General features: G+C 41.4%; 1 protein-coding gene and 1 pseudogene across 1 annotated transcript; both read left to right on the top strand.

Annotated features, from left to right (window-relative positions):
* Positions 1 to 126,947: 126,947 nt before the first annotated feature.
* CDYL2 (chromodomain Y like 2) lies at positions 126,948 to 273,720 on the top strand. Its single transcript, XM_090259740.1, has 7 exons — positions 126,948 to 127,155; positions 233,042 to 233,630; positions 251,550 to 251,767; positions 259,695 to 259,867; positions 266,271 to 266,481; positions 268,860 to 269,003; positions 272,979 to 273,720. The coding sequence occupies exons 1-7, from the start codon at positions 127,132 to 127,134 to the stop codon at positions 273,135 to 273,137; spliced, it is 1,518 nt and encodes a 505-aa protein (XP_090115866.1). The 5' UTR covers positions 126,948 to 127,131; the 3' UTR covers positions 273,138 to 273,720.
* LOC149994265 (rRNA 2'-O-methyltransferase fibrillarin pseudogene) lies at positions 195,286 to 196,404 on the top strand (annotated as a pseudogene).
* Positions 273,721 to 288,169: the final 14,449 nt, after the last annotated feature.

Here is a 288,169-nt window from a genome sequence, read left to right as displayed (position 1 = left end):
GGCTGTGTAACTGGATGTATGAAAATTGCTGCCTGCCCATATGCTCTCCCAACTGATTAACTCGTGGACGTGTCCCAATTTATATGCGATCAATATTGAAATATTCCCCATATCACCCTCAGTCTCTAAAACGTGTGGAAGGGGATTTTGACTGGGATCTGAGTCAGGAAGACCCAAACCATATTGCATGTGAGTGAGAGGAGAGAGCATTTGTCGAATGTGCTGGGTAAGTGATGTTTCTCAAGTAACGTAGTCATAAATTTGAACATAGAAAGGATTGGCCCGGACACAGCCCAGGAACAGCTTGTAATTCCTATTTAGAATGTCATATTTTACTGTTACTTAATTAAATCTGAGAGCAGTGGTTGGGGAAGTGGGTTTTGTAAATATTACTTTGAAGCTTTCACATTTCAACAGAAAACAGATGTCAAGTGTTTTCATTATTATCGATGTTCAAAGTTATTGGAATAAAACACAAATCTAATCCTTGGTACAGCAAATGCCAGCAATGGCCCAGGGTGGGGGGTGGGTTGGGGGAAGAAAAATGAATTTGTCAAGTTTGAATGAGGAATAAGTTGGCTGGAAGCCCTTCTTCTTCTCCTCTTCTTCTCCTTCTCCTCTCCTTCTCCTTCTCCTTCTCCTCCTCCTTCTCCTCCTTCTCTTTCTCCTTCTCCTTCTTTTCCTTCTTCTTCTTTCTTCTTCTTCCTTTTGCAAAAGAGGCCTAAAGATGAAATATTTATAAGCAGAGGTATATAGAGACAGAATTATAATTTAATGTGAGTCATAACATTGTGTTGTTCAACAAGGGAACAAAATGACTTAGAAGGAGAATAAAATTGCTTCATTTGTGTCTCTAAAGAACATGACGTTCTGTTCATCTGTTCATGTTATTGGGTTAAATGGCCAAGTGTTTCTTCTTGTTCCCCAGTGGTCAGTGGCTTTATTACTGGCCATTTGTCTGGGTTGCTTTTCAAATAATGAATAATTATGATAATAATTGTTTATTAAGTGCCAGGAACTGTGCTTTGTGCTTTACTTGCATCATCTCATTTAATCTCCACATTACCCTACAGGGTAAGTATCATCACCCCCATTTTATAGATAAAGAAAATGAGGCATGGAGAAGTTTGGCAACTTCCTCAAAGTCTAGGTGTCAAGTGTACTGGGTGTCACAGTTGGGGTTTGAATGTATGACCTCTGATCTAGAGCTAAGCTCTTAGTCACTTGCTTCTCCTCCCCTAGTAAAATGGGCTTGAGAGATCCCTTCCCTTTCTCTCGAAAGCCCATGTAACTGCTCTGGCAAATTTTGCCCAGCCATGGTCATCCATGGTTGCTGTCATTGGGAGGATTAAAGTGCATAAGGTTTTGGCTGCTTGGTGATATCTGAGTGTTTCTGCATTAAAATTTTTTTTCTTACTCTGACTATATTCTTCAACCCCACTCAGATTTCTACATGGGAGAGGAGACAGGATTCAATACCTCTTTGAAGTGGCGAACAAAATCTTTGCCCCACATCTAAAGGAAATTTTACTTTGGGGCAGGGAGGATTTTTTCTTCTTCAGATTATTAGTCGGTGACGGTGACGGATGAGTGAACACCCTGGTTTTCGAAGTGTGCTTGTAGCAAGCACCTGGGTTCTGTGAGCTGGTGCCACAGATGACTGCGTTCATGCATGCATTCTTTCACTCCCTGAGGATTTATGGAGCTCCCGTGTTGTGCCAGGCCCTGTGCTAGGTGTGGGGACATATTTGTGAACAGACAGGCCTCGGACCCTCTGCCTCCCAGCGTCCACAGTGTTTTCAGTGAAGACACTACAGTGATCCCTCACTTATCGCGAGTATTACGTTCTAGACACCCACACCCACCCCCACCCCCGCGATAGGTGAAAATCTGCGAAGTTGGAACCTTACATTTATTTTAGTATTTATATATATTTTAAGGCTTTATAAACCTTCCCACACCCTTATAAACCGTTCCCACTCCCTTATTAACCTTTTCCACTCCCTTATTAACCTTCTCCACACTTTTATAAACACTACTTATGTTCTTAAACATATTCTACACTCTTAAACCTACGTAACTTTAACAACGTATGTATACAGTACCACAAAATCCCGTGATATAGCGAAAAATCCGTGATAAATAATTAAATATATTTTAAAATACCGCGATACAGTGAGGCCTCAATAAGTGAACTGCGATATAGAGAGGGACTACTGTATTGGCATTTTAGGCCAGACAGTTCTTCACTGTGTGGGTCTGTCCTGCTCACTGCAGGCCGTTCAACATCCGGACCCACTCAATTCCCAAGCAGGGAGAGAATTAAAAATGCCACCAAACGCTTCCGTGTGCCTCCAGAGGGCGCTGCTCCCCCTCATTGAGAACCACTGCAGGGAAGACATTGGGAATAAGCCGAAATCGTAGGGATGCAGTGTCCATTGTCTTGGGTGTGGTACGCGCTTACCTTTTTTCTAGAAATTTGGCTCATACTAAGGACAGTATAAGGAGGTATTTCCAGAAGCGGAGGGAAAATCAAATCTATTTCTCAGCGTCCTGCACCGAGAAGTTAGTGTGTGTATATCATCCCCTCCTCCCTGCTTACCCACTTACTTCACTACCTGCACACCCCGCCCCCCCCCCCCCCGACCCCGTCTCCACCAATGGGTAGACCAGATGGACCTGAATGACTGAGCCTGAGCCAGGGGTTGAGGAAGACCCTGACCAGGAGGTACAGTGAGTGGTTAAGTGACCAAGAGCGTTGTGGGGGGAAGGACAGGAGAGGTGGACTCCTTGATAAGGCTGGTAGGCAGGTTGAGGGCAAAGGTGAATACACCTCTCCCCACCTCCTCTAGACCACATGTGTGTGCTGGTTCAGCTTATAGAGAGGTTTCCCCTGTACCTTCCCTCCTTACTCTTAGCAACGGAAGTTTGATGAAGTCAAATTTACCAGTTTTTTTCCTTTCATCCTTTATGGTTGGTTGGTTGGTTTGTTTGCATTCTAAGGATCTTTGTGTATTTCCTGGCCACAGAGGTTTTCTCCTATTTTTTCTTTTGGAAGTTTTACAGTTTTTAGCTTTCACATTTAGGTCTGTGAGTCATTTCAATTTAATTTTTGTGTATGGTGTGAGGCATGAGTCAAGGTTTCTTTCTTTCTCCATGGATATCCAGTTTTTCGAACATCATTTGTTGAAGAGAGTGTTCTTTCCCCACTAAACAACTTTGATGCCTTTGTCAGAAATCAACTGACCATTGGTGAGTGGGTCTATTTCTAGCCTCTGTTTCAGTGGTTTAGATGCCTATTCTTAACACCAGTTAATTCCAAGGTTATCTTACTTACTGAGGCCACCTGGTCCTCTGACCCTTCTTGCTGTTAACAATGTACCGAAGGATTTATACAGAGAGGAGAATAAGAGTGAGGCTGGGACCCTGCTCTCCCTGGTGAAACTGATCAAGTACTAAGCATTATGTGGGGGCTGGAAATGAATGAAGTAAACATAGCCTTTGCTCTTATGGAGTTTGGAGACTAGCAAGAGTGACACACCATTTAAAGAATATAAAAGCCTAACAAATTTTAAAGTTGGACTCAGCTAATGTTGGCAAGAGTGTGGAGAGGCAGGTCTCTCACAGTTTATGGAGATATGTATAACTTGGTATAGCCTCTATTGAGAATAACAAAAGTTAAAGATGTATATACCTTATAACTCAATAATACTACTTCTATTTATATACCCTGAAGAAACTCTCCTAGGAATACCCAGAGTCATGTACTGAGAATAGTCACAGCAGATTTTTTTTTTTTTTTTTGTAGTAGTAGTATTTCACAGGAAAAAAAAAATGCATTAACCTGAATGTTCATGCACAGGACAATGAATAAATACATTCATACATTGGGAGGCATCCGTGAAAATGTGTGAACTGAAACTTCACATATTCCTGTTGCACGTGTCTCACAAATTTGATGATGAACAATGAAAGCAAGTTGCAGAATACTGTGTGCACAGTATGATCCCATTTATATTAAGTTCAAACACATACAAAAGAATGCAACATTCTGCTTAGGCATACAAACATATAGTAAAAATAGAATCAAATACATGGGACTGATAAGCTCTGAATTTAAATTAGCAGGAGACTCTAAGGAGGAGGAAGGGAATTAATTGTGCAGGGGAATGAGGTATCTTCAACCATGGCTGTATTTTGTATTTTAAGGTAAATGGGATGGTGGGCACATTGGTATTGTTGCATTATCATTTACATACAATACCCATCCATCATCTATTTCCCTCCTTGTCTTCTTGACAGAACCTTCCTTTTGTTTACTAATGCATCCTGTGGGGGCCTCAAGGAAGCTGACCCACCTTCATTAGTTTGAGGGTGACTCATCATTCCTACCAGCAATTGATTTAACTTGGGCTATGCAACTCGGAGAGGATTGCTGAAATCTTCTGGGAAGCACCTTCTCAAGGTGAGAGCTCCAGGAAGCCTCTGTCCTTGCCTCAGGCTCTCATTCTCTGCCTCTCTTCCTGATAATGGAGAGATGATGATTCAATCCGTCTACTGTATCACCCTTTCTCTGAAGCCCAGCCCACCTTCGCTGTTCCAGAATGTGAGCCAGTTAATATTCTTGAGATTTAAGCTCCTTTGGATTGGATTTTCCATTGTCTCACAGTGTTCTAACTGTACCACATAGGCTGCTGTGGAAGCACACAGCCATCATTTGCTAATCAGCAGGAAAGTCAAGTGTTTCTTAATTTACTCAACTTTAACTTTTTCTTCTATTTTTACTTAAACATTTGTAGCCTGCTCTGGCTACCAGTACTGTAAGAAAGGAGGACATAGTGACTCCCAAACCAGTAGAGTCATTAGTAACAAAGGGCAAATGTAATTAAAGGGTCTCAAGGGCAAATGTAATTAGAGGATCTCTGAGAAGGGAGTTGACAGCATTGGCATATTTACAAATCACAATAGGGGCATTTAGATGATCGTGTTAGATTGTAATTCTGGAGTAAGCAGTAATGGAGAAACAGGGAAGAAGGAGGGGGGTAAGCTAATCAATTTCACTTTAGAGTGGCAATTTCACTTTAGGGTGGCAATTTCACTTTAGGGTGGGGCACTTTACTATAAAACCAGCTTTCTTTGTCTGCTCACATTCTCCTGGCTGAGGGTGTGCACAACTCGGCACACTTGTGAATAAATGCCTTGCTTTGCTGCTCAAATCCTGTGTTCCGGTTTTTATTGTGAGCATTTCTCACAGTACTAGCAAGGAAATCTATAAACAAGAAGGAAAACAAATATTAATGGGAAAGATCTTAAAAGAGTCCAGTGTGGTTAGTATCAGATTATCTTTTTCTGAGCACATGCATACTAGTTTCCTGTGCTGCTGTAATAAATTAATACAAACCAGGTGTCTTAAAACAGCAAAAACTTATTCTCCCATAGTTCGGGGGGCCAGAAGTCTGAAATCAAGGTGTTGACAGGGCCATGCTCTCTCTAAAGGCTCTAGTGGGGATTCTGTTCCTTGACGGTCCCAGCTTCTGGTGGCTGTGGGTATCACTCAAATCTGCATAGTCTCCTTCTTGTTCTGTGTCTCCACTAATGTGTCTTTAAGGATACTTGTCATTGGGTTTAGAACTACCTGGATATCCAGGATGGACTTATCTCAAAACCCTCAATTTAATTACAAAGACCGGTTTCCCAAATAAGGTCACATTCACAGGTTCTGAGGGTTAGGACAGAGACATATCTTTTTCGTGGTGCCAACATTCAACTCATTGCAACATAGTTGCTCTTTGTTGTCATTTTATAGTGCAAACAGATGACATGGTTCTATTTTTAACCTAAAAAGTGGTTTTGAATTCATAAAAATAGGAATACACAGGTCAGTATTCACTGCTATTCCCTGGAAAGCATTAAGTCTTATCCAAGCTGGAGAATTGCTTAGTTAACACTTGAGACGGGATTTTTAAAAAAGATTTTAACAAAGGAAATGAAGGTCTGTGATGCAAATGTTGGACATGTTCTTGACAGTGTAAGTTCCTGGCTCCCTGGGAGACAGACAATGTTCAGCCTCAGATATGTCCCAGGACAAATGTGGACAAAAAGGCCTAGCAGCAGATACAACTTTTCCAGAAAAGAAAAATATGAATAAAATTAGCAGAGAGCAGATGGGTGTGAGAAGGGAAAAACTAGTCACGTTTTGAAGCCATTTAATTTCCTCTGAGAGGCGGTAGATAGATCCCAGAAAGACAGCCGTGGACGTTGGAAAGGAACAAAAGGATATTGGATTTGGAATCAGAGAGACCTATTCATGTTTGTGACTTATTTTCATATGATCCCAGGATCTGTTTTATCTCCCTGAGTTTCAGGAAAATTGCACTTCCTGACACAAGTTTATTTCATTGAAGAATGGGGATGACGATGCACATACCTCTCAGGGTTGTGATGAGCATAAACCGATTTGTCCCCAGTGAGAGAACCTTGCTAATGTTGGGGGCACAGAATGTGTCTGTGGATTGAGAATCTGAACTAGAAATGTCTTCAGGGAGTGACAGGTTGGGAACACCTACAGTGTGGACGTGTTCTCATAATTCTTCAGATTCATCAAGTTCTACAGGGCTCTAACTAGAAATAGAAAGACCAGGGTAAACACATTGGACTTCAGTTTCTAGTCATGCTGGAAAAAACTGGTATAGATTAACCCTTCCGCTACAAACAACCCTGAACTTGACGAAGTATACAGGGAAACTTATGTCAGACAGTGGACAGCAAGGATAGCGAGGCTGTGATCCCTGAGAGTTAAGTCCTATAATTGCCCAGCTCCTTGCCTGGGGACAAAATTACAACTGTGACAGAAAGAACTGGAAATTGAGCAGAACACAATGGTCCCACCGACTGGCGGAGAGAGAGATCAGAGCTTAGGGCGGCTGAAGAATCTAGAATCCATGGGGCAGGATATCAGAGAGCAGGATGCTGTACACAGAGCTGTGTGGAGGTCCTCTTTGAGCCTGAGGCTGAGAGATACCGGCAGACAAGACTGTCTGAGACTCACCAGAGAGCGGTGGTTACAGGTTTGAGAGCACAGTATTAGGTACTAGAGGATAAGCAGGCCTGGGGCTTGTCGGGTTTTCAGCCCTGCTGGAGTGGAGGGGTCTTGTTACAGAAACAGGGGAGTCCAAAAACAAACCCCAGAGTTTGCGGCTGGGAGATAGGGAGCAGGAAGCAGCTTTCAGGATGCCCTTGCGTGCCTGAAGCTAGTGGTTGGAAACATTGTTGCAAAGATCCGCTTTACTTCCAAGACTCAGGAAGATGGAAGGGATCTTGGACTGTGGGCTGGTACGTAAGAAGCAGACAGAGCCTACGTAGGGTTCTGTGAATGGTCAAAACTGTTGGCAACGCCCACTGCGTGAGAGGACACAGGGAGAGAGAGGAGGCAGGGAGGAAGAGAGAAGCAGCTGCGGACATATTTTGGGCTGGCTCTGGCTCTAGGAGGCTCTCTCTCTCAGGCTCTCTCTGGCCCTCACGCCCTCACTCTCTGGCTCTTGTGGGCTCCCTCCATCTGGCTTGGAGAAGAGATCTCTAGGCTGCTTTAAGAAGAGGCTCTTGCCAGACTGCTTGGAGAAAGAGAGGAGATCCATGCGGTTTGCAGGAAGAAGGCAGTTTGCAAGGAGGCTGAGAATCCAGGCGGTCCTGCATTGAGAGCTGGAGGGCACCACAGCACAGAAAGGACCTCCCCAATCAGAACTGAGTGATTGGCAGCTACTGGTAAAGCTGAACTGTGCGTAGGAAGTAGGGAAACGGTGTTTCTGACTTTCCTAAGACTGGCCATGTCTGGGAGGGGGAGGCAGGACTATGTGTAAATAAACAATTCTTTTTCTTTTCACCAAACTCTGGTATTGAGAGTTATAATTCTGGCGGCGGGCAATCAGGCCCCTAACTAAACAGCCCGTGGGTTCTGTTACAGTCTCATTAATGTCTTGTTATACCCCGGCATATCCGGCTGAGATGCTAGAAAGACCATACCTTATGAGGAAGGATCGTGCTCTAGAGCAGGGTTTCTCAGCCTTTGTCATATTGACATTTTAGATGGAGAGTTCTTTGTTGTCCGGGGCTATCCTGTGCGTTGTGGGTTATTTAGCAGCATCCCTGGCCTGAACGCACTACATACTAGTAGTGCCCCGCCACCAACTTGTGACGGCCAAAGATGTCTTCAGACATGTCAGGTGTCCCCTAGGGGCAGAAATGCCCCTGTTGAGAACCACTGCCCTAGGGTAAGACCTACTTTAGACCTTCCCTAGCAAAACCCCAGATAAAGTCATGCAAACACTTGCAGTAGAGTCAGAGTCTGGAAGTTGATTTCAGCAAAGTTGAAGGGTCCTGGGAAACACTTGGGGCAGTTCCACAGATCTGCACTAACAAATCAGAAAACCTAACCTGTGTTAGTGCAAAATGACTTGCCAGTAACTGGACTTCAGAATCAATACCTTTCAGAGGAACATAAAATCTGATATGTATACAGTAATATATACTCCATATATACTCCACTATATATTAATCACAACATTCAGTTTTTGGTCAAGAAACAGCACATATAGAAAGGAACAGAAAATGAACTAGAAATGTCTTCAGTGAGTTACAGGTTGGGAACACCTACAATGTAGACATGTTATAATTCTTCAGATTTACCAAATTCTACAGGGCTCCAACTAGAAATAGAAAGACCAAAATAAATAGATTGGACTTCAGTTTCTAGCTATGATGGAGTTAACTGGTACAGATTAGCCCTTCCACCACAAACAACTATGAACTTTAGAAAAAGTGTGGGAAAACTGATGTCACACATAAGTTAAGAAAAAAGCAGGCAAAAACTAAACCCAAGATGGCCCAGATAGTGGAGTTAGAAAATGAAAACTTTCAAGCAGCGATTATAAATATGTTCAGAGAATTAAAAAGAGTAAACAAATAAGTAATCTTGCCAAATAAATAAAGACCACAAAAAGAAGAACAAATGGAACTTCTAGAAGTGAAAATAAAAACAAATGAATAATATCTGAAGGTATGTAGCAGCAGATTTCAGATAACAGAAGACAGGTCAGGGAACTCTCTAAGGCAGATGAGTAATAATGATCTAATCTGAAGAACAGGGCGATAAGATTTTAAAAAGATGAACTGAGCCTCAGGGACTTGTGAGACAATATCAAATAGTTTTATATGTGTGTCATTAGAGTCTCAGGAAGAGGAGGTTGAGATAATTTACTGCCAGCAGAAGTGGATTACAAGAAATGCTAAAGGATATCATTCAGGCATAAAGGAAATGATGCAAAAATATATATAGACCAATCTAGGGACCATGTCATCTTAAAGCAACAATAAGAAAAACTGTGTAGTCAAAGCAAAAATAATCCCAGGCCTCATATGCAATCCCCCGATAATATTCAAGGGACTCAAAATCACAATCCACAGGGATACTCTCAAGTTCTGTCAGTGGTTTTAAAATATGTCCACAAATTATTTGACACTACCCCCTTCCAAAGATGGAGTCCCAGTCCCTTCTCCTTTCATGTGGGCTGGACTTAGTGACTTACTGCAGAATATAGTGGGAGTGATTTCCAAGGCTGGTTCATAAAAGGCCTTGCAGCTTCCCCTTTGTTGTCTCTCCTGGATCATTCACTCTGGGGAAGCCAGGTGGCACACTGGGAAGACATTTGGACAGTCCTCTGGAGAGCCCTGTGGCTCTCCTGCCCTCAGCCACGTGAGTGAGCTGTTTTGAAAGTGGGTCTTCCGGTCTATCAGGCTTCAGATGCTGGCAGCCCTGGCTAATATCTTACCTGTGACCTCATGAGAGACCTTGGGCCAGAATAACCCAGCTAAGTTTCTCCCAAATTCCTAACTCACAGAAACAGATAATAAATCTTTATTGTTTTGAGCTGCTAAATTGTAGGATAATTTATTATGCAGTGATAGATAATGAATTTAATCCATTTCCTTGGTACAACCTCTCACACTATTCACCCGCTTTAAAATATCTTATCCTGTTTTTTTCCAAACTTTTACAAATAGCCCCACTGTTCAGTCTCACTTCACCCCCTTCCTCCTGCTACTCTCTCTCTCTCTGGTTAATTGTTTGCTTTTTTGTTGTTGTTCTCTGTTGCCCTTTCCATCGCAAATCCCTTATTTCTCTGGTCTTCTCCCATTGATTAACTGGATTTCTCCCATAAGACCCAAAAGTGGAAGAGAGCATGGGAGAAGGGGCAGAAGAGGAAGCGCTGACCAAGTAATGCTAACTTTTCTTCAATAGGACAAGAAGGGAAAAAGTTACAAACACCCATATATCAACCATTTTTGTCCTGATAACATTAGTATTTATAATCAAAATTTGTTATTAGCTTACTATAGTTAATACTGTGTTAGGAGCTTTAGTTGTGTGTATTTAATCCTAAAAACATCTCAGTGAGGTAGATGCTATTATTATTCCATATGCTATTATTATTCCATTTTTCAAGGAGAAAAATTGAGGACAGAGAAATTAAGTTACTGTATTTTTCGCACTGTAAGACACACCTGACCATAAGATGCACCTAGGTTTAGAGGAGGAAAACAAGAAAAAAAATATTCTGAACCAAATGGTGTACTAAAATATTTAATAAAATATAACAATAATATTTCAACCATGTAAAGTGAACAGCAGTCAACAGCAGTATTAAGAACCATCATCACTGTCATTAACAAATGAGGAGAGACTTTAAGGGTCAAGTACTCTTCTAGTTTTCTGGGAACCCCAAGAACTCATCATCACTAGTGTCAGAATTTATGAAGCTTAGTTGCTCATAATCACTGATACCACTATCTTAGCTATCTTCATACTAACCAGATGCCCTGAGATTCAGCAGTAAAGTGGGACATCTAAGTGTCCCCAGTGGTTTCACGTGGGCCCATCGCTTCCTCTTCTAACAACTGTCGCCACTGCTGACAGGTCAGTTAATACACATCATGGTCTGTGACACAATATTTGCTCCATAAGACGCACGGACATTTTCCCCCTGCTTTTGGAGGAAAAAAATGTCTGTCTTATGGAGTGAAAAATACGGTACTTGTCCACAGTCCCAGAGCTGTCAAGTGACAGGACCTACGTTTAAAGGTCTGTACAACTCCAAAGCCATAGCTTAGGCCCTTACGCACACTGCATAAAATTGGGCTCAAATGGGCCCAAATTCATTTCTAACTTTTACAAAACCACAGGGCTGACTCCTCACAGATTTCAGTTCCAGCTAAGACATTTTAAAACCCATGTTGCCTAATCTCCCTTCTTGGGCCAGAAAAAAATCCGGGCTCTCCGATTCCTGCTGATCTCAAGGTAGCCTTTTTCTGTCTTCCACCGCAGATGGAGCCTGTGAGCAGAAAATTCCTGAAACGTGTCAGCTTTGGAATGAAGTCCAATTTGTTCACACACATACACAGCCTGGGGAAAGACATTATGCTGACCACCACCTTTCTGTTTGTTAGTCACCGCAGTAGGTGGCAGGACCACTTGCCCCCAGGGCTAAAATTACACACCGTTGATGCATCATCGACATATAAGTCTTCAACATCATGAGTTTTGCCATTGAGAAGCAGTTGTCTCTGCTGTTTAAGCTTCAGGAAGGGCACATATCTTTTTAAAAAGAAATGCTTATTTTTTTAAAGAGATTTTATTTTTTTAGAGAGACGGGAAGGGAGGGAGAGAAACAGCAATGTGTGGTTGCCTCTTGCGTGCCCCCAAATGGGGACCTGGCCTGCAACCTATGCATGTGCCCTGACTGGGGATTGAACTGGTGACCTTTTAGTTCGCAGGTCGGCACTCTATTCACTGAGCCGCACCAGCCAGGGCAAAATACTTATTTTTTTTTATAATTAAGAAAGTAGCACAATAACACAATAGAAAACAGAAGGGGAAATTATTCACAACTCAGTGCTCTGAGAAAATGATTATTCTTATGACACACTCATCAGGCATCCCCTTGGGCCATTGTATTCTGGCCTTTTGTTAGGGCCCTGTTTGGGCTCCAGATGTGAAAGGCTTTAGCTCTCTAGACTTTCTGTTTTGTCATTAAAACTTGGCCTGTCTATAGCTGAGACTGTTTTAACCCAATTCAAAATCTCTGAGAGTTTTGGTCTCCCATCAGCCCTGCTGGAGGGCTGCCTGTGATGAAAGGTAGATTTGTCATGTGTTCTATTGTTCTAGCACAAGCTTGTTTCTTGGCATAATTGATTATGTTATTGTTTGCAACCCCCTTCTTCCTTATGCATCCACACCCTGTGCCATGTGACGTCCAGTGAGATGAATATATTTCTTCCAGGAGTTATTCCAGTAGGTGGAAATATCGTCAGGCTTAGTTAGGTATGTGACTTGCTTTGGCCAGTGGAATGTAAGTAGACATGATTTACACTATGTCTGAGCAGAAGTTTTCAATGAGATTGCATAGTTTGGCTTTCCTGCCTTCTGCCATGTGCTCTGTACATCCCAGATGGTGGCTTCTCCTTCAGTGTGAGTCCTGAAGAGAGAAGATGTGGAGAAGAGCTGAGCAGAGATACAACTGAGCTGCAGACCTGAGCCCAAGAAATATATCTTGTCATATGTCGCTGAGATTTTGGGAGTTGTTTGTTACAGCAAAATACTGACTAGTACAAGGTCTGTCCAGAAGGTATCCAGCCATGTAATATGAAAAACAGAGACATTTATTGAAGAGGATATAAGATACAAGAATCATTGTACATAGGACAATGATGCCTCAGTCCCCTTCAAAGTAGGCACCTTGGGACCTCACACAGTTCTTATAATCACCATCAGCTGCCCCACTGTATTTTTCTGAATCTCATCGATGATGCAGAATCTCTTCCCTCTTGAAGATGATTTTAGTTCTGGGAAAAGCCAGACGTTGCAGGGCACCCAATCTGGGCTGTAAGAGGGGTGAGTCATCTGGGCAATTTGATGTTTCGCAAAAAAACTGCAGTAGTGGGCGCATTGTCGTTATGAAGTTGCCAATCACCAGTTGCCCATAGTGGTGGCCTTCTGAATCATCCGAATAGTTTCCACATAGGAACGTTCAAGCTTAATGCAAAATCTGATGCAGATTTGTTGCTCTACTCACTCATTTTGAATGTGATGACCACACAGTACACATGCTCATTCAGCGGCAGCTACCACCCCCTATTGACTATTACAGTGAAGTTGTCATTGTTCCTGTATGCGCATTCCAATCCACTGTCCTTGGCTTCCAGGTTACATTCATGTCACACAAACTGTTCTCATTATATTAACAATAGCTGTACTTTTTCCGGACGGACCTCATATGTTGGTTCTCTAGGTAAGCTAGGAATCAATCATTTTCCGGGACAAATGTTCTTCATTGGAGGTATTTATACTCCTTCCAGATCCCTCCCCAAACTGAGGCATGACGTCTCTGCTTTTACTAATCAGACTAAAAATTGGCATGACCTTTCATCATGTTGCCGGTGATTGAACTGGAGCCCTGCATCCTAAGTTCTGCTCTGCCACTCACCTGTGTGTGACCTGGGCAGTTTGCTTAACCACTTTGTTCCTTATTTCTCTCATTTTAGTAAAAAGACTAGAACCTGAGGGTTTTGATGTGAAGAATAAATGCAATGAAAGGTAGCTATGAAGCTTTGCACTTCCGCCCACTGACTGCCTCTATCTGTCCTGGCTGTTATGAGAGAAGTTCACAGAATGTGAAGACCTTCTAGAACTGGAACTGGAAGCCCATCTCTCATCTCTTCTGGTTTCCCATGGACTTTATTCTCTCTTCTCGACGATGAGCTTTCTCCAAGATCCAAGAGGCCAAGGGCCTCCCTGCTGTCTGTTTACACAAACCAGGGAAGAACTCTGAAGGCCCAGACTTGGGTCATGTTTCCATCCTTAAATTTATCTCCCTGTTCAGTAGCTATCCCAGGGAGCTGTGCCTAGATTCACTTACCTTTGTCCAGGGGTGGAGCCAGGGTTCACTGCTAGAACCATATGGAAGGGGTATCGGGTCAATAGCACCATGATCAGTTACCACAAAGACCAACATGTGATTGTCACTTGGATGTGGTTTGTGGTAGTTGTGGGCAACAAGAAATATGCAAGGTCTCGGCAGCTGTGTGACCTTGAGGAAATTTCTTAACCTCTCGAAACCTTGACTTCCTCCTATAAAAACAGGGATAATAATTTCTCTCTCACAGGTTTGTCTTGATTCAATGAGATAATATGACAGCATCTGTAACATGTTCAAAAAAATACTAATTATTATGCCTCAAGTCCTGTTCTACTTGCATTGGGGCTGCCTAGGACCATGCATTCCCTCCTTTCCCTGATGTCCCCGTTTCTAACGTCACAACGAGACACACTGCTCTCCGTGGAGCCAAGCACCACTCTCAGCTACTCTCTGCATTTTCTCTCTGAGGGGAAGCCACATGGGAAAGCTGATTATCAGAGAGTAGAGTCCCGAGAATGAGACTGGAACATACAAAAGAATTTGGGTGGTTTTAAAAAATAATTTATTTGCTGGGGTGCCAGAAACACTTTCACTTACTACATTAGCAAATCTTCACCTACTTGGCATAATGAACCCCTCCGAGAATCTGACCGAAATTATAGACACTCTTCTGTGAAAGATGTACCATTCCACATATAATTTTAGGGGGGGGTTACAAAACTCCAGGAAGTCCAGCCATGGGAACTCAGGTTCAGAGCCCCCACACCAGATGGGGAATCTTGCCAAGGACACTCTGATACCTGGCTGGTGCTCGGATGGGCACTGCCAACTTTTTCTCCACTACCCTCCTTTTCCAGGCACCCATGTCTGACCAACCCATCAAATGATGGACACTTTATATGTCAGGTCTTAGAGTCTATGCATGATATGTGCCCTCAATAAGTCTTTGCTCAGTTAGGTTGTAGTCAAGTCTTGCCAGTCACAGGGCCATTCTGTTTCTTCAAGTTGATTCTGTACTTTTATTTTGATGCATGGCATGTGGATTTTTAAAGTTTTCTCTCTTCAGGGGTATTCTTCAGTGTTCTTTAAGGATATCAGGGTTTTTTTTTTTTTTTCTTGAAATAGATGGAAAAATCCATGTTCAAAATGGATTAGACAAAAAGAGGGAATGCCTTACACAGCTGAAAAATTTAAGTCATGTCTGACTTCAGGCACAGCTGCACCTAGGGGCTCAGATGTCACCATGGGAACTTGGCCTCACTCCACGCACAAACTCTGTCTTCCTCTGTTTCAGGTCCATTCCCAGGCAGTGTTTTCCTCATAGTGGCAGCATGGCTGCTGGCAGTTTCAGGTTTACATCTTATTCACCCTCAGAATGTGTAAACAAGCCTGCATCAAACCAGTTTCCCATGGGGAAAAAAAAGCAAACCTAAGACTATCTCTTTTTCCAGTCTATTGCCGTAATGTACTCATGTACTCATCCTATTCTATTTGAGGTGGTGTGGTGGGTAGAGGGGACAGATTGAGACATGACTTGCAGGATAAATTCAAAACAGTAAAATCTTTGCTTAGAATTGGGGAATATGTGTAATGGGAGCTCGGAAGAAGGAATGCTAAATTTCTGCCTATGAGGGTCAGCAAAGGTCTCCCAGAATAGGGGCATATGATCTTGGTCTTAAAGTATAAGAACAAGTTTCCTAGGTAGAGAAGAGGGTAAAGGGCATTCTAAGCAGAGGAAAATACCACATACAAAGGCTTGGAGGCTCAAAAAAAGCAAAGACTAACCAGGAATCAGTGAAGAATTTCATGTAGCTAGAGGAAGGTGCTGGGAAGAAATGGGACAGCCCTGACTAGTGTGGCTCAGAAGGGTGGGCATCATTCTGCAAATGGAAAGGTCGCTGGTTCAAATCCAGGTCAGGGCACATGCCTGGGTTGTGGGCCAGGTCCCTGCTGGTTGGGGGCCTGCAAGAGGCAATCAATGTTTCTCTTCCTCCCTTCACTTCTCTAAAAGTAAATAAAATCTTTTTAAAAAGAACAAGAAATGGGATATAGTCACATGGAATATAAGACCTTGTGTATCATGATAAAGAGTCGTATTTTCGTTTTGTTTTGTTTTTAATCCTCATCCAAGGACATGCTTAGAGGAGAAGGGAAGGAAAGGGAGGGAAATATTGATGTGGGAGAGAAACATCGATCGGTTGCCTCTCCTACACGTTCTGACCAGGGATCAAACCCGCTGCTCAGGCATGTGCCCTGACCTGGAATCAAACCCACAACCGTTCAGTTCACAGGACGATGCTCCAACCAAGTGAGCCACACCAGCCAGGGCAAGGAGTCTGGGTTTTACTGATGGGCAAGGGGCATGGTATTGAAGAGATTCAAGCTCCTGACATAACCAGATATAAATGATTTTAGAAAGATCGCCCTGATTACAACATGGAAGATATAGTAGGTTGGAGGAGAAAGGCCTAGAGGCACGAAGTGTCTTCCTGGAAGTAACTTCCCCAGAAGAAATCAAGCAGGTATTAACCATAAAAAGGGGGGATGGACGCCATGTGACCTTCAAAAGACAAATGTCCACTTATAACTCAACTGCTTGTTTCAATCTCAGTTTTCCTCCTGAGACTCAGTTTGCTGCTGGGAGGCTAAGCAAGTTATTTCATCTGAAGCTCTGGCACCTTCCATCTGTGCCATAGCAATTGCTTTTTAAGTGTTTATTATTATTTTTATATCAATAACCCTAAAATAGTTCTTTAGGTAGTGGGTGTGGGGCCAAAGCATTTCATAGGAAATAAAATATTTCAGAAAGGAGGCCTTTCCCCAAGCACTTGGTTACTTCATGTCTCAGGGCATAGTAACTATGATGACGTAAATCATTGCTGACCAGGTGTGGAGTTGGCCAGCGCCTGGAGCCATCAGTTGCCCCCGTCCCCCCATAAAGCAGCTTCCTCATGAATGGAGTAACTAACATTTATATGAAGCACCTACCATGTGCCAGGAACATACAGCATGTGCCCGCTGCCACCTGAGGCACTTTCACACACGTAATTTTAGTTAATCCTCACCCTGACCGTGAGACGTAGATGGCATTTTCTCCACCTTAAAAACAAGAAATACGGGAGACTTGCCCAAAGACGCGGGATGGAGACCGACAACCTGAGCTGAGCTGACAACCTGAGACTTTTGGTTTACCAGTCAGGGGCAGATAGATGCTGGGAGGCTTGCTGGGACCAAGAATAGAGAGACCACGTGGTTCTCCCTGCGGCCTGGAGGGACCTGGAGGGACCTGAAGGGGACGTCAGTGCAGAGGCGAAGGTCCCAGGATGAAGGGTGCTTGTTCTCTGGCCATAGATCCCAAGCGGTGCCAGGGGATTAACAGAGGAAAGCCTCTGGTCCGTTGGAGAAGCCCGCCCCTGCGAAGGGATTCTGCCTTCTCCAGGGGAGCCCAAGTGGATGAAACCGACAGCTCGCGCGCGCGCGCGGAGGAGGAAGTGGTGGCGATCCGGGCTGGTTCCCTCCGGAGTCTGTGCGTCTGACCGAGGCAGCGGGCTGTCTCAACAGTAGCTTTGGCAGCAAACAGATCGACCCGAGAAAAGTAGGTCAGCGCGAGGCCAAGCTTTTTCCGCGGCCAGGCAGCGCTGCTGGCTTCTCCTGGCGCCCTGGGGCCCTCCTCTTCTCTTCTCGTCCTCCCTCCACTCCCTCCCCGTCTCGTCCCTAGGTCTCAGCTCCTCTCTGCTCTTCCTTCGCCTGCGCTGCCTCATCTGGCCTCTCCGTGCTTCCCCTTCTCTCCTCCCTCCTTCCTGCCCTCTCCTCTGGTCCCCCCTCCTCCCTCTTCTCTGTTTGTTCTGTGCACCTGACACCCACGCCCTTCCTCTCTCTTCTCCTCTCTCCTTTAACATCTTGGCACAGTCACTTCGGGTGTCAGTACTTAACCATACAGCTCATCCATGGTCTTTTTTAAAGAGACAACGTGCTTGCTTTTGAAGAGATCAAAAGGTGGAGAAAAGTTCACACGTGAAAAAGGAAAAATCCCACCACTCTGAAACAACCATGGTTAACACTGGCTAAACACTGCCCCCAATATATTTGTATTATGTATTATTGTATTAGGTGTATGTATACAGTGAGAAGTTAGCTATAAATATGAGCTGCAAAAATAAGATGCTGTTTTTATTTAAAAATATTCAATTTCATAACATTTTTATTTGAATTCAATACAAGACATTATAGTGAAATAGTGAAATGGAAAGAATTGTTGAATTTTAAATAAATGTGCCTTTACCACGAAGTATAATAAAAAATTTCTTTAAGAAGAGAGGAAAGAAGTGGGAGGGAGGGAGGGAGAGAGAATGAGAACTTTGTGATTGTAGATTTTAAAAAGCTACATGTTTCATTTTTTTAGCTAATATAAGTAATTATTTTTTCATAATTATTGCTAAAAAAGGTGAGAGCGTTAACATTTATGCATTTTCTCCTATCACTTATTTTCTTTCCTGATTTTTAAAAGTTACACAATGATTATTTTTCATTTTCTAGGTGTATAACATCCACATTTAGTTATAGAAATATATTTGCCATAGTTATTTACTATAGATTCTATATTTAAATAAACTCAATGTTCATCACCAACCCTTTTTCCATTTTGTTGACATTCCTGAATTATTTATTTAAGGTCATCTCTCAATTGTCTGGATTTCATTGTTTCAAGAATGACTTATGGTTCCTGTATTGCTTGAACAACATTGTGGGCTGGGTATTATATTCTTAAGATATACTTTATTTTATTTAGAACTTTGAAAACATTATTCCATTGTCTTCTGGCATTCAGTGCTACTGTGGAGTTGTCTGAAGATAGCTCGATCTTTTTTCTTCCTTGTAGGTAACTTATTTTTGTCCCGGATGTTGGAAGGATTCTCTGTCTTAATCTGTATCATCCCAGCTTAACTGGGATATATTTGGTATTGAGCATTCTGAATAAAATTTTGCCACAATGGACTGTGCCCTTTAGAGTGAAAAAGTCATTCTGATTTTTATTTCAGGAAAATTATTTCTATTATGTTTTTAAGTACATCTTAAAATGTCCTCACCTGAGGACATTTTTTCATTGCTTTTAGAGAGAGAGGAAGTGGGGTGGGGGGAGAAACATCCATTGGCTGTCCTCTCCTATGCACCCTGAATGGGCTGAACCTGTAAGCTGGGTATGTGCCCTAACCAGTAATCAAACCCACAATCTTTCTGTCTATAGCAGTCGTTCTCAACCTTCCTAATGCCACGACCCTTTAATACAGTTCCTCATGCTGTGGTGACCCCCCAACCATAAAATTATTTTCGTTGCTACTTCATGACTAATTTTGCTACTGTTACAAATCATAATGTAAATTTCTGATATGCAGGATGTATTTTCATTGTTACAAATTGAACATAATTAAAGCATAGTGATTAATCACATGGCCCTTGGCTGGTTTGGCTCAGTGGATTGAGCGTCGGCCTGCGAGCTAAGTGTCGCTGGTTCGATCTTCCAGTCAGGGCACATCAGAGAAGGAAAACTCTGACTCCAAAAAACCTCCGCTGCCTTGCGGCATACCTCTTCTGGGGAAAGGCTAAGGGAGTAAACCCCGACAGAAAATCCGGAGCCAGAGTCCCTAAGGCGGTTTGACGTTGTAGTCAACACCGGCAACTCCTGCGGCGCACCTGAAGCCAAGCTGTATTGACTCTGTCTTTCCCTTGGACCCTTCAGCTGCGAAGAGAGGAGGGGTCTGCTGCATGGGCAACAGCAGACCCTCCATATCACCCTGCCCAGGCTCTGTAGCTTCAGCTTCACTGGAGAGGACACTCCAGCGTCATCGCAAGATGTCGATTCAACACGGGAGGAGGCAGATACCGTGTCACTCCGGAGTCGGACTGCACAACCATTCTCGGCGGTGCAGATAGACTCTTAAGAAGCTACACCATCGTCTCTCGAGACAGACGGCTGCCGAGATTAATCACAAAAACAATATGTAATTATATATGTGTTTTCTGATGGTCTTAGGCAACCCCTGTGAAATGGTCGTTCGGCCCGCAAAGGGGTCGCGACCCACAGGTTGAGAACCGCTGGTCTACAGGATGATACTCCGACAAACTGAGTTGCATTGGCCAGGGCTTAAGTACATCTTCTTAAATCTTTGTTGGAATATCAATTTAAGGAAGCAAATATCCATATGTTGGGTGATTTTTGTCTTCCTTATCTATTAGGTTTTGCCCAACAGTATTAAGAGGTTTGTCATTTTAATTGTAATGCAAGCCTTTTATTCCAGTTAACTCAATTTTGAGTACAAGATCTATTCATTCTCTGCTGTCCTGAATTATGTATTAGTTTACCCTGGCTGGTTTGGCTCAGTGGATTGAGCGTCGGCCTGCGAGCTAAGTGTCGCTGGTTCGATCTTCCAGTCAGGGCACATCAGAGAAGGAAAACTCTGACTCCAAAAAACCTCCGCTGCCTTGCGGCATACCTCTTCTGGGGAAAGGCTAAGGGAGTAAACCCCGACAGAAAATCCGGAGCCGGAGTCCCTAAGGCGGTTTGACGTTGTAGTCAACACCGGCAACTCCTGCGGCGCACCTGAAGCCAAGCTGTATTGACTCCGTCTTTCCCTTGGATCCTTCAGCTGCGAAGAGAGGGGGGAGTCTGCTGCATGGGCAACAGCAGACCCTCCATATCACCCTGCCCAGGCTCTGTAGCTTCAGCTTCACTGGAGAGGACACTCCAGCGTCATCGCAAGATGTCGATTCAACACGGGAGGAGACAGATACCGTGTCACTCCCGAGTCGGACTGCACAGCCATTCTCAGCGGTGCAGATAGACTCTTAAGAAGCTACACCATCGTGTGTCGAGACGGACGGCTGCCGCCGCCGCCGCCGACTGTTGTTTTGGTCCTCAATTTGTTTCTTTAGTTCTTCAGTCTCCATTTAGAAAATCTCACTCTGTTGTTTTATTATCTTGTTCAGAGCTTTTGTTTTATTGAGATTCACGTTCTTATTTGTTGCTATACAGTATGAAGTAGTTATAAGGGATTTCCTTCTCTTTTTTGAGTCACATTTTCTCTTGGTTGAGTTCTTTATTTTATATTTTTTTCCTTCTCGCCATCCTCCTTATATTGCTTTCCCTCCTTCTATCCCTTTCCCTCCCCCCACCCCTCCTCTCCCTCCCTTCCTTTCCTCCTGTCTTTTTTTTTTTTTTTGCAATAAGTCTGCATAGTTTCTATGACATTTCTTTTCATTCTGCTTATGCTGGGGCAGCTCTGACCAGACATTCTATTTGCAATTATGTAGTATGCATGACTTTTTGACTTTCTTCCTAGCCTATCTGAAACCAGACTGTTTCTTCTCCAATCTATATATTGAGGGCTATGTATTTTATGTTCCGTCTACTTATCTGAGGCCTGGGAGAATGATGGAGGGAGAGAGAGAGGTCAGCCAGCAAAAATGCTTTCTGTTAGAAGTGCCTGGGCTCTATTCTCTCTTTCAAATGATGCCAAACATCCTGGATCAAGGTTCACTCCACTCAGCTGGGGGGCGTATCCCTCAGGGCTAGGATATCCTCGCGTCTTGTTTTCCAAGTCAGCATACAGGTGTGGAGCCTGCCTTCCTATCTGACCGCTTTTTTCTGCTATTCCCTGCCCTCTCCCTACTTCTTCCCAGCAGCCCTTTCCCCTCTTTCTGTATCAGAAGAGGGAAAGGCGAACATTGGGGGGTTTAGGAAAACTTCTCTGGATTTTGTTGATTTATAGGTACGACTGGGGGATGAGGGTGGCTTGACAGCTGTACCAGGTTATACCTTTTGCTTTGCTCCAAAACTTTTCTGTCTTTCCTTAAGTCGTCTCACATTAGTTTACCTTTTTGATCTTTTGCTGCTATTAATGGCTTTTCTTTCTTTCTTCCTCTTTTCTTTTTCTTTTTTTTTTCTGGTTTAACTCTTTTACTCAGTGTGTTAGATGTTAGGTCTGGGAAATTTTGAGATGCGATTTCAATCATCCTTAACCTGTTAACCTGAAATCGTGTTCTGTCCATGATACCCGGTTGGCCAAAGGCCCACCACTTCGATTAGAAAAAAATCCTCCCTGCACCTTGTCCACGTTCATTCATTTGATCTTTCATTCACTCGTTCAACAAACACTTACGTTCCAGGCACTGTGATAATTATACTCTTTCTTCACTGTTGTTTCCAAATTGTACATACTGTACATCCCCATATCGAATTTATCCAAACAATTTAACTGAATTCAGAGTGTTATCACATCATGTAAGAACTACCCCCAAAATAGAAAATTGAAGAAACTATTTTCAAGTTGTTACAAGATAGCTTGGGGAATAAAATTATGAACACATTCTTTCAACTTTAAAAATATTTCTAGCGAAGTTCAGTTTAAAACACACACACACACACACATACACACACACTAAAAAAAAACCCCTGAAATTGTTTAAAATCTTGTCATCAGCCCTGCTATTTATTAATCTTCCAACTTCCTGTTGAAACATTACCTTAAGTCTTTGCTATTTCCTGGTAATTGAACATTTTGTTTATATGGTACATTATAGTTTAGAAAGTGTCTTTCCTTACCTCTTTTTCAACTTTACATTTTGTTATTGACCTCAATTTACCAATGAAAGAACCAAAGCTTAGGAGGCATGACTTTCCTATGAGGCAGGAAAGGGGGAAGAAGCAGAAGGGAAATGGCAATTTAACACAACCCCCATACATGTTTTGCAAATATTGTTTGCGCCTGCTCTCTTGAAATATATGGGATGTTTAGTTCATAGGGAATAAAATTTAGTTTTTGCTTATGGTGAAAAACTATTATACATAAATTTTTTTTTTTTTTTTTTTTTTTTGCCAAGACTACATCAGTAACATTTTAAATTCTCCTCAGTGTTCCCGATGTCATTTTAGTGATATGTCATAACTGACCATGCACTTCTCTAGTGTTGGATTTTATTAGATAGTTTCTGGTTGTTATTTTCCTGTAATAGCTGAGAAAGTAATAAGCATATTTGTGACATACAGCTTTTTGGTCTTGCTGAATTTTTTCCTTAGGATAAGTTTCCAAGAATGAAATTATTGGGAATGTTTTATAGTATGCATTAGTTTTCAAAGAGGTCATCTTAATTTGCAATGGCACCTATAATAAATGACTTTCTAGTTGCACTCCAACTTGGCCCACATTGCCTATTGTTTATTTTGTGAAATTTTGCCAAATTGGGTAGGTTCAAAATGATATGTCAAGGTTGCTTTAGTCTGCATTAAAGTTTAATAACATGGATTTTTCTTTATGCTCTTTTACAATGTATTTGCCCATATAAATAATCTATTTCTATCCTTTATCTACCAATCTATTGCATCTTCTCATGTCCATATAAATCTGAATTACCTCAAGGCTTGACATATTTAATCTAAATATTTTCTTCTTTTTTTTCACTCTTAACTTTTAAAAATCAAGGTAAAATTTACATATAGCAAAAAAACCCACCCTTTTAGAGGTTTTGACAAATGCATACAGTTGTGTTACCACCATTAAAATCAAGAACAATTCCATTACCCCCAAACTTTCCTCGTGGTCATCATCCCCCAATTCCAGATGCTGGCAATGACCAATCTGTTTTTCTGCCTCATAGTTTTGCCTTTTCCAGAATGTCATATGGCTAAAACATGCACCTTGGGTAGCTTCTGAGCCAGCTGCTCTCCCTTGGCATAACCCTCATGCCGTGTTCTTTCTCATTGCTAAGTTGTATTCCATTGTACGTATGTAGCACAGTTTGTTTATCCTGCTTTCTGCTTTAACCCTTTCTGATATTTTGACTCTTAAATATTTAAGTTTATCAGCCAATCCTTTTCTTTGCAACTTAAGCAATTCCTTTAGCAAATAGGAGCCTCTCTCAGAAGCATGATCCATGTGTTTGTCCATTGTCCTTTCATGGAGGGCTGACATTTGTCAACACGCCATCTTCCACCTCTGTGGGCCAAATTCTGGACATCTTGGATGAAGTGGCGCAATCCTGAGAGCTTGCTTTCGTGAGCTCTCAACTGTAATTTTAATTGTTGGTGGCAGCAATGAAAATGCTGAAAATTAGACACATTCTCCTGGAGACAAGGATGAATGCCTGCCTGGTAGAGGAGGGTGAAGAAGTGAGGTGTCATCTCACCAGTTGGGATACCTTGACACACAGAGAGTAAACATTACTTAAAAAAAAAAGATTTTATTTATTTATTTTCAGAGAGAGGTGAAGGGAGGGAGAAGGAGAAGGAGAGAGACATCGATGTGCAAGAGAAACATCAGTTGGTTGCATCTCACACACCCCCAACGGAGGACCTGGCCCACAACCCAGACATGTGCCCTGCTGGGGAATCTAACCTGTGACTTTTCGGTTTGCAGCCAGCACTCAGTCCACTGAGCCACACTGGCCAGTGCTAAACATTACTTTAAATTCAAGGAAGTGGTTTGTACTTATATTAGTTGAATACTCAAGTAATCACACATTCTTCATGGCAACTTTTTTTTTCTTTCAATTGTATGTTGTGTTAGTTTCAGGTGTACAACTTAGTGGTTAGACCATCATATACTTCACATGGTGTTCCCGTTGAGATTTTTAGTAACCCACTGGCATCATGCATAGTTGTCGCAATATTACTGACTATATTTCCTATGCTTTGCTTACTTTTTTGTAATTGCCATTTGTGCTTCTCAGTTCTTTCATCTCCTTTACCCAGTCTCCCAACCTCAAAGTAGCTGATAGATTATTTCCAATTCCATGTCCAGGCCATTATTAGGACTGAGCTATGTGGGGGAAGTAGAATGCTCATGGGACCTAATTTGTGTAGGTACTCTTGTACCCTATGGAGGGGAGTACGTGACAGAGAATCTGGGCTTTGTCCAGGTATCTGGTCATTGCCAGAGACCCGTGAGACACCCTCTTCTGTTACTGTTGGCCGGATGCCTTGCTGAACAGGAACAGCTTCCCCGAGCCCCAAGCTTAATGGCTGTTGCCACCACGAGACTAACTCCGTGAGGGCAAGGACCATGTCTGTTTTTTTTGTTACTCTTGTATCCTCAGAACATAGTGCTTGATAAATATTTTGTTACATGGTTATATGGCTGGATGAATGGATGAACTGGTGAACTGAAAACTTTTTGGTTCATTTTCTGAAGCTACAGAGGCCTCCAGGAAGCTGACCATGTTTTCCTCCCGGTGCAGTGGGAAATGAGTTAGGAAGGCGAACCCTGAGATGGGGGCAATGTAGCCACCAAACAGGCTTTTGGGTGTAGCATCCAGAGATGCTGAAGATCTGGATGAAGTGTGAACCCAAGCTGTGCTGTGGGGCATTCAGAAATGTCCAGGTTCTCCATGAGCAGTTAACCACACAAGTCATTGAGCATCTGCCTGTGGTTCACTTTGAAGGTCAAGGATAGATAGGCGGGGGTGGGGGGTGGGGGGCGGGGGGGGGGCTTAGTGTAATAGGGGATCTCTCCCAGACTCAGGGGGAGGGGAGATTCAAAGCAGCAGATATGCACAGTTACTTGGCACAAGAAGATGGCACTACTGGACTGTTACTTGAATAAAACACTGCCAAATCTTCTGATCACTTTTCCTGAGTGCTGACGGTCTCTCTTCACATTCTTAGTCTTCCTTTTTATCTTATAAGATGTCTTGTAGCCACCACCAGGAGCTGAGTCTTCACCCAGCTCTGGAATATTGGGGGAGGGGGTTGTCTTCATGGATTATTTTTAGCCTAACCTGAGTGACACTAACTCAGCAGGGTGACCTCCTGAGTCCCAACAGAATGCAGACTGTTGACATGCATCCTCTGGTCCCTGGGTCCCTTGGATAAGGAGGAGGGTCCTGTCTTTGGATTAACAGATGCTGTGGGTAGAGAGTACAAGAGCTCAAACACTTATGTGAATCTACTGCTTAGTTTTTGTTTGTTTTGAATGTTGATGCTGAGTAGATAAAATAACAAGTTATTTAACTTTTTCTCTCTGTAACCATTTGCTTCAGAATTAGAGAAAGACTGGAGTCCAAAACCCAGTATCCAGGTAGAGAAACAGCAAATGAGAAGTTTGATAGGGACAGGTGCCAGGCAGGGAGCCTGAAAACCAGCCACGAATGACAGAGACACAAACTGCATTTTCCTTCCCCTGCTCAGCTCCAGCTGGAGATCCCATGGAAACCTGGAGCTCCATATGTCGAACACTGAACTCATCTCTTCCCTGGAGGCCTCTCTTAGCAACTAATCCCATGAATATATGTACTTTTTATGTGGAAACCCGCAAGTCATTTTCAACTTCTCTCTTCCCTTCACGCCCATATTCATTCACTCACCAAGTCCTAATGACTCTACTTCCTAAGTGTTTCTGCAACCTGTTCCTACTTTCATTTTTTCTCTCTATTATCCTCTATCATCTCTAGTCCAGGGTTGGTGAGTGAAGAATCCTCCTAACTGCCTCTCCTCAAATCCAGTCACACACAGGCCACAGACGTTCTCCATTCTCTCAGGATAAAGGTCCTTCATGATCTTACCCTGGTGAGTTGTCCTGGCTTTGTGTCCTGGCTTTCCCTTCCTTGCAATCCTGGCTCCAGCCATATGAATCTTTCAGTTCCTCCCATGTGTGGGCCACTCTGTGGACATTCACCCAGCCAGGACCCCACACCTTATTCCCACTGCTTGGCTAATTCCTATCCATTCATTAAGTCTAGTTAGACATCTTTCCTTGGCCCTACAACCTAGCAGGGTTGGAGGCCTTCCCATGCATCCCTGCAGTGGCCCCTGTATTTCCCATCATGGCAGGTATCACACTGTGTCATAATTGCCTATTCATTGTTTTAGCTTTATTGCTTAGTACAGAGCATGGCACATAGTAGGTGCTTAATAAATGTTTGTACAGTGAATGAGTGAACAAAACCAAGAGACAGATTAGCTTGTTAGGTTATCCAGGATGTATGAATTAGAAATTATGGCTTTCTGGGTAATGCTCACGGTTATTTTTAATACCCCTCCATCCCTTCTTTGTCATCCTTCCTCCTCCCCTTTGGTCTTTTGGCTTAAGTATTTTCTAAAATTTCTACAATCAAGATCTATTTATTTTGTATTAATATAAGAAAAATAGATTTACTCATTTTATCGCCATGAAGAGTGAATTTTGCATTCCGGATTTTGAATTTTGCCTCACAGAGGTGAGACTTTAAGCCCTGGGGATGGCTCCTCGAAGGTGGGCAGCAGCCCTCTATTCTGGTTGCATTTTTCCTGTTTCGCTACATTTTAGCATTCCAAGGGTTTTCAGCCAGTTGAGATAGATGTACTCAGATGAAATGGCTATAAAAAGTCTTTAAAATGCCAAGAGTAGGCAAAATAGCAGATGACTTCTAAAAGGAAGCAAAAACACTCTGAAGGGACAAAATGGAAAAATGAATTGGTTTTGACCAATGTTTGTTACACATATGAAATGAAAGTGGACATGCCCTTGGGTGAATACATTGGAAGTGCTCAAGAGTGGAAGTAGGGAAATGACTCCTCAGACAGGAAAAAGGGGGCTGGAGGTTGTATCCCAGATGGGGATAAAAAGCACACTTTCTGATCCCGGGGTCTTGTTCTTGGCATCTAGACCTCAAGGAATTGAAACGCCTGGGAAACACTTCCACTCTGCTTCCTCCTCCCAGCCAGTTCGTTCTCTCCACAGATGTTTGTTCCGGTTTTCTAATGCCACATAACACATTCTCCACAACTTAATGGCGTCAGTCAAGCATTTTTAAAATTTATGAATTCTGGGGGGCGGAGGAGGAATTCCTTGTCTCTGCCTTCCAGTGTTGGGGCCCCAGCTGGGGCAGCTCCACAAGGCTGGTGGCTGGAGTCATCTGAAGGCTTCTTGACTCATCTGTCTGGCAGCTCATATCGACTCTTCATGAGGGGCCTCAGTTCCTCTCTATGTGGTTCTCCACCAGGGCTCCTTTGGACTTGCTCACAGCTGCACACCAGTGTCTCCACAGCACGCATCCCAAAAGGGACTAGCTGGTCAGCTATATCATTTGGATGACCTGTCTTCCAGAGTCACATAGGACCACCTCCACTGGGGAGAGCAGTGCCAGCCTCTGCCCTATTCAGGGGGTGGGAGCATGGACCTCACCTCTCAGTGGAAGCCTGTCCAAGTCATACTGAAAGAACGTGTGGGATGGGGGATATTGTTACCGTCATTTAGAAACTCTCTTGCTTAAAGACCTTCAGTAGCCCTCCATTACGGGCTTGGGATAAAGCCCAAACTCCATGTCATGAGGCCTGGCCCCCATTCCCTTGCTCACTGAGCAGCCCCTGGGGCCCACTTCATGGTTTTCTAACACATTGGGGGCCGGGTCCATGCAGGGCCTTCACGCAGGCTCTCCCCACGCCTGGTGACATCTTCGTTCCACCTGTGCAAGGCTGACTGCCCCACTTCAAGTCTCAGATTCAAAATTACCCTTCAACGAGGTCCTTTCTGGTCACCCTAAATTGTCTCATATTTATCACGTCACCCTCTTCATTTCCTTTATGGCCCATTGCACTCTGAGATTATGTATTGACTTCTTGGTTAAGTATTAGATATATGCCTATTTTATTCAAAATATATTCCAATTGCCTAGCACAGTGCCAGACACAAGTTATTCCCCCAACAGAGATGCACGAAATGCACAAATAAATGCTACAAGGTGTCTACCTCAAAGTCTGGCTAAGAGCTGGATTCTAGAGCTGGCCTAGAGCCCAGATGATCAGGTTTCCCATGGGTACCTACCTACATTTAGTTACCCTTTGCTCTCCCCAGTGTTTGCAAACCCTCATTGTGTGCTTCAGCCTTCACCCCTTTGTATCAAGAGGCATTAAAGAAGCGCTGTGATTACTCATCAAGGAGGGTGTCAAGTAGGAAGCAATGCCCCCTAGCGGCCAGCGTGCTGGTGGCTGTGACAGATCCCAAGAGGAAGACAGGTCCCTGGGAGCAATAGAGATCCAGCTGCTCCTTATGCGAATTCACTGGCAATCTCATTCATTCATTCATTCATTCATTTTCCAGTTCCACCCTTGGAGAATCTGGGTATTATTGGTATTGGTGAAGGTTGCTTTTGATTACAACTGGCAATGTGAGGAAAGACCCCATCACACAAATGTGCTTATAAAAGGGTGTTGTATCACTATAAATGTTTCAATCATTAAAAACATGACTTTTAGCTCTGGCCAGGTTGCTCAGTTGGTTGGAGCATCCTCTAGTACACCAAAAGTTTGTGGGTTTGATCCCCAGTGCTTTAAGATCTAGAGTCAGATCTAGGTGTGTGCAAGCGTAGTTAATCTCTCTGAGCCTCAGTTTCCTTGTCTGTAAAATGGGGATAGAGAATACCTGCTTTATAGGGTCTTTATATAAAGTTAAAATTAATTGAGACAATGTGTATGAAGTTCTTGGCACACAGTAGGTATTTAATACCTTCCTTTGCCTTTTGCCTCTCACCTACATTAGACTGCATTTTATTTATTATTTTTTTTTATGAGCAACAGAAGCAATTCACAGTAGTTTAAAGAAAAATAAAAACTCAGTGGGTTCCTGAAGTTCCTCAAAGATATTTCCATACTTGCTAGTTGCTTCCAGATTTCTCTCATCCCACTCATTCTTGAAACCACCCTAAATAGGTTTTTGTGATTCAAAGTGGCAGAAACTGCACCCCTCCAGGTTTCCAGTGACCTCCCTGAGGCTAAATGCAAAGTCCTTTCTCAGCCCTTATCTGACCTGCCTTATCAGTAAATGACGCTGTTGATTACATTCTCTCAGCTTCTGGGACAACCTCCTCTCCTGATCCTCCTCCCTTCCGGATGGCCTGTCCTTGTTGAGTGTTGATCATTCTTTTGCTCTCTATGAAGTGCCCCAGGGCACATCCACCTTTGTAGTTCTAATTCCAGCCTGGACCACCCTCTCCTGACTTCCATCCTGGAATACCCACCTGCCTTCAAAGTATCTCCACTTAGATGTCTAGCAGGTTTCTCAAATGTAGTCCAAACAGGGCTCCTGATATCCCCCATGCACTCCAAATCCTGCCCTTTCACAATTTTTTCGTCTTGATTAATGGCAGTACCATCATTCATATACCCAAAGTCAAAAACCCTGGCTTTATCTGATGCCCATCTTTCCACATTCAATCAACAGCAAGTATTGCAGATGTGCTTTCTGGATCTATCCAGAATCCAATTCTCACCATTCCATGAAGGTCATCGTTATCTGTTGCCTGGATTTTGCAATGACCTCCCAAATGCTTATGCCCTTGTTCCCCCAACAGCAATCAGAGAAATCCTGTTAACATGTAAATCAGATTATATAACTGCCATGTCCCAAATCCTCCAATACACGTTTTCCATTGCCTCTCTGTATCAGTGGTTTAGTGTTGCCGCAACAAAGTGCCATGAACTGGGTAGCTTAAAACAGAATTTTATTGTCTCACAGTTCTGGAGGCCAGAAGTCTAAAATCAAGGTATCAGCAGGATCAAGGTGTCTCATGTGAGAAACGCTCAAAATAAAAACTGGGACACAGGACTTGAGCAGTAAAGCGAGGCCTTTATTCACGAGTCTGCAGAACCAGGCGCACCCTCACAGCCAGGAGAATGTGCGCACCGCACCAAGTAGACAAAGATGGCTGGTTTTATAGTCTTGGCTTCCCCACCCTGAAATTGCCACTGTAAAGTGAAATTGATTAGCTTCCTGCCCTAAAGTGAGAGCGATCAGCTTCCCCTCCCTAATGCAATTAGCTCCCCCTCCCCTCTCCTTCTTCCCCGTTTCTCCATTACTGGTTACTCCGGAGTTTCAATCTAAGGCGTTCATCTAAATGCCCCTATTGTGATTTGTAAATATGCTAATGCTGTCAACCCCCTTCTCAGAGATCCTCTAATTACATTTGCCATTTGTTACTAATGACTTTCTACTGGTTTGGGAGTCACTATGTCCTTGTTTCTTACACTCAGAGGGCTCTGAAGGAGAAACTGCCCCTTTAATCTACCCCAACTTCTGGAGATTCGGGCAGTCCTTGGTGTTCCTTGACTTGGGGCCACCTTATTTCAATCTGTTTCCATCTTCACGGGGTCTTTCCCTCTGTGTATCTCCCTGTGTGTCTCTTCTCTTCTTACAATGGCCCCTGTCATTGGATTTAGGGCCCACCCTAATCTAGTATGGCCTCATCTTAACTAATTATATTTGGAAAGACACTATTTCTAAATGTGGTCACATTCTGAAGTTCTGGGTGGACTTGCAAATTTGAGGGGCACTGTTCACCCCAATATGCTCTTGAGCCTCATGTTCTGCTACTCTGCCGTCCTTTTGGCTTTATCCACAATATCCTCCTCACAGTTCCTTGAACATGCCATGCTTAGTCTCATCTCAAAGCCTTTGCATTTTCTGTTTCCTTGGCCTAGTCCGCTGACTCGCTCAAGTTCTTTCTAAAACGTTGCCTTCTTACCCTGGCTGGTGTGGCTCAGTGGGTTGAGTGCCAGCCTACAAACTGAAAGGTTACTGGTTCGATTCCCAGTCAAGACACATACCTGGGTTGTGGGCCAGGTCCCCAGTTGGTTGTGGGTGAGAGGCAACCACTAGTTGATGTTTCTCTCCCTCTCTTTCTTCCTCCCTTCCCCTTTCTCTAAAAATAAGTAAGTAAAACCTTTTTTAAAAATGTTACCTTCTCAGTGAGAGCCTCTCTGATGACCCTATTTAAAAAATCTAGCATCTCCCATTGAATGTCACATCCCTTTTTTCCAGCGGGATATTTTTCTCTTTCACATTTATCACTTTCCAACATACTATATGCTTTACTTATTTTCTTTTTTTGTTTATCTTTTGTTCACTGTTCTGTCCTCAACACCTAAAATAGTGCCTGGTACATAATAGGTGCTCAATAAAACTTTGTTGGAAGTTTTTTGAATTAATAAACTGAATAGTCTGGGGATGAGGCAAATCCAGCTATTGAAGTTATCATTTAAATTTAAGTATAAACACTGTGCATTTCTATCTTTTGGCTTTGCTTTTCTTTCTATTGGCTTCATTTTTAGGTAGATTCTTCTCTTATTTTGGGACAATGGCCACCCACAACTCTAAGTTTGCCTCTTACCAGTTTTACAAAAATTTTAGTCAGCTATTTATATAATAATGCTGCATAACAAAACTCCCTCAAACTCAGTGGCTTAGCACAACAAACATTCATTTTTCTGGCTCACAGTTCTTCTGGTTGGGGATTGCCTGGGTTTGTGTCTAGGCTGCTGTTTGGGTTTGGGTCCACTCCATATACTTTATTAGTTCATGTAACTGGGAAATAGGGGTGTTTCAGATCCAGAGGCTCAAGAGATATTGCAGAGCACCATCTCTATCAGTTTGGCTTCTCTTCACATATTGGCTTAATTAGGCAGTCAGGCAATGCACTGAGGGTCTATGGCTCCATATTCCAGCCTGACAATCTCAGCAGAGAAGGGAATTTTCTCTCCAATGGCCAGATACTAATTCAGGAAAGATCCCTAATTAGTCCTTCTTGGGTCTCACGTGCATTTCTGGACCAATCACTGTTCCTAGGACATGTAATGTATTAGTTTCCTATTGCTTCTATAACAAAATACCACACACTTGGTGGATTGCAACAACAAAAATTTATTGTCTTATGATTTTATAGTTGAAAATATGACACAGGTGCCACTGGGCTAAAATCAAGGTGCTGGCTGGCCTGTATTCCTTCTGGAGGCTCTAGTGGAGAATCTATCTGCTTCCTGGCTTTTTCCAGCTTCTAGAGGCTGTACCCATGCCTTGTCTTGTGGCCCCCTTTCATCTGGAAAGCCAGCAACTGCTTCCACCCTTGCATCTCTTTCTAAAACGGCCTATGTCTTCCATTTTTAAGAACATTTGCAATTACATTGATCCCACCTGGATAATTCAGGCTACTCTCCTTATCTTAAGGTCAGCTGATCAGCAACCCTAATGCTATCTGCAATCTTAATTCCTCCTTGCTCTGTAAAGTAACGTAGTCTCGGGTTCTGGGGATTAGGATGTGGATGATTCTGAAAGGCCAATATTTTGCCCAACCTAGCTCATATGGTACCTTCAGTAGGTAAGTCGGGCAGGGCTCCATGACTGACAAACATCCAAGCCCCATGGGATGGGGGCAGAACAGTTTCCCAGAGATACAGTGAGTAGGAAGGCAAGAAGAGCATGTGTCAACTTCATGCTCCTTCTGAGAGTCCGGGCACGCTCTAGTAAGCATCTTTTGATGCTGAACAAGGCTCTCCTAATGCCCTGTTGAAGCTGCTTTCAAGTAATAGACTTTGATTCCAAAGTGAAAAGGCCTCATTGTGATGGTTGATTTTATGTGTATCTGTTTCTCTGGAGAGCCCCGACTAATACACTCATGGAAAGAGCATGGGGCCGACAGTCAGGAATCCTAGTTCTGCCTCTGTCCCTTGTTAGAAATGATTTTGAAGGGTCTGTCTGGCATAGGCATTCTAGAATCTTTTGGCCTCATTTGGTTGGCGTTGGAGAGAAATAATCCCAAAGGGTGGAGTCATCATGAGAAACTTCTGACTGGCTTTTCACTTGGGGGCAGCAGATTCTCCTGACTTGGAGGCAATTCTCACCTGTAACAAAAGGGAGTGATGGGTCAGAATCCATCACAGCTGTGCCTTTTATCCACTGCTTGCGAGAAGCAAACAAGATGTCATGGACGTTGGCTGGAAGCCCAGTGCTGCCTAGGGTTTTGCAGAAGAGGCAGACACTATGGCTTCCCCTGAATTCTTCTTTGGCCTGATCTGCACTGGAGGGGGAGTGACAGGCTCCCAGCTCCAGCCAGATCTGTGTCCCCAGACTCATTTGCCCAGGCAGGCAGGCACCTGAGAACTTAATCCTGGGCTCCTGATACTGCTAAGATATGGAGATAGAGCTGGGCATTGGATTCCAGACTAAGGGGCGCTCAGAGCACAGATAGAAAGGCACTGCCTGCAATGGACTGAATGTTTGTGTCACTTCAAAATTCATATGCTAAAACCCTAATTTCAATGTGATGGTATTGGAGGTGGGGCCTTTGGGAGGTGGTTAGGTCATGAGGCTGGAGCCCTCATGAATGGGATTAGTGTTCTTAGAAGAAACCAGAGAGCTAGCTAGTTCTTTTTCTGCTATATGAACATATAAGGAGAAGATAGCTGTCTATGAACCATGAAGCCAGTCTTCACCAGACACTGGATCTGCCAGCACCTTGATCTTGGACTTCCCAGCCACCAGAACTGTGAGAAACAAACTCTTGTTTAGACCATCCAGTCTATGGTATATTTGTTATAGCAGCCCGACTAAGACAGTGCTCTAGATAGGTTCCAGAGCCTGGCAGCAGCAGAACATCTGACGTATGTACTAACCAGCCCAGGGCAACCTCAGTTCCCCATTTCTGAGGTTTTGAGTTGGTTAGAGTCCAAATATTAGAGGCTATATATAGCTGTGTTAGGGTTTCCTCCCTCTCTTTTGTCTAAGTCCTGGAGGAAGAATAACCATGGAAATCAGAAGTAATCGTGGAACAGTTTTTTTTCTGAGAAGCTGAAAACAGGTACCAAAGTCCACTTGAATTATTTATAGAGAAAACTTTGGAGAGAGCTCTTAAAAAAGTGGTTGATGGAATATTACCTTCAAGATGAAGAACAAGATGTACACAAGCCTGAGAACGTTTTCTACTGCTTGGTGGCTCAGGAAGGGGAAACTGTATCTGGTCAACCTTGGGAAAACAAAGCCAGGCTAACAAGGTTGAGACCAATGAACGACAAGGTGGAAAGGTGGCTGACTGACTTGGACACAGGTCCTGAAATCTTGTTCTGAATTCTGTTTATCTTAGTAAGGATTTTTTTGTTTTGTTTTGATAAAAATTAAGAGCTTATAACTATCCTTTTGAAACCTTTCCATTTCCTCATTTCTCCTCCCCTTCACCCTAACAATCCCCTTTCTCTATTTGCTGTGGCCTGTGGATATGCTACTGTTGCCAAATGGGTCAATTGGGAAGGACATAGTACGTAGTTTAAATACACATATGTCCATTTAATGTACATCAAGGAAATACCACCTCAAATAAGGGCAGTGGATATAATCTACAAGATTAGAAATATTTTCACCTGGTTGCTTTGTCTTTAATGGAATAGAAATTTAGTGGAAAATTGTACTGAAACTATCTCTGTAGGTTGTTTAAACCAGGATTTCCCAAGTGCCTGTATATAAATCACCTGGGTAATCAGTAAAATACAGATTCCTGTGTTTTATCCCTAGAGATGCTAATTTAGTGGAGCATGGGTGAGGCCTGGGGATATGTGTTTTTAAGACCCTTCTTCAGGTGAATTGGCTGTGCTGCCACTCGTCTTGGGAACTATGGGCTTACATGGTCTACCATTGTCCAGGCAGCATATCTGCCCGAGGGCAGGTCAGAGCAACACCACATGAAGAGGAGCCAGGAGGGAAGCCATGATGTCCTGGGCTTTGGCGTCTGTGGAGCCACATCCCTGCAATATCAGGAATGTCCCAGATGGAAATTGGCAATGTGGGAAAAGGAGCAGTGGATGAAAGAGGATTCCATCTGGGAGATGATGAGGAACCTGTGCCTTGTCCAGGTGGACATGACCAATGGGCAGGCGCAGAGAGGAGGACTTGGAGCTTCCAGAGCCTTTAGCTCACAGAAGCTGATGTGTGATGAAGTGAGAGAGCAGGATGGGATTAGCCCATGAGGGGGCCAAATATATAAGGAACTGACAGAAGCAGAGGCAAGATGCAAGTGAAGTTCCACATCTCAGACTCATAAGGTAGAGAAGTCTCCAGGGGAGACAGAGACATGGGTACTAAGAAATAGGATGTCCTGAGTGACCTTCAAAGGGAAAGCCTCAGAAGATTTCAGGGAGAAGAAACCAGATTCAGAGCTATTGCAAGCACAGATCACTTGTTCAAGAAGGTTAGCAGGGGAAGGAAGAAAGAAATGCAATGATATTTTTAGGAGGTTGAAAGATTGTTTTACGTTTGGGCTCAATGTATTCATAAGAGTCCTTATCAGTTAAAGAGGAAGGCAGGGGAGGAATGTGACAATGGAAGTAGCCAAGAGCTAAGGAATGCCATGGCCTCTAGAATTTGGAAGAGGCAAGCCCCCTCCCCTCAGAAGGAGCCAGACTGCTGACACTTTGATTCTAGCTCTATAAGACTCATTTTGGACTTCTGACCTCTAGAACTGTAAGAGAATAAGCCAGTGTTGTTTTAAGCTAAGTTTGTGGTCATTTATTACAAGGGCAGCAGGAAGTGAATTCAGAAGGAAGCCGTGGTGATGCAGTCTATAGAAGTCAGCTTCCAGGGGAGCCCAACAGGACAGCGAGGGTGAAGAATGGAGCAGAAGGAGCAAATGGAATAAGAACAGATGCTGACATCTAGATATTAGATTTCTCTGGAAAGCTATATTTCCTCTGCTGATGGTTTGTGTGAAGAGCAAAGGGACTAGTGGATGAGAAGGATAGTTTAAAGTGTAAAGGGGATACCAGTGCAATCTATTAAGTGGATAGCCATGATTCTGAGTATGGTCAGATGAGGTGGAGCCAAAGTTGGGGTCAAGCTGGAATGAGAAACCAAGGTAAGTCCTGCTGAGCGGACCTCTCTGTGTCCATCTAGAGGGAATTCTCAGCATCATTTCTCCATAGTAGTCCCTGATTTTGGGGGGTAGAGGAGCTTCATCTCTTCCTGCATCTCACTTTAGAGGCCCCATCTTTCTTCCTCCAGTAGTGGGCATATCTAGTTCTACACCAAGTTGCCTACCTCTGTTCATCTGGCCAAATGATTGGTTGAAGGATAAGTATGTGACCCAAGTTGGTCCAATCAGAGTGAAGACTAGTACTTGCCCAGGAGCTACCTGGAAGAGAATTTCTCTCTTTTCTACTGGACTTGTACCTGGGAGGATATGAGGGCAAAGCCTGTCTGAGTTGTAGCCAACATAGCAGAAGTAAGAAATGGAGAGAAGTTGCTGACATTGTTCAAGTCCCAGAATCCAGCCATGGCATCAGTTGGCCATAGCCCCTGTCTTTTCTCTTTCATGTCAATGAATTTCCCTTTTTTGCTTAACCCGTTTGAGTTGTCTCTAATTGCAGTGCTGCCCTCCTGACACCAGGCTTATGCTCTGGATCAACCCTGACCCTCCCTTGGCCTCTTTTGATCCCATTGTGCATTGAACATTTTCTCCCCTGTGGCTTCCACACCTGTTTAATTTATCAAAGAGGACTGCAGACAAGGCGACAGCTCCTGATGACAGGTTTTCTGAGTGAAGAAAACCGTCTCTAAAATAGGATACTTTATGTTCTTTCATTTGAAATGGTTTCACTGTCGAGTCACACAGGGAGGTTTTGTCCCCGACATTTGTAGGTTTGTAAAATCTCAACAAAGACCCAAGAAGCAATTTCCCTTTGAGGGGGATGAGTAAATATAGAACTCGCCATTGCCAGAAACTAATGTGCTAGATAAATGTATTCTCATAAGAGAATGATTTCCCTTATAATTGTACCAAATTAACAAGCATTCCATCTAATTAAGTCAACCCAGGTTAAAACCACCCCAGGAGGTGGCTATTATAACCCCTATCTTATGGATCTGGAAAGTGAGGCTCAATGAGGTTAAAACAGGTCACCCATGTTCTCTAGCTAATGAGCAGCAGGCATTGGAATTGGACCCAGGTCTCTGTGATTTCATAATCCCATGCAGTTCACACTACATTGTGCTGGCAGATGGGAAAATCTGTGGCGGTGTTAGGTGGATTTTGGCTTGGAGTCCACTTTATAATCTTTGCTGCCAAGGCAATTTCCATGACTTCCTTGGACCATTGACTAAGGATCATAGAAAAATCAGAATGTCCTTAATTGGAAGCAGTGTCAAGAGTTAAGAGGTTACCAACCTGGTCTTCCTCCCTCATCTTTCACCAAGTCCTGTTGATGTAGCTTCTTAAACAGCCCTCAGAACTACCTGTTCGCTTCATTTCCAAGCAGCACCTTCATTTCCCTGGAGCACAGCTATTGCCTCCTCATAGGTCTCTCTATTTCCACTCTTGTCAGTTTTAACCCCTTCTCCAAACTGCATGGGAGTCAAAGAAATACAAGGCAAATTACCATGTCCTTTCTCTCTTAAGATCTTTCAATGATTCCATCTTCTCTTGGGGTAAAAATCAAACACCTTACAAAGGCTTTGGGGGCCATGCTCGGCCTGGCCTCTTTGACCCCTCTAGCCCTATAACTTACATCTTTCCCCTCAAGTCTGGGCTCCAGCCACACAGGCCCTTTCCCATCTCCCTGCAGTGTCATGATCCCTGTAGTCCCACAGCCTGTTCCTCGCCTGGGATGCTCTAACCAATCCTCTCTTCTGTTTTCCACCTACAACCCCCTCTCTCCTAGTTTATCTTGCCAGGCCTTTCATCTCAGCCTTCTCTGTTCTTACAGAGGAGTCCTCCAACGATCTGTCCCAATAGCAGCCTCTTCATTTCTCTTCTTTGCAGCAGTTACCACAGTTTGTAATGATACGCTTGCATAGTCATTAATTGCTCTCTTCTCAGCTAGACTGTAAGCTCCACCAAATCAGGAAATGTGTTTGTTGGCTACTTCTAGGGGATACTGGTTGCCTGCTTTCCCCGTTTCCCTGACCCCTTTCCCCTTTCTTGGGGCATCCACGCTTTCCTTTGTGGAATCAGCTCTACCCTGTTGTATAACAAATAGGGCAAAACAAAGCTTTAAGGAGGAACTGGCAATATAACCTCATTCTTGTTATAATGAATGGTACTTGGAGAAGAGTAATGCAGCCCTAAGCTAGTCCAGCCCACAAGAGTCATTTTCTTGGCCACATTTGGTTTGGCTTTTCAGTGAGCAAATCTGGACCATCATAGGATGATTGGGGAAGTATCTTCCTATCTGCCTGCAGCTATCTTGTTACCTTGAAGGTGACTTGCCTGAGGATGAATACAAAGCTGACTTTCAGAAGAAAGGGGAGCTGCAGACATTGCAGAGAAATGAAGAGAGAGGGGATTCTTACCTGTTAATGAGGTTATATTAAAGATAATGTCTCCAATCCAAAACCTTCTCTAGTTAGTTCAGGCCATTTCCAGGTGGAAATGTTTCTTCTAGGTGCCAGAGCAAATCACTGGTCCTTTCTCTTTGGTTGCCTTGTCCTCTTGTGACCCTTGTCTACCTTTATCTCTAACGTCCTGGTGAGAGAGTATTCACTCCTCCCTGCATCCATACCTTTGCAGTAGCCTCATCATGGGTGGAGGCTATTTCTCCAACCCTTGACCATGTGACTTCCATGTATGGAAGTGACCTAGGGGTCTCACACTTTTCCACTTGCTCTCTTGCTCTTCTGCCATTGCCATGGGAGAAACACGTTCTGGCTGAGGAGGATGAGAAATATATGGTGTAGAGCTGCCTCTGCAGAGTCCAGCCTGAAGTAGCCAAACCCTACCTGACTTGTAGACACATGAGTGATAGAAAATAACTGTTTGAGATAATAAATAATACCTTTGGGGGGTATTGAGATTATTTGTTATATAGCAATAGATAACTAATGCAATTATCTATGAAAATACTGTCCCACTGGGGATAACCATTTCTGCTGGCCTTGGTCTGTGGCCAACTGTGTGTGTGACCATCCTTTTTCCTAACTCTCTACCACATTTATTTATATGGACCCCACAGAAAGAGTGCTTATGGTCAGCTTCTCAAACAGTCTTTCTTGAATGCAGGTCCTTCAACTTCTGGCCATTTATCCTTCTTCTATGTAGGCTCAAAACTAGCTCCCAAGGCTGGGTAAAGAGATAGTACTTATGCCATCCTGTCCATCAGCCTGATCTCCCCAGCCCCTAACCCAAGTTTCCATCATCCTCTTTCATAAAAATAAATTTAAAAAGCAACAAAAACATCCTTGCATTGACAGGCACATACACCCAAGCCAAGAGCTGCCTGTAGACTTCAGTAGCCTGATCAGTTTTGGATTGGGTCCCCAAGAAGCAGACATTAAGATGAGATTAGGAGGATACCTAAGGCTCCACCTGTTACATAGTAACAGCTCTACCTAAGACACAGAAGCAAATACAGGAGCCTGTGAAAGGTGAGTGGCAAGGAAGGAGGGTTAGGCAGGGAGTCCCTCAGACCACAGCACAAGTCTACATTTTGGCCAGGCTGATAAGGGAATCCTCCAGCTAAAGTCATCCCTAGACAACTCTGATGTTCTGTGGGAAAGAGGTGGCACTGTTCTGTGCCATGCTCAATCGTTGGGTGGAGTAGCCTGTGAGAAGCATAACCTCAGTGTGAACATTGTACATCCAGATGGGCCACAGCTGGAGCCGTCAGTCAACTCTATTCCTTCAGCAGGAGATCTGAGCAGTGCATTTCCATGGCTACCATATTCTTAATCCCAGATTGGTCCTCACCTCCTATGCCCTGGATAGAGAAATATGTTTAACCGAAGTGTTGAGAGAATGGGTGGTTGGGGAAGGGAAGAAATCAGATCTCTCCAAGGACTAAGTTTGGCCTTTTTAGAAGATATTCATATGGAATACCTGACTCAGAGACAGGTACCCAAGACCAGGTGTCTATTTGTCTAAATGTGGAACACTAACCAAATGGCTTTGGAGCAGGTGCCAGGTCTTGTGGTTGTTGGCCAAAATGATGTTGATTGTCAAAGGGCACATGGTAGCAAGACCAGAATATGGGAATCACTCCTGTACTTTCCCCTTCAAAATCCTTGAGCTCTCCCTCTACAGCCAGAGTCCAGGCATAGGAGAGAAGGTTCAGGGTCAGAATGCTCATTCATTCAACAAATATCGATTTCACACTTGAGCTCAGAACTGTGTTTGATGCTAGAGGAAGACTCCAGGCAACCTCCATTTGCCCTTTCAGACCTACTCTCTACCCTTCTCCACCTTGCTCCAGCCCCAGAAAGCTGACTTGTATGGGCAGCATCAGACTCCAGTACCCTCTGGCTGGGCTTGGCCAACAGGGAGTCCTGGCAGGAGATCCAGAGGAAGAGGGAGAGTTGAGTCAGGTGCTTCTTCCTCTGGTTCCTTCCCTGTGTGGTCACCTCATATCTCCATGGCTGGCAATCACCATTGCTCTTCAGGGGGCCAGTTCAACATAGGTCTCTCCTTTGTGGCTTCCGTAATGACCTTTCCCTTCCTCCCTTAAAGCCTAGGGTGGTAAGTTCTGGGTTACTGCCCCTACACCCACCCCTTTGTGTAAATAAACCCTCCTTCCCTTATCCAATTCAGGTGTGTCATTAGTCTCTTCTGAGGTCTAGGAGTGACCAAGGATCAACAACAGAATAGACTTGGTCTTTAGATACCATCTTTATCAGCTCAGGCTGCCATAACAAAATGCCATAGACTGGGTGACTTAAACAGACATTTATTTCTCATAATCCTGGGGTCTAGAAGTCTAAGATCAAGGTTCAGTTTGTGAGAGCTTTCTTCCTGGTTTACAGACAGCCACGTTCTCACTGTGTCCTCATGAGAGACAGATAGATAGATAGATAGAGAAACAGACAGGGAGGGAGAAGATGCTCTGGTCTCTCTTCCTTTTATTACAAGGAGACTAATCCCATTAAGGGACCCTTACCCTCATGACCTCATCTAAACCTTCCCAAAGCCCCATCTCCAAGTATCATCATCACATTGGGAGAAGGGCATCCAGATATGAATTGTGCGGGGATGGGACACAATTTAGCCCATAGCAGGCATCAAACAAATAATTTCACAAGCATTTAAAATTATAATAGAACAAAATTCACAGTGGAAAAGCACTGTATTTGGTGCCCCTTGTCTAGGGTCAGGTAGGGGTCAGAAAGGGCTCTCCTGAGGAGGTGACATGTTTCATGTGCTCTGTGCTGGGCATGGAAGGGACATGAAAGCCTGAGGTGGGAAGGAGCTGGGGTGTTCCAGGAACTGAGGGAAGGCTCGGGGGTGGCAGGTGGCAGCCTAGTGATGGCAATGGGGAGAGTGGCAGAGAGAAGGCTCTGGAGGTGGGTGGGGGCCGTGGGGGGACTTCTCCCAGGAGGAGGGTAATGAGAAGAGCAGCTCAGCCGTGCAAATCTGTTTGTCCTGGCCCCTCAATGGGATGTGCCATCTCCATCTGGCTATTCCCTGTCCTACCTGCTTTAGTCCTGGGATTTCAGGGTCTCTTGAAGTTATTTTTCAATTCATGTTTGATCAGTTCATACAAGTCAGTCAGTCTCTCTCTCTCTCTCTCTCTCTCTCTCTCTCTCTCTCTCTCTCTCTCTCTCTCTCAATTGGCTTCAAAGAGATCTCCAGCCCAAGGTCACCTGCTGATCTTGAGAAGGATGTGGGGTCAGGGACCCCTGACTGAGCCAAGGGAAAAGTCCCCAGGTTCAAAATGCTGAGTAAAGACTGGGCTGTTGCCTTCTATTCTTTTCATCTTCTTCTGGATTGCAGAGTGGACGGGAGGATTAACTCCTTAACGATTGGAGTGGCGAGAGGGTCCAATAGCTCAGCGGCAGAACTGGCCTAATGTGCAGAGAGGGCTGGTTACCAAACAGACTCAGATGCCAGGGCACACAAGACAGAGTGCACTTGGCAGAACACTGCAGAGTCTCGTTTATTAGATTTACTATCTGAATTAGGAACAATTTGAAATTATGACCAAGAGATAAAAATAAAAGATGAGTGTTTGCAATCACCCTCACCTCTGCTTGTCTGTGCTGTGGGCATCATGGGGGCCTCTCCTGCCTTTCCTCATGTTCCAAATCATTTAATTAAATTTAATTAGTTCTTCTGGATCCCAGAAAAGGAAGGGAGGCAGCATTTTCTAGGTTGTGGGCACGGCATTGAGCATTTTGATCCTGAAAACCATACACAGCAGTGCAGTTTCTCATTCAATCTTCCCAGCAGCTCTACATAGAAGGTATTTCTTATCTACATTCTATGAATGGAATTATGCTGAAGCTTAGAATGTTAGGATAAACTAATTGTAGTCCCTTAGAATTATACATCCATCTATCCATCTGTCCCTCTATCCACCTATTTATGCATCAGGCCATCTGTCAGTCTATCCACCTTTCCATCCATCCATCTACCACTTGACCAACAATACTTACTAACCATGTTTTATATGCTCTCTCTGGGGCACTGGGTTATCGTTGGGGAAGGAGACACTTGGTCTTCTGTTTCATGGGGCTCGCAGTCTAGTGGGGTGGGTGCTCAGACCTCCTCAGTTCCCTTGGGTGGGATGTCTATATCCTCATTCCAAAGTCCCCTACACAGTCTAAGCCTGGACTTGGGTATCTGGAAAAACATTCATCATCTTCTGGATTGCAGAGTGGATGGGAGGATCAACTCCTTATGATCGGAGTGGTGAGAGTGTCAGAAGCACATGATTTACCCTCAGCCCTCAAAGAGAATGTGTTTTGGGTAAGCAACTGACTGAGGGATGTCCTAGGATGTGGGACTTTCAGTACTAAAACCAGAGTCCTGGGCACACTTGGGTGACGGGCCACTATAGTTCAGTGGTTCTCAATAGGGAGATGATTTTGTCCCCCCTCAACTCCCACAACTCTGGGAAATTTTGCAATATCTGGAGACATGTTTGGTCAACACAACTGCGGTGAGAGCTGCTCCTGGCATCTAGTGGGCAGAGGCTAAGAATGCTGCTCAACACCCTACAGTGCCCCGGGCAGCTTCCTTCACAAAGAACATCTAGTCTAAAATGTCAATAGTGCCCCAAGCACAGGGGACAGGCTAGAAGTGCTGAGGATTTAGTTACTAAGGCCAGAAGCAGCAGTGAGCCAAGGGTGGGTGGCGTTTGGAGGGTAAACACCCACGTTTCTTCGCCTGTTATGTGGGAAAACTCTGATGTGTGTTCTATGTGGTTTCCCTGACTTCCCCAATGGAATCAAGCCCCTGCATTGCCCATGGGCGTTTGCATGCTCAGTAAAACATCCTTTCAAAGACTGCGTTCCAGTCTCTGATTACTTCCCTTGCTGCCTGACTGACACTCTCCTAAAACTGCTTGCCCTCAAGTTCTTAACTCAAGGTCTGCTTCCAGTAGAACCTGATTGTCTTTATTAATAGAAAATCAAACCAGCCCAATCTTATTTAAAAATAGCAGTGGCTTGGCCACTCAGAAACTCTGCCTCTCCCATTTCTGGCCCTTAAACTCAGTCCCAGGATCCGGCTGTGTAGCTAAATACAGATGTGTGAGAGCAGGAGGCACAGGATGGAGAACGGGCTGTTTATGCAGATGCCGCTGTTACATGGCTCTCTGTGGGCAGCCTCCTGTGCACACAGATTTACCCAAAGGGACATGAGAAGGGGGTGGTGGTGTTGAAGGGAGACATGGAAAGGGAAGTAGAGTGGTCAGTCAGGCAGAAGGCACTCGTGTCTGTTGGCCTTATGATTGTACATTGAGACCATTGTACCCCCAGTGAATGTGGTGGATTAGTATAGCAGGAAGGGTAAGGTTCCAAGCTCTAGAGTCAGGCCGAGGGGGGCTGAAACCTGGAGGTGGCATTTACTAGCTCTTTGACCTCGGGTGACTTACTAAGTCCCTTGCCTCATGTGACTGTCATGGAAACTAAGTGATAAAATGCACATAGAATGGTAGGCTTTGTGCCTGGCATGCCATATGGTATAAGTATATATAGGAATTATAATATTGGTGTATGTGTACATACATACTATATATGATTTGTGTGTGTATATATACATATATATCTTCAAATAACTCATTTTCAAGTTTGCAGGTTCTCATAGAGCCTAGAGAATATGGCCAGTTCATGCTCCAATGTATATATCTGCAGGAAAATAAGATTCATGAATGCAGGATAAAGACCCATTTTCTTCAAAAAGTTGTTTCAATATTGAAATTTTCAAATCTACACAAAAATAGAAAAAAATTATATAATGAACCCCCAAGTATCCATCACCTAGTTTTCACAATTATCAATATCTCACCAATCTCATTTTTTTCCATCTATCCCCCAACATTGTTTTTCCTGGAGTATTTCAAAGCAAACTCCAGGCAACAGGTCATTTCAGCCATCATCTTCAGTTTGCATTGTAATGGATTAAGCCTCATCCTTCTTTACCTGGGGCTGAAGACACAGAGGACTAGCTCTGCTCTGCTTCTTCCCGCAGCCTTGGGCACTGACTTCCTCACCTTCCAAGTGCGCTCTTTCCTCCTAAGCCGTTGTTTGAAGTGATGGTTTCGGGGTCGTATCTCATTTATATCCAGGTTCCTGCTGCCTGCTTCTCTGGACTTAGCCTGTGTAACTCATGTTGAATGCCTATCTCGACTTGAAGAAGGCGCTGCTGCCTCTACCTTTCACAATAAATATCTTTTTAAATGGCCTGGTGTTCAGGCTCATTTCTCATTTCCAAGGAGGTTTTTGAGTGATGACCTAAAGAATTGCTTCCCCATGACTGACAGGGTAGTGCACTATCTAAGCCTTCTCTATTCTCTTCCCTTGCAGGCTGGGGAGAGCTGTGACTTCAAGTGCTACAGACTGCTTCCCACAGCGGTGTTTACCCCAGTTAACACCTGTCTTCCTCTGCTCCCTCCCGGCTGCTAGTTGGGAGACAGTAAGTCAAGTTCATCTTCGTAGCGCTTCAGTGGGATACATTTTGTAGGAAATCAATGTGAATGGCCTCCAAGGGCTAGGTGAGTTAGGACTTCCTGCCCACCAGACTCTGTGAATGTCATTGCTTGAGTCTGCAGGCACCCCACAAAGGCAGGGTTTACTAGAGACCTTGAACTTCACTGAATGCAAAGACTCTATGAGGAAAGGAGTTGTGGTTAGAATTCTTTCTTGACACAGAATCCCAAGCTGCAAAGGTTGGTTAGTTGAAGCTCTGCCTAGGCCCTAGACACTCATACTTTGGGAAGCCCCCTCTTACATCACACTGATCATTAGAAAATGTACCCAGTTCCCTCATGAAATGCAATTCATGTGTAAATTTCAAGTTGCAGATGACTAAAGGCACGGGACAGATTCTTTCCTAGAGTCGTCAGTGAGAATGTGGCCCCATTTATGCTCCCAGGGAAAGGATAGAGGCCTAGAAAATGGTGGTTCTTATCTTTTTTTTTTAGATTTTATTTTTAGTTTTTTTTTTTTTTAATTCTAATATGTAAATATTTTAATGCCTTGTCACTCAGGAAGTCTGTTAAGCTTTTTAACTGTTACTTGTGCTGCTTCTTTTTTTTAAATATGCTTTATTGTTTATGTTATTACAGTTGTCCCAATTTCTTTTCGCTTTGTTCCTCTCCACCCAGTGACCTCCCTTCCTCAAGTTGTCCCCCTCCCTTAGTCCATGTCCATTGGTTGTGCATATAGTCCTTCTCGTTTGTATTTTTATTGTTTTTCCATATTTTATTTTTAAAGAGAGGGGGAGGGGAGGGAGAAAGAGAGGGAGAGAAACATCAATATGTGTCTGCCTCTTGTGTGCCCCCAACTGGGGACCTGGACTGCCACCCAGGCATATGCCCTGACTGGGAATTAAACTGGCAACCCTTTGGTTTGCAGGCTGGTGCTCAATCCACTGAGCCATACTAGTCAGGGTTATCTTTTTATTTCAGCATATAGAATCATGAAGGGCCTGAAGAAGTCACCTAAATTTTTGAGTTATGCTTTTCTGTGTCTTATGGAAGAGTATATTACCCAGTTTTGGAGTTTTGTGATGTAAAAACCAAGATTGAAATTCTGGGTAACTCATGACAGCAGCAAAAGGAACCTGACCTGCTTTCTAGATGTCCTGGAAAGGTTTTTAGGCATTTTAGATGTGAATGGGATCCAGTTTGGAGTGATGGAGTTAATTTTGCTTAATGATTGATGGTGCTTCTAGGCTCTTATCCGATTCCATCTCAGAAGTCAGTCCTTAAAAAATAAAGTGCCATCAATGAAAAGGGCCTGGGGAGCATAGTTGGCTTGAGGCCACGAGAGGCTCTTGAGTGGCTCTGTCTTCTCCACCAGGTGGTCCTGCTGCTGACAGTTTGGTTCTGACTGTGGCCCTTTGTTATGGGCTGAATCACATCACACCCATGTAGTTCATATGATGAAGTTCTACCCACCCCACCCAGCCCAGCACCTCAAAATGTGACTGTGTTTGGAGATGAGGTCTTTAAGATGAAATTAAGTTAAGAAGAATGAGGCCACTAGGGTAGGCCCTAATCCAATATGACTGCTGTTCCTATAAGAAAAGGAAATCAGGACACAGACACACAGACGGAAGACCATGTGAGGACATGGGGAGAAGATGTTCATCTAAAGCCAAGGAAAAGAGGCCTCAGGGGAAATGAACCCTGCTAATACTTTGGTTTTGGACTTCCAGCCTCCAGAACTGTGACAAAATACATTTCTGCTGTTTAAGGCAGCCAGTCTGTGGTACTTTGTCATGGCAGCCTGAGAAAACAATATAGCCTTAGTTCTGATAAGGACTTCTCTGCCTCAGTCTCCTTCTCCAGGAACCCTGCTTCACCCACCCCAGTCCAATCTTTTCAATACCCCTCCCAGGTGCTAAACTCCATCTGTGATTGTGGATGTGGTTCTCCATACACATTTTGCTGAAGCCAGCTCTCAAGATTTATGAATAGCATGGTCCCAGATTCCTTGCTGAGACGCTGGTGCTTCTTTTACTTGCCCATCATCCTTCTTTTGGGAAAAGTTCCTTCTCCTATTCCATGTGTTTTTATAGAACTGTTAGTCATAGCATCTGCCTTCCCTCCACTGAACCACCCATCTAGCTCACTACATGCAGCATTATTCTTGACCAAGAAACATTTCAGAGGGAGAATCTAACAGTTTTGTGGCCAACAGGATATGGAGAAAGAGAGGAGATGGTATTTGTACTCATACCAGATAATGCCTCTGGCTTAGGCCTCTGGGTGATGGCACATGGAAGGAAGAGCAAATTTGGGAGAAAATAATGAGCTTTGGCTTTCAATAGTTAAGAAATGAGCTGAGAAAAGTGATGTTTTAGCAAGGCTCATTTAGGATTGAAAGGGGGAATCCGGCAGTTGGGAGGCCAGGAAAGAGATAATAATTGATCCTGGTGTGTGAGAGATAGAGAAATGAAGTTATTAAACAACTACTTCTGCATTCTAAGGATAATGGCAAATGCCAGGTTCAGTTTAGCATGGTTTTCAAAGGTAGGCCCAGAGCTGTGTTTGGGGAGTGGGAATCAGGGAGAGCCCATTATTTTGCAAGACAGAAGGAAGGGAACTTAAGTTCTCAAGGCTGAACTCAAGAAGTGAAGGTGTGAGAGAGAAAGATGAAAGGAGGAAGGCAGAAGAAGGAAAGAAGAACCAGAGACCTGTCTCAGCGGCTGGGAAAGAGTTCCTGCTAATGGAGAGGCAAAGGAATCTTAAGCACGCGATACCCAAACTTCAAGTTTAAGCTCTTTGCTTGCTCCATCCATCCCACCTAAACTTTCCGTTGGGTCTCCTATGCACACTAACTTTTTAGCACAGTTTGGTTTTGTCTTCAAAAGGACATTAAGGAAGGGTTCAAGTGTGGATATTTGCAACAAAGCGAGAGCGTTTAGGATGTGATACACACACACACACACACACTGAGGTCCTCAGTTGACAGATGGGCTTCACTGGTATAATCGCTCATTATCTGCCTTAGGTCTGAATTCACCAACCCATTAGGAAGCCTCCTTCCAGATTGTGTGTTCCATCACACACTGGAGGTACTCAGCAACATTTGTTGATTGACTGATTGCCTGAAAAAGGTTCTTCCATAAGAAGTCCCTCAACGACCCACCTTTCGGTTCTCCAATGGCCTGGCCTTGAGAATACTACTCCAAAGATAGTGCAGAAATTACCCATTGCCTCTTTGAGGTCCCAGTAAGGGAACCGACTGCATTTGAAGAGGCAAGGTTCACTCAGCAACTTTAAAAACATTTTTTTTCCAGCCAAGTTTCTTTTCTGCTAGCAGTTCTTTCTTCTGACCTAGAAGCGGCCAGTGCCCTAGGGAATGATGCTGTCTAAACTTCCTCCCATTTACTGGCCTCCCTGCCCCCTCCCATCACCACGGGGCATTTGTGCCTCCCGGCAACCTTTGCAGCCAGCCCTTCCCGCACCCCTCCTCCAGCCACAGCCCTGCTTGGAACCCTCATCCTATCAGATGCAGGCCCGCAGCTGGACGGCAGCCAGTCACAGCCATGAATGTTGGCAACCAGCTTAAATCCACACTGGCCTCCCTCCTGCCTGCAGTGGGTCCAGTCTGGTCTTCCTGTTCTAACTTCTCTCTCTGCTCCGGCCAAGGCACGTGTGCAGAGTTTCTTTGTCCAGGTCACACATGAACAGCTGGAATTTGTATTACTACATGCATCTGAGCTTTTGGATATGCACTCTGAAAATGTTGTCTGAAAACTAATTTTTCTTTGCACATAGGTTTGTTTGATCCATTAACATATGTACCCCTCACTTGAAGAAATTCCAGAGCCCTCTTTTCCTTGTCTTTGAACGGAAGTGATTACTTGTCTGGTTGCCCAGATCTGGCTGGGAGCAGGGCCAAGAACCCCCTCTTATATTCACCACTCAGTGCCCACACCCATCCAAAATCTTCTCAAAAATACTGACTCATCCTTCTTTGCCATCGTCCCTCACTCATTTACAAAAATATTGGAACCTACTGTGTGCTAAGTGCTGAGGAAAACAATAAAGGCCCTGCCATCTTGGAGCTTGGAGTCTAGTGCGCATATGAACAAGTACATATTTAACTCACTGATGAGATAGGAAAAGATGGGAACACCTAATCCAACCTTGGAAATCCAGGGAAGGTTGCAGGAAGAAATGCCATGTACACGGGGCCTACAAACTGTTGTCATCAGGCAGGGAGGACTGGCTGATGTCAGCATTAACCTTGGCCTTAAGCCACGCTGTGTCTATCATTTAGGCAAATGCCATAATAGCACCAGACATAAGGAAACAGGGAAAAACACTGACTCTGATTTTTCCATTTCTTGATTCAAAAAGTCATCACTGGCAGTCTCTAAAAATGAAACTGTAGTGAATTGCTTGTCACTTTTTCACCTGTGGAGTCTGCGTCGTAGAGTGAAGACTTTTTGAATTTGTAGAATCCTGACCTGTTCGGCCTGCGTATTACCCTATGGTAAAGCTCCAGCTGGAACCTCCCAAAGTCAGCCTCACCCCCAAACCCCACTTTCCAGACACTGACCACACACCTCCCATTGGATGAGTGCTTTAAAAATATGTGCGGATGGTGAGCAGACAGGGGAAAAAAGCACCTATAATTTAATATATAGATATGAAACCAAATCACCCAGTGACTTTGGAAAATTGAGTTAAATTTGGAGTTATTTCAGGTGAGTAGGAGAAGATAATATTTGTTGAGTGCTTACTATGTGCCAGATGCTAAGTGCTTGATAGGTATGACCTAATTTCATCCTCATAACCACCCTGGGGCATAGGCACTGGGAGGTAGGTCTCCAGTATAGAGACTAGAATGAGGCACAGCCAGGTTGAGTAACTTGCCTTGTGTCTCCTGGTCAAAGGCCAGGTGGGGGTGAGAACTCAGGGCGCCTTACTTTAAGGCATGGGCTCCTGACCATGTTGACTGAAAAGTCCTGCTTGATCTTTGGTTTTTCATACACAGAACGAAGCTCCCTTCTAGGTTTCTAGTTAGACTCTTGAGCTTTGCAGAATGTTTGGGAACCTGGGGTATCTGAGCATGAGAAGAGAGGATGGAGGGAGAGTGTGAATGGGCATATGGCTGCAGACCCATTCTTGCAGCTTCTGTACTCCCTCAGGGCCAGCCCACAGTGGGAAATCAAGCACAGTTTGTCAAACGCAAAGGGGGCATAAGGGCTGACCTTGGCCTGCTACGCTGCACACTGGCATTGCAGCTACCTGCCCTCCCGCCGAGATGCACTGCCCTGTCTTGCCTATCTTGCCTGGTAGTTCTTCAGAGCCCCCCACCCCTTTTCTTTTTCTTTTGCCTCTGAGCCTCCCCCATATAGATTTGAAACCTTGTAGGGCCAATGTAGTTCTCCTTGCCCCCAAATCTGAAACTGTGGGCATGCCCCACCTTATGCTTGCACTCAGCTGCCAGAATCTGACACCAGGAGGTGGTTTCAGGTTTCTGACTTTACTGGGAGAGAACTTCCAACTAAAGCAGAGCATTAAGGCAGAAGGAAGAATGGGAAAGGGAAGAAAAGAGAGGAAGAAATAGCGTGAGTGATGGATTGCCCATTTGAGGCCACAAATTGAAGCCTTAAGAGAAAGGGGCCTCACATCTCAGGCTAGATCTGATCTCTACTCTTTCAATGGGAGATAAAATGGACTAGTGGGATCAGCAGTCAACTACAAATAGATAGAGAGCATTTGGGTTTTTAATTTCCCCCAAGTTACCTATAAGAAATATTAAATGGCAGATATGAAACCAATGAAGTATATTCTTGGAACACTACCTTCTCTGGCCAGACTAGAAATAAGATGCCATTTGTCTCTTTTTAGAAGAGTCCCATGTTCCCACAATACAGGGGATCTGTGTCTGGGTTTGCGTGTATGTATCTTTAGGTGTGCCTGCTTAGAGGTGCCCATGCTGGCATGTGATTGTGTTTGCCTGTGAGGGTGCATGTGGGGCTCTTTGCCTACGGCGTTAATAAAGCATGATGTCACCATTGCTTTGGAAACAGCATTCTTGCCCTGGCACAGCTGGGGACAGGCGTGTGGCAGGTTGTGACACAGCCTGATTCTAGGTGGCTCCTGACTCTCTCGGATATGTGGAGGCTTCTCTTTCATTCATGAACTCACATGTGCCATGTGGGATAACAGGTGCAGGGAAGTCTCTTTTAAGGAAGTTATGGATCGTAATCTGACAGATAATAGCATTGACTGCAAATTGGTCTGGCTGTTAGTGAATATTAATAAGTGACTTTGCAAGTGACTACCGAATGGGAGTGAGAACATACAAGGGTTTATTTGTTCTGTAGGATGGCAGGCACTGTGCGAAGAACTGTGCTTCCTTTGTCTCATTTAGTCCCTATTCATCTTGGTCCCCAGTATTTAGTTGAGAAAAATGCACCTCAAAGAGGTTATTAATAGGTAGTGAAGCTTCAGGTCTTTATGTCTCCAAGGTCTAAGCCATTTCCACTGTCCCCAACACCCACGGCAGATAGACAGACAGTCTATGAACATACAGTTGGAATGGGCCTTTTGGAGTATGATCAACATCACCTTGATCTCATTCTCCCTCTTCCACTCCTACCCATGTGATAGGACAAGTTCTTTTCTTGCCCCTGGTGGAAGCTCATCCAGCCACTCTCAGATAATACATAATACCCTGTTCACTTTACGGCCTAAAGGGGTCTCATTTCAGTACTTGGTATGTTTTGTCCATGTTAAGGGTCCGAACTCCAGACCTTGCTAACAGTAAGTCTTCTGCCCTGCCCTCCCCCAGCCAGAGAGATGGGGTGCTCAGCTTTACCCTTCTTCTCTGCCTTTTGCCTCTCCCTGCTTGGTAAGCAGTTTATGATCCTTCTGGGTTCCTGTCTTGAACTTGCTGCCATATCTTTAGGTTGCATGAAGAGAAGATCATTTTATTACCTATGTTTTCTTCTAATATGTAATTCATTGTTTCAGGTCTTATTAGGTCTTTGATTCATTTTGCATTAATTTTTGTGTATGGTGATAAATAGCAGTCTAGTTCCATTCTTTTGCATGGACTTTCAAATCTTCCCAGCATCATTTATTGAAGAGACTTATTTTTTTGGTATGTTTTTTGGCATTTTTTTTTGGCTCCTTTGTCAAAAATTATTTGCCTATATACGTGTGGGTTTATATCTGGGCTCTCTATTCTGTACCATTGGGCTGTGTGTCTGTCTTTCTGCAAATACCATGCTGCTTTGATTATTGTCACCTTATAGTGTAATTTGAAGTCAGGGAGTATGGTACCTCCGGCTTTGTTCTTTTTTTTTCTTTTCTTCTTCTAAGGATTGCTTTGGGTATTCAGGGTCTTTTGTGGTTTCATACAAATCTGATTTGTTTGTTTGTTTGTTCTATTTCTTAAAAAAATGCCATCGGGATATTGATGAGGATTGTATTAAATCTGTATATTTTAACTATGTTGATTCTTCCAATTCATGAGCACAGAAATCCTTCCATTCCTTTGTGTCTTTGGTGGTTACCATAGGGAAAATTGGGGGGAGGTAATAAAGGGTTAAGGGGGTCAAATATATGGTGACGGAAGGAGATCTGACTTCGGGCAGTAAACACACTATGCAATATACAGATGATGCATTATAGAATTGTATACTTGAAACCTATATAATTTTATCAACCAATATCAATCCAATAAACTTAATTCAAAAAGTCTAAAAAAAGAAAAGAATATTATTTTACCTCAAAGAAATGGCAGATTTGTTTAGTTTTGGAGGAAAGGAAATAATGATGCTTAAAAGTAACTGAGCCCTTTTTCCTGTTCTGTGCAAACACATACACTACTTTTCTCCTTTTAATGTTAGGGAATTGGGGGCTCTGAAAGATGAGTTATTCGTCAAGGTCAGATCGTTTACGTTGGAGGCTGGGTTTTAGGTGGGGAGAGTTCGATTTTAGAACCTGGTCTCTTAACCACTCTGCTATCTAAAGTTGGATATATATCAGGAGCGGAATTTATTATCCCTTTTCAAGCTGACAATTTGCCTTCTTTTTTATTCTAGGAGATATTACCAGACTGGATAGTGTTTCCTTTTAATAGCTGGTATTGAAGCAAATCTAATGAAAATGTGTAGCCTGAAAAAAAAAAATCACTTTCTGAAATCGGATGGTATGTAAAGAATTAGGAAAACAAAACAAATTTCAAGGGAACTAATCCTTATAACTAGAAACTATCTCAGGAGAATTATTTCCCACACTGTATGATACTTGGGAGCATATTTCATACACTTAGATTTGCACCAGGAAATAATTTGTTGTAAGAAATAAGACACTCTTCCCCACCCAGCTTGTGGCCTGTAGGGAGAGAATATATCACTGAGAATGGTTTTCCCATGGAAAGCTGTTATTTTAGTTGTTGCAAACCGTCCCTTTCTCAATGGTTTAGTAGAGTTGGGACTCATTGAGACACTGGAACGCTTTTCCATATTATAATTCCGCAAAGCATCTTTAGTTCAAGATATTGCAGTATTTGGGGTAGAAGTGGGCATTTTGAGGGTGTGTCTGGCATATATATGCCAGTCCTCATCCCTTTGTCCAAGTCATTCCCTCTGCATAGTTTATCCTCACTGTCTCTACTTGTTGGACTCCTCCTTATCATGCAAGGCCCACATAGATTGTGGCTTCTTTGAAGCCTTCCTGAATTGCCACAATCACATGGGCTATCTGTTTTCATTGGGACCATGGAGAGTTTTATATTTGCCTTTGCAACATTTTACCTTATATGAGACTTACCTATCTTTATGTTATTGTCCTAATTAGAGAGTTCTCAGTAGGTAATATCAGGCTGCCTTTGCTTCTAGAAATTATCCAAAAAATAGTCTAAGATTTTATACCAGATTTATCAAAGGAAGGGAGAAAAAGTTTTAGCTGTAAGAGAAAACTCCCAAACTAACTCAAAGGCCCATAGGAGCAAGGGAAGGGAAAGGAGACTCCCAGTCCACCTTGAGTACCTATTGAAGTCTCTACCTATGTGCCTGCAGGTACTGTCTCCACACCTTTCCAAACATACATTTCGGTTAGGATGAGTTTACTCATCAACACATTTGGCAGGTTATTTACATCTCCCTGCTTTTCCCCCACTAGTCCAGTCACTATATCATGCTAGGTCCATCAACATTTCTTCTGGGAATGAGCAAAGTCCATTTTCATTTCCTATGGGAGAGGCTGGGTCCAAGTTAATTTGCATATGGTTCATTTGCCTAAGTCAAAAATCTGGGTGGGCAGTCCAGCTGATGCCATATTCTGACAAGTAACATAATCCATCTCTACGGCCCATGGACCAAATCCAGCCCACTGCCTATTTTTGTACAACCCTTGGGATAAGAATGGTTTTTGTATTTTTAAATGCTTGAAAAAAAAGTCAAAAGAAGAAGAATATTTCGTGACATGTGAAAATGATATAAAGTTCAGATTTCATTTGTCTGTAATTAAAGTTTTATTGGAACACAGCCATGCTCATTTGTTTACGTGTTGTCTACAGCTGCTTTTGCACTAAGATAGCAGAGTTGAATAGTTGTGATACAGACCATCTGGCCTGCAAAGCCTGAACTATTTTCTCTCTGTCCCTTTACAGAAAATGTTGACTTTTGCTCTAGAACAGGTGTTGTCAACTTTTAGTGTGTGTCAGAATAACCTGGAGGGCTCGTTAAAATACAGATTGTTGGGCCTCACCGTTGGGCCTCACCCGTATAGTTTCTGACTCAGAAGGTCTGCGGTGGGTCCTGAGAATTTGCATTTCTAACAAGTTCCCAGGTGGTGCTGCTGTTGGTGGTTGGGACCCATTCTCTTTGAGAACCACTGATCTAGAGGTAAAGAATGATCTCTGAAATCACAGATGCATCTTTAACTAACTTGTTATTTATCAAGCAGTTGACCTCTCGGAATCTCAGTTTCTTCATCTGTAAAATGGGGTTCATGACCACCTGGTCAGGTGGGCTGAAGATTCAGAAAATGAAGTCTGTGAAAGTTCCTGGAGCAGCAGCAAGAATTCAATACGTGGCCATTTCTTTTTTTCTCTCCCTCCCACCTTCCTTCTACTTTCCGTCTTCCCCCTCTTCCCTCTGAGAAGAAACTATAGATACTTATTTTCTCCCTGATTCTGAATGGCCTTTCTTCATGAGGCTGCTTGGGAATTGTATAGTGGTGTACAACGTAATCCAAAAAGGGCAAGCCGGGAAAACTGTTTTTATCAAATTTACTTGAGTACATAGTATGTACAACTTTCTGTACTAAGGAAGAAAATTAAGGATTAAAAAAGAGGTTGTTTATCTACCTTTCAGAAAGTTTCATGATAAAGGCAGAGGCCAGGGTTTCAAAAATTAATGGTTGTCCTTTCGTTAATTGTGATCATGTGGTTTTGTCTTTTTTCCTAGGAAGAAGAATAAAGGGCAAGTACTTGAGAAACAAAACTGTGCTGAAATTTTTAAGGAACCCGATGTGAGTGCACTCAAAAGAGATACAGGTGATTTAATAGAAGCATTCTTCTTGGGCCTGGTTTTAAAACCATGGTTAAATTAAGCACACAAAGACCTATGTTTTCCCTAGGAGTTTATTTTTTTTTCTTTAATACTTAGCCATTCCTGTCTCATACAATTGTTATGAGAATCAAATGAGATAATCAATATAATTGTATTTGAAAATTATAAAGTACTGCTTAAATGCAGAGGAAATCAGATTTACCACATTGAGTCACTATCTAATTAGCGAAGGAAGAGTGTAATTTATTGGATGAATAGCAGAGGGTGCAAAGTTAGGCAGATGCTGGCGGACCTCACGTCTTTCCACCTTAGCCCCTGGGAAGCTAATGCACCTTAATTTACCTGTTAAGCTAATTATAGAGAAGGCCTTTTAACCTTCTTGCTCTCAAATTTCTTTCTTTATGTGTGGCAAAACCTGAAAGATGAAGAGAAGAATTAACCTCGTACAGTTTCCCTCCACACAGGACAAAAAACACTAGTTGTTTACTCCCCCTCAGTCTTAGTTAGAAAAAGGGTTTTTTTCACTTTACCCTTACATTTTTGCTCAAGTGCTCCCCTCCCATTAGCTAGTTGACTTCTTCAGCTGTGGCTACATTTGCAAATTATGCTTATGTTAGTAGCCTTCTACTGAGGAAATGTTTAACAATTGGCTCTCTGGAAAACATATGCATATATATGCATATAAGTTAATTATCATATTAATGATATAAAGGATGTGCAGCACACAATTTACAAATAATGATAAAATATGCACTCCACTGTAAATTCCACATAGCTGATTGATTTTCATGGGATGATTTGGTGGATTGTGTTGAATTCTTGCATCTGTAGCCAACTAATGGTTGCAATTGACGAGCAAATGTGGCTCCGACATAAACGTGGGTTCATATTTTCCTTTATGTTAACTAGTAAGATGAAAATGCAACAACCAAAGGCATTATGTAGAGATATTTGTCCATGATGTGAGCGACTCTGGCTGATAGGGTAATAACTTTTGAACAGTGGAAGATTACTTCCTTAGTTTATTTATTTATTTATTTGTGCAATTATGACTATGAACACAGCACACATTTAATTTTAATCTGCAGTATTAACATATTTCTCCATTACTTCTTTAAGCCTAGATGACCAACAAAATGATAGCACAAGCCCTGATTTGTAGCATTTGCTAATTTCTCTGGTGTAAATACTTCTGTTGCTTTGTACCTAGGCCATTGTCCACGAGTGTGGGTGACAGGCCTTAAGAAGGGGTATTCCTTGGCTCCCCCTGATTGCCCTCACTTCTTTATGCTCTAATTTGAGAGTATCAGCTATAATTTCAATGTTCATTATGTATTCTTTGCTAATTTTATTTCTTTTTGCTTATTTCTTTCAACTTTAGGGTTGGGAGTTTTGGATATCTGCCTGCAGCTATCATTCTCAGGGGTTTCTCACGTTTTGAACATTGTATAGGAAAAGAAAATGAAAAGCCATCATAATCCAATTTCTGAAATTTTGATGTAGTTCAACCAGTTGCTTTTTTTGACACACTCACATATACAATCTCACACTTCTTTAACCAAATTAGAACCATAGTAAACATTAATTTTTTTTTCAAAAGTATGGGGAGAAGTGGAGGAAGATTTAGGGGGGATAAATAGTGGTGGAAGGAGACTTGACTTGGTGTGATGAACACACAATACAGTCTACAGATGATGTGTACAGAAGAATTGTGCGTCTGAAACCTGTATAATTTTATTAACCACTGTTATCCCAATAAATTCAACAAAAAGTGGAAAAAAGTATGATACCTTTTAAAAATCAAAAGTATGTCTATATGATGAGGTCTGTCCAGAAAGTATCCAGTCATGTACTATGAAAAATAGAGACATTTATTGAAGAAGATACAAGAAACACTATGCATAGGACAATAACACCTCAGTCCCCTTCAAAGGAGGCACTTTGGGACCTAACACAGTTCTTCCAATCGCCATCAGCTGCCCCCTTGTATTTTCATGAATCTCACTGACAGTCTGAAATCTCTTCCCTTTCAAAGGTGATTTTAGTTTTGGGAAAAGCCAGAAGTCACAGGGCACCAAATCTGGGCTATAGAGGGGCTAAGTTATCTGGGTGATTTGATGTTTTGCTAAAAAACTCTGCATGAAATGTGATGCGTGAGTGGGCATGCTGCTGTGATAAAGCTGCCAATCATCAGTTGCCCATAGCTGCAGCCTTCTGAATCAGCTGAATAGTTTCTGCGGAGAAATGTTCAAGCTTAACCCAAAATTTGATGCAGACTCATTGCTCGACTTGTTCAGTCCTTTTGACTATGACAGCCACACAGTACACATGCTCATTCAACAGTGTCTAACACCCCCACTGACTAGTACAGTGAAGTTGTCATTGTTCACACATGCACATTACAGCCCACTCTCTTTGGCTGCCAGTCTACCCTGATGTCATACAAACCATTCTTGTTATATTAACAACGGCTGGACTTTTTCCGGACAGGCCTGGTATTCTAAAAAGTACAGAAACCAGTAAATGATCATGAAATGAAAGTGACATGTAACCATCACCCATGCCAAATAATAAAATGTCACTAGACCCTCCGAAGCCCTTTCCTTAAATCTTCTACAAATTTGTACCCTTTCCCTTTTCTCCAAAGTTAAACGCTATCTTATTTTCTATCATAAATTAATTTAGCCTATTATTAGCCTTCTATTTATAATTAGAAGCATATGGAAAAGACTGTTTTTGGCTGATTGCTCTTTCTTAGCATTATGTTTGTGAGAATCACCCCTGTTGTGTGTAGAAGTAATTATGCGTTTGTACTAAAAATTTTCCCCTTTCTATGAAACTGCCATAATTTATTTACCCACTCTACTTTTGATGAATGTTTGGGTTGTTTCCAATTTGGGCCTATTTCAAATAATGCTGTTGTGAACATTCTCTTAATGTGTCTTTTAGTGCACACGCACCCTCATTTCCGTTGCTGGGAGTGAAGTTTCTCTTTACACATCACACATACCTATAACTTTAGGTGACAGTGCTGCCCATTTACACTCTCATCGGTGGTGTAGGTAGGACACCTGCTACTCCACATTCTCGCCTACACTTGGTGTTATGCTTTTGTTTTTAAACTTTTTTTTTAACATTTAACATCACATTGTGAACATGTTCATGTGTTATTAATGTTATTTGTTTTATTTTTAATAGCTGCACACAGTTTATTGTATAGACTAGGCGCCAGCCAACCTCTTCTGTAAAGAGTCAGAGAGTAAATATCTTCAACTTTCCAGGTGACACAGTCTCTGTTGAGTAGTTACTCAACTCTGCCATTGCAGCACAAAGGCAGCCACAGTCGACATGTATCTGAATGGGTGTGGGTGGCTGTGTCTCAATAAAACTTTATTTATAAAAGCAGGTGGTAGGCCAGCTTTGGCTCATAGGCCATAATTTGCCAGCTTCTGGTATTTATTCTATTCCCTAATTATAGTCGTTGTCGGCAGCCATCCGTCTCGAGAGACGATGGTGTAGCTTCTTAAGAGTCTATCTGCACCGCCGAGAATGGCTGTGCAGTCCGACTCGGGAGTGACACGGTATCTGTCTCCTCCCGTGTTGAATCGACATCTTGCGATGACGCTGGAGTGTCCTCTCCAGTGGAGCTGAAGCTACAGAGCCTGGGCAGGGTGATATGGAGGGTCTGCTGTTGCCCATGCAGCAGACCCCCCTTCTCTTCACAGCTGAAGGGTCCAAGGGAAAGACGGAGTCAATACAGCTTGGCTTCAGGTGCGCCGCAGGAGTTGCCGGTGTTGACTACAACGTCAAACCGCCTTAGGGACTCCGGCTCCGGATTTTCTGTCGGGGTTTACTCCCTTAGCCTTTCCCCTGAAGAGGTATGCCGCAAGGGGAAGTCAGAGTTTTCCTTCTCTGATGTGCCCTGACTGGAAGATCGAACCAGCGACACTTAGCTCGCAGGCTGACGCTCAATCCACTGAGCCAAACCAGCCAGCCTAATTATAGTACTACTTTGAAAACTTGTTTTTAATCAGGAAAAAAGATACTTAAATCCACAATGGACACCATCTATTTGTTGAATACCTACTATGAGTCAAGCACTGTATTTAGTTTTGGGGATCTGGTTGCATATCTCACAATTACCCTCTCCCCCACGCAAAAAAGTGAATCTTAACTGGAACTCAATACATAAAATAGATAAAAGTAGAACTGTTTGACTTACACATACAGAACTCTGATCACAGCTTGAAAACCAAGGCCTAACAATCAACGATAGGGTGTTGACAGTGTGTTGTTATCATGACACTGCTTTGTACATAAATCTTTTAATTACATGCTTTCTATAGTAGGTTTCTAGCAGGAAATTGATCAGGTCAAAGGGTCTAACTCTTCTGGAGGGTCTTACTCTATTTTGCCAAAACATTTTTTTAGTTTGTGCTGCTGTGACCACTATTATGTGAGCTGTATCTCATCTTTGCCAACATCTGTTTTGGCATTGAAAAAGCGTTTGCAAATTTGATAGGTGAAAAATATTACCATGTTATTTCATTTAAATTTCTTTGATTAGTTGAGTGCTGAACATTTTTTCATACTTATTAGTCCTTTGCATTTCTTGCCTCTGAATTGATGAGAATAAGACATTTTGAGCATAAATTTAAAAGAATTTTGAAAAGAGATTAATAAATCATTTCCCCCCCCCAGATATCAGCTTTGAATTAGAATGAGGTGATGGTCAAGTAAAGCAGATTTCTCTAGAACTTTCCTGGGTAGGCAAGCTTGTATTTTATTGTAGACATGTTACCATACTTAATTTTATAAAATAATGTTATTTTTTAAGGGTTTAAAAACACTATTTGAAATTTTACAGGCAAAAATTTAAGTGTGTGAGAGAAATAGTGTAGCATCAGCAAAAGGGGAAAAATGAACCCAGGTGTAAAGAAAGTAACTAGGTATTTGTTATGGACTAAATGTTTGTGCCTTTCTCAGATTCATAGGTTGAAGCCTACATCCCCAATGTAATGGCATTTGGTGGTGGGACATTTGGGAGGTAATCAGGTCATGAGGATAGAACTTCCATAAATAGGATTAGTGTCTTTTTAAGAAGTGTGAGAGATATGATCTCTCTCTGCAAGCTACATATGAAGATTCAAGGTGAAGATGGTTGTCTGCAAAGAAGGAAGAATGCCCTCACTAGACAATGGATATGCCTGCACTGTGACCTTGGGCTTTCTAGACTCCAGAACTTTATGAAATAAATTTCTGTTGTTTAAGGCATTCAGTTTATAGTATTGTATTATAGCAGCTTGAACAGACTAAGACAGAAATCTAGGGTTCTTCAGAGAAACAGAATTATAAAGACACACACACACACACACAAATATGTGTATATATAAATATACATATATAATTCTTGGCTCCTTTTATTTTTTAATCTAGATTTTAGAAATCTGCATGCATACCCATTGCAAAAACCTTTGTGTTTCTCTATATCTTTACTTCTCAGGTAAACAAAATAAAGTTGTATTCCAAAGGCAACTGAGATAATTTGCTCTTCTTATTCCCATGAATTATAGTAAAGATATCCAGAGTATCAGCAATAGTCAGGTTATTTATTTCTTACGAGAAAATAATTGAAGTCAACCTGCTCCCTACATTGTGCATCACTTGAAAGTGTGCCAAATACACCTCCTAAACTGTCTGGACTCCCTTCCGCCAACAGTGAATCATCATACAGCATCCAAACCAAATGACAGCACCATGATTAAATGACTCAAGATCCTAGATGGATTTGTTTAGACAATAGCAGGAACAGTGACCTCCTCTTCTCTAAGGTTTGTGATCAATTCTGTTTTTAATAGTTTCATTTTGCTACCCAGCATAATCTTCATCCTGAGCTGTCTTCCGGTTGTATAGATAGGCTGCAAACTCACTGCTCTCATCATGCTGGTAAGATTTAGATTGCAGGTTTGTTTCGAGAAGATGTAACTGAGAAACAGCCAGATGGAAGAGATGATGTAAGTTATGGGGAACAGGTGCGAAGCTTCCATGCTGTCTCTGGGGTGGTCACTCTACCCCAATCTCCATCAACATGGAAACTCTTTATAAAAATTTCTATATATCTTTCTAGATGTTAATAGATTTGTTATAAAGTGTTAGCTTATGATAAAAAATCTAAGAAAGAGATTTATTATAAGATACTAGCTCACATGATTATGGAAGCTGAGAAGTCCTACAGAAGCCCAGGAGAGCAGGTGGTATCCTTCAAAAGCCTGAGAGCCAGAGAGCTGATTGTGTCGATCCTAGTTGTACCTGAAGGCCTGAGAACCCGGAGCACCTCAGGCAAGAGAAGACTGACAATTTCGGCTCAGCTGCAGGCAGAAAGTGAATTCAACCTTCCTCTACCTTTTTTATTCTCTTCAGGCCCTTAGTGAATTGGATGATGCCCACCTGCGTTGGGAGGCCCATCTGCTTTCCCCCAGTCTGTCCACGCTCACCCTCCTCTTGAGCCACCTGCCTGTTTAATTGCTGCTCCCCTTCAGAGTTCTCAGGTGTCCTCAGGGAAGCCTCACCTGGCCCCTGAGGTTAGGTCAGAGCCCCAGTTCCGTGAATCCTTTGACCCCGGACTTCTCTGGCATCATCGCAAAGGTAATTAAATAACCGATTGTGCAATTCTAACTTTGATGTCTGCCTAACGGTTGCCACAAATGAAAGGGAGGCAGAATCGGCGCAGTTTTATTGGCCACATGCCACACCTCACACCATACCTGTCAGATAACAACCCAGGCCAAGCACTGGGGAGGAGAGAGAGAGGGAGTGAGGGAAAGAGGTTGGGTTCTGGGGGTGGGGGGAGAGAGAGAGACAGAGAGAGAGAATGAATGAAAGAGAATAACATGTTATATTTTAAAACTGAGTCTCCTCTCATTGATTCAGACCCTGATGGGGAAAATGTTATCAAAGGTGGTGGGGTAAATGATCTTGTTGCTACCTTCACCCTTTGTTCTGGGAGATGCCCTCCACCTCCTTGTGAGCTTTTGGCTCTCTGTCTTCTGCCCCGAAGTTTGGAACAAGCCGGGTTTTAACCCCCTAGTGCTTGAATATCTCCCCACCCACTTTCCAAAAGGTAAGCTGGAAAGCACCTGAAGTTCACTATCAACAAGGGAAAGGTAGAAAGCCAAAGAATTGTTACCTGGTGGCTCTGTTCACCAGATTAAAAAAAAAAAAAAGAAGAAGAAGAAGAAGAAGCAGCAGCAAGGTGGAAAGAGAAGCATTACCTAATCCTGGAGTTATTGTGACTAGACTCCCCCCTGCTACCTCACAGTAGAACATTTTCCCAATTCCACTGAAGTTAGCACGTATCATCAGACCACAGCGAGGCTGTTACCCCATGAGTATAGGACTCTCTGGGGGTCTTGTTCACTGCTCTGTCCTAGCACACTACCTCATAGTTTAGCTCATAAATTTGTACTTGGTAAACATTTGTTAAATGTATGGAGGAAGTAAACTCTGCAATCCACTTAGAATGCATTTTAGTGTATGCTGTGATCAGAGAACTAACTTTATTTTCCTCCATAAATGATAAGTCTGTAACTTCACTGGCTAATGTTGAATAGTTTATTCTTTTCCTATTGACTGAAGACACTACACTTATTATCTATTAAACTCATATATATATATCTTTGGTGCTGTTTTCTAATCTGTTTATTAATTGGTTGTTAATTAAATGGCCACTATCCCATTACCATCACCCTTTTAAAAATTGTTCTTGATTTATGTTTTTTTAGTGGCCAATAAAAAATTTATTTATTTTTTATAGAAAGACCTTACTTTTATAGATTGTACAAGATAATACTTGAATATTTGTAAGGCTCAGGGCCAAAATCAGAGGATCGAAATATTGCATTCTGTTAATGTACTGCAGTTAATTTATATAGCACAACTAGTCATTTTATTTCAAATTGTACTGTTCTATTTTAAAAATAAAAATATAGAATGTATTAAAAGTACATTCTACTGAACGTGCCTATTTACTTGGTTAAAGCAACTTTTAGCAGTTTGTAACGATGTTCTTTTCTTTCTCTGGATAACTGCCAGTGAGCTGGAAGAAGCTGAATTTCTCTGGTCTGGAAGGAAGTATATAAATTTTAATTTTTTTAAGGAAAAGAAATTGAGAATACATTATGCATTTTTGGAATGGCTCCTCCATCCTCTTTACTAATTTTCAAAAACTTGGCAATTCTCACTTATTTATTATTTCAGATAAACCTTACAAATATTGTGTCAAAATCTGAAAGGAAAATCCTGCTGATGTTTTGACTAGAATTGAATTACATTTAAAGATTAATTTGGGGAATTTTTATATCTTTGCGATACTGAATATTTTCATTCAGGAACATGATAATGCTTTTTAAGAGTTTTACTCAGTTGTCTTTGATGTTCCTTAATAAATATTTTTAGCTTCATATGAATCCTGTCCTTCCTTCCTTCCTTCCTTCCTTCCTTCCTTCCTTCCTTTTCTTTCTTGTCTATATTGTGAGTGGATGTTTCCCCACTACTACCTTTCAAAACTAGTTACTCATTTAAAAAATAATTATTGAACATTTGTATGATGCTAGTATTATTTTGAGTAATCAAAGTCATTGACTTTATTGTCACAACATATAACATAACATGAAATGTACTATATTAAGCATTTTAATTGTACAGTTTAATGGAACTAAGTATATTCACATTGTGGTCCATTCACAACCACTAACCATCTCCAGAACTTTCTCCTCATCCTAAATTGAAACTATATCAAAGCATTGACTTTTGAGTAACTAGTATAACCAGAGACCTTAGAAAACTTTCCTATTACTTTCAATAGTTCTATAAAAGATTTCTTAAATATATATTTGTGTTGTATGTAAATGAAGATAAGTCTGTCTCCTTTGCAGTAGGTGCCTCACTTTTCTTATCATATTTTGCAATGGTACAGGGAACTTCCACCGTAATCTTAAATAGCAGAAGTGATGTTGTCGTGTCTGTTTTAATCAGAATGCTTTTCGTAATTTTTAAAATGATAGGTATGCTGCTAGTTGCTGTTTTACCATTTGATATTGCTATTCTTTACCAATTATAGAGGTACAGTTCAATGTGTATTACAATGGGAGACTTTTAATAATAAGGGATGTTTTATTTATTTATTATTTTGATTTACTCTTTATTGTATTTTTTCCATTACAATTTAGTCCCCTTTACCTCACTCCCCCCAGCAATCACCCCACTGGTGTCCATGTCTATGAGTCCTTTTTCCTTTTTGCTCAAACCCTCCACCCCCTCATCCCCCAAAGCTGTCATCCTGCTTTCCATCTGTGAGTCTGTCCCCATTTTCTTTGTTAGTTCAGTTTGTTCATTAGATTCCACATATGAGTGAAATCACATGGTATTTGTCTTTTTCTGACTGGCTCATTTCACTTAGCATAATGCTCTCCAGGTCAATCCATACTGTCACAAAGGATAAAATTTTCTTCTTTACGAAGGAGTAGTATTCCATTGTGTAAATGGTCCATAGTTGTTTTATCCACTCATCCACTGATAAGACACTTGGGCTGCTTCTTTATCTTGGCAATCATAAATAATGCTGCAGTGAACATCGGGGTGCTTATGTTCTTTCGAATTAGTGTTTGGGGTTCCTTTGGATATATTCCCGGAAGCGGGATTTCTGGTCAAAAGGCAGATCCATTTTTAATTTTTTGAGCTATCTGCATACTGCTTTCCACAGTGATTGCACCAGTCTGCATTCCCACCAACAGTGCAGAAGGGTTCCCCTTTCTCCACATCCTCCCAGCCCTTGTTGTTTGTTGATTTATTGATGTTGGCCATTCTGACAGGTGTGAGATGGTATCTCATTGTGGTTTTAATTTTCATTTCTCTGATGATTAGTGACATTGAGCATCTTTTCATATGTCTATTGGCCATCTGTATGTCCTCCTTGAAGAAGTATCTGTTCAGGCTTTTCCCCATTTTTTATTTGGGTTGTTTTTTTGATGTTGAGCTTTGCCTAAGTTCTTTATAAATTTTGGATATTACTCTCTTATCAGATGTATTGGTAAATATGTTCTCCCATTCTATGGGTTGTCTTTTTATTTTGTTGATGATTTCTTTTGCTATGCAAAAACTTTAGTCTGATGTAGTCCCATTTGCTTATTTTTCTTTTGTTTCCCTTGCCTGGGAGATATATCCAATAAAATATTTCTATGAGCAATGTCCAAGATTTTGTTGCTTATGTTTTCTTCTATGAGTTTTATGGTTTCATGTTTAACATTTAAGTCTTTGATCTATTTTGAATTTATTCTTGTGCATATTTTAAGAAGGTGGTCTAGTTTCATTTTTCTGCACATATTGGTCCAATTTTCCAAACACCATTTATTAAATAAGTTATCTTTAGCCCATTGTATGTGCTTGCCTCCTCTGTCAGATATTAACTAGAAAGGTGTGGGTTTATTTTATTTTATAAAATGCTTTTCTGCCTTTATTGAAATGGGCAAAGTTTTTACTATTTAGTCCTATTAATATGGGCCCATCCTTGCATTCTTAAATTTCATTTTGTTGTGGCTATGGATCTTTTATGTGCTGCTTTGTTAGGCTTGTTTAAATGTTATTTGGATTTTTATGGCTATAATTAGAAGTGAGATTTCTGAAAGAGAAATTTTATTTTTTATCTTAAAGTTTTCTATTTGTATGTTCTGTCTCTTATTTATTTTTTTCTTAATAAACTTGCTAAAATTTATCTTATGCTTAATTGACCACTTCAAAGAACTATTTCTCATATATATCAGTTCTACTATATTTTCTAGTGCATTAATTTCTCCTTTATTGTAAATACTTACCTCCTTTTCTATAGGTTTATAGCTTCCTATGTTAAATGTTTGTTTTATTACTTCTTGTTTAATAATAAAAAATCATTCAAGAGTATAAATATTCCTCTTAATACAGCTTTGACTGAATTCTATGAAATGTGCTATTTGTTATTACTGGAGCAATTTTCTAAATTGTCTTAATATCTATATATTGATTTTATTTCCAACATGGCCCCCCAACTACTTTGTAAAGAATTTAAAATTTTTCTGGTGATAAAATAGTGAGAGCACATGGCCAGAACAAATTCTGTTTTTGAAAAAGTTTTGAGATTGTCTTCACTGATAGATAATGAGTATATATTTTGATATCTATAATTGAATATTTGCTTTATTTAAAAAATATAGTGTTCTAGTTTACTTCTTTTGTCAGTTCTTTCTTGAAATTTTTATAGCAATTTCTTTATATATTTTGTAAGTAAATAAAGGGTCTTGACCATTGTGTGTTTATTAGTCCTGCCTTTCCCAGGCATTTGCATGCCATGTGAGGGAAGTGTTTCTGAAGATTTTGCTAATCAAGGCTGATTTTCCCATCAAAATGACTGTAAAGTGTGTGTGAGAGAGTATTCCTGGTGTGCATACATTGTCAGCCACTACACTGTATTTTTGACTTAATTATTCTTTACATTTCAGCATTCTTCTTATTTTTTTTCAAAGGGCATAGGATATCATGTAGTTGTTTTTAATCCTTATTATAATTTTGTATCATATTTGTCTTCTATTTTAAAGTTGATTTGGGGTTACCATTTCTGCAATAGTAATTATAAATATTTAACAAATATGTATATATATATATGCACAAATAGTTTAAATTTTAATTAAAAAAAACTACCTTTTATTATAAGTATTATTTTTACTGTATTCTATAATAAAATAATAAATACCATCAAGATCATTTGCAGAAGTTCTTGCATTTAATAATAATAAGGTGCCAGTATAATGACAAAGGGTAGTAGTATATTTGCTTTCTGCAAATGTGGTGCCATCATGTGGCAACACCAATCATTATCATTATCATCATTACCATCATCATTGTCATATCAAACAGAATGTTATACTTGCATATGCCAGGCTGCACTCTAAGTATTTGTAACATTATATAAGGTCACTATTTTATAGTTGAAGAAAACCAAGGCACAGAGAGGTAACGCAACTTATCAATGATTACACAGTTTATGAATGGTACAGTCTGTAAATGGCAGAATTTAAATCCAGACAGCCTGGCTCTTGAGTCCAAACTTCTTACTACCATTCTATACTGTCTCTCCACAGTTTATAATTTACTTGGTTTGAAAGCACTGTAATTTTGCTATGCATTTCAAGTTTTAAAAATACTGGACTTTGCATTATTTTAGATTTTTCACATAAAGTACAATTTTCTTAAGATGTTTATATCATACTATTAAATTTATTAATTCAAAATTATATAAAATGTAACTACATTTTCTTGAGTTTCTTTACAGAAAGTTTGCATGAGAATATCTGTATTACAATCTTACATGTTTGTCAACAAAGGGTAATGTAGAATGGTCTATTGTTTGAATTTGTATCTTTTATTGAATTAAAAATTAATTTATTGATCTTTAGTGTCTCTTCTGTAGATTTTCTTCTTATGTTAATTTTTCTTGTGGGGCTTTAGTATTTTGTTCTTTGCTTTCTGAAAATTCCATTTAAAAGATATCAACTAATCCTTCAAATGTAAAGCATCTGGGGGACAAAAAATGTATGGTTGCATTTTTCATGACTTTGAATTATATTTGTTGTAAACTTTTGTTTGCCTTTGCCTCTGAATTTTCATTCTGGGTTTTTATTTGGTTAGTAGAAAATTTGCATTTTTATATTATTAAGTCAGTTGTTATTTCTCTTTATAATTTTTTTACATAGGTATTCTTTTTTCCTCAGGAGGTTCATAAATATTTAATAATATTGGTTCTATTTTTTATGATAAAGTTTTATTTTATTTATTTCTTTATTCCAGCTGGAATTTCTGTTTGTGTATGGTGGGAGGAGAAATTCTTAATTGAAAGTGAATCTTTTACACTCCCAACAAAGCTGTTGAAGGGTGCTATTAAGTTAAGTGAAATAAGTCAGAAAGACAAATATCATATAACTTCACTTAATATGTGGAATCTAAAGAACAAAACAAACAAACAAAACAGAACAAATTTATAGATACAGAGAACAGACTGACAGTTGACAGACTGATAAGGGGTTGGGGGACTGGATGAAAAGGTGAAGTCTTAAGGAGTACAGATTGGCTGGTACAGAATAGTCACAGGGATGTAAAGTACAGCACAGAAAATATAGCCAATAATATTGTAATAACTCTGTATGGTCCTAGGTGTGTTCTTAAAATATTGGGGAGACCACTCTGTAAAGTACATCATTGTCTAACTACTATGCTGTGCACTTGAAACTAATACAGAATAATACTGAATATAAAGAAAAATTTACAAATAAAGAAAGTAAATCTCCACATTCCCCTTGCAGTTGTTAGCCTGTTGAGTGAACACAATTTAAAAAGAAATTCTGTCTCTGGCCCTGGCCTGGTGGCTCAGTTAGTTGGAGAGTTGTCCCATACACCAAAAGGTTGTGAGTTCAATTCTCAGGGCACATGCCTGGGTTGTGGTTCACAAGTGCATATGGGAGGCAACTGATTGGTGTTTCTCTCTCACTTCGATGCTTTCCCTCTCCATCTCTCTCTCTCTCTCTCAAATCAATAAACATATCCTTGGGTGAGGATTAAAAAAAATTCTGCCTCTGATTTTGGATGTACCTTTAAGTACTGTAACATATACAGTACTTTCTTTTTCTCAATGATTGGTTTTGTTGTACCAATTCCCTTTATCTGTTCTCTTATAGTATCACACTGTTTATTGCACCCTGAGATAGCTGTTAGGGCTAGTCTGCCTTCATTGGGGTTATTATGATAACCTTATCTATTTATTCTTCCTGTTTAATTTTAAAAGACAAGTTGCAGAAGTGTTTAGAGACTGGGCTCTGGAACTGGACTTTTCAAATTCATATTCTATCTAAAACCTTGGGCAGTTTGCTTCAGCTTCCTCATTTGAAAATAATCGTTGTACTTCTATGAGAATAATAATAGCATATACTTCATGGATGGTGGTGAGGACTAACGTAGTTAAAGCACATAGCTTAATATCTGGCACAGAATAAATTCTAAATAATACTAGCTATTATCACAGTTTTGTCAAATTCAAAACATCCCATTGGGAAATTGATTGGAATCATATTAAAGAAGTCTTATGCACTGGTTTGGAAAGATTGATAACTTCCTTTTCAGGAACATAGCTTGCTTTATTCAAGTCATATTGTACATTTTATCAATGGGCAATTGTCGTTTTACCCACATGCAGTGTTTCAGTTGGATTCTTTGTTAACCAGAGCTAGAGCATATAAAATCTGGTGTGAGAGAGGGTTTTTGGATCATTCCAAACCCACCCAGATGGGATCCATTGAACTGAGTACTCCTCACTAGTCTCTGGAGAGGATGTGACTCATTTACTGAGTGTGGTGAATAACAAGGATAGAAGTTGCATCCACCAGACCTCTCTCTGATAAGAGAGTCTTGGCCCTAAGGCAAGGTACTCTTTGCTTGGGGTGAGAAGTGGCTGACAGGAGTGGTGAAGTGGGTGTGGCTCTGCCTCTAGGTTCCACCCACAGGCTTGTCGGTGAGAAGTCAAAGGTTAAGCACCTCCGTCTCCCCACCTGGCTCAGGTCCCAGAGCTTGTCAGAGCTGCACCTCTGCTCCAGTGAAATGTAACAACCCTCAGCTCCCCAGTCCCCTTTGAGCTCACTATGTCAGGAACAAGTATTAACTTCCTGGCATCCACTTATTGACTCATATCCTTTATTTTAACTACATTAGAAACTACAGAATTCTTACACTTTAGTGCTCAGACCAGCACAATGTGGTTACTTTTCTTTCTTATCAAGCACGTGCGGTTCATGAAGAGCTTCTGAAACTTGCTCTCCTTTTTTTATCTCTCAACCATAGATAACTGCAAACAGAACTTATTCAATAAACATTTATCTTCATAATGCACCCATAGTTTTCATTTAGATTTTATAGATGTTGTAACTCTTGTGTTATTATTATGACTTGCTTTTTAAAATGTTTTCTAATTCATTACTACTAATGTTGAAGGAAAAGTTATGATTTTTTGAGCATATATGTTTTAGTAAGCCACTTCACTTTTTTTTTCCTTTTAGAACTCCTATTGAATTAATCAATTTTTCCTTATTATCATTCCCTTTCTCTTTCTCTGCTTCAGAAACTATTCACCTTTTTTCTATTCTTTTAGTGTCTTTCTTAAATTTTTAATGACATTTTTCACTTAAGTTAATGAGGATCTCTGTCCTTTCCAAACATATGAGGACCTTAAGATGATTTAACTCTGATCTCCCCTGCCATTTTCCATAATTTTATTATTTAGTGGTTTTGTCTTAGTTTTTAAAAAATGTTTTCTTTTGAAGTAATACAGATTCATAGGAAGTTGCAAAGATAGCACAGGGAGGTTCCTGTGTCTCCCACTCGGTTCCCTCTAAAAGTTACATTTTATGTAACTATAGTTGCAGTATCAAACTCAGGAAGTCGACATTGGTAGAATGTCTGTTTACAGTTCTACTTCATTTTCTCACAAGCACAGATTTGACCACCACTGCAAACAAGATATGCAGCTGATCCACCACCACCATAAAGACCTCCCCTGTGGTAAAACTCTGTAGTCTCACTCTCACCCCAACTCTCCCATGTCTCCAACTCCTGGCAACCACTAATCTGTTCTCCGTCTCAATAAATGTACAACAAAAAACCCCGGAATTATCTTCTGGAGGGTGGGCCCCTTGTAGTGCAGACTCTCCCCCGCTAGGTGAGTGTTCTAGGAACACTTTCTCTGCTAGTACCTGTATCAGTGTCCTAGCTGGTGGTGTTGTGAGAGGCTGGGTTTGGCGTCAGTGAATTTTTTTGAAGAATCTTTCAATGCATTTGCCCATTTCATGATGGGTGATTTATGAGTGCACCTGCCCACAATGCGCTGAGTGTTCAGCAGCTTTTGACCAAAAGTGGCCTGACCCCCATGCCCCATCCTCTCTATTCATTCTATCTTGCCCCAAGAAACTATTTTTTGTTTTCCAAGACGAAAAACGTCTGATGTGGAAGAGGTGAAAAAAAAAAAAAAAATGGCAGAAGCACACTAAAAGGCATCAGAATCAGCAAGTTCAAAAACTGTTTTGAGCAGCGGAAAAAGTGTCTCAATAGGTGATTGCATCAAATAGAGAGTACTGAAGTTTAAACATGCATGAATAAATACACAATTTTTTATTAATAAATTCCATTGTTTTGGGGTCCCCCCCTTGCAGTATGTGAACTTTTGAGATTGGCTTTTTTTTCAGAGAGCATAATGTCCTTGAGATCTATCTAAGTTGTTGAGTATATCAATGGTTTGTTTTTGTTTATTGTAGTGTACCACCATTTTGTTTTTATTTCCTCAACATTTGTTTTTATTGTTATTACTCATGTACTTATTGATATATTTACCAGTTTTTCTACTTGCATCACTTGACTTCTTTCTGAGTTTAATTTCTTACTTGCTAAATGTCGTCGTCGGCAGCCGTCCGTCTAGAGAGACGATGGTGTAGCTTCTTAAGAGTCTATCTGCACCACCGAGAATGGTTGTGTAGTCCGACTCGGGAGTGACACGGTATCTGTCTCCTCCCGTGTTGAATCGACATCTTGCGATGACGCTGGAGTGTCCTCTCCAGTGAAGCTGAAGCTACAGAGCCTGGGCAGGGTGATATGGAGGGTCTGCTGTTGCCCATGCAGCAGACCCCCCCTCTCTTCGCAGCTGAAGGGTCCAAGGGAAAGACGGAGTCAATACAACTTGGCTTCAGGTGCGCCGCAGGAGTTGCCGGTGTTGACTACGACGTCAAACCGCCTTAGGGACTCCGGCTCCGGATTTTCTGTCGGGGTTTACTCCCCTAGCCTTCCCCTAAAGAGGTATGCCGCAAGGCAGCGGAGGTTTTTTTTTGGAGTCAGAGTTTTCCTTCTCTGATGTGCCCTGACTGGAAGATCGAACCAGCGACACTTAGCTCGCAGGCCGACGCTCAATCCACTGAGCCAAACCAGCCAGGGGATTGCTAAATGTACTATAACCTAATTCTTTCAGTGACGTTTTGTTAGTGCTAAGTTCTTTCTGCTTCTCTTTATCCAAAATTATCTTCCCCTCTTACTTTGAGGTGGATAGACATTTCTAGGTTCAAATTTGTATCATCACAAAATTTTGAAGATGTTCCACTCTTGTCTTCTAAGTTTTATTGTTATTGTTGTTGAGAAGTCCCCTATCAATCTAATTATTATTCATTTACAGCTACTCTTGTTGACCCTGCTCTGTTGTATGCTTATCCCCCTGCTTCCTCCATAGCTTTTAAGATTTTCTTGCCTTTTGACTTCACAGTTTCACCACAGTGTTTTTAATTGTGAATTTATTTTTATTTATTTTATTCTGACCTTGTAACAAATTTACAAAATAAAGATTCATGGTTTTCTTTAAGGTGTGGAAAATACTTAACCAACATATCTTCAATATTTTCCTCTTCCCTATGTTCTTCTTCTAAAGTCAGGATTATTGAAGAACAGTTTACATACAATGAAGTTCACCATATTTAGACATATTGTTTGGTGAATTTTGACATACATTGTCATGTAATCACTATAGTCATTATTGAATAGTTCCATTACCCCCTAAAGTTCCCTTGTCTCCTTTATAGTTGATCCCCTATTTTCACCCCAGACCCTTACAACCATTCATTTGATTTATGTGTGTATTTTGCCTTTTTCAGATCCATATGAATGGAATCACACAATATATAACCTTTTGTCTGGCTTTTTACATTTAGCACAATGCACTTGGGGTTTGTTGATATTGTTGCTTGTAATCATTTCCTTCTTTCTTATTCCATGTAGTATTTCATTGTAAGGCTATAATACCACAATTTATGTATTCAGTATTAAAGGATATTTGGGTTGTTTCCTGGTTAGGGAAGTTATGGAAAAGGCTGCTTTAAACATTCATGTCTAGGTCATTGAGGGACATATGTTTCATTTTTCATGGGTAACTGTTAAAATTGGCGTTGTTTGGTCATACTATAATTGCATGTGTAGCTTTATAAGAAACTGTCAAACTGTTGTCTAATGTGGCTGTGTATTTGCATTTGCATTCCTATCACCTATGCATAGAGATCTATTTGCTTCCTATCCTCACCAGCACATAGTGTTGACAGTTAAAATTTTTTTAATTTGCCATATAATAAGAGTGCATTGGTATCTCATTGTGGTTTTAATTTTCGATTCCCTAATGACCAAATTATATTAATTATTTTTACATGTGCTTATTTTGCCATTTATATATCTTCTTTGGTAAAGTATTTGTTCAAAATTTTGCTTTTTCTTTTTTTGTCCTGGCCAGTGTGACTCAGTTGGCTGGAGCATCATCCCATGCACTGAAGTGTTGCTGGTGGGATTCTGGTCAGGGTACATGCCTAGGTTGGGTTTGGTGCCTAGTTGGGATGAGTATGGGAGGCAACCAATCAATGTTTCTCTCATGTTTTTCTCTCTGTCTCGCTCAAAAAAATCAGTTTTAAAAAGGGCAATTGACAAAATTTTAAAAAATTTACTCAATTTTTTTGTGTGGAGTTGTCTATTTTTCATTTTATTTTTAATTAATTTTTATTTTTTACAGTATCTTTTTACTGTATTTTTTCCAATTTTGAAAAATTTTTAATTATTGTATTTTGAGTGTTTTTTTTAATGTTATGAATATAAATCTTTAGTAAGATATGTGTTTGGCATATATTTCTCCCATTTTGTGGCTCATCTTTATTTTTTAAGTGACTTTCAAGAAGCAGATGTCTTTATTTTGATGAAGCCTATTATTCTTGCTTACATGGTCTGTACTTTTTGTGTCCTGTAAGAAATCTTGTCCTTCCTATGATCATAAATATTTTTTTGTGATGATTTATTCTAGAAGTTTTACAGTTAAGATTTTATTTTTGGTCTATGATGTAATTTTTGCATATGTTGTAAGTGTTGAAGTTTCTTTCCCTGCTTTCCAAAAAATTTGATATGTTGCCTTTTCATTTCCATTCAGACAAAGCACTTTATAATTTCCCTAATTTCTTCTTGAGCCATGGGATATTTATGAAGTGTCTTATTTAGTTTTCACATATTTGGAGGATTTTACAGAGCACTTTTGGTTATAGATTTCTAATATAATTCCTTGGTGGTTAGAGAATATATTTTCTATGACATAAATAGTTTAAAGTAATTGAACCTTATTTCACAGCTAAGAATATAACCTGTTTCGGTAAATGTTCTATGTGTATTTAAAAAGAATGTGTAATCTTGCTGTTTTCTTTCAGAGTATTCCATAAATTTCAATTATGTATATCAAGTTGATTTATATTGTTGTTCAAATCTTCCATATATTTACTGGTTTTCTCTTTGTTCTACTTTATTTAGATGGGTTTTTGAAATAAATTCTGATTCTGTATTGTCTATTTCTCCTTAAAGTTCAATCAACTTTTGCTTTATGAATTTTGAAGATCAGTTATTAGATACATAATATTTAAGATTGTCATGTACTCTTCATGAATTGGCCCCCTTATCACTATGAAATAATTTCATTTATCCTTGGTAATATTATTTGCTCTGAAACCTACTTCTTCTCATTTCTTTTTTCTAATACCTACTTCTAATTTCTTTAGGTCAGTGTTAACATCCTTTTACTTTTATATATTTGTGTTTTTATATTTGAAGTGCTTTTCCTGTAGCCAGTGGACATTTGAATGTTGATTTCTTTTTATGCAATATGATAATCTGATTTTAATTGCAGTACCTAGGCAATTTACATTTAATGTAATTATTAATAAGATTAAGTTTAAACCTGTAATCTTGCTATTTTCTCTTTGTCTCATCAGTTTTTTGCTCAATATTTTTTCTTATACCTTCTTTTGGATTAATCGAAACTTTTTAAAACATTTTTATTTTATTTTATTTTATTTTTAATGTTTTTTATTAATCGAAACTTTTTTTTGTGATTCCATTCTGTCTCCTTTGTTGGTTTATCATGTAAACTTTTTGTTTTGTTATTTCAGTTGTTGCTTTAGGATTTATAGTATATGTCTTTAACTTATTACAATTTACTTTCAAGTGATATTTTACTACTTTACATATGAAAGCTTTACAATAGTTTTCTTCCATTTCTCTCCTCCCAACTCTCATGCATGGTGTCATACATTTTATTTTACATACGTTATAAACTCCATTCTTCATTGTCATATTTTATATAGTCAATAATCCTTTTTAAAAAACAGCTGTATCTATGTGGTGGCCCTTATACTATATATGTGAGGGAGTTCCCTTCTTATACAATCCTGTCCCACTCCTGCCCAATAAAATGTATGTGTTATTGTCTGGCATGGTCATGAATATTTCATTGATCGACCCCTATATCCATTGAACCCTCTACAATGATCCATGGTCCATATTGAATTAATGATTTTTGTATACGTTGTGATTTCTTTCTTTCTTTTTTTTTTTTTTTGCTATGAGTTACAGTTGTTCCAATATCACTTGTTTAAAAGAGTATCCTCTCTTCATTGAGTTGCTTTTGCATCTTTGTTGAAAATTAGTTGGCCATACTTGTTTGGGTCCATTTCTGGATTTTGTCTTGTATTCCATTATTTAATTATTTTTTGATATTAGTGTGAATGGAGTTGTTTTCTTAACTTCAGTTTTGGATTCTTTATTACTAATATACATAAATACAATTGACATTTGTGTCCTGATCTTAGATCCTATGACCTTGCTAAACTTGTTTATTAGTTATGTTATTATAGTATATATTATATTATAATATAATATTAGGTTTTATTTTTTTATTTCTTGGGATTTTCTACATAGAGTATCAGTAAAAAGAGTTGTATTTCTTTCTGATTTGGATGCTTTTAATTTCTTTTTTCGGCTTTATTTTACAGTTTAGACCATCCAGTATGGTGTTGAATAGATTTATTTGAAAGCATACATTCATGCTTATTTCCTGATATTAGGAGGAAATCATTTAGTCTTTCAAGTGTGATGCAAATTATATATTTATCCAATGTGATCGTCTCTTCCTTTTTACTGGATCCTTTAAATTATTCATGTTAATGTAATTATTCATATTGTTGGATTTAGGTTGGTCATTTCCTATGTGTTTTTTGTGTCTTTTGCCTTTTTTCTTTCTTAGTTGTTGATTTAATGCCTTCTAGTGTGTGTCGCACAAATATTTATTTTTTTAATTGTATTTTTCCCATTACTATTTATCCCCCTTCTATCCTCTTCTACCTCCACTCACCCCCTCTTCCCCTGCAATCACCACACTGTTGTCTGTGTCCATGAGTTTTTCTTCTTTTTTTGCTCAATCCCTCCACCCCCATAAACAAATATTTTAAGTTTCTATTTTAATTCCTGTTGATTTTTTTACTATATTTTTAGTTATCACAATCAACTTTAATACACTCTCAGTGTTCATAAAATATAGAAAATTAGCTGCAATACAACTCTTAATCTCTTCTTTGTACTACTGTTGCCATATACATTACATCAATGTATGTTAAAATATAACAATACAATGTTATAGTCATTGCTTTATGAAGTGTAATATCTTAAAACAAGTAAGAGAAGACACATATTTAAAAATCTTTTATATTGACCTATTATATATATTTACCATTTCCAGTGCTTTTTATTTCTTCTGTGTATTCAAATAACTTTCTATTGTCATTTCTGTTCAGCCTGAAAGATTCCTTTATTATTTCTTGTAATATGTCTGTTAGCAAGAAATTTTCTCAATCTTTGTTTATCTGAGAGTGGCATGATTTTATATTCATTTTTGAAGGGTAGTTTTGCTGAATACAAAATTATTGACTGACAGCTTTTTCTTTTAGCACTTAAAATGTCATCTCACTGCTTTCTGGCCACCATCATTTCTGATAAGAAGTCTGTTGTTAAGTTTATTGTGGTCATTGTGGGGCAATTGCTTTTGAAGTAACATAGGGCTGTGGCCAGGGTGATTCTGCCATCACTGCCAGCCTCCTAGAACTCTGCCTCAAGCAATGTATTTAAATATTATCCCAGGCTAGTGGGTGGCTGAAGCTTGGAGAAAATGATATAAAAGTGACCAAATGGTATAAGCAACCAACATGACTGTGAGCAGGACTGGGGTGGATATCTGTTACCCGGCCAGTGACAGCACATCTCTGGCTCTCTGGACACCTGGCCTTGTCCTGATTTCCCTTGGACTTTATACCATTTTTCTCTTGCTACTTTCAAGATTTTCTCTTTGTCTGTGGTTTTCTACAAGTTGACAATGATGTTTCTAGGTGTGGATCTCTTTATTTTAAACATATTTCGAGTTTGTTCAGGCTTCTTGGCTGTGTAGATTAGTGTTTTTATAAAAATTGGAAAGTGTTTAATCATGATTCCTTCAAAAAATCATCTGCCTTCTTCTGGTGTCCTTGATATTCGCTCACATATTTCTGAGACTCTGTTTGTTTGTTTATTTATTTATTTATTTTACTCTTTTCTTCTCTAGTTATCAGCTTGGATGATTTCTATTAACCTGTCTTCAAATTCACTGAGTTCTTCTAATATATTCTATAGGTTTGGACAAATAAATAATGACATATCCATCATTACAGTATCATACAAAGTACTTCCTCTGCCATAAAAATCCTTTGTGCTCTGCACATTTATATCCTCCCCCTTCCAAGCCCTGGAAACAACTGACCTTTGTACCGTTTCTATAGTTTTGCCTTTTCCAGAATGTCATGTAGTTGGAATCATCAGTATGTGGCCTTTTCAGTTTGCCATGTTTCACTTAGTAATATGCACTTAAGTTTCCGCATATCTTTCAACGGCTTAATAGTTCATTTCATTTTTAGTGCTGAATAATATTCCATTGTCTGGATGTATCACATTTTATTTATCCATTTGCTTGCTGAGGGATATCTTGGTTGATTATGTTTTGGTGAGTATAAATAAAGCTACTATAAGCATCCGTGTGCAGGTTTTGGTGTGGAGATGTTTTCAACTCATTTTGGTAAATATGAAGGAGCTTGATTGCTGAATCATATGGTGAGAATATGTTTAGTTTTGTAAGAAGCTGCCAGGCTGTCTTCCAATGTGGCTGTACCTTTTTGCATTCTCACCAGCATTTGGTGTCAATGGCCTAGATTTTGGCCGTTCTATAAGGTGTGTAGTAGTGGTATCTCCTGGTTTTAATTTGTATTTTCTTGATGTCATATGATGTATAGTTTCTTTTCTAGTGCTAATCTGCCATCAGTATAGCTTCTTATATGAGGTATCTGTTAAGGTCTTTAAATTATTTTCTGGCTAGAAGAATTTAACCCAACTAAGAAAGAAATAGAAATTTCCCTGATAAAGTACTTATTCAAACTAAGTAACCTGATGATTCAGAGTTGTGTAGGTTGAGAGATATGAAATGGGAGGGAGAGAAAATTGGATACACAAAGGGAAAGTTTATACGCCAACACAAGAAGTTAAGAAACAGGCACCACACTTAAAGGAGACTGGAAGACAGTCAAACACAAGGGAGAATCATGCCTAAAGTATGCAGGTGCGAGAGTTTTGTGAGATTATTTGAAATTCGAGATATTTTTCTAAAAGAAGAGCCCAAATGAAAAGTTTTAAATAGCTATAGGTGGTGTGTCTGTGTAGGTAATACAATCATCTTTCTATTTTAGAAAGATCACTCTGGAGGAAGAATGGACTTAGGTATAGGACACAATATTGGTTGCTAGGAAGCCATGTATGAGGAGACTATAGGAGACTAGTTGAAAGAATCGTATTGTGAAAGGAGAGAGAGATACAGATGTGAAAAGTTCTTAACATGTTAAATCAACAGGACTAGGTTTTAAACTGTATGCAAGAGAGCGAGGGAGGGATGGGGAGAGAGAGAGAGAGAAATAACTTTAAGATTTCTGGCCTGAGCAACAGAATAGATGATGATGCCATTTACTAAGATAGGGAACACTAGCATAGGAACACGTTTGGGAGAGGAAGGGAGAAAGGGTTATGAGGTCAGGTGTAACCGTATCCAGGAAATAAAATACATGGATCTGGAGATCATGGGAAAGGACTGAATTAGAGATACAAATTGAGGAATTGTTGGCATATCTATGGAAATGGAAGCTTGGGAAGGAGATGGGGTTGCATACAGAAGCTCTGTGATTGGAGTCAGGAAGACCAACTGACTAATGTCAAGGATGGATTAAAAAAAAAAAAAAAAAAAAAAGGGAGATCCAGGAAAGGAGAATGAGGAAAAATACTTAGAAAAGGAAACCAGGAAACTTTGGCATCCTTGAAACCAAGGAAAAAGACATTTCTCCAAAAGAGCTGTCAGGGGTGTCAAATGTTGCAGGCAGGCCAAACAGAATGAGAGCTGACAAGTCCTTTGGATTTAGTCACAAGAAGGCAGTGATTTTTTGGAAAGAGAAGTTTCAGTGAAACAGGTGAAAGTCATAAGTTGGCTGAGGACTCAGTTGGTGGTAAAGAAATGCAGGCTGGTGAAAACAGACTGCTCTTTTAAAAAGTTGGACTCTTACCCTGACTTCTTGGTTGCCTAATCTAAAGGCCACTTCTAGTCCTATACAAATGGTCTCTGACTTAGGATGGTTTCACTTATAATTTTTCAACATTACTATGGTGCAAAAGCAAGATGCGTTTTGTAGAAACCGTGCTTTGAATGTTGAGTTTTGACCTTTTCCCAGACTGGCAATAGGCAGTGTGATACTCCCTCGCCATGCTGGGCAGGGGCAGAGAGCCACAGCTCCCAGTCAGGCACTCCGACACACGAGTGTAAACCACCATTAATCTACAGTGTATTCACTGTGTCAGATGGTTCGGCCCAACCAAAGGCGGATGCAAGTGTTTTGAGTACATTTAGGGTTGGCCAGGCTAAGCTATGATGTTTGGTAGGTTAAATACATTAAATGCATTTTTGACTTCAGATATTTTCAACTTACGATGGGTTTATCAGAAAGTAACTTCGTTGTAAGTCAAGGAGCATCTGTATTTTTTCTTTGAAAATATGACCATTATGTGTCTTGGTAAGGATGTTTATTTGTCAGTTTTGCCTGAAATATGTTTATTTCATTCTCAAAAGTTAAAAATTCTCAAAAGTTACAAAAAGTTTGTATAAATTTTCTCTGATTACACTTTTGGTTATTGCTTTGATTTATTTGCTGTCTTTTTCTGCCAAAACATTCACTAATTAGTTGGATCTTTGTAATCTATCCAATTTATCTGCCAACTTCTGTAGTATTTTCATTTTCATTCAATATTGCTTTATTAATTGATTTTTAAAATTCTGTTAGTGTTTTTAAAATTTATCCTCTACATCATTTAATCAAATTTTGCAGCATAAAGTCTTTACCATTTCCCATACAATTTTTTATATTTGTTTTTGGGGTAGGTCATGTTATCCATAGAAAATATATCCTTTGTATCTTACTGAACTTAAGAGGTGGATATTTTATGAACTATTCTGTTATTTCATGGACTTCAGTAGAAGATCATTTATCCAGAAGTCTAAACACGAGTATATGATGGAATTATTATGTAGTCTTTTTTTAAAAGGAAAAAAATTGCCTACTTTAAAAAATAATTTATTATAATAATTGAAGAATAATTTTCTGAAGTTCATGGTCCATTCTGATGGTGAGCACCACTGAGCTGGATCTGTGATGGTGAGAATTGTAATGGATGGATGAAGAATGCCTTTATCCAATGCAATTTTATACTGTGAAAGCTCATAAATTTCATGGAACAAATGTAATTTATTACTGAGCTAGATATGGCTTAGATATAGAGGCTGGAAGAGAAACCTGAGAAAGAAGAGCAGAGGAAGGAAAAGCAGATGACGGATCTTTTCACTGATGCTTGAGCTCTTCTATTCTTCAGTTTCTGTGTTGCCGTTACATCAAATCCTGTTGATAAGGAACCCTTGCCACATCTCTGTTTGGATCAACAAGGATTTCCTGGGAAATAAAACTTCGTTTGAAAAACTAATTTATCATTTTTATGTATTTGTCATTTTTAAAGGAAATGAGTACAAAGCAAATATTTGCTAGGTTTCCATTATTAAATATTTTTATATATGTTATTGTTTTTCCATTTTCAAGTTAATCCAGACATTTTTCATGGGCACAGAATGATGACTTACACTTAATATATTCTTCAGTTAGTTTGCCTGAATGCATTTATTAATTTTTAAAAAAAATTTTATTTCTTTATTTTTAGAGAGAGGGGAAGGGAGAGAGAAAGAGAGGGAGAGAAACACACATCAGTTGCCTTTCTCATGTCCCCAAATGGGGACCTGGCCTGCAGCTCAGGCATGTGCCCTGACTGGAACTCACACTAGTAACCTTCCAGTTTGCAGGCCAGCGCTCAACCACTGAGCCACACCAGCCAGGGCTTCATGAATACATTTCTATTAGATGAAACTCTTCCAGTATATATATACTTTTTAAATTTTTTATTTATTTTATTTTTAGAGCGAGGGGAAGGGAGGGAGAAAGAGAGGGAGAGAAACATCAATGTGTGGTTGCCTCTTGCGCTCCCCCAATCGGGGATCCAGCCCCCAATCCAGGCATATGCCCTGACCAGGAATCGAACCAGCGACCCTTTGATTCGCGGGTTGGCACTCAATCTACTGAGCCACACCAGCCGGGGGCCAGGATATATATAGTTTTAAAGCTAGTTTATTCTTACCGTGTCATAGGTACCACATAATATTTTCAAATGCTTTAAAAAATTATTGTGCTCATTTGAAGGTAAGACGTCTAAGTCTGAAAATATCACATTGTTCTCTGCAAGGCCAAATCATGAATATTCTGACTAAATAAGCTTCCAGAAAATCTTCCTTTAACCTTACTTAGAAATCTACTTCTCTCTCTTGAATTTTAGGACATGTTTTGATCTCTCTTGATTTCTTATCATGACATCACTAGGTGGACTCTGCCATTTTGGCAAGCTAAGGGACAGGAAGAATGATTGATTGTCGCCACACTAGCTGGCATCACCAGTCAACATTCCGAAATTATCAGACAGGTAATTTCATCATCTTATTATCTATTTTTTTCTTCAAACAGCACAGCTTGGAAGCAATGTAGCTGGTTTCATGCTTGCAGAGTTGCGAGCACAAAGGTGGGAAAAGATGGCAGGATGATACCACACTCCGGCGCTCTCAGGCATGTGGTCTCAATATATCCTTTTTACTCATCCAAAAAGGAGTTTATTATCTGTCAGCTGCAGAAACTCCTCTCAAATGTACCACACTTTCTCCCTACCTCCCTCCTTCATTTGCATTTACATTCTTTATCGGGTCCACAGGCTCAAGTGGTTTTCTAACCAAGACATGATATTTTTAAACTGAGAGATTTGTTCACTCTAATTCAGTAATTCTCTTTCAGTTATTGCAATTTTATATTCTCAATAATCCCACACATTCACCACCATATACAAAACCTCATACAAAGCCCACTTTCAGGTGTTATATATTTAATCAGACCCAAATGTTTTTCCAATTTAATATACTGGTTTTCAGTCTTGATCCTTATGACTGATCAGACTCTTCATTGATTTTTATTTTCTGTCTACTCCTTGAATGTACCATAACATCAATATCGAGTGTTGAAGGACAATTACTATTGCTCTCAATTCTCTCTTAGGGATACAGGTACTGGTGAACACCCTCTTCCATAACTGAGGTTGATGGTACCTTTGTGTGCAGTGTGTCTATCTGTTGCTGGCGCATAGCCAAAGTTTAATGAAATTTCTCGAACATCAAAACAATCTAGGCAGGATTAAAGGCCTTTGTAAGTAGTATTGTGTGTTAGGAAATGAAGAAGTGAGAGACTAATGGCTTTTAAAAACCAAAGGTGATATTATTGAGTCCTGGGCTCTAAGAAGGTGGGAGGAAGTTTTAGGCTAGAGAATTTTCCCTCCTTGCTTGTTGAACTGCTGAAAACAGATATGGCCAGGGCCAATTTTGCTGCTTGTCAAAAATGCTGTAATAACTGGATTCATTATTTTACAGACATTATAGAATGTCTATTAGTGACAGGCACTGTGCTAATTCCTGTGCACAGCCCTGGCATGCCCACTGCCCACAGACATTTTACTGTCTGGTGAACCAGTGGAGAATGGGGAAAAGAGCAGACATGCCAACAAGTGATTATGGGAAGGTGTAGTAAGAGCTCTTTTCTAGGTCTGCATAAAATGCTGGGGCATACACACATGTTCACAGCACCATTATTCCTGATAGCCCCAAAATGGAAACCATCCAGATGTCCATCAGCTGATGAATGGAGATGATCTGGCAGTGAAAAGTAATTAAGTACTAATGGTATAATACAGATGAACCTCGAAAACGTTATGCTAAGTGATAGAAGTCAGACACAAAGGAGCACATATTGTATGATTCTATTTACATGAAATGCCTACAACAGGCAAATCTATAGAGATAGGAAGTAGATTAGTGGTTGCCTAGGGCTAGGGATTGGCCCAGGAGGATAGAGAGATAGCAGTTAAAGGGAGCAGGTTCCTTTTGGGAATAATGAAAACGTTATATTGGTTGTGGTGAGAGATGTACAACTATCAATATTCTAAAAGACATTGAGTCACACACTTTATTTTTATTATTTTTTAAGTAAAGTTTTATTGAAATACAACTATACCCATGACCGCTTTTTTCCTACTATGGCAGATTTGAGTAGTTGTGACAGACCGTGTGGCCTTCAAAGCCAAAAATATTTACTGTTTGGCCCTTTACAGGAGAAGTTTGCAGACCCCTGATCTTGCCATGTATACTTAATAGTGTATTATATTAAAGGGATCTTTTTAAAAATAATTTTTAAATATTTCAAGTGCACTTGACATACAATATTACATTAGTGTCAGGTGTATACCCAGCGATTAGACCATTTATATAACTTACAAAGCAATCACCCTGATAAAGCTAGTACCTAGCTGACACCACACATAGTTATTACAATATTATTGACTATATTCTTTATACTGTACTTTACACCCCCATGACTATTCTGGAGCTACTAATTTGTACTTCTTAACCCCTTCACCATTTTTACCTATTCCCCCAAGTCACAGACTTTAAATAGGTGAATTGTATGATATGTGAATGATCCCTTCGTAAAGCTGTTACATGTGGTGTGAAAGCACAGAAAATAGACAGACCCCTGCCAATGTCCTCGGGATGGAAACTGGCATTGACAGAACACACAGTCCTCACAATGGCCTGTGAGGTGTGTGCCATCCTCTCCATTTTCAGAGACCTTGTTAATTTGGGTGTTTGAATGAACTTTTCTGTATTATTCTGTTTCTTTCTCTTATATTCATAAGATATCTATACATTATTATTTGCAAACAGGAGTTGAACTATTTCCTCAAGAAAGGCACACTGTCCACTCACAATGCTGTTCTGCTCCTTGGACATCCCAGGCCTGAGGGAGAGGAAACCTCTAGAACGTTTCATTTTCCTCTCCTCATCATTACCCCTTTCCCATTCTTTAAAGTGAGATTTTTGGGATATTTTGCTCTTTTTCTCCCTCTCCACCTGTAATACCTAGGTTTTACTGGACTTCTTCAGGACTTCAGTTCTGGGTAGTTATTACAATTCCTCTTGCTATATGTCCCTGTTGGTTCCAAAGACCTGAAGTAGCAGTTACAGCATATAGCGCCCCAGCGTCCATTAATGCACACTTATCTTTACCTGTCTGTGTTGGGTTCGTTGTTCAGCACTGTTTTCTCTCCTCTCTCTCTTTCTGTATCTTAAATTCTCTAATCAAATTCTTTCTTTTTAAAGCATTTGATTGCTTTCCTCAAGTGGGAATTGTGGGTGATACACTTTCCAAATTTTTGCATGTTTACAATTCTCATTTCACCTTGGCCGTGAATAGCATCTTGACTAAACAAAGGATTTCTGAGGGGTTTCAGCTTGGTCACTGGAAAATGCTACTCCATTGTGTTCTGTCTTCCAGTGGTCCCAATAGTAAGTCCGATATCAATACTATGCTTTTCTGTTGGCAAGCAATTTGTTCTGTCTGTGTAGAGGCTTGTTAGACTTTTGTTTTGTAATTTCATTCAGGAATTTTATGAGGACATACCCACATGAATGTTTTTCTGTATCAATGAAGTCTAGAACTCTGGGAGTCTTCTCAATCTCCAAATGTTGGGACTTAAGCTGAGGAAGAATGTTCCTTTATTACACATTTTAAAATTATTGACTCTCCTGTATTTCCATTTGCTTTTGGGATTCATATTATTGATTAGAGTGTGTCTCCTGGATCCATCCCTGAGTCTCATCTTTTCTCTCATTTGTCCACCTCTTTGCTTGCTCTGTGCAGTGAGAGGTTTTCCGTGTGCTTCCCAGTCACGGATCTTCAATGACCATCTTCTTTTCAATTCATTCACTAGGTCGTTCAATGGTAGGACTGCCAGGTAAATACAGAACAGCCTGTTACACTTGAATCTCAGATAAACAATATTTCTTTTTTAGTATAAGTACGTTAAAATATAGTATGGGTCATAACACATCGAACTTATTTGATTGTTCACGTGAAAGTCAGATTTAATGCGGAACCCTGTAGTTTTCCCTGTGAGTACTACATCTCGAAACCCTGTTTAATGAAAAGTCATGTTTTTCTGAGGCCCAGACATTCTTTTTGTGTGCTGAATTCGAATCTCCTTAACTGCTCTTGTTATTTGCTTGTTCAGGTTGTTCTCTTGTTTCTAGAAGCTGTATTTCACTGGCCAAATGTTTTTTTTTTTTTTTTTTTTTTTGTTGTTGTTGTTGTTGTTCTGATTGGCTTTCCTCTAGCTGCTGAGCTTCCTCTAATACATTATTTAAAAAACAGCCATGAGTCAGCTTGTTACAAGTTTCCAGGTAGAGGCTGATCTCTGACTGGTAGAAGATAAAGGGATTTCTACTACATCAGGGGCTGTTGGGAGATGGGCAGCAGTCCTTTGCTGAGGGCCTGTGAAGGAACATCTCACTGACTAAGTGTCTCTGTGCTCTTTTAGCTTCAAAGATGCAGAGGATTAAGCCCATCTGTTTAGTATCTCCATGGCCTCTTAGGAGCCATGGGTACCAGATTACTCATACAGGGCCGATACTGTCTCTCACGCCAGGAGTCCTTGTATCTCCATGGACCTCACTCTAGCTGTGATCTGTCATTGACAGCCCCGGCCTCAGAGCTTTCAGATGCTGGCCTCCAGGCTTTTGTACAGCTCAGAGTGAGGACTACAGGGTCCCTGCCACTGGAACTAATTCCCTCCCAACCCTAGTCTGTCCGTGCAAGAAGCTGACCATCTCAAGAGGAACCAGATAGGAGTGGAAAGGAGAAATAGGTGTTGAATGAATAAAAGGACCTAAAAGATGTAAGTTGCTATGGAAAATAATGATCAGATTAAGTGTAAGTAAAAAAACCTGTAAAAAATTAGAAAAAATATTAAAATTTAAAAGGATCCTGCTCTCAGAATATGATGCAATTGTCTTTAAGTTCTCACTCCATTTTAATGAAACCAGGGCTGAAAAATCAAAGAGAAGGCTTATGGGTGTGGTTTAAAAGGAAAGATAACAGACAACTCTTCTCTTGTGCTGCCCAGAACAACACACATGTGCAGCTGGAGCCACGTGTGTCTAGTGACAACTGCATTTGAGCAAGTATAAAACATTTACACACTCACAGAGTTCTGCCAGACAATACTGCAGTTAGTCGTCTGCATTCACAGAGAAGTCTTTGCCTCTTCTTTACAGACATTGGTTAACTAATGTGCACGTGTATATCTTATATGTTTAATATATGTATTATTTTAATGGCACACTGTTTTAACTGACTTTAAGATTTTTAAGCCACTCAATGGTTAGTCCACCCTGTCTCTCCTCCTCCCCTGCCCTGGACTGTACTTTCTATGTCATACTTACCACGCTTACTTGTGTTTCTCTTTTACTTGTAATTTTCTCCCCCGCTGTAAGCTCCATGGGGACAAGGACTGTGGCTTGTTTTGATCACCATTGTATCCTTGGGACCTAGCAAATAACAGAACATCAATAAATATTAGCTGAATGGAAAATTAAATCAACAAAAAAGAGCCTACTGCTCATAGGTGTGGCTGAAATGGGTTTTATTCTTTCAAGGAACAAGAGATTGGCCCCTGGAGGCAAGAGCATTTTTCATTTACATTTATGTACTTGACCCCCAAAATGTCACCAGATTTTACAACTCATTTACAGTGGTGTCTGGGAAAGACTAAAGACTCATAAATAACCAGGAAAGTTGAGGCTAAAGAAAATAATGGTTGAAGAATCAATTGCTTGTTTTAAAAAACTCATTTTGCAATGCATTTTCTTTTCTTATCAATGAGGAAGCCCAATGTCTATAAATCTTTAACATAAGCATCTCCCTTCAAAATGAGGACAAGCTTTTAAATCTCTTCAATAACCAATCTCTTCATGAAGCTTTATGGTGTATTGGAACTATGGTGTGCTAATTTAAGTGGGAAGCACAGGGGAAGAACACTGCAAAAGAAAAAAACAAATCTTAGTTTTACTTAATCTCGAGTAATAACCACTAATTACACAAGAAATAAAAAGGATTTTCAAAACCATAAGTAGTCTTTTATATTTCCATTGACAGCTTAAATATGTACCCTAGCACAGAAAGACATGTTTAAAGTTCATTTTCAAGGACTTGAAATAAAAAAAGGTAAATAGCCAAGCATATGCCAAAGCAGGTAGCTTGTGAATAACTTCCTGTCTTGGGACTCTCAATGCTTTTGTGAAAGAAATATCAATAAGGAACCTTCTTCTTACATAAATAAGCTGAAGAAAGCATCTTGATTTTTAGAACTGATAGGATTTCAAAACAGGAAAGTCTTCAAAGCAAATGCATTTTTTAAAAGAACAAAATATTTCTTCCCAAGGCCACATTCATACCCTAGAAATAGCCCAGTGATTTCCCTGTTGACCTTTCCCCTTGTTATGAAAGCTTTAATGGTGACTTGGGTGCCATTTTCTCATCTTAATCTTGAGTAAATGTGATACCATGACTCACAATCCCTAAATAAAACTCTGTTCTTTTTCTTAAAAAACCTCACCTGAGGATATGTTTTTATTGATGAGAGGGAGAGAGAGAGAGAGAGAGAGAGAGAGAGAGAGAGAGAGAGAGAGAAACATCGATGTAAGAGAGAAACATTGATCGGTTGCCTCCTGTACATGCCTCTATCAAGGATTAAAACTGCCTTCTAGGTCTGTGCCCGGACCGGACTGGGAATTGAACCCACAACCTTTTGGTGTACGGGATGATGCTCCAACCAACTGAGCTACCTGGCCAGGGCTAAAATTCTATATTCTTTACAAATTCTCCACCTTGGGCATAAAATATGCATCTAAATTATAAGAGGAATGGGCATGACAGCTTTGCATTTTTCTAATTTGTGGAGATGAAAGAATCCTTATAACACCAATTATAGGTTTCCTCTACAAAACCCTGTGATTCTTCTGTAAACTGTCTCCTTTCCAAGATCTTGGGATGCCTGAGAAGACTGAAAGTTCTGTAAGCATAACATATTAGTTATTGGAAACAGAGTAGCTCCTTGTCTTCTTTCCCTTGTCTTCTCTCTGTTGTAAGCAACAGATGTGGAGTGGAAACAAGAATTGTAGTGTAGCAGGTAAGCCTCCTGGCTTTGTGCCGGAACTTGCTCTTCTGTTCCCATGTTTTTTCTTGACTGTCTCCTCCATTTTGGTGTTGATTTTTTTTTCCTTTGACACCACCGATGTGCAACTTCATCCTCATTCCTGTTGGAGAAGAACCTGCGCAGGTGCATTGGAGGCTCTTCCAATGGCTACCACTTTGGGTTCTCAAGTAGAATTACTTTGAGACCTTGGTCAAAGGGCAACAGTGCTGAGGAGAGGAGTGATAATATGACAACCCTGGTGCCCTCTCACAGATTGCTTTCTCTAGAATGGCGTCCTTCTTTTTCCTCTCTTGTAGTATGACCACTCCACGAGATTTCTGTGCCAGCACCCAGCACACTTGGCTTCAATTACCCATCTGTTTTCCTGATCTCCCCTCTCCCACAGATACATACTTGATCTTGAGCTCTGAGAATAATGTTAGGAAATATCATTATTACAATCATCATCATCTCTAACATTTATAGATCATTGACTGTGCCAGGGCCTGTACATCATATTTTGAAAAGATTTTATGTATTTAATGTTTTTAGAGAGATGGGAAGAGAGGGAGAGAAACATCGATGTGCAAGAGAAACATTCATCAGTTGCTCCCTGCACACCTCCAACCAGGGACATGGACTGCAACCCTGGCATGTGTCCTGACCAGGAATCAAACCAGTGACCTTCCGGTTTGTGGGATGATGCCCAACCCAGATGACCAACCCACTCAGCCACACCAGTTAGAGCTTTTTAAATTTTATACTACTTTTACAGAAGAATACACTGAGGCTCAGGAAGGGTAAATGACTTACACAAATCAGTAAGTGGCAGAGCCAGGATTAGAACCTAGATATATCCGATTATGGGAACTGAGTTCTTCATCATGATGCTCTGTTTCCTCGAGACTATTCATCCTTGGATCTCCAGTCACTAATATAGGCCATAGTCCAAAGTAGTCCTTGGCCAGTGTTTACTGAATAGATGAATGAATGAGGATGTGGGGAATTGAAAGGGGAAGTCAGGAAAGTGAATAAAGAAAAACAAGGCTGCCATTGGCCCACGTGGAAGGAAACCCGTGTTTCCCTTGTCCCCTTAAAGAATGTTTCCATCTCATTTTCTACTGGACCACCTTAGCTTCTCATTTTCCTCTCCAGCCAAGCTTATGTTTATAAAAGAAGGGATCAATTTAATGATGTGGTCATTAATTAGCTATAGAACTGAGTCCAGGATTGCCATATGTTGACACCAATTCAAAATATTCCAATGACATGATTTAATTTCTGGGTATTTATTTTTTTCCTTTAAAACATCATATCAGTGTACTGTGAAGGGAAGTGAATTTGTTGATGGTGTTTGTCTTGATATATCTTGTTAGTGTAAGGGATAAAGAAGCCAGTGACTCTCAAACCAGTAGGAGATAATTAACAGATGAATCATGGAAAAGGGACAAGGAAATGACATACTGCAGCGCCTCATACATATCTCTGGGATCAAAAGGAGGAAGAAGATTGTTGTCACCAAACACAGAGAAATGGGAAGATGTAGCTAGATAACTTCGCAAATAAGTTGGGGATAGACCTATAACTAGGTTACCCTTAGTTAATGACACCCTGAGTTAAGTAGTTCATTGTGTTAGATTGTGAACCCAGATTAACCAGTAATGGAGAAATGGGGGAGAAGGAGAGGGGAGGGGGAGATAATTGCATTAGGGAGGGGGAGTTAACTGCATGAGTATAAAACCTGTTTTCTTTGTCTACTTCGCATGCACATGCCCCTGGCTGGCTGTGCGCCCTACTCTTTAGATTTGTGAAAAAACGCCTCGTCAAGTCCTGTGTCCTGATGTTTTATTGTGAGTGTTTCTCACAACAGTATCATGAGGCAGTATGGCAGAAAACAAATGCTATTTAGGAAAAAAAGAAAAAAATTCTATCAAGTTTCTGCCTTTTAGGGGAAGAACAGCATGAACATCAGAGGTGAATGGCTTTTCGATGGAATAAAATACTTTGGTGGGACTGTGTGGTTGAGAAGGATGAGCCTGACTTGCGTTTTTACCAATTTCCAGGCAAAGCCTAGATTTGTGAGGGTGAGTGAGGAAGCTCAATGCCTCCACCAAGAAAGTAAGGACTGAGTGTTGGTGGGCAGCCCAACTTGGTGTGCTTGAGGAACAAAGCATGGGACAAGAGGGTCCCAGGAATGATAGGGGACTCAAATGCTAGAAAATTTTAGTTTCAGGTAACAGCTCATAAGCTTAGTAATCAATGTATGTAAAAAGCTCTGGTTTCAGGAACTAGAGGTATGACCCACCTTGATTCCAGGTGACGATAAGTAGTCCCACGTTTGTGCCTCAGGAGGACTGCAAGCAACCAAGATGGTATCTGAGCCATTGTGCTCCAGGGTGACCACCTGACCACCACCCAGGGCACAAGGACCACCGCTCAGGGCACAGATAAAGGAACACTGAAGCTTTTATCCAATTCACCTTTTCCCTGAATTCCAACCCCCTTACCTACACGTTTCTTCTTATAAAAAGGATCCATTTATAATGGAATTTAAGACAGTCTGTTAGGGTACAAACCCACCTCTTCTCAGATCGGCCGACCATCTAAATAAAGTGTTCATAAAGATTCAATTCCTGTCTCTGCTTATTGGGTTCGGTAGATGACAGGCCGCAGGGACACTGGCTTTCCCAGTTTCAGGAATATGGCAGTAGACAGTACCTTAGAGAAAATCATGGTGGTGAGAAATCACCTGTGAAGGAGGAAATATGGGGCCCTATGCAAAAACAAATGCAGCCTTCCTAAAACCCTGAGACTATCCATCCTTAATGCATGTGGCAGTTGTGATGGGGGACTCAAATGTTGGAAAAATTTTAGTTTCAGGTGAACACTAATGAGCTTAGTAATCAATGTATGTAAAAAGCTTTGGTTTCAGGAACTGAAGGTATGACCCACCTTGATTCCAGGAAACACTAAGCAGTTCCACCTTTGTGCTGGAGGAGGACTGCAAGCAATCAAGACGGTATCTGAGCGACTGTACTCCAGGGTGAGGTGACCACCGCCCAGGACACAGAAGAAGGAACACTGCAGCTTTTATCCAATTACCCTTTTCCCTGAATTCCAACCCACTTACCTACAATTTTCTTCTCCTTACAAAAAAGGATCCGTTTATAATGGAATTTAAGATAGTGTGTTAGGGTACAAACCTGCCGTCTTCTCAGATCGCCAACCATCTGAATAAAATGCCCATAAAGATTCAACCCCTGTCTCTGCTTATTGGATCTGGTGGATGACAAGCAGCACAAACGGTGGCTTTTCCAGTTTCAGCTGCACAGTCCCATGGACGTGGCAGTGCCAAGGGAAGAGATTAGGCACAGGTGAAGGTGAAAGTCATAGAGATGCCACGTGGAAACCGGCTGGACTGGCTCATTGGCAGCCTGAGGGGAACCCCCAATGCTTAGAGTGAAACCTGGCAGAAGGATCAGCTTTGGCTGGATTTCACAGTGCATCCTTTCTCTCTCTCTCTCTCTCTCTCTCTCTCTCTCTCTCTCTCTCTCTCTCTCTCTCTCTCTCTCTCTCTCTCTCTCTCTCTCTCTCTCTCTCTCTTTCTGCATCCTTTCTCTTTTAATTGGGATTGGAGGGTAAATTGACTTCTATACACACTTCTTTGTGTCATTCCTGCTATTAACTGTGGCTTTGCGTAGCTTGGGCATGGCAATGGAGGGAGATTTCCAGAAGAGAAAAATCACGGCGAGGCAATGCTCCTAACCTCACCTGATCATAACCCCTCTCCCTGGGGCACTAGCTGGGGGAAAATAGATTTCCATGTCCTGGCAGAGCACTTCTCAGATTCCATGGGAACGCGAATGCCCGGACTGCTCCCAAATGCAGATTCTGATTCCATGGGTCTGGGTGAGGAAGGGCAGGAGGAGAGGGCAGAATGGAAGTGGATCCCGTCCTGGTTCCTGGACAGCAAGCTGCTCTGCTCGCTTCTCATTGAGGGTGTGAGTGAAGGAAGGTCACTATCCCTAAAGCAGGGTTTGAGGACCACTGTGTAGAATGTGCCTCCTTTGCAGTTCCTTCTGCCCAGATCCCTGTTGTAAACTCCTAGTCCACCTTTAACCTCTAGTTCAGGTACATCTGCTTGAATCCGTTCGTTTTTTTTTTCCCTCTGGTTGTGAAGAAGTGATTTTGAAGAAACCACTTCTATTATCTCTAAAAGCTTCAGTAAAAATTAACCACACGCAAGAGCCTTGGATAGTGTTGTCCAGGCGAAGGCGGGGAGGAAGGAAGGCGAGCAGTCAGAAGAATCAGGGAAAAGAGGTGAGCAGCAGAAATCTAAGCCTCGCCCCATTCATTCCTCCTCCTCCTCCTCACTCTCTCAGATACTAGAAAAGTCACAGGACTTCTCTTAGTACTGAGATGGGGGCTGGAGCCGTGTTATTCAGATAATAAAAAATATGTGCCCTCAGCAAGCTAGAGAGTGCCGGGGACATCTGGTTTACAGAACTGAGTCAACGGGAATTGTTAAGCAATGGTGTTATCTGCCAGATCAGCAAAGAAGGCCCTGCCTTTTCTCGAGTCTCCTTGGGCAGATGTTTCCTACACAGATATCTAGAGATTTTCTCATGGTTTTCTCAAGGTCTTTTGGTGACACATGCAGCCTGAAGCTCTCCTAAGCAGCGGCTGTTGAGTCCTGTGTCACCTGGCTAGGGGAAGGAGGGGAAGGCAGACGTGCAGACGTGCAGGGAATGGCTCTGACGTGGGGCAGCCTGGGGGTGCATGGGTGGAGCCCAGGATTTCTGAAGGCATCACTTGCTTCAGGGGGATGAATTCTACGTGCTCTTCTGGGGTCTGTCCCCTGAAGCTCTCTTGGTTTTGCTGCGTCTCCCTGCAGTTCTGGAAGTGCCCAGCTGCCAAACACAGCACAGGAGGCTGTGGAAGAGGCTGCTTGGCAAAGGTGAAAACTTGGGGATGCCAAGGCATTTGCTGCAGTCATTTTTCTTGCCCAATCTTTGTCATCTTTCGTTAGTAGCGATAGGGGACTCAAATGTTGGAAAACTTTAGTTTCAGGTAACAGTTAATAAGCTTAGTAATCAGTGTATGTAAAAAGCTGTTGTTTCAGGAACTGGAGGTCTGACCCACCTTGACTCCAGGAGACCATAAGCAGTCCCACCTTTATGCCTCAGGAGGACTGCAAGCAATCAGGTATCTGAGCCATTGGACTCCAGGTGAGATGACCACCACCCAGGGTGTTACAGAACCCCTGGGCTGCTCCAGTTGAAAACAAACCCACGGGCTCTTTAGTTAGGGGCCCGATTGCCCGCCGCCAAAATTATAACTCTCAATACCAGAGTTTGGTGAAAAGAAAAAAAGAATTGTTTATTTAACAGTTATATAGATTTAGATTATTTGCGGATTTCTGTTGTTAAGTCTTATGCTCTTTAAAATACCCACAAACACATATCCTTGCCTCCCCCCTTCCAAACCAGGCTAGTTTGGGGAAAGTGAGAGAAACCGTTTCCCTACTTTCCAAACACAGTTCAGCTTTACCAGCAGCTGCCAATCATTCAATCTGATTGGGGAGGTCCTTTCTGTGCTGTGGTGCCCTCCAGCTCTCAATGCAGAACCACCTGGATTCTCAGCCTCCTTGCAAACTGTCTTCTTCCTGCAAACTGCACGGATCTCCTTTCCTTCTCAAAACCGCATGGCGAGAGCCTCTTAAAGCAGCCTGGAGACCCCTTCTCCAAGCCACACGGAGAAGGCCCCTTCACCAAGCCACGCGGAGGGAGCACACGAGAGAGCGAGAGAGCGAGAGAGCGAGAGCGAGAGCGAGCGCGCGAGCATGCCAGAGTGAGAGTCAGAGCGCCAGAGCCAGAGCGCGAGTGAGAGCCCGAGTCAGAGAGCGAGAGTCTCAGAGAGCACGAGCGAGAGCCAGAGAGAGTCTCAGAGCGAGAGTCTGAGAGAGTCTCAGCTAAAATGTCTGCAGCTGCTTATATATCCCTGACTGCGTCATCTGACGCAGTGGGCGTTGCAAACAGTTCTGACCATTCACAGAACCTTACGTAGGCTCTGTGTGCTTTCCATACTGTCCCCTGGTTCAAGACTCCTCCCATCTGCCTGAGGCTTTGGATGCATTAAAGTCATTTGCATAAGAAAGACAGTAGCCACCAGCCTCAGGCATGTGGAAGCATTTGAAAAGCTGCTTACTTCTCCCCATCCCCCAGCAGCAAACTCTGGGGATTTTTGGACTCCCCTGTTTCTGTAACAAGGGCACGAACACCACTGCCCAGGGCACAAGGACCACTGCCCAGGACACAGATGAAGGAACCCTGCAGCTTTTATCCAATTCACCTTTTCCCTGAATTCCAACCCCCTTACCTACACTTTTCTTCTTATAAAAAGGGTCCGTTTATAATGGGATTTAAGACAGTCTGTTAGGATACAAACCTACTGTCTTCTCAGATTGCAGACCATCTGAATAAAGATTCAATCCCTGTCTCTGCTCTTGGGTCTGGTAGATGACAGGCAGGAAGGACACTGGCTTTTCTGGTGTCAGGAGTACCAATGAACACCCACAGAGGGTCCAAATGGCGTAATTCACATTTTCCCCCAATCCTACTGGGGCTGTTTACATGCAGCTACAGAAATTGTAATGTGTGTGTATTAATGTTGTGTTCTAGGTCCCATGAACTTCTCTCCTGAATTTTTCCTCACTAAATCAGCCTCACACTTTTCCTTCTCTCCCTCCCCTCCCCCATTGCTGCTGCTGCTTCATCATCATCATCATCATCATCATCATCATCATCGTCTCTGTCTTTGTGTCCCCCCCCACCCCCCCCCACCCCCCCACCCCTGCCTTTCTACTGAATCTTGCCTCCAGGTCTTTACTTGGTTGATTGCTCCTCATTGCTCACATTAATTCAAATATTATCTCTGGGAGACATCTTCACTGCCCTCCCAGTCTAGAGTATTGCTCTCCCACCTCTATGTAGTTGTAGTTTTTAAAAATTTTAAAATTTATTTTAGGGAGAGAGAGACAGAGGCATCAATTTGTCGATCCACTTACTTGGTTGGTTCTTGTGCCCTGACAGGGGATCAAACCTGCAACCTTGGCATATTGGAACTATGCTCTAACCAACTGAGCCACCTGGCCAGGGCTTGTAGTAGTTTTTTAAATAGTACTTATCACTACCTGCATTGGCTTGTTTAATTCCTTCTTGGTTATTGTCTTTTTTCTACCAGAATATAAGCTCAATGAAGACCAGGATCTCATCTAACATGTTCACCAGTGTAGCCCCACTATTACAATTGTGTTCTGAATGCAACAGTTTCTTAGCAAATGCTCATTTAGTAAATGAACAAGTGAAAAAATGGAGTTGCTCTTTAAAGTGAATACCTTTATGGTGTTTCCTCAGATCTCTTTCTCCTCAGTGCCCCTGTTGATTTCCCATCACACTTTACATAAAAGGCTCTACCTAATCAGGTGTTTATCTTTCTGTCTTCTACCACTCTTCACTTTGGTCCAATAACACCATCTTTTCTGTTACTTGCACATACTAAGCTTCTTCTTGATGGTCAAGAGCACAGGCTCTAGACTTGACTGAATTTGGGTTTGAACCTCAGCTCTGCTTGTTGTTAGCCATGTGATGTTGGGCAAATTCTTTACCTTTCTAACCCTCATTTCTCTCATCTGTACAACACAAGTAATGATAGCACCTACTTCATAGGTAGTAACTACGTGGGACCACATACTCCGAGAATTAAGGAAGTCTCAATAAATAGTAACTTCTATCAACACAGCATGGATTGGGTCAGGGTTATAGATTTCAGTCTGCAATTCTTTTTCTGGGATATAAAAGTCAACCACGGTGTGACTGCATTTCCTAGTGGGATGAGTGCGGAGCAAAGATGTGGATGGTCAGAGACTGGGTTGCACCTCAGCAAGATGGAAAAGCCTCAGAGAGAAGGGTAGACGGCAGACCCTGGGGGCGGTGTGGTGGCTGCAGTGTGGCTGTGGAAGGCGAGGTCAGAGGCATGGGGAGGCAGCAGGGCCCGAGGGCCCTGGAATGTCATCCAGAACATCTTGGAATGTCATCCCAAGTTATAAATTCCTAGTGGGTTGAATAGTGTCCCCTAAATTCATGTCCACCCCAAAGCTCAGAATTTGACTTTGTATGAATATAGAGTCTTAGCAGATATAATTAAGGTAAGGATCCAGGTAAGATCATGCTGGGTTAGGGTGAGCCCTAACCTAAATCCAATGAGTGTTTTTATAACAGACAGCAAAGGACACATAGACACAGGGAAGAAGGCCGTGTGAAGACAGAGGCAAATATTTGAATGATGTGACCACAAAGGAATGCCAGAAGTCACCAGAAGCTGGAAGAAGCAAGGAAGGACTCTCCCTTAGAGACTTTGAAGAAAATGGGGTACTTCAAACATCCTGATTTTGGACTTCTGACCTCCACAACTGTGAGAGAATAAAGCCCTGTTCTTCTAAGCCACCATTTTTTTAGTAATTTGTTATGGCTGTTTTAGGAAACTAATCCATTCTCTCCAGAAAGTTTGATGAAATATATGGGTCTTCTCTCCAGAGAAAGACATGGATGTATGCGCCCTGGTTCACACCTTTTCTTTCAATTTAATGGATGTTCTGAAGAACACTTGTGAGTCCCCAAGTTAAGGACTCTTCCTCTGGATAATGGGACCTCATAGCTGCAGCTGGATTGGAATTTCAGCGTAATCATGGGAGCCACATAGAGATGAATAGGAACTAAGGGGGATTTTAAATGCTGAGAAAGAATTATAGTGCAGTCACGTCCCTTTTTACACTTTTGCAAGCTACTGCATTATTTTACTCTAAACATTTAAATATAAAAAGAAATTAATAAGGTTGCTTATCATGTGTCCCAAGGCAGGAGCTTTAATAAAACAAAAAGGAACAATGATTTTAATTTCTGCACTCAGAAATGAGGGGATAGCCGTGAAGAAGAAAACCACCCAAGAGTCATGTCCCAATTCACTGGAATTTGGTGGCGAGGTAAGGGAGGGGTGGGTGGGGTGGTTGAATTTTGTGACTTCTCAGGCCAGGGGTGATGCTGCTGGTGAACATCCAACGCTTGGGGCAAGGCAGGTACATGATGAGGTTGGTGGCTGTGAGTGAGCAGCTCTGACAAGAGGCAGGAAGAGTGATGTTAGCCTTAGAGCCATGGAGAAAGGGCAGCACATTGAGGGGGGCTTCCACCTCTTGGGATCCCACCTTCCCTCCCAGATCTTTGGTGATAGCCACTCTGCCTTTACAAATTAGAGCAAAGATGAAAAGGTACTGCTTCTTGGGAGATCCTTTATATATTCAGAAAATAGGTTAACCCCTCATGCTAGAATATATTTCCTAAGGATGAGTGGTGTGTTTTCACTACCATTTCATGGTCATGGAGAAAGAAGACCAGTAGGTTCAAATCCAAATGTAGCTTCATGTGCATTTGAGTAAGTCACATATCTGAGCTTCAGTTTCCCTATTAGAATAAAAAAGTTATTTTTGTTAGGATTAAATGAGATAATACCTCAGACATTAGCCGTGACATACTCAGTAGCCATCCTCACCCATACTTTTTTTTTTTCCTAACAGCATTCCAATTTATTCCAAGATAATAGAATCCTTTCTCAACCTGCAGAGGAGGGGAGGGCCGTCTGTGACCTAGATTTGGATAAGGAGATGAAATGGGAGTTTGCCAAAGAAAGCCAATATTCCAAATAAAAAGACAGCATCTCACAGGGATAAAGCCTTTGCCCTTTCCTCTTTATTCTCCTTTGAATGTTGGATATGATGTCTGGGGCTGCAGCAGCTATTCTGCAACCACAAGGATACAGGCAGTTTGTGAGCGATGGCAGGGCAGAAAGAGAGAGCCCAAGTCACTGATGGTATCACTGAGAAGCTGAACCTAAGGAAGCTACCGTTAGTTTCTAGACTTTTTGTTATCTAAGTTAAATAAGTTCTTGTTTGCTGTTGCAGACAAATGCAGTCCTGTGAATCCTACATGTGAAACAGTATGTAATCATCTCAGTACTTGGCAATAGTGAAAGTCAATAAATGCCAGACCTTCTTCCTTTCCCTTCTTTCTTCTGATTTGATTTAACTTTTGCTTTTTCTGTGTCTTTCCCAAAGACTCTGTTTCTTTCTTTTGTGCATATCTTCATTACATGTTTAATTTTTCTAAATTTCATCATTTGACTGACTGTCACCTCTCAACCAAATCTACCTTTCTTCCATGTAGCCGATAACCTAGGGGAGAAAAAACAATGGTAACTATGCAGAAAATTAGATGCCGAAACTTCATACTATAAAAGTAGTATGAATCTAAAAGTAAATAGAATCTAAGCAGAGAACCTAGTTCCTACTCATAGATAATTCTGGATACAATTTTTATCAAAACTTGGCTACACGGTTGGAATCCTGCTCAAAGCAAGAAGGTGATGAAAACATATGAGGAGACAAAAAACAAAAAACAAAAAACTTATAAAAAGCAAAAATATGAAGCATTGTAGTAGCTCTCATTTAGTATAGCTGCAGGCACCCCGTACACTTGAAAATCCCCAAGGGGACCCCTATATCACGGCGTAGTGCTACAGCTGACATTCCTACTTATCCAGACTGTAGAAAAGGTTAATCTATGTTCCATGTATTTTGCCCAAGGCAGGAAATGTTTTAGCTTCTTTTGAAAGATTAACATTTAAAAAAAGATTTTGCTTAAAAAGAATAAACTTCCCATTTCTGCAACATTTCTCTTTATATATTTGAATAAACATATTATCTTGTTGCCTCGAAGTTTTACATGTTTAGAGATTATCATCTAAATTCTTTTTAATCTGTATCTCTGTTAAGACTTCCTACAGAGCTAAACCATTACAGAAGTGTAATAAAGGCTTATTGATTTGACTTACCTTTACTTATAGAAGCCGTTGGGTGTTATAACTTCATTCATTTAACCTTTCAGCTTAGAAGGAATTCAAGTGCCAGCAGCAGTTGTTCTGGTTGGGTGGGTGATCTCAGGATATTGGGAGCCTTTGGAATACCTCGTCTGTGAAGGAAATCAGCACACTTTCAGAGCCCCACAGTAGAGAGTGTGTGCTGGCTACATAATGGTCCCCTGGGGCTGTTGCTGTGCCAACCTTGGCAGTTGGTAGGAGGTGATGGGTTTTCAGTTTGGAACTCAACTATCAGAGTCCTCAGGTAGGGGGAGGAACATGAATAAGCCAGAGAGAAAACAGATCAGGCAAAGTGGACACAGATGTAAGACAAAATGCACATCAATTTCCCAATTTGTTGTTGGCTGAAAGGGGGGTGGATTTTTGCAAGATTTGTGCTAGGTGAGAAAGCTGACACATGGCTCAGCCTGGATGAAGAAGGAGAGACTCAGTATGGGACATGAAGAACCTCAAACTCAGGAAGAAGACCAGACCAGACCAGGGTAGAACATGTTTCTTTATTTCTCTTGGCAATCCTGGTTAAGTTGAATTCCCCTATACCTTTGGAAGGGTGGGCAGTCGACGGGGAAATCTGTATACACTTCCTAGTACGATGCTCCTAATGTTGGAGGGTAAATGAAGCATTTCTCATGGCAGACCTTGGAACCATTCATTCTCAAAACACATTAGTCTGCTTAATAAAACATTAAGTTAAACAACCCTAGGTCTTGTTCATTATATATATACTTGGAGTGAGTGGTTATGAAATCCAGAGTAGGCAGAAATCAGGTGCACAGTACTTCTATGTCCCAGGTTTTCACTTAGATGTCCATGGATTTATATTCAAGAGAAATGAGAAATCACTGGAAATTCATACAAAATTCTGTGTCTAGCTGTACTTGTGTATCTTCAAGGCCAGCCAGTCAATAGCTTTCAACATATCCTCCAAGATCTGTGACCCTAATGGGGCTTATGCAACCTTTTAGGATGCCCTCTTAAAATTCTATTATTTTTCTAAACATAAATAACACATTGTTGATTTTTTTCAAAATGCATATGAAAAAACACACCAAAGACTAATTATTTAGCTATTCCTCCAGGTTCAGATATTACAAAATTAATTATATATGTTTACAAATATGAACACACAATTAAAATATACATATATAAATATTATTTATAAAATAATTGGATATAACCAAATGTTTTAAAACTTTTTCTTTACTTTTTAAATTGTACATGTCTTTTCTTACAAATATATATTTACATAATCAGGCTTAATGCTTGTGTAGTATTCCATTGTGTAAGTGTACCATAAGATACTTAACCATTTAAGATTTTAAAAGATATTTCCCTACTATAAGTGGCACTGAGCTCTATATACATTTTTGCCCATTTGTCTAATTATTTTAAAAGATAAATTCCAGGAAGTAGATTTTCTGAGTCATTTTTTGTCTTCTAATGTTTTGCTCAATTGCTTTCCAAAAAATTTACACTCTTAAGAGCAGTATAGGAGAGTGCCTCTTTTCCTAGTCCTTCACCAACACTGGGTGTGGGCATACTTTTTAATCTCTGCTAATAAGATAGTTAAAAAAGAAGTCTCAATATTTATTAGCATTTATTTGGTAATTCATGAGGTTAAATATATTTTAACACTTTTGTTCTTATTTATATCCTTTCTTTTAAGAACTGACTTTTATTAATATCCTTGGCCCCTTAGAACATTAATCAATTTTTTCACATGTAATAATTTTACATACGAGTATATGAATCCTTTGGCAGATGTCTTGCATCTAGAGATGCCATGGTTTCTTTTTTTACATTTCCTCTTTCTGTCTCTGCATCATCCAACTTTTCTTTAGGTTGTTTATGGTAACAAATGGCCCCAAAACTTCAGTGGCTTGTAATAATACATATTTATTTCTTTTTTTTTTTACTATTTATTTATTTATTTTAGGTTATTAAAAAAAATCTTTTATTGTATTTTTTCAATTACCATATATCCCCCCATACCCTCTTCCATCCCCCTTCCTTCAGCAATCACCACACAATACATATTTATTTCTCAATCACTTTCCATATTGGCTGCAGACTGGTTTTGGTGCTATTCCAAGTGTGCCTCATTCTGGGACCCAGCCTGAAGGAGCGGCCTCTATCCCTGTCTGCTGATGGAGGCACAAAGAATGATAAAACCATGCAGTGGCATCTTGAATTCCAGGATGTGGCATATGTCACTTCTGTTCATATTTCTTGGCCAAATGAAGTTACATGGGTAAGTCAATGTCATTGGGGCACAGAAGTATAATCTCATGGAAAGGAAAGTGAACAATTCAGAACTAAGTACAATCTACCATACACATATGTTTGGAGTAGGGTCTAACCTTTTATTTTTCTAAGTACTTTTTTATTGATAAACAATTTTAATTTTTAATTTTTTAAACTTTAGTTTTTATTCTATTTTTTATTACCATTTATCCCCCTTATACTCCATTATTAATAGTCTTATTTTCCATGCTGCTCTGTAATGCTACTTTTATCACATGCCATGTTCTTATAGATTTTTCTTTTAGTTCCTGGATATTCTGTTGGGTCTTATTGATCTATTTTTCTAGTCCTGCACCAGGACTGATGGTACTTTTGAAGTCAGGTAGGCAAAGACCCACTTTATTTCTTTTCATTTAAAAAATGTCATGAGTATTCTCTATGTTTATTATTCCAGCTGAATTTTTGAAAACCTGTATTTATTTCCAAAAAGAAGTCCTATTGAGATATTGGTTGGATTGCATTATATGTTTGGGTTAATTTGTGGGAGAACTGATTAGTTTGTAATATTAAGTCCTCCATGAACATAGTTAGCTTAATTGTCCAAATTATTTTTATTTTTTCAGAGTTTTGTAGATGAACAAAAAGTGTCCTAAACTTAAAATTTACTTCAAGAAATTTTAGAGTTTTTAATACTTCTGTGAAATAATTTCCCCCCATGATATTTTATAAATGATTGTAGCTAGTATGTGGGAAAGCTATTGTCTTGTTTCATAATTATTTTTAAATAAATTTAGGACTCTGAACTTATTTATTCATTTAATAGTTTTTATTAGGTTCTCTTTGGTTTTTGAAACCAGATAGTTATACATCCAATTATAATTTATATATTGTTTCTTTTTTTAATTTGTTGCACTGACCAAAAATTCCAAGACATACTGAACAATAATGGTTATTTTAGGTCATGTTCTTACACCTGATTTTTAGAAGAGGATTTCTTATTGATGCTTATGAACTATTCTTCTAACCCTAGTGCACTAGAATTGGCATATGACTGAACTTTATCAAAGTATTTTCTTTTTATTCTTCAAGATCTTCACATTTTTTCTCTTTTGATCTATTACTATGGTGAATCACATAGGTGATTTTACAATATTGAACCATCCTTGCACATCTGGAAATAATGCTTATTGAGAACACTGTGACATTCATTGAATATATGGTTTTATTTAACTTTATATAATTTTTAAGTGACTTTTGTATCCATATCTAATATTTTAATTTATCTTCAAATTTCTTGTGTGTGGGTGTATGTGTAAATTTTTGCTAGATTTTTAATAGTATCAAAGTTATACGGATTTTATAAAATTAATTAGAGAGTTTCCTTATTTTCCTACATTTTGGAACAATTTCAAGAGTATAGGAATGAATCCCATTCTTAAAAGTACTCACTGCCTGGTCCTAAAACACAGTGGAGACAACTTTATAATTTTGCACATATTTTTAAATTTAGTCAAGATTTAAAAATTAACTGACATAATATCTAAGGTATCTTGTATAAGTGAAAATATTTCAGAAGCTGTAAATTTAAAACAATTTTGAAATTTTAATTTACAAGATTTCTTAGATGTGAACCGAGCCAGAGCAGAGGTGTCTATTCTGTTTGCCACCAACAGATGGCGATAGCAGTCATTTTATATTGTTACCTTAGTTACAGGAGCAAATGGACTTCGAAACTGTTTCAGAACCTAATCAATTCAGAACAAGACCTTTTACCATTCCTAACACTATATAATTGTGTCCTGACTCTTCCCTTTCCTCCCTCCTTCCCTATTTACTTCTTTCTCATTTTATTCCTCAGCCCTTCACCTCCCTCCTTTCCTGTCCCCCTCTCCTTCTTTCCCTAGTTTCCTTTCTTCTTTCTTTTGCTTAGCCTTGGAATGGGTTGGTTTTTTCAAGGAATCAGAGCTCAGATTTATTTTTGACTGCCACTTATACCTGTGTTAATTCCGTATTTTAAAATTTCATATTTATTTCTAGTTTTTTAAAAAGTTAATGCTTAGTTTATTTTCAGTACTTCAGTAATGAAAGAATTTAGCTCCATAAACATCCCACTGCTAAACACCTCTACTGTATTCCATTAGTTTTGATATTATCAATTTTTATTGTGTGTAACTTCTAAATAATGTCATTGCAATTTTGATATTTTCTTACATATAATTTCGTAGGACAGTGTTTTATATTTTGTGAAGGGGAGATTTCAATTTCTAACTCCCCAAAGTTATGAAGTTGTATAGAGGTGCAAAATTCTCATAATATGAAATGTTTCCTGGTGAATTAACCACTTATGAAATCAGTCTCATCTTAAAGGTCCGTTCAGGGGTAAAACCAAGGTCTTTACATGTCCATTTGGTCTCTTTGCCCAGTTACCTCCAGCTGATTGTTGGATGTTTTCCTGACAAAGCAAACACATTATATTCGATTTAAAAAGAGCCTGCACAATTTTCTAAGGTTGAAGGTGATGTTGGAGAACTGCTGGAATCACCCCAAGTTTTTGATGAATAAGGATCTGGCCTAATGCAAACAAAAGAAGAGGAAAATCTACAAGATGATACCATGATGGCTTCAGAGGAGAAGTATCTAAATAAAAAAGCATTAAAAGGACCCTTGAGAAACTGATAAAAACTTTGATTTTTTATCAGAAAAATTACTCTTTCTGTTATTCAAACATGAAGTATGTTATACCATGAGATCCCAAATTTTGCCAAAAGAAATATGCCAAAATCAGTTTTTTTAAAAAATTTCATTAAATATGCAATCAAGTAAATGTAACTTGATAATTTTATGTTATATTTTTCAAGATAAAGTTCCACTCTGATTTTTCTTCAGTGGTCATTGTGAAATTTTAAACTTCCTTTTAATGGGATTTACTTTAAATGGATTATTCTCAGAATCAATTATCCTCAGTTGTTAATGTCTGTTATTAATATATAATTGTATTAGATTTTTACATTTTATTATTGTGTTCTATATTTATGAGTTTTCCATAATTGCTAGGAAAGTACATGCTCTCTTTACCCCATATAAAAAATTAAACTGCTAATTTTATGATTTATATCATTTATATCTTTATTTATTTTTTGGCTAATTTATTTCCCTAAAACAATAATGTTATTTGATGTCTTGCGAAATCACAGTGTTTGAGTCAGTTTTTCTAACAGTTTTCATTTTATATACTTAAATGGAATATTTTAAAGAAAAGAAAAATAAAGTTATATATCTTATTTTAAATTTTAGTAGTTAGCATTAAATGTTTCACATGCATTTTTTAATTCCCAAAAAGCTGTAGGAATGGATAAGTACTGGCTGAATATTGCATTATATCTTCATTTTGAATTATACCCCTTCTTACTATAAAACGTAGCACTGTCTCATTTAGTGTTTTTGCCTAGATTTCTTTTTCATCTAATAATCATTTTACATTTGTACCATGTCTTCTCCTATTCTCTTGTTTTTTTAAAATGTGTTATACCAGTTTTATTTATATTTATATTTTGTGAAAAACATGGAACTTTTGGCCTAACATGTTTTTGCAGCCTAATTTAATATTCTTTGTCTCTATCATGGGCATTTGTCCCATTTACTTTTGTCATGATAAATATTACCCCTGTCATCTTAACTCATGTTTTCTGTTTTTCACACTTCCTTGCTGTCTCCTTTATTTTCTATCTTATGCTATGTGGATTATATTGACTTTGCTGTTTATATTTGTTTGTGTTTTAGGGGGTAATATATCATGTACATTTTAGTAGTCATTATTGTTAGTGTTTTAGTACTAGATATTAGCACTTTGTTATTTTTACATTCACTTTCAGTTTTAAAATTAGATTTAAAACAATTACTTAGACCTAACTATTTTGACCAATCTACATGTTTATTGCTGGTCTCTTTATGATTGTTCCATTCCTGAGGATTTTATTTAGACTGAAGAAAATAGTAAGGTACTTTTTTTTCAACAAAAGTACATTTTCTGAGTTCTTGTTCATGTGAGAATGTTATTGCATTGCCTTTACATATAACTACTATTTTCTTTGTATAAAATGGTTAAAATTTTCAATTTCTGTAAAGTGGTAAGTCTTTAGCTCATCACTATTTTCTTCTACATTTTCAGATTTTGCTTCTGTTCTTTTCTCTTCTTCAGTTGCACTTTTAAAAAATGTTTGTTCTCCATCCTCCGTTTTCCATGATTATTTTGTTTTCTCTCTTCATCTTAATCTCTTTGTCCTTTTATTTTAATTCTGAGAGGTGTTCTTAAATTAGCTGTCCACACCACATCTGCATTGGTTGTCTTTAAGGCTGATTTTAATTCTGCTACACCAGTTTGTTTCTGTCACTCATCTTCCAGTTCATCTCTGTTGCCTATTTGCCTCTATCTTTCCTTAGGACACTCTCCTCATTGTTTATGGAACCTATTATTTTTGTCCTTTTTTGAGACGTCCGACCAGGTTTTGAAAAATTTCTTCTGAATTTTGGAGTGGCTCACTTTCAGAGGCGGGTTTTTCCCTAGATTTCTCCCCTTTTCAGGCTTCTTGTTCAGGTCTGCCGTTTTCTCAGATAAAGTCACTTTTCCCTCTTAGTTTGTGATAACAAAAAGTGAAATTATAGCCTTATGGACACCTATATGTTCAGAAAAAATGTACCATTTCACCCTTCTATTTATGAAGAGAAAGATATTTAGCGTATATTTTAGCTGTGCTGTTAATTGAAGTCAATTCAATAATAACTTTCTCCAGAAAAACAACCTTGACTTTAATGGCCCCCTTCCTAACCCATAGAGATAATTTCTGAAAATACTTTCTATTATATTTTGTTATAGAAACTTGATTTTAAAAATAAACTTTATCTTTTAAAATACTTCTACATTTACAGAAAAATTACTAAGACAGTGCAAAGAGTTCCCATATGCTTTTCGTCCAGTTTCCCTTATTATTAACACTTTACAGAAGTATGGTACATTTGTCACAATTAGCGACCAATACTGATACATTTTTATTACCTAAAGGCCATCCTTTATTCACATTTCCTTAATATTTACCTAATATCCTTTCTGTGTTCTAGGATCCCCTCAAGGATACCACCTTATATTTAGTCATCAGCTATAGACTCTTCTTGGCCGTGGTAGTTTCTCAGACTTTCTTTGTTTTTGATGATTTTTTGAGCACTACTGGTTAGGTGTTTGGTAGATTGCCCCTCAGTTGGTATTGATCTGATGATTTTCTCTTGTTCTGACTAGAATTATGGGGCTTTGAGAGGAAGACCATAGGGATAAAGCGCTATTTTTCTATATCAGTCTGCCTTACCATTGTTGATGGTGGTCTTGATCACCTGGCTGAGGTCCTGCTTGTCAGGTTCCCCTACTGTAAAATCACCCCACCCACCTTTCCATACTGTGCTCTTTGAAGGAACTCACTATGTGCAGCTCATCACATGCCCAGTTGTAGTGAACTCTGAATTCTTTGAAGGCGTGTGAACCTTGCCTGGTATCCCATCCAGTAAGGATTTGTTATCCTAAATTTCATTTACTCCCCTCCCTTATGGGCTCATTAACTATTTGCGTTGCTTTTGCATGTTGTTTAGATTCTTTGTGTGTTTTATTTTTAATTGGAGTATGTGCCTTTTTAAAAAAGTAGTTTGTAAGGGTTTTATTTTTAACATAGAAAAATTATTAATCCTTTTTCAAATCATATATGTAATGATTGTTACCCCTTCCCACTTCTTTTTTTCTCCAGCTTCTTAATTTTGTATGGAGTACTTATTGATATATAGAAGTTTTTATATATTTTCTGTGGTCCAATCTGAGTGACTTAATTAGTGGTTTCTTTATGTAATGTCTTGGTGGTCTAAAAAGTGCTTCCAGATTTCAAGATCAAGCAAACATTTTCCTTTTTTGACATATAGCTGTAAAATTAATCTACAATTAATATTAGGTACAAGGCATAACGTGGACATACTACTGTTCTTTCCCTCCTAATAATTAACTAATTGTCCAGTATTATTCACTGAATATCAGAGAAGGAAAACTCTGACTCCAAAAAACCTCCGCTGCCTTGTGGCATACCTCTTCAGGGGAAAGGCTAAGGGAGTAAACCCCGACAGAAAATCCGGAGCCGGAGTCCCTAAGGCGGTTTGACGTTGTAGTCAACACCGGCAACTCCTGCGGCGCACCTGAAGCCAAGCTGTATTGACTCCGTCTTTCCCTTGGACCCTTCAGCTGCGAAGAGAGGGGGGGTCTGCTGCATGGGCAACAGCAGACCCTCCATATCACCCTGCCCAGGCTCTGTAGCTTCAGAAGCTACACCATCGTCTCTCGAGACGGACGGCTGCCGACGACGACGACCTAAGGAGTGGAAAGTTAGACTCCTTCACCTCCTTGAGTGTGGAGTATCTATATAAATTATTTGAAATTCTGCTGCACAGGAAACTCATCTCTTTTCACCTATGTATTTATTCATTCAATTATCTATTTATATCTGTATTGATTCATGAATATTTTATACTTTGGGTATAATCCATTACTACTTCATTTATTTTGTTACTCAGATTGTTGCAGCTTTGGCCGCTGGGAGGTTTATCAGTTGGCTTCTTTGCCATAACCCAACCATAGTGGGTTTATTCATTCATTTTGAACACTTCCTTACTTTTTGGTACTATAGGATATTCCAGGTTCATTTTGTATAGTTTCTGCCCTAGTCCTAGAATTGGCCATTTCTCTAAAAGGCCTTGGTTCTTTTTACTAGAGAATGGTATTAGAAACCAACATCTGGTCACTAGGTGTGCTGAGCACTGCTGAGGTATCCTTACTTCTGTGCCCTCTAAGCTGACAGAACCAGGAAATACATGTGTGTTCTAACTGGTATATGTACACATATCTAGAAACATTTCTATGTGTAATTGTGTCTATATTAAGCTAAGCATTAGTTCATACTGATGTCTCCACCTCCAACCTGTTACCATACGGGTCATTCCAGTTTCCTCTCATTGCTTCTCTGTAAACTTCCACTCTAAAACCTTGCTTTACTTCTAAAATAAGGTTTCCTTAAAAAAATGAAATGTCCTGATTTAAAAAATGTCAGTTCATGTGTAGGTATATCATATACTTACTGTAGAATATTAAGAAAATTTAATAATGTCTATGAAAGAAAGCCCAAATCTCCTATATTCTATCACTGTTAACATTTGAACACACACACACACCTTTCTGAACAAAACTATATATACCATTGTGTAATCTGCCTTTTCCACTCAACAATCATGAACTTTCCCTCATGTCATTATATATTCTTGAAGGTCATGATTTCAATTACCTGCAGAATATTAACCTTTTGGGTATTTACATTTTAATGACACACAGTATTATAAATAACTATAATAAATATTCCTAAACATAAGTTATTATTTACATACCTGATTTTTTATTTAGAGTATTTTGCGGAAGATACATTAGCAGGCCCTAGAGGAGTGATAAATGTTAAATTTCCTTCCACAAAAGATAGCATTAATATAGTCTCCTACCAAGATTATATATGAGCCATTTTCTCTATATCCTTAGCAATACTAGGTATTGAAATAATTTTTTTAAATCATCAATTGTTAATTAAAATGACACCTTGCTGTTGTCTTACATGGATTTATTTTATCACAAGTGTGTTTGAATACTCTTATCATAAGTTTATCGTTCACTCATATTTCTTCATTTCTACATTTCCTATGAATGTCCTTATCCATTTTTTGGTTAGGTATGTTATATTAATAATCCTCAGCTGAGGATATGTTCATTGATTTTAGAGAGAAAGGAAGGGGAAGAGAGAGAGAAAGAAACATTGATGTGAGAGAGAAACATCTATAGGTTGCCTTCCATTTGTGCCCTGACCGGGGATCAAACCTGCAACCTAGGTATGCGCCCTGAGCAGGAATCAAACCTGAAATCTTTTGGTGTATGTGATGGTGCTCCAACCAACTGAGACACCTGGCCAGTGCTAAGGTTTAAAAAAAAAATTATTTTAATACAACATTTTAATCTCACAATAAACCCATATTCAATATAGAAAAAAATTAAAAACAAGAAAAATTATCCATGACTTCATCACTCATTTTCATTTCATTGCTATCACTTTCATTTTGACGTGTCTATTTACACATCAGAAATGAATACTTTTACATTGAATATATAGTTAATTAGAAAAATGGAATAGATTCCTTGTTTTGTCACCTGCTTATTAATCACTTAATATTATATCATTAATATTTCCTCAGCCAACACACAGCAGCCCTTTTCTCCTTACAAGGAAAGACCTCTTGAGAATAAGGGTCCATGCACCTATGCCTCTTTTCTGTGGCCTTTCTTCATCAGGAAGTCTGACTCCACCCAACATGTCGGTAAGGATCCAAATCTGGACCATCTCCTAGTTTCAAGGCAGCGTTCGCTGTGCAGCAGGGATTTCTACAGAATCAGTGTTCGTCCACTTTCTGGAACTGTGAGCCACTATGTTCTCTTACTGCTGCTGCCACTCTTAGCCTTGGGGGCAGGGGATAAGGAAGGACAGTGACTCTCTGCTTTATCGCTGCATTCCAATCATATATACAGGCTTGTCTCTGCAGTTTCCCATAACACAGCTAAGATACTGCTGTAGCATTTCACAAAACTTGTCTAAAGCTCTTGAGATAAAATAAGAGAAATTGAACTCAGAGAGCTAAAACAAATTACTGGATTGCTCTCTGAAACCACAGGTTCAAGTTTCTTCACCTGAGTCCTCGGCTGGCTCTGCCAGGGCCACTTCTTAGCTCTGGGTGCGGTCCCCCTCATTCACCTCTGTTCCCCAATGGCTTCATCTAATTCCTTTCTCTTTATTGGAGACTCAGGTTCCCTACCTCCTCAAGTACTCATCTGTCAGCTCCACACTGGTTCTCTGCAATGATTATTGATAGTTTCAGTGGCCACTCTTCTCAGAAATAAAAATAAAGCTAGCGGCCTGCCCACAGGGGTGGGGCTCACTTTTTGAAAAGTATATTTTATTGATTATGCTATTACAATTGTCCCAATTTTTTTTTCCTTTGGCCCCCTCTGCCCAGTACCTCCCTTCCCTCCAGCAATCCCATCCCCTTTAGTTCATGTTCATGGGTCATGCATATAATTTCTTCGGCTTCTCTATTTCCTACACTGTTCTTAACATCCCCCAGTCTATTTTGTATCTACCAATCCCTGAATCTTTTCTCCCACTCTCCTTCCCCCTCCCAGCTGATAACCCTCCAAATGAGCTCCATATTTATGATTCTGTTCCTGTTCTTATTGTTTGCTTAGTTTGTCGTTTAAATTCAGTTGTTGATAGTTCTGCATTTGTTGCCATTTTAATGTTTATAGTTCCTTTAATGCTCCTTTAACATTTCATATAATAATGGCTTGGTGATGATGAACTCCTTTAGCTTTATCTTGTCTGAGAAGCACTTTATCTGTCCTTCCATTCTAAATGACAGCTTTGCTGGAAAGAGTAATCTTGGTTGTAGGCCCTTCCTTTTCATCACATTGAATACTTCTTGCCAGTCCCTTCTTGCCTGCAAAGTTTCTTTTGAGAAATCAGCAGCAGACAGTCTTATGGGAACTTCTTTGTAGGTAACTCTGCTTTTCTCTTGCTGCTTTTAAGATTCTCTCCTTACCTTTAACATTTGGCATTTTAATTATGATGTGTTTTGGTGTGGTCCTCTTTGGGTCTAGTATGTTTGAGACTCTTCGTGGTTCCTGGACTTTTATGTCTATTTCCTTTGTCAAATTAGGGAAGTTTTCCTTCACTATTTTTTCGAATAAGTTTTCAATTTCTTGCTCTTCCTCTTCTCCTTCTGGCACCCCTATGATTCAGATGTTGGTATATTTAAAGTTATCCCAGAGGTTCCTAAGCCTCTCCTCATTTTGTTTTTCAATTCTTGTTTCTTCATTCTGTTCTGGTTGACTATTTATTTTTTTCTTAAAGTCCAAGTCATTGATCTGAACCCAGCTTCCTTCCCTTCACCATTAGTTTTGTGTGGATTATTCTTCATTTCACTTAGCATAGCCTTCACTTCTTCCGTTATGTGTTTGCCATACTCAATCATGTCTTTGAGCATCATGAGCGTTGTAATCACCAGTATTTTGAACCCTGCATCTGTTCAGCTGGCTATCTCCTCATCTGTTAGGTTGGCTATCACCTCGTCACTTAGTTCTCCCTCTGGAACCTTGATCTGCTCCCTCTTTTGGGCAATACTTCTCTCTCTCCTCAACTTAACAGCCTTCTGTATTTTCCTCTGTATCTTAGGTAGAGCTGTTGCACCTGTTATGTTGTAAGGAGTGGAGCCTTAGGTATTCGTCAGTGCTGGGTGACCCATTTCACCACCTTGTGGTGCTCTATATGGGGGAGGGCTCAGAGAGGGAGCAATGCTGCTTGCTTAGCACTCACTCCTTTTCCGGTCACTTCATTCGCTTCCTGTATACAACTAGTGTCCCTTTAGCTGTTGTCCTGGTGATGGTTCCTAGAGTGGGTTTTTTTGTGTAAGTTCTAGGACTGTGGGGGCCTCTAAACGGCCTCTCCCATGAGACCAGAAGTTTCTTCCATCGCCCAACCCCCACTAGTTTTCACAGTCAGAAGCAATGAGGCTTTATTTCCCTTGACCCTGGAATCATAAGCTGCATGGTCTGACCTGGGACTGGGATTGCTTCCCAGGTGTTCCTCCTGGCTTTTATAATGTGTGACTGCTTTTTCCGCTGGCCGGCCACAGCTACTGCTTTGCTCATGCCACTGCCACACTGTGCCCTCTCTGCCCTGGCTTTCCGTCTCCACTCCACCTACCTGTCTGAGTGAGTGTTACTTCTTAATATCTTTGTTTGTTGGACTTCCATGCAGTTTGATTTTCTGGTAGTTCTGGTTGTTTTTTGTTTTGAGGTAGTTGTATTCCTTCTTATGGTTGTGGAAGAAGGTGAAGAGTATCTACCTTTGCCTCCATCTTGGCTGGAAGTCAAATATGGGACTCGTTTTTGATACCCTATCCGCCAATAGATTGTCATGATCAGTACATTCTCTGAAGTCTAGTTATCCAGCATAAAATTGAAATCCTGCTATAGGATAGAAGAAATTCAAAAAGACATAAAGCTAATCATTGCAGTACTATTTTTAACTGCAAACGGTTGCCCATCAGCAGGATGAATAAACTATAAAACTGCCACATCATGGAATATTATGCAGCTATAAGAAAAATAATTCTAAGTAATGCTAAAGAATTATTTCCAGGATATGATAGTTAGTGACAAAAGTGTGAGAAACGCTCACAATAAAACACTGGGACACAGGGCTTGAGCAGCAAAGCGAGACGTTTATTCACGAGTCTGCAGAGTTGGGTGCAGGGCCAAGCCAGGGGCATGTGTGTGAAGTAGACAAAGAAAACTGGTTTTATAGTCATGTGATTAGCTCCCCCTCCCTAACACAATTAACTCCCCCTCCCCTCTTTTTCTCCCCCATTTCTCCATTACTGGTTAATCCAGGTTCACAATCTAATGTGATTAACTACTTAAATCAGTGTGTGATTAACTGAGAGTTATCTAGTAATAGGTCTATCTCCAATTTATTTGCAAAGTTAGTTAGCTACATCTTCCCATTTCTCTGTGTTTGGTGATAACAATCTCCCTCCTTTTGATCCCAGAGATATGTGTGAGGAGCTTCGGAATGTCATTTCCTCGTCCCTTTTCCATGATTCATCTGTTAATTATCTCCTACTGGTTTGAGAGTCACTGGCTTGCTTCTTTATCCCCAACAAAAGCAAGTTACAGAAAAGTGTGCATAGTATACTAACATTTATCTAAAAAATTGGGGTATGTGAATATTTGTTTATATTAAAAATTAATAGTAAACCATGAAATAAAATGGTTACGTACAAGCGGAGGGAGGGAACAGAGTGAAGGAAAAATGGTAGAAGCTAGACTTCCCTAAATATACCTCATTGGTAAATTGAACTTTGGAACTGTGAAAATATTTACACAATTAAAAAAATCAAATAAAAATAAAAACATAATCCTAAAAATAAAAATGAAAACAAATGAATCTAAATTTGTACTGAGGCCCTGGTCAGGTGCATCAGATGGTTAGAGAGTTGTCCCATACACTAAAAAGTGTCAGGTTTGATTCCTGATCAGGGCACATGTGGGCGGCAACCAATCAATGTTTCTCTCTCACATTGATGTTTTTCTTTCATGTTGATGTTTCTCTCTCTCCCCCTTCCTCTCCCTCTAAAATTAATAAGACATATCCTTAGGTGAGGATTGAAATAAATAAATAAATGTATCATGAGTTGGTGACTTACCCAAGTATAGAGAAGCTACTTCAAGTGACTATAAAACAGAGGAATGTGATTGGACATTTCTTGTGGGATATACCCTATGGACTAAAAGACCTGTAAAACATTTCTAGCTTTGTCCATTGAAAAGTCCTAGAAATAATAACCAATCTACAGATACAAGCTGATGTTCACTTTATGGTAACTTAATGCCATTTCTCAGTAAAAACAACCAGGGATCACTTGTGAGATGGTGGGTACCAGGTCTGGTGAAGGGAGTGGTCAAATGCCTGAGCCTCTTCTCATACCAGAAAGCAAGGATGCAGTCAAAGACTCAAGAACCAACTAGAAAAGGCTCCTGCTGGCTAAAGTAGGAGCTATCTGAGCTTTAAGAAGAGGAACAATGGCAACTGGATGAGACATATAAAATATGTTACCATTCATGAGTTTATAACGACACTAAAGCAAACACCTCAGAATCTTTTGGAGATGTTAAAGAACCAGCTCATGATTCAGAAAACTTACAAATAAAAGGAAAGACTGAAGCATTTAGCCAGACTTTAAAATGTTTTTTGAACTCTACTATTTATTATTTTTTGTTCTTTTTTTATTGTTGTTCTATTACAGTTGACCCAATTTTTCCCATTACTCTCCACTGCCCTGCCCCCACCACCCTGTTGTCTAGTCCCTGGGTCCTTTATACCAGTTCCTTGACTAGATCCTTCTCCTTCTTTCCCTACTTTTCCCCCTTCTCTGCTCCTCTTGTCACTGTCAGTCTCTTCCTTGTTTCTGTGCTCCTGGTTCTATTTTGCTTGTTTGTTTTGTCCATTAGGTTTCTGTTATAGAGGAGATCATACTGTATTTGTCTTTCACTGCCTGGCTTATTTCACTCTCCAGTTCCATTCATGTTGTCTGTCATAAAAGGTAGGAGTTCCTACCTTCCACTGCATAGTATTCCATTTGTAAATGTACCACAGTTTTTTTATCCACTCATCTAATGAGGGGCACTTAGGCTGTTTCCAGCACTTGGTATTCAGCCTTTTTAAATACAAATATACCACTGGGCAGCCAAAGAGTTGCACAGGGAAGATTTTATAGAAGTATCCAGCCAATAAACGAGGAAGGGATGGCAGATAGTCACCATTTTGTAACCTCCAGTGAAATGGATCTAGGCAAGGATCATCACTGGCTACTAAAATCACAAAAAGAAAGACAAGCAGACATTATGTGCCTTATGGTGGGAGTGCACCTAGCACCAGCTATGAAGTATTCTGCACCCCCAACAAACCCCAATTTAGATCTAGCTACCAGCATACAGAAGTGCATGCTAAATGACACTGATGTCAAATGATCTAGTTTCTTTAGCAAATAAATTGCAAGAAAAAAAAGAAACAAGAAAGGGGGTGGGAGGAGGGAGATACCTAAAGTTTACAAAAAGTTAAGAAACATTGCAAACAAATGCAATGTATGGGTGTTTGGATCCTGACTTATACAAACCAATTGTCAAAAGATATTTATGAGACAACCAGGGCAATCTGGATATTAACTGAATATTTGATGATATCATGGAATTAGTGTTAATTTGTGTGATGGTGGTGTTGTGGTTATATTTAAGAGACCAGTACTTATATTATAGAGATCCATATTGACATGTTCCAGATGAAAGAGTGTGAGGTTTGAGACTTGCTGCAAAATAGTCTAGTGTGTGGGGTAAGGGAAAGGGGTGGTAGAGATGAAATAAGAACAGCCTTGCATTGGTGGGTTTTGTAGCATGGTAGTTGGTACTTGCAGGCTCACTGCATTATTTTCTCTACTTTTGCATAGGTTTGGAATTTTTCATTAAAAAAAAAAAAACCCTTAAATGAAAGAACAAAGAGAAGGAAGAGGAACAGGAGGAGGAAGAGGTGAGCATCCTCCTGTAGGGCTTCATCAATACATTAAGTTGTGTTCTTTTTAGGGTTCTTCCAGAAGCTTGTGGTGAAGAGGGATGCTCTCAGGTCCTGTGTAGGGAACTCTGGGCTTCTATTCCCAGTTTCTTTGGTGGAAAATTCATGAATAAGAACATGCACACTCACCTTCCAAAATGTAAGAACAATGCAGTCTGAGACTACTTAGAAAAGAAACATTTCCATACAATCTTCATAGATGCAATTTTATGCACAACAAAGACAGCCTTTACATGATTCTGTAGAATTGCAATTTTCAGACTGGTCCAGGAAACCTCAGGACCCCTGAAACAACTTCAGATCCACAGAGTCCAAACTATTTTCATAAGAATGCTGAGATAGTTTTGCCCTTTTCACTCTCATTCTTCCTCCAGTGTACAAAGGACTTTTCTAGAAGTTACATGACTCTAGATAACTTTATCACTCTGGTAGCTAATGGAGTGTGTGCTTCTGCACTCTGTTTATGTGTTTTTCAAGTATACTGACTATCAATAGATATACCCCATGTAAACCAAAGCTCTTTGCAGTTCTTAATAATGTTGGAGAGTATCAATGGGTCCTGAGATCAAAAAGTTAAGAACCTCAGTATGTTTAGTCACTTGAAAACATACTGATATGCACATCTCTTCCACAACAATGCCACTGATTTTCTATGTAGAAATAAAAATTGTATTTGACCTTCTAGACAAAGAAATTTTGAGCCAAAAAACTTAAGTTCTTCTTATAACACACACACACATACATCTAAAATAAGATGTTTGCTTTCCAGAATCCATCTATCTCCTACCCCAAGATTTCAAAGTCACAGGATCAATTCTTAGTCAAAGTTCAAGGCCAAATACTTGGGTTTTCTTTCTGCTCTGGTGGTCTCCATAACAGATAACTTTTTCATGTGGTGCTGGCCAGAGGAAAGGGGGTGGGGTGGGGGAAGAGTGGAGCACAGCAAAGGGTAGGGGATGGGGATATCTGTAATAGTGTCAACAATAAAAATTGAAAAAATAAAAAATAAAACTGTAAGATTAAAATTAAATAACTTTTTCCCAAGCACAGAGGGAATCTGAAGCTCTATCTGCCACTTCTAAAGCATATGCTAGAGGGTTATGACCTTTCCTTCTTACATCTATAAAATGAGGCCAATGGTTCTTACCTTGTTGAAATGATAAAATGTTACAACGTGCATATAATTGTTGAGTTCTGCCTACCACCCGAGAAGAAACGGCAGGTTTACTCTGTTAAAAATCACCGGAGTCCATAAACAGCTCAACACATTACTTTTCCTTCAATTGAAGTAATTCAAAAAAATATTTCTGTTGGATTTCCAGGAGGTCCTTCATTTTTTTGCCTTCCTGTTCTTACTTCTTAGCTCCTTTCCCACTCCCAATATCTGTGTTTTTTTCCATCCCTCAGACTTCATTTCAAATTCATGCTCTATTCTTAATATCTTTGAGGTTCTGAACATTGATCCTGCCTTCATCCTGCTGGGACAACAGCAGGTCCTTACAGTGTGGCTAGGAGAAGCAAGAAAGAGTTGAAGGAAACAAAAGATGGTTTTGTATAGAAAGCATGTAGCCCAAGGTTGTTGCTCATGGGTGGAAGACTCCATTACCAGCTGCATCAATTTCAAGAGTCCTTACTCTAGCACTATTTGCTCCAATTCATTGACCAACAATTTTATTTGTATTACCTCTACCCCAGTTCCCATTTCATCATGCCTCTATCTAGTTTACATTGGGCAACCATCATCCTATCATTATAATCACTTCCTTACCTATACTCTTCACTCCCTCTGCCTTCTTCTTCCATTGAACTCACATATCAACTTCCACCCTGGGCTAAATCCAATGCCCAGCTTATTCAATGAACAACTGAATGTGATTGGATAAATCACAACCATGCTTACTGGTCTGACTGGTCTGATTAACTTATGACCACAAATTTCCAGTGGGCCTTCAGTACCTCTCAGCAATGCCATTATATTTTTCTGGTCAATCTGCTCTTCTCTCTGAGTTGACTTTTCTTATTTTTAAATCCGTCCTCAGACATCTAAACTAGAAAAACCATACATTTATTGTCTAAATTTGAATATTCTTGGGAGAGAATGGGGCTGTTATTATTAATAGATTTGGGGGAGAACAGACTAAACAAGTATTGTTCCAGGCAAATTACATTCCCCTATCTGATTGCTTTACTTTCTCCTCACTTTCATCTGATGATTCCATGGCTTATTTCACAGAGATTACAGAAATAATAGAAAAGAGTTCCAAACCTGCCAGCAACTTCATCTGCCGCCATGTACTTGGCCTTCCGTGCTCATCCAGTGGATGGTGTATTAGTTTTCTGTGTCTGCCATAAAAATTTACCATAAACTTGGTGGCCAAAGTGACAAAATGGATATTCTCTCACAGTTCTGGAGGCTAGAGGTCTGGGATGACCTTTATGCTGTTTATTTGGGCTGTCTGGTTGTATTTGGGTTTTGGTTGTTACTGTGTTGCTCTTTGGTGGGTCCTTCCCTCCAGCTAGCTGACTGGAGGCTAGAAGTCTGAAATAAAGGCATTGGTAGGGCCACACTCCCTCCAATGCATGTGGGAAAGAACTCTTCCTTCCTAGCTCCCGGTGGTTGCTGACAGTCCTTGGCATTCCTTGGCCTGTGGACACATTGCTCCAATCTCTGTTTTCATCATCACATGGTGTTCTTCCTACGTGTCTGTCTCTATTTTCTCTTCTTATGAAGACACTAGTTATTGTATCAGGGCCAACATGAAACCTCTATGATCTCATCTTAACTAATCACATCTGCAAATAAGGCCACATTCTAGGGTCCAGGTGGATATGAATTTTAGGGATACACTATTCAACCCAGGACAGGTAGACTCTGTGCTCCTAAATCCAACCCCTCTACTTTGGCCTTCTGTATCCCCTCCCCCTTGGCCTTTCCAAAGACTGTTCCTGCAATTCTCTCTTCTCTGTACTGCAAAGCCATTTCCTCCTCTTTATTGTGTCGTTCTTATCATTGTATAGACATGCTGTTATATCATCTATTTTTAAAAACCCTTCCTGCATCCAACGCCCCCTCCACCTACTGACCCATTTCTCTGTTTTTCATAGCAAAAGGCCTTGAATGAGTCACGTGTGCTTACCATCTGCACTTCCTCTCTGCCCAAACTCCCCCTAATGCCCTTAAGTCTAGCTTCCAACTTTACTGCTCTGCTGAAACGGGTCCTGTGGAAGATCTCCACTTTGCTAAGTCCCACGAGCAGTCAGTTTTCTTAACCAATCCCCCACTGACATTTAACGATCAGTCCTCTGTCTCTCATTTGGATTTGGAACACAACATCCTCTTGGTTCCCTTCTATTTCAATCACCCTTTCTCAGACTCCTCTGCTGGCTCCTCACCCTCTTTGTGAACTTTAAATGCTCAACTACCTTAAGGCTCCATCCTAGGTTTTCTCTCTCAGGTTTGTTCCCATTCTACTGGTGATCATAACTCGTCCCTTTCCTTACTATTAATATACTCATATTTCTCACTATATGTTCTTTTTGAGTTCCTGAATTACATATCAAATACCCCCTCAACTTTACTTGACTGTCGAATACACATCTCACAATTCGCATGTCCTAAAACTGAATTATCGATTTCCCCTCACCCAGCCCTAATACCGCCTACAAAATATACTTTCCCCTCTCAGCCCCCTTTTACCGACCGGAGTAAATGGCACCTTCATTCATCTAGACATTCAAACCAAAATTTTAGGATTCTTCTACTTTTGTCGTATTCCACATATCCTCCAATTTACCCCTAATCTAGCCACTCTTCTTTGTCTTGACACCTTCCTTAGTCCACATCACTAGGGTCCTACCCCTGGATTCTGTAACGGTGTTCAAGTGTCCCTGTTGTACCCCTTCATTCCATTCTCTACCCAGTTGCCACATGATCCAATCATCTCATTCCCTTGTTCAATGTTCTTCTCACATTGTATAAAGTCCTAATTCTTTGCCCAGACTACAAGTTCCTACAAATACCTGGTATTTGCTAACTCTTGATTTACCTCTACCCATGTATTCTCATGTTCAGCTTCAGTCCCACCTGCTTAATTGGCGGACCTTGAACACACTAAGCTTCTTCAGCCTCAGGGCTTTACCTGTGCTATTTTCTCTGATGTTCTTTGCTCTCTGACTGAATTTGTATTCTCCATCATTTTGTTTAGGTTTCAGCTCAAATATCACACCTTGGTGACATCTTGCCTAAACACCTTATCTAACCAGGACCTGGACAGGCATAGGAACTGTGTCTCTTTACCTATTAATTTTTTTTGTAGGTCTTATCAATACCTGAAATAATAATATATATATTTTGTTTTCTTGCTTTATTCTCTGTTTCCTCCACTATATTATAAACTCCATGAAGACAGGGCACTATTTGTTTTGTTCAGTGAGGATAATACCTAGCACATTATAGACACTGAATAAGTATAACTTTACTTCTATTGCTATTTTTATTGTTATTGTTGTTGAAGTATTTTAAAATAAATGCTAAACGTTAATTAGTAATAAAAGTTTCTTTATGGCTTGAGAATAATATTCGTTTTGATGGTTTTATTTGATTTAACACCTTTCACTATTAATCTTGCATATTCAAGGATATTAGTGACACATCTCAAGTTTGAAACTGGTCATAGTAGTTGTAATAGTAATTATAACACATACCATTTTTCAGCCCTTATTAGTGGCAGGTGCCCTGCATGGATTATCCTATCTAATTCCAGAACAACTCTATGGGCTATCTATCACCTCAGTATATAAATGTGGTGTGGTGGTTTTAAAATATGTCCAGTTTCTTTGATAGCCCTCCCTTTAAAAGGTGGGAATTAACTTAGCTCCAGTTGAATGTGGGGTAGGCTTAGTGGCACAGTTCTAAACAATCCAATATGGTAGAAGTGACAGTGTTTGGCTTCCGAGCTTAGATGGCCAAAGGCATTGTGACTTCCTTCTTTCTCTCTCTTGGATTACTCAGTCTGGGTTTTAGTTTTCTCTTTTTTAATGTGAGGGGTGTGGATCAGATGACACTCCCAGTCATTTTGTCTGTCATGCAGCAGATCACCTCAATATCAAATAGTCTTCTTAGAATGGACTAAGACATTAGATTATAAGGGGGATAAATGGTAATGGAAAAAATACAATAAAAAAATTAAAAAACAAACAAAAAATCAAATTTGAGAAAATAATCAATGGAATAATAAAAAATAGTTGTTTTGACAGCATGTATAAGCAAAAAAAGGCATCAGATTAATTAACTGCTCTATGCTAAAGAACTGAGGCTTTGACGATTTTGCTTTCTTTAGTTGGATTTAGAGGACTAGATGAGATGGCATAAGGACACTCAATTAACCCTATGAAAAGGCTCACATGGCTAGGAGCTTATGCATCCTGCTAACAGCCATGTGTGTGTGCTACCTTGAAGATAGATCCTCTAGTCTCAGTCAAGTCTTCAAATAATGCAGTTCTAGCCAACATTTTTGCTGCAATCTCATAAAAAGCTGGAAGCCAGACCACTCAGCTAAGCTGCTCCTGATTCCCTAACCCACAGAAAATGTGAGATAAGAAATATCTTTTAAGTCACTAAGTTTTGGGAATAACTTATTGTGCAGGAAAAAAAAAAAAAGTACATTTGGAAATGGAAGGACAGAGAGGTTAAGTCAAAAGCCTAGTAATGATAATACAAGAATTGGCTTAGGCAATCTGACTCTAGAGCCCATATATTCAACCACCACATCATATAGAAGGTCAATATCATGTCTCAAGTAATACTAGAAGGAGAATATTGTCACATTCAAATGCCACTGTCAGGGCAGAGGATACAATCGTCCCTCGAATATTAAACTGTCTGGTCTTGCTCCATTCCATGGTTATGTTCTAGGCAGCCACCGCCCTTGCTAAGTTCCCTATCTGTCCCAGGCTTGTTCCAGCATATAGTGGACACTTTTCTTCCCAGTATCAATTTCCCCATTCCCTTGGGCTTATGATCATCCCTATGCAATCATGTAAATCTGGTAAAGCTGCCAATCATTGTACTCTTCTTGCTCCATACGTGCGCATATGACAAGCTAGACAATCGCAGAGTACTATCAGTGATTGATGACAGTAATTGGGCCAAAACCAGTGCATACAAGCTACATCAGCCAGGAAGAGCCCTGCCCTGGAATTTAGAAATACCGTATGAGGTCTCTAAGCCAGATAATGTATGCTGCTAGGTGCCACATTTTCAGCTGCATGGAGGAAGCTGATCTTCAATAGGAAAGATACCAGCATGCAGAAAGAGGCAGAGAGTGAGAGGTCATTTTATATCCTTTGAGATTACCAACCCTGAGAGCAATTCCATCCTTTCTAATCTCCCTGAGTCAATAAATTCTCTTTGTTTTAAATTAGTTTGAGTTGAGTACTATTGTTTGTCCTTGAGTTATGACTGTATGAAGAGTCTATATCCGTTTGTGAAAGATTGGTAGGTATCTTCCATTCTCCATTAGCAAGAGTGGTTCTACATCATCAGAAGAACCTGGAGAAGAACTTTCCATGGATTGGGCTGACCCTCCGAGAGAGGGCTAAGACTCTTCCCTTCATCCTTCAGGAAGCATTTTTTCTTCTGGAAGCCAGTGACAGTCTGGGGGTAAGCAAATTAAGACAGTGTTATGATGGATAGGTAGTTCAGTCATTTAGTTTAAAACCTTAGTCATTTCTGTATCCTTTCTTTCCTTAGTTGCTCACCCCTTCCCCCAATTCTCAGCATACACCCAGACATCCTGTTAGTCATCGAGTCCTGTTGATTTGGATCAAATGCTTTATGGAAGTGGGTGGAGTAACTATAATGTAAGTTGGTGGCCCACAGGTTCTTCCTTCTGGGCATCTTGAAAATCCAGTTTTTCTTCTTCATTTCTATTGCCACCACTGTGGACCATCGCAGATGGTCTTCCTTGCTTCTAACCTCACCTCTTCTAGAATTTGTTTTCTAATGCACACTTTTGATTGCAGCATGCTTTTGATGCATTCAAAAGTTTTCAGTTTTCCACTGCTGATGTGCTAAATTGCAAACTTATTATGACTCGTCATGGATTGACCTGCCTTTGCCATTTACTGACCTGTGATTTTCACAAATCAATCTTCTAGGATTCTCACAACCCCTTCCACTGCAGCACTGCCTACCATCTACCCTTAAGACCTCTTTCCTCAAATTAAAAGAATTCTTTTTAATGAGGCTTGAATAACTATTTCAATCCCACTCCTCCATAAAATAGTTCCTTAGCCTGCCAATCCACAATGAATATCTCCTTCTGTGAACTCTGTAAACAACTGTTGTCTGGACTAGAGTTTTCCAAAATGTACTCACATTCCCAGGAAGTATTTGGCCAGCACAAGTCAAGCTTTTGGTGTTTTTGTAGAACTACTGATTATATATTCAAATCTGGCTGAGCATATTATTTCCAAACCCAGTTTCTGTCTTGTCTTCTACTCCCAAATTACATCCTCATGCTATGGTGGTGCATTTATTCCCAAGTACAAATTAAGGATCATTAAAATTTGTTTTGCAACATACAGATAGAGAACTGCTTATTATTAATGTTATTATTTAAAACCATGACCATTGGGAAAACAGTATGGAAAAGAGAACTGCTATAACAATTTCCGCAGTTTCTAAACCAAATACACTTTGTTATTTACTACTTTCCACACCCTCACCTTCTTTTCCCCCTCTCACAATTTTCATATGGGATTTTAAACTAGAAATCAGTATAAAACTTGTTGTGTTGGAATAGTCTGACAAACATTCGTTGTGTACCTACTCTTTGATGCAAAGATAAACAAGCCCCTGCCAGAAGAGAAGTTTTTCAGGTGTATTCAGTGTACAAAGATATTCTAGACAGAGGGAACAGCATATGCAAACTCCTGTGTCCTAGAATGAGCCAGATACGAAAACTTTGTGGTCCAGATTCTGTGGACTTTTTAAATTGAAAAATTTGGTGACTTTTAAATGTTTGACAGCCTCTGGATTGAATTAAACCCTTTCCCTTTGCCATACATTCCCCTTTGCCTTCTTGCTCTCCACAGTGGCAGTTCAGGGTCCAAATTCAGACACAAATAACCTTTATATTGAGATCTGCTGGTATAGTTCACTTCATATATACACAGATCCTCTATTTAATCTCACACCATCTTAGGTGTTTATCACTACCTCCAGTTTAGAGACAGGAATTCAAGGCTCAGATGGATAAAATGACTTGTCCAAAGTATTACAAATAGGAAATAATGGAGGGATGGTGTAAATAACATCCACAACAGCTCTGGAGAAACTAACCAGCTGGGCATTTTTTGGACTGGGATGAGGAAGACTTTTCTTCCCATTTCAGAACAGCTTGCCTTCCGGGGTTCTGAGTTAACTATATCTTTTATAGAGAGAAGCCTTTGAACAGAAGAGTGACCAGATAGATATCCATAATACTAACACAAAGAGGGGACTGAAAGAGTTTGGATTTTAGGGAGCTTCTCCAGTCTCTGCAGCTCTGGAACTGGCACATATTAGGAACTCCTTTTTCTTGAACGACTGAATCCTCACGTGCTATAGCTAGTCTCTCCTTTTGGAATCAAAGTCCCTTGTGGGCAGGGTCACAATTGTGTCTTCCCAGGAACACTGTGCAGTTTGGGTAGACTTTGGTAAGTGTTTGTTGAATAATGGATGAGTGAATGAATTTTCGGGTGGAGGGTTGTTGAGGGAAGGCCAACTCTGGCTCTAAAGACTTTCCAGGGTTTATGGGGTGCTGTCCTGGTCCTCCCTGGAGCCTCTGGATGGGCCATTTCTTCCCTCCTTCATGTGGCCTGCACATCTTACAAACCAGCCTGGAGGGAAGGGTTATGCAGCCAGGGTGGGGCCGTGCAGCCCTGAGGAACCAGGTCTCCTAGTGCAGCGCCCACTCCATCCCTGGGGTGCAAGAGAGAGGCGAGAACCTGGGACCGGCGAGCCCAGCTGGGGCCCCTTCCCCGCAACCTGCCAACGTAGCCCTCTACCTGTCTCTCCGGCCGCCCCTTCGCAGCCTGGGCCCGGGTGTGCCCGGTGGGCACCTGGCCCGCTACCCCCGGGGACCCTGCCACTCGCCTCCAGAGCCAGCCGGGGGCAGCGGGACGGACCCAAGAGCTCCCCTACTCCGGACCGTCCCCCCGGGCAAGGCCGGGCAATCGCCCCCGCCACCCCTCCCACCCCCCGCCCCGGGGGCCGGGCCGGGCTCCCGGGGGGCGGGGACTCGCCCAGTGGCAGCAGCGTCCGGGCCAGCGGCGGGCGCGGGGCGGCTTCCTGCAGGCGGCGCCGGGGCGAGCCGTTGCCCGCTGCAGCCACCGCCGCCGGGTCGCGGGGTCCGTGGCGCTCGGGCCGCGTCGGTGCCATCCGGGCGCGCTGCGCGGCCGTCGCTGCTACCCGCGCTAGTGCCGCCGCCGCCTCCACTGCCGCCGCCGCTGCCGGTTACGCCAGCTCCGCCGCCGCCCGCTCTGATTCTGCGCATAGGCAGCCCCCAAGCCTGTCATTCTGCAAAAACACAGTTTACTCAACACACCACACACACACTCTCACACGCGCGCACACACGCACACCCTGGCCCCCTCGCGCACACGCACGGAGGGCGCGAGCGAGCAGACGCGCACACCCGGCGAGCCAAGTTCCGCAGCCTGGCATGGCTTCTGGGGACCTTTACGAGGTACGGGGACGCGGGGGTTCGGGCCGGCCCCAGCCCGCGGGCGGCGGGCAGCGGGCGGCAGGCGGGCGGCGGGGACCGGGCCGGGGCCGGGGCCGGGCGCAAGCCGGAGTTGCCGAGCCTGCGGCGGCAGCGGCGGCGGCCGGAGGGCGGCGGGGGCCGGGCGCGCCTCCCTCCCGCCCTCCCTCCCGCGGCGCCCGCGCCCGCTCCCTCTTTCTCTTTCTCTCGCACACACACTCTTACTCCATCTACTTTGCGGCCTTGGAGGGGAAGGAGGAAGCCGGGTGGAGCTGGGGCGGGGGAGGTAGCGGTCCCGGGGAGGTGTTTCTCGCCCGACGAGCCGCCTCGAGTGCAGAAAGTACAGGTAAAAGTCAGCGCTGGACGTGCCGGGAATGCTGGCGGCCGGCGGGGGTGCGGGGCGGGAGGTGCGCGGCCCGGGGTGGGCCGGGGGCGCGGGAGAGGAGGGGGGCGGGCGATGGGAGTGGAGTCCAGTCCCGGCGAGGCGGGGTTCTGTTGGGGGTGCGAAGGGGCGGCAGGGTAGGGGTTCGGGAGACACCCGTCAAACCGTCCCTGGGGCCACCAGGCCATCGCCCCCTCCCCCCACCTGCTGCCCGAGACCCCGGCTAGGAAGCTCTCTAGTTGCGTGGTAGGAAGAGGCTCTTTGGGTGTTGTGCCCACTGGGGGCGAAAGGGGGCGCTGCAGATGGCCCCTGGTGGAAAGGAGAGAACATGGAAGTCAGAGGTGGGTGGTAACATGTTGCTAAAGGACGTGGGATGTGAGCCGTGCTCCCAACACACTGTCACCTACAGTGGATACCTGTCTCCAGGTACACACAGGTAGTGGCCCTCATCGTATATCTTGAAAGCCTCTCAGAAAGTGGTCAAGGTATACATTAGTCCGGCATCTTTGAAACACAGACCTAGTCATGGCCTTTGGGGAGCTATGTTTTAGCTAGCTCTGGACACAACTGTTTGTACATTTGGATTCCCCACAAGTGGACAAAACAAGAAACAACCCCCACTCCCTGGGGAGAATGCCTCCAAAGAGGTGTTGGCCCCCAAGAGAAGGTTCAGGATAAGGAATCTAAGAGACTAGCCATCTTCAACAAGAAGGCCTGTTGATTCTCCAAGAAACCAGCATCATCAGTCAGCCTGGACCTTGACTCCCTGAACAGAAATCCATTAACACTAACTCTGGTTCTCAAGGCTTTTGATAAAAATGGTTGGCAAAATTCCGAAAGGGTGAATTAGCCTTGTGTGTAAGAGACTGCAGGGGTGAGTTACCTGTGATGAACATTTTTCTCTGTGCCCTCTGGACAATTGAAGCTTTTTCAAGATGGTGGATTTGCAGGTTTGTGTGAGAAGAATGGAGAACACTCAAGTTGGCATCTTGGCTTCCTGTGCTCGCAGGGTCTTTTAGATGGTTCTGGTCTTGGTGAGGCCCAGTCATGGACCACTAGTGACCGGGCTCAGGTGGGATGGATGGGTAATCTTAGCACTCATGAAAGAATGATGCAAGTTGACCACTTCTCTACCCTCCTGCCTTCCTCAAGCCTATTGCTAATCAGGAAGATAAAGTTGGGTGGAAACCTGGTGAAGAACTCTGTCAGACTGTGGCCAGTGGGTCACTCATGGAGCACTTTGGTCTGTTTCAAAATGGTAGAGCGATTTCTGAAACCAAAAGCTGAAACACAGTAAAATGGGAAGTTTGATTGAGCTTTCCAAAGTATAACTTAACACGATTAGGGCATTGGCCAGAAGTAGATATTGTTCAGGGGCAAAACTCACCTCATTGGGAGTATGGATTTTTCTACCCATTGTTACTGAGTCACCTTAGAGCTACTGACCATGCCTGGGTGAAAAGTTGAATCATGAAAGCATTAAGAGGGTGCTTTAGGAGCTGTCAATATTTATCCATTTAAAGTTTGGAACTTATGAATCTTCAGGGGATAACTTCTTGTTTAATGTTCATCTGAAACTGTTCTCCTTAACATTGGTGATTATAGTTGCCAGATGAGTCTGTTAAATGGGGAGTTTTCACACTGGCCTTGAAACTATCCTAGCACCTCCAGAGTTCTTACTGAAGTTCAATAAACAGGACAACAATAATAATTACTTCTGTGATAGTAGGTAATTGTGCTAGATGTGAAATAATTTTCCCATGGCTGGTTATTTGCATAGTCATTACTTAAAAGGCTAAATTGAATTATGAGAATATAACCAATGTCAACATTTTTATAGCCTGTGTCTACAGTGCCTAACATACAGGGAAATTTAAATCGTTGTCCAGATTTAGCTTTAAAAACAATTAAGAAGTGCTAATTGTACATTAGCATATATAACTCATAACTGTAAAATTGCTGTGTGTTTAAAAAATGGGATGTTGATTTAAGAATAACACTTGGAATATTCAGTACATTGATTGACCTTGAAAGAATAAAAGAAGGAAGTTTGTCTAATTCTTAATATTGGTATTAGATTAATTAATTATATATTTGAATGTTTATATAAAATGGCTTCTTTTAACCTCTAATCAGGAAAACACATTTTGAATGGGCTAAGACATTTGTAGTTGATATATTTCACTGTGTATCTATGACATTATTCTTGACCCTTTCTGTTGAAGATGTGATTTGGATTATAGAGATTCTTCATCTTCTCTTTGATATTTCAGACAATTAAATTGTAAAGTGTAAACCTTCCCCCAAAAGCTGATTGTAGGCCAAAAAATGAAAACTTTGTTTATGTAATGGCATTCTTCAATCATCATGAGGAAATAGAGGATCAAGATCAGTTTCTCAAAATGTTGATTTTGATGGATTGTTCTGTTTTGTTTTTCTTATAGCAGAGTTCTCATCATTTGATGTATTATAGCCATCACTTACAGAAAAGTGATCTTAAGTATTGGTTGTCCTTCTTAGAGTCAGGTATCTGGATAGAAAATGAAATTCCTTATCCAGGTGTTCTGGTCTACATCCTGCTAAATGTAAGGGACATAAAGTGGCAGTCTGTGAGCCAGGTCTAGGCTGTCTATGTATTTTGCTTGATTTTACATGAAAACTAAGAAAGATGGATTTGCGTACCTTTAGAGGGAACATGTGATCACTAGCTCGTCATTGTCCCCGTGCTTCCTATTACCATGAACCCATTCTCCTTCATTCTTACATTTTTTATCTGGCCCCAGGAAGCATTAGAGCTTGCAACCCCAGGATTCTAGTCAATCATTTGTTAAGATATTTCGGTATTAGAAAGACATAGTCACTAGGATAACAAACCCAGTTCTCTTGTCTTGTCCATCTCTGTGTCCCTAACTCCTTGCACATTTAGACACTTGTTGATTGAATCAGTGAACAGGAGACCGAATTAAGTATATATAAAGTACCTTTGTTATCCTTGTGGTGTTACCTTCTGTTCTCTTTTCTTCCCTGGCTCATGGTCTCTTAGTGGTGTTAACACCATGTGTATGGGTGGCTATCAGTTCCCTCTGGAACGAAGTGAGTGAGTCCTTTTCCAGAGAACCACACTGTTATTCATTAGAAGGATTGAAGGCATTTAAGCTTCAAGCATGTAGCTTTCCATGTGGCTATTGGTGGCATTTTACACCCCCTCCTTTGTGGTTAGCTGACATTGTGGAGGAGGTCTGTCCTTGGCAAAAATGTTCAAAGGAAATGCTGCATGTTTATAGAAAAAGTCAGCAGTGGCCAATTTATAGAGGTGGACTTGACAGAGATAGTTCCTTCTGTGTTTGTCAACATTCATTTTATTTATACTTACTGAATTCTATCTTAAAAGGATGAAATGTGCCACATGTTTCTTTTGGAATTGATAAATTCATCAATATTTATTTAATGTATACATGTGTGTGATTACGTGTATATTTGTATGTGTATATATACTATATATACATATCTATTAGAAAATATTGCTCTCGTTTTATTCCAAGTAAAATAAATAACAATACTACTGGAATAATTTTAGTTTTGTTGAAAGAAATTTACTTTAGTTAAAAATCTACTCTGCTACTGTGGTGACATAGGCATTTTTGCTATAGTGCTATATATACACCTTGTGTTTTGCAAAATCATGCACTAAAAAATAAAAGGGCTTATGCAAAAAAAAAAAAAGGGTGAGGTAGACTGTTGAAGACGCACGGACCTTTGCAACCAGAATCAAAAACAAAAAGAAATCTAATAAAAATACAGTTTGGTTAAATGTCCACCTGGGTAGTGTTTGCTCTTAACAGGTCAGATCATCCCTTAAGTCTCAAATCAGGCTTGTGATTCCTTCTTTTCTCTGTAGATGGCAGAGGGCATTTGCATCTAATAGAGACTATTGTCATCAAAATTAAACCTGGCCCAGGGTGTAGCTCTCTTCATTTATCCCTATAGGTCTTAAAAAAAATTTTTTTTTTCAATTACAGTTGACATAAAATACATTATTATAGTTTCAGGTGTACAACATAATGATTAGATATTTATATATGTTATGAAGGGATCACCCATAATATTTCTTCATAGTTTCTTTATCTGTAACTTGCAGCTTCTCCAGGCAGGTTAACATAGTAGAAGCATAGTGATTCTTGAAGCCAGGATCAGTTACTACAGTAACTCTCTATATTGTGGTTCACTTATTGCGGCCTCACTGCATCATGGGATTTTTAAAAATATATTTAATTATTTATTGCGGATTTTTCGCTATATCACGGGATTTTGCAATACTGTATATGTATGTTGTTGAAGTTATGTAGGTTTAAGAGTATAGAATATGTTTAAGAACATAACTAGTGTTTACCCCCTGGCTGGTTTGGCTCAGTGGATTGAGCGTCGGCCTGCGAGCTAAGTGTCGCTGGTTCGATCTTCCAGTCAGGGCACATCAGAGAAGGAAAACTCTGACTCCAAAAAACCTCCGCTGCCTTGCGGCATACCTCTTCAGGGGAAAGGCTAAGGGAGTAAACCCCGACAGAAAATCCGGAGCCGGAGTCCCTAAGGCGGTTTGACGTTGTAGTCATCACCGGCAACTCCTGCGGCGCACCTGAAGCCAAGCTGTATTGACTCCGTCTTTCCCTTGGACCCTTCAGCTGCGAAGAGAGGGGGGGTCTGCTGCATGGGCAACAGCAGACCCTCCATATCACCCTGCCCAGGCTCTGTAGCTTCAGCTTCACTGGAGAGGACACTCCAGCGTCATCGCAAGATGTCGATTCAACACGGGAGGAGACAGATACCGTGTCACTCCCGAGTCGGACTGCACAGCCATTCTCGGCGGTGCAGATAGACTCTTAAGAAGCTACACCATCGTCTCTCGAGACGGATGGCTGCCGACGATGGATAACTAGTGTTTATAAAAGTGTGGAAAAGGTTAATAAGGGAGTGGGAAAGGTTAATAAGGGACTGGGAATGGTTTATAAGTGTGTGGGAAGGGTTTATAAAGCCTTAAAAATATATAAATACTAAAATAAATGTAAGGTTCCTACTTCACAGATTTTCACCTATCCTGGGGGGTGGGGTGGGGCGGTGTCTAGAACATAATACCTGCGATAAGTGAGGGAATACTGTACTAATATTAAAAGAAGGCACTTGCGTTTTCAGCTTTGTTCTGAAGTCTTCATACATCATTGTTTCTCTTTTCTCATGTGAGCACTTTACTCTGATTGCTTCAAAATATCAACAGACTAGGAAAAATCACACAAGGATCAACACAGCTTCTTATACTGACATCATTCTCCTATTTACCAATCATGTCTGAGGTAATTCCTGCCAAAGAAACACGTGTAGTATTGGGACAGTCAGTGATATAACTGCTTGGATCTCTGTACCAGTTTTTTGAAGAGGCAAATATCTTCAAGGAAAATATATTGGTTGATTTGAATCAATTTCTTGTCACATAGTAGGCACCTGATGAAAATGGAATGAATGTGTAATTCTCCCACCTTTTGAAAGTTTTTAAAAAATTATTCCCTCTGGGTAGACATCAGCTTATTTTCAAGTGACTTTTATGTCAGGTCATTCCTCATTGCATAAGATTATTCCTTCAGAGACTTAAACTGTCCTTGAAAGAAGTTTGTATAGTTCCTTGCAGCCTGACCTATTGATAAGGAATGGTTTAGGCATTGTAATTTTTGAAGGTCATAGGTATTGGAGACGTCCGTTTAGATTCCAAGGACATGAGTTGTTCTGCATCTCTTGGATGGTGAAGAGGGGCATAGATGTGGTTGAAGTCACAGTACCATCATCATTTATTAACATTAACAAAACACCAAATATATGCCAAGCACTAGAGAAATGGTGATGTTGTCTTCTCAGTGGGTCTATGGTTAGTGGAAGATACAGATAAGAAAGGCAATTTACAGTGAATGCAGTGGAAAAAGTGTTAGTACAGGGGGAGACGGGGTATTCCAGCCTTGGGTGGAATGAGAGGTTTCCCAGAGGAGGTGATGGCTATTGAGAAGTTTAAATGAGCGTGAACAGATTTGCAAAACTTATTGAAAATATTTATTATCTTTTCTGTTTTTGAAAGCAATTTGTTAATTTTTGCATCCTTAAAAAGTACAAGCATAAAGAAAAAAATGGTAATACATAAAATAACTATCATTATTGGTGTTCAATAAATACTAATGTGATATATTAATTAAAATGTTAGCTTTCTTGCTATAGATACAGAGTAAAAGTAAAATAGTAATAGTCTTCTATACACATTTATGTAATTTTAAAAAACCAAATTGAAACATAGAGTACATACTATTTTATAATCCACTTTTATATATTAAAATAATTTTTATATATTAAAACACTTATATATTAAAATAATTTTTTAATAGCAGGTTAATTTTCACTTGAATAGATGCACCATTTTGCCTATAATCCCCTCTTCCTGGGCATGTAGGTTGTTTCCTTTTGTAAACCATTATACATTTTGTTGTTACTGACTTCCATGAACTTTATTATTTGTATACATATCTTATTTTTCTCAGTATAAACTTTTAGAAGTGTAATTAGCTTAAAGAGTGTGAACATTTTTAACACTATTGATACATAATCTCAGATTGCCCATCAGAAATGGACAATGAATTAGACTGGAAGAAGACTAGTAGCAGGGTGACGAGTTAATATGCTGTTTTAGTAATTGAAACAAGCAATGCTGTTGGCTTGAACAAAGGGAGTGGTAGTGGAGATGGAGAGACATGGACAGGATTGAAAGATTTAAAGAGAATCAGCACACTTTGGTATATCAGACAGGATTATATTTGGATGCATATAATAGAAAATACAGTGGCTTAAACAAGGTTTGTTTTCTAATGTGAAAGATATATGGAGTTACGCAGTTCAGGGTTGGTATGATGGTCTCTGAAGTTCTCAGGGTACCAGGCTCCCTCTCTCTCTTTTATCATCAGCTGTGATTTCTGTCTTCAAGGTCACTGCTTTGTCCCAGATGGCCATAGAGACCTAGCCATCCTTTTTGTAAGAGGAAGGAAGAAACAGGAAGGAAGGAAGGAAGGAAGGAAGGGCAAAAATGGAATCATCCTCTATAAACAGCTATCTAGAAGTTCCATACAATCCTGCTTTCAGCTCATTGGTCTGAACCTAATTATGTGATCATTTAGCTTCAAAGGAGGATGGAAAAGTCATTTATAGCTGCATTCTCCCCTTTCCCCTTCAAATAAATCCTTATTGACAGTATGTAGGGATTGGTTTCTGTTTTAGTGCATTAGGTATGTGGTGGGACTAGTTACGGAGATACAAAACCTAGGAAGAAGCATTGATTGAAGGCAGTGGGGCCAGTAGAAAGGACAATGAATTCAGTATTTGTGGGACATCCAAGTATAGATACCTGTAGTGGTAGGTGATGTGAGTCTGAAGCTCAGAAGCAGTATTTGGCATGGAGATAGGAATTGGGAATCATTTGTGTGTAGATTATAATTAAAGCCAAATGGCATTGTGTAAACATGAGGAGAGGGTCCAATGATAGAATACTGGAGAAAATGGACATTTAAGCGATGGAAGAAGAGAAAGACCAGATTTACAAGGACTAGCAAGAGTGGTAGAAGGAAAAACAAGAGGCTTTGTTGCTATGGAAGGCAGTGGAAAATTGTATTTCAAGAAAGAAGGTATGACCAAACAACCAGCATCCTTCGGATTTCATAACCAGTAAGTCATTGGTAACCGCAGGGAATATCTGTTCCGGACAGTGTGTTGGCAGGTAGGGGAGGACTTGATTGCAGTGTGACGATGAGTGGAGGGCAGTGGGGTGAATGTGGATGTAGAGACTTCTTATATGGGTGACACTTAGGGATCTTGAGTGTGACAGCGAAGAGAGATTGAATGGGTTATCCAGGGGTTATCTGTTCTCCCGCTTCTACACGTGCTCTGCTACTTTGGATGACTTGGATAATTAAATATTATGGTATAGACTTGGGGTTCATGGACCTCTGCTATTAGAAATAGTTTTTCATAAACCCTAAAAATTCCTCTCTCACTGACCTGTGACAATGGGGTCTGGTGTCTTCAGTGATTTTACCTGGAGAAAAAAGTAGAACATGTATAATGTAGGCATACAGAACCCTTTCAAATAAAATTCATTCAAGGAAGGGAGGTACGGTTCTTCATTAAGGTTTTGCCACATTAGCATTCTGAGAGGAGAGGTAGAGTGGGTGGAACACTACTGATCAATGAATGCAATGGTCCGTTTTATGTGTCACCTTGGTTGGCTCCAGTCCTCAGCTGTTCAATCAGATGCTAATCTAGGTGTTGTCGTAAAGGTGTTGTATAGGCGTGATTAAAGTCTGTAGTTGGAGATTATCCTAGATTATTTTGGTAGACCTGATTCCACCAAATAGAACTGAGGTTTCCCTGAAGAAGTCCATCTGTGGACTTCAGCCTGGAAGAGTTCTGCTTGCCTTTCCTAATGACCTGCCCTATGGACTTCAGACTAGCTAGCCAGCCTCACAACCGTGTAAATCCCTAGCAGTAAATTAATGTGTGTGCTCTAGTGGTCCTGCTTCTCTAAATGAATCCTAATTGAAACAGTCAGGGTTCCGGTCCACACTCCACCATTTGATAACATTATGTGGCAAGATTGATCTTTCAGTCCTTGTGAACCTTGATGGTTTCTGCTGTAAAATGAGATCTCTTCCATTTTTGACATCTCCCCTTCGGAGTGAGTCTGTTCTGTACTCCTTCAGTAAATGCCTTACTTGTTAGTAGTCGTCATCATCTGCTTTGTTTGCATGTGTAAAGAGGGGCAAGGCTAGAGCTCCAGGAAGCCCACCTGGCCTTGGTGCCATGCTGGAGCTGTTCTGGTGGAGCCATACTCAGGGTGGCAGGTGTAAGTGGCGCTGGACTTCTAGGGCAGCCCCCTCCTGCATCTGGAATTCACTCCAGCCTTGAGTTAGCCTTTGGCTCTGGTACTTGAGTGAATGATGAAGAGTAGCTTCCCTTGGTCCCAACCCACCCATTCTTATCCCTTCTTTCAGTTCATCATCTCCTTCTGACATTGCCCAGTTAGCCTTAGGCAGTGGGTAGAAGCTGCTGCTTGCAGAGGTCACATCACTCCAGTGAAAGGTCCACCAGTTGACCAGGTCTTATAAAGTGAGAGGTTCCTGAGAAGCCTTGGAGGGCCACTAGTTGGTTGTTTTATGCCCTGCTTTTTCTTACTATACAGGATACCGCCCTGCTCCCCTTTATTCCGTCTTGACTTCATCACCCCATCTCTCCCAGAACCCCCAGCATTGGCCCATCGCTACGTTGCTTTATAAATGACTCAGGAGTGTCAGCAGGGAGACTTTAAGGACACATCTGTGGTACTGGTGCTCTAGGTCACACTGCCACTCCAGGAATTCCCCTGCCAAGGGTTACCACCATATTTTCAGATTCCGGAGGAAAGAGTGTTCCTCTTTGACTTTCACTTCTTTGTCTTCTAGTTCAGTGTTTTAAAAATTATGTCTGGCCCTGACTGGTGTGACTCAGTGTATTGGGCATCATCCCACAGACTGAAAGGTCGCTGTCCTGCAGACTGAGAAGTCACCAGTTCGATTCCCAGTCAGTGCACATGCCTGAGTTGTGTGCCAGGTTCCCCTGGCTGTGCAAGAGACAACTGATTGATACTTCTCTCCCTGTAATTCTCCCTTCCCCTCTCTCTAAAAGTAAATAAATAGAATCTTAAAAAAATTATGTCTGAGTGGGTCTTACTAACCATGGATTTTACACAAATGCTGGATTTAATTTTATTTAAAAATAATCATTTGTTCAGTGATCCATCAGTCAAATATTTATTGTTCATCAACTATGTACCTAGAACTGTGCTGGGTGCTGGGGCTGCAGCCATAAATGTCTTTTAAACTGTTGTTCAGCATGTGGTAATTAAAAAATCTAACACCCACATGTAGTTATACACCAGATTTTTACCACAGTGGAGTGAGTGTTCAGTGTGTTCAAAGGGACAGCCAGGTTAACTTGTTTTGTGTGTGTATGTGAGCAGACCTCAGAATATACAGCTTTTCCTGCCATGGCTGGGCATATATTTGAACTCCTAGTATATGTATTGTTTTAGCAATGTTGTAGGTCTGCAATGGTCTTAAAAAATTCAGGCCTATTCATTCATATCTCCTTATACAAAAATGTGCAAGCAAACACACTTTACAGCACAAGGCACCCCACTGTGATTAAAAGCTATTAAAGGTTCAGGTGGTGGTGGTTGGTGACTGTCCCTCCGTGCTATAAAATTCAGTGTTGGGGCTTTCTGAGAGTTCTAGGTCCTCCAGTCCTGTCTTTTACATTTGAGTAAAGGACTGTGAACAGTCGTTACACATAAGAGGTTTAACCATGAAACAGACATTTCCTTCGTCTCTTCTTTTAGACTTCAGGATCGGTTAGAATGAAGAATGCCCTGAGATAGCAAGACAGGGTGATCAGACCAAAAACCAATCCTGCTACCACATATATCCACTTAGAAGAAAGTCTTCCCGCTTCTCCGTGGCTCATAGCATTGAAACACAGTAGTGATGTCATATCGTTCAAGAGAGGGGTTCCGTAGGCCAGCCTGTGTGTTGGTATATGTAAGCGTGCCTTCACTGGGGAGGGGGGTCCTCTCTTTGAAACCGAGTAGATGGCTGTCAGTGCTTCTCTAAGCTGCGCTGCTTCGAAAATGGTGATGGCTCTGCCCGCTAGTAATTACCATGGAGGGACCAGTTTCAGAGGTCTCGGTGTTGGTTGACTTCTCCTCAGGCTTCAGTATTGAGGAGAACACTGGTTTTGAGGGTAGTTGGTAATATTTCTTGGCCAGTTTTATCATTTCAGCATATTTCTGAGCCTCAGTATATTTTTCTGTGTGCGTCCCCCCTCTTTTGGTTGGCACGTGTTTGTATCCCTTCATGGCTGACATTGGCAGGACAATGTTTTTCTTTACTACCATATACTGTACTTAGAGTGTGGCACCTGGTGGGCAGTGGTGCCTTATATGGATTTGTGCTCAAAACAGCTAGGCTTCCCGTTGGTGAGGCAGATAATCCCAGATGCTTTCAAACGGGTCTGTTCACTTGGCTTTAAAAAATATTGCCACAGCATACACATTATTGATACTTACTACAGGTAAGATAGATTGTACAAATACGTAGAAGCATTTATACCAATACTTAAAGAAGTACAAAGAACCAGAAAGAGATGCATAATAATGGTTTTTCACCATCTGCATGACAAGCTGTAAGTACTGATGGTAATTTATCAGTGTGTGTTTCTGTAAGACACTCAGCTGGAATAGAGTGGAAAACAGAGATAGGAGATAATGCCTATACATACGTAAACACACGTGATTTATTTCTTCCCTAGGTGTTTTACATTGAGTTGTCCAGATGGCCTGACAATTATATTGATTTTAGCAAAGGGCCTTAGAAGTTGGAGTGTTTTAGGTGTCATGTAGTCTAATTCCGCATCCAGCACGTGCATCCTTCACCTACCATCACCTGCCCTTCTAGGAAACTTTTCAAGTAAATAGTGTGCTTTATCTTGAAGGGCAGCCTCTTGTATTTTGGCACAGGGTGCTAGCTGTTGAAAAATGCTTTGTGAGTCAAAGTCTGCCTTCTTGAGAAATTTCTACCTGTTGGTAAGCACAGTAAGTTCAGCTGCCGAGAGCTACCAGTCTCTTTTCCTAGGCAGCGCCATTTCCCCCATGGCCTCTGAGCGCATGCTGTTCCTTTCTCGGGATGAAACAGCAGCCTCTTAACCGGACTCCTCAACATGTCCCCCTTTTCATCCTCTATCTCATACCATATCTAACGGGGTTGATCGAGAAGGTAATTCTGAACGTGCTGCTGTCCTTCCAAAGCCTTCGTTGGCCTCCCATTGCTCTTGGGCAAACTCGCAAATACTTAACGTGGTCTAACAGCTGCCTGCCTTTTTGGGCTCAGCTAAGACCACCCTGCTTTTTCTTCTTTGTACACCCACTGCCTCTTTTCAGTTCATTCACACGTGCTTTGCCTCAGGACCTTTACTCTTGCTGTGTTTGTATCTGAAGGCCCCCTGGTGCTGCCTGGCCAGCTCTTCCCTCACTTTTCAGCTCTAAAGTTGATTCACCAAGGAGGCCTTCCCTGGCCCCCAGACCCGAGTAGACCTCCCTGTTAGGTATTCTCTGAGAAGCCTGTGCATATCTTTCACAGCATTGGCATTTGTAATCAGTCAGTTGTTTTCGTACTTATTTAAGGACTATCTTCCTGAAGGCAGGATCGTGTCTGGTTCAGTGATTTATGTCCAGCCCCTATGGCGTAAGACATGCTTATGGAAGTGTTTCAAGTATTCCAGAAAGTTCTGGGCCACTAGAAATTAGGACTGTTTTCTCCTCCAGAATAAGCATCCCTATCTTTTCTTCCTGCTCTTAACAGATGTTTCCCAATTTTTCACCCTTCTGGTTGTCCTCTGGTGGATATCTCTGAGCTGTTTAGTGCCCTACTTTAAATGTATTACCTAGAATCATTTTTGGTTTATCAGCAGAATTCATTTCTTGTAACTTGGACGCTGAACTTTTTATTAATTTAGTCTCGGGAAAAACCAGAATCTAAATTGCAGAATATTTTAAAAATAACATGAATGAAAATAATATTCTTGGAACTTCTGTGCAGTTGGTAAATTGGTGGTTTGAGGAACATTATAACAAACAAATACATTAAAAACAAAAGAATAAACTCATTATTCATCTCAAAAAGTTAGAAGAACAACAAAATGAATGGAAGAAACAAAAATATGGATAAAAGCAGAAACATTAATAAAGTAGAAAAACAGAAAAATAGAGTAAGTGTAGTAAAAGTTCTGTTAACACTTTTTAGGTCAAAGTTTTACTTATATCTATATACTTTTACTATTTTTTATTTTGGTAAAATATATATAACATAAAATTTGCCATGTTAACTATTATAAAGGGTACAGTTCAGTGGCATTTAGTATTTTCACACTGTTGTGCGACTGTTGCCACTGTCTTATTCCAAAACACTTTCATCACACCAGGAGGAAGCTCCATGCCCATTAAGCAGTCATTCCCTGTTTCCCCATCTCACCGTGACCACTAATCTGCTTTTTGTCTTTATGGATTTGCCTTTTTTTGATATTTCATATAAATAGAATCGTATAATATATGACCTTTTTAATCTGATCTTTTTCCCCACTTACCATAGTATTTTTAAGGTTTATTCATGTTGTGGCATGTAGTCGGAATTTCATTCCTTTTTATGCCTGAATAATATTCTCTAGTGTGTATGTATACCACGTTTTGTTTATCATCTGTTGATGGGTGCCTTTTGGCTCTTGTGAATAATGCTGCTATGAAATTGGCTCTCGAGTATCTATTTGAGTCTCTATTTTCTATTCTTTTGGGTATATAGCCAAGAGTGGAATTGCCGGGTTGTACTGTAATTCTGTGTTTAACTTTTTGAGAAACCGTCCAGCTGTTTTCCACAACATCTGCACCATCTTACATTCTCACCAGTAATGTTTTGAGGGTTCCAGTTTATTCACATCTTCACTAATACTGGTTTATGATGTTGAGCATCTTCTCATGTGCATATTGACATTTATTATATTTTCTTTGAAAAAATACCTATTTGTGTCTTGTCCATTTTTCGATTGGGTCATTTGTCTTCCTGTTGTTGAGTTGTACGAATTCTTTATATATTCTGGATGTTAAACTCTTATCATATATGTGATTTAAAAATATTTTCTTACATTCTACGTGTTGTCTTTTTAATGTCTTGACAGTGTTCTTTGATGCACAAAGAACAAAAGTTGTAATTTTAATGCAGTATCTATTTTTTCTTTTATTGCCTGTGGTTTTGATGTCATATTTAGGGTAGAACTTTAGTAGTATGTTGAATGGAGGTGGAGAAAGTAGGCATTGTAGTCTTGTTCCTGATCTTAGGAGAAAAGCTTTCAACGTTTAACCATTGAATATGATGTTGACTGTGGATTTTTCATAAATGTTCTTTATCACAGTGAGAAAGTTTTCTTCTGTACTGGTTTTATGGATGTTTTTATTATGAAAGGGTGTTGGATATTGTTAGATGCCTTTTCTGTGTCAGTGAAATGACCGTGTGTTTCTTCCTTCATTTTATTAATGTAGTATATTACATCTATTGGTTTTTATATGTTGAACTACATTTGCATTCCTGGTATAAATCCCACTTGGTCATGGTTTATGATCCTTTTACTATGATGTTGGATTTGTTTTGCTAGTATTTTGATGAGGGTTTTTAAAAGCTGTATTCATAAGAGATATTGACCTAGTTTGTGTGTGCGTTTTGTCTGGCTTTGGTATCAGGGTAACATTGGCATTCTAGAACAAATTAGGAAGTAGGTCTTCCTCTTTACATTTTTGGAAGCGTTTGAGAAAGTTTGGTGTTAATTCTTCTTCAGGTATTTGGTAGAATTTATTAGTGAAGTCACCTGGTCCTGGCGTTTTGTTTGTTTGGAAGTTTTTGATTACTGATCCAATCTCCTTACTATAGGTTTATAGGTTTTCTCTTTATTCTTGAATCAGTTTTGATAGTTTGTGTATTTCTTGGAATTTCTCCATTTCATGTAGGTTATTTGATTTGTCATGTAAGTAGGTATCAACAAATTGGATTACCTACGTGAATGATGCTGTTTGTTTATAGTATTCTCTCATAAGTCTTTTTTTATTTCTGTAAGGTCTGTAGTAATGCCCTTTCTTTAACTTACGATTTTAACAATTTAAGTTTTCTCTCTTTTTTTCTTAGTCTAGCTAAAGGTTTGGCAATTTTTTTATCTTTTCAAAGAACCAACTTTTGGTTTTGCTGATTTTCCCTGTTGTTGTTTTTATTCTCTATTTTGCTTGCCTCCACTCTTATCCTTATTATTTCCTTCCTTCTGCTAGCTTTGGGCTCAGTTTCCTCTTCTTTTTCTAGTTTCTTAAAGTATATAACCTCCCGCTGCCTTGCGGCATACCTCTTCAGGGGAAAGGCTAAGGGAGTAAACCCCGAAAGAAAATCCGGAGCCGGAGTCCCTAAGGCGGTTTGACGTTGTAGTCAACACCGGCAACTCCTGCGGCGCACCTGAAGCCAAGCTGTATTGACTCCGTCTTTCCCTTGGACCCTTCAGCTGCGAAGAGAGGGGGGGTCTGCTGCATGGGCAACAGCAGACCCTCCATATCACCCTGCCCAGGCTCTGTAGCTTCAGCTTCACTGGAGAGGACACTCCAGCGTCATCGCAAGATGTCGATTCAACACGGGAGGAGACAGATACCGTGTCACTCCCGAGTCGGACTGCACAGCCATTCTCGGCGGTGCAGATAGACTCTTAAGAAGCTACACCATCGTCTCTCGAGACGGACGACTGCCGACGATGAAAGTATATAATTAGGTTAGTGATTTGTAATCGTTATTCTTTTTTCATGTAGGTGTTTATAGCTATAAATTTCTCTCTGAGCACTGTTTGCATTGCATGTCATATATTTTGGTATGTTTGCTTTTGTTTTAAAATATTTTCTGATTTCCCTTTTTTCCTTGACCAGTTGGTTGTTTAAGACAGTTTAATTTTTATGTATTTGTGAGTTTTCCATTTTTCCTTCTGTTACTGATTTCTAACTTTATTCCATTGTGGTCAGAAAAAATACTCTGTGTCACTTAAATCTTTTAAAATTTATTAAAACTCATTTTATGACCTAGCGTGTGATCTGTTCTGCAGGATATACCCTGTGCACTTGAGAAGACTGTATAATATGTTGTTGTTGAATATTCTGCTATACATATGTTTGGTAAAGTGGGTTTATAATGTTCTTCAAATCATCTGTTCCCTTAGTGATCTGTGTGTTCTATTCCTTAGTAAGTGTGGGATATTAAAGACTCCAGCTGTTGTAGAATTGTCTATTTCTCCCTTCCATTCTGTGAATTTGCTTCATATACAGGGGTGGGAAAAAGTATGTTTACAGTTGTTTGTATGGAAAATAATACAATAATTAATAAATAAAAATACAAGAATAAAGTATTTAACATACTCACAACTGTAAACCTACTTTTGCCCATCTCTGTATTTTGGGACTATGTTGTTAGGTGCACATATGTTTATAATCATTATATCTTCTTGATGGATTGAACAGTATGGGCATTTTTAAAAAGCGATTTTGTATTTGGTTGTGTGATATGAATCTTAAAGTCAATTAAAACACAGGTTTCTTTTTATACCAGTAGTTCCCAGTAATGGATCTAGATCTTGTTCTAGCACATGTTTTTTTTTGTTTTTCCCTAACCTATATATGTATATTACAATTATTTCTGTTAAATTTGCCCCTTGCAACTTTTTAGCCTATTGAAATTATTTTGAAAATATGATGGCTATTATCTCCTGTTTGTGTGGGATTTTTATTTTTGGGCTTTAATATGGGTAAAATAGAGAAGTGTTTTGGACAAGCAAGTACCAGGCATGAAATAGGGCAAGTTTAAAACATCACAAAGTTCACTCTTTTTACTAAGATTAAGATATTTTTTCTTGAGTAAATACCCCCTGGATTGCTGCAAGAGTTTGGTTAATTTCCAGAGTTCTGAAAAAGGTGGTTCTGATAATTTTTACAAGTTTTCTTATTGCTTTTATGGAGGAGAGAATTTTTGGAGGTCTTAGTTTACTATTTTTTACTAACACTACCCTTGTATTAGTAACATTTTTCAGTCTTATTCTAAATGATAAGGAAAATTTTGTCAAATGCTTTGTTGCTTTTAAGATATTGTATATCTGTGTCATTTTCCTTGTGGACAGCTATGTGCATCCTACTAAAGGAGGACGTGAGATTGGTTTGAAGAGCTTGCTTGTTATAGTGGCTCATGCTGTGATTGATAAATCATGCCATACATTCATACAGATCTGCAACCCGACTTTTTAAAAATGTATTTTAGCATTTTAACTACGCATTCACAGAAAGTTAATTAGCAGTTCATAGAACAGGAAAAGCAGGGTATGTGTTTCTGTTGTCCATGCACTTCTTATTTTTCAGGATTAAAAACTTGCCAATCATTGTTATAAAACTTTCTTTTCAGGATTGTTTTCAGGTCCTCAGATTATAGTAAGTTTGGCTCTGTAGGTTTGAAACCACCTACAGTAATAGGTGCTTGAATGTCTTCTCAACAATCTTAACTCAGTTTCTTCTCCCTATTATATGGTTTCTCAATAAATACATTTTTAACTTGTAAAGCAAATGTGTACTCCTTGTCAAATATTTAAAAAATAGAAAAAAAGAAAAGAAAAACCCCCAATTCTTTTATTTACCAGTATCCACTGTTAACATAGAGTATATCCATCTAATCTCTTTTTCTACTTACATAATGGATATCTAAATGCATATGTAATAACTGTGTAATTCAAAATTATGACCATACTATACAAAATATCCTGCAGCTCTTTTTAATTTCCTTTATTTAGTAGTGCCTACGACAATTTTAATATGCTATACCATATAATTTATCACCTTGTTGTAGTATATTAGATTATTTTCTTAGCTTGTTTTGAAATATCAGTATTTTAAAGAATATTTTTTTATCCTCACCCAAGGACATTTTTTCATTGTTTTCATAGAGGAAGAGAGAGAGGAAGGGAGAGAAAGTGAGAGATTAACATCAATGTGAGAGAGAAACATCCATTGGTTGCCACCTGAGCACTGGCACCAGGGATTGTACCTGCCTGAACTAGGGATCGTACCTGCAACCAAAGCATGTGTCCTGACTGGGAATTGAACCTACAACTTTTTGGTTATGGGACGATGCTCCAACCAACTGAGCCACACTGGTCAGGGCAGAAATTTTCAGTGTTTTGAATGGTGGTACAACTAAACCTTCTTTAGATAGCTTTATATATGTTGCTTGTGTTTCCCTATGATAAATTTCTAGATGTGGAACATCAGTGAATATGCCCTTTATAAAGACTTTGGCTAATACTGCCAAATTGCTCTTCAGAAAGTATTTGCTTGCCATCCAGAAAATATATTGCCAGTGGTGACTGGAATGTTTATTTCACTAGGACCTCAGCATTACTGGTAGTAAGTTGAGAGGTATTTTCATTTTATTGACATACAAAGATTTAAGAAATTATTAATGAGTTTAATTTCTTGTCTATGGCATACATTAACAGAAATATTTTTCTTTCTGGCTAGTTATTAATTTTGTCTGTTGTGTTTTTTATTTGGAGAGTAATTACATTTTATATCAGGTTAAATATATACATATTGATAATTCCTTCTCATTTATCTTTTCTACTCTCCTCCCTCCTTTTCTTTCTTCTTTCTTTCCTTGAAGTGGGGAGAAAGCCTTCCTTTTGCCAAAGTGTCTAACCTTTGGTCTTTAATCTCTTATTTCTTCTATGGCACAGTTTTTATGCTTAATTTAAGTGCACATTTAATATAGCTGCCATTTGTTTTACTGTATGGCGTGAAGTTAGGGGTATTGGTACCTGCCATTGTAATCTGTTGTTCAAACTATTTGTTGAATAATTTATTATTTTCCCTTTGATTTTAAATATCATTTATCATTGATGAGATTTTTACATATAGTAATATGAATTTGTTTATGGACATTCTACTCTCTTGCACAGTTTTATTTATTATTCTTTTAGAATATATTTTATTTGGTCAAAATTTGAGTTCACTTTCATAATTCTTTTCTCAAAGTACTTTTGATTATTTCTGTTAATAAAGTTTCAAACTAAAATTCAGATGAGATTCTTCTTTTAATTGCACTGTATTTACAGATCACTTTGGGGAAAGTCGGTATCTTTGTAATTTGAGACTTCTTATTTAAGGACATATTTTTCTCCATTAAAACTTTCTTTTAAGTGTGCTAGTCAAGTTTTTTAGTTTTTTTGATACAGATCCTAAGTTTATTACTAGGTAGTTTAAAAATGTGTTTCTCTTGTGAATAGGGTTTTATGTGTAATTCGTCATTGTTTATACAGTAGTCCCCCCCATCTATGGGGATTACATTTCAAAACCTCCCAATGGATGCCTGAAACCTGGATAGTACCGAACCCTATATATACCATGTTGCTTTCCCTGTATATAAGGGTGGGGCAAAAGGAGGCTTACAGTTGTGAGTATGGAAAACAGTTCATTCTTGTATTACTTATTATTGTATTATTTTCCATCTGAAACACTGTAAACATACTTTTGCCCTACCCTGTACATACCTATGAAAAAATTTAATTTATAAATTAAGCACAGTGATGAACAATAATTAATAATAAAATAGAACAACTATGACAATATGCATGGGCAACAGCAGACCCTCCATATTACCCTGCCCAGGCTCTGTAGCTTCAGCGTCATCACAAGATGTCGATTCAACACGGGAGGAGACAGATACCATGTCACTCCCGAGTCGGACTGCACAGCCATTCTCGGCGGTGCAGATAGACTCTTAAGAAGCTACACCATCGTCTCTCGAGATGGACGGCTGCCGCCGCCGACGACAATATGCTGTAATAAAAGTTTTGTGGCCATGGCTGTTGTGGCTCAGTGGATTGAGCGCCAGCCTGCAAACTGAAAGGTCAGCAGTTCAATTCCCAGTCAGGGCCCGTCCCTGGGTTGCAGACCAGATCCCCAGTTGGGGGCATGCATGAGGCAACTGATCAATGCTTCTCTCCCACATTGATGTTTCATTTCTCTCCCTCTCATTCTCCCTCCCTTCCCCTCTCTTTAAAAAGTAAATTCGTAAAATCTTTAAAAGAAGTTATGTGAATGTGGTCTCTCTCAAAATATCTTACTGTACTGTCCTTACCCTTCTTCTTGTGTTGATGGGAGATGACAAGTGCCTGTGTGATGAGATGAAATGAGGTAGAATTTTCCATTTAATATTTTCAGGCCTCGATTGACTGGATAACAAACCACAGAAAGAAAAACCTTGGATGCAGGGAGACTGCTGTACATTAGGAGAGTAATTTTTTAGTATATTTGTATATAACTATTCACTTTCTGAAAATATATTCCATTCAGTTCCTTTGGAATTTTAGGTGGTCACATCATCCTTAAATTTTATTACCTCACCTGTCTTTTCTACTAGTTATGCACTTGTATATTTTTCTACTTTTATTTTATTAGCCATAATTTTCAGAAAGCACTAAATAGTAGTGTGATTGCCAGCACGTGTTTCTTATGTCTTGTTTCTGATTTAATAGAACTGTCCTTTGTTTCACCATTAATTGAGGCAGGGGCTGTTGATAAAAGGTTGATATTATATTTTCTGTTAAAGTTCCTGCACCTCCTTTACTGTTTTTCTGGGTAACAACAAGGAGTGACTGTTACATTTTATTAGGTGCCTTTTTCATACTTACTGGGTTGATCATATAATCTTCCTCCTCATCACTTGGTATAATTTAGTAACTGATTTCCTAAGGCTAGCTTTCCATATTTTGAAATAAGCATAGTTGGTCACAATGCAGTTCTTATTTTAATATTGCTAAGTTCTCCCAGCGGCTGTGTGTGTTTAGAATTTTAGTATGTATTGATACTTTTAAATGTGGTTGGTCTTTGGTTTTCTTTTTGTGTGTGTGCTAATTCAGTCTAATTTTTAATGCCAGGATAATGCTGGTTTCATGAAAGTACTTGGTTAACCTTTTATTTTTTTCTCCATTTTAAGAAACAGTTTATACAACATGTCAATTAAGCTTTCTTTTGAATGTGTTTTGAAAGACATAAATTCGTTATGATATTTGTGTCCAGATTATTTTTTTGAGACAACAGCATTTTCAATGGCTGTTGAGCTTTTCATATTTCCTCTTGAGTAATTTTTGGTAATTTATATGTAGTCAGAACACCATATTACCCCTATTTTAACATTTTTTCAGAAGAGGTGCAAATAATTTTCTCTTATATTTTCAAAATACCTTTTCATATATTTGGTGAGGCTGTTCTCTCCCTAAGGTTGTCGCTTTGTGCTTTTCCTTTTCCCTATTTTTCAGGTTGTAAGCAGCTTTTCTCTTACATTGAATTTTTTTTTCCATAAAATCAACTCTTAGCTTTATTTTCTCATTTTACTGGTTTCTTCTCTATGTTAACCAGTTTCTTATTTTTCATTTTTAATCCCTTCATCTATTTACTTTTTCTACTTTTAATTATGAAATATAATATGCAAACAAATGTACATAATGTATAAGTATAATTTAATAATAATAACGAGTTCCTAACTGCATACTTCAAAAAAATAGAACATCTTTTCAGCTTTTTGTGTGTTCCTTGTTCTGTGTATGTCCCCATTTTTCTATCCAAGAAGTAGCTGTTCTACTGAACTTCTGGTTAATTAATTTCTTCACTTTTTCTGTAGTTTTACAGCTTATTAATGGATCACTAAAATTTATGTAGCTTGATCTGTCCTGATTTTGAACTTTTTAGAGTTGGAATCAAATTGAATGAATTCTTCTGCATCTTGCTTTTTGATTAGTGTTATGCTTTTGAAATTCATCCATGTTAATGTAGTTTTTTATTAGAGTATACAATTTCTTTATAAGAATATATATATTTATATACAAATACACAAATATTAAAAATACAATACACAGTATATAATATGCAAATGTAAGATATGCAAATGTATGGAATTTATCTTTTGATATTGGATGGACATTTGGAATTATTTAAGTTTCTTGTTTCATTTTCATGCTTAACATAATATTAACATGCATTTTCATATTGATAGAATTTTTTTGTACATCCATGTCAAAGATTAACCATGATAGTGTAATGTGGAATTCCTGGATTCTAGAGTACTCATATCTTCAACTTTACTAGATCATACCAAATCCATCAGTTATTTCCAAAATATTTTTTATGCTTCATTTGATTGTAATATTCTAGCTATTTGAGTTGAATGCTTAACTTACTTGTTTTCACATTTGATATTTGAAAGTAAAAAAGAAAAACATTTCTCAGCTGAGAATTTTTTCAGAGTATGGTTTTAACTACAGAAGTTTTACTATATAGTCTTCTCATTGATTTTTTTCCTAAATAGAATGCATTTTCAGTTCCTATTTGCTCTTTTATGTAAGAGTTATTTAGGAGACTGCTTTAAATTTTTCATATAATCAAGTTAATGATACTATTTTTAAAATTAAATTTATTAGGAGTATCATTACTTAATAAAAGTATATAAATTTCAGGTGCACACCATTATAATTCTATATCTATACTCTTTTGCATGCTCAACACCCAAAGAATAGTTTCCTTCTGTTTCTGTGTACTTGACTCCCTTTACCCAGTTTGCCTTCCTGCCGCTCCCTTTCCCTCTGGTAATCACCAGTCTGTTGTTTGTGTCTGTGAGTTCCTTGTTACTTGTTTCATTTGCTTATTTGTTACTTTTTGTTTTCTATTCCACATGAGTGAATGCATTATTTTAGTTCTTCTGTTGTTTTTAACTTCAAGATTTTAGGCACTATGATCAGAGATCATGATATATATTTAACTCCTTTTTACAATGATGTTGAATTTTTGTGACTTCATATGTGAACACTGTTAATATATTGATATTTGTAAAACGCATAGTCCTTGGAGAGCACAAAATTTGATATCTGTATTATAAAAATAAAAATATATTGACAATTAAGATATATACCTATTAACTAAAGCTGATTGATTACGTAAGTGAATTCCTTAGGTCCTTTTTTGGTTTTGTCATAAGATGAGAGGTAGTTTGAGATTCTAAGGTTTCCTTACAGATATTGTGTAGGTTTTCATGTCATTGAATACAGGTAATATTTATTGTGAATGCTGGTATGTTTGAAATTATTGATGACATAATGTTTACTATTTTCTGTTTATCATGATTTCTTATTTTATTTTTATTGGGAATGGTTATTTTGTTACATTTCTTTCTTTTAGCGAGAGAGTGAGAAGTGTATGAGAATCTCTGCTGTGATTGTTGATGTCTATTACTCCTTGTAATTTTTAAATTTTTTATGTTTTGATATAGTTTTACTAGTTTTTACATTATATATTTTAAGTTTATGTTATTAGTTATATACAGGTTTATAATTTTATATATTCCTGGGAAATTGATCTTTTGTACCATTACAAAAGAATCCATCCTGCTAACTCTGGTAAAGGTATCTGTTTTAAAGAAAACCTTGTCTGGTATTAGTAGAGCCATATTATATTCTTTCAATCATGTTTTCATGGCATTTACTTTCTCATCATTTAACTTTCAACTCTTCTGTATTCATATGATTTATGTGTCTTTGTACATGTAACTACATGTAGTTAGGTTTGAAAAAAAAAATCCAATCTGAAAAAATCAATCTGATAACCATTATGTTTTAATTTCATGTTTATACCATTTATATTTAATATAGTTATGCATAGTTGGGCTTAAAACTGTCATTTACTATGTTTATTCTTTTTATCATACCTATTCTATATTCTTCTTTGTCTTCTTTCTTGCCATTTTATTAAGAAAAATTTAATATCTCATTTCCCCTCTATTACTTTTCATTTAGTTGGTTAGTCTAGAGATTACAACATACACAGTTGATTTAATTCTAATATTAATTGGCATTTTACACTCTTTCCAGACAATACAGAGGCCTTAGAAATATTTATTCTCAAGCTTTTTTCTTAGTTGCTATTGTTTTTGAGTGTTTTAGTTCTGTATATTTTAAACCCCACAGGACATTATTATTGTTCTTTTTACTCTCCTTTATTTCCCATTTTTTGTGGCCTTTATTCCTTCCTTGATGTCCAGCCTTTTATCTGAAATTCTTTATCATTTCCTTTAGTAGTGGCTGGTGATAACAAATTCTCTTCATTTTTGTTTTTCTGAATTTTTAAAAAATTTCACATTCTTGAAGGATATTTTTCACTGAGTATAAAATTCTCAGATTGCAATTATTTATATCCTTCAGTGGATTAAAGGTGCTATTCCATGATCTTCTGTCAGGCATGGTGTTTATTAGGCTACTTGAATTTATTTCATCAGTTTAGGGGGATGCTCAGCCCCTCTCTCCCTCCATGCTCTTCCTCTTCCTTCTGACATGCCATTTAAATGCATATTATGCCCCTTTATTGTGTCGTCTTTGTCTCTTAATCATTGTATTCTGTTTCATTCTTGTTATATTCCAGTTCATCTTACAATTCACTAGTTATTTAATCATCTGTCTCATTTTGTCTTAAAACTCTTCCTCCAAGACTTTAAATTTGGGTGCTGTCTTTTTTAGTTCTAGAAATCTGCTGTGTAATTTTTCAGTTACCATTTTTTTATTGAGATTTTCAGTGTTGTTTTTAAGCTCCTGAATATATTAAGCATAATTATTTTAAAGGTGTTTCTTGGACATTTCAACATCTGGCACCTCTGTAGATCTGTTTGTACTGTCTGGTATTTTTGCCAGTTCTCATTAATGGCTTCTTTGTGTCTGTTTACCTTTGATTGTGTTTTTGGAATTGTATTTGAAAGAAAATGTTTGTAGAACTATACTGCCTAGAATGATTTTAATTTTTCTAGATAGTGTTTTCATCTGCTTTTGTCAGACACTGGGGAAATAAAGGATGGTCTTGAACCACTTACAGGGATGGAGATTTTCTGGTCCATCCAGATGAATCAGAGCTCCGCAATGGTCTTTACAAGGCTAGTTTACTTACTATTTACCCGTAAGGTAAATAGATAAATAGCAGCCCTTTAGGGTTCCAATACAAGTTTCCAGTAGGCCCAGCTTTTGTCATCCTCTCTGCTAGTTCTTCTGGTTCAGGAAATACCCTACCATGGCTCCAATCCTGGATTTAATCCCTGGCTTTCAATTTTCTACCAGTTCCTGGTTCAGTAATTGGCCAATATCTTCCAAATTCTCTTGTTACTCTGTATTTCTTCATCAAGAATGAAACAGAATTTTTAGTGGTTGTCTTATATGTGATTTTTTTAAATCCTCACCTGAGGATATGTTTTTATTGCTTTTTTAGAGAGAGGAGAAGGGAGTGAGAGAGAGAGAAACATTGATGTGAGAGAGAAACATCAACTAGCTGCCTCTTGCATGTGCCCTGACTGGAGATTAAACTTGCAACCCAGGCATGTGTCCTGACCAGGAATCGAACCTGCAACCTTTTGGTATATGGGACAATGCTCCAACCAACTGAGCTACCCAACCAGGGTTTACATGTGATGCCCCCAGCCCCCCAGTTTTTGTTGTGATAACCGAGGATTTTATATTTATTTTTATATATTTTTAAATATTACAGTATATCTTATTTTTAAAAAGATTAAACTTACCTTTTATTTACAAGAATTAGGCATCAAACCTATTACCTTTACTTTGCTTATCATGAATTATTTGATGGCATATTTACTCTACATTTTAAAAAATTTGTTATTTTAGTTTGCTTTTTGGTCAGTGGTATAATTCCGTTTTTCTCTCAGGAAGAATATATGTATGGGTGATGTACTTTCTGGACCCTTGCAGATCTGAAAATGAAAAACGTAATTTTTATTTTCCCACATGAACAATATTTATCTTGGTTGGTTGTGAAGATATTGCTGTACATTTATTTCTCTGACTACCATGGTGTGGAGGAGAAGTCTGATGTTAACATGATTAACAAATTAATAACCTTTCTTTATGATTCTTGTAATATTTGTTTTTTATCTTTTAAATTTGTAAATTTCAAAAGTGCATATGTGGTGTGTAGTTTTCACTAACATAGATTTGTACTTAGGCTTTTGATTTGTAGTGAAATCCTTCAAAATTACGTTATTGGTTACTACTTTCTTCCAATATATTGACTAATACATATATTGTAGTTTTTCTGGATATACCCTCAATATTTCTGTCATTTAGCTCATTGTATTTTCCTTCTTCTAATTTCTCACATAACTTTTTTTTAGCTGCTCTTCTAATTCACTCATTAAGTTTTCTGTACTGAGCACTTCTGACTTCATTTGTTTTGCAAAATAGTTTCAGACAACCACGGACAGACAGAAGAAACCACTTCACCACAACATGACTGGTGGGGAGTGCACAGATGTGAAAGGACTGGCTGGGCTCCCACAGGTGGCATCTGAAGATCCAGAGGGATATTTCAGTGGCTGGGGGTTTCCCCTAAGAACTGTGGGGTCTAAACCCCAAGCTGGGCTCCCTAGCCTATAGCACCAGAGCCAGAAAGGAACCCAGATAACATCCAGCTGTGAAAAGCAGCAGGGTTTCTGTTTTCCAGGGAGAGATGGCTAGAGACACAGAGTGCCTCGTAAAGGGCCAATGCACAAAATTTCATTGGCAGTCACTTACCCTGGGCTCTGGCAGAGGGAGGGCAGCATGGACTAGAGACACTTGAGGAGAGTCTGGGGTTGGTGGCTCTGGGAAGAGAACTGAAAGAACAGCCGCCAGGAGCCCTGTGCTGAGTCATTCCCCATACTACAGAAGCCATCTTTCTCAGGTAGAGCGCTCCTCTCCAAGTGGCATCAGCAAGAGGTAAAGCAAGCGCCCCACTTGCAGGAATTACCGTGCCGCATCCTATGGAGGTTAAGCTTATTACAGCTTTACTAGTTTAACAACTGATCAGTTTAAAATGATTGATTAGTTTAACAACTAATGTGGAAAATACAAAGGAGCAGCCAAAATAGGAAGACAGAGAGACAGACCCCAAATGAAAGAACAAGAGAATTCTCCAGGAGAAGAACTATGTGAAATGGACTCAAGCAATTTAGCAGATAAGAGTGTTTAGAGCAATTATTATAAGGTTACTCAAAAGCATGAAAAAAGACAATAGAAACCATAAAAAAGGACCAGTCAGAAATAAAGAATGCAATATCTGAAATAAATAATACATTGGAAGGAATAAATGGTAGGGTGAAGCAGATGACTGCATCAGTGATTTGGAAGACAAAAACAAAAAACAAAAAAAAACCCCCAAAACCCCCCCAAACCAAAACACCCAGGCAAAGCATCCAAAAGAAAAAAGAATTAAAAAAATGAGGAGCGCTTAAACGTTTTGGACAACATGAAGCAGAACAACATATGCATCGTGAGAATATCAGGAGGAGAGGGTGAGCAAGGGATTGAGAACCTGTTTGAAGAAATAATGACTGAAAACTTCCCCTAATCTGGTGAAGGAAAAAAGAAAGCCAAGTCAAGTTGGACCCAAAGAGGCCTATACTGAGACACATCATAATTAAAATGACAGGGCTTAAAGACAAGGAGAGACTCCTAAAAGCCACAAGAGAAAAGCAGGTAGCTACCTACGAGGTAGCACCAATTAGACTGTCATCTGATTACTCACCAGAAGCATTTCAGGCCAGAAGGGAGTGGTGTGAAATATTCAAGGTGATGAAAAGCAAGGACCTACAACCAAGGTTACTTAACCCAGCAAGGCTATCATTTAAAATTGAAGGAGAAATAACGAGCTTTCCAGACAAGAAAAAGCTAAAGGAATTTGTTTGTTAACACTAAATCAGTACTGCAACAGATGTTAAAGGGCTTACTTGAAGAAGGAGAAGGAGAAAGAAGGGGGGGGAGGTGGAGAAGAAGAAGGAGAAGGGGAGAGGAGAGGAGAGAAGGACAGAAGGAGAAGAAGAGAAAGAGAAAAAAAAAAAAAACAGGAAAACAGTCTAACAATAAAATGGCACTACATACATACTACCAGTAATTGCATTAAATGTAAATGGCTTAAATATTCCATCCAAAAGATACCGGGCAACTGAATGGCTAAGAAAAGAAGACCCATGTATATCCTGCCTCCAAGAGACTCATCTCAGATCGAAAGATACACACAGACTAAAAGTAAAGGGATAGAAAAAGGTATTTTATGCAAATGGAAAAGAAAAAAAACAAAACAAAACTGGTGTACCAGTACTTATATCTGACAAAATAGACTTTAAAACCAAGACTATAGTAAGAGACAAAGAACACTACATAATGATAAAGGGAACAATTCGACAAGAGGATATAACTTTGTAAACATTTACACACCCAACACAGGAGCGCCTAAATATGTGAGGCAAATCTTGATGGATATAAAGGGAGAGATGGACAGAAACACAGTCATAGTCGGGGATTTTTAGCACCCCATTGACTTCAATTGGTAGATCTTCCAGACAGAATGTCAACAAGGAGACAGTGGCCTTAAATTACAAACGAGATCAAGTGGATTTAATTGATATCTTAAGAGCATTGTACCCAAAAGCAGCAGAAATACATACTTTTCAAATGCACATGGAATGTTTTCTAGGAGAGACAACATGTTAGGACACAAAACAAGTCTCAATAAATTTAAGAAGATTGAAGTTATATCAAGCATCTTCTCTGACCACAATGCTAGGAAACTAGAAATCAGTCATAAGAAGAACACTGAAGAACACACGAAGACATGGAAGCTAAGTAACATGTCATATGTCAACGAGATCAAGGGAAAAATTAAAAAATACCTTGAAACAAATGAAAATAAGGACACAACAATCCAAAATCTGTTGGACACAGGGAAAGGAATCCTAAGAGGGAAATTCATAGCATTACCGGCCTATATAAAAAAAAAAAAAAACAAGAAAAAGCTCAAATAAATAGTCTAACTTCACACTTAAAGGAGCTTGAAAAAGAACAGCAAAAAAAGCCCAAAGTAAGTAGAAGGAAGGAAATAATGAAGATCAGAGCAGAAATAAATGAAATAGAGTCTAAAAAAAAAGAAAAAAGAAAAACCAATACAAAAAAAAAAAATCAATGAATCCAGGAGCTGGTTCTTTGAAAAGATAAACAAGATTGACAAATCTTTAACCAGACTCATGAAGAAAAAAAGAGAAAGGACCCAAGTAAATAAAATCAGTAATGAAAAAGGAGAAATAACAACTGACACCAAAGAAATATAAAGGATTGTAAGAAAATATTATGAAAAACTATATGCCAACAAACTGGACAACTTGGATGAAATGGATAAATTCCTAGAATCATGCAATCTTCCAAAATTAATTCAGGAAGAATTGGATAATCTGAATAAACAGATTACACCTAGTGAAATTGAAGCAGTAATCAAAAAGCTCCCATCAAACAAAAACCCTGGGCTGGATGGCTTCACAGGCGAATTTTACCAAACATTTTGAAAAAAAACTAACACTGCTGCTTCTCAAACTATTTCATAAAATTAATGAGGAGGGAGGGCTCCCAACCTCATTTTACAATGCCAGCATTATCCTAATTCCAAAACCAGGTAAAGACACTACAAAGAAAGAAAATTATAGGCCAGTATCCCTGATGAACATAGATGCCAAAATCCTCAACAAAATATTAGCAAACTGAATACAGCAATTTATCAGAAAGATCATACACCATGATCAAGTGGGATTTATCCCAGGATTGCAATGTTGGTTCAACATTTGCAAATCAATAATTGTGATTCACCACATAAACAAAATGAAGGATAAAATCACATGATTATATCATATCAATAGGTACAGAAAAAGCATTTGGTAAAATCCAGATCTATTTATGATAAAAACTCTCAGCAAAGTGGGAATAGAGGGAACATACCTAAATATAATTAAGGACATATATGACAAGCCCACTGTCAGCATCATACTCAATGGACAAAACTACAAGTTTTCCTCTTAAGATGAGGAACAAGACAGGGATGTCCACTTTCACCTCTCTTATCCAAAATAATAATAGAAGTCCTAGTCACAGTAATCAGACAAGAAAAAGAAATAAAAGGCATCTGAATTGGAAAGGAAGACATAAAACTGTCTTTATTCGCAGACAACATGATTCTGTACATAGAGAACCCCGAAGATTCCACCAATTCCACCAAGAAACTACTAGAACTGATAAATGAATTCAGCAAAGAAGCAGGATACAAAATTAATATCCAGAAATCAGTTGTATATTTATATGCCAATAATGAACTAACAGAAAGGGAAATCAAGAAGACAATCTCATTCACAGTTACTTCAAAAAGAATAAAACTCCTAGGTATAAACCTAACCAAGGATGTAGAAGTCTTGTACTTGGAAAATTTTAAGACACTGAAGAAAGCAATTGAATATATAAATAAGTGAAAGCACATACCGTGTTTATGGATAGGAAGAATTAATATCATTAAAATGTCCACACTACCAAAAGCAATTTATATATTCAGTGCAATTCCTGTTATGATTCCAATGACAATTTCACAGAATTAGAACAAATATTTCAGACATTTATATGGAACCACAAAAGGCCCTGCATAGCAACTGTGATCCTGAGCAAGAAGAAGGAAGTTAGAGGAATCACAGTACCTAATATCAGACTATACTATACAGCCATAGCAATCAAAATAGCCTGGTATTAGCATAAAAACAGACACAGAGATCAATGAAACAGAATAAAGAGCCCAGAAATAAACCCACACCTTTATAGTCAATTAATATTTGACAGAAGAAGCAAGCACATACAATGGGTTAAAGATAGTTTATTTAATAAATGATATTGGGAGAACTGGACAGATACATGCAGAAAAAAAGAAACTAGACCACCTTCTTACATTACACACAAGAATAAATTCAAAAAGGATCAAAGACTTAAATGTTAGACCTGAAACCATAAAAATCCTAGAAGAAAACATAGGCAGCAAAATCTCAGACATTGCTCATTGCGGTTTTTTACTGGATATATATCCCAGGCAAGGGAAACAAAGGAAAAAATAAATGGGACTACGTCAACTAAAAAGGTTTGCACAGCAAAGGAAATCATCAACAAAATAAAAAGACAACCCACAGAATGGGAGAACATATTCGCTCATACATCTGAGAAGGGGCTAATATCCAAAATTTATAAAGTACTTACAAAACTCAACACTGAAAAAAAATTAAAAGGTGGGACGTGTTGTGATGAAGCTGCCAATCACCATTTGCCCATAGCTGTGGCCTTTTGAATCATCTGAATAGTTTCCACAGAGGAATGTTCAAGCTTAAGGCAAAATTTGATGTAGATTTGTTGCTCTACTGACATAGTCCTTTTGAATGCGCTGGCCACAGAGCACACATGCTCAGTCAAGGTCTACTGCCCCCGCTGACTAGTACAGTGAAGTCGTCATTGTTCTCACATGTGCATTCCAGTCCATTCTCCTTGGCTCTGTCAGGTTACATTGATGCTTTGCAAACTGTTCTCATTATTAACAATATATGACAGACCTCATATATTGTTTAACTTAGAAAGTCTTATGAAAATTTAAAAATACTGTTGTACTAGGAAAAGAAAAACCTGATCCCTAAGTTTTACTGTCCTTAGTTTCATCTGTGCAAATATGTCTGCTTATTTTTTCCAGTGTCTTTATTTATGTAAAGGTATGCTTTTTTTTTTTTTTTTTTTAGCTTTAGGGATTCAGCTAAGATTCTACCAGTAAAAATATTAGAGCCTGCTCAGATCATTCAGGTTGAGAGCAAAGAAAGTTGGAATTTACTCGTATATTTCATGCAATTTTGCTTTGCCATTTTAGCAGAAGAAACTGTAGTCAGAAGGGTTGGGCATGGAAGAAACAATTAGAAACCAAATTCTTTTCCACGAAATGTTCATATTTCATGACCACCTGATGGTCCTTCATTTAGGACCATTTCCTGCAAATATAGTTGAATATTGGACTCTGTATGCAGTGAAAGCCCCGTCCCAGAATAAATGGCTGCAGGTATTCTCCATATGGCATTGAACACCTGTTAAAAGTAACAAATGAAGCTCTTCTTCCCTGAGAAACACAGCTTAGTGTATTAAGTCTGTCTAAAATAAAATATTCTCAGAGAATTCTTTGAAAAGTGATATGCAAAAGCATCCTTGGGGTTTTACCTGATATGGTTTTTGGTTATTGGGGAGGTAACAGAAATATGAATCTACCTATTTATTGTATAGTTGACTAAAAGTTCTATGTTGAAGACTGACTGTCTTCTCTCTCTGCCTTCAGGACAGCACGAGAGGCCGTGTAGTGTGTGTGGTGGGGGATGGGTAAATTTGGGGGCCACACGGGTAGGTCCATAACCCAGCTCTGCCATGGAGTATCTGTTGCCATTAGCAAGTTTCTAAACCACTCTGCCTCAGTTTACTCATCTGCAAAATGGGTGTAATAATAGTATCTGCTTCTTAGGGTTGTTGTGAGGATTAAATAAGCTAGTCTCCGTTAGAAAAACAACTGTGCTGCTGTATAATAAGTGCTTGCTGAATGTTTTGTTGTGATTCATACCCGCAGAGATTGTGTGCGTGGGACCGTTTTTAATTCACTCTTCAGGTTTCAAATGTTACTTTGTTTTGTGGTGTTGCCTTTTAGACTTCTTTCCGGAGAGGCAGTTTTGCCTTGTGTTCTAGAGCTCAGAATCTGCAGTTAAATATATGAGATAGCTGGAGTCAGCTCCATGGGTTGCATTGTCTTGGACAATTTCTGCACCTCTTGTTTAAACAAGAGTAGTACCTACTTCATTGGGTTGTGTTGAGATTGGGTTATTTATAAAAGCTTTGATATTTGCTGCTCTCCTTTTTTTTTCCCCCCACTAGAAAAGCAATAATGATGACTTTCATTACCAACATTGGAGAGAGCTGATGCTGACTTCATTAATCATTGAGTGTTACTATTAAGGGTTTCTTTTGTGTGTGTGTGTGTGTGTGTGTGTGTGTGTATGGATATAGGTTTTCATTTCTCTCAGCCATATACCTAGGAGTGGAATTGCTGGGTCATATGGGACTTACTTTTTAACTTTTTGAGGAGCTGCCAGATTGTTTTCCACAGCATGTCTCTTATTTTTAAACTGAGATAAATACTTCTCTTACGGATTTATATGCTTTTCATATTAGGGATTTCAGATCTTTGTCAGATTGTTGAACTCATTTGATCTTTTTGCTTTTTAACAATTGTTTTACAACTTTTATGTAGTCAAATCTATTACTTGTGCCTTGTGTCATTTCTTCCATCATTTTTAAACTTGGAAACCTGCTCCTGGGAATTACATGAATGTCAGATGAATGCAGAGTGTGATATGGACAAGCTTAGAGACTTTGCTGGACTCCCCTTGCAGAGAACGTCTCTGCTGAGGGCCGTTTGCACCAGACCAGTAAAAGGGCAAAGAGGCCTATGTAGTAGGCTCTTTATAAAGATGTACAAGGTAGAGGTGACACCTACTGCCTGCCCCCACCTCCTCCCACCTCAGCACCCAGGCCTGGCGCTCCCTTAGGACCCAGGTGGCTGGGGGTCGGCCTTGCCCAGGGACTCCCTTTTCAGTTGCTTGTTTTGTTTTGATGGGAGGAGTTGTTAGAGTGAAATTGGTCCCCAGAGCATCTCTGAAACAGCAAGGTGGGTGCTAAGCCCATTCCAGTTCCTGGTAGGACCAGCTTTTTTTCCAATTAGTTGTTTTATTTTTTAATTATATTTTATTGATTATGTTATTACAGCTGTCTTGATTTTTCCCCTTTGCCACCCTCCATCCAGCACCCCGCTCTCCCTCAGACAATCCCCACATCATTGTTCATGTCATGCGTATAGTTCTTGGGCTACTCCATTCCCTATACTGTGCTTTACATCCCCATGGCTATTCTGTAACTACCTATTTGTACTTCTTAATCCCCTCACCTCTTCACCCATTCCCTGAAACCCCCCTTCCATCTGGCAACCATCAAATCGTTCTCCTTATCCATGAATCTGTCTCTGTCCTTGTTTGCTTAGTTTGTTTTTTAGACTCAATTGTTGATAGATATGTATTTTTTGCCATTTTTTTTGTCCATACTTTTCATCTTTTTTCTTAAATCCCTTAAACATTTCATATAATAATGGTTTTGTGGTGATGAACTCCTTTAGTTTTTTCTTATCAGGGAAGCTCTTCATCTGCCCTTCCATTCTAAATGATAGCTTTGCTGGGTAGAGCAATCTTGGCTGTAGGTCCCTGCTTTTCATGACTTTAAATATTTCTTGCCAATCCCTTCTTGCGTACAAAGTTTCTTTTGAGAAATCAGCTGACAGTCTTATGGGAACTGCCCTGTAGGTAACTAACTTCTTTTTTCTTTCTGTTTTTAAGATTCTCTCTCTAATTTTAACCTTTGGCATTTTACTTATTGACGGCCTCGGTTCCCATGCCCTCTCCCTCCCCCCGCCGGCCTGCAGCTGCCTGGGAGTTTCCCATGGTAGTGGGGAGTGTCAAGCTAAGCTCCGTCCAACCTTGATCAGCCCTAGACTGACAGCTGCGAGATGATGACTGAATTCAGTAGTTTCTTTTTCCTTCCCCCTATAAAACAGCCCCCTCCTTCCCTAGGACCCGGGAGTCGGGCCATTCGCAGCACGGCTTCCTCCCTGCTTGCTAATGTCCCTCAATAAACTTCTTTTCTCTGCTTGCTGCATCCTCATGGTTCTCTGAGCGACACTGTTCTTATACTTATGATGTGTCTTGGAGTGGGCCTCTTTGCATCCATCTTGTTTGGGACTCTCTGTGCTTCCTAGACTTGTATGTCTATTTCCTCCACCAAATTAAGAGAAGTTTTCTTTCACTAAATGTTGAAATAGATTTCCAATTTCTTGCTCTTTCTCTTCTTCTGGCACCCCTAATGATGAGAATGTTGGACCTCTTGAAGTTGTCCCTAAGGCTGCTTATACTATCCTCGTTTTTTTGGGGTTCTTTTTTCTTCTTGTTCTGATTGTTTATTTCATTATGTTCCAAATCATTGGTTTGATTCTGGGCTTCATCCACTCTGCTCTTGTTTCGTTGTAAATTGTTCTTTATTTCTGTTAGTGTATCCTTCGTTTTTGACTGGATCATTTTTATGCTGTTGAGGTTCTCACTAAGTTCCTTGAGCATCCTTATAACCAGTGTTTTGAACTCTGCGTCTGAGTGATTGTTTACCTCTCTTTCATGTAGTTCTTTTTCTGGAGTTTTGATCTGTTTTTTCATTTGGGCCCTGTTTCTTTGTCTCCTCACTTTGGCAGCTTCCCTGTGTTTGTTTCTATGTATTAAGTAGAGCTTCTATGACTCCATGTCTTGGTAGTGTGGCCTAATGTAGTAGGTGTCTCATAGGGTCCAGTGGCACAGCCTTCCCTATCACCCAAGCTAGATACGTGAGGTGCATCCTTTGTGTGGGCTGAGTACACCCTCCTCTTGTAGTTGTGACTTGGTTCCTGTTGGCAGATCAATGGGAGGGATTTACCCAGGCCAGTCAGCTGCAAGGATTGGCTGTGACCACTGACCACCAGGCTATGCCCTCCTTGTAGAATCAGCTGTGCAGGCACAGGAGGGCCACAATTTTCTTAAGAGTGCTTCCCATTCTCCCCACTTTTGCCATTTTTCCCTTTTGCTCATCCTCTGGAGTAAGATAAAAACCAGGAGAACATTAAGGAATCATTCATGCAATATTCATTTAGTTTTTCTTGGTGTATAATTGGTATGGAATTAATTCAACATGTTGTATGAGGAGCTAAATTCATCCTATACCATGTTACTAACCAGTTTCCCAGGTCCATTTATGTACTAAACTCCTCTCCCACTGATGGAGATAACCCCTACAGTGTATATGCAAGACCGTTGGTCTCACTGGTATCTCAGTACAGTGCATGCATGCACACCGGCAAGCTTGCAGCCTCTGTATCTCCCCACAGCTCTGTTCGTTCTTGTCCCCGCAACGCCCCCTTGTATTCATTATAAACGTTTTGGTATGGGTAACACTTATCTCTTTTAATTATTCTTATAGTAAACGATTCTATTTTCTGTTCTCTCCTTGGGATAAGGATTGGAATGGCATCCTTCTTAAAATGTAATTTGAGGAGATTTTGGTACTTATTTCTCTTTAGTCTTCCTGGAATAAGGCACCTAGCTCCATTGTTCCAAATCTCTTTTTATATCTCTCAGAACAGTATTGCAGTTGTCTTTATATAGGTCATGGATATTTCTTGTTAAGGCTGTTCTTAGGTAGTATATAGCTTTTCAGACTACTGTGTAAAGAATGTTTTAAAATCATGTTTTATAGTGGCTCTTGCTGGAATATGGGAAAGTAAGTGATTTTTATATACAACAGGTCCTCAAATAATGTTATTTTGTTCAACATTATTTCGCTATAATGCTGACAATGTGCCATAGGAACTTCATTCTTGTTTCTATCAGGTAGCCTGTGCTGAAATTGGTTTCTTATGCATCATTTTGCTTAAAGTTAGAGAACCTACTGACAATGTTGAGGACTTACTATATTATATACAATAAATGCTTGTTTTTATTAAATGCTTTTATTTCACACATTTTTTAACATATTAAGTCATACCACATTTAAAGGCTATTTTTTGTCTTGTAGTTTTCAATATTTATAACATTTCTTTTGTATCTCTTATTTCTCCATGCTTTTCCTGGGTACCCTATTTCATTTTCAATACCCTCTTCTCACTTGATACCCACTTCTCTATTTTACCTTTTTACATAGTTTTTAACACTCTTTGCAATACAATTTTTCTTATAAAAAACCTTATTTTTAAAAAATTAATTTTTTAAAAATAGTGCAATGTAGTGATTTTTGCTCATCTTCACCACTCTATCCCTAGACATGGCATCCGGCATTATGTTTCACTAAATGTTTGTTGAATGAATGAATCTGCATTATTCTGGAACTCAAGACTGTAATTAATCTGAGCTCAGAGGTCTGAAACTTTTAAAGTAGCTTCGTGTTGCCTTACTCTGACTTTGTTTTACTCTTTGGGATGAGAAGATCCTAGTCTTTGTTGGAGATGATGAAAGCAAATGAGGTTTTGAGTGGCTACAGTTGATTCTCAACATGTGCAGGGCTTGTCAGTCATGGTTGTTAGATACTAAACCATCTCCCTAGGGGAGATACAGGGTTTTGTTCTTTAGAGCCTCTGGTCATATTTTTGTCAACCAATCAACACATACCCTTCTTTTATGTGTGTTTCTGTTCAAGGACACATATTTAATACATATTGTCAATTCATTAACATTGAACTCATACCTGAAGAAAGCTCATCTAACTCAGGTATTTTCTCCATAAGGCACATCATAGCCTTCTTGCTTTTGGGAACACTAGATAGCACCTCAACACTGCACCTGGGGGCTATTTTAAACAGTGAAATTACCAACAAAAAGCACACAAATGTGAAAAACATGGCATTAAATAGACAGAAGAAGGATGCTTGTTTACAGTGTGAGAGCTGAACTGTGAAGGCAGATGTTGCTTAGTTCAACCTCAGCTGGGAACATGTGCACGTTGGACGACTAAATTTTTTTCCTGCTCTTGCACATCCTTGAGTGACCACAAAATCCCTTGGGTATTGATTTGAAGGGTGAGAAATAAATTTTAGCGAGTAGGCAAATTTACAAATAAAGAATCTGTGAATAATAGTTTTATCTGGTATGACTGTCATATTTTTCCCAAGTGGTGAGTAGCCTCGTGGTCTGAAATGACTTGATACTGACAGCTTCATAGTTGTGAGCTCCTTTTGGGCCTTAACATTGCCAGCTGTTCTTGACCATAGTTCTATTCAGCTTCTTCTGCCTTTGGTTCGTGTCCTTTTGGACTCCAACGTCACCTCCTTGCTCAGTCCTGTTCTTCCTCAGCTGCTTTTTTTCCCTCTTCTTTGGGACCACCTGCACTTGCATAGTTAGGATTTCACTCTGGGACTCTTCTGAAGTCCATTTGAACCCTATTTGTTCTTAGCATCCATGGACAGTGGACAAAAGCCTTTGAATCGCAAAGTGTTTTGAATCTGCTTTCCTAAAGTTCAGGTTCTCAGATGGAGGTGCACATCTCAGTCACCTGTAGGGTTTTTAAAATACGGTGGTATCAGCCTTGCTCCAAATCAGTGGGGTCAACAATTGCAAAGGATATAGTCTGTGTGTAGACATGTTTACAAAGTTCCATAGGACCTTGGTTGCAGGTTTGATCCCTGGTGGGCGCATGTAGGGGAGACAACCAATGGATGTTTCTCTCTCTCTTTCTCTCTATTCCCCTCCTTCCACTCTCTCCAAAATCAATAAACATATCCTCAGGTGAGGATTTTGAAAAAGGCTCCATAGGTGATTCTGATCTTTGGGTGGGGAGGGGCTTGAGAGCCAATTATGTTGGTAACTATTGAGAACTGTTTTAATCTATGACAATGATTAAAATAATAACCATCAAAACCACCACCATCAACATTTATGGTATCTTTACTAGGTATCAGGCTCCTTAATAAACTCTGTGTGTTTTAATATTACAACCCTTGGGCATAGCTACATGCTTCGATGAACCCAAATTTACAGACGAGAGAACAGAAGTTCACGGTGGCTGAGTCACGTAGCTCCTGGGAAGTGAATTGCAACTATGATTTCTACAATTTTGTATTCTCTGATTTCGAGACTACAGCCCTGTAAAACTTGGTTACCTCTGAGTTCTTGCCCCTATTTCATTCTTCCTGCATTAAATACCCTGTGCTGTAGTTAGTGATCTATTTAGTTTATAAGATTTTTATCCTCTTGCCAATAATAGAGGCCTAGGTGAGAAGATGCTTGCAAGGAATTCAACTATTTTGACAGTGTGTTTAACATACCAGAGGCAATGCACTTTCTTGGGTGAGTAACCGGATGATTTCTTCCGGGCAGTTGCTATTGACATTAAGTTCTTGTTAGCCTAGGTGTACAATAGATGAATTACCAACTGTGATAATACTGTAATTGCATTAGGACAGTCTGCTATTTTTAAAGGAGTCCTATAGTAAACTATCTTTGTATAGTGAATACTGACACCTTTTTAATGAAGAGATTTTCACCTTTTCCTCAAAATGAAGTATGTTTTCAAGTTGGAGCACTAATCTCTAAACAGGGTCTTTGTGCCTCTACAGCTAATTTACCTTAAGATAGTAATTTCTAGTCATTGTAATAACTATTAATTTCAAAATAGTCTGAGTCAGTTTTCTTAGAATTTGGGACAGGATCTCAAAGGAAAAAAATATAGTTCAGGACTTTTCCGCATGTTTCAGGGAGTCTTAGAATTCCCCCATGAGTTTCCTGGTCTTAAGGAAACTTTGGCAAGTGTGCTTAGACTTGAAGTGGTTTGTGCAATCCTTGAATTTGTTATTATTCTAAGTTTATGTGTTGTGTTTTTCAGTGCAGTTCTTCCTATACAACTGCGTCTTTGTATTATGCATTTACTCCTTGGTACCGTCTCCCACTCCTGAGAGGGTCTGTTTTGCTACCTTCAAGGGGAGGATAGGCTGTAACTTCCTCTTCTTGTCCACACAAGCAGTACACACTATCCAAATAAAAAAGAATAATTTGATTGCTATGCTCATAACTATCATCACAAAAGCACTCTTAATATTTATAGTGATTATAATTTATTATTTTTTCCTGACCATTTTTTTAACATATTATTTTAAAATGAGATATTCAGTTGGTATATAGGTCATGACTAACCAGTAGTTAAAGGACTAAACTTTCTATTTAACAATTTTTAATACCCTCCTTTTATTCTTCTGTTTCAAAATTTGATTGCCTAGTTATCTTCCGTATAGATTTAGGAAATCAATTTTCAAGGAAAATAAAATCTTAGTAATTGGGATTGGAATGGTATTTAATTTACTGTTAAACTTGGGAAGAACTGGCTCATTTATAACAGACCCATTCATTGGCTTTTCTCTCTAATTTGCTCATCTCCTATATATCCTACAGTAATTTATTTTTTTTGTTTTCCTGATGTAGATTTTGTATATTTCTTGTTATGTTTTATCCTCTAGGTACATTGTTCTGTCCAGTCTTGTTTTTATTATTGAGATTACATTTTCCTCTACTGTATTTTTTGTTTATACTTATTTTATAATCTATGTTTTGACTCTTTTACTAGTTATTACATTCTTCTGCTTAATTCTCCAATTTTATCTTAAGCGAATGATGGTCTGTTTCTTTGTCCTTCCTGGTAATGGGAGCTCTTATGTCTTTTACTTACTTCGTTTACAAGTGACAAATACTTCTACATTTCTTTACCTGTGTTAAATACTAGTTGTGATAGGATCCTGACCCATGACTTTAATGGAAATGTTTGTATTATATCACCTTAAGTTTGATGCTGGCTACTAGTTTAAGTTTAAGAATGTTCTTCTGGCCCTAGTTTGCTATTTTTTAAAAATAGGGAATGTTTTCAGAAGCCTTTTTAAAATTATTGAAATCATGTGATTTCTTAATTACTAATGGATATGATGGTTATATTAATTAATTTTTTTTCTGCGACAAATTCTTGATAGAGGCATATTTTCTTTTATTATATAAGATATTTTATTTAGAATTCTTTGTATGTATATTTCTAAGTGATACTAAGCTGTGGTTTTATTGTGCATGTGTTTGTCAGATTTTTTTGTCAAGGTCACTAAATGTCATAAAATGAATGGGGAAACGTTCCTTTTTTACTGTGTCAGGAACATTTTATAAAGCTTTAGAGAATATTCTTTAGCAGCCTTTTCAAATTCATGTATAGCTTTTGCTTAATTTAATGTTCTTATTTCTCATTAAATAAATTGTGTTGTTTTGTATTTATTTAAAAATCTTATTGAGAATTTTCTAATTTACTAAATTTTAAATAATTTCCCCTCATTTGTGAGTTGTTTCCGTATTTTTTGTTAAATACTCTTTTAATTTTTATTGTGTCTGTGTTGTTTCGTTATTATTTTTTTATTGGACTAGATAGAGGCTTACCTGTTGGTGGTAGTTTTTGTTTATAGTAGTGTTTTTCAGAAAACCAGCTTTTGAATTCTGCTTTTTAGTTTTTAATGAATTCATTTCTGCTTTTAACCTTATTAAGGCCTTATGTTTTTCTTAGGTTTTATTTTGTTGTTCTCTAACTTCTTGAATTATTGCTGCATTTAGTTTTATGCTTTCTTATTTAATAATAAAAGCACTTCATAATTTTCTTACTATTATAGTTTTGGCCATATCTCTCTTCAAGTGTATTGCATGCTATATCATCATTATTGCTATTTTCTAATTAGTTTGTAATTTTATTTCTTTACCTGTTGATGCAATAATTACCTAAGAGACTTTTTTTCTACATGGTGGAGGGTTTTGTTTATATGTTTGTAATTTCTTTATAACTCTGTGATGAATATTTGCATTTTTCTGTATCTGGAATTATTCTGTTAGGATAGGTTTCCAGAAGCAGGCTTAGCAGGTCAAAGGGTAGGGATATTTTCCAGGCTTTTCCTCGCTGTGGCCAGATTCTTTGCTGGCCCTTTTGGTCATCAAGGACAGCTGTGCCTCCTCTTGGTTGTAGATATTGAACGTCGTGCCCCACAGATGCCAGTTCTCTGTAGACAGACAGTGCAGTGCTGAGTATGGGCTGTGGTTCCCCACAGCTTTCACCTACCTCTTCCTCAGGCGGGCTCTGGGGTGAGGGGGTCGGGAAGCCTTCCTGTTCACCCTCAGGTAGATCTGAGCTACCCAGAGTCCTTGGCAGATTAAGGGGAAGAATTCACACTTACCTCTGCTCTCCAAATGCAAGCAGTCTCCATGCTTCCCTGCTGACAACACAGAAGTGTACTGACACTTGCTGAGCAACCGGGATGTCTCAGGCGTTTGACGTATTTTGCCATCTTAAAAAACAAACCAAAACATTAAATAGAATGTGGATGAGAAAACTGAGACACTGAGAATGCAAGTGAGGTCGGCAGCTGGGAAGAGTTTGAGCCCCTTACCAACCAACCTCTTTCCCTCCCACTCGGTGTAAGTGCAGGCTGTGTGGGTGGGTCACTGCCCAAGTTCACGGGTGAGGTTCTGAGGCTGCTTCTCCCCCAGTCAGCAGTGTCCACCTTTCCATCTGAGAGCCTGCTCTTCCCTGCTGTAGGCGGGTCCCCTGGGAGCCTGCTGATGTCTCAGGTCATGACTATTTGGGAGGACAGAGGCCAAAACCCATCACACTCCCAAATGAACTTTAAAAGCCCAACATAGTAATTTATTGAGCCCCTACAGTATGCCAGGGCTCCCTTTGGCTTCCGCTGCTGAGTCCTCCCTGATGGAGCGCTGTTACCATGGCCGTTGTACCGAGGAGGCAAGTAAGCCTTAGAATACAGATCGACTTGTTCAGAGTCACACCAGAGACAAGCCATGGAGACACGGGGGCTGACACTGGACTGCCCTTTTCTCCAGTATTACCCTTGGCCACAGGAGGCCACCCTTTTTGGGTCATGAGGGATGTGACAGCTCTCAGATTCCGGCATATTTTCCAAACAGTTCCTCTGCAAATAATCCTGTTTGCTAATGGTAGTGTCTCCTAATTTCTGTCACTGAGGTGGCCTTTGCTCCTGGCTCAAACTCCATTTGTCTTGAATCCCAGACTCCTGTCCACACAGTCCTCAGAAAGCCATATAGTCTAGATATAATAGTCTGCCCACATGCTGGTTGCAGCCCCCCTTCCCGGGTGGACCTGTGATATAGTCACCTCACTGGTGCGAGGATCGGTTACAGTTTGTGTCCAACCAAGCATCTCAGTGGTGTGGCTTTTGGGTGCGGGTTGGCGACTAGGATTGTGCCAAGCCTGTAAAATAGAGATAAAAAAATTGCACTGTATCAAAGGATTATTGTGAGATTAACAAGATGATGTATAAGGCATGCCTTTATTGTCATCATTCCACTGTAACCCACTGTCCCAGTGTCCCCGATGTCTGTTCTTCCCAGAAATCTATTTAGCCTGGCTTTCAACCAAGTGGATTATATATTTTGGAAACAAATCCTTTGTCAGAAATATGTGTCCTACAAAGCTTTTCTATGGATGACCTTTTCATTCTCTTAATTGTGTCTTTTAATAAGCAGAAGTTCTTGGTTGTAACGAAGTTCAGTTTATCAGTCTTTTTTGTTTATGTTATTTCTTTATGCTTTTGGGGTCCTGGTGTAAGATGTTTTTCTACATGTAGGTCATGAAGATGTTCTCCCATGCTATCTTCTAGATCAGTGGTTCTCAACCTTCCTAATGCCGCGACCCTTTACTACAGTTCCTCATGTTGTGGTGACCCCCAACCATAAAACTGTTTTCGTTGCTACTTCATAACTGTAATTTTGCTACTGTTATGAATCGTAATGTAAATATCTGATATGCAGGGTGTATTTTCATTGTTACAAATTGAACATAATTAAAGCATAGTGATTAATCACAAAAACAATATGTAATTATATATGTGTTTTCCGATGGTCTTAGGTGACCCCTGTGAAAGGGGTTGTTCGACCCCCAAAGGGATCGCGACCCACAGATTGAGAATCACTGGGCTAGATGATTCATTGTTTTACCTATTACATTTAGATAGGTGATGGATCTGGAATTGATTTTTTTCTTATAAGGTATGAGATATCTGTATATATACATATATATATATATTTTTTAAACTTGGGACTCCACTATTTCTTAAGAAGGCCATTCTTTCCATATTGCAGTGTTCCCTTTATAATAAATCGATTGACCCTATATTTGTGGTTCTATTTTTTTGTGACTTATTAAAGACTGATGTAAATGAAAATATTACTACTCCCTACACCTTAGCAAACATTGACTCCATTTACCCCATTTCTTCCTTTTTTGTTTATGTTGTCATGCTTTTTCATTCTACATTTATTTTAAAGACCACATTCTACCAGTATTGCTTTGTATAGCAAATATTAATTTATATTTACTCACATATTTATTTTTTCTGTTGATTTTCATTTTCTCTTGCATTTCCAAATTTCAGAATTTTTCTTCTTCCTGTTAGTTTTATTGTTGCCCTTTTCTAAAAGATAAAGTGACTTTTTTTTTTCCCTCATTTGTCTACTTTTGAGAATTTGTCTCTAGTTTTTGAAGGTTTGCTATGGTGTTTCTAGGTATGACTTCCTTTCCATTTATTCAGATTGAAATCTTTGTGAGTTGATGTTCTCTTTTATTTTTAGAAGATTCTTGGTGATTATCTTACTTTGTTCTTTCTCTCTTCTTTGGGGGCTCCTATCACCCATTTTTAGACTGTGCCAACATGTTCCCCATGCCTGGTATGTTCTTTTCTGTATTTCTACCTGTTTTTGCTCCTCGTTTCCATCTAGATATTTTCTTATAATTTATCTTTCACTTTACTGATTTGATCTGTGTTTTACATGCTGTTAAACTCATTCATTCAATTCTTAATTTCAATGGTTTTGTTTTAGTTTTAGGATTCTTCTCTGATTAAATTCTCCTTGTGGTTATGGTTATCATTACTATTATTTTTGCAGATATTTTCAAGGCTGTCTTTGATAACTCCAGTATTTGTATCCCCTGTGGGCCTAATTGGGGTGCTACTTCTTGGTGTGCCCAAAATGCTGGACATTTATTCAGGTCATGGATGATGCTCACTTCTTGCAAAGACGATTCACCCAGCCTGTCTTCTGAGAGGGTTTACCCTGACCTCCATCAGGCAGGGAAGTGTCAGATAACTTCAGTTTGATCAGAAGTGGAGGCTGGTTTGCAGTCTTTGTGAGGCTTGGCTACTTCTGATTATTTCCCTAACTGAGAGCCTTGGTGTTTATTTTTGCCTTAGTAGATAGATCCTGAACTCCAAAAACAATTTCCCCAGCACCCTAAGCCTCCTGAAAGTTAAGCTCAGCTATTCAGCCTCTTTTTGCTCAGCACATTAGTCTCTCATTTTCTTTGCTTAAGAATCAATACTTTGTCCTGACTGGCATGGGCATTGTCCCTCAAAGCAAAAGGTCACTGGTTTGATTCCTCGTCAGGGCACATGCTTGGGTTGGGGACGGTCCCCAGTTGGGGTGTGTGTGAGAGGCAACCAATCGATGTTTCTCTCTCTCACTCTCTCTCTTTTTGCCTTCCCCCCTCTCTCAAAATAAACAAATGAAATCTTAAAGAAAAGAATCATCAATGCTTTGAAGGAAAAGCGGGTACAGGATAAAAGCATGCTTCTTTCTGCCTCCCTTCTATTCTATCCTTTGGACCCACAGGTCTTGATTGGCCTCTCAAGCACTTGATAGGTGCTAACCACAGTTTTCATCTTCCTAGGCCCATAAGACTGTGCAAAGCTCTCCTTAGCTTCTGTGTGCTGTTCTGTATTGTGTGTGTGTGTGTGTGTGTGTGTGTGTGTGTATGTTTCTGCTAAGCTTTTCAGCATCTAACCCCACCCGAGAAAGACTGGTGAATAACCCGGGGGGAGGTGGGGGTGCAGAATGTCAAGCACACCTGCTTGAATCTTTCTGTCTGAAATTCTGGTGTTCCAAATCTTGGCTGGCTTGGTGACTCTTAAATGTCTTACACAGGTGATGTATCTTAGCAGCCCTCCTAGTTGTTCTTGGCAGGGACGTTGGTTTCCTAAAGTTGCTCTGTGTTGGCTGGAATAGAAGTCGAAAGTGTTTTTGTTTTTTGTTTTGTTTTTCTTGCATTGTCTATGTTTGCTTTGGAACCAGAATTATGGTTCCAAAATAGACTGGGCGATTCTCATATTTTTCTGTAATCTAAGTTCTATTGACTAACTTTTATATTATTCTTTGAAAGTTTGAAAGAATTCATTTAGTTTTCTTTTTCTAAAATTGCATTTATTGGGGTGACATTGGTTCACAAAACCATACAGGGTTCAAGCGTACAACTCAACAAACCATCATCTGCACACCGCATTGTGCGCCCACCGCCCAAAGCAGAGTCTCTTTCCTTCCCCATTTATTTTCCCCTTTGCCCTCTTCCACCTCCTTTCACCTCCCCTTCTCCCCTTTCCCTCTGGCTATCACCACGCTGTTTTGTGTCTGTGTGTCACACACACACACACACACATACACACACACATGTATATATACACATTTTTTTGCTTAATCCTTTCACTTTCTTCCATCCAGTCTCCTCCCCCACTCCCCTCTGACAGCTGTCAGTTTGTTTTATGTATCCATGCTCCTGTTTCTATTTTGTTTGTTTATTTTGTCCACTAGATTCCACATATAAGTGAGACCACATGGTGTACTTCTCTTCCCCTGACTGACTTATTTCACTTAGCTTAATGTTCCCCAGGGCCATCCATGCTACGGCAGAAAGTAAGATTTCCTTCTTTTTTGTAGCCGAGTAGTATTCCGTTGTGTAAATGTACCACAGCTTGATTACTGTAATCACTTGGGCGTGGAGTGTCCTCCCCCATCTCCAGTTGCTCATTGGTAGCTTTTCCCAACTTCTTTCATGGTTATTAGTTTAGCCAGGTCTTTTGAAATTTGATTTTTTTGTCTTTTATTTTTTATTTAATCTTTATTATATTTTTTCCATTAGTTTCTTCTGTATTTTCCAGTTTATTGGTTGCAGAGGAAATATAATAGTTTAAGATCTCTCTGTAGTTTTTAGCCTCTTTCTCAGTATTTTGGGTTTTGAGTTCTCTTTCTCTATCTTTTGGTTTGCCAGAGTTTTGTAATTTTTTGTATCAGTCCTTTTTGAATGAACTGATATGTGTGTGTGTGTGTGTGTGTGTATTTTGACCCAGTTTACCCTTTTTACTTTTTATTTCTCTTAATTATTTTGTGCTTACAAATTAATCCCTTTCTCTTGCTTTGATTAGGACTATTTTGTTGGGTTTTTTCCAGCTTTTTGTACTGAGTACTTCACATATTTTCATTCCTTCTTATTTTATTAAAAATATTTTATATAAGGCTAACTTTTATCCCTCTGAGTTCCACTTTGGCTGAATCCTATAAATTTTGGTATATATTGGAACTGTTACCATTTTATATGTGGCTCATAATTTGTTTGAATTACTTTCTTTAGCCAAGACTTAATTATTGGGATATTTTAAGATTTTGTTTATTTTTTAGCTATTGATTTTGCTTTTTATTGCTTTGTGGACATCATTTAATTTATGGGTTTTGGTATTTATTGAGTATTTCTGGCGGACTAGTACTTGTTCAATTTTTCGGTAAATGTTCCATGGACATTTAAAAAGGCTGTGTTTTGCATTTATTATTGTGAAAGGCCTGAGACTACTATGGACAAGTGCTTTATATACTTTCAATAATTAATTTACTTTTTCATCAATTGCTTAATTGATTGCTGCATCTCTTAATTATGCTTTGCTGTCTTTCCAGAATTATCTACTGGTGCGAACTGGTCTATGGCTGCCCTTGTGTGCTGTGTACACTCTGTGCTGGGCACTGGGCTGGGGCTGGGGTCACAGAGCTGACGGGCCTGACTTTCGAAGGGCTCGTGGTCTAGTGGGGAAGATGAACAAATATAAAATGGGATTTGGGGTTCAGGAATCCTGACTGAGAATTTAGGAAAGGCTTTTAGGTGCTGATATCTGATCAGAGTCTTTAAATGTGAGTAGGGACCTGCCAGGTGGGCAGAGTTGGGAAGTGTGTTCTATTTGGAGGGAGTGGGAAAAGCCAGGTATAAGGTGTTCGTGCAGGAAGTGCAGGTGAGACTTGGCAGGGGTGTGTGAAGCTGCAAGGCGAAGAAGCTGGGTGAGTGCTCGGTGGTTCTAGAGGAGTCTGTGTGGACAGCTTTTGGGTGTGGCCATGGTTCTTTTGAATGGTGCGTGCTTCTCTGGCCTTAGAAGTTGGGAGGGGAATAGAGCCCATTTCTGATGAAAAAGGGGACTCCACAGGGAAAATTGCCACCTGCTCCCACCAGTTCCCACTGCCACCACTGCTCTGACAACATTGATAACAATGACTGCCAGCATTTATTGAACACTTACTGGGCCTTTGTCTAGCACTGTGTAATACATTATCTTTTTTATTTACTCCTCATATGAGCATATGTTTATTGATTTGAGAGAGATATATGGAGAGAGATCAATTGGTTGCCTTGGGTATGCGCCCCAACTGGGGGTCGACCCTGCAACCTAGGTATGTGCCCTGACTGGGGATCGAACCTGCAACCTTTCAGTGTACAGGATGACACTCCAATGAAATGCGCCACCCGGCTAGGGCTGTATGCATTATCTTTGAAAATCCTTTTCCAAACCCTTTGGAGCCTAGGTACTTTAATACTGAGGAACCGGAGGCTTGAAGAGGTTAAGCACATACCCACGGTCCTACAGCTAAAAAGTTGCCCAGCTGCGATTTGATCCCAGGCGCCGCGGATGCGAGATGCTGTGCTCGTCTCCAGGGGACCCAGGCTGGTATCACAACTGAGGAAAATAACCTTTCCCCAATTTTCTTGAAACGTGGCCTTTTTGTCTACCTTTTGTTGTATTTTTATTTTTGGATGCTTTTGAGCACAGACAAATATTTCAATGCCCTAAGGAAATTAGCAGTGCATATATGATAACAGATGGTGAATGCCCCTCAGCTTTGGAACACAATAGGCAGTGGTGGGGATTGTGGCAAACCCAGGAGGGGAAATGTTCATTCAAATCCGGCCAGTTGTTGGAATGTAGACCCAGGGCTGCCAATTCCTTTTTTCTCTTTAATTTTTTAAAAAGAGAAGCAGGGAATCTGGATTTTATGTGAAGTCTACCAGTTTTTAAAAGCTCAGTTTTAAGATGACCCGGAGCCAACGGTGACACGTTGTGAAGACAAGCCTGGTCTCCGCATGAGTGGGCGCTCGGCTGTGCGCTCCTGCCAGAGACCCTCTTGTAACCACACAGGTCCCCGCCCCAGGGTGGGAGGGGACCTGCCGACCTGAGTGGTGTAGCTCTTTCCTGGCAGGTCTGGTGGCCCAGCGAGGGTCCTGCCTGGGCTCTCTAAGCCAGGAATAGTTCTCAGTCTGTCTTGGGCACTTGATTTCCTGTGCCCTACATTCTTGGGGTTATTTCTGTGTCTTCAACACCATTCAGAACAGTCAGAAGATTCCAGAACACTTGAGAGGATGCAAGCAAGGAAAATTGCTTAGAATCCGCACTTCAAAAATCTGGCTTTGGGAAGGAAACAAGTGGTCACTACCGGAGTCAGTGCCAAATGGAGTATCTTGAGCATGTTTCAAGAAGCCCTTTTCTTTCCAGACCACAATTCACTGCCGAATTCATAGCACTCAGGATTATAAAGTCAATGTGCCCCGGTCAGCAGTTTATTACACACTCAGCCCATGCCTCCGCTGAGACAGACAGGGTGTGATTTCAGCCTCCCATTATTCGCTGTCTTTGGGGTGGTGAGGGTGGTAACTGCCCTTTAATTTCACCCAGGGGCAGCCCAACGCTGTGGCGTGGTACCTGGTGGAGAGGTGCCTTGTCCCCAGAGCCACAGGTAGAAGGAAGGTCTTGGGAACAGGTCGAGGCTTGTGAGTTTCATTCCCCTTCCACTCCACCCTTCAGAATCCAAGAAGCTGGGCGTGGGCAGTGCTGATGCGACTCAGTGGAAGTCATGCTGATCTACAGAAGGAAGGGTGTCCCAACGCCCGCAGGTGGAGGCAGCCTGCTGGTTATTCTGGGTAAGCCGGTGGTGTCCCTGGTCCTCTCTGCCCTCTGCGGCAAGAGAGTCAGTGCAGAGCCCTTTCCGAACGACTAAGGACACTGCAGTGTCTGGTGTGAAAACCCTGGTCGTGTGTGGGGTTGATTCAAATTCCCCGCAGGCATCACCGAGTGTTGTTTTGCTCCCAAAAGCCACATCTCCAGCAGAATCACCTGTTATAAGCTGGTACCTTGTGCATTGTCACCTCTTTGTAACAATAGTAATTATAATAATTGCTAACATATTGATTTGTTGAGTGTTTACAGTAATAGATGCTATTTGAGGTGTTAGCTCATTTAACCTTCATACGGACTCTTAATAGGTGGTGGCTGTAACTATTCTCCTTTGATGGATGAGAAACTCAAAGCACAGAGAGGGAAAAGGTCACACAGCTAGTTAGTGATTGGGCTGGGATTACGCAGCCCAGACACCCTGGGTCCCATTGCTGGCTGTCTTTTGTTGAGGCGTTTTGAGTATTTTTGACAGGGTTTCCTCTGATGCTCAGTTCACACAAAGAGGTTCCCCAGTGTCGCGCACACACCAGGGGACTTGGAATCAGAGGGTCTGGTTAAAAATCCCAGACTCCCACATTGCGGCCATGGGCCCTGGGCTAGGTCGCTTGAACTCCTTCCCTTGATGGTTTTGTTTAACAGGCAGGATTGCTAGCAGCACCTGGCTCTTGGAGACACTTGTGCAGGTGAAGGGGAACAAATGTTGCGAAAGCATTTCATCAGCCGGAGGGCCTCTAGCAATGGTGCTTTTATTATTCCGTGTCTGTCACTCAACCTATAGGTCAGGGTTTTGCACAAGTGTGGCACCAGAGGGCCTCTTGGGTGCCTGTCTGCAGAGCTTCCCTGAGGAGAGGAGGGACAGGTGGCTCAGGGCCACTGGCTCCTTCTTTCTCGCTTGTATAACTCAGAGCAAGAGGGTGGTGGTCCATGATTGCCTGCTTTCTGATCATGAGTGTGCTGCTGTGGTCACAGTGATGAAGTCCTGCTCCTGTGCACTGTCAGCTGGGAAGGGAGCCTGCCAGAGCACACTTAACTACAAAGTCCGTTTGCTGTGTTGCACGTGCTGTCAAAACCTTAGTTTGGTTGAGACCCTCCTGTGGCCTTTCACTGTAGGCCTTGGTGACTTGCTGTGACACCTGTCACAAGTGGCTTAAACTCCCAGAGCCTCAGTTTTTTCACCTGTAAATTGGGGACCATGATATTTTCTTCAAAGATTGTTGGAAGGATTAAATCAAGTGATGGATGCAGAGTACCTAGTATAGAGAGCTCCTACATGTTAGTTTCTTTCCCTTTTCAGTCATTGCCTTGTTGCTTTCTAGGGTCAGGACTACAGAATTGGGGTTCCTGTGGGAAAGATATTTCCATGTTGTCCAGGTGTTAAAGGGTTCAACATGTGGAGGGGAAGAAGGATCCCCAACAGCTTTCTGGAGCTCTGTAGTGGTTTATGGAGTTGCTCAGGGAATGGGGATGTGGGGAAATCAAGGCAGGAAAGGGAAGGCACAGAGAACAGGTAACAGCTGCTCACATATGCTAGCCTTTTCCTGGAATGAGTTTCCCAGGACACCTGTCTTTTCTGCATCTCTGGACTTAGAAGCATACCAGTTCGATCTGAATTTCTTGCTGCTTTTAAGTGTGTCGCTTTGATGAATTGCTTTAATTTCCCTGTGCCTCAGTTTCTTTAATTTTCAAATGGGAATAATAATGTGTGACTCACAGGGGCTTGCAAGTATTAAGTGAGTGAATAAATGAGTCAGTGGATGTGAAGTATTTATAGGACACACTCAAATAGAATATTCCCTTTTCCCTTAGGGGTATCAGCAAAGCCAGTAGGAATAGTATAATCCCACCACTGCTCTAATCACTAACTGATTTATTGAGCACTTAGTAAGTGCCACTCCTGTGTTGAAGCACTTTATCTTTTGGTTTATTTTAGACACCAGGACATTGCCTTCAGTTGTTTATTGTATTCATTAATTGTATTTGAAGGGGTTAAATGTTTAAAAAAATAAAAATATTAAAAAGATTTCAAACTAATATAATTTTCATTATAGAAAATAATCTTCCCTAGATTAAGAGAACAGCAAATAAGGAACACAGAGCTCACAATGCTATATGGTTCTGGGGGTGAATGCCAGTTCCTCCTCACTGGTACCTCGGTGAGACCCAGAAGAGGCCAGGTTTGACTACCAGTTTTGCCACATACTGTTGGGTTGGCCAAAAAGTTCATATAGCTTTTTCTGTACTATGGCTCTAGTAGTGCTTAGTTGTCTTTAACTTCATTTGAAGCAATTTTGTTAGATTGTATTGTGACAGCTGTTGTATCAGCGTACATTTAAAAAAAAAACCAAGTTGGTCAAGTTCTGTGCAGCCATTTTAATATTGAAGATGGAAGGAAACATGCAACATTTTTTGGTGTATTATGCTTTATTATTTCAGGAAAGGTAAAAAAGCAGTTGAAACACAAAAACAATTTGTGCGGTGTATGGCGAAGGTGCCGTGACTGATCTAACATGTCAAAAGTGGTTTTTGAAGTTTCTTGGTACCAGTGATATTTTGGCCAAATAATTCTTTGCTGTGGGACTGCTTTATGCATTGGAAGATATTTAGCAGCCCCCCTGGCCTCTACCCATGAGAAGCCAATAGTGGGAGATAGCTGACATAATACATCCAAATCAATAAAGGTATTGGTAAAAATGAAAAATGTGTCTTTTATTTTACAGAAAAGAAACCATACAGACTTATTGGCTAACCCAACAGTTTTGTGACCTTGGATGATTTTCTTGATCTGTCTATGCTTTGGTTTCCTCATCTGTAAAAATGGAGGTGATAACAGTAATCTAGATATTATATTTGAAGGATTAAATTACACACAATCCCTTTAAAGCACAGAACTGTGCCTTATAAGTAAGTGTGCTTGCTGCCCATAACATGTGATGTTGATGTTGAAACTTTGCACATAGTTCTGTTATTTCCTTAGGCTAGTTTCTAAAAGTGGAATTACTGATCAAAAGATGTGACTGTTTCAAAGGTTTTTTTTCATGGGTATTGCCAAAAAATGCCCTTCAGAAGGAATGTTGTAAATTAACCTCCCCAGCAGTCTGTCAGGGTGTCCATTTATGCAGACGTCTGCCAGTGCTGGTCAGTTATTTTAACTTTTGCCAATTTTGCAAAAAATGCCAATTCATAGTTTTACTTTTTAAACTTTTATTAGTGGTGAATTTAAATATATTCCGTTTGTTTCCTGGTTATTTCACATATCTTTACCCTCCCACACTTATTTTTTGTTTTTTGTTTTTGTTTTTTCCATTAATATGTTCATCTGTTCCTTACTGAATCATATTATTCATTTCAATATTAAAAGTAAATAGTTTATTTACAATTTATGTCAAAAGTCTTTATAATTTTTTTAAAATTTAGATCATGACACTGATATACAGAAGTTTAAAATATTTATGTAATATAAGCTTTTAAATTTTCCTTTTGGCTTAGAAAGACCTTTCTCTATCCTGTGTGTGTATTTTTATTTTTACATTTAATTCTTGAATTAAACTGTATATATGTTGGTTGATGAGATGAGTTAAGAATCTCACAATTTTCCTTTAAATAGTTAACTAGTTATCCAAACCCACTTTCTTTTCTGAATCTAGAATCTAAAATGCCATTTTCATTATATACAAAACACACACACACACATATATACACATCTGTTTCTGGGCTTTTTGTGCAATTATTATTTTTTGTGCTTATACTAGTTACTACTTTATTGTAGCTTTATGTTTTAATAAACAGTAGTGCAAGTTTTGAGTTCATTTTTCTTTTTGTTTCAAAGTTTTTGGGGCTATTACTGTTTCTTTTTTATTTAAAACAAATTTGTCAGATTCTGATTGAAATTACTTTAAAGTTAATTTTAAGAAGATTAACATGTTTATAGTAATGAACCTTTGTATCCACAAATATAGAAGTGCCTCCATTTGGTAAAATTATTTGTGTGTTACAGTTGTTTTGTGGGTTTTTTCATTTAATCTTGCATGTTTTTTGTTAAATTTGTTTCAAGACATTTTACATTTTTGTTGCGTCTATAAATAGGATTTTTGCCAACTATCTTTTCTAACTAGTTATTGCTGAGTGTTCATTAGATCTTTATTTTGTAACCAGACATCTTTTGAATTTTCTTATAATTTAAAATTCTTTCAATTCATTCTCTTGAGCTATTTAGATTTATGATGATATATGCAAGTATTACTTTTTAGAGTCTTTCCTGTAGATTACCTTTATATATTTTTTTCCTACCTTATTGCATTGGCTAGAAGTTTTAAAACAATATTTAAAATAATGGTTTTGGACATAAGGGATGCATTTTAGATGGTGGAATTTTATGCATTCTAGAACTTGAAAGTGTGGGTGTCATATTGTACCTCTGGATTAGGCCTTCTAAGTACTTCCCAAATACCTACATCCATGTTCACATCTGGCTGTTTTTATACTCCCTCCTTCCCTCCTCCAGCCTCTACCATTTTAGAAGGGAAAGATAAAGACTGTGAATATATTGTAGAATCTTGGGCCTTTAAATGATGGGGCTTGAGGTAGGGAATACAAGTGCCGAATTTAAGGCACCCTGTTTTGTTCTGCATCTTCCTTGACATGCTTATTCTTCAGGCTGACAAGGGACACGAAAGGCACAGACTTGTCCTGTGGATGCCAATTCTGCCCAATTTAGTCTGTGTTAGAGACCTAGAAGCAGCTCTTCTGTCTTCTGTAATTTCTCTGCAGCATCCCTCCTGCCTCCCGCCCCTACCCCCAGCACAGCCATGGGGGAACATCTAACAAAGGAAAACCATGAGGTAACTCCAAACATTAGTGTGACTCGACTTCTCTCTCAGCAGAGGCGGGGATTCGGCTTTGTACTCGTGTTTCCAATGATTGTGGCACACAGTAAGCACTTAGTAAATTGACAATAAGTGCTTGATTTGTTGAATGCTGTGGTTTGGACAGTTTTGTAAACTAAGCTCACACAAGGGGTTATTGGTATTAGTATTCTGTGCTTGACGGTTATGTATCGTGTTTTGCCGTTAGAAACGGAAACAGACAAATGAGGAAATGTTCATGGAGGGCTCTGAAACAGTGTGAATTGTAAGGGTATGGATGATGGGGGTGGGTCACCAGTTGCAATTAGATTTAAGAGCTAACAAAGGGCCCAGAAGATGGAAGTTTACGCACATTGGCTCTGGGCCTGTGGCCAGCTGTCATGGCTGGGTGTTCCACAGTCTCAAGGTCACTGCCCTGTGCCATAAAGGGTGGTTACTGAAGGCAAGCTGGGAAGGTGACCTTTTAGTCCAGAGGCCAGAGCTGGCTGAGGTTAGGAGTGGTTATTGACCTGTTTGAGGCCCCTGAGTTAGTGCGCCCAGACCCGGGCTTTGTGATTCCAAAATTCCTGCTTTTTTCGCTACTCTCTCCAGCCTTTGTTGTGGCCAAGCAGTGTTGGAGGCTGGTCAGGGACAAATGTCTTGTCCAAAAGTAGGAGCTGACCAAAACTCCCTGACTGGCTTCCGTTTCTTTTGGAGACACTGTTCAAATGGAAGGTGTGGTCTGAAAGCAATGCTGTGGCTTGCAGAGCACTCTAGAGAGAATCCAATGATTATTTCTATGAGATCCCTGAGAAAAATTATTTCTATGACGTCTCTGAGCAAAAATTCTGGGGTGATCTTCTAGACCGAATCCCCAGAGCTGGGGCAATTCCCTGAAAGTCTGTGCTGCCTCTAAGAATTCCCTTCTTCTTATCCCCTGCTGGGCCACTGGAACCTATAATATTAAGCATGATGATAATGCTAATTACCCCCATTCAGTGAGTGTATATGCTGTGCCAGGCACAGAGCTAAGTGCTCACATGAATTAGACCATTTAGTTCTGACAGCGAGGTGGTCATTATTAACCCCATTGTACAGATGAGGAAACTGATGCATAGAATTGGGGGAGACTTGCTAAAGTCTGCAAGGTTGTAATTGGACTAACACATTGTTCCCCTATGCAACACCATTTTATCTCAAGTATTTTCGTGATTTATGTAGAAACCCATTGTAATACCGAAGAGTACAATTAACATAAATTTTCTTCATGGCTAATGGGCAAGTTTAGTAGCTTGGGCACCATGTATCCCTTTGACTGCCGGGTTCTAGCATGTTTCTCACGTGTGTGTGTGTGTGTGTGTGTGTGCGCACCATCATTTCATGCTCTTTGGACGAGTTCTTGTCCTTGATGTCAGAGAGGAGGCAAGCAAGTGGCACGTCTAGAAGAACCAACCAAGAACCAAGAAAGAGGACTGAGCTGGGTGTAAATGCAAGTTTTGTGGTAACTTGAGGCAGGGGCACCTTCATGGGATGGGTAAGGAGCCAGGATGAGCTCAGCACTTGGGGATAGCTGGAAAGACTTTGAAAGGAAGGATGTCAACAGTATCACAGCCCTGGAGGTCCAATGGTTGCCAGTAGCTGGAACGTACTGTAGTGGGAGATCCATCATAACTTCCTGTGCCTTAAGTTGAAGAAGCAGTAGTGCCGGGTTACAAAACCGGGACCAGCTTTTGAAGGAACGTGCCTGTGGCAATGAGTCATTTAGTGTCTGCATTTCCTGGAATGTATGCCTACATCCCCAAGCCCAGCACAGCGTGTTCCATATAATGAGTGCTAATGCAATAACATTGTTGAATGCATGAGTCCAAACCCCATGCCTCTAATTGACAAATAGATTGACTTCCTCATATCCCCTTCCCAAGCCTACTTCTCTTTCTGAGTTTCTGTAGTTGCTTTCTACCTAGATGTCCTCTCTGTTCGCAGTGTGTCTGGTTTCTGGCTGTGCCTTCACCTCCGGCGCGCCTCTAGCACTCTCTTGTCTTCTTGGCCCACATTCCAACCATGTCAACCTCAGGCCCAGGTAAAATGCCCCTCAAAAACTATTATGATACAAACTCATAAGTGGTCATGACCCTGAAGTTCTACTCTGTGTAGCCTGGCTACCGCAGCTATAACATGAACACCACCCCTAGCCCCCCACCATTAGATTCAACAAGACTTACACATTGGCCAGATAGAAGTCTCAAAGCAACACTCTTGAAATACCACACCTTGCATGATGGCATTTTCTGATACGGTCTATGAGAAGATAACAGTTGTGAAATACCCACCCAGGTAACTAAATAAATTATGGTGGTTTGGTATTAAGTTCATTGAATATAACTTTTCTCTATATACAATTTCATCCGTTGTCTTTATTCCTGGCAGTAATTGGTTAGCAAAACCAGTCTCCATGCAGAATAATGGGAGACCTTGTTTGTCTTGCCATCAGGAATGACTCAATCCTACTGGGGAGCCATTACAGAGTTTTAAGAGGGAGACAGGGTAGTAAGATTTATACTCTAGAAAGCTCAGCCTGGTATCTACAAGATGAGATTGGAGGAAGGAGACGGTAGGTAGATCAGTTTGTAGTTCTGGTCAAGGTAACCATTTTATATGTGATCTGTTACGAGAGCATCTGAAATCTTTGATAATCTCTGTGCTACATTACTTTATCCTCAGGGTAGTGGGTTTGTTTTCCTAATTTTTAATTTATTTATTTTTTTGTGGTGACAACTGCTTTACTTGAGTTTATTGACAAAGCACGGGGGGGGGGGGGCGGGGGGAAGAAGCACATCCAAGACTCTCCATTTTCTCTTGTTCAGACAGGCATTTCTTCGTCTTGGCATAGTGGCAATGTCCCCAGAGAGAGTTTAGAAACAGCCACGTCCTACAGGTTATGAAGAGAGGTCACAAATGCCTTCTAGGAAGCTGCCATAAACCTGTCCAGGGAGCCTTGGAGAATGTCCAGGATTTTCAGCATTTTCAGAATGTTGGAATAGGGCGAGGCCATTGCTTAGCCAAAATGGCATTATGCAGATATTCAGAGTGCTTCCAGCACATATAGAAATTGGCTTCCTGCTCATTCCTTCCTGCTCTCCAACCAGGCTGCAACTATGGCCCCTTTGAGGTTCTCAGCGTACCTTTAAATATATCCAGCAGAGATTCTGGAATATATCAAGAGCTTTTTTTTTTTTTGATAACTGATTTTATGAATCCTCAGATTCCTGAAACTCCGTACTCCTCCCAGTAAAGGACCCTAACCCCTCTCACAAGAGACGCCAGTGCTGTGGGGAGGGGTGGAAATGGTTATAGGAAGAACATTATCTGGAGACATGGGATACACCGGCTTGTTGCTACAGTCTTTCCCCTTTTCTACCGATGTCTGAGTCTGTCTTGGTCAGTGGTCTTTTGACATCTTTTGGTAGACGGAATGGATCATGAGACAGGCGACAGAAGTAAAATGTATGTTTTTTCATTCCTCAGAATTCCCAACTTGACTCTTATTTAGGGACAATCCAAAGAAAGCCTGTGGACCTTAAGAGAGGTTAGTTTAATAGAAACAGACCAAAGGGATGGTTACTAGAAGGGCGGGGGTGGAGGTTTGGGTGGAAAGGGAGAGGGAAATATAGTCAATAATACTGTGATATTGACAGATGATTACTAAAATTAGTGGGCTGACCACATTGTAAGGTATACAAATGTTGAATCACTATATTGTACACCTGAAACTAGGAGAACCAATGTAAGATTGTATACAAACTATAATTAAAAAAGTAAATAAAAGAGGTTAGTTTAATTTTTTGAGAGCAAATAGAACAAAAAGAAGTCCCTATACTACTGTTGGACAGTTCAGCATTGTCTTCATCACAGCTAATGCCCAGATTCTTAGACTTCCTTCTAAATATTTTTATACATTCATTTACTAAATTATTATTTCTTTTTGATAGGTAAAGCATGCTCATGGTACAAAATTCAAGTGGATCAAAAGGGTAAATGGGGAAAGTAGTTCTCCTTAAACATCTCCCAGACAGGACTTCATGAGTTACCAGCTTTGTGTAAGAAATTCTGTGCATATTCAAGCTTGTATGTTTATGGAGGAGACCTTTCCTTGATTGAGCAGATTTGTGTTTTTCTCGATATTGCAGCCTATGTCTCAAGAGCAGGAGGCTCTTGCCAAGTTTTTGATTAGAAGGGGCCTCCAGACGAGTGTGGCCACTCTTGTAGGGAACATCCTATACTTCACTGAATCTGAAATGTTGTCAGTGGTAAGATAGACTACTAAGATAGAGAGCATGCAGCCAATTAAACTATGATACTCCCTCAATTGTAAGATATATCCTGATTTCAGAGATGTTAAAATTGAAAAAAGTGGTCTCAGCATCAGTGAAATATGGTACTTCATTTTCTCATCATTCTTTGCCCTCTGTACACTATCATCATTATGGATCTCATCAGTAAAAAGCGATGGCTATGTATGGTGCCAGGTGGGTACTGGAAATATCAGGGGGAACACTTTGTCAAGTATATGATTATCTAACCATTCTGCTGTACACCTGAAACTAATTTAAAATAATACCGAATGTAAACTGTAATTGAAAAGTAAAATTAAAAAAGTGATGGCTCTAGTGACTCTCATTATGCCTGTTTATTCTGGAGAGAAAGTGGCCCTAGAGCCTTGTGCTATTGTTGGCCAAAAATAATGTCACACCTGCTCCAGTCTGGATTGATTTCCCTCAAGGTCTAGAGCACAGCTGCCATCCTGGAGTCTCTTCACTATGAGCTTGAGGAGTCCCTGCCTTTTTAACTGTGATACATACATCTTTTAAGTATGCTCTCTCTTGATCTACACCCTAGTTATGGGGGAGCACATTCTCAAAAGGATTCTTGAGAAAGGTGGGTGGGAAGTTAATATTTGAGATTGTCCATTTATAAAAACGCATTTACTCTAGGCTACCACTTGATTGTTGATTTAGCTCAGTATAAAATTTTAGGTTGGAAACCATTTAAAAAGTGTCTTTAAAATACTTTAATATTTTTAAAGTATTGCTCTATTGCTTCTGGTGTTCAGGGTTGCTTTTGAGAAATCTGAAGCAATTTTGGTTCCTGGTCCTTTGGATGCTTTTAAAACTTTATTTTCCTCTTTGAAAGATTTCAGAATCTTATCTGTGAAATTCAGTTTTGAATTTCTATAAGGATGTGCCTTGGGTTAGTCTGTTTTTGGTCATTGTATGGGATACCTAGTGGGATCTGTGAGTGTGAAAACTTATATTATGTTGTGGGAATTTTCCAGAATTATCTTACTGATTTTCTCCCTTTCAATTTTTCTCTTTTTACTTTCTTGAAGTCCTTTTATTCAGATACTGGATTTCCTTGCTCTCTAATTTTTCTTAACAGTGTTTTGTAGTTCCCAGTGTATATGTTTCGCATATCTTTTATCAGATTTATCCTTAAGAATTTCATGTATTTTGATGCTATTGTGAATGGTATTAATTTTTTTTTTATCTCTGATTGTTCATTGCTAGCATGTAGAAATATTATTGGTGTTTGTATATTCCTCTTGTATCATGCATGCAGTTTGGTGAAACTTATTAGTTCTAGTACTTTTTTTTTTAAAGATTCAATTCAATTATCTACCTAGCCAATCATGTTGTCTGGGAATAAAACCACTTTTGCTTCTTTGTTTTCAACCTGGATACCATTTATTTCTTTTTCTTGTTTGATTGCTCTGGATAGAACCTCCAATAAATGTTGAATGTAAGTGATGAGAGACATCCTTGTCTTGTTTATCCCCTTTGTTCAAGGGGAAAGCATTTAGTTTTTCACCATTAGGTGTTATGCTAGGTGATTTTTTTCTTCCTTTTTTTGTGTAGATGCACTTCATCAAGTAGAGGAAATCCTTGTTCCTAATTTACTGAAATTTTATGATCAAGAATGGATATTGGCTTTTGTCAAATGCTTTTCTTTTTCTGTATCGATGGAGTTATTTTGTATATTTTTTATTGTTTTGTTTGTCAGTGTGGTGAATTACATTGATTTTTTTTTGGAATGTTAACTCGACCTTGCAGCCTGGGGAAAAAATTCCACTTGGTCATGATGTACAATTCTTTTAACACATTGTTGGATTGTATTTGCTAAAATTGTCTGTAGAAATTTTGTATTTATGTGCATGGTAGATATGGTTTGTAGTTTGTTTTCTGTTCTTGCAATATCTTTTTTTAAATCATTTTTATATAATTTTCTCTTCTTTTTTCTTTTGTATATTTTATTGATTATGTTGTTAAAATAGTACCAATTTTTTTCCCCTTTGCTCCCCTCTGCCCAGTAACCCCCATCCCCCAGCAATCTCACCGCCCTAGTTCATGTCCATGGGTTGTGCATACGAGTTCTTTGGTGTCACCCTTTCCTATATTCTTTTTTTAAAAATTAATTAATTTTTTATAACAATAAAAAATAACAATTCCCCCCTCTCAGACTTAAGACCCTTTATAATCTTATAAAGGACAATGGTTGAAGGTCTCGTGCTCCTGTAGCTGCTTCAAGCTGGACATGGTTGTCATCCTACCTACCCTTGGGTCCAGAAATCCCTAATAAGAGTGCAGGAGTGGAGGGGAGGGTGGCCTTCCCACATGGGGAAGGATCTTGCAGACTCCAGATCAGCTGGCTGTCCGTGGACCACAGCATGCTTGGTTTAACAGGCTGGCATCCTTGTTGTATTCACAGACCTAGTTTAGCTTTCAAATGAAAACAAACTTTAAATGAAAATAAACTTTAAAGACAGTTAGCTGCACTACTTTATAGCCTACCACTGAGCATTGTGATTTTCCTTGAATCGCAATTTTTCTCCTTAAGAGAACCCTCCTTGTCATTAAAGGGACCACATTAAGTCCAGTTTTAATTTATCCTGTTCGTTTGCATAAACACAACAAGAGCAGCAAATGATCACATATGATTTTTACATCTGCTTTGTTGGAACTTACACAAGGAACCTTTAGGGTGACTTTCAGTCAGCCCCTCAGGGCACAGGAGCTGAGCCACATACCTGGCATTCATCCTTGCCTGTAAACACATGTCTTTTCCAAGTCCTTCGGGTTTTCCATTGTGCCTTAAGGTCCCTTCTAGCCATCTTTCAGGAAAGCAACCTTCGTTCCTTCCCTGGAAAGATTGCCATGGACCTCACAACCAACCAAGGTACCAGGCCTTTTTTCTTGTGGGCTTTCATTACCTTCGGAAGTCAATCCCAGTTCCTCAGGGCTTTTTGGTAACAACCAGAGCCCAAGCATGTCTCCTTTAGGCATGACATTCCAGTCAAAGTCATGGTCAACAAAACCTCTATTAACAACTGGTCTTATTAGTTTTATGCAAAGAACCTTATGTCATTACTTCTTCAGAATGCCAAATTCTGGAGGGATCAGGTAGGGAGAAAAATATAGTGTGAAGGAAGATCTTTGTCCTTCTAATATTCACTAAAATTGCATTTCCATTCTTTATATTTTCTTTTGTTCACTGTCCTAAATGTGAGGTTTATTTGGGGGGGGGGTGTTGCTGGCTCATTTATTAATTTCTTTTGCTTTCATTATTTTTTCCCCCACTAAAAATTTTTGTTTTTCTATTTACAGTTGTCCCACTTTTCCCCTATTGTTTCCCTGCACCCTTCCTACCCGTTCTCCCACAGTCAGTCCCCACCCAGTTGTCCATGTTCATGAGTCATTTATACATGTTCTTTGACTAGACCCTTCCCCTTCTTACCCTCTTCTCCCCCTCCCCCCTCCTGTCACTGTTAGTCTGTTCCTTGTTTACATGCCTCTGGTTCAATTTTGCTCGTTTGTTTGTGTTGTTCATTAGTGTCCTGTAATAGGTTATAGCACAAGGTATTTTTCTTTTGTTGCCTGGCTTATTTTGCTAAGCATAATTCTTTCCAGTTCAATCCATGTTGTTGCAAATGGTAGGAGCTCCTTCTTTATTCCTGCTGCATAGCATTCCATTGTGTAAATGTACCCCAGATTTTTGACCCACTCATCTACAGATGGGCACTTAAGCTGTTTCCAGCACTTGGCTGTTGTAAATAGTGCTGCTGTGAACATAGGGGTGCACAGGTTCTTGTTCTTTTGAATTGGTATTTCAGGATTCTTCAGATATAATCCTAGCAATGGAATTGCTGGTTCAAAAGGCAGTTCCATTTTTAGTTTTTGGAGGAAATTTCATACTGTTTTCCACAGTGGCTGCACCAGTCTGCATTCCCACCAGCAGTGCACCAGGGTTCCCTTTTCTCTGTATCCTTGCCAGCACTCGTTGTTTGTTGACTTGTTGATGATGGCCATTCTGACTGGTGTAAAATGGTATCTCATTGTGGTTTTTATTTGCATCTCTCTGATGGCTAGTGATGTTGAGCATTCTTTCATATGCTTATGGACCTTCTGTATGTCCTCCTTGGAGAAATGTCTTTTCAGGTCCTTTGCCCATTTTTTAATTGGGCTGTCCGTCTTCTTTGTGTTGAGACATGTAAGTTCTTTATATATTTTGGAGATCAATCCCTTGTCTGAGGTATCATTGGCAAATATATTTTCCCATATGGTTGGTTTGCTTTTCATCTTGCTGATGTTTTCTTTTGCTGAGCAGAAACTCTTTAGTTTGATGTAGTCCCATTTGTTTATTCCTTCCTTTATTTCCCTTGCCTTAGGAGATGTATCAGTGAAAATATTGTTACGTGGGATATCTGAAATTCTCCTGCCTGTGTTTTCCTCTAGGACTTCTATGGTGTCACATCTTACATTTAAGTCTTTGATTCATCTTGAATTTATTCTGGTGTGTGGTGTATGTTGGTGGTCTACTTCATTTTTTTGCATGTCCCTGTCCAGTTCTCCCAGCACCATTTGTTGAAGAGGCTCTTCTCATTCCATTTTATGTTCCTTCTCCCTTTGTGAAATATTAGTTGACCATAGAGACCTGGGTTTATTTCTGGGTTCTCTATTCTGTTCCATTGATCTATATGTCTGTTCTTATGCCAGTACCAGACTATTTTGATTATCGTGGCCTTGTAGTATAGTTTGGTATCAGGTATTGTGATTCCTCCTACTGTGTTCTTCTTCCTCAAGATTGCTGTGGCTATTTGGGGTATTTTTTGGTTCCATATAACTTTTTGAAGTATTTGTTCTAGGCCTGTGAAATATGTCATTGGTATTTTAATAGGGATTGCATTGAATCTATAAATTGCTTTGGGTAGTATGGACATTTTAATGATGTTGATTCTTCACATCCATGAACATGGTATATGCTTCCATTTATTTGTATCTTCTTTAATTTCTTTCTTCAGCGTTATGTAGTTTTCTGAGTACAGGTTCTTTTACCTCCTTGGTTAAGTTTATTCTTAGGTACTTTATTTTTCTTGTTGCTATAGTAAATGGGATTTTTTTTTTTCTCATCTCTGTCTCTGATATTTTATTGTTGGTGTACAGAAATGCCTTTGATTTCTGAATATTGACTTTGTAACCTGATATTTTGCCAAATTCACTTATTAGGCCGAGTAGTTTTTCATGGAGTCTATAGGGTTTTCTATGTATATTATCATGTTTTCTGCAAATAATGACAATTTTACTTCCTCTTTTCCAGTTTGGATGCCTCTTATTTCTCTTTCTTGTCTGATTGCTGTGGCTAGAACTTCCAAGACTATGTTGAATAGGAGTGGAGAGAGTGACATCCTTGTCTTGTTCCTGACCTCAGGGGTAATGCTTTCAGTTTTTGCCCATTGAGTATGATGTTGACTTCAGGTTTCTCATATATGGCCTTTATTATGTTGAGGTATGCTCCCTCTATTCCCATTTTGCTGAGAGTTTTCATCATAAATAGGTGTTGAACTTTATCAGATGCCTTTTCCGCATCTATTGATATGATCATGTGGTTTTTGTCCTTCATTTTGTTTATGTGGTGTATTACGTTTATTGATTTTTGAATGTTAAACCATCCTTGCATCCCTGGGATGAATCTCACTTGATTGTGGTGTATGATCTTTATAATGTGTTGCTGGATCTTGTTTGCCAATATTTTGTTGATTACTTTAGCATCTATGTTCATCAATGATATTGGCCTGTAGTTTTCTTTCTTTGTTGTGTCTTGACCTGGTTTTGGAATTAGTGTAATACTGGCTTCATAGAACAAGTTTGGGATTCTTCCCTGTTCTTGGATTTTTTGGAATAGTCTGAAAAGGATAGGAGTTTGTTCTTTCCTAAATGTTTTGTAAAATTCACCTGTGAAGCCATCCAGTCTAGGGCTTTTGTGTGCCGGGAGTTTTTTGATGACTGCTTCAATTTCACTAGATGTTATTGGTCTGTTCAGGCTTTCTGCTTTTTCTTGATTCGGTTTTGGAAGATATATGTTTCCAGAAATTTGTCCATTTCATCTAGGTTGTCAAATTTCTTGTGATACAATTGTTTGTAGTAATTTCTTACAATCCTTTGTGTTTCTGTGGTATCAGTTGTGATTTCTCCTTTTTCATTTCTGATTTTATTTATTTGGGTCCTTTCTCTTTTTTTCTTGATGAGCCTGGTTAAAGGCTTGTCGATTTTGTTTATCTTTTCAAAGAACCAGCTCCTATTTTTGTTGATCTTTTGAATTGTTTGTTTAGTCTCTATGTCATTTAATTCTGCTCTGATCTTGATGATTTCCTTCCTTGTACTTGCTCTGGGCTTTGTTTGTTGTTGTTCCTCTAGTTCTTGTAGCTGTAGGGTTAGATTTTTTTTTTATTAGAGATTCTTCTATCCTTTTTAGGTCAGCCTGTATTGCTATGAACTTTCTTCTTAGGACTGCTCTCACTGTATCCCATAAGTTTTGGGTTGTGTGTTCATTATCATTTGTTTCTAGAAACTTCTTGATTTCTTCCTTGATGTCATTGTTAACCCATTCATTATTTAATAGCATGTTATTCATTCTCCATGAGTTTGAATGTTTTTGAGTTTTTTCCTTGAGGTTGATTTCCAATTTTAAGCCATTGTGATCGGAGAAGATGCTTGATATAATTTCAATTTTCTTGAATTTGTTGAGGCTTGTTTCGTGTGCTTCCATGTGATCTATCTTTGAAAATGTTCCATGTGCACTTGAAAAGAATGTATATTTTGCTTCTTTGGTGTGACAAGTTCTGTATATATCAACTAAGTCCATTTGATCTAGAGTGTTGTTCAATGTTCTTGCAATATCTTTGTGTGATTTTGGTGGCAGGATTTTGCTGCCCTGATCAAATTAATTGGGAAGTATTCCCTTCAATTTTCTGAAAGAGTTTTTGTTGAATTGGAGTTATTATAATAATAATTATTATTATTATTAATCTTTGGTAAACATGGAGTTTCTGTTGTGAAAATATTTTAAACTACAAAATAAATTTAGTAGATACAGGGCTATTCCTGTTATCTATTTCTTCTTGAATTCAAGAGTCTTATCTTTATGTTGCTCCAGGAATTATTTCATTTCATAAAGTTGTCAAATTTACTGGGAAAAAGTTAAAAGGATAACATTCCCTGATTATCCTTTTAATATATACAGAATATATAGTGATGTTACCTCCCTCATTATTGATATTATTGATTTGTAGCTTCTTTTCTGATCAGCCGAGATAGAGGTTTATAAATTTTATTGATTTTTTTTTCATTGAACCATCTTGAAGTTTCATTGATTTTTCTCTTATCATTTTTCTGTTTCCAACTTCATTATTTTCTCCTCTTCATTATGTTTTTATTTTGTTTTGGGTTTAATTGGTCCTTTTTTTAGTTTTTGAAGGTATAATCTGAGATAATTGACTTGAGACTTTACTTCTTTACTAATATAGGCTTTAGCAGCATACCACATATTTGATATGCTTTCTCTTCATTTTTATTTAGTTTAAAATTCTTTCTAATTGTCTTTGATTTCTTTTTTGACCTATGGATAATTTAGAAGTATATTGCTTAATTTCCCAATATTTTGGGATTTTTCTGATATCATTCTGTTAATTTAATTCCATTTTGGTCAGAGAACATACTTTGTGTGACTTCAGTCCTTCTAACCTTATTGAGACTTGTTTTATAACTCCATCTGTGAACTATATTGGCAAATATGTTACGTGCATTTGAAAATAATTAGTCTATTGTTAGCATGTGCAAGTCACCTAGGAGTCACTAGTAAAGACGAAGTGCCAGCGAGGTCAAGCTTGTTGATAGTAGTGTTCAGATTTTTTTATAGTCTGATTTTGTATATGTACTGATTTTCTGTGTACTTGTTTCATGAATTTTCGAGAGGTATATTTAAGCTTTTGACTATAGTTGTAGCTCTGTCCCTTCCATTTCTATCAGTTTTTTATTGTTGTATTTTTAAACTCTTATTAGGTACAGAAATGTTATGTTTATGTCCTTTCCATGAATTGGCCCTCTTATTATTATGTAATGACTTTCTTTTTCTTTGGTGATATACCTTGCTGTGAAATCTACTTTGATATTAGTATGGCCTCTGGCTTTCTTTTGAGTGTTAGCATGACATATCTTTTCCCATCCTTTTACATTTAACCAATTTCTGTGTCTATATTTAAATTGTGTCTCATCTAGCTAGACTATAGTTCATTCTTGCTTTTTAATCTAATTTGACAATCTCTTTTAATAGGGATGTTTAGACCATTTGCATTTAAGATTATTATTGATGTGCCTAGGCCTACTTCTATCATCTTAATGTTTGTTTTCTCATTGTCCATACATACATTGTTCCTTTCACTCTCTTTCCTACCTCTTTTATAGTAATTGAATAATTTAAAAATGTAAATCTCCATTGTTGGAGTATTAGTTATGCATCTTTGTTTTGTTATTTTATTTAGCTATATAACAAATACTTTGTTTTTGTTTATGTTGGGATGTCTTTACTCTGCCTTAATTTTTTAAAAGTTATCTTTGCTAGATTTTGGATTCTTGGTTGACAACATTTTTCTTTTGGTACTTTGAATATGTTGCCCCACTGCCCTATAGTCTCCATTTTTTTCTAATCAAAAGTCAGCTGTTAATCTTCTTCTTGTTCCCTGGTATGTAATGAGTCATTTCTCTCTTACTGCTTTAAAGACTTAATCTTTGGCTTTCAGCATTTGATTATGATGTGTCTGGATGTGATATCTTTGCATTTATTCTACTTAAGTTCATTGAGCTTCTTGGAGTTGTAGATGAGTGTTTCTCATCAAATTTGAGATATATTCAGCCATTATTTCTTTTAATATTTTCTCTTCCTCTTCTTATGGTACTTCCATTATGCATATGTTGGTGTGTGCTTAATGGTGTCTCACATTTCTCTAAGGCTCTGTTCATTTTCCTTCATTCTTTTTTTCTTTCTGTTCTTCAGATTGCATAATCTTTACTGATTTATCTTCAAGTTCACTGATTCTCTTTTCTATCAACTCAAATTAGCCTTGCTAATGTTATCTTCGTTTTGGTAATCATACTTATCAACTTCAGTATTTTCATTTGGTTCTTTCTTTAAAAAATTTTTTATCTTTTTTTTTTACACGTGCGAAAGCCCCGGACTCGTGGGGCCCCGGACGCCGCAGAATCCCTATACGCGCAGCTCCGAGCTCGCCATGAAGCCAGGTTTCAGTCCCCGTGGGGGTGGCTTTGGTGGCCGAGGGGGCTTTGGTGACCGTGGCGGTCGAGGTGGAGGCCGAGGCGGCTTTGGTGGGGGCCGAGGTGGCTTTGGTGGGGGCCGAGGTCGTGGTGGAGGCTTCAGAGGCCGTGGGCGAGGAGGAGGAGGAGGAGGAAGAGGTGGTGGATTCCAGTCTGGAGGTAACCGGGGTCGTGGTCGGGGAGGAAAAAGAGGAAATCAGTCGGGGAAAAATGTGATGGTAGAACCTCACCGGCATGAGGATGTTTTCATTTGTCGAGGAAAGGAAGATGCACTGGTCACCAAGAATCTGGTCCCTGGAGAATCAGTTTATGGAGAGAAGAGAGTCTCAATTTCGGAGGGAGATGACAAAATAGAGTACCGTGCCTGGAACCCCTTCCGCTCCAAGCTGGCAGCAGCAATCCTAGGAGGTGTGGACCAGATCCACATCAAGCCAGGGGCCAAGGTGCTCTACCTTGGGGCTGCCTCGGGCACCACCGTCTCCCACGTCTCTGACATTGTAGGCCCGGACGGTCTGGTCTATGCAGTTGAATTCTCCCACCGCTCTGGCCGTGACCTCATTAACTTGGCCAAGAAGAGGACCAACATTATTCCTGTCATTGAAGATGCTCGGCACCCACACAAATACCGCATGCTCATTGCAATGGTGGATGTAATCTTTGCTGATGTGGCCCAGCCAGACCAGACCCGGATTGTAGCCCTGAATGCCCACACCTTCCTACGTAATGGAGGACACTTTGTGATTTCCATTAAGGCCAACTGCATTGACTCCACAGCCTCTGCCGAGGCAGTGTTTGCTTCTGAAGTGAAAAAGATGCAACAGGAGAACATGAAGCCCCAGGAGCAGCTGACTCTAGAGCCGTATGAAAGAGACCACGCTGTGGTCGTGGGTGTGTACAGGCCACCCCCCAAGGTGAAGAACTGAAGTCCAGCACTTCATCTGGATTGTGAGAGATTGTGTTGCTACTGTTACACGTGTTTTTCTATTAAAAGACTCATTCTTCCCTCCAAAAAAAAAAAAAAAAATTTTTATCTTATTGATATTTTGTACTTGATGTGTCACAGTCATAGATACTTTCTTTTAAGTCTTCAAATATGGTTCCCTTTAGTTCTTGGAACTTCTTTATAACAGCTGTTTCAAAGTCTCTATCTGCTATGTCTAACACCTTTGGCCCCTCAAAGTTTCTGTTGTCTGCTTTTCCCCCTTGCTTATTCATCACATCTTAATGTTCCTTCATATCTCATAATTCTTGGTTGAAAACTGGCCATTTTAGATAACATATTGTAGCAAATATGGATACTGGTTCTCCTTCTCCACCTCCAACCAGGGCCTGTTTTTTTAAAAGAAAATCTATGGTCATTTATTTATGTGTTTAATGACTAGGGTGAACTAATTCTTAAAGTGTTTTTTCTTTGCTGTGTTCAACTTCTTATATCTCTGCTCAGCTTTTTCTTCTTGTTTTATCTTTTAGCCTGGCTTTGTAGGGATTCCCCAAGGGTCAACATAAGCCACTCATTAGTCAAAAGTTGTGCCTATGCCTCTTCAACCAGTTAGTTTTTCACTCTTTACTGTTGGGTTTACAGTTTTGTCCTCTGCTGGAGACTGGTACCTGGGGTGTTTCCTCTGTGGACACTCCTGAGAGGATGCAGCCCTGAGCATGTGGGCAGTCTTCCAGACCAGCAAGGATGAGTACAATTTTAAGCCCAGCTTCCTAGGATCATTGTAGTTTATTGTTCAGTCAGTGTTTGGCGAGAGGTTATGCTTAAAGCTCTAGAACCAGTAAGACCCTTTGCTGATGGGTTCATGTGGGGGAATGCATTTACGTCTGCTCCACATCCAGCTTTGATTGTTCCTATTGGGTGTTGCCTAACACACATTCAAGGCTTCTGGATTCTCCGGGGTGAGTGTGATTCCAGGAGTGCCCTTCTTGATTGTTCCTTCCCTGATTCTCTCTGTTAAACTTAAGGCTGATGTGCCATTTTGGGTATTGCTACTTGCTTCATGGAACTACTGGTCCCCTCTTAATTGCTTGCCACCAAGTTCTTCATTGTTTTCAACAGTGTCTTTAGGCATGATTTTCTCCATGTTCTGTTCCAGACAACATTACTTCTCTTTGGCGATAATTTTGGCTTTCCTTTTCTGATGCCCTCTCTCCCCTTAGGCAGAACCTGTTCACCATTGCACCAAGGCTAGGGGTGGGGACAGAAGTTCACATCTCCCAGTGTGACACCACCACTCTATGCATGGGCATTGGAGAAAGAAGGATAGCCCAAGATCTTAATTTTCCTCTCCATGCATGTAGCCTTCATTGTACAAGCAATCTGGGTTCTAGGGAGCTGATTGAAGCCCCTGTATTTTTGACCCCTGTCAAACCTGTGTAAAACCCTCATCTTATAAGTGGGATCTGTGTTGGGGAAAGAATTTTTCTAGTCCTTCACTTGTACCTGAGTTTCTTCAAAATGGAGCTGGTAGAGGGGTGGGATGGGAAGGAGGGATGAAGATTCTGGGGGCTTGCCCCTCCTTGAGCAGAATTGTAGCTTTAGACTGGGAGCTGGGGGGATATGGAACCTCCTTTTTCTTGGCTGCACCATCTGTAGTAGAGCTTCTGTTACTTAGAGCTGGGCAGGTCATGGACCAAATGCCACAAACTCTCACGATTAGTATTGAGATTTAGTAGATATTATTTTATAAATGTTTCTCTCTCTCTCTCTCTTTTTTTTTTTTCTATATGCACTTAGGACATTTTCCAGAGATGTTAAATGTTGTTTTTCTTGTGTAATTTTCAGCAGTTAAGTGATTGTTTTGTTGGGTGAGAGGATTTGCTGTACTCACACAGCTATTATAGAAGTCCTGCCTCTCCTTCTTACCATTCTTTAAATTTAAATAGACTTTTCATGTTAGGATAGTTTTAGATTTGTGGAAAATCCACAAAAATACTACAGAGAGTGTCTGTATACTTCTCACCTAGTTTTCTCTATTGCTAACATAGGTTACTATGGTACATTGGGCACCACCATCCAGAGACTATGGTATAGGGCGACGACTAAGAAGCAGGGAAGACAGAGGAACTCCCGGGGAACAGGGGACCAGACAGGGGCCTCATGTGTTTAGGTGATGTTGCTCAGCAGTCCAGTAGAAGGTCTCTGGGTCTGACAGTTCTGAAGGGCAGCAGGGGCTTGGAGTCTTTATAGTGACAGACTTTATCTAATCTATGACTAGCAGATGTTAGGTGCAGTTTGGGGGGGTTATGCAAAGTAAGCACGTCCTAGATGGCTAAAAATCTGCTTATTTGGGCTATGTTTAAAATAATAGGATAGGAGAAATTTTGAGTTTTGTGTTGACAGACTTTACAACCTGCTATAAAGAAGAAATGACTCAGGGGCTAGTTTACAGGGGGCTTCTGTGGCTCATTTCCAGAACACAGGATCCCATCTGGAGTAACTCATCACAGTTATCATGTCTCCTTGGCCATCTCTAATCTGTGGCGGTTTCTCAGACTCTCAAGCCACTGCCCTTGACAGTTTCTGCAGGTATTTTGCAGAATGTCTCTCAGTTTGGGATTGTCTCATGCTTTTCTCTTGATGAGATTGGGTTATGGGTTTTTACAAGGAAGACCCCAGACATAAAGTACCACTCTCATTACATAAAAAGGGTACATGACTTATCACTGTTGATGTTGATCTTGACCACTTGGCTGAGACTGTGTCTGTCTGGTTTCTCCACTGTAAAGTTACCCTCTCCTGTTATCATACTCTATTCTTTGGAAGCAAGTCGCTAAGCTCAGCCCGTACTCAAGAATGAAGAGTTAAGCTCCACCTTCTTCAGGGGGGATATCTACATTATTTTGAATTATTATTTAGAAATTATTTGGAATTCTGTATAGGAGATTTGTTTCTCCTCCCTAATTTATTTAGTTATTTAATCACAAATTTATGTGATTGAACTCACAGATATTTATTTTATAATTTGGGTTATAATCCAGAGCCACATCATTTATTTTGTTTGCGCAAATTGTTCCAAGTTTGGCCGTTGGAAGCTTTTTCAGGTTAGCTCCTAAGTGCCTTTGACGTGCCTGCATTAAAAAAAAAATTACTTTAACGTCACTTGCTTATACTCTGGCAGTGCAAGATAGACGCTCCCGGCCCATTTTGTATATTCCGTGCCCCAAGCCTAGAAATCAGCCATTTCTCTAAGGAGCCCTTTTTCCTTTTGTTGGAGAATGATATCAGAATTAAGATATGAACCCTCGGTATTATTATTTTTTTCTCTTTGCTTAAGCTAAAAATAGTTGTAGTTTAATTAGGAAGGCTGCCTCAGCTGGTCTTTCATTCAGTAAATACATACTGAATGCCAAGCTCTCTCTGTACTTGGGGTCATGTTTTTAGTTATTTAAAACCTCTTTTAAATAGAATTTAACTTTTTATTCATAGTAATTAGAAATTCATTTACAATTTAATGTTATTTTAGTAAAGAATTATGATTAAATTGGAGCTATGGCCATACAATTATTATTTGCTGTACTAAAATCAGTCTCTTTATATACTCCTTTGTTTGCCAATTTTAATAACAAATACTGATTATTGGGAGCAAATATATGGATGACTATTGATATGAGTCACTAAATGCTCATCAAATAATTTTTCAGTGTTCATGTGGAAAATGTCAAACATACATAAAAATAGAATATTACAGGGACGCATTAGCCAGCTTCAAGAGTGAGAACTCATGCCTAATCGTAATTCATCTGATCCTGACATTTTTTTTTTCTGGATTAGCAAATCATTTTTGAACTTGATGTAAATATCACTGCTTTTTTGTGACTCAGACACACGTAATGGAGGAGGCTTAAATAAATGCTAAGGAACATTTCACAGTCGGCCCTTTTAAGAGTCAGCGAGTGACTAATTGTCATTCTGCATCAGAAGATGAAAGATACATGCCCCAGCATGTCAGAAGCTTGTGGGCAGAATGACACCAAGAATGTTTATGACAAGTGAGAATTTGAAAAAAATGGGGGTTCGCTCATCCAGGCTGCAGAACTCAGATCCCACTCTGCTTGCAGAGCAGGGCACGTGCTCGTCTCAAAAGCAGCCCACTCACACTGGAGCTGGCAGGCTTTCAGGAGCCAAGTATGCCAAGTATTTTCCAATTCTGTCTGGGTTCAGGTTTTTCAGATCAGTCAAAAATACTCGTTGCCAGAGCTTCCACATCTGGTTTAGGCCGTAGTGACTGAGTATAGCTGCTAGACAGGAAAATGGGACTTTGTGGGCTGAGATTTACAGACTGTAGGATGAGATTCGTGAACTCAGTCATTCAATGGATGTTTCTTGAGCACCTACTTACTATGGACCAGGGGTTGCTGTGGACATGGTTTTGGACAGGACACATGTAGATCCTGCTATGTGGGGCTTGCAGTCCAAGGGTAGGTAAAAGGGGTCAGTCACTATGAATCACACAAATTGCTAAGTACAATTGAGATAAGTGTTGTAAGGGATAAAAAAGAGTGCCGAAAATATAGGGGTCCCTGATTTTGTATGGGATGTCAGGGAAGGGACTTGGAGGAAGTGACATTAAAATAAAACCAAAAGCATGAATTGGAGTTGTTGAGGCAAGGCGTGTGTGCGTGTGTATGTTGGGGGTGGGTGTACAGACACTGGGAATAACCAATATATCCTCAACATACTAAGTTAATACATCAACCAAAGTCCAATTCAACCTCAGTATTCAAGGGGATGATGATACCCACAAATGCTTTATGATGAGAAAAAGCTGAACATGTCTAAGGCAGCGTGACTGGAATGTGGTACAGGAGTGGGGCAGGCAGGCAGGCTTCAGCCCATGGTTAAATCTATAGGCTGTAGTAGGAAGCCTGGATTTGATTCCTAAAAGAGTAGGAAACCCCAAAGGGTGTCAGAACAAGATTTTCCAGAGTTCACTGTGTGTAAGCACATTGGTAGGAGGTCAAGACGCAAGCAAGAAGACCAGGTGGAGTGTTGCAGTGAAGGTCCAGGTAAGAGGTTTTGTGACTGGGTGATGCGGAGAAGTGGATAGATTTGAGATCTGATTCATAGCGTTTTAGTTTGGTGGCTTTCAGACTTTTTGACTATTACCCATCGAAAGAAATATAGTTTGCATCATGGGCTCAGTATACAAATACGTGTGTATGTCGTCGGCAGCCGTCCGTCTCGAGAGACGATGGTGTAGCTTCTTAAGAGTCTATCTGCACCGCCGAGAATGGCTGTGCAGTCCGACTCGGGAGTGACATGGTATCTGTCTCCTCCCGTGTTAAATCGACATCTTGCGATGACGCTGGAGTGTCCTCTCCAGTGAAGCTGAAGCTACAGAGCCTGGGCAGGGTGATATGGAGGGTCTGCTGTTGCCCATGCAGCAGACCCCCCCTCTCTTCGCAGCTGAAGGGTCCAAGGGAAAGACGGAGTCAATACAGCTTGGCTTCAGGTGCACCGCAGGAGTTGCCGGTGTTGACTACAACGTCAAACCGCCTTAGGGACTCCGGCTCCGGATTTTCTGTCGGGGTTTACTCCCTTAGCCTTTCCCCTGAAGAGGTATGCCGCAAGGCAGCGGAGGTTTTTTGGAGTCAGAGTTTTCCTTCTCTGATGTGCCCTGACTGGAAGATCGAACCAGCGACACTTAGCTCGCAGGCCGACGCTCAATCCACTGAGCCCCTGGCTGGTTTGGCTCAGACGTGTGTATGTATATGTGTATGAAATACAAACCTTACAAAATGTATTTACTACTAGCAAGGCACACTGATCTATTTCATGCCATGCCATGTCATGTGTGCTTGTCACATGTTTGAGGTGGACAGGGGGTGTTACGGGATTTTATGAACTGTGCTAAGTAATTGGGATCTTTGTCCTGTATGAAGTGGGATATTTCCAAAGGTTCAAAGCAGATTCATTCTTTGAAAGAAATAATCTTAATAGCATAGAAGAAAGAGCTCTGTGATAGGGAACCTAAAACATAAATAATTTTTCTGAACCTCTCCTGTTTTTCCCTTTTCTTCTTTGTTTTTGGCAGAGGTTGGCAAGCTTCTTTAAAAAATGAAACCCTTGTTTTACTCTTCATTTTTCCTTGCATATAGTAAAGCAGATACTTCTTATTAAAGTAGAAGTATTTCAGAAATATGAAACAAAAATATAGAAGTGCCCAGTATTTCAATGATCATGCCATTCTTTTAACAACTACAACAGTGTAAAATTTATTAGTGTGTTGAAAACTTGAATGATATTTACCTATTCTCAACACATATGTGTTTAGTAAGATGGGCAATAAAAGTACTCATAAAATTCTCTTGTAAATTTTCAAAATAGATTAAAATGAATTCTCTAATTTGAATCTCAGATTTTCGTGTTTATTTAAGAAATTATTTACAAATTTATTATTACTTTCCTGGTGAAAACAGATTGTCAACCAGTTATGTTCAGTATTAAAATAGTCATTTATGTTGTCCTGGTTGAATGTATTTTTATGTATTTGTAATTCTCAGTATGTCTTCTCTTACCTTTTAACCTATGTTTACACCTTATTTTATTTTACTCTCCCTGGAGTATAGTAGTTATCATGGGCTCATCTGTATACACTGTGGTTAACAACAACTTCAACTCTCAGTGGTTTGAGCTAAAAATGGTCAGTTTTTCATTCACTCGGCATGTCCAGCACCAGTTTCAGGGGCATTGTTTCTTGTGGCCATTGTGAGGGTAAAGTAGCCTCATATAGACAGTATGTAAACAAATGGGCAAAACTTTATTTACAAAAATATATGCTGGGCCAGATTTGCAGGCTGTGTTTTGCCAACCCCCGTCCTGAGGAATGGAGGGGAATCACCTGTGCTGGGGTCAGTAAGCAAGGAGGAGGACTTACTGAGATAAAGTAAGTGTGCTGGGGGATGCTGTTTGTCCCACAGCACTGGAGTGGGGTGGCCCTTCCCACGGAAAATCCAGTGGGACTGGGGTGCTTTTAGCACTTGCAGGTTTTGCATTTGAGGAGTCTGGGGTGCAGAAACAGTTGGAGTTAAGGTCCTTACTTAGGGACATCACATTTTCCAGCCTCAGATTGAGCCACAGACCGAATGCAAACTGTAAGTCAGATGTTCGGCTCAGTTCCTTGGGGCTGCTAGGCCATAGATGGACTTGATGCCAGGCCGGGGATTAATTAATCCAACCCTTCTGGGCAAAGCTCCCTGCTGATGGGTCCAGGCTTCAGGGAAGTGTAGCCCTTGTGCCGGGAGAAACAGCTCCTAAGAGGAGATGGTGTGACGAGGCTCCCTGGGGCTTTTTCCTCTCTCTAGGAATTCCTAGACCTACACCACACTCTTAAATGAACTTGGAGGCAAGTGGTAGGCCTGAGCATGTGCCTGAAACACATACTGGAACATACAGGAGCCTTGCTGGCTGGATATACAGCGCTCCTGCTGCCCTTGGCAGGTGAGAGGCCTTTGCCGTGCAGTGGGATGGGGTCATGGCACCTGGCCCCTCTCGGTCTGGGCCCTCTGCTCTGCTCTGCTAATCGAAACCATCCTGACCTCCAAGGACCAAGCCCAAAGTGTTTCTCTCTATCAAGACTGACTCCTTCAGTCAAGGATATTTTCCCCTCTTGTGGACTCCCTCCTCAACCCTTTGTACCTTGGGGAGCTCAGGGTGGCTTCTATGATAATGACTGGAGTGCCAGCCTTCCTCCTGCAGTGAATTATAAACTTTTAGAATGTATGGTCTATGGTTTATCCATTCTTAGATTCTAGCTCCTAGCCCTGTTTGTAGAGGGAACACAATATATTGGAGAGCCAGCACGATGTTTTGCAAAGGGCATAGGTCTTGGAAGTCTGCCAATGACTTCCTCTGTAACCTTGGGCAAGCTGTTGGATTGATTTGAGCCTCAGTTTCCTCATCTGAAAAGTGGGCCTAATAAAACTAGTCAGGTATGTCCTGAGGACAGATAAAATAGACACAAAGCTTGTGTACCTATGCTATTGTTGACGGCTTGGCCATTGCTGACTTGATAAAGTATCTCATGAAAAGGAGCTGTGGCGTATTTAGGGGCTCCGGTCGAGGTCACTGGGCACTGCTTTTGTTTTCTGTAACCTAAAAGACCATAGATGCTAAGGTGCTCTCCTATTTTATGTGCCTCTCCACATTAGGATCTCCTGGGGAACTTCCATGCATCTCAATGTCCAGGCCATATCCCAGACCAAGTACATCAATAATTTGGGATTTAAGCATGGGTTTTATTCATGCATTCATTTTTTTTATCCATTCATTTCCCATCTTATTATTTTTTATCAATATTTTAAAAGAAAACCCCCCAGGTGATGCCAGTGTGCAGCCAACATTGAGAGCCACTGCACTGAAAGAAATACTGCTCCCGTTCATTATACAAAGGCTCCATGATAGTGCAGTGCTTTCTCATCCCTTGAAATTTTTGTTTATAGAGCCCTTTTAGAGGTTCCCTCAGTTCCCGAGGAGTGCCCTAACCACCTCTTCATCAAAAAGGGGCTCTGCAGGACCACTGGTGCAGCTGGGAGATGTCAGACCTGCGCGGTGGCTGGGATTTCTCCTGTGCCCTGGCTGACACATAGTCCCCGAGCATGCCGTCCAGGGGCTCCTGGACTCAGGTTCAATGGGAGGGAAGGGGTCTAACAGCTGAGTCTTCTCTGGGGGTGCTTCTCAGCTCAGTCCCAGAAAAGCAGAAGTTTGGCCTTGATTTCAGTCCTGATTGCAGAGATGATCAAATAGAAAACGGCGTGCTTCCTAGAATCAGTGAAACAGGGCAGGTTATGTGCTAGATGATAAGTCTGCTTAGCAGGAGGTGGTCACCAGTGTCTCAGCTTGGCAGTGGCTGCCCTGGCTGTGTTTGACTCCAGCAGACAAGGATGAACTCACAGCTCTAGGAGGACGGGACAGCCACCATCACACTCCCCCCCCGCCCCGCCCCCACACCCCTAGTCCCAATGGAAGGGTGTGCTGGGGGGTGGTGCTTGCTCTGCTCACACTTGATTGTGCCTTATGGCTTTGAATCCTGACTCCAACATGTGTTAGCTGTGTGTGACTGTAGGCAGATGCATAGCCTCAGTGTGCTCACCTGTTGAACGAGAATAACAACAGTAGGTGCCCCAAGGATTGTTGTGGGGAGTCAGTAAGTTACCGCAGGCAAAGCGATGGCAGGATTTGGGCACATGGGGACAGCTAGCCAGTGGCAGTGATTGCTTTTCTTAGTGGTCTTGTCCTGCGGGGGTTGTTGCCACTGTGATTTAGTGTACTCCTTGTTTGGGTCAGGCATTGGGAACACCAAAGAGGAAGCCCCTACTGCTTGGGAGGAGGTGACATTTTTTTCCTGGGGTCTTAGAGGAAACGTGTTCCCTGTGTTCAGAGTCTCTTCAGGATGAGCACATCTCTCCGTAACCACTTCCTTCTAATGGTAAGATGTGGTTTTTCATTGGTTATTTTAGTCTATTCTCTTATTTAAGATAAGTTACCCCACTGATGACTCTAAAGAAAGCCTTTCAGCAACCACTCATGCTCAATGTCTGAAGTGGTTGGGTTCTCAGGGTTTAATTTTAAACCAGAAACACTCTTCCGAGCTGTATTCCCAGGCCAGCTCATTGAAGTCTTCACTCGCTAATGCTGCAGAATAATAGTGCTCATCAGAGCCGTGTCTGGGCTGCAGCCTACTCTCCTTTGTGTCCTGGGCTAAGAGAAGATGCATCCTGGGTCCCAGGTAGAAATGCCGGGGACATGCATTCCTAGCAGCAACAATTCCCTCGGAGACACACGTTGAAGGGACAGGTAGCTAGTCCCCAACAAAGTGCCCTCAGCATTTGAAGACATCAGCAGAGCACTGCGTTCCTTGTTCTGCTAGAAAAGCACACACATACTCCTTGCCAGAGTATTTCCTGCTGCAGCAAATGAAAGCGACAGCAAGGTTCGCTGGAGGCATTTATATATGCATGGATTGTTTTTGCACTGCCTGGTCCTAAATTGGGACTGTCCACAAACGTGGCACAAATTAGCATCAAATTTGCATGGGTAAACCTGGTCCCTAGTTTTTGTTTCCCTGCTTCATGGGTTTTCTGGCATTTAGAGGTCAGGTGACCATCAGTGAATTCCAGGTTCCAGCATGGAATCCGGTGTGTCCACAGGGAGGGGAGCGGTGAAGGGGAAGTGGAGGGAGCTCCCAGGACTAGCTGAGTGCGTTCACCCCTTAGTCTGCGAGGACGGTACACAGTGTCAGGGCCCTGGAGAGACCCGGATTTTCTTTCTTCCCACCTTTATTCATTACCTGTCCATTTCTGGTTTCTGCCTAAATGTCGAATTGCTGTATAATTAAAAGTCAGTAGCTTTACAGTGTCGAGGCATGGGCGACAGGGACACTGTTGGGAAATGATCCAGCACAGGCAATATAGATGATGCTTTTGAAACCCCCCTTCCCCAATTAATGGGGCTGAGATGCAGAGATGGGGGGAGGCTAGCGTGGGAAAGAAGGTGACGGAGGCAGACCTTGGCCCCTTCTTGTTTTCCCCTTAGGCTGATTCTGTTGTCATAATCTCTGCACAGACCGAAGCAAGCTGTGAGCAAGGTGCTTCCTGTCCTCCATGACTGCACAGCATGCAGCTCATCTGGATGGCCTCCTTGCTTCCTGTTGTTATGTCTAGGCTCCTAGGAGTGATAGCAGCATGCGGGGGTGGGGGTGAGGGCTCAGAATGGGGGTCCCAGGTGACCTTGCTTTCCTCCAGGTAGGCTGGGTACAGATACAGATGCTTGTTTGTCTCAATTCTGACTTGTTGGCTGGTCCCCATACTGGAAAACCAGGAACTGCTTGTAGAGCCAAAAACAAATGCCGTGATTCCCAAAATTCAGTGCATACCAATAACAAGCGGTCTTGTTAAAATGAAGAATTATAGACCCTATTCCTAGAAGATGATGCAGAAAATGAAAATGAAGATCATGATGATCTTGGTCTGTGTCAGATCTCTACTATGTGCTGAGCAGAATCATTTAATATGCCAACCCACGAGCCAGCCCTATTCCTAGTCCCATTTACAAATGGGGAAACTGAGGCCCTGAGAAGTCCAGTGACTTGCTCAAGGCCACATAGACTCCCATTCCTAACTTCCTGCAGCAGGTCTGTGGCAGACCCCAGGAATATGCATTTTTATAAACATCCCCCAGAGGGTCCTCAGATGCTGGCCTCAGAGACATTGCCTTGGACTTTAAACTCAATGAGGAGGGGAGCGGGGAACAGAGGGCTGTCGTCTTGTTCAAAGCTCTATCTCCAGGGCCTTGGCCAGGGACATAACAGGTGTTCAGTCAATACTGAAGTAGTGAAAAAGTATTGTTCTCTTCAGAGGAGTCCCTTGAGAGTTCCTTGGAAGCATTAAGTCATCAAGCGCAGAACTCAGGCTCTGACAACTTTGGTCTGGCTTCCCAGTTTCGCTACTGGAACCCTGCATTGTTCCCTAGCCCCAAGTCCTTGCCTCCTTTGTGCCCTTCCCATATCTCTAGATACGAGGCCCTCCCTTGCCCTGGTCAGTGCCTTTCTTAGGGACTAGGCTTCTGTCTCCAACAAAGGCCTGGTAACTGGGACTCTCCTACGTGGGCAGGCTTTGCTGATGGCATCTGCAGACCCACTGTTCTGGGTTCTCCATCCTGCCAGGCAGCACCACCTCCGGTCTGCTGCTGGGCCCTTGGGTGTTAGGTTACACTTGCTAGACTGGATGTCAAGCCCCTTTAGATGCATCCTTTCTCCACAGAGGCCAATTCTACACCTGAGCCTGGCCACCTTCCCAGCCTGCCTGGCCTTGGAGCAGTCAGTCAGCTCTGTTCAAGATGGTCAGGTGGTCCTAAGTGCCAGAGTGGGCAGGCTTGGGTTCAACTCTTAGCCCTTAAGGAAGCACTTTAATTCTCAAAGGCTCTGTTTCCACATCTGTAAATTAGGTATGATGGTCCTAGCCTCTCCCTCAAGTGTGTCAATGTGAGGATTAAATGGAATTGTACACATAAGGTGCTTTTACTTCCCATCTCTCTTCCCCTAATTAACTTTCTCCCGTTCCTGAGATGGAAGAAGTGGCTTCTGAGCTGCCTTGGTGTCAAAGTGGCCGTGAGATTGTCACTGTTTTATCTATTATGTGAGTTTGCCATTCATTTCTAAACAAGTTGTGAGTTTTACTTGCAGGTTATCTTAACAATGAGTATTGTACATGAACACTTTATTTAAATTAGGTCCTTCAATTTTGTGCAAAGACAAAACAAAACCCACTTCTCATGCCCAACAGTAAGAATTTGGGGTAGGAGACAGTGTTGGGTTTCATTCCTGGCTCAGCCATGTGGCCAACTCATTTAACCCCTTTGAGCCTCAGTTGCTACATCTGTTAAGTGGAGATGATTGCCTGGATTTGTCAGGGCGATTTAGTGCCTGTGGGTGGGAAGGCACCCAGCACGAGCCGGACAGCGATACACGTTGCCTGTGCAGGGAGAGCTGGGTACTTGTCTACCTCTCTATGAGCACCTTACAGCTCCCTTTGGCTTTTCAAGTGAGAAACTTATCAGCAGCAGACTTGCTCAGTGCACCTGCGGTTTGCCACCACAAAACCATGTGGGAAAACTCTTTTAAGAGTCGTGCCACATTTTACATGCCAGGGAATTTTTAGTATATGACAGAGCTCGCCCCTGCCCCCATATTTACTTGCATGCTCTGTACTGTGCACACTTGCAATTAATTAATCATTTATTTTAATTATTTATTTCCTGTGTTCTGCGTATCCCAGCTAACCCCCTAGATCAGGGACCTCGTCTGTCTACTTCACTGCTTCATATCCCCAGCAGGTCTCATGAATACTTGTCGAGTCCCTGACAGTGGAGGAGACCTGAGAAGGGATCTGGCTCAGCCTTCTGTGTGCCACCGGGTTCTTTCTCCATGGCTCCCAAGGAGGTTAGTCAGCCTCCTTAGATGCTGCCCTGGTGGAATCTTGGAAAGAGGGCCAGGGACCCTTGATCACCCGCCTCAGGTTACCACTGTCTTTACTGGTCTGCCTTTGCAGCAGGGGCTGTGTTCAGTGCATCATCATTGGAGTGTCTTACTCTAGTGACATCAGGAAATCCATCCCCTCTGGCCCCATTGATGTCTTTTTCTAATATGGAGCCCACCCAAAACAGGGAGGTGGGAATGAGAACTGAGGATACTCAAGACCATCATAGGAGACACACAGACAGTGTAGGGCTGTGGGTGGCTCCTGAAGGCAAAGCTGCTGGGCATAATCTTGGATAGCGAGAGTGACTAGCCTCTGCACTCCGTGTCATCTGGGCTGTCTTTATATCCATCATCCCTGTATCCATCCATCCACCCATACATCCATCCATCCACCCGTACATCCACACTTCCACTCACCCACTACCCATTCATTCATCCACCCATCTGTACCTCTTGATCCATTCATTCATGGGGTTTTAATTTGAATATCTACTGTATCCCAGGAGCCATACTAAGTCCTGGCATATAATATGAACCAAACGAGACACATACTCTGCTCTTGGGACCAGTGGGTGGGATGTGCACTAATCAAGTTGTCCCATTAAAGGGTGTATAATTTATGAGGCAATAAATGCTTTGAAGGAAAGCATTTGATGACTAAATCAGTATAGGGAGTCACAGAGGAAGTTCCTCTCTATGGAAGTTGTATTTCTGCTGGAATAAGAATAAGAAGCTTATACTTAGTGATTTTGATGTGCTGGACCCTCTTATGATCACTTAACCTAATTTATGTATATTAATTCTTTATTCTCATAAGTACCCCATGAATCAGGAATGATTATTTATCCCCATGAGGAACTGAGTCTTAGTCCTCTACCCAGGGGCACAGCAGGTCAGTGGCAGGGCTGGAATTTGAACCCATTTCTCCTTGCATCTAAGGAGTGGCTAGTAGTTAATTAGGGGAAGAAGGATGGGAAATGAAAGCACCTTCTAGGATACATGGGGCAGGCCCTGAGGAGAGGGTTGGGGGCACAGATGGTTCTAGGAAGTGGCTGGTGGGTAGAGAGTGAGGAGGGTTGGGGAGGTGACAGAGCAGGAGGTGTAGGCAGATGCCCAGCTGTGCAGTGCCTTATAGACCATATTAAGGGTTTTACACTTTCTTCTTTGGGCAGTGGGACGCCATGGAAGGGTTTTAAGAAGGGATGGGGGATGGGTGACATGATTATGTTTTCACTATGGAAAAGACTCTCTGGAGGCTGTGTGGAGCGGGCAGCGGTTTCCATTTGGAGGCTGCTGTGAGAGGCTGGTGGACTGACCTAGGGCAGTGCCTGTGGACAATTCTTAAGTGTCTTGGGAGGAAACTGAGGAAGTCAAATAGTAGGTCTTGGATGTGGGAGGCAAGGATGAAAACCCTCTGGTTGTCAAAAAACTTCTCGTCTTGGACGGCTGGCTCAGTGGGGATGGTGGTGGTGCTTCCAAAGCCGTCGGTCACTGTTGGTTATGGAGGGGTCAGAACTTGGGGTTCTACAAGGTTTCCTATATCCTCTGTCCATTGCCAAGACACAGAGTGTAGTATGTGCTCTCCAGGTTCTCCTCCTTTGGGACCTGAGCCACACACAACATTTCTTCCTCTCTTCGCTGCTCTGGTCCTTGCAGCCACAGTGAGGCCCGGGGCTCAGACTGAGGCCCCAGCTGTGTTTGTGTGTCATGCTTCAGTGACGCTTACTTGATCTCCTCTCCATTGCTCCTCCAGGTGAGTAAGATGTGTCCACTAATTTGCATAACCTGAACCCCCTCCTCCGTGTCTACTGCTGTTTCTATCTGGGGATCATGTCTCTGATCGTGAGTGACTTCTGGAGCTCTGTAGAGGCTCTGGCTGTGTCCCGTTTGGCAGGATGGATTGAAACGCCATATTGAAGCTGCTCTGTGGACTTTGCCTGTCCACTAAAGGAACTTTATAAATGCTTACCTTTCACGCGATCTCTAAAAATGGAGCTTTTGATCAACTATGACAACAACCTATTTTTGCACGAATTCACTTTTCACTGCCAGTCTCAGGTGAGCCTTGGATTGAGTGTGGAATGCGGAGGTGGAATTTCCTTCTGAGGGTTCCCAGGCTGGCATCTACGTGAAGTGTACTCGATTTTATGGACCAGAACAGTAGGAGAAGCAGAGAGAGCTTGGGTCAGGGATAGGGTAACTAACTTGACTGAAGTGGCCTGAACTTGTGGCAAATCTGAGGAAGTCTGATCTAATGGATGAAACACAGGAACAGAGGCATAAATAATGGGCAGCAAACCAGGCAGGCAGTAGCCTCTTAATTCATTTATTTTATTGATGTTAGATAGTAAGTCCTTAAAAAGTATCTAAGGGTATAGGAGGAAAGGGCCACATCTGCCATTTGGGGCTAACAGGATGGAGGTTCAATGTCAAGTGTTCCTATTAACATTACTGCTGAGCAGATTGCCTCATAAATTAATGGTGTAAAACATTTAAAAAAATATTCATGGATTCTATGGGCCAGGAATTCAGAAATGGGTACATGGGAATGGCTTGTCTCTGCTCCACAGTGTCTGGGGCCTCCACTGTAAAGACCCAAAGGCTGGGGTAACTTGATGGCTGGGGACTGGAATAATCTGGAAGCATCTTTACTTGTATGCCTAGTGGTTGACCCTGGCTGTTGTCTGGGGCCTGAGCTGTGCTGTCAGCTGGAATACCTACCTGTGCTCTTCCCACGTGGACTCTCTCGAGCTTCCTCACAGCATGGCTGTTAGGTTCCAAGAATGAGTGTCCCAAGAGAGCAGGATGGAAATGAATGACACTTTATGATACAGCCACACAAGGTCACTTCCACAAATCTGTTGATAGAGGCAGGATGGTGGAACAATGTCAAGGTCTTGGTCATCCTTAGATGACTATTGAATCTCTGATTGAAGCTCATCAAAGGTTTAGAGGGATCTTTTGAGCTCTGGGCTAATCATCAATATTCCAATGGAACCTCTTGAACAGTAGCCCATGGCTGTTGCTACAGTGCATCTGAATGGCCATTGGATTTAATTAAAAATGCTGCCAATATTCTGAATGTTTGTCTACAAATAGCAGATGGCAATCTGATTGCCACCTGAATGATTTCAGAATTTCCCTTTCAGTGCACTGAACTCACAGCATCTCTTAGCTTGTCTCAAAACTCCATCCAGCTACCCATCCATGCATGCATGTATTCACCCATACTCCTGCCCACGCATTCACCCACCCAGCCATCCACCTAGCACTTACTAAGTGCCTATGGTGTGCCAGGCACTGCACAGGGCAGTATGAGAAGGAGGGCGAGGATGAGTAAAGACAGAGGTCAGTACATCACGGACCACGTGCGCAAGGAATGTACCGTCTTGAAGAAATACTCTTGTACAAGTAAGCAGCTTTGCTGGCGGCTGTGGAGAGGCTCTTGTCTGCAGCTAAATGCTTTATTAATGAAGCCACATGCACTGAACCTGGGTGTCCTTGGCTTCCAATATCCATGCGGCTTCCTCCTCATGTCCTTCTCTGTTAGGTATCAGCAGAAAGCCCACATTTACTACCCAGGAGGCCCATGGCTTTTTGGGCTGGTGTTACTGAGCTAGTGACACCTAGTGGGTACCAAACTGACAGAGCCAGCTGTGTGTCCTACATAGATCTGATTAAGGGAAACGTGTTTGGTGGCAGTTACATTTTCTTTTAGCCACTCACAGTTTTCTATCAGCGCAGGGCTTTGCTCTGCAGCTCAGAGCTCAGTTACCATATGCACCTGTTGCGGGCGGGTGCATTGTGATTTTCTTTTCCAAGCACCCTGCTCAGGCCTGTGGAGTCCTCCTCCCAGCAGCCTGCCTTTTCCAGCGCGGGGAGAGAGGAGACGTGGCTGCCCCTGGGCTGCTGCTTGGGATGGGATCCTGTCTGTGAGTATTTAATTTCTTGCTGCTACAGCAAGACTGCAGGGAGACATGAAGGCCTAGCTGCCATGTAGAGGAGCTACATGTGATGCTGAGAAATGAATTAGAGAGGATTTCAAGGGCAGATAAGGGACACCGGGCAGTGATAATTTACACCAGTGGTTTCATGCACAGACTCCAGGTGATCAAGTGATTTTTTTTTAATGTTTAAAGTTAAATTTATTGGGGTGACATTGCTTAATAAAATTACCTAGGTTTCAAGTGTACAGTTCCATAATACATCATCTGTGTAGTGCACCCGAAGTCAGATCTCCTCCTGTCACTATGTATTTGACCCCCTTTACCCTTTATTACCTCCCCTTGCCTGCGAGTTTTTGTTTATCTGTCTTGTTTGTTCACTTGTGGCTTTCTGTTTTATATCCCACATATGAGTGAAATCATATGGTTCTTGACTTTTTTCATCTGAATTATTTCACTTAGCATGATATTCTCAAGACCCATCTGGGTTGTTGCAAATGGCAGTATTTTACCTTATGGCTGAGTGCGGTTCCATTGTGTAGATGTACCTCATCTTTTTTTTTATCCAATCATCTATTGAAAGACACTTTGGTTGTTTCCATGTCTTGGCCACTGTGAATAATGGTGCAATGAACATACGTGTGCACATATCTTGTTATTAAATTTTGGAGGGTAGACACCCAGAAGAGGGGTTGGTGGATCATATGGTAGTTCTTTTCTTAATTTTTTGAGGGCTCACCATACTGTTTTCCATAGTGGCTGCACCAATTTACAATCCCACCAGCAGTGAATGAGGGTTCCTTTTTCTCTACAACCTCTCCAAGAGCCAGTGATTATTTCTGAGGGGCTTTTTGGATATTATTTTAAAACAGATGCAAACTTAATTGCATTCAATTGAATCACAATGAGCAGTGTTTTGGTTTTTTTCTCTTTTTAAGTGTGAAAAACAATTCTTTTTTTTAAAGTATATTTTATTGATTATGGTGCTACATAGTCCCAATTTTTTTCCTCTTTGCTCCCCTCTGCCCAGTACTACACTTCCCTCCAGCAATCCCACCCCCCTTAGTTTGTGTCCGTGGGGTATATAAGATCTTTGGCTTCACCCTTTCCTATATTATTCTTAACTTCCCCCTGTCTATTTTGTACCAACCGATTATGCTTCTTAGTCCATGCACCATTTCCCCATTTCTCCTCCTTCCCCCTCCCAGCTGATAACCCTCCAAATGATCCCCATACCTATGATTCTGTTCCTGTTTTGGTTTGCTTAGTTGGATTTAGTTTTTATTTTTTAGATTCAGTTGTTGATAGTTGTGAGTTTGTTGTCATTTGAAAAATAATTCTTAACGCTCACCCTCCCTCTTACCTCCCAAGTTCCCCATCTCCAAACATGCGGCTTGGGCTCTCAGGATGGGTGAAACTGCTTAGCCTGACAATGTGTAACTCAGGATCCTGTTGGAGTCTCTGTCCCTTGCTGCCACATTGAGTGTGGTCAGCCAGGTCATTATGTTCTTTCTGGAAACATCAGTCATGGATGAGGTCAAGTTGGGAGTAGAGGCAGTAGAATGTCTCAAAACTTTCAACTTGAGATTTAATGAGTATTTATTAAGCTCCTCTTAGGGCCAGGCATGTTGCTTTTTAAAGCAGTCCTCAGAACAGCCATTTGAGAGATACAGTTATTCCTGCATTTCTGAAGAGGCAAGGGAGGCCCAGAGACGTAAAGTAATTTGGTGAGGGTCACACAACAGGTAGTTTGAATTAAATCCAGGGCTGTTAAGATCCAAAGCTTGAGCACTCTTTCCTACTCTGCCTCCCAGGTGTTTAGAAGAGGTGAGAGCTTTTTGGTATGGGAAAGCCAACTCATGAAATGTTAATAAAAACAGGACTTCTCTGTTAAACATTCAAAGTAATCCTATCTTTGTCCCCGCCCAGATGTGCCCACCTCCAGACCCTATAGGCACTGTCCACGCCTGGCCCCCTGCCTGAGAGTTTGGGCACATTTGGAGACTCTGACACCAATGGGTCAGGATGTGGACTTTATATTTTTCACAGAATCCATCGGTGGTTCCTTCTGTGCTAAACATGAAAGTGCCCCACTTCCTGTTGACCATCTGGTTTGTCCAGAAAGTTGTCTTCCTGGCAGTGGCCCTGCTTACATCAAACCCTCCCACCTTTCTTTCTCCCATTAGCACAATCAGCGTAAAAGCATTGTGCACTTTACCTGTTGTTCAGCAAAACCAAAAGCTTTACTTTCTGTTGGTGTATTTTGCCCTGTGTGCTTGTATGTTGTAGAGGGACTGTTGTTTCCATATTTACAGCGAGCAGCAGGGCTGCAGATTAGTTTTAGCGACAAACTAAAGATAACCAGCTGTCGCTCAGAATTCAGATTTGTACTGCTACAAAAATATGTATTCATGAAACTAAAATTTCAAATTATTTCCTTCACATCTTGAAATAAGTAGCGTGCTGCATATGTGATCTGCAGTGAAGAACTATTTTTGGTGTTTTAAATAATGGAAAATTAGCATATTTAAAACCCTTCTTGGTGACTTAGCTTTTTAAAAACACAACTTTATGTACGTGTGTGTGTGTGTGTATACAAATATTGTCTTCTCTTTGTTTTCATACTATTAATCAGTTACATACTTTTTTTACTTTTGCCTAACAAACAGTATGGTAGTCATTTACTGTTCAGTTACATAGTGTTTATAATTACAAAGTTTGGTGGCTTTACACACACATACACACTTTCACATATATCATTGTCACAATGAACATCTTAAGGCACATCTCTCATTTCCTCTTTCCAATTGAATTATATCTATAATCCCTGTCTGATTATGTCTTGTGTCTCCTCGAATGGGATTACTTGGTCAAAAGATACAGATGTAGCTTGGTAAATAAAAGGTGGGGCAAAAGTAGGTTTACACTTGTTTGTGTCGAAAAATAATACAATAATTAATAAACAATAATACAAGAACAGACCTCTGTTTCATGTACTCACAATTGTAAACCTACTTTTGGCCCACCCTGTACAGGCATCTATGACTGTTAGAAGGGTTATACCAATTTATAATGCTCTGTATTCCCTTTACAAACTTAATCAAGTATGGAAGAACAGTTCTGTTATCATTTGATCTGGGTGTTCCTAGAAATCACTGTGTTATCCAGAATCATGCAGTTAAAAAACCCACAGGGGAGGAAGCAGACTAGTACAACCACTATGGAAAGCAGTATGGAGTGACCTGAAAAAAAAAAAAGGAACTGCCTTATGATCCAGTGATTCCACTTCTGGGAATATATTCAACGAAACCTGAAAGACTAATTTGAAATAATATACAAGGTCTGTCTAGAAGGTGTCCAGCCATGTAATATGAAAAATAGAGACATTTATTGAAGAAGATGCAAAATACAAGAAACATTGTACATAGGACCATGGTGCCTCAGTCCCCTTCAGAGTAGGCACCTTGGGACCTCACACAATTCTCCCCATCGCCTTCAGCTGCCCTGTCGTATTTTCCTGAATTTCGTCGATGACCTGAAATCTTTTCCCTTTCAAAGGTGATTTTAGTTTTGGGGGAAGGCAGAAGTTTCAGGGTGCCAAGTCTGGACTGTAGGGGGTTGAGTTGTCTGGGTAATTTGATGTTATGCTAGAAAACTCTGCACAAGTCTTGATGCATGAGCAGGCATGTTGTGGTGATGAAGCTGCCAATCACCAGTTGCCCATAGCTGTGGCCTTCTGAATCATCCCAGTAGTTACCATGGAGGAATGTTCAAGCTTAATGCAAAATTTGATGCGGATTTGTTGCTGTACTTGCTCAGTCATTTTGAATGTGATGACCATACAGTACATGTGCTCACTCAAAGGCATCTGCCGTCCCCACTGAGTAGTACAGTGAAGCCGTCATTGTTCATAGATTTGCATTCCAGTCCACTCTCCTTGACTGCCAGGTTACATCGATGTTGCGCAAACCATTCTCATTATATTAACAATGGCTGGACTTTTTCCGGACAGACCTCGTATGCACCCCAGTGTTTGTTCATTGCAGCATTCTTTGCAGCAGCCAAGGTTTGGAAGCAACCCAAGTGCCCAACAGTAGATGAGTGGATAAAAAAGCTGTGGTACATTTTTTAGACAGTGAAATACTACTCGGTCGTTTCCATTTAAAAGAAAGAAATCTTACTTTTTGCGACAGCATGGATGGATCTGGAGAATATTATGCTAAGTGAAATAAGCCAGTCAGAGAAAGACAAGACACAGACAACAATACAGTGATTACCAGCGGGGAAAAGGGTGGGGACAGGTAGAAGAGGGTAAAGGGGGGATAAATGGTGATGTAAGGAGACTTGACTTGGGGTGGTGAATGCACACTGCAGTGTTCAGTTGACCTGGCTTGTTGTGGTTGCCGGTTGGACATTAGTTCATGTTACAGAATTGTACACCTGAAACCTGTGGTTTTGTTGACCACTGTCATCCCAATAAATTCAATTTAAAGTAAGTACAAAAACTAAAATAAAAAATAAAAAACCCGCAGGGGTTATGGGAAAAGTGGGGTCAGGGCACAAAACTCAACAAATTTATCAGGGACACTGTAATAAAAAAGAAGGCAGCACCATTCTGCACATGCAGTCGTTAAGAAACACATGCATGGCTACAGTAAATGTTACCGGAAGTTGGCCTGTGAAAGTGGATGTGATTGTGTAGTGAGGAAGGAGGGTTATCTGAGTCAAGGAAAGTTGTGGCTCAGAACACACTGTGAACTGAGGCCGCTGGTAGACGTGTGTGGTGCGTACGTGTGCACGGTTTGTGTACCCTACGCAGTCCGTTCGGCTGGGCACGGGTTTCTGCATTTGCCTAGTGTTTCTGGTAGATGAAAATCGTGCACAAGCACGTGCAGAATCTGCGTTATGCTCACATTGTTCTCTTGTATCAATTGTGCTGGAGCAAATTTGTGTTTTCAAAACAAGGTACAGCAGAACTCACTGTGCTTTCTATTTGTATTTTGTCTTGTTTAGCGTTTTATGCTCCTGTTCAATTTGCAAACAGGAGCTGTGTTGCTAGAAGAGCATTTTTATCTTTGTATTTAAAAATAGGAATGTAGATAGGTAATTGCCTCACTTTGCTTTATAATAAATAAGGAATGCATCAATTCCTGTCTGCTCTGTCTTTATACTTGGGGCCTGAGAACAATTTGAACTACAAAATGGACTTCTAGTACTTCCCATTTATAAATTTAAAATATACACTTATTTATTCATTTATTTAAAAATGGAAGTCTGACTACCAGCTAATATTTATTGATCTCCTCTTGGGTAAAGTGGAGCCCTTTACAGTCTCATGGGACAAACTGAGTTTTCTCCGTGGTGGAAATCCTCTCTAAACCTCATGCTCAAAGTGGGATGGTGTTGGCGTCCTCATAACGGGTATCGGGGGTGTACTGAGGTAATAGATAATGACTTCTTCAATTCCTGTTGGGTCAAGGAGACTTTCCTTCTAGTTGCCCATTCCATTCTTGTTTTTCTGTTGACCTAACATCCTCCACACCTTCCCATGAGGCATGAGGGAGGGAAGGGCACCATCTTTGCTCCAGGAATGAGCGGTTTGGTCCTCTAAGCCCTTCTGCTGATAGAAGAATGATTCTGCTTTGCTTCTGGAGAATTGTAAGGTCATGTAGCCTCCCTCAGTATCCCAACACCCTACTGGAGAGAAAACACTTGTGGTCTAAAAGATGCTAATGGTCTCTTACTGGAATTTTACCAGTGAATGGCAATAAAACTATTGTGCCTTGAATGACAGCACCCTTGACACTGCCAGCCTTTGACTTGTGCCAGGCTTCAGATAAGCTACATTCCCCTATCTTTATGGGGCTGCCACTCTGGAGTGCTGGATTTGGCCCTCCTATTACAAACAGGGAATTTTTTTTCCCCCCAAAACATTAGTTCTGTTAAACACCAGGAAAGTGTTATGACTTCAGCCTTGGATCTGGATATCACAATGAGGCCACTAAAGTGTCTGGAGTTTGGAGAAACCAACCTGAAGAATCTTTGTGCTCTGGCCTCTTTGAGGCTGTTTTTATAGAACTGGAAGGAAACTTCTGGAAGGCTCCTTGAACCAGGGTCATTTTGTTTAAGGTTTTCCACATGTATTTTTATTGCCTAAAAATGTTCTTTTTAGCATCCAGTGCAATACCAGGCGGTTTCCCGATGTCTATACCCAAGCAGAGTGGCCGACTCTGGGTGAGTGGAGTTGAAAGTGGGGAGTTCAGTGGCCCTCACTTCTCCAAGGTGACTTCCTGGGACACCTCCACCCATTCATAGGACTCCCCGGAACACAGGTGAGAAACCTGTGATTGCTACAGTTCAGACCTTCACTTTATCAGCCAGAAGATGAGTCCAAAGGTGTGAGTCATCCCAGTCCCTCAGCCAGGTAGTTGAAGAGCCAGTTCTTCCAGCACCCACCTCTGCTCCCACGAATCAGAGTCCGGATTCAGGTGCAGGCTGATCCTGGTCTGAGTGTGAGCCCTTCGCCACCTGCTCTGAGAGGATGGGTCTAGCACTGTTGCCTTACCTGTGAGCTCATGCTCTTGTGAGAGGGTTGAGGGGAACTTATTTTGCACAAACCTTTCGAAAGTTCTTGGGAGGTTAATAGGCCTGTGGCTTTAGGGGCAACTAGTACGAGTAATTGATTTATGTTTCTTAAAATGTTGTGCTAAGTTTTTTATTAGCTTTTGATGTGGGCATTTGATCAGTTGGTAGCTGAGGGATGTGGGTTATCCTGAAGGAAAGATACAGAGAAGACCTGAAGTTAATTTCTAAAACTAACCCCAAAACTCCGGTTCCTCTGTTGTGAAGTGAAGATCTGTTTCCCAGTGCCTTCCTATGTGATTGTCTCAGTGCCATTTATCCCAGAATTCTTCCATTTGGCACCAATTTTTCATGCTATTTTTTGAAAAATAAATTCTGTTTCCTGATATATTGATGGCATGTTTCTAAGCTTTCTCTGTTGTTCAGTTGGTTTTTTTTTCCCCTGCCCCCAGTGTGATACTCACAATGATTGTGGCTTTATATTGTATTCTATTATATGATTATGGAAGTGCCTACTCATTATTCTTCTTTTTCAAAATCTCTCGACTATTTTTCTTTAATTCTCCCAGAGGTACTTGAGAATCATTTCATGAAGTTCTGAAAAGGGATCCTTTGGGATTTTTATTGTAACTGCATTCTTTTTATTGATCAGTTTGTTGCAATCTGACATCTTTAATATATTAAGACTTCCCATCCAGAAACACTGAACATATACCTCCATTCATTTGAGCTCTTTATAATATCTCAGTAGAATTTTGTGGTTTTCCTTCTTAGAGTTTCTCTATTTCTTTTTAAAGTCAATCTTCGCTATTTATTCATTTTGGTTGCTTTTTGGAATGTGTTCAGTTTTTCTATTATATCTTTTAACTGGTCATTGAATTGTATGGGAAATGCCTTAATTTAAAAAATATTTTTATTGATTAAAAATGGCAAAGATAGTATATAAATAGCTTGCACTGGAAAAAGCTAAGCAATACAGAAGCATATTGAATAAAAATGAAAGACCCCTCTCCCAAGAGCCTCTTTCTATATGAAAGACCCCTGCCCCAAGAGCCTCTTTCCTGTCCCACTCCCTGCCTGAGAGCTAAACATTGTTAATTAAGCAATAGTTATAGACAATTAACAGTGAATTTTTCTAAACCTTTATCATTTGCATATGCATATTTTGCATAAATGGGCTCATACTATTAGGTCAAAAATATAGCTCTTTTAATTTCTTTAATCACTCTTTGGTAAATGATTACCTACAGTACGCCTTATTCCTTTTTTGTTGTTATTGTTGGAAATAGTTGTACAGTTCGGATGGCTGCCTAAAAGCCAAATTACTGAGCTGAAGATTTGTGCAGTTTTATTTGCAGTGGCTTACTACAACAATGAGATTATTTCTCATTCATGCTGCATGGGCTGGTGGGGGATACGGCTCCACCCAGTCCCTCCGGGGCCCTGGCTGATGGTGGAGGCTTCCCTATTCTGTTGCTGAACCTAGAGCATCATGGTCCCTGGTTACTACCATGGAGGAGAGAGAGCGGGAAATGAAATGTCTTTGTTCAGAGGGGACACGTGTATCTTCAGCTTTTGGCCCTTTGGGCTGAACTAGTGTGCTGTGACCCTAAATACTGTATGTGTGTGTGTCTGGCAGGGGATCTTAAAAATTTTTAAAGATATTCTTGTATCTGTGTATTTTAAAATTTTACAGGTGTCTGTTAAATTACCCTCCCTAAAGGGAATACCATCTGACACTGACCTAAGGCACACGTGGCTGTTCACTTCCTTACACCCTTGACAACATATATTATCAACCTATTTTTGTCGCCTTTCTTATTTTTTTATTTTTACCTTTCCTGATTAGTGATGAGATTGACTCCACTTTTTATTATGTTGTATCTATTTTTTATTATTTGGATTTTTTTATTCTGGTTCTTTGCCCATTTTTCTTTTTCTTTTTTTTTTGATTTCAGAGTTTTTAATGTAGTCTGGACATTAACTCTTTGTTATAAATGTCACTATTTCACTAGTGTGTCATTTGTCTTTTTAAAATTATTATTGATGAATTTACAAAGACACATCGTGGTTGCCCAAAGTCCATAGTTTACATTGGGGTTTATTCTTGGTGTTGTGCATTCTGTGGGTTTGGACACATATGGAATGACATGCAGCCATCCCTAGATACAGTATTTCCTCACTTATCGCGGGTATTATGTTCCAGACCCCCTTCCCCCACGAAGTCGGAACCTTAAATTTATTCTACACTCTTAAACCTATGTAACTTTAACAACATATGTATACAGTACCGCAAAATCCTGCGATATAGCAAAAAATCCACGATAAATAAATATATTTTTAAAAATCCCGCGATACAGTGAGGCCGCGATAAGTGAACCGCGATATAGGGAGGGACTAGTGTAGACAGAGCCGTTTCACTGTCTTAAAGATCCTCTGTTCCATCTACTTATCCCTTCCTCCATCCCATGGCAACTTCAGATTATAGGCCTAAATGTATGCGCATCTGTGGGTCTCTGGGGGGTCTCTACTCTTTCATTCCTGTTATAGGTTATTTGTGTTTTCACTTTCTTGTTTGCTAAGTCTGGCTAGAGTTTTATCAATTTTATAGTTCTTTAGAACCAGTTTTCGATTTTATTGATACTATCTATAATTTTACTGTTTTAAATTTCATTTATTTCTTTTCCTCTCTTATTTTCTTCTGTCCTGCTATCTTTGAGTTTAATTTTCTCTTTTTAAAAAAATTTTTCTAGGAAACTTAGATGATCTATTTTAGACCTTTCTTCTTATATAAGTATAAAATGCTATAAATTTTCCTGTGAACACTGTTTTACCTGCCTCCCATAAATTTTGTTATGTTGTGTTTATATCATTTTCACGTTTAAATGTTTTTAAATTCCCCTTGAGACTTCTTCTTTGACTCATGGGCTAATTTAGAAGTATGTGGTTTAATTTCCAAATATGTGTGAGTTTTTCCAGATATATTTTTGTTAATTTGTGGTTTAATTTTTTATGGCCAGAGAATATAGTTTGTATGATTTCTAAGGTTTGTTTAATGGCCCAGAGTATGGTAAGTGTGCCATGTGCCCTTGAAAGGGATGTATATTTTGCTTTGTGTGAAGTCTTTTATAAATTAAGTCAAATTGATTCATAGTGTTTTTAAGGTATTTTTGTGTCCTTATTAATTTTATATTTTCTTGTTCTATAAATTACTAAGGGGAAGTCTTCGACTATAACTGTATGTATGTCTAATTCTCCTTTCATCAGTTTGCTCAGTTTTTGCTTCATATATTTGTAACTCTATTGTTGTTATAAACATTTTGTCTTGTTATATGTTCTTAGAGAACTGACTTTTTATTGTTATGTGATGTTCCTTTTTGTCTTTGCTCTAAACTCTGCTTTGTCTGATAGTCATGTAACCACTCAAGCTTTCTTTTGATTCTTGTTTCCCAGTATATTTTCCCATCGATTAATTGTAACCCATGTCATCAGATCGAAAGTAGATCACGTAGAAACAACATATAGTGGGAGTGGGGTCTTGCTTTTTTATTCAGTTTGACAATATTAGCTTTTCAGTTTGATGTTTGTGCCATTTACATTAATTATTTATATAACTGTATTAAAATCTTTCATCTTGCTAGCTGTTTTCTGTTTGCTCCATCTGTTCTTTGTTTCATTTTTCTGCCTTCTTTTGAGTTAATTTTTTTTTAAAGTTCAGCATGTTTCATAATTCTTTTTTAATCTTTTCATTTATTCACCTCTTGTTTATTTTTAAAAGTAATTTCTCTAAAGCTTACATTAAATATCTTTACTCAGTTTACCTTCTTCCAACTTACATTCTTTGCACGTAATTTAACAGCCTTACAGCAGTATATTCTCATTTCCCTTCTGCGTTTTTCTTATTGTTGTCATATATGTTACTTTTATATGTCATGAACACAATGCATTGCTGTTCTTTTTATTGAAGATAGACATTTACTTTCGAGCAATCAAAGGTAAGAAGAAAGAAATTTATTTTTACCTTCACTTATCCCAATTTCAATGCTCTTCATTTCTTTTGTGTAGATCCAAGTTTCTGTCTGGTATCATATTCCTTCTGTCTGAAGAACTTCCTTTAATTTTTTGTGGAGAGTAGTTCTGCTGGAGATTAATACCCTTAGTTTTTGTCTGAGAAAGTTTTTTTCACTTTTTAAAGATATTTTTTGTTGACTATCAAGTTATTGATAGAGAATATTTTATTTCACAACTTTCAGTTAATTTCTGATACAAATATGTATCATATTTACCTGATTGACCATCATATTTATATAATTCAGATTCTTTATAGCCATATTTTCTGTCTACTTGATCTTAGTCTGAATGTATTGAGTTTAAGTCTTCAGTTCAAATTGTTTCCATAAATTTCCTGTTGAACATTTAAAAGTTACTTTTTGATCTATCCAATGCAGAAAACTTCATGACTATTCTGTATTTAGTATTTTTAATTAAACAAAACTTTCTTTCTACTTGAATGCATTTTGCTCCTCAATTTTACTTTGATATTCTTTACAAAATTTGATCCTGCCTGATATATTTTTCTTCATTATTTGAACTCCTTATCACTGAGTGAGTAAGTATATAATAAATTCTTACAATTGTTAGGTTTTATGATTGTTGTTACTATTATTCAGATGCTTTTTAAAAAGTTTTAGTACAATCTATGGTAATACTTTTTAAAACACTTTTGAAATAATTATATTTTTTTTTCAGAAGAGTCGTATAGTGCACAGAGGTTTCATAAACCCCTTAACCAGTTCTCATGATTATTTGTGTCTGATACCATGTACATTTATCAAAGCGAAGAAATTAACATGGTTGCTGAACTGTGAACTGAACTACAGACTTTATTAGGATGTCACCAGCATTCCCACATATACCCTTTTCTGTTTCAGGATCCAATCTAGGGTACCCTATTGCATTCAGTTATTACTTTTCCTCAGTAGCTTCCAACGTACTGTAGTATCTTGGTCTTTCATTGCATAGTATGACCTTGACACTTTTCGAGAGTACTGGTCAAGTATTTTGTAAACTGTTCCTGTATTTGGGTTTGTCTTATGGTTCTTTTTCGCATGAGGTGTGCGGGATCATACCACAAAGGAGGAGGTGGCCTTCTCAGTAAGTCATATCAGAGTATATATGGCATTGGCATGGTTTATTACTTGTGATGTAACCTTGATCACTGGTGGTTGCCAGGTTTCTCCCCTGTACAGTTACTATTTTTCCATTGCTTACTGTGTTTGTTAGAAAGGAGTCGTTAAGTCCAGTCATTCAAGGCGAAAGGAGTTAAGTTCTGCGTTCTAAAGGGAGGAGTATCAATTGGTGGTGGCATCGGTTAAAAATACCATGGTGGTTAATTAATATGTTAGGGGAGGTACTGTGAAGCTATGCAAATATCCTATTTCTCTCTAAAGTTTTACTCGCTAATTTTAGCATTCTTCTGCAGATCTTGCCAGTAGCAGATATTACTGTGGTGCTCTAATGCTGATGTTTCCATTTCCCTTATTCTTTTAAATTTATTATTAGAATACTTCTATAAGAACTATTTGACCCTCCTCCCCATTTGTTTAGTTACTCCAGAGTCAGCAGACTTTTTCTGTAATGGGCCAGATGGCAAATATTTTAGACTTCGTGGGCCATAGGTCTCTGTCCATGATGAACTCTACTCTTATAGTGTGATAGATAACACATAAATGGATGGGCATGGTTAATCTTTACTATAAAAATAAATCTTTATTTTTAAAAACAGGCACCAGGCCAGATTTGGCTTGCTGGCCAACTTCTGATAATTAATTCATTTATTTATATCAGACAAACTTGTGGATCTTTATTTTATTCTTTGGGTTATAAATGTGGTGCTATCACTGTTTATTTTGTTATTCAAGCCATTCCAGCGTTTGCCGTTGGGAACTCTTTCAGTGGGCTCCATAGACATTCCCCCATCAATCAGGGTTTACTTATTTACTTATTTTTGAATACTTTATTTTCTGGCACTACAAGATCCTTCAGGCTCATTTTTTAAAAAAGATTTTATTTATTTTTAGAGTGAGGGGAAGGGAAGGAGAAAGGGAGAGAAACATTAATGTGTGGTTGCCTCTTGCACGCCCCCAAATGGGGGCCTGGCCTGCAACCCAGGCCTGTGCCCTGATTGAGAATAGAACCAGTGACACATTGGTTCTCAGGCCAGCACTCAATCCGCTGAGCCACCCCAGCCAGGGCCAAGCTCATTTTTAAAACGAGTAGTTTATATTTTGTCCCTTAACATCGGAGTTGTCTTCCTCCTTCCTTTTCATCAGAAGGTCCATTTGACTGGTTTTCAAATTCTTAGGTTCACAGTATTTATTTTTCAGCTTATGATTTGGCATTTAATGTTCTCTGAAGTCTGCCTCATTTTTTTCCTACTATTCTGGATGGGGGAGAGTTGTGGTGTGAGGGTGGGGAGGTTAGTTTTTTGACATTAAGAAGGTTTGCAGAAATAAAGATGAAGTTGATGTATTTTCAACCTCTGCTTCTTCCACAATGGAGATCTTTTTTTAGACTCAAGATATAGAAATTTTTTTTATTATGCCTTCTTAGTGTTCTTGTTCCATTTTGATTTTTTCCCTCTGTTAGACTTACATTGGTTGAGTATCTATTAACTTTCCTGGATATCTATTCTCATTTTTCTCAAATTTTTAAAAAGTCTGTGTTCTTTTCTTCTGCATTCTTGGAGAGCTTTTCAAGTATGTTGTCTACATCACTGATTTGATTCTCAGCATGTGGATTCTGTCCTTCCCTAGTTCCAGGGGGAATTTTATTTCTTGCTGGCATTTATTCTGTGGTTTCCTTACATCCTTTCTTATGTAAATGAGTCTTTTATTTTAGTTTCCTTCTCAACCTGTTGGTTTTAGTTCATCACTTATTCTTTTTTTCCTCTCTCTCTTAAAAACAGAGGTCATATTTTCTGCTGTCTTTGAAAGGTGACACAATGTTATCAATAAATGTGTAGCAGTACTTTTCTTAGATTTTATTGAGAATTTTTAGTTAGGATCATATCCTTATATGTTTTAGAAGTTTTGTAAATATGTCCTGTGATGAGGTTGCTGTTACCAGTTTTTGTCTGTTTTTTATTTTATTTTATTTTATTTTTTTAAAGCAGGGTCTTCATTTTTTTAAGTTCTTACCCAAGGATATGTTTATTGATTTTAGAGAAGAGGAAGGGAGAGAGAAAGAGATAGAGAGAAACACCGATAGGTTGCTTCCCTTATGTGCCCGATGGGGGATTGAACACGCAACATTTTGGTGTACGGGACGACGCGCCAACGAACTCAGCCCCGGCCAGGGCTGTCTGTGTGTTCTTGATTAAAGAGTGGTCTCTGGTTTTGATTTTCCAACAGAGGAGGTGTGGGAATTCCTCTTGGCACCTGCATCGTTTAGGTGCTACTGAGTTCCCCCGTTTAGACTGTCACCCAGAGGCTAGATCGAATTACAGGGCACTGAACTGAATTTCTTGGTCTATTTTCCTAGCGTAGTTTTGCTGGACTGAACAGGAAATGCCACCTGTTTGTACTGCCTTCCCTGACTAGATGATCTGAAGCAACGAGTCTTCTAGACCTGAAACATCTCATACCTAGTTACTCTCAGAAATCCTCCTCTCTTTATTTTTCCTAAGGACTTCATACTCTAAGTTATAATGATGTGGTCCCTGATTCTACCCCCAAGGGAGCCATCCAAGGATGTTGAAAGGAAGCAAAGTCCTTGTGGATGTGTGGCTTGAGGTCCAGAATCAGGGAATGTCTAGAGATGGCTGCTCTGTTATTTAATATGTATGGGCAAACAGTAGGTGGGGGCATCTTCCTTCATTCTTTATTGGCCTTGCTCTTTGCATTCAGAAGTTAAGACATATACTAGTAACCCAGAGTTTCTCAACCCAGCCTCATCTGGTGTGGGGATATTCCTTCAAGTCCAGAAAATCTTTGATTGGTAATCCCGGGTTCCCGAGTTATCACAATTTTATATGTTGTTTCGCTTTGTGGGAAGCTGGGGTAGGGAATATGATTTGGTGATTTGCCTGTTTCCATTTGAGCCAATGGAGAATTGGAGTCGAACAGGAGGGAGCCCACATGGAATGCTAGGGGACCGCGGGAGAGTCAAGCTCAGGAGGCCACTCCTAAACCATATAAGGTGCTGTAGGTTTTCTGTGACATTGGCTGGGGTTGAGAGCAAGCATCTGAAGCTGTAGGTACAGGAGACTGGGAAGATGGCGGAGGGGAGGCTGCGCTTTCTAGCTCCTGAGACCCGTCTGTAGTTCGGACTGATTGCAGAGAGAACATCTCAGTGAGCTTCTGAGCTTCTGAGGCTCGGCAGGAGTCAAGCTTTGGCACTGCTGAAGCTGCAGGTACGCGGTCAGCCTCGGTCATGTTGGGCCCACTGGATGGAAGTAGGAGGTGGATATAGTGCAGTCATTGACAGCGTGGGGTCCGGAGCAAAGACACAGTGGACCGAGTCTTAGCTCCTCGCTGATTGTTAGAGGCGGAGCCTTGGCCAAGGCCCTTCACCTCTGGGGCCCTTGATTTCATTGTCTATAAAAAATGAGGATAAGATAACCTGCCTTGTTGGTTATTCTGAAGATTAAATGAGTTCCTATGTAACATCTAGTTAATATGTGTGGATCACATACAAGTGGCTGGTACTTACTCTATGTGGAATAAATGTGAGGTGGCGGTGCTGGTGTTTGGTTAGGCTGAGGAGGAAGGTGGGTAATGATCTCTCTGCTTGATAAGGCCTCGCACTGGTCCAGTTTTTCTCCGTCTCTGAAGGCCCAGTTTGGTCTCAGTTTAAATTGCTCTTTGTCTGAGGAACCATCCGGCCCGTCCGGGCAGAGGGAGGCCCAACCGCACTGCTGTTCTTTCTCACAGCACCTTTCTCTTCACCATCAGAACACTTCCTGTCATTTGTTACCACGTGCTACTTTGTGCTCACCCACCCACCAGCCTGGTGGTTTTCCCACTGGTGCGGTGTGGCCAGGGGTCTGCGGACTCTGGGGAGGAGTCAGATGAACTAGGGTTCCAGTCTTGGCTAACCACCTACTGTGTGATCAAGGAAAAGTTACCTACCTTCTCTGCACCTCAGTTTCCTCACCTGGCAAATGGTATTAGAATAATAATGCCCAGCGGAAAGCCTGGTTATGAAGGTGAACTGTAACACCTTGTAAGTAAGTGCTTAGCACAGTTCCTGGAACCTAGCATGTACTAATAATGGTGATTGTCATCATTATTTTTCCTAATGAGACAGCTATCCACTTGTCATCATGTCACTGCTGACTATTGCATCAGAATCCTCCTGCCCCTCCCTCCCAACCGCAGTGTTAGCTGGGATCACAGAGAGGAAATGTTAATTAACGACCTCGTTGAACTCTAAGGAATAGTCCAGGGTCTTAGATTGCTTACCTTTGAAAAGAGAAGCTGGTGCGTGTGTGTGAGCACAGTTTTAAAATATCGTCCACGCGGTGGTTAGTAAGTACATGGAAAAGGGAAGGGATGGAAAGGGTTGTCTCCATTTGGAGGGACTGAGCTTTAGGTCCTGCATGGGGAACGGGTGGGGTGGTGGGGGGGTAGGGGAGGGGGAGGGCATCAGGAGCAGAGCTGCCAGCACCTGGAGGCCCAGGTCCCTGCTGTCAGCAGGGTGCGGGGTTAGGGGACCGTGGTGGAGGCTGGGGGAGCCTGAAGGGAAGAAAAGACTTTGCAGACAGAGGATGCTGCGGTCCTAGGCAAGATTGAGTCCTAGATAACCTGGGCTTTTGTTAGCAATGGAACAGATTAGAATTCTGGTTCTATCTGAGAGGTCCCTGAGAAGGCAAGGAAAAGCGGGCTCAGAGAAACCTACACAGGGGTGCGAAGGAGATTAGGCCCCAGGAGATGGTACATTCAGAGTAGGATGGGGTGTTTGGGAGCCAGCTTTCCTGAGTTCCTTGTGGGCATTTTGGTCTTTCAGAACAAGCAATTATTTTTCTAAACTTGAAAAACACTTCTTCGAAAAAATTTCCTGTGGAGGAAATAATGGATATACCAGCACTTTTGTCCACTGAGGTTTCATACATGTTAGAGCAAGTCCGCTCATCTCCTTGTGCTTTGTGGTGTTCAGTACACTTTACTTTCCCCATATTTTACTCCTTTCTTTCAGCTGCTGCTGCTGCTGCTGCTGCTGCTACTACTACTACTACTACTACTATTATTATTATTATTATTATTATTATTATTATTATTATTATTTTACAGATGAAGATTTGAGGGCCGGAGAAGTTGGGCAACTTGCCCAGGGTCACGTGAATAGAAAGTGGCAGAGCCAACAATTTTTCCTTCCCACACATCAGGCTGTTAGGGATGATCCTGTTAATACTGTTCATTGTTGGTATTGGGTTGATCTAAGTAGAAGTGGCCGTCAAGCCACCCAGTGGATTTGTGGATGGGACCAAAGGTGGAAGCAGTGGCCTTTCTGACGCGCATAAAGCCACTTGTGACTCTGTAACTCAATCCTCCAGTAATGAGGAATGGGAAAAAAGCTCCTCCCCTTTATATGGCTCCAAACAGGGGTGTAGCTGCTGTGCCCTTGCTGACTCCCAGTCTTCTCAAGGAGCCCTGCGCTGCAGAGCCACCTCCCATACTTGGAAGGACTTATCTAAGTAGCTGGACCTTGTCTTCTTCCCAGGGAGGAATAGATTATTCTAAGGGGGTCATATTCTTCAGGGTAGGGAAACTGTCTTAGATACCACCAAGGTTTGTGTGCACAGGAGGATTTGCAGGACTAAATGACCTTTGCTATGGAATGCAAAACTACTTATTTGTATATTCTCCACAGCCACCCTGTGAGGTATGTGCTGTTGTTTCTCCCTTACTAGGTGAGTCATCTGGGCCCCAAGGGGTTGAGTAACTTACTCAGGAACACATGATAAAATGCTTAGCAGGAGATTTAAACCAGATAGCCTTGCTTCATAGTCTGTGTTCTTAAATACTATATACCATGCTCATTTTGGTGAGCGCTACCTATCCATCCATCTACCCAACCTTCTGTCCATTTGTCTATCCTTTTATTAATTCCTGATTCTGCTATCCTCCCATCTGTTCATCTATCTTCCAGCCATCCATCCTCCCACCCACCCACCCACAAACCTATGTATTCATTGTGCTGGCTATTTGTCTAACCTTGGTTTTCTGCGTCATCCTGGGGAAGAAGTTTCTTCACCCTGGGAGCCACGCCTGTACTTTCTGAAGCTAGAGACCCCATGTCAACACAAATCCTTTAGCTCCCAAGAACTATCTGGGTCTCTGCCTGACTCTCCTGGGTCAGTGTTCTTGGGAATGCTGCTGTGTCAGGCAGGACAGGTGGCGTGTTCACTTTCCTCCTGTAAACCTGTGGCGCTTTTCCTCCTTCAACATCCTCCAAATGTGCAAAGCTGCAGGCTCTTCTAGAAACACTCTTGATTTTAAGCCTTATCATGTATGAATACTTAGCTAGCCCCATTCCTTCACCCAAAGATTGGAAGTTGGATTAGTTTGGTATGATTTTACTTTTTTAAAACTATCATAGAGTTTGTGTGATACTTCTAAAAATTATGTAATAAATCTAAAACAGATGTTCCCAAGGCATTTTATAAGGAAGGGCATTTTAATATAAGCAGGCCAATTTGATTTGAGATTAATCAGTTAAGGAAACAATTAAAATTTATGAAGAAGCAGTATTATAAAGAGGCAGTATGGTTTAGCTATTTATTATTTATTAATGCGAAGCAGTGCAAGTCTTTAATTATTTTGCATAGCCTCTATTGTGGTAGATAATCTCAGTTTTCAAGAATTGTTTTATGTTTTTATTATGGCAAAAATTAAACATAAAAATTTAAACATGTATACATGAACAGTTATATAATGAATTTTATGTATCCGTTACTTATCATCAGCAATTATCAACTATAACTGTACCTACTTCTCCACTCTTATTTATTTTTTTCATAAGTTTCGAGGGTATATTTATCACTTATTACTTAATGTCATTAGGTCAAAATTTCATCCTAGAAAAGTATATTATGTTGACATTGGAATATAATAAGCTTTTGAATGTAATTATTTAATTTTTCATTGAATTTTTGCTTTTTTGAAGTAGAGCATTGGAATTTTCTGTAACTTTTTAATAAAAATTTAAATCTATAGCAAAGGTGAAAGGATAATTAATGAACCCTCATATACCCTTCACCTAAAAACACTGGTCATTAGCATCCGGACTGGTATTTTCCTAAGTGTGTTTTTCCATGCGATTACTTGAAGACAGGTTTTCAGGAGAAAAGGAAATGGGGACATTCATGCCCAGTATCTAGTAGAATGTCTGCCTCAATGTGCCCAATGAATGGTACTAATCATTAGTATTATTTGAAGTAGGGATATATCAACAGAGTCCCTACCATATAAATGCTCGATAAATGTTATTACACATTATTATTATCATCATAAGTAGGGGTAAAAACCAACACCAAACTGGTCTTTATTTTTTTAAATAAAAAAATAATTTATTTGTTTATTTATTTATTTTTAGAGAGAGGGGAAAGGAGAAAGAGAGGGAGGGAAACATCACTGTGTGGTTGCCTCTCATTTGCGCCCCCAACTGGGGCCTGACGTGCAACCTAGTTATGTGCCCTGACTGGGAATTGAACCAGCGACACTTGGTTCGCAGGCCGACACTCAATCCACTGAGCCACAACAGCCAGGGTTCAAACTGGTCTTTAAAAGTCCAATTCTACTTTGGTGCAATGACAAGAAAAAAGATCTTTAGTGAAAACTTGCAATGTGATTTCAAGCAAGAATAAGCCTGGGATGGATGGACAGACGGATGCCACCAGCCAGGCTTGACATCACTAAGTCACCATGGGAAACGACCATGTTCCTTGGGTTCCATTCAGTGACATCCTAAACCAAAGCAGCCGTCTTGAACGCTCCTGGAAGTGTCATGGGCATTGAACAACTTGTCCCATGGCCAGGGTGGTACCTCTGTCCTGGGGGCTTTGTGCTGTTCCTGTTGTCTGGGACTAATTTTTTCCTTTCTCTCTTTTCTGATTCTCATCTTGTATTCCAGGTCGAAAGGATTGTAGACAAGAGAAAGAACAAGAAAGGAAAATGGGAGTATCTTATTCGATGGAAAGGCTACGGGAGCACAGAGGACACGTGGGAGCCAGAGCACCATCTGCTGCATTGTGAGGAGTTTATTGATGAATTCAATGGCTTGCACGTATCCAAGGACAAGAGGATCAAATCAGGGAAGCAGGCCAGCAGCTCCAAGCTCCTGCGTGACAGCCGAGGCCCATCGGTGGAGAAACTCCCCACCAGACCTTCAGAATCTGGAAAGAGTAAGAGCACTTCTCATAAACGGAAGCGGATCAACCCTTCCCTGTCCAAGCCCAAGAAAGGGTACCCAGCCAAGCCCCCTGCAGGAGGTGACCGGGCCGCCAAGACGGTGTCTTACAGGACTACCCCCAGTGGTTTGCAAATAATGCCCCTGAAAAAGGCTCAGAATGGGATGGAAAATGGGGACACCAGTTCTGAGAAGGACGAGAGGAACTTTGGAAATGGGTCCCACCAGCCCGGCCTGGATTTGAATGACGTGGGAGAGCAAGACCTGGGCGAGTGTGATGTCAGCCATGCAGCACTGGCAGAGAATGGGCTTGGTATGTGGCTTGCCTTTCTCTGTGTTTGGCTCTGGCCGTGACAGCAGGGGCTTTGCATGCAGCCTAGAGAGATACATGACTCCCACCCCACACTGGACGCTTAGCTAGGCAGTAATTCTCCTTTCATCTCTCCCACCTAGGGCCATGTGGACTTGGTCATGTGCCCACATTGGTTATAGACACCCAAGCATGTCAGGGGGCCAAGCGAGCCACTTATGCTCCAGCCAAGGCCTGGAATGGGTCCAAAATTCCCAACTACACCTGAAGGCACCCAAGGCTGTGGTAACCACCCTAGAGCTTTTCCTGTGAGGGCAGCTCAAAGTCCTCATCCAGCAAGACCCGAGACTCATGTCCCCAGAGGGCCAGTGCCTTTTAGGGGGCAGCACGCACCTCTCCGAGCCCTGGCTTTCAGTCGCCTGGGCTGCCCCCTACAAAGCCACACACTAAGTCACTGACACCCCCTGAGTCTGCACAGACTCTATACCCCAGTTCAGGGTCAGGGGACAAGGAGTCCAGGAGACGGGGCTGTTGCATTCCCCCATACTGATGCCTTATGGAGGTGAGGTCTGGGTTGGGGTCTGGTCCTCCACAGACCCAGTTCGGACTTGGAATTCCCCTCACCCATTTGTAAGCTGGAGCCTCTTGCCCTTCATCTATAGCTAACATGCATGATCTGGCCACATTTCTTTGTTAGGTCCTAAATGCTGTCCTGTCCCCATCCTGTGCTAATTCCTTTGGTGGGCACCTACCTCCTTGCTCCATTCTGGAAGTAACACAGCAAAGATGGTAGAATTCCTCCCCCTTACCAAGTCCCCACAGGAAAAATTAAGGACAGAGGAGGCAATGACCCGGGTCACTCGAGCCCCCAAGCCTGACATTTGTCCAGTAGTCAAATTGCTCCTTGATTGGGTCCTTGTGGCTGAATCTTATGGGTTCGCTCCCTGCACCCCCTGCATGCACTCCCCATTTCTTGGATACCTGTGTGTCTGCGTGGTGGCCTTTTTCTCTCTAGCTGCCAGTACCCTAAGTCTTGGGATGTCAGGAAACACTGCATGAGTGGAGAACCTGTGCCCAACAGAGGAGGGCTGTCGATGCCTTGGTTGGAACATGGGTGTGTGTGGGGACAGGGATGCCTGGATGCGGGGGAACGGGCTGGAAGAGCTCCCAGAGGGGTGGGGTGATTCAGAGTTCTGAGTGCTCAGAGCATGTCCCATTGAGGAGAGCGCGCTGTCCTCAGGGACCCTTGCTGGGGAATCTGAGCAACCCGCTTGGAGGTTCCTCTTTCTCCAGAGAGGAAATGCACCCAAACAGGATTTATTTAGCCGCTCTCTGCCCCAGATTGATTCCCGCTTCCGTCTGGGGATCCCTGGTGCTGACACGACTCTGCCTGCTACCATATGTAAGCACTGTTTGTTTTAAAAATTCATCTCTCCGGGAGGAGGAGTGGGCTTGTGTAAATGAGGCCTGGCACAAACATCCGTGTTTGACATCCTGTGACAACTGCTGGCAGTGGAGGAATTCTATGTCTTGGGGAGGGTGGCAGGCTTGGGGAGCTTCTGCGGCTCCTGGGGTGCAGGGAGGAGATTCCTGGGCATGATTCCTCATACCCTGGCTGGTAGAAGCACCCTGTCCTGCTCAAAATGTGGCTGCAGAGTGAGAGGAGAAGCAGGAGGGAGGATGGTTTGCTCACTTCAGCTGCCAGGCTGCAGCCTGAAGGAGAGAAGCCCGGGGAGAAGTCTGGATGAAGGTGCGCCTTTTGCTCTCTGCACCTTGCCGAAGTGGGGCAGAGCTGCCCGCCGTGTGCTCTGCGTCGTGGGGCCTCGCTGGTGCCCCCTTGTTTTGATCTGATAATGGGACATGCTACCCCACATTGGGGACAGTAGGCAAGGACAAGCCCACTTGGATCGGTGGTGGCCTTGTTCACTTTCAACCTTAGCTCCAGAATGCTTCTCCAGACCTCATCTCTGATCTCTTATGGCCTCATTTTTCCCGTGTTCCTCACTTTACTTGGGCCCATGGCTGGATAGAGGAGGAAGCTGCCTGTCTCTGTTGTGTTCTGTTTTGGGTGTTCCTGAAGGGCCCTTGTTTAATCACATCCCATAGTATTGGGGTCTTTGAGATTTCCCCCCAGATCAAGACAGTGGTTCTCAGATTGTCCATATGTAAGATTACCTGGCACCTTGTTAAAAACGTAGCTCCCATAGAGTTGGATTTACTACGTCTGGGGTGGAGCTCAGAAGATGGGTTTTTAACAAGCACCTTGGGTGACTCTAATGCATTTTGAGACATGCACTGTGGCAATATGGGGGTGGCAATTAAGTTTTACATCAGGTGTCAAATTAAATCAATTCAATACTTATTTTTTTTTTTTTTTGAAAACTTTCTAAGGGTTATTCACAATGTTAGCTGCTTGGAGTAGCATAATCAAAAAGATAGGTAAGGACTTATTCCTCTGAAGCTTAAAATATATACTCCAGTAAGTTCAGAGTGGATGTCTCTAGGCCAGTGTTGAGCAAACTCCTGAGGCTGTCTCATTAGAAGGAGTAACATATACATTGTATACATGGCATGCTTTTGCCATACCCACCTTGATCTTCTCTGGTCACTGGGGTGATAAATGCCCCGACCCCTGTCAGCTTTTAACACTCTAGTTAGAACTAGCTTATTATTCAGGTCTTGGGATAACTCGGGAGAGGAAAAGACTGGAAATCTTTTCCAGAGAGAGAGAGAGAGGGAGTGAGAGTGACTCAGAGTTCTTGGACAAGACCCAAGACAGTAGGTGTTTTGGGATTCCAGAACTGTTCTACAAGGGGTCAGAGGTGTGGTCAAGCCCACGGTTCCATTTAGAGGGAAGCCAGTGCCGGTGCTCATGGGGAACCCTAGATGTCCTCCTTGCTCCCTTACCCCCTTTCCCTGGTCACTTTTACCAGAGGATGCAGTTCCCAATGGCACAAGGGTACACTGATGGGGTTTTCAGCACCGAGGAGGGCTCAGCTTTGCCTGGGAGAAGGTGGACAGGGAGATCCTGGCTACACTTCCCCGGCATTTGTTTTGCGGGTGGACTGTTCCTTTTTATAGGATTTTAACTTCTCTTTGGTGGATTAAGGTTTTGCATACAGAAAAGCAATTTACGTAACACGTTACTCATTTACTGCTAACTTCCCTGATCTGTGCCTGGGAACAAGTACTAAATCAGGGCTCCGAAGGTGGTGTTTTGGTTTCAGACTGCATTTTCCCCAGCAGTGTGTGTGTGAAGTGTGTGCAGCGACTCAGTACTGCTCTTGATTCCGATTCTTCTTCCATAATGACAAACGGCCCTGTGGTTTGGGACCATCTGCCTCAGTATCCTTTGGGGAGCTTGTTAAAAATGGGAACTACCCCAGTAGAATGAATCGGATCTCAGGAGACAGGGTGGGGGTTACGCACTTTAAATGCTGAATTTTAATGGCTGTGGGTGTACATATCCAATAGTTCCTGTGGACACGTTTGGTTCTAAGTGATGGTTCATAGATCCATTTGGGATAGATCCAAAGTTACTCCTTGGATTTTTACCTTGTAAATAGGAATGTGATTTGGTCCTTCAAAAGTTTAAAACCTGACATAATTTCTCCTTGCTAATGCACTTTCTCCTAGGCTTCTCTTTTTATTCTAGAACAGAGTAATTTCATCTGTACAGAAAAGCTGTTGGCTAGATAACTCCTATGGTCTGGTCTGGGAAAACTGGTTAGTGCTGTCTTGTCTAAATAGGCCAAAGCATCAACACTTTACAGATTCCGATGAGCCTTTAGCCTGCGGAAACATCTCTAACTAGCAGCCAGCATGTCGCTCTGAACCCCAGCACAACGCATAGACATCCAGCATTCTCTGGATTTCCATGAAGCCAATGAGTTTCCACTGTTGATGCTGATCCTATTTTTTTGCTTTCAAATTTTTATTTATTGATTTTAGAGAAAGGAAGGGATGTGGGGAGAGACTAAGAGAGTAAGAGGGAGAGAGAGAGAGAGAGAGATGTGTTGTTCCACTTATTTGTGTATTTTTTGGTTGATTCTTGTAAGTGCCCTGGCCAGGGATTGAACCCACAACCTGGGTGTATAGGGACGATGCTCTAACCAACTGAGCTACCTGACCAAGGCCATTTCTTAGAACTTTGAGGTCCTTTCCCTGGTGTCCTGAGGATTGTCGTCTGTCTCCCAGGCACTGCATCCCAGGCAGCGCTTGATTCATGTTTTCAGAATTGTTTTTATCACTGAATGAGTCATCCCACACCAACGTGCAACATTTGCCATGTTCTCTCTATTGATCTTATAGAAATGATCTCAGCTTTCACTTCTGTAATGTTTGTTTATCTCTTCCTACTCACTCTTTCAACACGATTGTCGTTTTTTCTTTACTGAACATATCGGAATTGCCATGTTTCAAAAGCACTTGGGAACTGAGCACCAGCATGGGAAATGTCCTATGCCTTTCGAGAACCCAGGGCTCTTAAGCATGAAGAATCCCCTGGAGGGCGTGTTAAAACACAGATTACTGAAATTGAAAAACAAAACAAAGAGAAAAACCCCACACAGATCGCCGTGCCAACCCAGAGTTTCTGATTCAGGGGGTTTGGTGGAGAGCCTGAGAATCTGCATTTCTAGCAAGTTCCCAGATACCTTCAGAACCATTGCTCTAGACAAATAAGCACCAAGATGGTTGAGACGAAAATGGCAGGTGGTGGCTGGGGATACCTGTTGGTGGCATTGGGGCGATTTGAAGCACCTTTGGTCTGGATCTCGAGCTTGCATTCTCGATAATTTTTAAGTTGAAAGTTTGAGAGTATGGGAACTTCCCAGTGATGAGGTCTTGGAGTTTACAAAGTACTTTGTGTGATCCTCATAGCAGTCCTGAGTGGTAGCTGTTGATATACCAGTTCCCTAGGGGAGGAGACTGAGATTACAGATGCTCGGGCTGGGATTAGAAGAGAAATCGAGGTAATCTGACTCCAGGCCTGGCCTCTAGATCTCTGCTCAGCCAGCTTCCACACTTGCCCTGAGTGGGGGCTGGGAGTGCTGGTGGGGAATGGGCCGCTTTTTGGACTCACCCTCCCACTTATTCATGGGTGGATATAATCTTTCCAAGCCTGAGATACTATAACTAACTCTATGCCATTCAATTTGAAAACCTGGATAAAATGGTCAGTATCCTAGGAAGAGAATACAACTAACCAAACAGACTCAAGGAGGATGGGAAAACGTGAATAGAGCAATACCTATGGAAGGAATTAAATCAGCTATTGCAAAGCTCTCATAGAATCTAGCAGGTTTTCACAGGCAAGTCTACCAAAATATTCCAGAGCAGATAATCTCTGTCGTATCCAGATGGTTGCAGAGAGCAGAAACAGAAATGCTCCGACTCACTTTGATGAGGCCAGTATAACCTGGATTTCCAAACCAGACAGCAGAGGAGGAGCAAGGAAAATTATAGGTTAGTTTCACTTGAAAATATAGTTGTTAAAGTCCCGAGGAACCTTCCTGGGCTTGTTACAGTCTCAATACTTCCTCAAAATTGTGACTGTGCCAGGAACTCTCTGAACTCAACCCTAGTTCATGACCTTTAGAATCACCGCTACTTTTCAAGGTGCCCGGCTTGTCCCAGGGAGAGGCCTAGGGGAAGCTGGCTCAGGACAGCTCACGTGTCATGGGCAGCAGCCCTAAGCCATCTAGTAAATCGCAGAAAGTCCACAGACGGTGTCCACTCTGCGGCCTCTTGTTAATGCAGGTATCTGTTTCCCTGGGCACAGCTGCTCTTTTAACACACTTCAAACACCCACTCCCAAGCCAACAGACTTTGACCAACCTTTCAGTTTTTCAAAAGTGGGTCATTTTTCAAACCAATAACAACAACAAAAACCTAGGGGGCTCTTAATGTTTTGTCTTTCGAAGTGTGGCCAGCAAGTGACTTGTGCTAATGAATGAACTTAAAACCCTTTTATGTGGTAATGTGAACACCAGTCCAACTTGGCCACTGCCTCTGAGTGGGAAGTGCCAGACTGTGATGGAAAATCTGACTGTGAACTTGACCCATGGCAAATTCAATGGGGAAATGGACTCTCCCAATTGCTTCCCTGATCCTGGATTTGATTTTGGCATTCAGTAGAGGCTGATGGAATTTTGACCACTGTCAAGGTTCGGAAATGGTCTAATTTCCCTGCCAGCTCAGATACTATTTTCCTCTCTCAACTAATTCAAAATAATAGTAAAAATAATAAAAAACGACACCTTAGGAACTGTTTCCAAGTTGCCATTTATCATCAGTAGTAAACCAAAGACCAAAATGAGTGGAGTGGGGAGTAGAAGCCTCACCCCCACGCCAGGTACAAGCAGTAGGTCTGCAGAGGGTCTCAAAACAATAATAAAAATCAGTTTGCCACTGTTGGTGAAAAGCTTCTCCTCTCCTTTAGGGTGAAGCCCCAGGCCAACAGCTCGTCCCCCACCTCACTGCCCAGACAAATGGTTATGGTGGTGCTGAGCTCCTTCTGGAGGCCAAGTCTTATTCTTTGTAACTGCCCTCCTGGATGTCACTTAATCTCCTCAGTGCTTTTCAGATTTAGCAATTTAACAACGTAGCAACATAAAAAGGTTAGCGATGAATGCCTTGCTTCTAGGTGGGGAAACTGAGGCCCAGAGAGGCTGAGACACAGAACACTGAGGGGAGGAGTTAGGATGTGGTGTCAGGTCTGGTGATGCTGAAGCTGTTAGAGGTCTTCGACTCATTTTATAAAGGAAGAAATGCACTTCTGGGATTTAGGCTCAAACCAGCAAGCCTTTCCCTGGATCCTGAGAACGTTCTGGTTCAGATCCCTGGGCCTTCCTTTGAAACATCTTCTGTGGTTCCAAAGATGGTGACTTGCTCTCCAGAAAGGTTCTGAGTGGGTTTCCTCTGGAAACACACACACACACACACACACACACCACACACACACACACACACACACCACACACACACACACACACACACACACACACACCACACACACACACACACACCACACACACACACACACACACACACACACACACACACACACACACACACACACACACACACACACACACACACACACACCCCCCGCACTGCCTCAACCGAGAAGGTGATATCTGAGTAAAGCCTAGAGGCTGTGAGACCATGTTAGGCCCAGGATTTTCTAGGTTGCAGATAAACTGTCCTCTCTTGGATGGACATTTAGGCTGCCTCCAAGGTCACACACTCTTGCCAGCCCTGGCATTGCCAGTCATTGTCATGCTTTCCCGACCTCTGTTGTTTTGGTTTTAGTTTGCAGACGGGGCTGAGCATCTTCTCATGTTCCTGCTGCTTGTGTGTCTTTTCCTGGGAGTGGCCCGAGCACAGTCAGGCCAATTGTAGAGGAGGTGACACTCAGCATGGTGGGTGGACAAGAAGGGCATTAGGCCATGTTGTTGCAGGCAAATTGCTTAGCCTCTCTGGGCCAAATTTTTCATTCATAAGATGCAAAAATAATCATACCTCATGGTGTTAGGGTAAAGAATAAATGATTTCATTCACAGAAAGCCCCTAGAATATTACCTGGCATATGGTAGACATTTGATAAATATTAGCTATTGTTGTTGTTTCAATCCTTTGCCCATTTTTCTACCTGGGCCATTGTATTTTCCCATTTGTTTTTTAGAGTACTTCACATATTGTGCATATTAATCCCTTGTTATGTATGTTAACTCAGCCAGTACTTACCGGGTGACTATTATATACCAGGAACTAGAAAAATCATTGAAATACCTTATACCATGAAGGAGATATGCAGAAGATACTGAGGGAGCTATAGGCAGAGGTGCCTAAGCAAGCTTGGGAAGGGAGTTAGGAGAGGGCTTCTTGGAGGAGGCGATATGCTAACTAAGTCTGATAGAATGAACCAGAATGAATGAGGAGAGAGGCTGGGGTGGTGGGAGCTGATGAGAGGGGCCCAGAGCCCAGGATCGGCATGTGGCTGTGTGATACTCGAGCACAAAGAATGTGGGAGCCCAGCCAATTCTAGACCTCCCTGCTCAGGAGGCTGCAGCCTGCCTTCTCCAGGTCTGCCTCACACCCTTCTCCACACCGTTTCCCTGGGCTCTGCAGCTGTGTTCCTCTCCAGCCCCCGTGTGAGAAGTTAACCTCTTCTCATCTTTCATGGTGCACCCAAGCAGTGGGCCCCCTGGGAAACCTTCCCTGACTCCCCTTAGAGGTCAGCTTCCAGTTTTCTTTTCTTTTTCCAATTTTTTTTGTCCTCATCTGAGGACACTTTTTCATTACTTTAGAGACAGAGGAAGGGAGAGAGGAAGGGAGAGGGAGAAACATTAACGTAAGAGAGAAACAATGACTGGCTGCCTCCCGTATGCGCCTGGACTGGGGCATTGTATGCACCCAGGCTGAGATCGAGCTGCAAGCTAGGTATGAGCCCTGCCCGGAATCAAACCCCCAGCCTTTTGGTTACAGGAGGAGGCTCCAACTGAGCCTCACTAGCCAGGGCTCAGCCTCCAGTTTTATTTGCACACAGAAAACCTATTTCTTCCCTGAGAGCACTCACCTCTATGTGCAGTGGTTACAACCGGATTATGTGAATAATCTCTGCCTTCCTCACTAGATCACGAGCTCTGCTGGGCAGGCATGGTCTCTGTTTTTGCTCACAGTTGTACCTCCTGCACCTAACAGAGCCAGGCACATAGCAGCTGCTCAAGAAATACCTGCTGAAGGAAGGAGGGAATGAATGAATGAATGGACAGAAGAGGAAGCAAGAAGCCATTCCTGCGTAAGATGTGGGTGGGTCCTGAGGCCCCACCGTGAGTTCTCCTCACACCTGTCAAATATTCCCATCACTGTCTCAGTAGCACCGTCCTACCTGGGCTTGTCTTGTGATCTCACCTTGCGCTCCCTGCTCCTGGAAGCGTGTTGGGGAGAGCTGATGTTTGGTCAGGGCTGTTTGCCATGGCTGAGGAGTTCCCTTTCCCTTGTCTTGTCTCACAGTTGTTTTCACCATCTGCCCTGACGCTCGACTTGCTACACTGCTCCGCCCTTAATATTCACGTAGTCTCGCCAGCTCTTAACTAAGCTCCTGGGCTCATCCTCCCTCCCCCCTCACCCCCATTTCGCCCTCCCATCAAGGGTTTTGCAGAGCATTTTCAGCAGAGTGCATTTCATTTGGGTGGTATTTTCTGTATTTTGTGTAGTTCCTCACTATGGAAGAAAAACTGCCGGGGACTTCTTCATAGAAGTCCCAGTTAGAGAAAGAATTTGGGGATTTCTCTTTAAAGCTTGCTATAAACTTTGGAGGCAGCATGGTGAGGAAGAAATGGGAAAGAGCGAGCGTGGGCTTTGAAGACCCAGGGTCTGTGGATTCAAGTGCGAACTGTCTCTTGCCGAGTTGGTGACTCTTGGCAAGTCTCAGCAGCTTTGGAGCCTCCGTTTTCTCCTGTGTACTATGGGAGTAACAATACCTACCACAGAGGATGGAGTGCTGGGTCCCGGTTCACGGTCAGCGCTGAGTGAATGTTGATTTCTCTTTTCCCCCTTTCTTAGACCGTACTGCTTATGGAGTCCTTTGCTTTACTCAATGGCGTGCTTTCTCTTCAATACTAGGATATAGCCCTGACCAGTGTGGCTCAGTTGGTTGGGCATCATCCAGCAAAGTGAAAGGTCGCTGATTCGATTCCCAGTCAGGCACATATGCCTGGGTTGTGGGTTCAGGCCTACAGAGAGGTAACCGATCCATGTTTCTCTCTCACATCATTCTTTCTCTCTCTTTCTCTCTCCCTTCCTCCTTTCATTAAAAATAAAATCTTAAAAAATACTAGGGTATTAATTTGTATTCTGCTTATATAAACCAGCAAGGTGAATTCAAGAGGTGCTGCTTCTGGGCAGCAGGACAATTGGTCCTGTCACTTCTGTCCTCAGTGTAAGTCAGTCTTGAGTCTTCTGCTTGCCATCTTGGTGACAATGATACTGGGTTGGAGGTCCTGTCTCTACGTTAATTCTTTCTTCTTCTATAGTAAAGAAGTCTGCTGGCTTTTCTCACCTTTGGCCCCTTTCTCGATTCTCTCCCACTTCACACTGGTGAGGAGTGGATCTGTGCCGATTCCCCAGAGCTTAGACAAGATGCCCCATTGTGGGCCTGGCTTCCCGCCAGTGACTCCTCATAGCGCTTGGTGGTGAAAGAGAGACAGTTGGCCATAGGCTTACTGAGCACCTGTGTGTGCCAGGCATGGTGACGGGTGCGGGGGCTATGGTTGTGTGTAAGACATGGTTGCTGTCCTCGCTCTGCTCGCACTTTTTTGGGAAAACGTGAGAAAGAGGCTAAGCTTTACAGCACACCCTGGTGTGTGAGTGCCCTGCAGGAGTGCAGAACCCACTGGGGCTAAGAGATGTGAGAGAGGACTTCCAGGCGCAGGTGACGTCTAACCTGAGACGTGAGGGTGGAAAGAGTTAGGTCGGGCAAAGAGAAGGAAAAAGGTTCTAGATAGTAGGAGCTATCTTTTAGTAAGAAGATTTGTAGGGAATATGTAACATCTACTTCAGACATCATGAGTGAACTCCATTTATGCTGCCTTCATCAAACATTTAGTGACTGCTAGAAGCCAGCACTGTGTACCTAGAAGTGTCACTGTGTGCCTTCCTCTGAGAATATAATCATGAATGAGACAAGATGCTCACAATTTAGGGAAGGAAAAAAATAAATAGGGAAAAGACAAAAAAAACAAACAATTTCCATACCATGTTGAAAAAGCTGACATTTATTTATTGAGCCCATGCAATGAGCCACCTGCTGTTCTGAGCATAGTAGTAACTCAGTTCATTCAAGGAGGTGGGGTCTTTTCTCTCTTCATTTTACAGATAAGGAAACTGAGGTCTGTGGAGGCAAGTAGCATGCCTGTGCTCTGGTCTCTCGGTTGGTAGGGGGTAATTCCAGGATTCAGATCTAGTGGGTCCAGCTCCAGGCCTGTATTTTTCACTGCTGCTGTTATCTGGATGCTCAGAGAGCCATCTCATGTTTAGAAATTCTTTTTTAATCCGTAGCCTTTTGAGATCTTTTTTTTCCCTACAATTCAGTCAAGGAGGCATTTACTTTGCTCCCGCTGTGTGCTGGGAACTGGGGATAAAGAGATGACTAGCCTAGCTTCCAAAGAACTTGAAGCTAATTAAGCTAATGAAGGGATCATGTAGTCCCAAATAACCAGCAGCTAAGCTGAGCGTGCTGAGAACTCAGGAAGGGCCTGGACAGAGCACCTCAGGGGCTCAGGGGTGCACTGCTCCTGGGCATTTGCGGGGGGAGAGACAACTGTCTGGAAGGGAAGCAGCTCGGGGGCCCTGAGGCTTCCGTGTGTGAAGGTAGATGGAAATCGCATGCTGGGCCAAGGGCATAGTGGAAGCCAACGGTCCAGCAGCAGGAAACTTCCAGGGGGCCTCCAGCAGCCCTGGGAATTAGGGTGTTTAGGGGGCAGGAATGGGGGCTTGTTCAGGTTAAAAATAGGATGAGGTCAGAAGGTACAGTTTGTGAGAAAATGAATTTTCAACAGTGTAGCTTTATACTTTGAAGACCCCAGGGGATCTTCCTCCGTCTGCCAGGATTCTGGCCTAATAGTTCTTTGAGGGTCAGCGCGGCTGTGGAGGGTTTTAACACAGAACAGGTGATCTAACCTGCGGACAAAGTCCTTTTAGTCAGGTTGTTTTGCATTCAAAGTTTTTTGCTTTGCTCTGCTATTTAGACATCTGCCAATAAACATCATAAGATGTGTATGAACAGTGGTTCTAAGTAATCTTGAAACCTAAACTTTCTTGAAACTCCTGGTGTGTGAATTTTCTCAGGAGGCAGAATTATAACATGCTAGATGATGGTGAACGTGGTTAAGGAAGATTTTAAAAATCTACCTGTAAATGTGAGCCTTGTTGAATTCAGGGGTTCTGTATTGAGTTCTGGGACAATGACCAGCCAAGAAACACACAGTTCAGGTGCAGGTTAGGCACTTTGAATTCTCATGTCAGGGGTGGGTGGGGTGATTGGGGTTTTATTCAACTTCGGTCCCCTCCTCCCACCTCTAAGGATCCTGAGCACCCAGCTGGATCCTGGTGAAAGAAGCTGCCGCCCGCAGCTGCTGACTCTGATGCGCTGAGACAGAAAAGGGTCTTGACACGTACACTTCGCAGCCTCGCACTTCCCCTCTTGGTGCGCTCCCAGAACGGTTCGCCACGCTTTAGCCGCCTTTGGTGAGTCAACCGCAGACTTAAGAAAGTTCTGAGGCACAGGAACTATCACTCTCTCTTCTAAGAACGGCAGCTAGAAAACCCTAACCCCACAGTCAACAAAAGGATGGTTTTACCCAGCTGTGGAACTGATGAGTCTTCTCTTTCGCTTTTTTAAGCCTGCCCTCCACCCAGCCCTCCACCTTGCAACTAAAGGGCTCCAGTGTGAATTGCCCTCACTTCTGCCTACGATGCTCCCCGCGAAGCTGATCAGGACTGGAGTGCTGAGGAGGAGGGACTGGAGGGGAGATGCCTGGCTCTCTGTCTTTTTATGGGGCCAGCAGCAGTTCACTGTGATTTCCTTGTCCTGCTCTCCAGAGTCTCACTCCCATGGTCCCTCTCTCTCCTTTTGGTCAGGACACAGGAACCTGTATAGGTCCTCCATTACACATCTTTTTTTTTTTTTTTTTTAAATCTGCTCCTTTATTTACTCAGCAATGATTGAGCCCCTTCTGTGTGCACTGTTTCCGAAGATGTAGGAGTGACTAACATATCCTCTGCCTGTAAGAATCTGTCTGAGGGTGAGGAAGGAGTCAGACATGTGAGAAAAGGTATTTCAGGATTTGCAAGATACTCATCCTGCAGAATGATTACTTGCACCGTAAATACAGTAAAAAGAAGAAAGAGGTGCCAACGCCATGAGAAGAGGGATGAGCCTCTCTGGAAGAATTCCTAAGCAGGTCACAGCAGAGTGCAGTGAGAAGGATGAGGGCACGAGAGGAAGGGCATCCAGGACAGACAGTGACTCTGGGTTGTCACTTCTTCCTTCTGTGTTCTGGTGGCTCAGACAAGGGTGTCACTATTCTCTTCACAAGGGAAGGGCACTTCATGGCACTCACACCGTGTCCTCTCACTTGGCACTTCAAGAGGTGAGATCTCACTCAGCTGTTGTGAGGGATGAGGGCCAGCTGTGATATAAGGACAGTCACCTGGTTGTGCAATCCACATGATTTTAGAAAACCAGTGTTTTCATGCATACAGCCACCACAAAGGTTTGGAACTGGGATCAGCACACTGAGAAGTGACGATGGGACAGCCAGCGTCAGGAGTGGTCATTATGAGCTTCGTACGTGGTACGATGAGTTTGCTCCACTTCGTTTCCACCGTTTGTTATTTGCTCACTCACTTGATGAGCACTGTGATGAGCAGTTGTCTTCCAGGTCCTGTGCTCAGTGCTGCAGACACAAACATGAGTAACTCTCAGGCTTCTCCCCACAGGGCGTCAGGCAGTTGTGTAGGTGAGGATAACGCAGGGAAATGAGCGAGGCTTGGTCACAGCATCATGTGACACTGGAACCAGGTGTAGTGACTCAATTTTCTTTCCTGCTTTTTCTGCCAAGACTAGGTGGGATCTTAGGAAGGAAAGCAAAACATCCCTCAGCCAGCACTAGCAAGAGGCCAGGCTAGATTTCAGAGTCTTGATGCTTGAGTCAAGTTAACATCAAGTTTAAAGATGTTGGAGTTTGAACCCTATCCTGGCACTTCCTAGTGGCATGACTTTGGGTTTTGGTTGTTTTTTCTGTAAAGTGGGGATAAAATAGTGTCTTATAGGGTTTTTATTAGGACTGGATGAGGTAAGCAATATAAATTGCACAGTAAGCACTCAACAAAATAAGATGATTGTATTATGATGAGTAGTCAAGAGAAAGGACCTGGTGGTTGTACTGGTTCTGAAAGTCTCCATTTCAGATCGTTTTGAGCAGGTGTTGATGGCTCCTAGCCCAGCTGCCCGTGATAATAAAAGAAAGACTTTGTACGTGTGGAACCAGCAGGACAGTACTTGCTCTCAACTGGAGATAGCATCCTTTAGCGATTTAAGCTTTTCCTTCCTCCCTGTCCAGGGGAAGCTTGATGCTTTTCCGTGCCTGGGGTATGGCATGTTCTTGGTGGGGTACATGGGCACAGACCCTGAGCCCTGTGTGGAGTGGCCGTATCTCCTGAAACTGATGCTGCATGGCAGAAGCACCCTGCCATCTGGCCCATCAGTCCAGTCTTCTGTGGCCTCCTTCTATCCTCCCAGAAATCTCACCCTGCGTCCTAGGGCAGCTTCCCCTTGTCTTTTGGGTAACAGGTTTGTGTTTGTTTGGTGTATCTTACAAACTGCAGTACGTTTCCCAACACAGCTTTTATTGCTGCACCTTGACAACACTGCACCATTTCTTACCACTTCTGGAGTCGTGTGATTTCTTGGTGGATCAGGCAGGCTTCCTTCCCTGCTAGCGGAGTTGAGGTGCCTTTTTCTGTCTTTAAGGGTCTCTCCTTAGGGAATCTTCAGCACACTTGGATCCTTTATTCTTTTGTCCAGTCTGATCATCTTTATCTTTTAATATGAGTTTAATCTATTCATATTAATGCTTTATTAATATACTATTTGGGTTTTCTCTCCTATTTTGCATTTTCTTTTTAGCATTCTGTTTCTCTACTCCCTTGACCTTTTTATACTTTTTAAAAAAATTGAGCTGATATGTTTCTTGTATTCCCTCTCCCTGGGCTAATTTGGAAGCTGGCTATAGATTGTATTCTTATTCTTAAATTTTAGCATACATATTAATTATAATTTTTTTCTAATAAATATGTCTTCCTGTTGAATATAGCAAGTAGGACCCTATTTGACTTTAACTTCTCCCTATACATCTTGTTTTTGTTTTGTCTGCTCAATGTTGTTAAACACCAAATATTATTTTTATTATTTTTGCAGCTAGTAATTATATTTACTAAATTTGTAAAAATCAACTTTGTTTCTTTTATCTTGTCTTTCCATGAATTAATTTTTTGATTTGCTGAAATTTCTCTTTAGAATTCTTTCAGAGGCTGCAGTAGATAAACTCTTTTAGTGTTAGGGTGTTTGAAAATATCCATTTACTCGGTCCTTTAAATGCTGTTTTAGCTGGGTATAATAATATTTGGAGTTGAAGAACTTTACAGTTATTTTCTCTCAGCAGTTTGATGGGCAGGTTCTCAAACTTTCCTGCATGTCAGAATTGCCTGGAAGTGTGTTGTGGTTTTAAAAAAATCTATTATAACTTAATATTGCAATGTTTCTTTAAAATAAACTTCACTCTTTAAACTTTTTTTGATTTATAGAGAAATTTGGAAGATAATACAGAGTTCCTATATAACCACACTTGGCTTCTCCTGTTATTAATATCTTACATGAGTATGGTACATTTGTTACAGTTGATGAACCAATATTGACACATTAGTATTAATGAAAGCCCATTCCTTAGTCTTTATCTAACACCTGTTCCAGAATTCTATCCAGGATCCCAGGTTACATTGAGTCTTCATGTCTTCTTTGGTCTCTCTGGGCTGTGACAGTTTCTTAGACTTTCCTGATTTTTGATCATATTCACAGTTTTGAAGTGTACTGATTAGGTATTTTGTAGAATGTCCCTCAATTTGGATTTATTTGTTTGATGTGGATCTCATGATGTGGGTTTTTCAAAAGATCTTATTTATATATTTTTAGAGAGAGGGGAAGGGAGGGAGAAGGAGAGGGAGAAAAACATCGATCAGCTGCCTCTCATATGCAACTGGGGACTGAACCTGCAACCCAGGCATACACCCTGACCAGGAATTGAACTAGTGACCTTTGACTTTGCAGGATGACACCCAGCCAATTGAGCCACACCAGTCAGGGCTCATGATATGGGTTTTTGAGAGGAAGACCACAGATGTGAAGTTCCATTCTCTTCAAATCATAATCAAGAGTACATACCATTATCATGACTTATCACTGTTGATGTTGACCTTGGTCACCTGGCTGAAGGGGCTTTGGCTTCTCCATCTGCTTCAGTCAGGGTTGTCCACTGTCAGTTACTCCTGCCCCCAATTTTCTAGACTGTACTGTTTGGAAGGAAATCACTCTGTGCAGCCCACACTTACAGAGTGGGGAGTTAAGCTCTGCCTCCTTAAAGGTCGAGTGTCTGCATCAACTATTTGGAATTCTTGTGCTTGGGAGAATTGTCTCTTCTCTCCCATTTACTCATTTATTCCATCATTTGTTTATGTCACTAAGGACTCATGGATCTTGATTTTATACTTGTAGTTATAATGCAACACTACTTTATTTTACTGCTCAGATTGTTTTATTGTTGGCCATCAGGAGCTCTTTCAGTTGGCTCCCATGTCCTTTTAGCATACCCCCATCATTGTGAGGTAATTAAAACAATTTTTAGTGCTTCCTTCCTTTCAGCCACCACAAGCCAATCTGATATGTTTCCTACCCGAGTTCTAGAATCAGCCATTTCTCCAGGGCGCCCTGGTTCCCTTTTTTGGGAATGACATCAGAAACTGAGATCTGCTTCCTAGGAGTGCTTGCTGCGTCATTGATTCTGGACCCTTTCTGCTGACAGAGCAAGAAAATACGTGTGTGTGTGTGTGTGTGTATTAACCTGTGTACATATACTTATCTATAACTATTTCTGTGTGTAGTCGTCTGTAACTGTGTTAAGCTAAACATGAGCTCAAATTCATGTCTTCAACTCTAATCCATTATCGCATGGTTCATTTTAGCCTCCTCCCCTGGCTTACCTGGGAAGTTTCACTCCAACAGTGAGAAATGGTCCTATGATCTGCTGTTTGCTTAACCGTTTAATTCCAGCATACATGTGTCATGGTGTCAAACTTTTTAACTCCTGCCTACCTCCATGGGAATCAGCCTTATCAAGCTTCTGTACAGGTTATTTTGCCTGGAGTTCTCCAGACCCCACTCATTCCTAAGGTTCCTTAGGTCAGCACTTCCACTCACCCTGTCAGGGAGGTTGTTGCATACATTTATAATAGAGTTAAGACTCTTTCATTGCCTCCTGCATTGCATCCTGGGAATCTCCCAATTTCTTCATTTTTTTAAAACTTGCACGCTTTAAGGTGCACTGTCTGTGCTATAAAGTTCTTTGGGATTTAACTAATGCATCATGTTTCGTATTCACTATTATAGTGTCACACAGAATAGTTTCACTGCCCTAAAAAAAATCTGTTTTATTTATCCACCCTCCTCTCATTCTACCTGAACCCCTGGTGACCACTGACCATTGTACTGTTTCTATACTTCTGCCTTTTCTGAAATGTTATATAATTGGAGTCAAGCAATGCATGGCCTTTTCAGACTATCTTCTTTCACTTAGCAATATGCCTTTAAGATGCATTCATGTATTCTTGTGATTTGATAAATAATTTCTTTTTATTGCTGAATAATATTCTATCGTATGACTGGACCACAGTTTATTTATCCATTCACCTAGTAAAGAACATACTGGTTGCTCCCAGTCTTTGGTGATTATGAATAAAGCTCCCAGGTTTTTGCTTGTTTGTTTTGTTTTATGGCCGTAAGTTTCCAAAGTAGTGGTTCCCTTTTGCTGAAGGTGTCTGAGCAGAAGCTGGGTGCTCCCAGGAGCATGTGTGGGAAAGGGGAATCAAGGACCCCGTGGGGTCCTTGTCAGAGAGTCCTCTCTGTCCTCCTCTGAATTTATGGATGTATCAGTTTAGCCCCAGGCTCTTCACCAGCCAGAACAGGACACACGGGGGTCCCAGTTACCTCTGCCCCCTCCCGCAAGCATCTGAATGTGCTCTGGTCTCACTCTTGCGTGATTGTTCCTATCTTGGTTTCTCACTTGGTTTATCTGCTTTTGGAAGGCTCTGCTCTGACCAACGGGGGATTAAACCTGCACAATCCAGTAAAGAGGAAGCTGGAAACGGAGAAGGACTACGTCTTTGACAAGAGGCTCAGGTATAGCGTCCGCCAGAATGAAAGCAACTGCCGGTTTCGGGACATTGTCGTGCGGAAGGAAGAGGGCTTCACACATATCCTGCTGTCCAGTCAGACCTCAGACAACAACGCGCTGACCCCTGAGGTGAGGGGGGCAGGACCAGAGGGGAGGGCCAGGCTGGGGAGGGCCTCTCATTTATCAGCCTGGGATGCTGGCTTTTCTTTGCTCCTTCAGGGAGCTGATGAAAATATCCAGCATGCACACACACTTGACTATAGGAGACAATTTGCTCATCATTTTACTTGCATTATCGATTTGATCTTTATGACCAGGTAACCATGTTATCCCATTTTACGGAGGAAGACCCTGGTAAATGAAGAGATTCAGTCAGCTGGTCAGGACTTAGTCAGGAGAGGCCCCAGAATCCAAACATTATGACTTGGGCTTTTCCGGTAGGCTGCATTATAATAAGCAAGTCTAATTTCTTTGCTTTCGATGGAATTATGTTCACTCAGCTGACATTTTTTTGAGCTATAATCAACATATATAATTCACATACCATAAATTTCACCCCTTTAAAATGTACAATTCAGTGATTTTTAAGTATATTTGCAAAGTTGTACAACCATGACCACTACTTCCAGAACCTTCCCCTTACCCCCAATGGAAACCCTGCACGCATTAGCAGCCACTCCCTTTCTCCCTCCCTGCAGCCCCTGGCAACCACTCACCTCCTTTCTGTCCTATGGATTTGCCTGTTCTGGGCATTTCATATAAAAGGAGTCATACAACATGTGGCCTTCTGTGACTTGTGACTGGCTTCTTTCACTTAGCACCATGTGTTCGAGGTTTATCCATGTCGTAGCGTGTGTCAATGCTTCGTTCCTTTTCATTGTATGGATAGATTACATCTTGTGAATTAGTTCTTCAGTGGATGGAGATCTGGGTTGGTTCCACTTTGACTACTCTGAATAGTATCGCTATGAACATTTGTGTACAAATTTTTGTATGAGCATACGTTTTTAGTTTTCTGGGCTCTATCCGTAATTGTGGAATTGCTGGGTCATAAGGTAACTCTGTATTTAACTTTCAGAGGAACTACCAAACTCTTTTCCACAGGTACTGACCACCTTACTTTCACACCAGCAGTGTGTGAGGGTTCCAATTCCTCTCATCTTTGCTCACCTGATAATGTGGGTGTGAGGTGGTATCTCATTGTGGTTTTGATTTGCATTTTCCTGATGACTAGTGATATTGGGCGTCTTTTCACATGTTTATTGGTCATTTGTCTTGTCTTCCAGCTTTGAAGAAATGTCTGTTCTAATCCTTTGCCTATTTTAAAAGTTGGGGTGTGTTTTTTACTTATTGAGTTTTTACTGTTCTTTATATATTCTGGATACTATACCATTATCAGATATATGATTTGAAAATACTCTCACCCATTCTGTGGATTGTCTTTTTACTCTCTAGATAGTGTTCTTGGACATGCAAGGTTTAAAATTTTGATGAAGTCCAATTCATTTTTTTCCACATTACTTTTTTTAATGCGAGTCACACTGATATCTTAGGTGAATAGACCAGGGAAACAGACTCTTTAATGTGGTTAGGTAGACAACATCATTCAAAATGTGGGGCACTTACGAGGAGTGAAGAAGACATTTTTTTTGAGAGAGAGATTCTTGATGGTGCAAATGTGGGAACCCCCCCATCCAGGCCATCCTCTCTAGCTCAGCCGACCTAGGGCAGAGTAGCAGCCTGGCAAATGACAGAAACGACGGCAGCACCAGCTAGCAGCGACTCTTGGTGCCTTGTATCTGCGATTTATCCCATTTCATCCCACCAGGACCCTTCTGATGGAGGCTTATTTTGATCCACATCTTCACAGATGAGGAAGCAGGCTTAGAGAACTTACCAGGCCTGGGCTCACACAGCCGCAGGAGGTCAGGACTGCTGCCGTGTCTGCGCACCATTTTATCCCTTGCATTTGGCCCGTTGGATACAGTTCACTCCAACCTCCCCCACCCCTTTTCTTATCCTGGCATTATCCTGCACTCTGATTTCCATAGCAGCCATGGCAACACAGACCGTTAACACTGAGGTGTGTTGGGGGGGACACAGTCAAGGGTCAGCGAGTGGCTGCCCACCCAGCCTGGGATTGGTAGGGTGGCCTGGCATTACCCAGTGTATCCAGGATACCTGAGGAGACCCAGGAAGTGGGGTGGCGTGGGAGGTGCTGTGTCCTTGAACTTGTAGTCACATGCCTTATCATTATGATTTACATAGACTGTGGCTGTTTTATGGGATTGTGGGTGTGACCATCAGGAATGATGCCAAGTGTAAGAGAAGGGATGTGGCTCAAGTCTGTGCAGTTTGTGGGGCTTGTGGTTGCTTGTTGCCCCTCCTGTAAGCATGGTATTCTGGGGTCTCTTCCTCTTCCACCTGCAGGAACCACTTCGAGGGTCTCTTGTGGGTAGACCTCTGTGTGGGTTTCAGAGGAGTCCAGAGCCTATGGTTTACCTCGAAAACTGCTCTTCACATGTTAATACCTCAGAACCTTGTTATTTTAAGCTCATCATAAAACATCCACATGAGACCAATTCTTGGATTCTTCCTACATCACTACTTTTTAAAAGCATGCTTAAAAAGACACAGCATTTTCCTTCAATTAATTGAATAAATGTGAAAGCTCCCAGTTTATTCTGTCTCTTAGGAGCAGCTTGGTATGTGAATGGTTGCCTACCCATCATGGAAAGTGTGTTGCCTCTGACTGATTTAGGTGCATAGGTTCTTCCCCACTGAGATGTGGGCTTGGTTAATTAGAGGTCCGTTTGTAATTGGTGTCTGTTGGTAACAGAATAGTAGGGAAATGGAAAAACAGTATTGACCTGGTTTTTGCAGCTGTCTTGACAACCAACACGGATTGACTATGGGTAAGCCGGCTACCTGGGAAGAGTCGTCCCGAAAGAAGGATTCCATTGAAACGAAGAGGTGGTGTTAGTGGAGGAATACAGGTTTTGGAGTCTAGCAGACATGGGTTTTTGAATCCTGCCTTCACCAACTCACCACTTCTGTTCCCTTAGGAAGTTACTTGGCCTCCCTGAGCTCCTCATTTATAGAAGTTATACAGTATCTTGCTTGTGAGATTAGAGATAATGTCTGCAGAGAGGCTTACCAGGTACTTGGCACATAGGAGGTATTCAGTGAATGCCCCGCCCATTGGTAAGATGAAACAGAGGTGATGTAATGGCCACCAGCAGACTCAGTCTTGCTCCTTCCTGGAGGAACTGGGAGGGGGCCACCTTCACGGTCATAACTGAATTCCTTTTTCTAGTTGACATTGGCCTCGTGAGCAGCAATCCCTACGTTACTGGGTTTGTTAACTAGGTTCTGAGGCTAGTGTGTATGCTGTAAAACTTCTCCTGTCTGGAGGATAGAAAAGAACCAGGAGAGTAATGACAATGCCCCTTGAGGAAAGAACCAGCACAATAGATTGCCCAGAGTCTTGTTGATTCAGAGCTCATCCACTTCCCCATTAGGAGAGGACCCCAAGCCCTCACTCAACTCCTGGTTTTTTCCAGTGCTCAGCAGATAGCGCGCCACACTCGGGGAGCGCGCCGCACGTGCAGGAGCCACGCCTCACGCTCTCGTGGTCACAGCCCCCATAGCCACACCATCCCCAAGGCCTGTTAGCTTTCGTATCTTGAATAGCTCCCTAATGTGTTTCCTTCTCTCGATTTCCTACATAACCCTTATAGCCCAAACCACTAGGCTATTTTGTCTGGACTGTTGTAATAACCTGCTAACAAGTCCGTCCCCTTTCATATTTCCTGCTCTTTAATCTTTTCTATTCGTGGTGGGCAGAGTGATCTGCTGGAAGTGCTGATCACACCTACACACCTACACATATACGTCAGTGGCTCCCGACCGCTCTGGTTGAGAAGCAAAACCCTTAATGTGGCCATCGGGGCTGATGCCTTCGCACCCCGCCCATCTCTCCAGCCCCACCTCTTAATCACAGACACTCTTCTCTCGTCCTGCCCTCCAGTCACCTTGGCTTTTTTCCATTCTCACACCTCCCCCAGGTCTTTTGTACATGCCTGTCTTTCTGACCGAAACAACCTTCTTTTCCTCCTCACTTAGCTGACCTTCGCTTTTCATTCAGACCTCAGCTCAGCCATCACTTCTGCAGGAGAGGCTTCCCTCGCCTCCTGACCGGGCTATGTCTCTCCTGTGCTTTCCTAGCACCAGGCACCCCCCCCCAACCCCTGCATGGGAACTTATTACAGTTGTTAGTGTACATGTAACTGTGTGATAATTTGTTAAATGTCTGACTCCCACCCCACCCCCATTAGACTATAAACTTCTTGAAGGTTAAATGCTGTGCCATTCGCTCCATTTAATAAACATTTATTTAAATTCTGTTCTGTGCAAATTTCTGGACTAAGTGTTACAAGGGTTATTCAGATGAATAGGATGCTATTTTAGCTTTTAGGGAATTGGGTTAATCTATTCCTGCACACCAGATTGCCCTAAGCTTGGCATCTCAAGACAACAAACATTTATAATCTCACGGTTTCCGTGGGTCCAGAATCCAGTCCTGGCTTAGCTGACCCTTCTGGGTCAGGGTCTCTCACAAGCCTGCAGTCAAGGTGTTGGCTGGGGCTGCAGCCTCAGCAGAGGAGGGTCCACTTGCAAGCTCACCCAGTGGCTGCTGGCAGGTCTCAGGTCCTCACTGGCCAGAGACATCAGTGCCTTGCTCTGTGGCTACTCCACGTGGACTATGGAGTAGGCTCTTCATGGAGCTCCTCGTGGCCTGGCTGCTTGCTCTTCCCCCAGACTGGGAGCTCCAGGAAAGGGAGAGAGCAAAAGAAGACAGCCGGGACAAGCTGTAGTCTTTTTGTACCCTAATCTCCTCTTGAAAGGGATGTCCCATTGCTTTGCCATGTTCTCGTGGTTAGAAGTGAGTCACTAGGTCCAGTCTATACTCAAGGGCTGGGGATCACACAGGGGTGTGAATACCAGAGAAGGGACCATTGAGGGCCCTCATAGAGGCTGCCAGCCACAGGGACTGAAGTCAGGTAGGAGGCAGGGTAAGGTAAGGATGCACACATTCGACAAGGGAGTTTGTCAGACGTGTCAGAGCAGGGATTTTAAACACCTGAGGTGTCAGGAGGAGGAGCAGTTTGCATTTACTTGGAGATATTTGGGAAGGCCTCAGGAAGATGCTTGTGGTTGAGATGGGCCCTGGGAGACTGATTTAGCAAGTAAAGATGAAGTGGAGAGAGGGGTCCTGGCTTCCTCCCATTCTATACCCTCTTCTAAGGCATTTGGTGATCTGGTTCCAACAGCTGAGAAGCTGGAAGTAGCAGGGAAGGACGGTGCTTTCTCTCATAGACACTAACAGCAGGAGCAAGGAACAGCTAGCATGCGTGTAACGAGGGGAATAGTTCTCCCAGACAGATTTAGGACTTCAAAATGCAGAGCGGTCTAGGAGCATTTGTTCTAGATGCAAAGCCCAGAAGGAGCCCCTGAGGAGTCTGGTCTATTACAGGTGAGCAGGTGATCCCTGAGAAGTAGTGCATGTGTGCAGTGTATTCTGTTTAAGAAGGTGATGCAGTGTAATGATTTTAGATCATTTTCCTTTAAACAGACTAGTTACATTATAAAATTTGGGGTCCTCTGAGAAGGTTGGAACCTCGGCCATTGGTCCCAATTGGATTATGAAAATGAGACCAGCAAAGGCACAGTATACTCACTAGTATACTCATTTTAATTTTTTAAATTAAAAATGTAGTTTGAACATCTGTTGCATCGACAAAACACAAATTTTCCGGTGGGTGTTTTGTTTGATTTTATTTTTACTAATGACAAGTAAGTATGACCTCAGAGAGAGAGGCCACTCTGAGTCATGGAGAATCATGTCTTTACAACAGGGTTTTCTTTTATTTGTCTCTCAAAGAAATAGAGTTCCTGTAGAGGTGAGACTGTGTCTGCTTCTGGAGGGGGATGGATGAAAGGACCCACAAGACAGTGGCCTGTTACGTTTTTTGGTGTTCAGAATGAGTATCTGTGGCTCATACCCTGTAACGGTGGAAAGTGCTTGTCCCGTCCTCCTCACAGAGCACAGGCTGGGAGATTCTCCAGTCAGAGGGACATCTAGTCCTGTTTTTCCCACTAAAATTCATCCATTTATTTAAGTCATCCTACAGTAGGGAGCAGTGGAAAGAGAAAGGATGTTGGGGTGAGATTTGCATCATGGTTCTGCCTGTTACTGGTGACCTTGGGCAACTTAACTTCCCATGTTTGAATTTTCATTGTTTTACCTCAGAATTGCAATACCGTTCTCTATCTTCCAGGATTCTTGTTTGAAATAAAATATTGTGTGTAAATTACCCTGACACCCGCAGATGCCTAATAAATGGGGGATTCTTTAAAAAATGTATTTAAAAAACAATACTTTGATAACATTTTGACATTGTAGCCTATGATTATGCTATTGAATAACAATAGCGCTTCTTTAAAAGCCTATTCACTTATGATCTCCCCCAAGGCACTCTCAGCTTTACCCAGACAAGGGCATGCCTTGTTTCCTCTTACCATGTATGTCTGAGCTTGTTTTTGCTTTTTCCTTAACTTCTGTTGGACCGAGTGATTGAGCTCTCTTCAGTTCATCTCATTCATTGTAATTCATGATGTACTTCTAAGAAGTATCCTTAAGTTATGTTCACATAGCAAAGCCTAAATGTCGTTGTTACCTGTCCACCTCTCCCAGACACATAACTGAGGCAGGCTCTAACTCTGGTCACCCCTTGTCTCATCTGACAAAATATTATTGTCTAGGACCATAGATCTACCTTGGGTACCCCCCCACCCTCAGTTAGTCAATATCAGTATGGTAATTTTTATAGTCAGTTTTTATATTGATTTATCAATGCATTCACCAGTTTCTTTGCTTGCTGTTGCTCCTTGGCTGTCAGGGTTTTATTTGTTTGTTTGTTTGTTTGTTTTCCCTGAATATGGTTTTCTTCTTGAAGTACATCCTTTTCAGTTCTTTCAGTGAGAGTCTTAGATTGGTAAACCTTCTTTTATTGAAAATGCCTCATTTTTATTCTGGCTTTTGGGTGATAGTTTAGCTGGATATAGAGTTTATGTTTAACAATTATTTTCCTGACACCTTGAACATTTTGTTGATCTGATGCTAAAGCCTACTCACCTGCAAAACTATGTGAGGGTCTTTGTTAAATTAAGGATGATCAAGAATATAGAATTAGTCCTCCAAAGAAGCCTTTCTTTTCCCTAATGTGGGACATTGAAAATTTAATCCCTGCCTTTTGTCATCTAGTTGTTATGGTTTTAACGATGCCTTTTAACCCTGTTGCCAAATCTGTTGCCCCCAGAATACAACAAGGATGCCAACCTGTTAAACCAAGAACGCTGTTGTCCGGGGACAGCCAACTGACCTGGAGTCTGCAAAGTCTTTCCCCATGTGGGAAGGCCACCCTCCCCTCCACACCCCCACTCTTATTAGGGATTTCTGGACCCAAGGTTAGCTAGGACAACGACCATGTCCAGCTTGAAGCAGCTAGAGGAGCATGAGACCTTCACCCATTGTCCTTTATAAGATTATAAAGGGTCTTAAGTCTGAGAGGGGGGAATTGTTACAGAGTGTGGGGGTCCCCCCACCCAAAGTAAATAAATAAATAAATAAATAAGAATATAGAATTAAATTGGTCTTTTAGAGATAGCTAACCTAATTCACCTGGGCTGTGCACAGCAATTTCCCACCTCACCTTGGAAAGGGCTAAACAAGCAAATGTGGGACGATTTGCAGTTACCAGGGATTAAAAGACTTCCAAGTCTGCAGCCAGTGACTCGTTTGCCACCTTCTTAGTCTTCTCCGCCTGCTTTGGGGAGGGTGTAGGGGGCTCTGGTTTTGGTGTTTCTTTGCTAGGTGTGGACATGGCTCGTATTCAGGGGAGGTTCCCTGCACAGGCAGAGCAGATTTACTAACCTCCGCACCCAGCTTCCAGATAGACATTTAACGTCTCTGCAAATTCATCTCTGCCTGCAGATCATGAAGGAAGTCCGACGAGCTCTCTGCAACGCGGCCACGGACGACAGCAAACTGCTGCTCCTCAGTGCGGTGGGCAGTGTGTTCTGCAGCGGCCTGGATTATTCCTACCTAATTGGCCGGTTGTCCAGCGACCGGCGAAAGGAAAGCACCCGCATTGCAGAATCCATCAGGTGAGCTCTGCTCATGTTTGGACATGAGGGGACCTGCCTATAGGATTGCCCAGTTGAGCACATGGAAATACAGGCTGCTCAGTTAAGCTCTTTTTTTAAAAAAATATTTTATTTATTCATTTTTAGAGAGAGGAGAAGGGAAGGAGAAAGAGGGAGAGGAACATCAATATGTGGTTGCCTCTTGTGTGCCCCCAACTGGAGCTGGCCCGCAACCCAGGCATGTGCCCTGACTGGGAATTGAACCTGCAACCCTTTGGTTCACAGGCTGCCACTCAATCCACTGAGCCACACCAGCCAGAACAGTTAAACTCTTTAAACAACTAATAATTTTCTTTTAGCATAATTATGTCCCATACAACATCTGGGATATGCTTATACTAAAAAAATTATTGGTTGTTTATCGAAAATTTGGAGTTTAATTGGGCACCCTGTATTTTCCTGCCCAAATTAGGGATGCCTTTGCTCTCTGGGTAAGATCAGATTTTGTTCTTTTGATCCCCAAAAGATTTTATTTTCTTATATTAAGCCCAGCAGCTGGTAATGCCCATGTACTTCTCCTTCCCTCTGCCTGAGAATGAAATCTCTTGGTTTTCTGGGCACTTCTGTTTCTGTTCCTGGAACTGACCTAGCTCAGCCTGGGAAGGAGCACAGAGGGGCGTCCTGGGCAGCTGTGCACTTGTGGACCTGACAGGGTGGGGAGTGTCCTTCCCTCCCTTGTTGTCCTTGGGGCAAGAGTTGGGGTCCTGGGGTGACATTGGATCCCAACAATCCTTATCTTTTTGGGGGACTCTAAAGGTTGGTTATTTCCCCAGTCTTTAAAAATGTATCAAAAGTGAGTGGGGTTACATGGTTTCCAGCAAGTCCGCCCTGGAGAGCACGCATGCACTGACTGCCGCGCTTTGCAAAGCGCTCAGATGGGAGTCACCATCAGTGGTGCTGCCTGGTCTCCTGGAAAGGAACATGTGTTCCACGGGGTGCCAGGGAGCTGCAGCCGCATGGCACGGGTTCTGGGCCCTCCGGTCTCGCTGCGCTGTGACATCGTCGCACACAGGCTGACTCCCATGTGGCTGTGGGACGCTCCCGGGTGGTGCAGATTCTCCACAAGGTGACCTCACATATGGGGTTCTGAGTCCCAGTTCTGGGTGGCACACCCACTGGAGCCTGTGCTCCAAAACACCTGTGTGCTTCCGGCTGCAGAACTCGTGCCAAAAGAGACGTGAGAGGCCCGAACACTGTTGTTGGAAAAGGCATCGTGGCTAATGCAGCTCTCGGGCTCTCTGGGTGCGGACAGCCCTGGCTGTGCCCACGGTGCTTTGTTCTCCGCTCTGACTCGGCTGCTTTGTCACGTGGTCTGGGGAGCAGCAGGGCCCCCAGGAAGCTTCCTTCCTTGTTTATGGGACCATCAGAGATGGGGTGCCCATCTCTGCAGCTGAGGGACACCTTTGCCGTAGCCGTCAGCTGGTTTATGAATTTCTGTGGGGGCACTGGCTGGATTTCCAGAGGTCCCAAATGTGAGGAGATGCTGAACACATTAGCTCACCTCTGGAGGAACGCGGCCGGTGGAATTCAGGCACTTGCCATGTCATCAGGAAGGTGAGTTTCTCTTAGCAGGGTGGAGGGACCATGGCTGAGGGAATTCTTCCAGAGGCGTCACAGGGAGCAGGAGCTTGTAATGCATGAGCTGCCTGGGACACGGGAGGGAGAGGGAATGGGGATGTCCCCTAGACCACTGGTTCTCAGCCCCAGCAGCACAGAGACTCCCCAGGGAGCTTTTCAAAACCCAGCTGCTTGGCAGCACTCCCAGGAGATTCTGAATTAATGAGCATGGGGTGGGGCCAGCACATCTTGCGTTTTAAAGGTCCTGTGCTGTTTGCTGTTGGAATGTGCAGCCAGGATTGAGGTCCTTATTTTTACACAAGAGAAAAAAGGTGGGTATAAGAGAAGAAGGTGAAGAGGAAACTGATAGCGGGGACAGAGAGGGTGAAGAGCTTTGAGAGAGGATGGATGGGGTGCAGACTGTACGGCCTTTGTGGAAGAGAGTGCCCACTGGTCAGACAGTGACCGTGGCTTGCTCATCCCCACCAAACTCCCATAGGGAGGCCCCAGTGGTGCCAACTTGGAAGTGCTCCCTCCCGCAGCCACAACTCCAGAGTTTGGGGCACCATGCGGCAGAGAAGCGTTCCCCAGAGAACATTCTGCAGATTTCCAGGGAAGCATTGTGAGCAAAGGGCACAGACGATAACTGAGTTTGGGCCATGCCGGAAGTTCTGTCCCCACTCATACAGATTTTCCAGGCATATTAATGTATTTACAGTCTGAGAAGTTTCTTGGGAAAAGACTTTGTTTAAAATCAAGCATGGCTGAAATGTGGTTTACCCATAGAACCTTATAACCTACGGACATCCCTCGCAATTCTCTTGGGACATGCATGCTCTTGGCTGGGCTGACCTCCAGGTTCCGAGCACGCCAAACGGCCACCGGCCACCGCTCCCACCCCACCCTCGTTTCCTAATGAAAGCATGCGCACACATGCCCCGGTACACTGCGTTCACTCTGCAGATGTTTGTCAAATGAATTAGCAGATGTGGGAAGAGCTCAGATAATTCATTCAGCAGAAGCCTCTCTCCAGGACCCAAACAAAGCAGTCTGTCCCATCCTGAAAGAGAGGCTGCTCTCCCCTGAACTCCTCACAGGTGATACCATGGCCCACTGGCGGGTTGCTAGGATGAAGAGCAATCAGATAACCCACATGAAATGCTTGGCCGGTTATTGGCACATGATAAGTTCTTAGAATAGGAGTAAAGAATTATTTTCATGTTACGCCCAGCCACAAGTTTTAACTAACCCTGGTCAGACGAAGGAGTGGTCTCCTAGAGTTACCCCCGTGGGGGTGCCAGGATGACCATCCTCGTGTGTATCTGGTGCTTACAGGCCCTGTACCAGCTGACTTGGCTCTGAACTTTGGCAGTGGGAGGGCTACACTCTATGGCTCTGGTTAAAAGCAATCAATAGCTGGATCACAAAAGAAATGCCAGTTGCTCCCTGTGAAATCCAGACACCCCCGTGAACAGCATTTTGCTTCCGAGTCGCCTTTAGGCCAAGAGAGTGGCTCACAGACCACTCAGAGTGGGGTGAAAGCTGTGTCCGTCCTCCCCAGCCGCAATCATGGACTCCCCCGTGTCAGGCGCTGTGCTGGTGCTCTGGGCGGACCGGCTCATGTAATGCTCATGTGGCCTGTGGGGCGCGCCTTTGGCTCTCCCATTTCCAAGGAGGAAAATGAGGCTGCAGAAACTAGAACTTGTCCAAGATCTCGCCCCTAGGTACGGGCAGTGTTGAAACTTGACCCCGAGTCTGACAGACCCCTAAGTTTCTGGTCATTCTTAGCATCAGAACAGCCGAGTAGCTCTGGCAGGCAGAAGCCTCAGGACCCCAGGTTGAGTAGAAACTTCAAGGGCTGGGGTCAGCATGACAGACTTGGCTGCTGGGGAAGATGGGGAGCTGTGGCCCAGGGCAGCCCCACCACCACCTGAGTCAGGATCAGCTATCTGAGCAGCAGCGTCTGTAATGCAATATCCTGTCTGCTATCTGGCTTCTACATCCTCTGGGCCCTTGCGATAAGAGATCTGCTTGAGGTGAGAGGAAGAGGATGGATGGGAGATGGTCTGTGCATCGTGTTTTTATATCAAGGAAATGAAGTGCTTGGACAGCCGGAGGGCTGGGGGTGGGGGGTTGGAGCCATGCACACTTAGTCCCCTTAGCCCTCCTTCAGAGTCCTTGTTGCTCAGGTTGGAAACTATAGACTGAAAGGCTCTGGGGTCTGGAAGGGGAAGTTTTTAGAAGGTCGTGAGGGCTGAGCTGCACTCCTGAAGGACTGTCCTGTGGATGATGGAGCAAAGTGAATGCTAGTATCAGAGAGGCCCACAGGAGGTCACAAAAACAGGGAGGCGTCTGGATAGGGAAGGACACTCTTTATTGAAGATGTCCAACAGGGGCTAGAGAGTGCATACTCAGGATGCCTGGGGGGAGGGGGCGTTCTGTACCAAGGGGAAGATTTGGTTCAATGACTCTTGAAGTCCTTCTCCCTCTGAGATCCAGTACCCTGTCCTGAGTGAGGGTCTTTAGGAATGGAACGTCTGTCAAAACGCACCCAAACCCTGTGTGTTGTTCCAAGGAATCCTGCAAAGAAGTGCCATATCCCCACAGACTCCAGACTGCGTTTGGTAAAAAGCACTTGTTAAAGCCAGTGACTGAGGCCACCAGGTTAGGGAGTCAAGCCAGGAAAAATGGGCCTGGGACACCAGGAATGAGAGGGCCATGGTGCCAGCACTCCCTCTTGCAGGAGTGTCCTTTTGGGGGGCAGCTGCAGTGGGGCCAGCGGTGACTGCAATAACTCTGTCACTGACCCACAGAGTCACATGGGAGTCAGGAAATGTGATGCCTCAAGCCTGGGTCAAGGGCTGCACTTTCATGAAGACTTGTGGGTTATGAGGTACCCCAACCCCAGCGGAATATTAAGAAGTCTTCTCACAATTGAATTTGATTCCACACATCACCATGATACCCACGTATTTTGATAAGAATTGGGGGGAATGGTAACCATTTAGAAGGGATGAATCAGTTTGACATTTATATTAGTTAAGTATTAGCTGCTATATAACAGATAAATTTCAAGTACATATCATGGCCCAATTGTGATAGAAACTTACATCTAGAATATGTGAACCTAAAACAGATGTTACTGAATAGCCCATGGTTGTCCTCCAGGTCGTGACTCAGGAACCCAGACTCCCTCTATCTTGTGGCTCAACAAATGTCTTTTAAGATTGCCGTGAAAGGGCCGGAGGGCTGCATGGTGGAAGGTTTCCATGCACCAGGCCTGGAAGTGTGTATGTGGTTTCCACTCACATTCCATTGGCAGGCACTTGGTTACTTGGCCAATGGCAAGGGAGGCTGAGCAGTGTGTCCTGGCAGTAGACTCAGGAAGAAGAGAAAAGGGGGTGGGGGGTGGGATCAGGTCTGGTGAAGAAATAGTATGTCACTGCCACACCTCTACAGTCTTTGCTCTTATTCTGGGAGAATCCTGTATCTATTCAACAGCTATTTACAGAATGTTATTTCCACTATGTATAGAGACCAAGCAGTACACAAGGCAGACCTGTGGGTTTTCTTAAGGAGCTGTAGGGGAGGAGAATTCAAAAACAAGTAAGCAAGCAAGTGATGAGGATAATTGCGAATTGTGGTCATGGTGATGTCCAAGAACTCCCGGAAGGCCCGTGCAGCTCATGTCAGACAGGAGGGGTACATGCGATGCGAGGTAAGCCTGGAGAGGTAGGCAGAGGCTGGAGTTTGGATTTTATTCTAGCGAGTTCTTAGTATAAGTTTCCAGTCTTATCACCTGGAAATAAGGAAGGGTGTGGGCTTTACTAGACATTTTGGATCTTCCCTCTGTGTCCTGGTGAATAGTAACATTTAGTAGGTCTTACATGGCAGGTAGGGGGAAGGCAAAAAGCCTCAAAGGTAAAGGAAGCAGAGGCTGTTTCGGGTAGTTCTGCATAACAGATGAAGGTGCAGACCGTAACGTTGCTCAGTGCAGGAGGTCAGGGAGATCAAATATTGCCTGATCCCGTAGCCATGATTCCAGATGCCTCCTGCCTCCAGGGGGGCCCAGCATCTTTCTCCAGTTTTGGTTAAAGTCACCCCAGCACATGGACCCTTGTCGGCATTTTGGAACCACCCTAGAATCCGTCATCCCTTTAGGGGATACAGAATCAGATGATCACGATCCTGGTTTTGAAAGAAATCTTAGATGGCGTCTGTCTCCACCTGCGCCCAGCATCTGAAGCTTGAACTCTATCTATAGCATCACCCAGAGTTATCACTGAGCCAGAATTATCCCCAGTAATGAGGCATGTGTACCCCCCGAAGCCCCCCACTGCCGTTCAGCCAGGGCCGTTGGAACATACCCTCTTCCCTTGAGTTCCAGTGTGCCTCTTTGTAACTCCCTCCTTCTGGCTCTAGTTCTGGTTCCGTTTCTGAATCTCAACATTCAGGTTGTCTTCCTTGGGATATTCGCAGTTTGTCGGTATCTAGGGAGTGGAAGGGCAGGGGAACCGGTGCAGTGTTGGCACAATGGGCCTGACCTAGGGCCGGACGTATGGTCACCCCATTAAGACCCATCTGAAAACCTGGCACCAACCTCGGAGGGTGCCAGGCCTGTGACTGCAGCTCCATGGCCCGGCATCTGGGAGAATGACCCCCTTGCCTGGCACCCTCTCCTCTCTGAGGACCTGTAGGCGCTTCACAGCACCTTGGGAAGCTTCTTTCAGCCTCAGTACAATCAAGGGCGTCAAAAAGTCTCGGCAAGCCTGGCCACGTGTTAAAGAAGGTCTTCTCTTTTCCTCAGGGACTTTGTGAAGGCCTTTATCCAGTTTAAGAAGCCCATCGTGGTGGCGATCAATGGGCCCGCCCTGGGCCTGGGCGCCTCCATCCTGCCCCTCTGCGACATTGTGTGGGCCAGCGAGAAGGCCTGGTTTCAGACCCCCTATGCCACCATCCGCCTCACGCCTGCCGGCTGCTCCTCCTACACCTTCCCCCAGATCCTGGGTGTCGCGCTGGTAAGCTTCCTCGTAAGCGGGCAGAGTGGTGTTCAAGCAATGCCAGAGAATCCATTGTAGGCTGTGGTCAGATTCTGCACAGTAGCCAGAAGCGAGTCTGGGCAGGGGTGAGTCCTAACAGCTCAGAAAGCATTCCCTGGGCCCCGTGCTTGACAGCCATTAACTCAGTTTATCCTCACTTCATCCTCACTCTAGCCCTGTAAGCTAGGACTGCTGTTATCCCCTCTTGACAGACGTGGAGACCGAGAATCAGAGAGGTTAAGTGAGTTGTCCAAGGTCACACAATAGTCATGGGAGTTGTGGAATATGAACACTGAATCTGTGCTCTTAACCAGCATGCTGTAAAATAGAACCCACCTCTGACTAGTGAGTCTGAGATTAGCACCCCCAGGACATGGGAGGGGTGCAGTAACTGTGGTTGGTCTAGTAGGTCTGTGAGGTGACATTTTGAGGTGACTTCCATGCAATGCAGGTTTCACCGAGGTCTGCTCGGGCTATCTGCCAGCTGCTCCCAGGACTGCTGGGAACTTTCTGTCTGCAGATGCTGGGGGTCCTGGGGTACCCCAGAAAACTACCAAAGAATCGTGATGCAGATGACAGGGTCACACCCCACAGAGAGCAGGTTAGAGGAGGCTCCCAGCAGTGGCTCTGTTTGAGCCCCATCCCACCGCTTCTGTATGCGCTGTCTCTCTTGGATGGTCACATGCAGCAGGAATAGCAACTAAGAGACCAGCGGAGGTTATCCTCAGCTCTCAAACCCTCTGGCACCATGTCTAGGCAGCAGGGCCTCCAGGGGAGACAGATAAGGCCATTCAGGTTCAGCAGCTCCCTCGGGCTGCTCTAGGCTGCTCAGTCTCACCAGTGGCAGAAAAATGAGGCAGGCAGGGCGCCCAGGAAGCAAACACTTTCTCTTTTGATCTCAGCCAGTGTTCTGCCCGAGCTCAGTGCCACACCAGGTCCTCCCTGTGCCCTGTGGTCACAAAAATGTTAACAGTGTAGGTCTTATCTCTTTCTCTCTTTTCATTTCAATCATTTCTGAAACTCCAAGAATGTGGCTGATTGGGACATGTCCTTGTGGGCTGCGTCCTGTTTGGCTCCCACTGAGTTCCTTCCTTTCATTTCTCCTGAGACAGAGGTGTTTCTAAATAAGTATAATGACATATATATTTGTCTTCTAACCTCTCACCAAATTCATGAGTGGGCTTATGACCAACCTGATCAGTTGTTCTACTCTGTCACAAAAGATTGTCCTTTGGGTCATCATGACCCATCGGTGAAAACCAGGACAGCGTGGATACAGCGGCTCAGAGAGCTTGGCGTTTCAATATCTGTCTGAAAGTGGCTGAGCAATGGGCAGGTGGATAGCAGGCGAGGGAAGGGATTGTCTGCCCTGTACAGGAGGTGGCACTCATCCTGAAAGAGATAAGGAAGGACCCTGTCACATGGCCATGACCATTATGCCCTAATTATCAGTGTAATAAGAGTCACCTGTTGGTAAGTTTCAGAGGTGACAGCACTGTGCTCTATCTGGGCCTAGGACCTCATCCACGTAGGTTCTCCCAGAACGTGTATGACAGCTGTGAACTTCAAAGCAAAAGGAAATTCTTTGGGGAGTGGGGTGCAGAGGAGCCCTCAGAAGGCAGGGGTTATTTTCCACCTTTCAAGACTGGGCAGTGCCTGTGCCCAGCTCTGGCCACCGGGAGAGATGCTCCTCTCTCTGTGTTGCTATTATGATGTTATGTGAGACCTTTCTGGCTGCTGCTGATGGAAACACTTTGACTTAAGGGGGCGGGGACAGGGACTGGGGAATGATTTCTTTAACTGACAAGTACAAAAGTGGAATGTCCCTTGGGGGTGATGGGTCCAGGAGTTGTTCTCCATTCCTTCCTCCTTTGTGGACCTGCCTGTCCACAGAACAGGGACACGGCAGTGGATGGCCCTGGGCTCATTGGCTTGAGCCTGTAATCGGAGAGGGAGAAAGATTCTCCCCCATCATCTCCCGCTTGGAAACCTCACAGAGAGTGTGATTATCTAGGGTAGCTCATCTGTTCAACTCCAGGCCAGTTGTCACGCAGCACGGAAATGTACCCAGACGGAGCGTGCGCCCACTTCTGTGGGTCTGCTGCCAGACGTGGTTAGTGGTGGGGAGGGGCGGGTATTGGGCAGACAAAGCCACAGTAGGTATATGGCTTCTTCTGGAATTTAATTAAAGCTTTGGACCCTCTGCTCAGAAAGATGCACATAGACACAAGTATTTGTTCATAGTTCCCAAAGCTTATCGGACCCCGGTTAGACTTAAACACAGCAAGCCCAGGCGCTGCTAACAGATGTGAGAGGCGCTCCGGGCTCTCAGCCTTCCCCTGCCTTTGCTTTTTCAGGCCAACGAGATGCTCTTCTGTGGGCGGAAGCTCACTGCCCAGGAGGCGTGCAGCAGAGGACTGGTGTCCCAGGTCTTCTGGCCAACCACGTTCAGCCAGGAGGTCATGTTGCGGGTCAAGGAGATGGCATCCTGCAGTGCGTTGGTGAGTTCCTGTCTTTTTGTGCTTGTCATTGCAGTAGACCCATTTCGTAGGTGACGGCAATGAGGCTGACAGGGACTAATTGACTTGCCAAGGGTCATGCAGGGCGTACGCCAGAGGCCCTGTGGAGCTTAACAGCTGCCTCATCTTCATGTTGAGAGCTTAAATCCAGAGGGAGATGGTCAACATTATTAGGTATTCTCCATCGTCTCCAATTGAAAAACCTCACAGAAGAGATTTATACTCTGGGGAAGAATGCACTGCCTTAAAAGAAAGTCCTCAACACCCCCAAACGCAAAACATCTATAGTTTTCAAAGGAACCAGAAGCAAAGGCAAATAAGAACAAAGTGTATTAAACCAGCCAGGAGACAAGAGAAAACGGCCCACACTGTCCTTGTATTTCTTCTGCTCACTGTGCACTTGGCACATTTAAGCATCACCGTTTGACTCTGAAGACACACTGAAAAATAGATAAATAAATGACTCCTCCTCCGAGGCACCAATTTTTAATTAAGTGTCGATTTTATCTCATAAAAGTCACTCCGCGCACAGTATGGAAATATCCTGTTGAAAGGCGGAGAAGAGGCTGCTCCTGCAACCGCAAGGCCTGCTCAGGAAATGAGAAAGGCGCTTTGGTAGAAGAAGGCGGGGGACTCTTTCTGTGCTGAGCTTATGCGGCCAGACCTGTGCCCTGCCTTCCTTGTCCCTGTCTATCCCGAATCCCCACCAGCTGTGTGCCTCTCCTGATTCGACTTGTCAGCCTTTATTGAGTACCTACTGTATGTAAGCTCCGCCCCCTGGAAGCCTAACTGTACCAGTGGTGATGGGTGGTGATGGTCCTGCATCGTTGGTAAACAGTTACTATGGAGTCTCTGTATGGGGATTCTCTTTTCATCTTCCCGATGATGACAGTGACCAACTTGGCTCCATTTGCCTGGGACGCTCCTGGTTTTAGCACCGAAAAATCCCATGTTCTCAGGAAACCCCCTGGTCCTGGGCAAATGGTGGATAGTTGATGACCCTAGAGTCAGCCTCACAGGCAGGTAGAGAGTTTTAAAAATATTTTCTTACTAAAAATATGTTTGACATACAATATTGTGGTAGTTTCAGGTGTACAATTATACTCCTGATTCTCCGTTTATATACCTCATGATGTGATCATCACATTTAGTCTAGTACCCATCTGTCCTCATGCAGTTACCACAATATCATTGACTATTCTCTGCACTATACATTGTATCCTCCTGACTTAATTTATTTTTAACTGGAAATTTGTATGTCTTATTCCCCTTTGCTGCTTTCACCTTCCTCCTACCCCGCCTTCTCTGGCAGCCATCAGTTCTCTGTATCTAGGAGTCCACTGCTATTTTGTTTTGTTTGTCCTTTGGGTTCTTTATTTTCATTTTTCAATTAAAATTGACATTCAGTATTATTTTATATTAGTTTTAGGTGTACAGCATAGTGATTGGACATCTATGTAATTTACAAAGTGATTCCTCTGATAATTCCAGTACCCACCTGGCATCATCCATCGTTATTACAATATCATTGACTATATTTTCGATGCTGTACTTTACATCTCTGTGACTATTTTGTGACAACAATTTGTACTTCTTAATGCCTTCACATTTTCAACCTAGGCTCCCAACCCCCCTGCCGTCTGTCAACTGTCAGTGTGTTCTCTGCATCTATGAGTCTGGTTTTGTGTTCTGTTTATTTTGTTCTTTAGATTCCACATCTAAGTGACAGCATGTGGTATTTGTCTTTCTCTGTCTGACTTACTTCACTGAGCATAGATACCCCTGTGTCCACCTGTGTTCTTGCAAATGGCAAGATTTTATTTTAATTGCTGAATAATATTCCATCGTGGGTGTGTAGGTGTGTACATCATCTTCATTATCCATTCATCAATTGATGATTATTGGCCTAGTTCTGTGAAACATGCATTGTTGTTTTTATAGGGATTGTATTAAATCTGTAGATTGCTTGGGGTATTATGGGCCTTTTAACAATATTAATCCTTCCAGTTCATGAGCATGGTATATCCTTCCATTTATTTGTGTCATCTTCAGTTTCTTTCATCAGTGTCCTATAGTTTTGAGAGTAAAGGTGTTTAAATCTTGGTTAAATTTGTTCTTAGGTATTTTATTCTTTTTGATGCAATTATAAATGGGATTCTTTTCTAAGGTACAGATATGCAGCATATTTCTGAATATTAATTTTCTATTCTTCAACTTAACTGAATTCATTTATTAGTTCTAAGTTTTTGGCGGAGTCTTTCGGGTTTCCTATATACAACATCAGGTCATCCACCAAGAGTAGTATGGGTTAGAGCACATGTGTCCGAAGACCCATATGGAGGTCAGGCAGCAGCTCATGGCAGTGTGAGCAGCTGCACAGGAACAAAGTGAAAAGGAAGGTCGGAGAAAGGCCTCAGAGCTCCACTGATGAGTTTGGTCTTGGGGCACTGGAGGTTTGCAGGTGAAACCAGCTATGAAAATAATACAACAAGGAGATCTCTCCTATCAACAGTTATGAATTCAGGAGCTTTGGGTTGATTTGTCCAAGAAAGGAATCTACCCATAGCCTCTGGGAGATGGTGTTCTTCAGAGGAATCCTTGGGTGAAAAGAGGCAGTCTTGGTCTTCCAGCCCATTCTCCCCACCTGCTAGCCTTCAGCCCACTCTGAAGAATAAGATCACCGCCTTTCTCTAGCTGGCTTGAGCAACGGAGCTCTTGTCTTGCTTTTTTCTATTTGAACACGCATTGCAAGAGTGTAAACTGCAGCTGTGACATCAGCAGAGGATGGCAGAGGCCAGTGAAGGATGCTTGGATGCTGCACTTCCCGGCAGAGCCTCTGCCAAAGTGAGGCAGCAGTGCAGCCTGTTAGCATCAGCCAGATGTTCGCAGGCTACGTCCTTCAGGCAGCTGTGGGCAACTTTCCTTTATTGAGTATAGGGCCTTCCTTTGTAATGTGGAGGCCATCTATTTGTGGGGCTATCATGAGCAGGAAAAGTACTCTCATAGGCCTTATTGGTTAGTGGTGATTGTAGTGGCATTGTTATTATTATTACTATGATCACTACAATTGTTATTATTCATTACTATAATTATTATTACTATTATCATCACTGCATTACTAATATTATTGCTATAATTACTGCTATACTACTATACTATTATTAGTATTGTTACCAGTATCACTACTACATTACTGACATTACTATTACTCCTGTAATAACATCACTACTGTTATTGCTATAATTACTGCTATAATGCTATAGTAGTATTAGTATTATCACCATTATCACTACTATATTACTAACATTACTACTGTTATTACTCCTTTAATAACACTACTATTGTTACTTCTACAATACTATAGTATTACTATTATTACTCTCACTATTACCACTCATTGTTACAACCATTGTAATTATTACTCATTATTGCAGTGATTGCTGTGCCACTATTATTACTACTGCTTTTACTACTAAGCTTGGAGGAGAGGCATTGCTGTTGGGATAGCTCACATGGATGCTTGGAAAACCTTTAGTTCATTCATTATCTTACTCTGTGATCCCAGCCACCCTTGAGTGAGGTATCATTACTCCTATTTCACAGATAATGAAAATGAAGCACAGAGGTGAAAGTAGTATTTCCTAAACTTTTCTGTGACACACAAAGAAAACGATTCTGCATTTATGTTACCCTTGGGTAAACGACAAAGCTCTTGCAGTCGGGGGTGACATGGGCCCCACTCAGCCATCCCAGGGACTGTGGGCTCAACATCATGGCATGCCTGGGCTCCATCCTGGCATTGCTGGGGACATGGGCCTGGGAAACTCCAGGCTACAGTAGGCAGCCTTCTCAGGCTTTGGACATTGGAAGGTTAACCAGTGCTGCATAAGCCAAGTACGTTCTTCTGGGGCGGAGTCGCTGGTGCCCGGCTAACCAGGCTTGTGCATTTCCCTTCAGGTATTGGAGGAGTCAAAATGCCTTGTTCGGAGCTTCCTGAAATCGGTGCTTGAAGATGTGAATGAGAAAGAATGCGTCATGCTGAAGCAACTCTGGAGTTCCTCCAAAGGCCTGGATTCCCTGTTCAGCTACCTGCAGGACAAAATTTACGAAGTCTGACGGGCCCCGGCTCACTTGCCCCAGTGATCAAGGGCATCAGACTGCCGGCTTTGCCCTGGGTTTCAGAAACCAGAGCCCAGTGTAAGCCCAGCTAGGGAGTTTGTCAAGGTATCTCTATACCTAGAGTGTGTTCATTTCCTTGTTTTCTTTGGTTGTTCTTCATTGGTCTGATTTTGTGTAACAGTTGGGAAACACAGCACACTTGGCCTCCCCCATGTCCCCACCCCAACTGGCTAGAGAGCTATTGAGGGCTATATCTTCCCAGGCTTCTTCCAGGTACTGTTCTGTTCCCACTTGCTGAAATGCTCCATCTCAGTCCAGAAAGAGGAAGACCAGTTTCCCTATTTTTCTAACTCAGACTGTGTCTACACAGTGCCTCTGATTTGGAGACTTGGCCCTCATACTCTCTGGTTAAGTGTAGATCTGGTAGCAGAAGACAATCCACCTGAGGTCATTTCCAGACTGATGAGCAAAACGATTAGCGTTGAGCCGGCCTCAGTCTCCTCTCTGATGCAAATCTGTGTGACTTCTAGGGCTTGGTCTTGAAACACAACTGAGTGATTTACAAACCCAGATATTGTACATTTAGGAATGTTTTGTTAAATATATATTTTTAAAACAATGTAAGTGGAAATTCTGATAATTTATGTGTATTATATGTAAAGCTAGTTTTGCAAAACAAACTCCTAGGAAAAAGATTTTTTTTCTTTAATCAGACTTATTTAATTTATTTATTTTTGTTTATATATTTTGATATCTGTCATTCAAACAGATATATTTTCATACTGCCCTGGACCAAATCCCATCTGAGGTTTGTTGCTGTGTGGTGCATTCTAGCCATGAACCATTTAGAAACAAAATTCAGAGAGACAAAAACGGGACAATTTCTATGGATAAAAGGAACAGCTCTGTACCAGATCCTGTGCTTGTACAATGGTGCTCAGTGTAGTGACTGAATGTTCGTTCTGAGGAGAAATCGCGGGGGAGCGTTCTCTTCACTCTGCTGCCTTTAAGGAGACAAAGGGGCCTCCGGCCTGATGGTACTGAGACATCCCCAGTCCCTGAGGAAGAAGGGGAATAGCTCGTGCCCTGGGGATGGCACATTGATTGGCCTGAGGAAGACTTTCTTCTTTGGGGGCAAATGACTGAACTTGGCTTTGAGAGCTGTCCATCCACGTGGGCAGCCGTGTCTGGCTTGGCTTTCCAGCGAGGTGGGTGGCGTTCCCACTCTGTTGGGCTGTCAGTGGAAGGACTGAATCTTTTTGTGTTCCGAAGCTCAGGTGACCTATCTTTTTTCTGGGTGTTTGCTCATGTCAGGAGGCAATAACCAGAGATGAGGTCTCCTGTCCTCAGGCCCCTGGGCTGCATGGGGACCCCAGCATCTGATTTTAGACCATCAACTCAAAATCTGTAAATTGGCTGTGGGGCATGAGGGTTTTTGGTGGTGAGGAGAAAGGTCAACATCAAGGTTAGAGCACCCAGAGAAAGATTCTCAGAGTGACAGGGTTTTCCCATTTCCATCACAACCCCCGAGTGTCCTCAGAGGCCCTTGGCTCACCCGTCTTCGCTTTCCCTATGTTAGTGGCCAGTGCCTCTTGACCCTTCCTTGGAGAGAGTTGAGTGGAGCAGTGAGAGTTGGGCACAGCTAGGGGCGGGGAGGTGGGCTGAGGAAAGGAGGGTCATTGCTATGGTTGGTTATGTACCTTTCTCTGGTTCTTTTTTCTCTCTTAAAGGCGACCAGACGCAATGGGCCAGGTGGATAGAGAGGATTCAGGGCCCTGAGCTTTGTGTTTCAGAGGACACATTGCATGTTTATACTATAGCTAGAGACATGGCCCTTTAACAGTGAGTCTGAAGTTTATCTGGACTCTTGATCCTTAAGATGATCTTGGTTCCTCTGTAGAAAGCCTTCCTACTTGAGTTTCCCCATGACTTCATGGGGCTTCTAATCTTCTACTTTCTTCCATCTCTGCCATGTTGGCCATGGTGGAGCCAGCAGGGGACAACTGAATCCAGCCAGAGGGAGATCAAATTAAAGTCCTATGTGCCCTCCCCTTTGTCCATGTGGGATCCTGTAGGAACTGCAGACCTGGACTATGGGGAAATACCCTCGGAAACACCTGCTTTTTCCCAAATCCACTTCGACTTTGTCTCTTCCCTGGAGAAAGAAAACGTGTGCTTTTCCAAATCCCCTAGACAAACCTCATTCTTGTGTGTTGTGGCAGATAATCTGTGCAGCGTTGCTCAGTCCTCTAAAGAAAGAGACCCTTGCTCTCTGTTTATCTTCTGGGGGTAGATATATTTACCACAGAAGCAGTGTCAGGATTCTTGTTGGAGGTGAAGAGAATGTTTGGAAATTCCTTTCAATCAATGTCCATCTTGTTCCCTGGTGAAAGCACCAGAAATATTTTAGCTTTGGACGTATCACAAATCCAAACTTCTAAACATTTCAAGGATCTCTGATGATAAGGTAGGAATGTGAAACAGTTACCAAAGTGAAGTTCCTGTTGTTAGTTTGTAGGTTCTGGTTCTAACAGGAGGTGTTTCAAAAGATGGTCTGTGTTTGGATTGTTTCCATACAGTCAGTTGTGGAAGGATGTTCCACAGATTGGACAAAAGTGGTCTAACTCTTGTTTATTACATGAATCTCCACTTTTTTTTTTTTTTTTTTTTTTTTTTTTACTTTCCCAGCAGTTGTTTTGATAATGTATAGATGGAATCCAGGTAATTTAGAGCAAATTGACTTGGGATGGAAAGTGCCAGACCTGTGGGTGTGTCAGGATCGGTCCTAATAGCTTTCTTGAAATAGGACTCAGCCTTCCGCTTGCTCTCTTCTATCCCAGCACCCTCTTCTTTACCCACAGGATCCTTTCTTCACTCCCTGCCCTGCTCTGCCCCCACCCACCCCAACTCCATCCCACCCTGTGTCTGTCACTTCCCGGGCAGGTCTTTGAGGAACTGTGCCTGGTTTTGGCAGCCTCATCCCAGCATTACCTGTGGGGTTGGAAAAACAACTGTGAATGGGACGTTCAAGGTACTTCTTTAGTCAAGGAACCTCTAGGCAATCCACTCCTGGCCATCTTGTTAGCCATGCACTAGAACTCTCCTCCCCTCTCTGCTCTAATCCCTGGTGATAGCGCCAGTGTCTTGTAGTGGAACCACTTGAGTTAACAGCCCCATTCCAAGAGGACTTTTTTGTAGAACTTGCTAAGGCGGTCAGAGCTCCTCACCATTTGGAAGCCATGGACCAATGCTGATGTACTCACATGTCTCTTCTGGCTTTGGAATAATGCCTGTGGGTAAAAACCATCAAAAATTACCCTCTAAGGATGCAATTCGATAAGTATGAGAAGGTAGTAGAGAATTGATTTTAAATGTTGTGCTTGTTTGGTTTAGATTAAACTAGGGAATGCTCTCTCTGAAGCATATAAATTTTAGTATGAGGATGGAAAAATAATAATCACAATACACTTTGATCAATGCAACTGTATCTCTGAATATCACATTAAAAAATAGTCTTGACTGAATGCTGAATTGCATTTGCCATTATTGACTGCTGGTTTAAAAAATTTGTAAACTTTTTAAGATTTGAAATCTAGTTACATTCATGCAATTTTACAATCTAGTTTCTGTGGAAATTTTTTTTAAACAAAGATAGATTGAAACATCTTCAAATTTTCGTAAGTGAATATTTAAAATGCAGAATTGCTTCTCTTCTGTGTTTCTGTATTCAGATACTTAGGTCTGTTGTATATATTAGTTTAGACACTCACTAATATACACAGTATTTAAGACTAAATGAGATTTCTTAAGTATTTTATTTTATTCTCTGTAAATGGTTTTGTATAATCTTTAAAAAAATCTACACTTTGCCTTTGTAGATACTTAAGGAATACCATTTGGGGGTTGTCTTGCATGTATATTTTTGTTGTAGATAAGTGTTGCTTAGTTATTTCTGCAAATTTTGGTTGAAATGCTTACAGACTTTAATACAGTATATATTTTCAGAATATAAACTTTTATATTTCTGTGGTAAGTTAGAATACGCGTTTTAGGCAATCTTTTCCATTAATATCACTTGTTTTTTCAACAAATAGCATACTGGTTTGGTGCCAATGTTTTTTTTTTTTTTTCTTTCCCCAATTAGACTCTAATGCTTTAGAGAGCAGGTACATTTTTTTTTCTTGAAGTATAATTTGAAATGTATTACATTTGTGAATAAGCCTTACCATTAGGATCAGTAAATTTTCCAACCTTTGCAACTACATATGTAGTTTAAGATCTCCCCATAAATTCTCACTGTGTGGCAGTTGATGGAGTTTGTGAACAGAGCCTTAAGCTTGCTGCAAAAAAAAAAAAAGGGTAATACGGGTTGTTTCTTCCAAGCAGTGTAAGCCATGTTGATGGACTCAGTGCAGTCTGTGAGTCATGGCTTATTGAAAGAGTTTGGATGAGCTGATGGCGGCAGGGGCCAGATAGGCACCTTGGTGATTGTCTTTGGCCATATACATGCACCAAGGACAGGTTTTCCGGAACCACCTTTGTACTATTCACATGGTTTAGACATGGTCATGGGAGTGAGGAGGGGCTGCTGATCCATCATTTGTTCCGAACAAATGGCATTTCCTGCTCCTGACCTTGGCATTGACCCAAGGTTTCTTACAGATGACTTGGAAACGTCCAGCTTGGCTGAGATCAGCATTCCTTGAGAGATGTTAATAAAGTTTACATGTGAGTCTTACTTGTGTAGACAATCTGAAGTCTATTTCAGTTACATAATCAGCATTTCCATGTGTCCTGAGCATCTTATCAATGAACTATGTGTGTTAAGCCATACTAAACCCGAATTCAGCAGGGCAAAGGCAAACTAGATGCCAAACTATACATCAGCTGAGTCAGTCCACCCAGGGCTGTTTTGATGGAGCATAGGTCATGGAGCTCGTTGGTAGTATGCCACTGTGTTTGGGACATAATAAAACCAACTAAAAGTTAGGCTTAAATTTTCTTAAAATTATGATTTGTTTCAGTTGGGCACACTTCCATAGTTACCAACTGATTCTCCTTACCAAGGCGTTACAGATGATTTTGAGACCAATGCTATAGTATGGCTAAAGTCAACTTATTTGGTTCATCTTGAATAATGTTCATAAAGTCAACTTATCTATCATTGGGATGGAGATATGCTTCAAATATTTTCAGTATGTAGCAGTCAGACCAACTGGCGTCTAGTTTTCAGCTTCAGCTCTGACATCATCATGGGTTGATCGTGCCTCATGAGCACAATGCCTGGCCTGATGCTGGAGCTCAGTAAGGCAACTCTGGGAAGTTTGGAGGGTGTAGTTTTCCATCTGGTATTTAATTTGTCCCTGTGCCACTAGCCCCAGCTTGAATTCATTTGCTGATGCCCATGTTGACTAGATTGTGGAAATATTGCCTTTCATAAAACCAAGGACCAAAGAACTTCATTATTTCACAAAGCATGAGTTGTATAGATTGTAGGCACATCTAGACAGAGGTGTGCGTGTTTCATGGCACAAAGAAGCTGCTCACGTCCATCAACCTCATGCTGCCCTGGCTGGCCATGCACAGGGATGTGCTGTCACCTTGAGAAGGCTCTGAAAGATGAGTTTCTCAGATGGAAACTCTGTCTCAGGTGGTTGTTTTTGCTGTGCAGTCCCAGCCTTTATCCACTGTCATACAAAATGGAGGTCTGGCATTCTTCTGGGTTCTCTGACCAGTGTAGACTGCTCCATTTGAAAAAGAACCTCCAGTGCAAGTTTTTCAGATGTGTCTACACTGAACAGTTGTCCTACAATTGTTGAATTTCCACCTCCTTGTGTTCTACATGGACCCATTCCCATGCCTGTTTGACGTAAGAGGGATTTACTTCACTTCTCACCCTGGGTGATGCTCCCTTCTCATTCACGATGAAATCATCGATCCATTAACTGGTTGAGAAATGACTGATGCTGAAGAGGTGGTATTCTAGTGGTAAGGCTTATTACCAAACTGATAATGAAGCAGGCTACCAAAAACTTGTCCAGCCCACCCAAGGAGTGTTTGGGTTTGATCATGGATGTAGCACACACACCAAAATCCAAGGAGACCTTTGCAAATTAGGCTACTTGTTTTCTTTTGCCAGGTTGTCATGGGAGAGTCTTGAACTAGTTCAGAATATTTGTAAGTATGGTACTTCGTAGAATTATCAAGCAGGTACAGCTGACCCTTTCTTACCATGTTGTAAATATTTCCTGAGACTGGGTGCAGTACTGGGGATAATAATCTGATTTATCAAATGCTGACTGTCTAGAGCAAATTGTACACTCTCTTTGTGAATGGTCCTGTAACGTGTATGAACACATTTCTGGGTGCCTTAGAAGTTGTATTTTCATGTGTGCTAATATGCAGTATTTATACATTGTGAAAAGCTGCTTTGAATAAAAAGGTTGAAACTTTATCTGCATTTGCCGGTGTTTCCCCCCTTTGCAGCCTGTGCATGAAATTCACAAACAGGTTCTGTGGTTTCTGAACAGAGAAGTTTCTGGGGCCTCCAGGGGGTTCAAACATCTGATGCTTCTAGGTTGTGTCTGGGTTCCTAGGGAGCATAGGCCTACCCACCCACATCGGGCTTGAGGCTTTAGTTATTTAGGCAGATAGTCACTGGGCAGCAACAGCTTGACTCCAGAGGACCCTAGCATGGGGGGCCCAGGATTATTTCTTAGGAGATTGAAAAGAGCATTCGCCCCTTCCCTGGTATGACCGGGAGGTTTCCTTGCACAGGGCTTGCTCCTCACCAGGGACAAACATTCATGGAGTTTGAGCTCGTACAACCCCAGCTGTCACACATGGCTAACAATGATATTTATCACTATGGAATTATGCAAAGTCCTTTCACCTGCACAACCTCATTGCTTGGATCATCACAACATGCTGAGGGCCCCTGGCTTCCAGAACCTGGCTCCTGAGACTGCGGGGGCTTCAGAAAGAGAAAGAAGGAGTCTTTCAGGGGTTCATGGCAATGGAGAATCCTGGGAAAGAGGTTTACACAAGGCCATTGTCTGCCCGTCTGTCTGTCCGGCAACCATATTGAGATGTCTGCTGTGTCTTGGGCACTGCACAGCTGCAGAGAGATTACTCAGCCCCTGTTGTGAAGGAGCGTGAGGCCTGGAACGTGAGAAAGCTGCGTAATCCTGCCATGATTCTTGAACTGCCCACAATGCAGAACCGGAGAGAACACCTTTCACAACCACAGACTCCCTCAGAGTCTACAAGGTGGTGCACCTTTAACTGTTCGTTTCCCGTCAGGTCACCTTTCAGTCCCTGTGGGCCACCTGGCCTTGGCTGGAGCCCAGGGCCGTCCCTCTGCTGGCCTCCCTTTCCTTTTCCTTTCTGTTGTTCTTGGTGTCATAGCCATTGTCATCATTGTCATTTTGTGTGCCTCTTTGCTCTTTCTCCAGGGTCCTGACGCCATCCTAAATTGTCAAGGTCACACCTGGAAAGTGCTTTGTTTCTGACTGCTTCTGGTCCTCCTTCCAGTAGACTGGACGAGGCCTTTTGGATGTTTCAGAGTGTGACATCTGTAAGCTAAACCTATGTTCCTGTGACTGTCTCTCAAGGCTGGGATGTGACATCATGCTAAAAGGACACCATCCCCAATAGTGAGAGGAAAGTGAAAAACGGAGTGAAGTGGGCTGCAATGCCCATCTGGTCAGATACATCAAAACAAAGTGATTCGCCAGTTTATTAAATAAGCAGAAATGAAGTGTAATTCCAAAAGGAACTTCATTTTTTCTTTCACTGTCTCTAAATCTGCTTAATGAAATAATTCTCTCCGAACCCCAAAAGAAAACTAAGGTGGGCTGAGTAAATAATAGTTCCTTAAAGTCACAAACACAGCCTCAATTCAATAATCAAAAGTGGCCATGTTCTATTTAAGTATCAATGGTTCTAAATACCTTAAGGGTGAAGGCTTCACTCATTCTTGTTGACCTTCATTGTCTTTTCTGGGTGAATTTGGAGGAGCAGGAAAGATTTTACAGGGACCAAATGATGCTGTTGTCAGATGGGGTTTTCATTCTCTCGGCCTCACAGATCTCTCCCTCAATTTGTATGGGTTTCTTGGCTACTTCCCTCAGTTGATGGGGGCCAGTCTCAGAACTGTCAAATGAACTCTTATCAGCCCATTACTCCCTCTTCAGCCCCGAGGAGTCTACTGGTCCACTGCCATCTTCTCCACTTGAGATCTGTTGGCCCCTTTAGGACAAAACAATCCCTAAGCCAGCTCTTTGCTGTGCCTGGACTACATGCGGCTCTTGGGAAACGCTTGCACCCTCTGCATGAACAGATGCAGGGTGCACGCTGAGTTCTGCGCAGCAGCGGCCGCCTCACTGGTGGAGGGGAGTCTGCCTCCCTGTCTTGTCCATTGTATTTCTCAGGCATGATTCAGATGCCAATTTACAGTGTCCCCTAATTTTTTGGGGGGGTGCATACAAATCTCTCACCAAAGACCCCTTCTCCTTTGACTTCAGATTAAAGGGGAGGCCTCCTCACTTTTCAGGTGTGTGTGTTCATGTTCTCTCCAAAGACTTCTTACCAACCCTTCTTTATAAATCTTAGATACACAAATTACATGCAGAAACTATTCAGGCTCTTGAAGGCGGCGAGTCTCCATAGCATGGCACATGCTGTGGAGCTTGTGGATCTTGGTAAACTCAAGCCCTCGCTCCAAACAAGATGGGAAGGAGGCCCTGGAGGACATGGAAAGGGGAGGCCTCGTTGACTTGTGCTCTGTTACAAAAGGGAAAGCAGGTGAGGGCGAGGAGGCCACTGGGAGAGTTTTGCAATTGTCCATCTGCCCTACACGAAGGTTTGAATCGGATGGGAGGGTTCAGGTGGGGAACGAAGTCCTGAGTGTACTTTGAACGCAGACCAAGATGTGCGGGTGGATTGGCTGTGCCGTCAGAGGGAGAGGAGTCAAGGGTGATTATGGGATTTGGAGCCTGAGCAGCTGGAAAGCTGGAATTGCCCCCAAATGAGGCAGGGACAGCTCTGGACTTTGGGGGAGCAGGCCTGAGTTGGGGGTGACAGGAGCTCAGCTGAGAGCTGGTATCACATGCATGGGGTATTAACCTCGCTCCACCTTTGGGGATTACAGCTATGCCTGCCTCATTAGGGATTTTTTAAATGATCAAATGAGATTTACACACACACACACACACATACATATGTATGAGTATATATGTGTATATATATGAGATTTCTTTAGATATATAAATGATATTAATATATAAAATTATATGTATAATTTTCAGTTTTGGCATATAGCCTTTTAATGACTAAATGAGATTTGCAGAGATTTTTATATATATGAAATTTTATATATAGTTTTTAGAATAGTTACTAGATGTAGTCACTCTTAATAATTAAATGAGATTTCATATAGGTGCATAATTTTATATATAACATTTATATAAATGAGGTTATGTATAAATATTATATAATTTTTAGAGCAGTTGCTGGCAGACAGTCACTGTTTAATAATTTAATGTGGTCTATACATATGTATATATGTATGTGAAGCTTTATATGTGATTTATACAAATATATGCAATATATATAACAGATTTTTATTTATATATAATATGTTTAGAATAGTTGTGGGCACATCATCGCTCTTGAATAATGAAAGGAGCTTTACATTTTTGCATGAGATTTTATGTGTATTAGATTTATTGAACATAAGAGAATAGATGGTTACCTACACACACACAAACACACACACACATCTATCTCTAGAACCGGGGTTGGCCCGACATTGCTGTTGAATAAATAATAGCCATATTATTACTTTACTGCTGGCTACTGCCATGGGCAGAGGCTGGGGCATGCCAGTCAAGGGTCTCTGTGTGTGTGTGTTTTGGTGAGAGCACACACAGGCCTGTGTTCAGGAGAAAGTTGGGCAGGACATGGGCAAGTCCCTCTGGTCTCTCAGATGAGAACCTGTCTATGCTGGTAGCCAAATGGAGCCTTGTCCCCAGAGTAGCTCCCTGGCTGTGACACACTGGCACGTCCTCCTCCTCGCTAGCCTGTGTGTCCCGTCTGCACATGCGGCTCACGCTGCCCCTCTCAGGGTTACTGTGAGGATCAAATGTGAGCATGTGTGAGACCCAGTGCACTTCCCTCAGAGATTCCATAAAGCAGCCCCATCAGAAGTTCTTGGGTTCTGAGATTTCCAGGGTGGTCTGCGCTTCTCCACCCCCCAAAGCCCTTCCTGGAGATGCACATGTGGTGGCCCTGGACCAGGGATGGGGCGGAACCCTCCTAAACTGGGTGAGAATGAGAGCCCTTTGGGCACTGAGCTAAATCGAAAGATCAGCACCCAGGAGCGGCCGACCCTGATCAGTGCACCAATCTGAAGGGGCTGGCCGTGAGCTAGCACCCGGCGACTGAACGGACAACAGGGACAAGGGCCACGGAGAGAGGTTCAGGGTGGAGGTGGGAGGGTTGCTCTATGCAATTTTATAGGGCAGCTGCCATCTTGTTCAAGGGTGGGGAGGGAACTGTCCAGGGCACCTGGCTGGTGGGATGTGCCGGTGTGCGTATGAATCAACAATGATTCCTCCTCCAGGGCTGTCATTTATAAGAAAGTTGGGAGATTTTGCTGAGAGAACCAACTGGGGAGGTCAAAAGCAAGAATGTTAGTCTTAGGTCTTAGTGGAAAAAGCATGACATGAAGTCAGAGTGCTTTGCATCTGAATCTCTGATTTGGCTTCAGTAAGTGACATAATCTTGATTTCCTAACCTGTGCAATGGGCGCACTAACTCCTGCGGCAGTTTATTATGAAGCTCTTGTGAGCTACGTGCAGAAAGTACCCAGAAGAGGGGCTGGCACGTGGTAGGTGTCCCATAAATTGTCGATTGCTGATGTTCACCTCCTCACCTTCCCCTTATCAACATTGGAAACCGGGGAGATCATGGGGTGGGGGTGGGGGGTGGGTTGGAGCACAGGGAGTGAACTGAGACGCAGAGAAGGTCTCTTCCACTGTGTTATCAGGGACTGACATCCAAGCTGATGTAATTCAAGAAGTGCCAGGAGACCCCACCCACGTGGGAAACCCCTGCCCAGCCAGATGGTGACTTGCAGGTGTAACTTAATAACCTTATGGATTAAGAGCCTTGGAAATTATTTGTGGCTGTAGGATGGTTGAGGTCCCCGGGTTCAGCCACCGTGTGCAGAGGAACATGCTCTCACGCACACACTAATGTGACACTCAGGGACACGCCTGTTGGGTGAGGGTGGGGAAGACTGATCCTTGCAATTTCCAGCCTTTGTTGAACATACAGCCCTAGGCTCTGCCAGGACAGATGGCAAATAAGCTGTCTTGAAGTGACCAGGGACCTGATGGGTTTTAGCTTCATGGTGCACTCGGTGTCCCAGCGTGCCACCTGGGCAGCCACACTTGTTTACACTTTCACTTTCAAAGAGAGGCACATGAGCGGTTCTCACAGCCATTGGGATGGTGACAAGCAGCTCCTGACAACGAGGAGAAAATTCAGACCTTGTGGACTAATTCCTGGTGGAAACAATGTGTGTGGTTGACAATTTTTTTTATAAGTCTTGAGGCTGTGTCTTTAAGATGGTATCTACTCTTGGCCACATTTCCTGTTTGACTCCTAGTCTTTCTCTCCCAGAGTCTTGTGTGGCTCATTGTATCATCATCACAGCAACAACCCTGGGGGAGCAGGAAGAGTGCGACATTCAGAATCCAATAGAGCTGGGTTCACATTCTGCCTCCCTCATCCTGCGATGGATTATGATGACACAGCTTCTCTTGGTTTCACACACCTCTTCCAGGTTTTGTTTTTTTAAGGATTAAGAAATAACATGCAGACATACTATTGAATAATGGGCACTTATTTCAGGTTAGTTTCTTGCTTATAAGGTATTTTTATGTCCAATCACTTTTTTTAAAAAGTATATTTTATTGATTATGCTGTTACAGTAGTTACAATTTTTTCCCCTTGCTCCCCTCTGCCCAGTACCCCCACTTCCCTCCAGCAATCCCACCCCACTTAGTTCATGTCCATGGGTCGTGCACATAAGCTCCCTTGCTTCACCCTTTCCCACATCTCTCCCAATTTCCCCCTGTCCATTTTGTACCAATCGACCACGCCTCCTAATCCCTGCACCACATCCCCATCTCTCCCCCTTTCCCCTACCAGCCGACAACCCTCCAAATGATCCCCATACCTATGATTCTGTTCCTATTCTGGTTTGTTTAGTTGGATTTTGTTTTTATTCTTTAGATTCAGTTGTTGATCGTTGTTTGTTTTCCTTTTAGTGTTCATAGTTTTGATCTTTTTCTTAACTAAGTCCCTTTAACATTTCATATAATAATGGCTTGGTGATGATGGACTCCTTTAGCTTTACCTTGTCTGGGAAGCACTTCATCTGCCCTTCCATTCCAAATGATAGCCTTGCTGAATAGAGTAATCTTGGTTGTAGGTTGCCTTTCATCACATTGAATACTGCTTGCCAGTCCCTTCCTACCTGCAAAGTGTCCTCTGAGAAATCAGCTGATAGTCCTATAGGCACCCCCTGTAGGCAACTCTCTGCCTCTCTTTTGCTGCCCCCAGGACTCTCTCTTTATCTTTCACCTTTGGCATCTCAGTCATGATATGTCCTGGTGTGGTCCCCTCTGGGTCCAGCTCACCCGAGACCCTCCATGCTTCCCAGACCTGTATGTCCATCTCCTTCACAAAATTTGGTAAGTTTTCCTCATTTTTTTCAATTCTTGCTTCTTCATTCTGCACTGTTTGACTGTTTTTTTCTCCCTTATGTTTCAAATCATTGATTTGAACCCTGGTTTCCTTCCCCTCACCATTGGTTTTGTGTGGATTTTCCCTCATTTCACTTAGCATAGCCTTCACTTCTTCTCTTATGCATTTGCCATACTCAAAGCATATCTGTCAAGCCTGTGAGCATCTTTATTACTAGTGTTTTGAATTCTGCGTCTGTTAGGTTGTCTAGCTCCTCATCTGTTAGGCTGGCTATCTCCTCGTCGCTTAGTTCTCCCACTGGAACCTTGATCCATACCCCCTTTTGGGCCATACTTCTCTGTCTTCTCATTCTGACATGCTCCTGTGTTTGTTTGTCTCTGTATCCCAGGTAGAGCTGTAGCTCCTGTTATATTGTAAGGGGCGGAGCCTTAGGGATTCTTCCATACAGGGTGACCTGTTTCACCACATTGTGGCACTGTATGTGGGGGAGGGGTCCGAGAGGGAACAATGCTGCTTACCCAGCACTCACCCCTTTTCCAGGCACCTCTCCCACTTCTGCACTGGACTGGCACCCCTCTAGCTGCTTCCCTGGTCGTCATTACCAGAGTGGGTGGGTCTGTGGACATTCTAGGACCCTGGGGGCCCTTTAAACAAGTGGATTCTGCTGAGAGACCACCCCAGGCCCTACTGGTCTGCACAGTCAGAAGCAATAAGGCTTGATTTTCCCCCGTGCTGGGACCATGAGTTGCTAGGTCTGGTGAGGAGCTGGGAATGCTCCCCAGGTATCCCTCCTGACTTTAAAATGTATGACTGCGCTTTCTACCAGCCTGCTGCTGCTGCCACTGCTGCTGCCACCACACCATGTCCTCTCCACCCTGGCTCCACCCCTCGTACCTGTCTGGATGAGTATTTCTTCTTTATATCTTTGTTTGCTGGACTTCAATGCAGTTTGATTTTCTGGAACTTCTGGTTGTTTCTAGTTTTGAGGTAGTTGTATTCCTTCTTAGTTGTGGAGGGAGACGCAGCGTGTCTGTCTATGCCTCCATCTTGGCCGGAAGTCCTCCAGTCACTTTTAATGCCTCCATTTAATAGGAGAGAAAACTGGGTCTCAGAGAGGTGAAGTGACTCGCCCCAAGACACACAGTGCTAAGCATTGAGCAGGAATTCCAACCTACTTGTCTGTTTGCTTTTTCACTTTGAAATAGTTCCAGGTTTACAAAAATGTTGCCAAAATCCTATATACCCTTCACTGAGATCCCACAAATGATAACATCTTGTAAGCATGGTACAATTATAAAAATCAGGAAATTAACATTAACATAACATAACAATATTATGATCTAATTATTTAGATTTTACCGGTCATCCCACAAATGTCCTTTTTCTGGTCCAGAATCCAGTCCAGGATCACACATCACATTCAGTTCTCCTCTAACCTTGAAGAGTTCCTTCACCTTTCTGAGATTTTTCTTGACCTTGACAATTTTAAGAGACTATAACAGGCTAGTTATATTTTGTGGAATGCCCCTTGATTTGGGTTTGAGTCGTCCTTTCCCATTATTAAATTCAGGTTATACATTTTTGGCAAAAAAAATCACAGAAGCAACGTTATGTCTCTCCCAGGGCATCATATCTGGAGGCACATCGTGTCCGTTTGTTCTCTTACTGGTGACATTCACTTAATCATTTGGATTTAGAGTCCAAGGCTTCTGTTCTTTCAAGTACACCACATTCTGATTTCTGTATACTGTACTCAAACTGTCAGAACTGATACTGTTATTAGAGCAGTTGAACATAATTTTAAGTGATACTGCAATTCGAAATGCTACTTTTACACTGTGAGGTTACATGAGGGCAAAAATCAAATTTGCATCTTTAGCGCTTTTGTGCCTTGCAGAGAAAAAGCTAAGGTGATGCTTGTTGAATTAATAAATATATAAAATAATGAACATGTGAATGAATGAGGTTCTCAGGTCAGTTTGCCCGCTTAAAGGCAAGAAAGGGTACCTTATTTGTTTCTTTACTTTATTTTTCTATAGTGCCTGCAAAGAGTAAGTTCTCCTTGTAAGGGAGAAATGGCTGTTTTATCAGAAGTCTTTTTTTTTTTTTCCAGCTATTTCTCTTCAGTAAACAAAGGTTAGGTCTGCTTTGATCCTAGGGTGTAAAAATCAACTGTGTGTGTGAGTTATTAAGGAATTATTGGTAATTTTTTCATGATATAGTGACACTGGTTACACTTTTTGAAAAGTCCT

The sequence above is a fragment of the Furipterus horrens genome, unplaced genomic scaffold, assembly GCF_987537825.1.
Source record: "Furipterus horrens unplaced genomic scaffold, mFurHor1.1.pri manual_scaffold_13, whole genome shotgun sequence".
Classification (NCBI taxonomy): domain Eukaryota; kingdom Metazoa; phylum Chordata; class Mammalia; order Chiroptera; family Furipteridae; genus Furipterus; species Furipterus horrens.
The sequence above is the reverse complement of the archived record's forward strand: the minus strand, read 5'-3'. Positions and strand labels throughout refer to the sequence as shown.

Excerpts from the sequence above, each read along its gene's own strand:
- CDYL2 (XM_090259740.1), top strand. The coding sequence starts at position 127,132 with ATGGCTTCTGGGGACCTTTACGAG. Across the intron at positions 251,768-259,694 it reads ACAACGCGCTGACCCCTGAG|ATCATGAAGGAAGTCCGACG; the intron begins GTGAGGGGGGCA and ends CTCTGCCTGCAG. Across the intron at positions 259,868-266,270 it reads CGCATTGCAGAATCCATCAG|GGACTTTGTGAAGGCCTTTA; the intron begins GTGAGCTCTGCT and ends TCTTTTCCTCAG.